Source organism: Balaenoptera acutorostrata, chromosome 14, assembly GCF_949987535.1.
Source record: "Balaenoptera acutorostrata chromosome 14, mBalAcu1.1, whole genome shotgun sequence".
NCBI lineage: Eukaryota > Metazoa > Chordata > Mammalia > Artiodactyla > Balaenopteridae > Balaenoptera > Balaenoptera acutorostrata.
In genome coordinates, this window is record NC_080077.1 from 69,683,294 (window position 1) to 69,971,651 (window position 288,358).

At 40.3% G+C, this 288,358-nt stretch overlaps 5 protein-coding genes, 1 long non-coding RNA gene and 2 pseudogenes across 14 annotated transcripts in view; 4 read left to right on the forward strand and 4 right to left on the reverse strand.

Annotated features, from left to right (window-relative positions):
* Window positions 1-2,760: 2,760 nt before the first annotated feature.
* Window positions 2,761-2,861, reverse strand: LOC114235742 (U6 spliceosomal RNA; annotated as a pseudogene).
* Window positions 2,862-22,334: 19,473 nt separating this feature from the next.
* Window positions 22,335-54,576, forward strand: LOC103014826 (gamma-aminobutyric acid type A receptor subunit rho1). Its single transcript, XM_007195949.2, has 9 exons — window positions 22,335-22,456; window positions 38,360-38,466; window positions 39,930-39,997; window positions 41,066-41,289; window positions 45,279-45,361; window positions 47,672-47,812; window positions 49,771-49,923; window positions 52,483-52,670; window positions 53,836-54,576. The coding sequence occupies exons 1-9, from the start codon at window positions 22,335-22,337 to the stop codon at window positions 54,127-54,129; spliced, it is 1,380 nt and encodes a 459-aa protein (XP_007196011.1). The 3' UTR covers window positions 54,130-54,576.
* A 3,932-nt stretch (window positions 54,577-58,508) lies between these two features.
* PM20D2 (peptidase M20 domain containing 2) lies at window positions 58,509-87,927 on the reverse strand. The gene is made up of 7 exons (XM_007195947.3): window positions 87,346-87,927; window positions 85,101-85,249; window positions 81,944-82,086; window positions 80,439-80,593; window positions 65,032-65,167; window positions 63,879-63,986; window positions 58,509-63,643 (listed from the first exon to the last, which is right to left on the reverse strand). The coding sequence occupies exons 1-7, from the start codon at window positions 87,799-87,801 to the stop codon at window positions 63,489-63,491; spliced, it is 1,302 nt and encodes a 433-aa protein (XP_007196009.1). The 5' UTR covers window positions 87,802-87,927; the 3' UTR covers window positions 58,509-63,488.
* A 68-nt stretch (window positions 87,928-87,995) lies between these two features.
* LOC103014639 (uncharacterized) lies at window positions 87,996-105,205 on the forward strand. The gene is made up of 3 exons (XR_452321.3): window positions 87,996-88,086; window positions 89,399-89,504; window positions 103,993-105,205. It is a non-coding gene; the product is annotated as an uncharacterized LOC103014639 (long non-coding RNA).
* Window positions 105,206-110,299: 5,094 nt separating this feature from the next.
* LOC103009405 (high mobility group protein B3-like) lies at window positions 110,300-110,907 on the reverse strand (annotated as a pseudogene).
* A 2,563-nt stretch (window positions 110,908-113,470) lies between these two features.
* Window positions 113,471-133,525, forward strand: SRSF12 (serine and arginine rich splicing factor 12). Of its 6 annotated transcripts, none has more exons than XM_057528246.1 (5): window positions 113,471-113,927; window positions 122,393-122,497; window positions 123,813-123,916; window positions 124,092-124,233; window positions 130,025-133,525. In XM_057528246.1, the coding sequence occupies exons 1-5, from the start codon at window positions 113,863-113,865 to the stop codon at window positions 130,392-130,394; spliced, it is 786 nt and encodes a 261-aa protein (XP_057384229.1). In that variant the 5' UTR covers window positions 113,471-113,862; the 3' UTR covers window positions 130,395-133,525. The 6 variants fall into 6 exon arrangements, with proteins under 6 accessions (XP_057384229.1, XP_057384233.1, XP_057384230.1 ...); XM_057528247.1 differs by lacking the exon at window positions 122,393-122,497 and adding an exon at window positions 122,624-122,967 and having other exon boundaries at window positions 113,479-113,927; window positions 123,793-123,916; XM_057528248.1 differs by lacking the exon at window positions 113,471-113,927 and adding an exon at window positions 114,053-114,303 and having other exon boundaries at window positions 122,393-122,967; window positions 123,793-123,916.
* Window positions 133,526-143,964: 10,439 nt separating this feature from the next.
* PNRC1 (proline rich nuclear receptor coactivator 1) lies at window positions 143,965-147,866 on the reverse strand. The gene is made up of 2 exons (XM_057528245.1): window positions 147,164-147,866; window positions 143,965-145,052 (listed from the first exon to the last, which is right to left on the reverse strand). The coding sequence occupies exons 1-2, from the start codon at window positions 147,704-147,706 to the stop codon at window positions 144,609-144,611; spliced, it is 987 nt and encodes a 328-aa protein (XP_057384228.1). The 5' UTR covers window positions 147,707-147,866; the 3' UTR covers window positions 143,965-144,608.
* Window positions 147,867-212,441: 64,575 nt separating this feature from the next.
* Window positions 212,442-288,358, forward strand: part of RNGTT (RNA guanylyltransferase and 5'-phosphatase) — a 289,984-nt gene continuing 214,067 nt past the window's right edge. For 3 of the 4 annotated variants that reach the window (XM_057528022.1, XM_057528020.1, XM_007195944.2), the window contains exons 1-9: window positions 212,442-212,713; window positions 222,284-222,393; window positions 225,589-225,692; window positions 225,783-225,871; window positions 235,914-235,989; window positions 237,177-237,417; window positions 246,310-246,419; window positions 247,986-248,087; window positions 281,486-281,621. In XM_057528022.1, coding sequence (XP_057384005.1) covers window positions 212,650-212,713; window positions 222,284-222,393; window positions 225,589-225,692; window positions 225,783-225,871; window positions 235,914-235,989; window positions 237,177-237,417; window positions 246,310-246,419; window positions 247,986-248,087; window positions 281,486-281,621 — 1,032 coding nt within the window. In that variant the 5' untranslated portion in view covers window positions 212,442-212,649. The remainder of the gene's footprint in view (window positions 212,714-222,283; window positions 222,394-225,588; window positions 225,693-225,782; window positions 225,872-235,913; window positions 235,990-237,176; window positions 237,418-246,309; window positions 246,420-247,985; window positions 248,088-281,485; window positions 281,622-288,358) is intronic. The other variant, XM_007195941.2, reaches the window with a different exon arrangement.

Genomic DNA, 288,358 nt, shown 5'->3' on the forward strand with positions numbered 1-288,358 from the left:
ACTCTGGCTGGGGAACTAGGATCTCGCGTGCCGCACAGCGTGGGCAGCTGCGTTGTGTAAAGGATGGCATATCGAGTGCCTTCTCTGTGCCTGGCGCCGCGGTGAGAGCGGGATGTAGGGTTCCTAATTCAGTTCTCACGTAAATCCTGCCAAGGTTGGAAGGATTTCCCCTAGTACACACCCACGGAAGAGTGCCGCCTTCCATAACTGTGTGAACACATCAGGTAGGTGGACTTTGCATGAAACAATTCATTTCTCACGGTATTTTCAGGGAAAAGTGATTTATTTCCTTACTTAGATGGACGGAGAAGGGGCTGAAAATAAAACCCAAATTGGCCTAGGTTGTGCTGAAACATGTCGGCCTGGAGTTATCCCTATACCCAGATGGAACCTGGAATTAAACTAGGACACGGGGTTGACTCCTTGAGGCTGGAAGCTGGCCTGTGGGACGTGCAGCCATTCAGAGGGGCCTACCCACCCCCAACTCCCCACCAATCCCTAAGAAATGTGACACAAGTTAAAATGGTACCCAAAGGAAGGCTGTGTGCCCAACATGTGTCCGAGGGCGAGTACACTGGCCTATCTGCACTGAGAGCTAAATCTGGTGCCAGAAGGGCCCTACATCCCAGCTTGTCCAACCTCCAGAGCCATCGGAGAGTGTCCACACCTGTAGTATAAATACCTTCCCCACTAGCGGATTGACTAAAACACTCAGTCCTCACCTTCAGACCTGCAGATGTCATCATGGAATGGCATTCGGGTCAACCCTTGAGGACATTAGGTTTGGGGTTTAAAAGATAAATAGAAAAACCAACCTCAGGTGTAGGAAACCATTGTTGAATCTAAACTGGCCAGGTTTATGATGGCAAATGCATTTCACCTTGTCCATTTAGCCCAAGGCATCTCACACTTTAACGTGCCTATTAGTAACCTGGAGACCTTGTTAATAAACTTTATTTTTTAAACTTTTTAAAGTAATTAATTTATTTTGGCTGTGCCGGGTCTCAGTTGTGGCCCACGGGATCTTTAGTTATGGCATGCAGACTCTTAGTTGTGGCATGCATGCAGGATCTAGTTCTCTGACCAGGGATCGAACCTGGGCCCCCTGCATTGGGAGTGCAGAATCTTACCCCCTGGACCACCAGGGAAGTCCCTGTAGACCTTGTTAAAATGCAGATTCTCATTCAGTAGGTTTGGGAGGGGACCTAGGATAATGCGTTTCTAACAAGCGTCCCGGAGACGTCAACGCTGCTGGTCTGCAGACCATATCTCAAGTAGGGAGGCCCTAGAGACCACCTTCCCTCATTACTTAAAGTTGAGCTCAGATGTCACCTCCCCTTTGTGACTTTTCCTGACATCCTCTCCCTTGCCCAGGCTTAATTTATTTTTAGCTCACCTGTGTTTCCAAAGCATCTTATGCATTTGTGCACTGACGCACTTCCTCTATGTTGTGATTATTCTCCTTAATCCATGCTTCCCAGCCTTGGTTTAGTCACCTGGGGAGCTGTTGAAAAAAATCTCAGTGCCTGAGCCCCATCCCCAGAGTTCCTGGTTTTCTTGTACTCACAACTTTTTTTGGTTGTTGCTGTTAGTAACACTAACTCTTTTTAAAAGGCTGGTACTAAAGTCTGAAATAAATTTCTCTGGGAGAGTTTTGCGTAGTTTGCTAACTGGGTTCCCTGGGATACAAGGGGCTGTCTGGGGGTGCTTCAGGGTCTGCTCTGGGGGAGGACCCTGGGATATAGGAGAGCAGGAATGAGCAGAGTGTGTGGGGACCGGGCTGTGGACCCAGCCAGAAAGCGGGGGAGGGCACTGAGGAAAAGAAGCCCACCCTTCCTCTTCCCAGCGATCTGTTCATCCCGATCTTGGGCAAACAAACCAGCCCAACAGCGATACTTAACCTACTATGAGCAGGTGCTTTTACAGGAACCCAGTCCTTTAATCCTTCCAAGAATCCAGTGAAGTAGGATTTAGAGGCGGTAAGAGGTAAAGATGGCAAGTTACAGGCCAGAAATGGAACTGGGACTTCTGGCCCCAAAACCTTTTCACTTTTTACGTTTTCCTCCTATAAAGCTCTGGGGTCCGAGACACAAAGGCCCCAAGGGAAGTTTCCATCTTCTCCTATCAACATTCCTCCCATCAGTCCAGGAGGTACCTGGCCTCCTGGCATGGGTGGAATGGAGGCCGGAGGTGGGAGGGACAGGCAAGCACCGCCACCTGCAGAGCTTTGGTTTTTCTGCTCTGACATCAGATTTGCCCAAACTGCTGGGAGGAAGATTCCAACCCCAGGTCCTGGTCCTCCGGTTGCCAGACTCTTCTAGCCTCCAGCCTTTATCCAGGTCCTCCTCCCGTCACCTTTCCTTTTCCCCCAGAGAGCACCTCTTCTCCCCCATGTCTGCGCTGCCATGGCATTGGAAGGGCTGCAGAGTGCAGCGTGGCCACGAACCTCTCTCCTTCCTCCTGTGAGCACAGAGAGTGCACGTGGGTGAAAGCTGTAGCAGAGGATGTAATCACAGAGGTAACAAGCTCTAGAACGTCAGCTCCAGTGGGCAGGGTTTTTGTCTATTTTCTTAGCTGCTGTATCTCAGGGTACATAACAGTGTTTGGCACATGTTAGATGCTCAGTAAGTACCGACAGAAGGAATTAATGAAAGCTACTGTTTTTTTTGTTGTTGTTCTTTTTTTTCTTCTATTGAAGTATAGTTGATTTACAATGTTGTGTTAGTTTCTGCTATATAGCAAAGTGATTTTGTTATACATAAAAAATATGAACGGTTCACAAATTTGCTTGTCATCCTTGAGCAGGGGCCATGCTAATCTCCTCTGTATTGTTCTGATTTTAGTATACAGTATGTGCTGCTGAAGCGACACGAAAGCTACTGTTTGTAAGTACCTACTATGCTCTAGATGCTGTGCTACACATAGATTATGGTCATTTTTCTCTCCAAAAACCTTAGGCTTTTGCATTTGTTTAATTTTAATTTCACTGTTTTCCTTGATTATTTTCTTTTTTTAATTGAGATGTTGGAGAAGCAGGAGACAGTTGTGCCTCACCTATTGCAAAAATGTAACAATAAACTTCCTCAAACTAAGATATTCTTCACAGTTACACTGTTTACACATAAGGACACATGTATACATATATATATTTTTTAAAGGCAAGGGGATTTAAGATTATCTCCAATAAGGCATCTTATTTCTGTAACTCATTTTATTTATTTATTTATTTATTTATTTTTGGCTATGTTGAGTCTTCGTTTCTGTGCGAGGGCTTTCTCTAGTTGTGGCGAGCGGGGGCCACTTTTCATCGCGGTGCGCGGGCCTCTCACTATCGCGGCCTCTCTTGTTGCGGAGCACAGGCTCCAGACGCGCAGGCTCAGTAGTTGTGGCTCACGGGCCTAGTTGCTCCGTGGCATGTGGGATCTTCCCAGACCAGGGCTCGAACCCGTGTCCCCTGCATTAGCAGGCAGATTCTCAACCACTGCGCCACCAGGGAAGCCCCCATGTATGTTTTTTACAGAAAAAATTTTAAACTCTCCTGTTTGTAGAGAAATTGTTTCAAAGATATTGCTTTATAGCTTTGCAATTCGAAAAAAAAGATGCTTTACTTACGTAATGTCGTTTACTCTTAGCTTTTGCAATATCTTATTCCTGTTCAATATGCAGGCAGGAAACTAGAGATTAAGTAAATGCATTTTGCCAGCTGTGTGACCTTGAGTAATCTACTTACTCTCTCTGAGTCTTAGTTTCTCCATCTGAAAAAAAAGAAGATGATAATTTTGGCCTCTTAGGATGGATGTGAGGACTGGGTTAAAGTGTCTGAAGTACTCAGCCCAGTGCTGGGCCCAGAAAAATAAGAAGTAGACAAAGGAGAGGAGAAGGAAGGGGCTGAGGAGGAGGAAGAAGGAAGAGAAGGAAAGGAGAGGGAAGAAGGGGAGGAAGAGCGTTGCCAACTTTTAACTTTGCTAGATGAAAACATTTAAAACCACCCTATAACCCAAATACACTTCCATCTATAATTGCAATCATTTCTAAACCAACAACAAAAATTTTCACACTGAAAATGTAGGAAGACCTGATCTCAGAATATAAAATCCTTCTAGTTTGCTCTTTACCCTGACGTTTTCATCAAAAGGACAGATGAAAACTTCATCATGGACCAGCCGGAGCTTTTGGGGACCACCTTTCTAGGGGGATGTCTCGCCCTTCATTTTGCAGATAAAAAGCCAGACCCAGAGAGGTTGAGTAACAGGCATCATGTCAGACAGCTAGTTTTTTTTTATTTTATTTTTTTTTTATTTTTTTATTTTTTTTATTTTTTTAAAAATTTATTTATTTTTGGCTGCATTGGGTCTTCGTTGCGGTGCACGGGCTTCTCATTGCGGTGGTTTCTCGTGTTGTGGAGCATGGGCTCTAGGCGCGTGGGCTTCAGTAGTTGTGGCACGCAGGCTCAGTAGTTGTAGCTCGTGGGCTCTAGAGCACGGGCTCAGTAGTTGTGGCACACAGGCCCAGTTACTCCCCGGCATGTGGGATCCTCCCGGACCAGGGCTCGAACCCGTGTCCCCTGCATTGGCAGGCAGACTCCCAACCACTGCGCCACCAGGGAAGTCCCAGACAGCTAGTTTTTAAAGGAAAAGTGCCTGCCCAGATATCCCCTTCTGCCGGTTATAGAATTCAAATTAGTTAATATGCATCAAATTACATGAAGTTGGTGACAGCACGTGACCTGGGTTGAGACTTGTCACTTCGGCTACAGATTTCATCCTCTCAGCCCTCTGACCCACTGGGACACCTGTGAACACCCAGACTTCGGTACTGCACAGGTTCTCTCTGAAGTTGGAATAAGATGGCCCACCTCTCAGGATTCTTCACTGAATCATGCTTTTCACTGAGCATCGTAGAGTATATTTCTGGCCTCAGGAGAAGTCCTTTGAAAAAATTTGCTTGATGTCACTGAATACCATCCAGGTTGATGCATTTGCTTTCAGTGACTTGCTGAATGTCACCTGCCTCAGTTTCAATTAGACTCAGCTACAAGCGACAGAACATGGGCTTAAGAAGAAAGAAGTCTGGAAGTGGCAGCCCAGCGTGGTATAGCAGCCCTCCTCCATGCAGTCCTCAGGGACTGAAAACCCAGGCTCTTCCCAGCTCACGGCGTGTGGCCCTAGAGTGTGGCCCTTGACCTCATGATCTAAGATGGTGGCAAGAGCTTTAGCCAACATTTCTGCCACTGGAGAAGCAGGATGCTTAAGGGGATAAAGGAGAAAAAGGGCATGCTGGCTATCTTTCAAGGAAAGTTCCAGGAGGCTGCCACACACTTCCCATTGGCCAGAACTTGGTCCCTTGGTCACATCCACCTGCAAAGAATGCTGGGAAACGTACTTATTCTGAATAGACATATACCTAGCCCAAAACAGGGAAGTCTAGAAGAAAGGGAAAGCATAGAGTGTAGGAAAGAGCAGTTCCTGCCATACTAGGCAAGAGCACACCCACCGGTTTCCATTCAGCACCAGCTGAGAATTGTGGGGAAGCTCATATCTGAGAAAAAAATATTTAGCCTTTGCCTTCTCCCTCCCTGCCTGTCCCTCCCTTTCTGTTCTACCTCAAGTGTGAAGCGGAGAGAAATGGGGCTTTCTAAAGCATTGTGGTCATGCCAGGAGCTTCTGTTAGAGCTGAGCTCAGAGAGACTTGGAATGTTTCTGTGCCTGGAAATAGGACCTGGGCAGTGAGTCCCCACCACTGTTTATTTTGGGAGAGGGTAGGGTTTCTCCCTTTCCCTCCTTCTCTGCTAATTTGGGGGGCAAGCAATGGGGTTGCTAAATCTGGGCAATCCTCCTTGGGGTAGACTGTGGAGTCCCAAAGCCCCCAGTTCCACCGGCTGCCCCCTGTCCTGCCCACACTCTAAGGGGAGATTGATCACCAGATTCAAGAGGGCAGGACACGGCCTCCATGGTGATTCACCGTCTTAGTTTTCTTCCCAGGAGTGGTGGAGGGTTTGCCCTGAGTTACCCCCATCCTCGTCATCAACAATAGTACATTGTTTTGAGATGTCCTGCTGGCTGAAGGGATGTAAATGTGATCACAGAGGAGAGGAGAGGTTCTTCTGAGTTTGAATATTTTTAAGAAATCGAGTCAGTAAGCAAATATGATAGACATGTATTGAAAATAAGAAGAATACCAGAGTGAGATAAGTAGCTGGAGTTTATTTCTTAAAAAAGAAAAAAGACTACATTTAAAAACAACATTGTGAATAACAATGTGTCACTAAACAAGTTAGTAGTCTGGACCATTTGATTCAAGTTACTGCTTACCTTAAGGTCGTACTGTCCAAGAACAAAGGTATGTGTTGTTTTCTACCAAATTATCCTGCTCTTGTCTATTGAATGTTAGTCAATAGTCCACATGAATATGGGCATATAAATAGTTGGCATGTCTAGTCATATCTGTATTTCTGGAAAACTACCTTTTAATAAACAATTATTACATAACCTACAGTTGACAGTTTTTATTGGACATGATTTACATGCAGTAAAATGCACAGACCTTAAGTGTACCGTGCAATGAATTTTAATGTATATACCCTTTAACCCACCTTCCTATCAAAAGATAGACCATTTCTGACATCTCATAAAGCCTCCTTGTATCCCATTTCCAGTCAGTCTTCATGTTCACCTCCCCATGACCTGACAACCAATGTTCTATCACCATTAGATTTGTTCTGTCATTTCTAAAACCGCATATAAATGGTAGTATAAGGTAGGCACCCTTTTATGTCTGAGTTTTTTCACTCTACATAACATTTTTGAGATGAATTCATGTAGTTACATGTATCTGTAGTTCATTCCTGTTTGCTGCTGAGAAGTAGCCCATTGTTTGAATAAATTGTGATTTCTTTATCCATTCTCCTGTGATAGATATTTGGATTGTTTCCAGTTTGGAGAAGTAAAGCCTCTTATAATAATTAAAATAAAGAAGTTAAATAAACAAATAATGACTTTATAACTCATAAACAAAGAAACTGGCAGGTGTGCAGGTGTGTGTGCGAGTGTGTGCCTGACTTAGCAGCACAGAGGCATGCTCATCAAGAAGTCCCTGGGGGCTTCCCTGGTAGCACAGTGGTTAAGAATCTGCCTCAATGCAGGGGACATGGGTTCGAGCCCTGGTCTGGGAAGATCCCACATGCCACGGAGCAACTAAGCCCGTGCGCCACAACTACTGAGCCTGCGCTCTAGAGCCCGCGAGCCACAACTACTGAGCCCACGTGCCACAACTACTGAAGCCCGTGCGCCTAGAGCCTGTGCTCTGCAACAAGAGAAGCCACTGCAATGAGAAGCCCACGCACCGCAACGAAGAGTAGCCCCCGCTCGCCGCAACTAGAGAAAGCCCGCCCGCAGCAACAAAGACCCAGTGCAGCCAAAAATAAATAAATAAAATAAATAAATTTATTTAAAAAAAAAAAGAAAGAAGTCCCTGGACTACATCAACAAATGAATGGATAAAGAAGATGTGGCACATATATACAATGGAATATTACTCAGCCATAAAAAGAAATGAAATTGAGTTATTTGTAGTGAGGTGGATGGACCTAGAGTCTGTCATACAGAGTGAAGTAAGTCAGAAAAAGAAAAACAAATACCGTATGCTAACACATATATACGAAATCTAAAAAAAAAAAATGGTTCTGAAGAACCTAGGGGCAGGACAGGAATAAAGACGCAGACATAGAGAACGGACTTGAGGACACAGGGAGGGGAAAGGGTAAGCTGGGACGAAGTGAGAGAGTGGCATGGACATATATACACTACCAAATGTAAAATAGATAGCTAGTGGGAAGCAGCCGCATAGCACAGGGAGATCAGTTCGGTGCTTTGTGACCACCTAGAGGGGTGGAATAGGGAGGGTGGGAGGGAGACACAAGAGGGAGGAGATATGGGGATATATGTATACATATAGCTGATTCACTTTGTTATAAAGCAGAAACTAACACACCGTTGTAAAGCAATTATACTCCAATGAAGATGTTAAAAAAAAAAGAAAAGAAGTTCCTGGACTAAAGCTCAGAGGTGGCCAACATATACTTGAACTTTGCTTTGGGTGGGCACAAGGGTGAGTGAAGAATTTGTAGAAGTTGGTAGGATGAAGCAAAATTCATGCAGTTTAAAAAAGTTGTTATCTATCAGTTGCAATCAAATGAAGAAAATAGGCTTGGTTTGAAAAGGCATGTCTACAATTTAGAGATGAGGCAATCCTGATGGGCTCTTAATTGTTCCATTTTACGGTGGAGAACATCCCTGGTCTCTTAGTTTCCTTAGGTGTAAAGCGGAGGCACTAATTCCTACCTAGCCGACCTCCTAGGGTTGGTGTGAGAAGCAAATGAGAGAATGTTAGCTTAAAGCTCTAAGGGCAAGGTGGTGGTGGTATCTGTCACAACTTCACAGTTTTCCCTTGAGAGACTACAGTGGAACATTTTACATGTCGCACACTTTTTGTTTATTAACTCATTTACCTCCCTAAGAAGTAAGTGCAGTTGATGTCTTTCCATTTTACAGATGAAGAACTTGAAGCCTGGGCAGGTTTACACCCAGAAGCCACCCAGGTACACATGGCAGCACTCGGATTTGAACCCAGGTCGAACTGGCTCAAATCTGAGCTGTTACTATTGTGCCATCTGCCTTTCTAAGCACTTGTCATCATACCTCCTCCTAGCCGCCCACTGTACAGTAAATGTCTTCATCCACAGCCTTTCTTTCCTCGTGGGAGGGTTGCTATATTCAAATTCTTTGGCATGTTATCTACTAGATGTAACAGAAGGAAGCTGAAAGTTTGCCTAAAATCTTAATGATTTCCCTTTTTGGTCTTCCTGGAGGTTTGCAGCGAGATGGTTGAGTCAGCCATATTCTTGGTGTAAACTCTGTATTTGCAAAACAATCAAAACCTCTAACCAGCTGGAACAAAATCCCATGGGCTCCTACACGTGTCTGCCTTTCTCAGGACGCACAGCGTGGTGTCCCACTGAGGTGGGAAATGCCCCATGGCGTTGACTGCTAAGAAGAGAGCCTCTCCACACCCAAGGCCATTTGGTCATTTACTCAATGTCTCCGTCCTCAGTGCCTGGACGGTTTGGCCTTGCTTCTTATAGAATCCTAAGGCACCTCAGGGTCCACCTCCTTCTGTCTGAGAGGTCGTGAATAACCAAGTTGGGGAAGCAGTTTGCATGACTGGGTGCGGACACGTGGGGACGGGCAGCCCAGCTTTCCTTTTTCTTTTCCATTTAAAAATTACTAGGTGGCAGGGGGAAGGGATAAATTAGGAATTTGGGATTAACAGATACACACTACTATATATAATATAGGTAAACAACAAGGACCTACTGTATAGCACAGGGAACTATATTCAATATCTTGTAATAACCTATAATGGAAAAGAATCTGAAAAAGTTATACATATATATACACACATATATATATATATGTATAACTGAATCACTTTGCTGTACACCTGAAACATTGCAAATCAACTATACTTCAATTTAAAAAAAATTACTAGGGACAACCAATTAACGCCTGTAAATGGACCTGAAAGTAAAACGTGGTTTTTAACCAAACGAACCATGTCTAAAAATTATATGTTCCTAACAATGAGGTTTCAGAGCGTGAACTGTGGAAATTCTAAAGTTAGATGAAACTTCATTCAGCAACTCCTGAAACGACTGACTATACACTTCAAGAAGAATCAACCGAGAAAACCACCGGCATTGCTCTCTTTTGCATTTTCTACAGAACAATTAGAAGCAGGAGTCACGGCTCCAATCCCACAATCACCAGGGATTGGCCGGCTCTATCTCCAGCACTGGCTAAAAATAGGAAATACTAGTTGTAACTAAGTGGAACCAATGAAACAAGAACCTCCTTTGACTTTATAGCCACTTGGAAAAAGCAACTAAAACCAAATAACCCATCTAGACCCGTTTTCTGGTGGTAAATGAGGTAGGTTAACCTGGGGGAGCCCCAACACCTATGCCAGCTGGAAGAGTCATGATTCTGTACACTTGGGCCACCAACGGTCAAGGGCTGCAATCCTCCACACACCTGCGATGTTCACATCTGAGCTGTCCTGGGTGTTCTCCCGGTGGGGTGGCAGGGTGATTGCAGAAGCCCCCAGAGAAATCCTAACCCTAACCCTCAGAGAGCAGAAGGGGGACACAAATCTACAAAAATCCTTTGTGTCACTGACTCTTAAAGATCTCCAGTGGTTTCTCTCTCCTTAAAGCAAATAACCAAATCATTTGGAAACATGGCAACAAATGAATACAGTCTGAAGCTTGCTATTTAAAAAATGTTTTCAACAGATTCAAAGAAAAAATGGAATTTATGTTAACTTATTTTAAGAAATTATATGCAACCAAAGTTAATCTGTGAGCCAAGATAGTGACATGCTGGGACTTCCCTGGTGGTCCAGTGGTTAAGACTCCTCGCTTCCCCTGCAGGGGGCACGGGTTTGACCCCTGGTCAGGGAACTAAGATCCCACATGCTGCATGACCGAAAAAAAAAAAATGGAAAAAAAGAAGATAGTGACATGCTGAAAAAAGTTAAATAGTGAGGGGGAGCAGAATAGGTCACCCCCAAATAGGCCAATTTGACACATGGATTATTTTGAGCTGAAGGCAATCAAGACCCAGCAGACTCAGGGAAAACTTTTACCTTTCCCTTAACTGCCTAAAAGAATTCAGATAACGGGCCTGGTCCTGAAAGAGAGATACTACCAGAGATAACGTTTTATCTGAATGACCTATCTACATGGCAGGGTGAACATCTAATCATCAAACACCTGCTCTTCTTATCTTCTTGTGAATTACCCTCCTCCCCTTTGAAGACCCCGGGCCCCTATCCCAATCCTTGACTCAGGACGGCATATAAGCCTCAGTTGCCCAACTTACATTTAGGTCTCAAATTTCTGTGGGACTCTTGTCAAAATTAAATTTGGTTTTCTCTTGTTAATCTGTCTTATGTCAATTTACTTATTAGACCAGCCAAAGAACCTAGACTGGAAGAAGGGAAATTTTTCCCACCCCTAGAATAGTCATGTATTAAATTGCCCAACTGTCCTTTTCTGCTGTACATTTACCCATGAGTTCAGTTTAAGCCTCTTGTTTATTTTGTCATACAATTAAATTACATTCTTTTCTTCAAGAGTTGAATAGTTCCAAATGTGACTTTTCATTCAAAGAATTCATTCTTACCATCGCCAAAACCCTCTGTTTCATTCAAATGAATCAGTTCCTCTAATTAGCAGGAAGTAATCTGGAACTAATTAACTAAAAGATCTGAGTTGTGGGAACCCTCTTGCACTGTTGGTGGGAAAGTAAATTGATACAGCCACTATAGAGAACACTATGGAGGGTCCTTAAAAAACTAAAAATAGAATTGCCATATGACCCAGCAATCCCACTACTGGACATACACCCAGGGAAAACTATAATTCAAAAAGACACATGCACCCCAATGTTCATTGCAGCTCTATTTACAATAGCCAGGTCATGGAAGCAACCTAAATGCCCATCAACAGACGAATGGATAAAGAAGATGTGGTACATATATACAATGGAATATTGCTCAGCCATAAAAAGGAATCAAATTGGGTCATTTGTAGAGACATGGATGGACCTAGAGACTGTCATACAGAGTGAAGTAAGTCAGAAAGGGGAAAACAAATATCGTATATTAACACACATATGTGGAATCTAGAAAAATGGTACAGATGAACCAGTTTGCAAGGCAGAAATAGAGACACAGATGTGGAGAACAAACGTATGGACACCAAAGGGGGAAAGCAGGGTGAGGGGTGTGGTGGTGATGGTGGTGGGATGAATTGGGAGATTGGGATTGACATCTATACACTAATACGTATAAAATAGGTAACTAATAAGAACCTGCTGTATAAAAAATAAATAAATAAATGAAATTTAAAAAGATCTGAGTTGCCATCAAAATGCCTTGGGAAACATGTTAAGTAAGATAATAAAATCACTTTACAGAGCAGCCAGGAAGGGAGAAGAGGGTATAGAGTCAATGGAAAAGCACAGGCCCTGGGATTGAAAGCACAAATTTTCCTATTTATTAACCACGTGTCCTGGGGAAAATAATGTCTTGGGGCCTCAGGTTCCTCACTGATGAAGTGGAGGTAGTAACCTGCTATGCCTGCTTCCAGAGCTCATTCTTGGGACCAAATGAATCATGTAAAAATGTTTCGTAAATGCCAAAGGACCATTCAGTTGCAACCTACAATTATTCAGTAGTTGGGTTGCTTTGGAGACAACAAAAAAAGTCCTTGTATTTTACATTCAGCCCTCAGACCATGCAATGCTGCTGAGGGAACCCCACATTTACATCCCCTCTTCCATCCCAGCAGACCCCCTAAGGGGTTCCTCATGGTTTCTGTGGCTTTAGACCTGGATTGATCTCACAGTATTTCCTCTTTTCTCCACAATGATTCCCCTGGAGCCATGACAAGCATATCAAAGTCCATCAACAAGAAACTAGGCAACTTTTTGCGAAGTTAGACTTGAACCTAGAAGCCTATGCATTTCGGTTAAAAACAGACTTGGAAACAAATAAAAAGTTCAACAATTTTGCTATGATTCCAGTAGAGGGCGACAGGACTGCAGTGACTCTCCCACAGGAACTGCAATATAATTCAAAGGTTAACAACACACAGAGCCTGCCTTCCTTCTTTCCTTTCTAATCAGATGATTATAGTCATAATTTTAATACCTCTTTGTAGCGAAAAGACATGGCTAAAGGCCATTATGCATTCAGCTGCACTTCCCAAACACTTCCAGGGTGGGTCTGCATTTTTTTAATCACAGGAGCCACTAGGGCATTTGGAAACAGCAACAAAGGCACATAATGTGTTCAGTCTCCGGATGCTTCACACCTGTGGGCACCATTGGTGGCAGAGCCAGCATTCACCCTGTTTTCTTTCTTCCTGAATCAGAACCTGGGGGTTGTTCAAGCATCTGTCCCATTTCCAGTCCAGAAGAGGGTCCTGATTAGTCTAAGCCAATCAGAGCATGTTTTAACCTGATAAATGTAACTGGTCCAGGAATGGACTTAGGGCTTTACTTGGCCCAGTCAGACTGAAGTGTAGGGCTTATCTTTTATGACCTGGGAAAAAGTTTTCCCTCTTTCTCTCCCACTGGATATGAATGAGGAAACTTGTTGCTATTGGCAGCCATATTGTAAGGATGGGTAAGATGGCCAGAGGAAAAAGAAGGAGGGAAGGAAATAACCCAGGTTTTTGGTGACACCAGTAAATCCAACAACCCTGTCACCTAGACTTCTTGTTTTGTGAGATAGTACATTTCTGTTTAAACCTGCTTTGGTCAAGCCTTTATTTTTTGCAGATACCATACGTATATGGATTAATGAGCTCCCTTCACTTTTCCCAAGGCCACCCACTGGGTGGGCTGAAATAGTGGTTGAGAGCAACTACTTTGGACTATTTTTTTATCTTAAACTGTCTATTGGTTTTCCGTAGGTCACTTGCTGAGGATGTTGTTGCATATTATTTCTGTGATATTATCCTTTTCATTAACCCAGTGCTTTAGAGATACTTGTTATTTATTCCTAGTCCTAGATGGATCTATAACTTAGAGGGGTTATCTCTAAGTGAGAGATTGCAGTACAGTAAGTCAAAACATGTACAAAGTCACCCAATATGTCCATGACTGTGCTGAAAATACTGTGTACTTCGTAAGTGCTCTTCTCATTTGTAGTTCTAGCCTGATGGAGGGAAAAATTCAAGTTATCTAACAGAGCAAACTATGGTAGTTTTAAAAACCAGAAATCTTTAGTGCTGTCTTACTTTGTTCTCTTTTTCTTTTTTTTATACATTTATTTTATTTATTTTTGGCTGTGTTGGGTCTTCGTTGCTGTGTGCGGGCTTTCTCTAGTTGCGGAGAGCGGGGGCTACTCTTCACTGCGGTGCGCGGGCTTCTCATTGTGGTGGCTTCTCGTTGCAGAGCACAGGCTCTAGGCGCGTGGGCTCCAGGAGTTGTGGCTCGTGGGCTCAGTAGTTGTGGAGCGCAGGCTTAGTTGCTCCATGGCATGTGGGATCCTCCCGGACCAGGGCTCGAACCTGTGTCTCCTGCATTGGCAGGCGGATTCTTAACCACTGCACCACCACCAGGGAAGTCCCTGTTCTCTTTTTCAAGGTTGGGGGATTATACATGTGTTTTTTCTTACTGATTTTTCATTGCTAGTTTATATTCATAACTTCTAATGAACTTAAACCAAAAACCACATTTTAAAAGCCTCTTGTGGCTCCTGGTGGAAAGAGCTTGCCAAAGCAGGAAGTAGTGGTTGCCTCACAGGAAGGAGACCAGGGGGCCCAACATTCCAAGGATTTTGGCCAAGTGTTTGAGGGATTGTTCAGAGAATCACCAGATAAATGGTCTAAGCATTCATGAAATAGTTATTATTTGGCCATAATTATGCGAAATAAAGAATCAAAAAGGAGGGGAGTTCCCTGGTGGTCCAGTGTTTAGGACTTGGTGCTTTCACTGCCATGGCCCGGGTTCAATCCCTGGTTGGGGGACTAAGATCCACCTGCAAGCTGTGCAGAACAGCCAAAAAAGAAAAAAGAAAAAGAATCAAAAAGGAATGTAATTTTTAGCCAACAGTATACAAAGTCTTGTGCTGAGTAATGTTGTGATTAAAAGATGTCCTTAGAGAAAGAAAACTCATACAGTATATGGGAAATAAGTAACCAAATATTTTAGGCAGCAGAAAATTAAATGCTAAAGTTAAGAGGTATAGAATAAGTGTTATCAGTACACAGTGAAAAGGGCTTAGAATGAGCTACTGTGATCAGGAGAGGTTTTTTGTGGAGGAGAAGAGCTAAACAGGATGGTTTGGATGTGGATGAACTTTCAAGGTGAGAAAATTGGGGCAATTATGGTTTGGTATTTAAAAAATTAAATCAATACTAGTCATAAATAATTTTTGTTTCAAACATTGTTCCTAAAAATTTTCCCAAGATGTATTAATACATGAGGATCTGAAATTGTTTATAATATTTTAGAATATTTTGAAATTAAACTTAGACAAAAATGTAAACAAATTTATACATTATCTTCCTTAGGAAGTAAAAGCATTGGACATTTAATAGGTTCATTTATTCATTTACTAAATATTTATTGAGCACCTACTGTTTACCAGCCAATGTTCTAAGTGATGAGCAAAACAGATATGCCTCACTGATGATTAAAATCTTAGTCAGGGATATCAACAAGGTATGTTCAGATCACAAGATTTACACTGTTAAAAAAAGTCAACTCTAGGTAACTAGAAGCTTCTTGTTAATTTAGACTTCCCATCAATCATGCAAATTTCAGTATAGATGGTGGGTAGTGTCCAGATAGCCTATTGTCACTGCTGTATTAAATAACTTGAATTAAATAATCTAAGTGCTTTTAGTGGGATTGGTAGTTCAACAGGGAAGGGGCCACAGGGAAATGACAAAGAGAGTGCACATTACAGATGGGCTTTAAAAGACCTAGGGATCAAGGACTCTGACCTGAATTAAAATAGCGATGCAGAACGGGGGTGGATGCTGGCCATAAATACCACAGCCTTCTCAACATGCCTCAGATTAATGGTCTGACTGACATTTTGTCCCCTCTCTCTTTATTCTGGATGCTCTGGCTGATCTGGAATGTTTAGCTCTACATATAAAGTGGGCCAAGGAGGAAAGGGGCCCAGTAAACCCCAGCAAAAGGGGTTTATAGGAATAGAAGTTGCGATTCAAGTCACTGCTACCTGATTCCTAAGATGGAAAGCAAAATTGGAGAGTTTGGCAGACTGCTGAGTGTTCCCCCCAGTTTATTCTCCTTTTTTCCCATAGCGATAGAGTTTTTAGCTAGACAGAAGGTGACTCAGCTAGAGACTGCACTTCTCAGACTCCTCACAGCTAGGGGTGGCTTCGTGGCCAAGTTCTTGCCAATGGAATGTGAATAAAAGTGATGAGTACAGCTCTTGTGTCACTCGCGAAATTGCTTGCCTTTCATTTCTTCTCTTTGCCTCTCCCGGTGGCCTGGGCCACAATCTTAGTGGCAACCCAATTTTAACCATGCACCTAAGGACCACACACTAAGAAGAAGCAACAAGACGGAAAGACCATCATATGGAGCAGATATCCCCATCAGCCTGGACTATTTGCCTCTGAACTTTTACTTTTCTATCTTATTTGTTGATCTCTAAATGTCTTGATTACAGCAGCAGCTTAATTTGTAGGCTAGGCAATACAGTGAGTAATACGCTGTTGTATCAGGGACTCTTCTGGTCATTGTTTCAACAGATTCCTTTCCTTTGTTCTTTCACTTATGCCTAATTCCTTACCTGGCAAGGTCCAGTCCAATCCATGCTGGGAAACCACATTTAGGCACTGAACTCAGAACCAGAGAATTATTGGTGGGCATGTAGCTAGAGAATGTTCTAGAGGGAGCAACTCGAAAACAGTTGATGTGGGCCTGGGGTCATTGTCCGGGAGCAGTCGGGAGCATGGTGTCTGAAGCTGACCCTCTCAGTCAGTGAGTGCCTATGGCGTGGAGTGTTGGCTGATTCTGAGGGCAGGAGCCAGGGGGACACTTGCAGAGCTTAGAAGAGGCAATGAGAAAGTAGGCGAGCCCCAACTGCTGCCTGGTCCTTTCCCCGCGGAAGGAGTTACTACCCTGGCTGCCTTACGTTGATGTAGGGAAGGGCATGATGATTGAGGAATAAAAAGGGAAGTGGGAAAAAGAGGAGACTGGTATACTGAGTAAAGGGAAAGGAGGGTTTGGTAAAACAAAACAAAACCAAAGAAAGAAACAAACAAACAAAAAAACACAGTGATTTTTAAAATTGGTCTGGAAATCCAATACTTGGGTAAGTCAGTCTGGATCCCCAGTAAGGCTTGATCCTACTTCCTAACTCCTCTGCCTTCCTGAATCTGGGGGTTGGCCCCAGCTGGTTCTCCCAGGCCCATGTCCTCTTGACAACTCCTCCCATGTCCATGTCCTGCAGAGAGGGCACAGATACTCTGCAGCAGAGTCATGTGGTGTTAATGGGAAAAGAATTTTTTTTATTAAGAGTACTTACAAGCAGGGAAGTAGCAAAGTGCACACGGCTTTCTGAGCTCTCATGATTCCCCTGAGTTGGGGTGGGCATGGTTGGCCAGGGCCAAATGGCTCCGAGACAGGGCCCCTGCCCTCTGGCTCTGCTATGGGAACTTCCTGGTAGAGGAAGAAGTGGCCTTATTGGGAAGGCTCAGCAGCTGGTATCAGCCTGTTCTCCCACAGAGCTAACTCAGACCTACTGAGCCAGCTCTCTGCTAAGCTACAGAGAAAAGGTTAAGAAGTGCATGTGTGAGGCCATCCGGATTTGCTCTTTGGTTATGTCCAGGCTCCTGGCCCCTGGAGCTAGTCCAGGGGCCTCCAAATAAGAAAGAAAGACATTTTCTAATCTGAGTATCAAAAAGCCATTTAGGGACTTCCCTGGTGGTCCAGTGGTTAAGACTCCAAGCTTCCACTGCAGGGGGCATGGGTTTGATCCCTAGTTGGGGAACTAAGATCCTGCAGGCCACACAGTGTGGCCAAAAAAAAAAAAGCCATCTAAAGCCATCTCCCTCAATGCCTTCGTGGCCTGAGGTTTTTAATGTACTCAACTCCAGAATGTTCCCTCTTTGCTGCTTTGGTTCTTAAGATCAGCAAGTCACTATCAGTTAAGTATCTAATCATGCTTAGCTTATATTGACCTCTGGAGACATCACATATTCTGCCTTTATTTCTGTATGTTGAACTGTTTCCAACGTGTGTTTATTTAAAGTGCTTTAGGCTGATTTATATAAGAGGATTTAATCATGACTCATATAACTATAAAATGAACATGTGTCAAAGATTTTGTTTAACTCATTAATTAGTGAGGGGACCAGTAGGATGTTATAACTGGTTCAAATGAGGATTTGATTTACAGAGATTTATATTTTCTAGTGGACAAAAGGAATAATTTGCATAGCTATGGACAGGCAAGATATGCATTACTATCAGTTTTCTACATTTTAATATCTACCTTTCACAGAGTTGTAAAATAGCCTGGTCAAAGACAATCAACCCTCCTACACTGTTGGTGGGAATGTAAATTGGTACAGCCACTATGGAGAACAGTATGGAGGTTCCTTAAAAGACTAAAAATAGGGCTACTATATGATCTAGTAATCCCACTCCTGGGGATATATCCGGAGAAAACCATACTTCGAAAATATACATGTACCCCAATGTTCATTGCAGCACTATTTACAATAGCCAAGACATGGAAGCAACCTGAATGCCCATCGACAGACGAATGGATAAAAAAGATGTGGTACATATATACAATGGAATATCACTCAGCCATAAAAAAAGAATGAAATAATGCCATTTGCAGCAACATGGATGGACCTAGAGAATTCTACGTGAAGCCAGACAGAGAAGGACAAATATCGTATGATATCACTTATATGTGGAATCTAAAAAAATGGTAAATGAACTTATTTGCAAAACAGAAATTAGACTAACAGACTTAGAAAACAAACTTATGGTTACCAAAATGGAAAGGCAAGGTGGGGAGGGATAAATTAGGAGTTTGGGATTAACATATACACACTACTACACATAAAATAGATAATCAACAAGGACCTACTGTGTAGCACAGGGAACTCTTACTCAATACTCTGTAATAACTTATATGGGAAAAGAATAAGAAAAAGAATAGATATATGTATATGTATAGGTAAGTCACTTTGCTGTACACCTGAAACTAACACAACATTGTAAATCAAATATACTCCAATATAAAAAATAAAGAAAAAATGAAAAAATACAAAAAAAGAACATATTTACCACTCTCCACATCAAAACAGAACAAAACAAAAACAAAGATAATCCAAACCACATCCCTAGAGGATCAGAAAATCCCTGGAGGGTCCACTGGAGAAGGCTTAGCCTTCTGTTGAAAGGACCCCCCAGTAATCTCTTTTGCCCATTTCAAAGTTTGACAGCTTTTCCTGACAGTCTTCCTTCCCCTGTGATCATACATAATTTCAAAGAAAGATTATTCTTGATCCACAAGATTATTCTTGATTACTGAACTAGGTGAGTCAAGAGTGTTAATTCACCAAAGAGGCCTCCTTCAGCCTGCTTTGCAAAAAGCTAGAATCATAGAGTATTGAATGATTCCAAATTAACTTCAGCCTGGAAATTATAAGGAATCTTGGATTGAACTTTTAAAAGCAACTTTTATTTGCTATAATAGGGGAGCAAAACTTGCCACCCCAAAATGTCTCTTTGGCATGTGGATTATTTCGAGCTGAAAACCATCAAGGCCTGAAGGACTCAGGAAGAACTCTTGACCTTCCCCCTAACTGCCTAAAAGAATGAAGATAGAGGACCTGTTCCAGGGAGGGAGCCATCACCATAGATCACTGTAGTATGAATTAGGTGTATGGACAGGAAGGGTCCTAGCAAAATCTGTTTGTTAAAATTCCTCTCTGTGTCCCATTGTCTCTATAGGACCCAGCAAACATTTGTTTACCAACATTTGCTTTGTCATCTCCAAGTGAATTGCCTTCCTCCTCTTTGAGGTCCCAAATGAGCTCCCTGCAACATCCTCTTTCATCTTTAGCTGAAGATGGTATTTAAGGTGAGGGTTTAAGTCATTTTGGTGAGTAACTCAGTTTTCCTGGGTCTCTCCCATGTATACATGTTATTAAACTTTTGTTTGATTTTTTTCCTGTTAATCTGTCTCATGCCAATTTAATTCTTAAACACTTCTAGGTTCTTCTGGCTGGTTTAAGGTAGGTACCTGCAGTACCTATACATTTGGGTGAATTTCTCTTTTCCTGAGGTTTCAAAAACTACCCCAAAGTCCTGCCTGGAAGTGACCTTCCTTGCTACCTGTGATGCTGGATCCTATAAACTAGTCCTAGGCCAGTTTTCCTGGGAGGACTTTGTAGCCATTGGTTTCATAAGTACAGCCAAACTTTGTTCTTTAAAATGGCTTGTCACCCTAGTTAATGGAACATCATTCTCAACTACACCATTCCAGGCAAGGCCTTGATTGTATAATTGATTCTTCCAATTATATTCTGGTAAAAAGGAAGACATAGTCTTTTTTTTAAAAAATGTTTTTTTGTTTTTAAATATTGAATTAAAAAATTTTAATACAATTTTAAAGGTTATATTCCATTTACAGTTATTACAAAATATTGGCTATATTCCTCATGTTGTACAATACATCCTTGAGCCTGTCTTATACCCAATAGTTTGTACCTCCCAGTCCCCCCCATTTTGCCCCTCTCCCCGCCGCCGGTAACCTCTTGTTTGTTCTCTATATCTGTGAAGGGAAGATACAATGTGTGTGTGTGTGTGTGTTTGCACATATATATATATATACTTTTTTTTTTTGGCCGTGCTGTGTGGCTTGCAGGATCTCAGTTTCCTGACCAGGGACTGAACCCGGGGAACAGCAGTGAAAGCCCGTAATTCTAACCACTAGGCCACCAGGGAGCTCCCCGGGAAGACATATTGTTAATGAACCTATGCCACTATATTGCCATGGGAAGTAAGGAAATTGTGTAAGACTTTCTGAATTCAGAGGAGGGGAATTGTGTCAGTGAGACTCATATATCATTTTTAAGTGTCTCATTTTGGTTTACAACAGCAGAATTTACAAAATTATTGTGAATAATAATATTATTATTGTATTGTAATAATACAATATTGTATTATTGTACAATACAATATTGTATTGTATTGTATTGTATTATTGCAATTATTGTGAATTACAGATAGCATAAGAAGAAGAAAGGGCTTCCTTACATATCCAGGAAATAGAACATTAAAACAAATCAACAATATTCCAAATAACATTTCCCCCATCAATTCGTTCCATTCTGTGTAATGAATTCTTGTTCTGTTAGATCTTGGTTTAGCAGTTTGATGAAAACTTTTTGCTTTGCAACTATAAAGAATCCTAGAAATCCTGACAACATCTACCAATATGCTCTGAAAGTTGCTGTCCTTTTCCACGAGGCTCTGTGACTGTCCTTCCTGGTTGAAGACACAAACTCTGGCCTGTAGAGTATAGCAGAGTCTTTGATCAAGCATCAAGGGAAAAGAAAAACTGTCTACAGCGTTAAAAAACAAAATTCAAATAAGTAAATTTTGAAGCTCTTATTGACTTTATTCAATTCATGAATCAGGCAGCATTCAGTCTAGCATATAGAAAGGAGCTCCGAGGAGCTGTACAAAATTAAAGACTGTTACAGGCAGAAGCAAGTGGGAACACTAGGTAAAAAAGCGGGTTGGTTATTGCAAGATTACTTTCCTTTGGGGGACAGCAGCGGTCAACCAGGCAGATTAGCTAACTAGCGCTTATCAAGTGACACCTCATTGACTGGTTTAAGATTCCATTTCTGGGAGAGCTAAAACTAATGAAGTTGTCTCCTTTTGGTGATGTGGAGCTTAGCGTAAGCAACTCCATTTTGGGCCTCTTGTCTTGTTTTTAACAATAGATAACTCAGACTTAATCGCTATTGTTAATTTATTACTGATATTTTCCAAACGTGAAAAGTCTGATGAGGCTCACAGTATGAATAGCACAACTGACAAGAGAATTTCACTCTTACTGTGCAAAAAACAAAGACCAAAAAAAAAGCCTCCTTCCCCCTAGCCCTCCCAACCTCAGCCAGATAGATAATGGCACAGGTGCAGAGCCCTGAGTTTCCACAGATTCAACCACAGGAAGGAGTGAGGGTGGGGAACCATCCAAATCCAGCCCTCAGCTAAAGCAAATAATAATAATGGCGAAAAGCTTAAAATAGATCCAGGGAGGAGCTCATTTTCGGGGCATAAGAAGTAGTGCAGCACCTCAGGCATTTCTTGTTTTGGAAATTGCTTTGGTTTGTTTTTACTTCCTTCTATTCTGTTGGAACAGAAAATACAGACCTTTTACGAACGTATTCACATCTGACGATGAACTCATTTAGACCAGCCAAAATAATTGTCCGACAGGGACACAGGACTTCAACCTCAGTTCAGAAAATCCCTGACATCTGACGTAGGAGGATTTATAGGTTTAGTGGAAATTGCTTTTTCTCCTGCCCTCCAGATTACAGACTGTGGGTTGATTTTTTTTTTTTTTTTTTGCATGAGTAAACATCTTTCTAATAATGAACAGAACAATAATGTGTTAAGAGAGAAAAAGAACATCCTTTTCCTTTTTTGCTGTTTCTTGAGAGAACTGTTTGGATTTGGAAACGCATGTTGGCTCTCCAGAACATGAAAGTTGGCCTTTTCCTTTTGTGGTGGCCATGGGCTTTGGCTACTGAAAGCAGAGTGCACTGGAGAAAAAGAGACGTACCGGAGATGTCGAAGAAAGGCAGGTGAGTGGACTTCTCCCGATCGAGGATTTAGGGGAAAAGGGTATGTAAAGCGAGCTTCTGGTTTTGTTGTGGAATCGTTTACAATATATGGTGTTTCCCGTGGATGGCTTTTGCCTTTTTATTCCTTTTCCCTTTGTTTTCCTGCTTCTGCCTACTCCCCCTATTAGGAAGTTAGAATTATGTTTTCTTTTTAAATGATGCTAGATTTGATACAGTGCTATCATTGCATATTCTTCAATCTCTTAGGAATTGTCCTGGGTAAAAGTAGATACTGGATAAAAGAATATATGCACATTAAAAAAAATAAGGGCAATTATTTGATGTTTGCATCCTAGGTTGGAGCAAATCTGGGAATTCTCAAATAACCCATGGGACCTCTAATTAGTGAGAATGATTCTGTGAGTTCTAATTATTTCTGCTAGATGTGTAAGTCCCTTTTAAAATCTTTTAAAAGAGAAGAAAGCAGCTGTCTTCAAGCTGTACGGCTAGGAGGATCATTAGGTTGTCCCCACCAGTAGTAAATCGGGAGGATGCAGGGATGGACCTGCCTGAGGACCAGCCGCTGCTGGTTACCAACACGGTACACGCCACCCTGGCCATACCAGCCTGCGGAGGGAGCTTAGAGAGAGCCAGACCGATCCTTCAGCATCGGTCTCACCTGGGCAGCTCTGTGACAGAGCTGGTAATGGAATACCTGCATACCTGCTTGTCCGATATGCATCAATAAAATAGGACATTTGGAGATCCCCCTAATCCAACTCTCTCTCTTTTACTGAGGAAGAGATGGAGGCAGGAAGGGCACTGATTCTTGGTTCTTTATCAGCCTGAGTCCAAATTGAGCTTCAGCTTTCTTCATCTCTGAATGTAATATGATTAGAGGTCATAAAAAAGCAATTAGTATGGAAGGAAGTCCAGCTTTCTGGAGTTTGGGGCTAGTGGTTGGGCTGGGCGTCTGGTTCCTTAGTGCCCAGCTCTGTGTTTGAGAGAGCCCTCCACACATGGGATCCGGAACAGCCAGCTCTGGCTCACAGTGCTTGTTTCAAGCTGTTTTAGCAACATCACAAAGCTAGGAGCTGAAATATCCAGTGGTCATGGTGAGCCCTGGACACAGACAGAGACCGCTGTGCACAAGCCATATGTCCTGTTACAGTCAAGAGTCAGAAGCTGCTGGGCAAACGGTGGAATCAGTGGAGCGGTGCTGCCATAGAGATGGTCTGAACCAAATGTGCTCTCGAGGATTAAAAACAACGACAGCATCAAATCCTACAGGTTGTCGCCAAAAACTTCTCAGCCTCCCTCCCAAGCCAGAGCTGGAGGGGCGACCTATTAGTAAATACCATTGAGGAAAAGAAGTCTAGAGACTGAAATAGATTTTCTTTTAAAAATTACTTAAGGGCTTCCCTGGTGGTGCAGTGGTTAAGAATCCGCCTGCCAATGCAGGGGACACGGGTTCGAACCCTGGTCCCGGAAGATCCCACATGCCGCGGAGCAACTAGGCCCGTGAGCCACAACTACTGAGCTTGCGCGTCTGGAGCCTGTGCTCCGCAACAAGAGAGGCCGCGATAGTGAGAGGCCCGCGCACTGCGATGAAGAGTGGCCCCCACTTGCCACAACTGGAGAAAGCCCTCGCACAGAAACGAAGACCCAACACAGCAATAAATAAATAAATAAATTTTAAAAAAAATTACTTAAAAGAACTTTCACTTTTTTTAAATTATGAAAGCCGTATATGACCATTATTTTAAAAACCATAGGAACAAAAATTTTTTCAACACACAGAAATCACCCATAATCCCCAAACCTAGAAGTAACCTTGTTAACATTTTTGTGTATTTTCTTCCAGTCTTTTTTTTCTCTAAGCATGTATTGAATATTTACTAGTCTGGGATTATTCTATGCATATAGTTTTGTAACCTCATTGTATTTAATACAATGATTTTGTCTGCTTATTTACTTTTTTGAAGTCTATAGAATTATCCTTTGAATGGCCACACTATAATGCATAATAGTGTATAATTACCACCATTTAAGCATCTTCCTCTATTTGTGGACATTTAATTGCTTCCTCTTTGTTATTATAAATATTCTGTATGAATATCTTTGTACATAAGGGTAGTTGTCTACATACACGATTATTTAATTAAGATAGACTCCTGGAAGTGTACTGGGTCAAATGGCAGAAGAACATTGAAAGCTCCAATATAACTGGCAGAATTGCTTTCCAGAATGGTGAACCCAGCCAGGTTTTTGTTTTTATGTAGCCTCAACTTTTAAAGGCTCGCTTAATCTCAGCCAGACTCTAAACTCATAAGCTGCTGGTAATTTGTATCCAGGCTTCGTTTCATGGGTCATAATAATAACATAGGAAGCAAGGTGAACTCATGCACACAATGGGGGTGGGGCAAGTAAGGTGGCTACGATGCAAAATGTAAGGAGGCCTTTGCACGACCTGAGAGGAAGTGCCTCCTTACATTTTGTGCCTTACTTGACTCTCGGTAAAGATCAGAATGCCAGGGCAATGTTTCTAGAACGAATCAATACTTATGGTCTCTCCCTCCTCCCTGGAAGAATGAAGATCTAGGGACTTCCCTGGCGGTCCAGTGGTTAAGACTCCGTGCTCCCAATGTAGGGGGGCACGGGTTTGATCCCTGGTTGGGGAACTAAGATCCTGCAGGCCACACTGTGTGGCCAGAAAAAAATAAATAAATAAACATCTAGCCTGTCTGTACCACAGGCCCCTGGACAAATGCTGGCTCAAGCTCTAGGAGGGTAAACTGATCCCATCAGAAACAAAGTTCCATTATCATATTGCTTTGTCTTGCTAAAGAATTCAAATTTACTCTGAAGGTAGAGAGGATCTAATAGTTTCAGCTGATTTCCATTTTGGAGAGATGACACTGGTGGCAGGATGGCAGGAGGATGGGAAAGGTGCTACAGGGGGGAACAGAGAAAGTCACCCAGAGTGTGTGCTTTAGACCAGATGAGAGATGGTGAGAGCCAGAAGTAGGATAATGTGAGTAGGATGAAATGAACAGGGATGGGGAAGATGGACGAGAGCTTTAAGGAGGTAGAATTGTCAGAATTAGATTGGGTGAAAGTCTAGCAGGTATTTGGATGGTATAACTGGGTAGAGGGCAGTACCAGGGAAGGGAGAGCAGGAAGAGAAGCACTTTTGGGGGAAAAGATGATGAGTTCAGTATGAGCATGTGGACCTGGACGTGCCTGCAAGATACCAGGAGATGGTTGTCCAGTTGACAGGAAGACCTACAGGTCCGCAGCTCGGGAGGGAATTTGGGCCTGGAGATGTAGTGGTAAAGAGAGTCCTCCTAGGTGGTGGTGGATGAGGTGACCCAAAGACAGTGTGTAGCATAAAATAAGAGCAGGACAAAGGACAGAGCCTTGGGGACGAACAACATTTAAGGAGAGGATGGAGGAAGAGGACTCGGTGAAGGAAGCTGAAAATGAGGGACCAGAGAAATAGATGTAGCACTGGAATAGAGAGGTATCAAGGAGGCGAAGGGAGCATCTTTGGGACAGTTATCAGTTGCTCGTTACAGGGCAGGCACTGCCCTGGGCAATGGGTGCCTCGTCAATGACTGAATCAGATGCAGGCTCTGCCCGCAAGAGGCTTACAGACCAGAGAAGTGTTCCAGTGCTGTGTCAAGGGTTTCCAGAAGGAGGGAGCGATCAACAGGGTCAGATCCCACCAGAGTCAAAAATCAGTTAGGTAGAGGGCCAAGATGTGAGCGGGCCAAGAGATACAGTGCGAAGAGCCATTAACAACCTCAGCGGGAAGAGACAGGTGGTGGTGTGTTGAGAAGAGAAAACGGAGTGAGTGTGGTTCACTCTTAACAAGAAACCTGGCTGTGAACTGGGAGACTGAGACTAGAGAAGGTGAGAGGGAGAGACAGGCAAGAGCTTCCAGGCGAGGGGAGACGAGCGGGTTCAGGTGATGAAGGGTAGAGGCCAGGAGGGAGGCAGTGATCACGCACAAGGCACTGCTGTCACATCCTGTCCTGACAAAGCACAAGCCTCTGGCTTATGGACAGCGTCTCTCTGATTGCCCTAAACACCGTGGAATGTGATTTTCTCTTAAGTTACTAGTGTTCTCTCTTCATCACATCCCTTCATTCTCCAGAGAGTTTGCTGGAACTTTGAGTCTCCACTTTGTGCTTCTCTCTCATCTGGTATGAGCTGCCCCTCATACTGATGGCTTCCTGAGCCTCTGCTGGGCTCGTGACACCCGTCTCTTCCCACTTCCTCTGGCTCAAGTCCTTTCCTCCTCTAATATTTAGCACAGATGTCACCTTCTCTGAGCAGCCTTCCTTGGCCCTCCCCTACCCCTGCCTCTCAAGTCTCAGGTAACTTTCTTCCGAAATTCCACAGCCCCTGATCGGTCCTATCTCAGAAGACTAATCATTCAGCATTATCACTTTTCTTCATCTGTCTCAGCTTCTAGACTGTGAGCCCCTTGTGGGCTGTCTGCTCAGGCAGCCATAACAAAACACCACAGCCTGGGTGGCTTAAACAACAGACATTCATTTTCTCATAGTCCTGGAGGCTAGAAGGCCATGATCAAGATGCTGGCAAATTCGATTTCTGGTAGGGACTCTCTTTCTGCCTTGTAGATGCCTCCTTCTCACATGGCCTTTCCTCTGTGCTCGCCAGTGGGGAGTGGGGTAGGCAGGAGGTTCCAGGTGTCTCTTCCTCTCCTTATGAGGACACCAGTCCTACTGGGTCTGGGGCCCACCCTCATGATCTCATTTAACCTTAAGTACCTCCCTAAAGGCCCTATCTCCAAATACAGTCACACGAAGGGTTAGGGGACTCTATGAATTGAGGAGGGGCACAATTCAGTTCAGAACAAGGGCTCAACCAGCACATTTATTCTTGTCTCCCCAGGTTCAAGTACAATATCTGGTAGATAGTAGATGCTCAAGAAATGTTGGGCATGAATAAATGAGTGACTCCTAACCCTTGCTATTCCTGTACTTCACTCACTCATTCCTTCAGTCATTCATTCATTCAACAAATATGTATTGACCACACTGCCCCAGGCGCTGGAGGCAATGGTGAGGAAAGTGGACCTCACTCCTTCCCGTGACGTGCTGACAGTTTAGTGGGGGTGACAGACCTTAATCCAATAATTTTTACGGAAAGTCAGAATATCAAAGACTTTAGAAATCCCCTCCTTTTAAAGATGAGGAGAGAAAGGCCCAGAAAGGTATGGAGCTCATGCCACCCCGCGTACCCTCAGAGTTCCGCATCCCCTGTTTCTCTACTTCCTGTGCCCTCCTCTGACCACCATAAAATGAGAACAGGAAGTTCTATTCATGGATGTGAAAGTCGGGTTGAACCATATGAGAATGTTTTGATACTTCAAAAACAGTGGAATATCAGCCATTCCACGTGGTTCTAGCTAACATTTTCTTGTTTCATCCTTACAGCGATCCCCTAAGGTTAGTATTATTCCCCCATTTTATGGGAAACTGGGAAACAGAAAGATCAAGTAGCCCACCCAAGGTTAACAGCTAATTGGTGGCCACCCTGGGATTCAAACTGAAGTCTGAATGGTGCTAAATCAGTGGCCCTTCCAATACCACGAGCGGCCTCGTTACAGAAATCTAACTTCCAACAGGTGATTGTAACTTGTGATTTCTGTGGCATTGGGATCTGTGACCCCCTGTTCTAGGCTTGGTCTCCTCCCCATTCCTCGGGTGAGAGGGCGGGAGGTCACTAGGCTGAGAAGTCACCCAGCGACTTCTCATTCCCAAATGCATCGCAGGCTCCTTGATGTACATACGCTTTGTGTTGTTTTGTTTAACGGCTGGTGTATTTAATTAGTGATGGGAATTCCACTCATAAGACATTTATTGCGAGTCTAAAATGTTCAAAGCCATATAGGTATGTTGTGAATAGGATATGATCACTAAACAAAGGTTGCTCATAAAGCAGGTGGTGTTGGTATTAGGGACAGATATTGATCTACAAGTTAGAAAGTACAATGTTCTATAACGTATGGGAAAAATACAACCTGAGAATTCTGATAAAGAGAATAGGTGGGGAAAATTCAGAGCTTTGAACTAAAAAAAAAAAGTAACGCAGTGTCTTCGAATGGGAAGGCATAGAGAATTTATGTTCAGACATACGTACAAGGAAAAAGGGATGCTCTAGGTCGAGATTTTACCTGAAAAGCAGGTGGACAAACATGCTCCTGCTGTGTCCTCTTGTGTCCCTGGGAGGCCCATAGCAGGCCAGGTCTGCGAGTTGAGGACCCATCAGGTCGGTGGGAACCTGGGCCTGTCATGGTGGCAAGAAGAAGGCTTGATCAGAGGAACCCAAGATAACACAGAGGCCACATCCTAGCTGGGCTGGTCCCACCCACACCAGACACAGCCTTCTGGGTCCTGGTGACTCAGGTCTCCCACGGGTATGCAGACTTCAGGTGTCAAGGAATATTCACACTCTGGATTAGTGAGGGTTCTCCAGAGAAGTAGAACCAATAGGATATATGTAATACCTATTTCTCTCTCTCTCTCTCTCTCTCTCTCTATCTATCTTACCCACACATATGTGTATTGTGTAACATATATATAGTGTAATATGTGTGTGTGTGTGTGTGTGTGTATATGTATATGGATGAGTTCTATACCTTTCACCTTCTCCTAAGGTCTTCGGTTGATTAGATGAGACCTACCCACATTATGAAGGGTAGTCCGCTTTATTTAAAGGCTACTGATTTAAATGTTAATCACATCTTAAGAATAGCTTCACAGCAACATCTAGGCTGGCGTTTAACTAAAAACTGGTACCATAGCCTAACCAAGTTGACACCTAAAATTACCTATCACACCTTCTTAGAGGCAGTGGTTTGAAACAGAGATTATTGGTTACCCCAAAATCCACTTAGTGAGGAATCAAAGGAAATAAACCATTTATACTTGAGGGAAAATACACAATACTGACTCATGATGTGGACGAATGCACAGCCTCTATAGCAATTCAAGAAATGCAATGTAAATAACATTATGATAACATAAATAAATACAATAAATAAAAATTAAATGCACACACACACACCCCATGCTGGCGGGTCCTGGGGAACACAAAACTGTCTTTGTAGGGCTCTGACAATGGACTGGCCCTTTCCACATCGCCGTCTGCCAATAGGACTAGAGCTGTAAAGTACCTCTAACGTCTGAGGGATGATGCTTCTGGAATAGACTTGAAAGGTCTCAAAGCTGCCCTGTGGCCCAATCCCTTATTTCATGGCAGAGGAAACAGACTTGGAGAGAGGAGGAACGTGCCGTGTTCTCTCATCAGTCAGAAAAGCTGGGGCTCCCGGCAGCGTGCCAGCCCGCTAACTGCCCAGTGCCCTCCCTGCTGCGACAGGTCACTGCCTCAAAGACCTGTGCAGAAGACCAGGGCATGCAAACGTCACAGAAGCATCACTTGGGTGGAAAACCAAGACACTAGCCCATGTTCAACCTTAGCTCAGCGGCAGAGGGAGCGCAGCTGGTCTGGCGTGGGTCTCCTCTCCCTTCTGCTGTCCAACCAGCTCGGCCACACTGAGCAAGTCCCGTCTCATGGCCTTTGTCCCTGCCGTGCTGCTGCCTGAAACACTCTTTTCCAGAATCGGCAGGTTGTTCTCTCACCTCCCTCAGGCCTCTGCTAGGTTGTCACCCTCTCAAGGATGTGTTCCCTGGCCACCGAAATAAAACAACCCCCCCCAGTGGCCCATTCCCTAACCCCTAACCCTGCTTACCATCATAGCCCCGAATTTTGTTCCCATAAGGTAAGATGGAGTCCTGGATGTGTGTCTGTGAGGATTTCCTTCGAAGTTTTGGCTTGGGCATGAACAGTTACGGGCAACCCCAAGAATCCATCACCAAAGCTCCCAAGCCAGAGGGACCATGGTGGGAAGTCAGGCTCAAACTGTAAGAGTGCCTGGCTTTGGGACCTGCCACTGCCACATTCTCACACCGTGACTTTGGACAAGTCGCTGGATATCTTCAAGTCTGCCCCTTCCGTAGAGTGGAGTCAATTATGTCTATCATGTCAGGGTTATTGTAAGGATCGTGTGGGCCAATGCATGTCAAAGAACTCTGACGGTAAAGCTCGAAAACCCATAAAGATGCTGGGCCTCATTTATGCCGTCCTGTGGTGGACGCAGATCAGAAACGCCAGTGCAGACCCTCATCCACCAGGAGCCCCGCAGAGCTCGTCTTTGCTTTGAGGACAGTTATACTCTACACATCACCCAGTGATGTTCCCTGATTTGCCAACATGGAGGCCCTGCCCAGGGAAAGGAGACCACTTTAGGGTGTCTTGCCCTGTCTGAACTCACACTGAACTCACATGCTATTGACATGATGGGACCCAATCATGTTCCTAAGTCATCTTTGTAATCAAAGTTCTAGAACATGGCCAGGAATCAATCTGGAGCTTAACCTCAGCAGTTTCCACGATACTCTTTTTTTCTTCTTTGTGAATCTCAAGAAAGCGTCCTTCAATCTCCAGTATTCTGGCTTCTCTCCTATTTTCCAGGTTTTCTCTGCTGCAGGATCCTTAAGTTTCTTGAGCTGTAATTCATCTGGGTCTGTAGGCTTGAGTTCCATTTAAAAAGCTAGAGCAGTTGTTCTCTATGTTGGCTGAGGAGGTCTCAGCTGTTGATGGCTGGGTCCCACCCTTGGTCTGGGGTGTGGCCTGGGAGTTTTTAAGTCTCTCAAGTGAACTCAATGTGTGATCAAGGCTGAGAAACACTGAGTGAGATTATCTCAGGGTATCATTTTCACCACGCTGGTCAGCAACTAATTCTTTTCACTCTTCCCTTCCCAATTTGAAGACCATTCTCTTTGATGGAGAATATCAAAGTAAAATTGGATTCTGTTAGCAGAATTACTGTCTTATCATTAATTGTTCACATTGTTCCATCTTCTCCAAGCAGTACTTCCTTCTACTGACTGTTCTGGTTCAGAATCCAACTTTAAAGAATTCTGCTTGTCTTTAGCGCCTCTTTTGAGCCTTGCCTCGTTTACACCTTGGTCTTCTTGGCACATTGCTTATGGACCCATTCACCTCTTTGGAATGCACCTGTGGGTTTGTGTTTCTCCTTCCGTATTTTGTATATATCTTAGTAAAGTCTGAGCTCTGCAAACCGTTAGGAGCTGGGGCCACAGAGATGTATGAGATAGAGTCCCTCTGACATAGAGTGCACAGGGAAGTGGGTGGGATGATCAGAAAGCCCCCGCTGTGCAGGATGGAGCACATTCTAATGAAGGTATTGACTTCAGTGGGAAGGAGGGAAGCCCAGGAATTCTTCCCGGAGGAGGTGATATTGATCTGTGTGTGCAAGGCATCATCTGGGTAAGAAAGGGTACGAAGACTAGTGGAAAGGACCTTCCAGATAGATGGGACAGCAGGAGCAAAGGCATGGGGGGTATAACTGGCAGCTGCAAGAAGAGGGGGGCAGAATGGGAGCTGGGGCTGGAGAGGTGGGCAGGAGGCTTATTATGGGCCTTGTATGCCTAAGTTCTATAGATTTCACTTTGAGGGTGAAGGGTTTTAAGAGGGGAAGTGGCATGATTGTGATCTCCATACCATGCTGTCGGTGTGATGGTTGGATTAGAGTAGGGTGAGACCAGAGGCGAGGAAGTCTGCTGCCTCCCATGGGAGAGATGATGGGCAGAGGGAGTGGGAATGGAGAGGCCAGGATGCTGAGAGAGACTGTGAGGAGGAGGTTCAGCCAGGACTGGCTGAGTGCCTGGAATGGGCAAGGCTGGCCTGTCCAGGAGGGCAGCCCTGTGGACAGATACACCTCCAAGCAGTGCAGCTAGGGCTGCACAGGCCCCACTGCTCTCCATGGCCCTGGATGGGGGTGTGAAGGAAGATGACATCCAGGTGATTTGGACCACATTCAGGATTTCTCTCCTTGGCTATTCATATGCCAAGAAAGCAAGAACATTTCATTAGCAAGTTCTTTCTTTCTTCTTTTTTTTGTGTCTGGATTTTTAAAAATTGAAGTGTAGTTGAGGTACAATATTAAATAAGTTACAGGTGTACAATATAGTGGTTCACAATTTTTAAAGGTTATACCCAATTTATAGTTACTATAAAATATTGGCTATAGTCCCTGTGTTATACAATACATCCTTGTAGCTTATTTATTTTATACGTAGTAGTTTGTACATCTTAATCCCCTACCCCTATCTTGCCCCTCCTCCCTTCCCTCTCCTCCCTGGTAACCACTAGTTTGTTCTCTATATCTGTGAGTCTGTTTCTTTTTTGTTATATTTACTAGTTTGTTTTATTTTTTAGATTCCACATATAAGTGATATACAGTATTTTTCTTTCTCTCTCTGACTTATTTTACTAGTATAATGCCCTCCAAGTCCATCCATGTCACTGCAAATGGCATTATTTCATTCTTTTTTTATGGCTGAGTAATATTCTGTTGTATATATAGACCACATCTTCTTTATCCATTCATCTGTTGATAGACACTTAGGTTGCTTCCATATCTTGGCAATTGTAAATAATGCTGCTATGAACAATGGGGTGCATGTATCTTTTTGAATTCATTTTTTTTGTTTTTTTGGGTATATGCCCAGGGGTGGAATTGCTGGGTCATATGGTTCATTAGCTAGTTCTTGCTTCCTTGTCAAAATTAAGTTCTCTACCTTCTCAGAGGTGAAATAATCAGCAAAGTGAAGTATAACTTATCAAGTGCTCTGCTATTGGCTGAATGAGACTTCCGGCAGATCCCTTGCTTCTCACAGTCTCCCATCCCTGTTTTATCTAACCTCTGGGAGGTGTTTTGAGAAAACATAATCCACATACAAACTGATGAGGAACTACAGCAAGGAAACATCAAGAAGAAGAACCATAGGTCAGAACTTTTCCTTCTCTCCAAGAGGATAGAAAAAAAGATATCAATAGATGTTCAAAAAACGTACACCCGCTGTTCATTCTAAAAAGCTGTCTCAAATGTCATCCTGTATCATCGTAACTTGGGACATGTCAATTCCTCCTTCATAACTTTCCAGGGACTCATTCAGTAAATGCACTCGTTTAATCAGTGAGTGGCCACCAGTTTTCTGCAAGGTCCATGCTGGCTTCTCTGTGAGGGGAAAGGTAGGCTTGGGTGTTCCACATCTAACCCAAATTCCAGGCAATGGGAGCCGGGTCTTCCATCGAGACACTGTGGCCAACCTGGCCTCTCACCCTCGGAACCAGAGCCTCTGGATTTGACTCCTGGCTCCTTCACTTTTACAAGTTATTCAAACCCTCTGTGTCTTAGTTTCCTCGTGTATAAAATGGGGGCAGTGGCAAAGCATACCTCACAGGGTTGTTCTGAACACTAACCCAAGTTAGTACATGTAATATAGTTAGCATGATAACCGGTAGAGTGTTCAGGCAGTGTTAGTTATTTCTATTATTTGATGTGTGTCACACTTCATTTCAAGGTTAGTAATCATACCTCGGCTGGTGAAAAGATGCTGATGACATGAAAAATATTTCAAGATGTACTGTAACTTGAGTTAGAAGCAAGTTACAATATTTCTCTCTCTCTCTCAGGAGTGTAAGGATAGACTCAGGATGGCACAGGTTATTTCTCAGTGGTTTTCAGCCTCTCCTTTACGCTTAAATCTATTTTTCAAAAAGTTTTAACGTGGGCATGTAAACAGAAAAAAAAGTTATTTTAAAATATTAAACGACAACACTAAGAAAAAGACTTTAAGGGAGTTCCCTGGAGGTCAAGTGGTTAGGACTTGGGACTTTCACTTCCGTGGCCCGGGGTTCAATCCCTGGTCCGGGAACTAAGATCCTGCAAGCCGTGTGGTGAGGCCAAAAAAAAAAAAAAGACTTTAAGCATCCTATTTATCAGTTTTTTCTGAGCTAGAATCTAAGCTTCATGACGGCAAAGGCAGTGACATCTCAGAATTTGACAAACCTCCCTTTAGTCGGTGCCCAGTTCTGTTTCAGGCTGGCCCAAAGCCACAGTAAGACCAGGGCCAAACCTGATTTTCATTCCTACCCCCTCTTTTGGTCCCTCCTGGCTCTCTTTTCTGGTGCCCGTCCAAGGGGCTAATCCCTTCCTTCATTCACGAACATGTGCTGGGAGTCCACAGGGGCCCAGCACTGTGCAAAGTGCTGAAGATGAAGAGGACGCTGCCCTTGGTGGCCTGTGGTCTCATCCTGCCCCTCCTGACCATCTGCCCGTAGCCCAACAGGCCGCCCTCCCTCTAATCTTAGCCCTTCCCCGCCCCCTGGGACCTGCTCCTGCACACCTGCCCCTGCTCCACTTTGCCACGGATGACATAATCCCCATGCATCAGCCCTGATGTGTCCCTGGGCATCAGTCCGGTCCTGACAGAAAAGAGCACCGCACTCAAAAGGGCTTAACCAATAATTGAATAAAGGGACCGCTCGCAGAGCTGTGCGAAGGGTTCAGGGAAGCAGCCGGGCAGGTGGACGCCCCCCAAGCACTGGGAACAGGAGGAAGCCATGACTGCCCATAGGCCTGAAGGGTAAATTGTGTTGTCGGGGCTTATCGACGACACTGCGATTGCCTGTAATCACAGAGCAACACAGACATTGCTAGTCCCTGGCAGCAAAGCAGAGAGGGAAGGAGGAATAAACACCCTGTGTTTCATCTCCTGCCGGCGCCCATTTGGCTGCATCCCTAAGCCCGGCGGCAAGGATGCCCAAGAGATACAGTCCACCTGGCAACGTGTTCCTCTCCGTACTGACAGCTGCATGGTAGATCCAGGGTAAGAACGCCATCAGTTTCAGCGGGGGAGATAGTTTAGGTCAGACCTTTTCAAATCAGGCCTTCTGAGTAATTAATCCTCCAGTTCCTGTTCCTGTGGGTCCTGCGAAAATGCTCATCAAAAAGCTAAATTAATGCATTGCAGCTTCATAGTTGTTGTTTTTTCTTTCTTTCACATTTTATTCTGGTTAGATTTGAAGCAAATCTGGAGGGTGAGGGATGCTTTGTTGATTTGAGTACCTAGACTCTCTAGAACACCTTTATTTTATTATTATTATTTTAATATATATATATTTTTAAATTAATTAATTAATTAATTTATTTTTGGCTGTGTTGGGTCTTCGTTTCTGTGCGAGGGCTTTCTCTAGTTGTGGCAAGTGGGGGTCACTCTTCATCGCGGTGCGCAGGCCTCTCACTATCACGGCCTCTCTTGTTGCGGAGCACAGGCTCCAGACGCGCAGGCTCAGTAGTTGTGGCTCACGGGCCCAGCTGCTCCACGGCATGTGGGATCTTCCCAGACCAGGGCTTGAACCCGTGTCCCCTGCATTGGCAGGCAGATTCTCAACCACTGCGCCACCAGGGAAGCCCCAGAACACCTTTATTTTTAATTTTCATGGTAAGCCTCAAATACAGAGACCAGGAGCACACAAAGATGCCCTCAAGTAAGGCAGACACTGGCCAGAGGTGCACACACACCATCCTGAGGGGGTCTCTTCCCCGCACCTCAGCTGCAGTGATTTTCAGCAGCACCCCAACCCCTGGCCAAGGGGCAGGAAGCAGAGGGTGGGACAAAAGGAAAGGGGAGCTGAAAAGGAGGAGAAGGGAGGGGGCTCCCGGCTCCAGTGGGAGAGAGAGAGGAGGTGGGCGGCAATGGGGACCCCAGCTTCCTCCATTCCATCCACCAGCAGTGTAGCTCCGTCCTGATTCACTAGTTCCAGTTCTTCCCCTGGGCCGCTGCCTTTGCTGCCAGCACAATGATTTCCTTCCTTTAGGAGAAATCTTCCTTGTTGGCTCAGAAACGACAATGGCTCCTCCCATTTGCGTTCCACCTTAGAGTTTGAGAAGCACATGCACACGCATGATCTCATTGGCCCCTCACATCCCTGGTCAGGTCACAGAGCTTCACCTTTAATCAGGCGAGAAAACCGAGTCTCAGGGAAATAAGATGCCCATAGGCACAGAGCAGGCAGGTCAGTGGAGGGCAGAGCTCTGTTTTTCTGTCTCCCAGACATATTTCCCCCCCACCCCAAAGGATAAGGAATTTCTTCAGGAAAGCAGGTAGCAAAGGACTTTAAAGGTGGACGGAGCCAGTTATAACGAAGGAAACTGCGTATTGAGGGTGAATGCATCAGGGCCGTGGTTCTCAAAGTACTGTCTGCTGACCACCGGTAGCAGCAGCAACTGGGAGCTCATTAGAGATGCAAATTCTTAGACCTCAGCCCAGACCTACTAAATCAGAAGCTATGGGGCAAAGAGAGGTTCAGGAACCTAGGTTTGAACCAGCCCTCTAGGAGATGCTGATGCAGGCCAAAGTGTGGGAAATGTGCATCGAAAGGAAGAAGTGTGTGTGTGTGTTACCCGGGAGAGCACACACACTGGAGTTGGGACAAGGAGGAACTAGGAGAGCAGTTCACTGTTTCTGTGGGTTTTAGAGATGGCGATGATGGGTAAAGGAAGGCCGTGCACTGATTGTAACAGCAAAAGACTGGCAGCAACTCACACGTCCACCAATAGAGGACTGAGCGCGTGAGCGATGGTGCAATGGAACACTGTGCAGTGCGAAACAGAATACGAGGCTTAGGACACTTTGCTATGGGAAAAAAATCCAAGTCCTGTATAAAGAAAGAAAGAAAGAAAAAGTATAAGAGTTTATATAATACGTAAACTTTGTGTATAAAAATAGGAGACCCTTTGTGACAACGTGGATGACAAATACTGTGTGATCTCACTTCTACGTGGGATCCGAAAAAACGAACTTGTAGACACGAGAACAGACAGGTGGTTGCCACAGGTGGGGATGGGGGATGGGTGAAATGGGTGAAGGGGATCAAAAGGTACAAGCTTCCAGTTATAAGATAAATAAGTCCTGAGGATGTAATGTACAGCATGGTGATGTAATCAGCAATACTGTATTGTATATTTGAAAGCTGCTAAGAGAGTAGCTCAAAGTTTCTCATCACAAGGAAAAAACAAATCTGTGACTATGCAAGGTGATGATGTTCACTAGATTTATTGCAGTGATAATTTTACCGCAAAATATGCATGTCTCAAATCATCATGTTGTACACCTAAAACTAAGACAATGTTATGTGTTAATTATATTTCAGTGAAACTGGAAAAAAGTAGGAGATCTAAGAATATATATTTGTATTTACTTGTACCTACAAGATACTCTGGACAGATAGACCAGAAACCAATAAGAGAGGTACCAGAGGATGGGGGAATGGGATGGGTGGAGGCACAGGTAAAAGGCCAACTTTTCACTGTATTTCCTTTTTAAAAAATTGTCAAACCCTGCAAATATAATGCCTATTTAGAAAAAGTGAAAATAAATTAAAATGGCCCTAGATGCGATTCAGAAGCAGAAGCACAAGAAACTGCCTCCCAGGGAGCCAGGATGATTGGCATTTGACCCAAGGGCAAGTCCATGCTCCCTCCACACGATGGGCCAGCAGAGGCCAAGGGAGCTGGGCTCAGCCCACACCCGCCACCTCTCCCCTCCAGCTCCAACCTGCCCAAAATGGCCGAGGAGCTTTGGGTGAGTTAGACTTATTAGTAAGCCCAGGACCAGCAGTTCTCAGCCTTGGTTACACATTAAAATCATCTGGGAAGCTTTTAAAAACACCAATGTCCCGGCCCCATTCTCAGACCACCCAAATCAGCAGCTCTAAGATGGGGCCTGGATGTTGGTATTTTTCAAGCTCCTTATTCACACTCTTAAACCCCTGTCTTGGACCTTCTGGGTCAGTTCATTTATCCAGAAAGCTGGAGAAAGGAAGAGAGGATTTCCAGCAGCTTTAAAGAAGAAATAACACATCCCATCAAACTTGTCAAGATCAAGTCTGAATGCAAATGGGTTTTATCTGGCTTAATTAGGTTATGTGATCAACCTGTTTTCTCCCCCTCTGCAGCCCAATTCTTAAACGCAGCCCTGATATTACCAAATCGCCACTGACAAAGTCAGAACAGCTCCTGAGGATAGATGACCACGATTTCAGCATGAGGCCTGGCTTTGGAGGTATGAAACATGCACTCTGGGGGCTTGTCTTCTTTCTACAGGTCCTTCTGTCTGTCTGTGGGCAGAAATCAAGCCAAGGGTCCGCTCAGCGTTGCCCCCCGCAGTCAGGTCTGCCTTGGTTGTGCTTGGTGGACAAGGCCCCTGAGCGCCCAGCATCATCTGAGTACCTGCCCTGGCCGGCCTGCCCTGGGCTCTGCTGAACGCATTCTTGGGAGGCGGCTGCTGGTTGGTGGCCAGGCCAGCACAGCCGAGCTGTCCTCGGGCCACTGCTGACAAGGATGGCTCAGCATCGGGGAGCCCAGCAGCTGGCTGTGAGGACGGCAACGGGAAGACAGGGCAGCTGCAGCCCAAAGCTGCCTCCTGAAAATGCTCCGAAAGAACCATCTTGGACTAAATTTGCTCTCGTCTGGGAGCTGGCAGACAGAACTCTGGGTCCACATCCAAGGGCAGAGTGTGGTCTGCTGGGTTTAATTAAATGAAAATAGTTAGAGAAAATAATGATTTAATGCTGAGGGATGCCAAAGCCCTCTGAAGCTCAGCCTGCAGCTACCAGATTTCAGCTTTCTTAGTGTCAAATAGGGTTTTCATCCTTACGGGGTTTTTCCCTGGAAAAAAAAAGTATTTATTTCAGAAATCGTTCTCATGCCTTTTATTTCTTCCAGTCACCTTTGCCTAAAGAATAAACAGGTTCTAGAAGGGAGTCTCTGTCCAGTCCATAATCAGTTGCTGTTGGATCCAAACCCACCTTTTTACTCTGTGATGATCTAAGTCTGTTCCATGCCTGCCCTACACGCCTGAAAGCAGGGAGGAAAAGAGGCAGCAATTTACTTCCCTTATAATATTTTCTTTCTCTTTCTGAATATTGTGTTTATGGCCTAGAAACACCCCCTCCCCAAATCTAATGTTTTCATATCCATCCCACTGTATCATGTCCCCCATGGAAGCTACTCCATCATGTAGCAAAGACGCAGATCTGTGGGCTCGGCTAATGTTTTGAATATGACTTTGGGCACTGATTTACCAAGCAATGCCTTTCTTACGGCCAGAGACGTTGGCTTCCGAGATGAAAGAGGGTACAAAACCAGGAGGTAAATATAAAAAAATAAAATGTGTGACCTCATGCTGAGGAGTAACTCCTTAGATGGGACCTGACTTTGATCTAGGTCTTCCTCGTCCCCTTAGATGAACATGTGTAACCAAAGACAGATGCTTTATGTTAACCTAATTGTTTCAGAATCACCTGGATGATTCAGACCAAAAACAGTTTTTTTACCTTAGTTGGAATATTCCAGGGAGCCAGCCCATGACTCCACCCTTTTATCTCTGGTTACCCTGGCATGTGGGACACCAAACCTTCAAATCTGACAAGACACAGAGGTTCCAGGGGAAATGCTCCTTATGCCTGTCTCATTCACAAAGTTCAAGTGAAAAGAATAAATGCTCTTGCCATGCCCTGTCCCCAGGCCCGGCCATTCCTGTTGGCGTGGACGTGCAGGTGGAGAGTTTGGACAGCATCTCAGAGGTCGACATGGTAAGTGCTTCTCTAACCAGAGCTGCAGACAGGGAGATTCCCACAGGGCCTATGCTGGACCAGGAGCTCCACACGCCAGAATCCACCAGGCTCATAACTCCCCAGGTGGTGGGAATTCCCACACTCGTTTTACAGAAGTTCAGGGAGGTTGAGACACTTGCTCAAAGCTACCCAGTTGGTATGAAACAGAGCCAGATGACAAATGTGATCTTCCCTGCCCCAGTGTCCAGGGTCTTGCCACTGGGATTGTTCTCTGGGCAAAGGCTCTCCAACATAAACAGCAGGGTCCAAGGAGCCAGATATATGCTACTGCTATGGCTTCTGTGTCTGGCTGTGAAAATGCAGAAGAAGCAAAAGTTTCCTTTGTTTTTCCTTTTTAGTGGGCTTAGATAAAAAATAGAACATTCCACAACTCCTTGACTTACAGGACTTTTTAGGGCCTTATCTTAGCTTGGGTTCCCCGAGAAGCAGACCTGAGACAAGCATTCCAGCACAAGCAGTTTATTGCAGGCGATCCCAGGAAACACAAGAAGAGGCTGGAGACAGGGGAAGGGAAGGAAGCAGAAAGGGCCATGCCATCCAACCAGGTCTATGTGAGACTCGGTCCCTCGGGGCTACTCCGAGTCAGCAAAGAACTCACCTCAAGGTTGTCCCAGCTGAGGGGCCGGGAGCTGGGTTACTTATCCATCTCCCAACCCTTCCCCCAACCCCACTCCCTGGCTGAGGGCTGCTTCCAGAGGCTTGAACTGTCTGGCACTTAGGGCTGGCCCTGTGCGTGGGCTGGGAGCCCTCAGGCTGCGGGTCTCATTGCCGGCGGTAGCAGCCTTCGCCGAGCGGAGGCGAGTGTCACAGGATGGAGTGGGGCTCAGGTCCCCCCTCTGTAGAGCCTCTTGCTGAGTCCCCCCGGACCCAAGCAGGGTTCGAGAGCCTCCTGCGGCAGCAAACCCCAGGGACTAGAAGCAAGGCCCTCCTGGGCTCAGTTCCCTCCCCAGCCTGGGGTACAGGGGGTCCTGCCATCACCCAGCTGTTCAGTGGTGGGGGCTCTCCCTCTCTGCCCTCGGCCCCCAGGACTTCACGATGACCCTCTACCTGCGGCACTACTGGAAGGACGAGCGGCTGTCCTTCCCGAGCACCAAAAACCTCAGCATGACGTTTGACGGCCGGCTGGTGAAGAAGATCTGGGTCCCTGACATGTTTTTCGTGCACTCCAAGCGCTCCTTCATCCACGACACCACCACGGACAACGTGATGCTGAGGGTCCAGCCCGACGGCAAAGTGCTCTACAGCCTCAGGTGAGCCCTTCCTGGCCTCCTTCTGGGCCTCTTTCCCTCGGAGTCCTCTTACTCCTGAAGCTGGGAGGAAGGGAAAACTTTTGTCAACCAAGAACCACTGGTCCCACCACAGCAGTTTTGCTTTTACCTTTTTTTTTTTTGGCCACGCCACGTGGCTTGTGGGATTTTAGTTCCCGACCAGGGAGGGAACGGGTGGCCCCTGCAGTCGAAGCGGAGTCCTAACCATGGACCGCCAGGGAATTCTGCTTTTTGGCTTTGAACAGCTTAGCTTCTAACTTTCCAGGAGCTGCCGACTTTTCAACATCAAGAAAACCAAACTCTACACATGAGTAAACATTTATTTATTTATCTATCTGTCTATCTATCTATCTATCTTTGGCTGCGTTGGGTCTTTGTTGCTGCGCATGGGCTCTCTCTAGCTGTGGCGAAGGGGGGCTACTCTTCATTGGGCTCAGTAGTTGTAGCACACAGGCTCAGTAATCGTGGCACACGGGCTTAGTTGCTCCGCGGCATGTGGGATCTTCCCGGCGCAGGGCGCGAACCCGTGTCCCCTGCATTAGCAGGCGGATTCTTAACCACTGCGCCAACAGGGAAGCCCTCGAGTAAATATTTTAAAGAATTGTTTCGTCTTGCAAATACACTTGGGGAAATTTCTCAGGCTGATGCTTATGATTTATGCCCTATTCAAGTTCAATTTCAAACGTTTAATGAAAGTTTTATTTCTCTAGTACGGGTCAGAGAAGTAGCTAACGTATTCTTCTCAAAGACCTGCCTCCTTCAACTTCTCCGATTCCCAATTTCCAATTTGGAATTTTGGTTTAGAAAAAAATTTGTTTACCTTGCCTGGCCAGCACAGGCTTGTTTTTTGTCCCTTCTCCCTGGTGTTCTCCTTGAGAAACTATGGGGACCCTGGGCCGCTTGATGATTTAAAATGGTATTTTGAGCATCACTTTGAAAACATAAAGAATAAAATCTTCTCACAAGCTTAGATACCTTAGAAATGTTTCTTTCACTTATTTATTTATTAAAGTATAGCTGATTTACAATATTATATTAGTTTCAGGTGTACAACATAGTGATTCAATATTTTGATAGTCTATACTCCATTTACAGTTATTAGAAAATATTGGCTCTATTCCCTGTGCTGTGCAGTAGCCTTAGAAATGTTTAATTGCTCATCAAGCACTGACCTGGGGAAGCTTTCCTTAAGCACAGACACGCAGTGGGGCTTTCCCTGTACGCCCACTTAAGAAACTTCTGGTGCCCGCCTCCCCCTGGGAGGGCGTGTGGAGGTGAGCTGCAGGCCTTCACAGAGAAGCGACTCAGCTACTGGCTGAGATTTACTCCTTCTGTGCTGTGCTGATGGTGCATTTCAGTTTCACAGACTTGGTTTTGGTAAAGCTGAGTCCACACACCAGTGTCTACGTAGGGGGTGTCTGCGTGGATACAGTGTATCTTTAGAGTCAGAGATGGCAGTGTCGAAGCTGAATTTCCACCCCCATCTCTCAAAGGAATATTTAAAATAATCCTTCATTACTCATGCTGGCTTGGAATCTAAGCAGTTAGATACCAGACTCAGAGCAGGGTTATGGGGTATCCCTCTGCAGGGCCTGAAATACCTCCTCTCACAGGAGTACCCAGGTGGCTCAAGGGTGTGCAACCCCTTCCCCAAGCCATGTTGGGTTGATTCTCCCGGGAACCCTCACATTTGAGGCAGCTGACAAGGCATCTTCAGCTCAACAACCACCAACAAAATAACACGATCTGACATCACCACCAGGGATTCGGAGGACCAGACCAAAACACTAGGTAGCTTGAAAAAAACCAATTCCATGGCTCTTGAATTCCCAGTCAACTTCAAGATATGAGAGTCAGTGATTGTGAGAGGAAGAGATGTTTTGGGGGAGAGCTGGGGGCACTCCATGAGCGGGCCTGCAATGGGACCACGGGGACCACTTGGAGAGCTTGGAGCATGTGTGCCTACAGTTGGGGGACACTGCAGTTAGTGGGCGAGAGAAGAGCTATCTAACCACCTAGGGGCAGAGCCAGGTGGGCTCGGTCTGCACTCCCAGGGTTGCTGGGAGTAGTTCAGTGTGTGTGGGATGGACAGTGGACGAGCCGAGAGCTGGTATGGGAGATGCGACTGAAGGATGCAGGTGTCCAGGGGTGGGAATGAAGGACACAGGAAAGAAAGTCTCCGCTTCAACTGCGTAGCAGGCCCAGAGAGCTTGAAGCCACCTCACCAGAGAACCGTCCTGCCCTCCCCCCGCCCTCACTTCCACCCATGTAGGTAGGAGGTGACCAGAGATGGGCAGACACTGACCACTGAAATGCCAGCTCTGCCTTAGCTGGGGACGGGGAGCAGAAGTCTCAATGTGAATGAAATTTGAGGTGTTGGTTAATATCTCGGACCAAAATTCTTTTAATTTCGGAAGTGAGATGTGTTTTGTTACTTCTGAGGGTTTGGACTGCCTGTCACATGAGAGTAAGCAGGAGAATCACAGGACCTGGCAAGTTTTCCTCCAAGACAAGGGACGATCCTCCCACTGGAACAATTGAAAGGGACTTGGGGGAAGCATAATAATAAACACGGGTGAGATCCCACCACACACTGTGCTTGTTCCGTGTGTGGGCTACAAGTGGAAAAGCATCAAGTCAGGGTGCCAAGAACCAGTCTGATGATGTCTGTGGTTCTAAAAACATCTGTTCCTGTACCTACTGATACAGAGAGAAGAGCTATTTAATCCTTTTGTTCATAGCAAAAACTGCCTGCATTTGACATTTCATGTCCCCAAAGTGTGCCACAAGTGTCTCCAAGCTTAGTTCCTAGTTTCTTTCTTGCTGGTGATGCCATCAGGTGTGGTTATGCTGGTGAAGTGCCCAGAGAAATGGGAGGCTGGCTACCCACTAGGTGTCCAAGTCAGGGGCCAGCCTGACAATCCCCCCAAAAATATCCTGTATATCAGTATTTCTAGGAGAGATAAGATGACCCAGCTGTTAACAATACAGAAACCCTCCCAGAACACAACCATTCCAGCACTCAAATGGAACGAGGAAAATAAGGTGAATATATGGATAATTAATTTCTTCAAGAAAGCTCTTTTCCTTGAAATTTCCATTTACAAGTGAATTTTTTTCCTTTTTGGCCGTGAATTATCCGGATAACTTTTACAACTTATACATAACCAATTTTCTGTGGTTGAAGGAAAAATAGTATGTTTAGTAGCCAATGACTGTTAATCATATCCTGCCATGGGATTCCACACTGGGCGGGAGATCTTTCGTCCATGACTGACAATCTGTATTTGCTTCTTTTTTGATGCAGAATCTTACTTTCCTGTGTAAACTCTGAAAAAAAACCATTAGATGCCAACAAGTGCTTGCATGTTGATACCGTAAGATCTTCCAGTGTTTTTCCATTACTGTGATCTCCATGGAATTATCCATTAAAAACACCTGCATCCACTAGTAGATGTTATTATCAATATAGAAATATCAACATTGTAAAAAAAAAAAAAAGTGCCGAATTTGGCAACTGGCATAAGTACTTCATGAATATTATTTCTAAGACATTGGACACAAATATTGAATATCAATAAAATCAATAAAAGAAGAATTTGAATGATCTGAAACAGGAGAGCAATATATGCTCCTATGGTTTAAGAAACCATATCAGATGAGTTGTGATTTCACATTGTTTTATCGAATGAGACCATTGCTTCACTACAGTGCTTGCATGTGATGGGAGTTTAGTGCAGTCGTTGTTTGCCCCACACTGACCCTGGGGTTAAACATAAACACCCAAGAGTACTCCAGTGTGGGTATCACACATAAGATGCCTGGTTCTCTAAATCCTGGCACATTGCTTATGAATTACAAGAAGGAGGCAGTTATATTGGGGGGAAGCAGAGGGCTTTCTGCTTCTTTTATCATTTTGCACTTGTACTTTGCAGCCTCTGCACACTTGGATTTTGTCTTTCTGTTTCTAGGGTCACGGTGACCGCCATGTGCAACATGGACTTCAGCCGGTTTCCCCTGGACACGCAAACGTGCTCGCTCGAAATTGAGAGCTGTGAGTAGGCTTGTCCCCAGACATCCACACACACATCCTAAGTTACTCTAAACACCTCTGGCTCTCAGGAGCAGGAGCAGGATGTGTTCCTAATCTGTGATGATGCTTCTAAAATGACTTTTTAGATAGAAGCGAAGTCTCGGGTAAGTTTGAAAATCAGGAACACATTTGGGACTAAAACCTTCTATTCCCCTAACTGACCCTTTTAATGCCCATGGCAATGGCTTTGAACTTTGGTGCTGTGGACCCTGGACGTTTCCCAGTTCGCCAGGGCAAGAGCTCGGGGAGGGACAGCAGAGGGCTCAGCAAACGTGGGTCTCCTTTCAAGCCCCCCAGCCCAGCACTCACACACGCAGTCCACCAGAAAGTTCCTTTTGGATCTGTTTTATTGCTCTTCTGAATAAGATTTCCACTGAGGAAAGAATTTCCTGGCAAAAACAAGTTTGGCAGCAATTGCCCCAGGGGACAGCCATTGTGAGTGCAGGTGGTGGTTGAGATGCTCAGGTACAACTAAGGGACCTCGGGAAACTTCACACACACACACACATACACATACACACACTCCCTGGAAAGTTAAACACCAGCCCCAGGAAGAGCAAGGCTGCGGCAGCATCCAGGACTAGTCACTGGCATCTCTAGCTCTCTGCGAACCTGCCCCCGTGCTCCAATCTCCGCCAAAACATTTCCTCTGATGGGCACAGTCTGGACCCTCCCATGACTCCCACTCCTATACTCCTCCCGAACCAACACACACCCACTGGCAAGTCTCAGCCTGTATCAAAGTCCCGTAAGGAGTCATGTTGGCCCAGGGCACCTTGGTAAGCCTCCCCGGGCGGTGGTGGTGCAGCAGGGGTCCCGTGGCCCCAGTCATCCAGGGCCGAGGCGCGCAGGGATGTGGACCCCCATGTAGCAGGGGCCGCATGGACAGCTCCGCAGGGCGCTCGGTGTGGGATCAGGGGGAATAAACCCCAGGACCATGGGGGTGACTGCCTCCTGCACCGTGGCTTTCCGCCTGCTCTGTCCTTGAATCCTCCCAAGCTCCCTGTGAGAAGGTTACTGTGATCTCCATTACACAGAGGAGGGGCATCACAGAGCGAAGGACTAATCGTGGGCTCCAGAACCTTGCTTTCCCCACAATACCCAGGCAGCGGCATCTGTCAGGGTTCCACCAGAGAAGCAGAACCATAGGAGATACACAGGGAGAGAGTTAGTACAGGGGACCAGGGCTTAGGGCTCCGTGAGCACCTGCAAGGCAGGCCGTGGGGAAGGGCAGGCTGGGGACTCTCGGGCAGGAGCCCACCCTGTTGCCCACAGGTGGAATGTCTTTTTCCTCGGGGAAACCTCAGGTCCGCTCTTAAGGCCTTTCAACTGATTGGATCAGGCCCACCCAGATTAACCTGGATCCTCGCCTTTACTTCACATGAACTGGTTGTAGATGTCACAACTACAGAGCATCTTCCCAGCAGCACCTGGATTAGCGTCGGATTGAATCACTGGGTTCTTACTATAGCCTGGCCAAGGGGGACACATGAAAGCGGCCATCACACAGGTCAAGGGTTAGAGGCAGAATAAAAGAGGAATAAAATAGAGCCTCAGGGAGCCTCAGAAAGAACTATTTACACACGAGCAGACTGGACCAGCAACCCCTGAGGGTTTTATCCCAGTTCTGCCCAGGCAGCAGGTAGGTCTGCTTGGCTGGGGTAGGTGGTGTGCTCAGCTAAGTGGGCAGGGTGGGGAAGTGTAGCGCCAGAGGGGAAGCAATCCTCAGGGGAATCGCTTTGATTCTACCCTGGGCAGGAGCAACTGGAAGCCTGCAGAGAAGGGACTTGTTCTGCTGCATCTCTTTATGTGTCCTTTCTTGCTAGAATGCAGCCCTTATTACCTGAGAGAGTGTTTACAGGAACTTGCCATCAATAATGCATCGTCACCCTTTGAAAGAAGAAAGGTCTAAATCACCCATGGTTTAGAAAGCTGAACCATATGAAATGTTGCCGCTATTTAACCTGCAAAAAAAATTTTTTTAAAAGAGCAAATTGTAGTTTCTGGTCTACAAATATAGCAATTTCATCTGGTTTAAGGCTGAATTGAGGGGTGAGCACTTTTGCAGCAATGATGATCATTTAGGCCTGAGAGCTTTGCCCTGATGACTTTTGGAAGGCTGAGGAGAATTAGATTTGTCTTTTTGGATTTACTTTTGCTTCATTTAGACTGCGGTTCGTTTATTCAGACGATCTTATCCCAATCCCCACAGAGCCTCACAGACAGGCTTGTGGTCTTTCCTGGCGTCTGACGCTGTCTCTATCTTTTCAGATGCCTACACGGAAGACGACCTCATGCTGTACTGGAAGAAAGGCAATGACTCTTTAAAGACAGATGAGCGGATCTCACTCTCCCAGTTCCTCATCCAGGAGTTCCACACCACCACCAAACTGGCCTTCTACAGCAGCACAGGTGGGGGCGGGGCTAAGAGGGGGCCGGCATCCTCCATCTCAGGAAGCCTGTGAATTTGTTGTCAAGTGAGCAGAGCCTGTGCCACTTGGATTTGAAACCAAGGATCTGGACTTCTAGATCAGGTCTAGAGGGTGGTGAGCATTGGGTGGGGGTGATTTTTTGATACCTCCAAAGCATCAGAAGTGATAACCTAGAAAATGCTGGTAAGGGCTCCAACATAAGCCCTGTGGGGAGGTCTATTTGAGACGACGGCATCGCCAGTTTAGCAGCAGGAATCTCACCCTGATATAACTCCCAGAGCGCCCTCTCCTATGCGCAAGAAATACTCCAATTTCAGGTTTATTGTTTTCCGTTCACGTTCTCTTGGCTTCAGCCCCTTTGAGTGCTTCTCTCTTAACCAATCCCCTCCTACCATACTGCTTGCACGGGCCCTCTTATGACCCTCTTGTGAGCCACGGTGCAGGAACTACTGGTCATTGGTCATTCTCTGTGGGCAGTGTTGTTGCTTTCTGAACCAAGGGCCTGGGCAAGCTTGCCAACCCTCCCATGCACTGACGTTGCCTGAGGGCAGGCGCTGTGGTCTTCCTCTTGGCAGCTGAGGTTACAGCTGAGCTTCACTCTCTCCAACCCTTGCCTCTTTCTTGACCAATTACCTTTCAGGCTGATTTTGCTCTAATCTTTATGCAGTTTCTGTTGCTAAAACATCGCATGGTTGACTACCCAGAGAAGTGCCACCGTTTGAGTCTCTCTGATCTGTAACAGAGGGCACTGCTCCCTTCCAACATGTGGCGATCCCACGTCTCTTATCTTTTGCATACATCACCCACCAGTCTTGGTCCTTTGGGGGATCCCCCATTCCTTTGACTCTTAGCATTTTGACCTTCCTCCTTGCGTGAGTCCATTTCAGGCTGCTATAACAGAGTACCATAGACTAGGTAGCTTCCAAACAACAGAAATTTATTTCGCACAGTTCTGGAGGCTGGGAAGTCCAAAATCAAGGTCCCGGCAGATTCAGTGTCTGATGAGAGCCCGCTCCCTAGTTCAGAGACTCACTGTGTCCTCACATGGGGGAAGAGGTGAGGGAGCTCTCCGAGACACATGTTATAAGGGCACCAATCCCATTCATGATGTAATCACCTCCCAAAGGCCCCACCTCCAAATACCATCACATAGAGGATTAGGTTTCAACACATGACTTTGAGAAGGACACAGGCATTCAGTCTGTAAGCACCTCCACAGTCACTTCTTGGAGCTGTTATAATTATAACCGTTGCACAAAAATTGTCCTGGATGCCAAGTTTTCTAGTTCATGTTGCCAAGTCCCCATTTTATTTTCAGCCCTCATCATGTCAAATTTATCCTGCCTTTTCCTCTCCTTCCACCATTCTCCTGTTCCTTTCAACTCCTCCCTGTAAGTTTTCCTTGTAAAGAACAACAGGGTGGAGCTAAAGCATAGCCTAAATGCATCGTTGTACTTAGCGTGGTATTTTAACTTCAAACATATTTTCCCCCATAAGAAATCCAATGGGCGTTGTTAAATCCATACATCTCAAGCTTTAACGTGTATAGGAATCACGTGGGGAGGAGTGTTAAAAGGAGGTCTGAGTCAGTAGGATCTGGGGCGGGGCCCGAGAGTCTGCATTTCCAACAAGCAACCAAGTGATGGCGGTACTGCCAGGCCCTGTGCCGTAGTTTGAGTAACAAGAGTCTTCAATGGCCTGGTTCCCTTTACGTACAGAATGAGGGCCAAAATTCCTTGAGATGGACTCACTCACCCATGCGGTATGAGTTATCGTATAATCACCCTGTTCCATGGTTTTTCTCACTTCCCCTTTATAAAGGTAGGGTAAGTTTCCAGGGAAGCGTCTAAGGCATTTATGATTCTCTGAATAAAGTTTGTCCTATGAAGGAGCTGAGTGGCTCTGCTGTGTGTTCTCTTTTCTTCCTGTGTCCCCCAGGCTGGTACAACCGTCTCTACATTAACTTCACGTTGCGTCGCCACATCTTCTTCTTCTTGCTGCAAACCTACTTTCCCGCCACCCTGATGGTCATGCTGTCCTGGGTGTCCTTCTGGATCGACCGCAGAGCTGTGCCCGCCAGAGTCCCTTTAGGTAAGAAACCTCTCAAGTGCACATTCCAGATATCTGAAAACACAAGTAATTCCTTCCAGATAAAACCATTCTTTCCAAATTGGCCCTGAACCCCTGTTGGTATTATAACTTGGAAAAACTTTGTTATTCATTCACAGGTAAAATGCCACTATTAAGAATCTACGTAGCAGGAATTCCCTGGTGGTCCAATGGCTAGCACTCTGCACTTTCATGGCTGAGGGCCTGGCTTCCATCCCTGGTCTGGGAACTAAGATCCCAAAAGCATTGAGGCCAAAAAAGAAAAGAGAAAAAATCTATGCAGCAAAGCTGTTTCTAGGTCCCCATAGGTTCCCATGTAAACAACTCATCTTTAATCTTGTTAGAGCTGAGTTCTGGGGCGGTTGGTCCTGGTCTGTGGTGCTTCCTCTGCCCACCTGCCTAAGAAAGTCACATTCTGTAATGGGGTTTCTCCAAAGGTGGCCCAAGGGATCTTTGTGACAGTCTCTGGGGGAAATTGTTTAAAATGAAGAATCCGGGGTCCCATCTACATGTATAGGATCAGAAGCTCTGAGAGAGGACCAAGAATTTGCATTTTGAACAAGCTCCCCCAGTAATTTTTTTTTTCTGTAAATATTTTGATTTGTATGGTAGTTATAGAAATATATAAATTCATTGAGCTCAATATTTAGGATTTGTGCACTTTATTGTAAGCAAATTATTCTTCAATTTATCTCCTTTTTTAAATATTTATTTATTTATTTTATTTTGGCTGCGTTGGGTCTTCATTGCTGCGCGCGGCGTTCTCTAGTTGCGGCGAGCAGGGGCTACTCTTTGTTGTGGTGCGCGGGTTTCCCATCACGGTGGCTTCTCTTGTTGCGGAGCTTGCGCTCTAGGCGCGCAGGCTTCAGTAGTTGTGGCATGTGGGCTCAGTAGTTGTGGCTCGCGGGCTCCAGAGCGCAGGCTCAGTAGTTGTGGCACACGGGCTTAGTTGCTCCACGGCATGTGGGATCTTCCCGGACCAGGGCTCGAACCCGTGTCCCCTGCATTGGCAGGTGGATTCTTAAACACTGCGCCACCAGGGATGTCCCGCATTCTTCAATTTAAAGTCAGAAAACTAACCAGATTTTAGGAAGTCTCGCTTTTTAAAATTGCTTGTCCAAATTTTTTTTTTATTATTATTTTTCCACTTTCTTGCACATCTATTACCTTTTCCTGTCTTGACTGGTTTCCTCTTCTTACTCATTGATCTGTTGATCAAGTCTTTGTGATCTTTTGCCTTGGTTCACAAAGATAAAAACACCTTATCATTGGTGTCTGTCACTGCTTTCAATCCATAAGGTAACATAGTAACAGCTAATACTAATTGTGAAGTATTGGGCTGTTTTACATACATTATCCCACTTAATTCGCATACAAAAAGCTCACGAACTAGCTATTATTATCATTGTTTTACTGCCCACGCCCCCTACCCCGCCCCCGTAATTCCTATACATACTCAAGTCTGAGAATCCCTACTCTACAAGCCTTCCATCAACAGCTATTTGCTATCAACTCTCTTCCCCTCTTTAAATATTGCACCCACTCCACACACAGCACTATTGCTAATACGTCCAGGAGCTTCAAAGGAAAGATGACCCACCAGGTTTTAGTGAAATAGGATTGGTGCTGGCCCTTAAGATGACCCCAATCCGCTGTGATTTGGTGTTTGCCAAGCAAATGTTCTGAGCTTAATTTGAAATCTTGGGGAAATTTCCACTGACAGATGCCCTGGCCTTTAACGGTTGTTCTGTAGCTTGAACAGTTACTGTGCTCAATAAATAAACATTCTAGTTTAAAAAATCTGTTTCCCATAAATGAGGTTAACATCATTCTCGGTAAAATTGACTGAGTCCTCAAGTCAACACGGCAGAATGCGCAGCCAGGTGCAGCATGGTGGGATGGGGCTCTGCCAGAGGTGCCCTGACAGCTGGTAATATAGGCCCAGGACTGCAAGATTCTACACCAGCAACAAGGGCACAAAGATTAAAACAAAACTTGTGTACCTTTTTTCCCTTTTCTGGTGAAGGAGTTACAAGAAATATACGTACTTGCTCGTATATGCAATCTGTTTTTTTATTCATTTATTTTTATTTTATTTATTTATTTTTTGGCCGTGCCCTGAGACTTGCGGGATCTCAGTTCTCCGACCAGGGATTGAATCTGGGTCAGGGCAGTGATAGCCCGGAATCCTTACCATTAGGCCACCAGGGAACGCCCCTGCAATCTTTGCTTTGTGCAATTGAATGGAAAGACCCTGCCAACCTGTCAGGGGCTCTCTGCCGAAGAACAGAGTGATGCAAAGGCTGTGATGAAGATGCAGGGATACAGAGCCGGGAAAGGGTGAGCATGGGGGTTGGAGGAACAGGAGAAGCTTCATAAAAGCTAAAACTGAGAAGGTGAGCAGGTGTTTGCTAGACAGAGGGGGCAGGGATGGAGACATTCTAGGCTAGAGGAGCAGCTGGGAGAAAGAACAGAGGCACGAAGCCATCCGGTGCGTTTGGTGAAAGACAAACCCATGCTTCTTTCTCACGGTGTCTGCAGGGATCACCACGGTGCTGACCATGTCCACCATCATCACGGGTGTGAACGCCTCCATGCCCCGCGTGTCCTACATCAAGGCCGTGGACATCTACCTCTGGGTCAGCTTCGTGTTCGTGTTCCTCTCGGTGCTGGAGTACGCGGCCGTCAACTACCTGACCACCGTGCAGGAGCGGAAGCCGCAGGAGAAGGTGACTTTACCATGAGCCAGAGTGTCTGCCCTGGAACGGGGGCCTGGACTAGCTCTGCACACCGGGCAGGTCCAACCTCCTCTGTCAAATGGGACGATGACACCCCCTCCTCCACCTACTTCATGGGTTGGTGTGAAGAGCAAACAAAAACGGTGTGAAATTTACTCCGGGCTACTTCTTTCATTCATTCAAATATTTATTTGGCACCTACCATATACCAGGAGCTGCTAAGCCAAGTTAGCTAAGACGTGGTCCCTTTAATCTTGGTGGTGTTGGTAGTTTAGTGATAAAAATAAATGGCAGTTCAACACGGTGGAACAAATGATTTATGAACATAGAGGTATCATAAACGAAGCTTCCAGGAATTCTTTTTCCAAGACATTCTTTTTAATAGTGGTATAATAATAAATGGCTTGGATGTAACATGATTTATTCCCCTATTAATGGGCAGTATATTGTTTCCATTTTTTGCCACTATAATAAATGCTTCAATAAACATTATATATATAAATATATATACATATATATTTATATATATACATATACATATATATATATAATACATATATATTTATATATATATAAAATCTTCTAGGGAAACATATCCTCCATTCTAGGAAATTTTCCTCCACATGTGACCTCATACATCTCCCATCACTTCCCAGATCATCTTCCCTCCTACCTGGTTTCCCTTTCGTCCTCCTGTCTGCAATTCAATGGTTATCTCCTCCAGAAAACTCTAGCTACATAGGAGGAACTATCCCCACAATGCCACACCTTTCAAATTCCCCCAACCCCCCACCGCCCTCTCTCTCTCTCTCTCTCTCTCTCTCTCTCTCTCTCACACACACACACACACACACACATGCACGCAATAATTGTAAACATTTTTATCAGGGCTCATATCAGTTTATGATCTCATGGAGAACATGCCGATTATCTGATCATGAACCTTCTTGTGGGTCTCTGATATGACGTGATGTTTCCTAACAGTTGATGGGTTACCTGCTGTTTTAGAATGTTTACTGTGCCACCACCATTATTCCCCCAGCCCCATAATAGAAACTAGAAAAAGGCAATGCTCTCCACTAGGCAGCTTCTTTGGAAGGGCTTCTGAGAGAGGATGCTGAGCTCGCATCCCAACGTGCGTTTGCTGTGTCCGCAGCTTCCCTGCACCTGCGGGTTGCCTCAGCCACGCGCGGTCCTGCTGGACGGCAGCTACAGTGACGGGGAGGTGAACGACCTGGGCAACTACACGACCGACAACGGAGACAAGCCAGACAGGATGATGGTGCAGCTGACGCTGGCCTCGGAGAGGAGCTCCCCGCAGAGGAAAAGCCAGAGGAGCAGCTACGTGAGCATGAAGATTGACACTCATGCCATTGATAAATACTCCAGAATCATTTTTCCAGCTGCATACATCTTATTCAATTTAATATACTGGTCGATTTTCTCATAAATGCCTGTAATTCTATAAATTTCACATTCTTCTATATATACTACAGAAATACCTGAATGATGAAAAATAATTTAAGGTTATGATGAAAAGAAAGTTCACAGTACCCACCCTTCTCCATCTTTCCAAAACTGCACTGACAAGACACTTACTGGTTTAATTTGCACTTACCACCTATTGTGTACACAGCATTATACTCAGTGCTGCAGGTATAGACACCCATAGCAACTGATGATAGTTGTTACTGAGATCCCCTAGAAAAGCATGCTGCCAGTGAGGTGGGCACACTGTGGTTCAACCTCTTTTAGACCCTACATGCTTATTCATATGAACCATGTCCCTTACGTGAGTGTCATTCTATTCTCTGGACCAAGTGGAACTGGGAAGCACCTGAAGTTCATTTACATGGAACATACATGCACCTAAACCCCACTTTGATCAAAATTCATACTTCAGTTTATAGCCTCTTATTTTATATGCATCTCCTCGTGTTGATTTCAATACAAGGCAATAATAATATTCCTTTTATTTACATCTTGTGGTTCCTGAGGTTTTACCTCTTCACCAGAAAAGCTCTTTTGATGGGGTACAATGGCTTCTGATTTGGGTAGGAAATTTCCATGGTAGGGAAACTTTGAAGAAGAGGGTATATGCATGCATTTTGTTAGTTTTGTCATAGAGGTAACTAGCCTAGAAAACTTGTGTGTTTAAGCGTTCCCTGTTTAATAGTTACTGCTTCATGCATCTCCACCTTGGAGCATGTCCAAGTTCAAAGTGAAGTCAGTAATGTGGTATCTTCACTGAGGAACTTGGGAATAGACTGATTTTTTTTCTGCATAAACTTTTCAAGGAAATGCATAATTTGGGACTACCTGTAACTCTTTAGGATGAGAAATACATGGTTTCTGAATTTTAAAAAAAGAAATGGGAGCACATCACTGGACATCTCCATTTATACTCAGTGAATACCAGCATTTTCTGTGAACCAGAAAACAATGGCCACTGATGTTAAGAGCATGGGATAAAGGAGAGTGTTCTAATCTGATGTATTATTTAAAAAACAAATAGCTATTCATACCATATATCTACAGGATCAACCCCTACCAAACTTATCCCGACAGCATTTGTTTGAAACTCAACTAAATTCTGTACACAGTAATGCCACTTTTATTCCAAAGTTAATTTGACTGATCCCTATACTAAATAATATCATGTTATTTCTTAATGAGGGCTATACTTTATTCTAATCTTTAAAAAAACCCAAATTTGCAGAAAGCCTAATTACAAGGCAATCTCCCATTTCTTCCAATAAAAGCTCATCAAAAAAAAAAAGTTTTTAGCAAACTCTAGTAGAAAAACGTAAAGGAATATAGATGAAATAGTTGAATGGCAACTTTTTTAAAAAAATTAATTAATTTAGTTTATTTTTGGCTGTGTTGGGTCTTCATTTCTGTGTGAGGGCTTTCTCTAGTTGCGGCAAGCGGGGGCCACTCTTCATCGCGGTGCACAGGCCTCTCACTATCGTGGCCTCTCTTGTTGCGGAGCACAGGCTCCAGACGCGCAGGCTCAGTAGTTGTGGCTCATGGGCCTAGTCGCTCCACGGCATGTGGGATCTTCCCAGACCAGGGCTCGAACCCGTGTCCCCTGCATTGGCAGGCAGATTCTCAACCACTGTGCCACCAGAGAAGCCCCTGAACGTCAACTTTTAATATTAAAAATATTTTTAGAACATTACCTTTTTCATGCTTATTTTATGAAACAATTTCAAACTTCACAAACATCTTTGCCACTTGCTTTGTCCTCATGAGCAAGGCCACTCTAAACCATCTGGCAGGTTTCTGGGGCACGTAATCTGAACTTCCATCTACCCCATTTGGGAAACTCCACCATTCGAATCAACATATATGATGCTGTATTAGTCTGCTCAGGCCGCCAGAGCAAAGTACCATTGACTGGGTGGCTTAAACAACAGAAATTTATTTTCTTTCAGTTCTGGAGGCTGGAAGTCCGAGATCAAGGTGTCAACAGGTTTGGTTTCTCCTGAGGCCTCTTACCTTGGCTGGCAGATGGCCGCCTTCTTGCTGTGTCTTCACATGGCTTTTTTCTCTGAATACATGCATCCCTGGTGTCTCTTCCTTTTCTTTTAGGGACAGTAGTCATGCTGGATTAGAGCCCAGCCCTTATGATCTCATTTAACCTAAATTACCTCTTTAAAGGCCCTGTCTTTAAATAAGTTGCACTGGGGGGTGAGGGCTTCAACATACGAATTTGGGGAGGACACAATTCAGCCCGTAACAGATGCCCATGGGACTTATTCAGCTGCATAATAGTATATCCAGTGCATCTTACAAGTATTTACTCTTGATCTTTGCAACATAATCACATATTGTTTTTTAAACATCTTTAAAAGGCTGGTTTACATTGATATCTATACTAGTGATTATGAAGAATAAGTTATTAAATTCATGTTGTTTCTTTGCTATCTTTTCTAGCAATTCTCTCAGGTGACCTCTACAAGCATTTAAAAGTAGCATCGACTGAGGTGATTTCCATGGTAATGTTTTCCCAAGACAGTACTTTGCTCTCAAAGCTGTGTAACTGAGAGAGAACTCTGTAATTTGACTTTGTAAAGACCCAAATACAAAGCATTACTCTCTTTTCTGATAACTTTGGAGAAAACCTTGCCTTATATGTGGGCATCTATAGTACTTAATAAACTTTTGCTGGCATGACTGGAGAGTAGGAAGATTTGGTTAATAATATTGTCTGGTTAATATGCAGGTACCATATGGCCATATTGGATAATTAATTTTTAAAGAGTTAAAATACTGTAAAATACACTTGACTAAAACTATATCAAAAATAATTTATTCTCTGTTGGGTAGTTCAAAAGGCACTCCAGGAGTCTGAGGGTTTCTTATTATTGTTGTGATACAATGTGGACATCACAAAGATGTGCAGAGTGTTAGCCAAGAGAGCATTGGGGCTAGTCAGACCAGCTTTTATTTCACAGCAATATTCTCTTCCTGTGTTTTATGTTCCTGACCAATATTCTTTAGTTTTTTCATAATTCATATTTCATAGAGAAGTGTGATGCTAGGTTTTAGAGAGAATAAAAAATGGAAACAATCTAAGTGTCCATTGACAGATGAATGGATAAAGATGTGGTATATGTATTACACAATGGAATACTACTCAGCCATAAAAAATAACAAAAGTCTTGCCATTTGCAACAACATGGGTGGGCCTAGAGGGAATTATGCTAAGCAAAATAAGTCAGACAGGAAAAGACAAATACCATATGATCTCACATATATGTGGAATCTAAAAACAAAACAAAACAAAACCACACAAAAAATGAACAAGCAAAATAAAACGGAACCAAACTGATAAGATACAGAGATCAGATTAGTGGTTACCAGAGGGGAAGGGGTTGGGAGGGTGGGAGAAATGGGTGAAGGGGCTCAACCATACGGTGATGGATGGTAACTAGACTTGTGGTGGTGATCACTTTACAGTGTATACTGATGTCAAATTATAATGCTGTACACCTGAAACTTAAAGAAAAAAAAAAAGGTTTGTTAATAACAATGAAACCTCACATTTGTAAAACCCGGTTTTATTAAAAAAGGAAAAAGTACTTTCACATTTGCTGTTTCATTTGAAGCTGAATGAGGAAATTTTAAAGGCAGAGAAAGACTGACTGGCATGTATTGATTAAATGGCTAACAGGTAAAAGACTCCTAACCCAGTTCTCGTTCACCTTATTACAGATAATGGATGAATACTGAACAAGTAAAATGTCACGCACAATACATAAACGTCAGTATGAGGAAATATTTTTTTTTACCAGTGGCACCTTTTTATTTATTCATTCATTCAGCAAGTAATTCTGAGCACCTACTATGTAGCATGTAAAGTTCAAGACCAGTGCTTCTCAAACCATCTGTGGTGAAGGACCAGTTTGTTAATTATTTTATATTTCCAATCCAGTGGAGAATTCCACTTGGGCTTCAGTTGCGGCATTTGAGTTATTACTTCAATACTTTGTATTGAAGTTGAAAAAAAATTTGAAAGAAAATTTTTTAAAGAAAATTCAATACTGTAATTATGTACCTACCTCTTACCATGTAAAACTTGCATTGGCATTTTTCAGCATCTGAGACTAGTAAAACATTTATTTTTAAACAAAAGAACTTAATTGTTCTTTTAAAATTCTCATATAAATAATACGACGTTCAAAGTTTAAAAGCAAATCAACATCTGTAATACTGATGCATAAGAGAATATAATATATCACATTGTATTTGGGTAACTGTTCTTTATCTTCATATATTTTTAAAACTCCCTAATTATGTTGAAAAAAACCCCAAGACCATTGCTATTTGATAAACATATTTATTAACATTTTAGATTTTTTTCATACATACTTTAATATGTATGTATTAACATTTTAAAAATGACTATGATCTGATGGTAATAGAGACTGATTGCCTACTTGAAAAAATTATTTCATACATGTCAAAATGCACTATCCTCAACTATTTAATTGGTTTGTAAAATGCTTGAAGTATGTAAAAAAAATAAAGATGTAGTTTTTCATACCTTACAGTCTTATAAAGAGTTGCTAGCTGGCACAAAGACAATTAATTCATTTTACAATGAAAATTTACTTTGATAGTTTGAAGGCTAGCGCTATGTAGGACATTTTCCAGAAGACCAGAGATACTTCAGATAAAAAGAAATGTATAAAACACAGCTATCAGAAATGGTTTTTTAAAAAGAATATATTATAAAATAAGACAATCACTTTTTAAGAAAAGACTTTTCATATCGATTTCTTCTATTCAAACAGACTGACATGACTCAGGTATTTTTAAGTGTTTTAGAAACACTTCCTCAAAAATTTCCAAGACAGCAGCCTTCAGATGTTCCCTCAATCCCAGTGTTGCTCAGATGAAGCAAATCTTATGAGAACTTACCACCAACCACAAGTTTTTTGGGGGCATGGACCATATCTTACTCTTTGTCTTACCCCCAGTGCTTAGAAGTAGGCTCTCCTTGACAAATGTTCACTGAACTCCATTGCTGAAATTATAACAGCAAAAATATCAACACAACTCATCAATAAACAAACAGTCCTTTGGAGGATTGTGGGAAATCAAAACACTTTCAGTTTATAAAAGTATCCATAAACACATGAAAATGTTCTAGTTTATGCTAAATGCCCCAGCCCTTATGAGTACTACAGGAAGAAGCAATTAAAAGGGAAAATCTTCCTGAGTAGTTCATAAACTGTGGGTAGTTTTTAAAACTGAATAGCAGTCTGAGAATTTTAAGAGGCAAGCTAAATATTAGATATACTCAGTCTTATTATATAGTATATAGCAACTTAGTAATTAGCAGTACCACATAATTGTTTTATACAGGTCCCATATTCAGTCAGGCCTGCTTTTAAAATTAAGTCACAAAAGAGAAAACATTTTCAATCTGTAATTAAATTTAAACCATTAATTTGAATTATACTTTTAAGGTCTATTAATTTAACAAAGATAGCCAAAAGTTGCTATTTGAGGAAAAGGCCTTCCATTCAGGCTGTGAACAGTGAAAGTTATTAAAAAAAAAAAAAAAAAAAAAAGGCATGCAATAAAAGCATTTTCCATAAAAACAAAGATACCTCAGGCAGGTCTACCTATATCTCTAGTTTAGGTCAGAAACTAATTCAATATATTAAAAATTATATTATTTTAAACTTTACATGAACTCAGCTTCTTGGCCTGTTTTTTTCCAGATGAGTCAGGTTTTAGTGTACTTGAAGGAAATTAAGCATATTGAGAAGACAATGGCTTCAAAGAACATACAATCTAGTGGAGGAATAACGCACAGTCACTGAATCCAAGTGACAGTAAAGTGTCATCATTCAAATTAATTCTGGGAGAAAAACTTAGCTGCCCCCTTCCTCAAAATCAAGACACAAAATTTTGAAAAAGTCCTCTTCATGTGTCAACCTCCTAAAAATAAATTTTTGTCTTTTAAATATAAAGAGCTATATATAACCCTTTTTATCTAAAAGTGACACTGTTCTCCTGTAATCGAGTGCTTCCCCATTTATCTTCCAAAATCTTTGGAGACTTAATCCAAAATATGAGGACTAATCAATAATGATAATTTAAGCTAAGTATAAAAGTTTATGAAAATTTAGCACATTCCAAACATGCCATTGAAGTATGAGGATAAAGAAAGAACTTAGTTCCAAAAGGAAAAACTACCATTACAAATGAAGTAGTCTCCCGAATTCAAATGGCATAGTGAAGATTAGCTACAGTTGTTCCTCTGGACAGATTTTTGACTCAGCAGTTATTTATGTTATTTATTTACACTCTTTAGTGTAATATGGCTCAGTTAATTCACTGATATATAAAAAGTAAAAAGGGATTTAAAAAGTCTGAATTATATTAAATAACTTAAAGTAAAATAATGTAAAATGTCAAGGTGAGATCTGGGGAAAAAAATATATACTTCTAGATAGACCCTGGAGCATCTCAACCTCTTTTCTGACATGATAAATCCAGGATATATTCCAATGGGTAATCCCATATGTTGACCAAGTTTTTTAAATGTTGAAAGGAAAACAAAATCTTACAGAAACTCAGAAGGGACACAAATCTTAGCGGTATGTCAACATTACCTCCTCCGACGACTGGGTTGTGGCAGATAGCACTGGTACAGACTGTACCTCTCCCCTGCACATCAGCAGCAACTCGACACCTTGCTCTCTCATGCAGGATGCTTATCAGAACACAAGTGAATTGGCAACAACAGAATTCTAACCTGACATTTTCTCCAATTCGTTTTTAAAAAGTAAATTCATCACAAATACTTCGTATGAGTAACAGTTAACTTGTGACAGTTCACAAAAGATAGGAGAATATCAGTGGGTCAGGACAGCAGTTAACAATCACTGTTCTAGAATTTTAGCGAGGCTTTAGAAAATAAAACCACATTCCTTAGAGTGCAGGATTTATATAAGGAATTTGAAGCTTGTAGTTGAGAAATGCATTAAATTGATAATTAGGAAACTAATTCTGTTTTTATAAACCAGAGGTCTTGGACATATCCAATTCTCAGCGTGAAGCCTTTGTTGATCCCTCTTCTGTTTGCAAAATACATACCAACCATGCCTGTTTGAGGTTATAAATAATCAAAGAGTGTCATGGAGGATCATGTTCTAAAAGCTGATGTGAAGGGTTAGAAGAGCGGCTTGCACAGAGGACAGCCTTAAGGCAGCAGGGTAGCTGTATCCCAGAACAAAGTAAATGCGAAAAGAAAGCGAACTTCGAAAGAGCCAGAACCCTCAATGAGGAGAAACCACTGATGCATTATGATGGTCAACACAGAGCACTGCTGTCTAAATCCCTTTCTTAATGTTTTCAATTCAGAGACTTCAAGTTTTCTTCTAGGAGAAGATCTGATTATATGATGTAGTCAAAGAGAAACAGTTTTTATTTTACTGTTACATAGGATGGGCTGGCAAACTTTATCTTACGAAGGGCCAGATTGTAAATGTTTTAGGTTTTGCAGGTCACACGATCTGGTCGCTGATGCTTTATTTTTTTCTACAACCCTTTCAAAATGTACAGACCATTTCCAGCATGCTAGCCATACAGAATCAGGCTGCTTGCCAAATCAGGCCGCAGTCTGCAGACCTCTGATATGGAAGAAAAGCAATTCTCAACTACTAACTCTCCACCCAAATTCCCTTCTCCTTGTTTCAACTTTAAATAATTTCAGATAGAATAGGAATTAGAGGTTTAAAGGACTGTAAGGATGAGGGATCTAATCTAACTTTCCAAATGAGAAGCCTAAGGCAGAGAGCACCCAAGTGACTTGCTTACAGCAGAGAGGCCAAATGCTCACTTTTCCCTCCTTCCCCTTCCATCTCTGCAATGCTTACACTCAAACTTGAGGACTCCCTTTAAAATAAAGTCTACTGGACCTTTACTATACTCACAGCTTAAAATATTTGTTTGGGCTTCCCTGGTGGCGCAGTGGTTGAGAGTCAGCCTGCCAATGCAGGGGACACAGGTTCGAGCCCTGGTCTGGGAAGATCCCACATGCCACGGAGCAACTGGGCCCATGCGCCACAATAACTGAGCCTGCGCGTCTGGAGCCTGTGCTCCGCAACAAGAGAGGCCGCGGTAGTGAGAGGCCCACGCACCGCGATGAAGAGTGGCCCCCGCTTGCCACAACTAGAGAAAGCCCTCGTACAAAAACAAAGACCCAACACAGCCATAAATTAAAAAAAAAAAAAAAAAAAATCATCGGCCTTTAAAAAAAAAAAAAATTTGTTTTACTGGATACTTGTTTCACATTCTTTTATCATGTTCGAGAAAGTCACACCAGGAAAAACTTACAATACTTTTTAGTTTATATTGAGCTAGCATGGGGCTTAAGGAGGCTTAGAATTCTGTCCCCTAAATTTAATAAACTACTGAGTTTACTCAAGCTGGACAGGCTAGCTTCTGAGAAGAAACCTGAATAGGGCTGCTAGGTAGAGGGGATCAGTTATATGGCATTAACATTCAAGATAAGCAGACATCACTCCTCTAATTAAATTCCTCTGGAACCCATGGGGCTACCAAGCAAACACGTTACAGGAAGAGTCTAATCCTATCCATTTACCATTTTTTCTATTACTGAAATATGGAATGAGGAATAGCACTTTAATGCCACCTCTCAGAGTAAATTATATATAAAAAAGAACATTTTCATTTTCCTTCAAATGGTAAAACTAAAGCTTATTCTTTGTACCTGAGTTTCTAGTTGTTTCCCCATAGCATTTCTGATAAAAAGCGTACTTTTATTGTCAATGAAGAAATTCTCTAAACCAAAACAGATATAGTCAGATATTCCAGATGAACCTTCCCTAAATTTAGAACTTGAATTTTAAAACAACTTTATAGAACAATGTTACCACCCTATATCAAAAAAAAATCTTTCATGTGGCAATTCTGGATATAAGGCTTGAAATCTCTTGGATCTTTCAAATACACTCACACAACATACGGATTTATAAAATGTTATCACTGATAAACCATGTGTCATCCAGGTTGTTTATGAAATGCCATTACATACCAGCCCTGAAATGTCACAATTCCATCATATACAGAGTTGTGAAATTTTCACTCTAGATATGAGGCAATGTGTTTTCTCCACATCATGTCCTCACTTTTCAGGTAAGAGGAATTTGACTCCCTTAAGAATGAAAAACAAGCCATGCCCTCCTCCCTCATTAAAAAAGATTAAAGAAGAAAATCATAACTTCTTCTTCATGATCCGTGAGTGGCTCCTAAATCTTCCTTTTATTCTACTGTATTTAAAAACTCTTCTTCTTGAAGTTTCAATTTAAAGTCCTCTCTGATTCTTTCTAGCAGCTCTGGTTTAAAAATAACATCCAGTGCAGTCATTGCCAGAGCTTTGGCCGTTCGCAAAGTGTAGAACTGGGCTTCTTGTGATCCTAAAAGGTAGATAAAATGAATAAAGATAACCTCATATGTATTACAAATTACTTTACTAGTTTTCTGGTTAGCTCTCAATATCTAAATTGCCTCTCCAACTGCCCACCACAATATAGTATTTCCTGAGGTGTTGTTAGGTAAAGAAGTAATAATAGGCTAAACTAAACAGTTAGAAAGGCAACTACTACTACAAAAAGAGTATATGCCAAGACATTCACTTGTAATAACACTTACCTGCAGCTTCAGTGTATTGTTCTGTATGATTCAAGGCATTAGATCCAATGTAAAAATATGGATGAATCCCAGGAACCACAAAAGTAACATTTCCAAAATCAGTAGATCCTTGGAAAGGTAAGACAAACCATGAATTTCTAATTGCTAGTCCAATGGACACTAAAGCACATTTATCTTAATCTCTATAGCACCTGACATGATTTACTACTCCTTCCTTTCCAGAAATTCTCTGCTCTTTTGGTTTCCATGACTCCACTCTCCTAACTGTCTGGCTTTCTCTGTCTCCCTCTCTAGTCACTTTCCTTCACCTGTCACCTGAGTACTGGTGATCCCTAGGGTTTCATCTCTGGGCGACTCCTCCTCCTGTGTACCTGGGCAACCTCATCAACATTGAAACCTATGGTTTCAATCACCTCTCATGTATTGACAACCCCTAAGTCTCCACCCAAACAACTTTTGGAACAGGCTACCAGACAACTTTCCTTAGAAGTCCTGTGAACACCTCAAATTTAACAAACTAATAATTAATACCAACCCACCATACTCCAGCCTGCTCTTTCTCTTGAACTCATCTCACTGAATGACATCAACACCCTGTTTTTATCTCCAAGTCCCTCTGAGTCTATTTCATCAACATTTATTATTATATTTTAAGAGAGGCTTTTCTAACATGCAAACGTATTTGTAATAACGCTCTTAAAAGGAAAAAAACCTAAAATAACCTGATATGCTTATGATTATTTAAATTCTAACAATTGTTTGTTACTCCTCAGAAACTGAAAATGCCCCCATATAACTAAGTCCTTAGTAACCTGCTTACTGATGACTGGAAATGAATTAAAATTCTATTTCCCCTTTAAGTAGCTTACTTAAAAATTAGAACTAAGCAAATTTAAACACTAGAAATATTGAGAATATAAAGCAAAGAGTATGTTGGCTATTTCTAAAAACAAATCTGTTCACTTGACATTCTACATTCACTGAAGAGTGAATCAGTGTCTTTCCCCTACCCATTAAGTTTGTGAAAAATCTCATTAAAAATCACGAGCAATACCTCCCCCAACCTCCAAAGCTGTTAAACAATACCATTTAACCATGGATGGTACTTCCCTTCCTCAAATAGCATATGATATGTTTGAAAGAACTTAATCACCTGAAGGGACATTCAACATCGCATCTTCTGAAATGAAGTCTATTCCCAGCTTTTTTCCATTTTCAATATAAGCTCTCCACAGGCTCTTATTGGGAAGAACATTGTAATAATCATGTGCTCCACCTTTAATTTCTACCTAATAAAAAAATTATAAAACAAATTTTGAATTAAGAAACTCAAATTCACTATCTAATTTTCAAACTAGCAATAGTTCTCTAACAGAAAGAGGTTTAAGAGGAGGCACCTCCCCTGCAGGATATAAACTCTCTCAAATCTTTTACCTTAAAAAAGTATGTTTTTCTATAACGGGAGTTCCTAGGGCCCTATCTCCTTTACATTATATATGCACCAAAGCACACAAGGTCACCTAGTCAGTGAGTCTCAACTTCAGTCCCTAAACAGGGTGTGGGAGAGGCCAGGAGTCTCCATTTCAGCCAGCACCCCCAAGTAACTTTGATGCATGTGGTCCCAAAACCACATACTTAAGAAACACTGCTGTAGGCTATAGCCTCTAAAAGAAAGAAATCAAGATTTACCGATTTTCAATATACAAACTGACACTGACACTGACACCACTGCCTGGTCTGAAAGGTATAACATATCCTGAGCAAGACAGAAGATTCACAATGCGGAAGGGTTGACTATGGTCCTCATTTATTAATTTCAGTGCATGAAGATACAGAAGCAGTTTATATGTGCCCAGTTAAGAGGATTTACAGATTTAGATTTGACTAAATCAAAAATGGGCAATACTCCCACAAACTAAAGATAATCCCAATAGCATTAGCAAAAACCAATTATAAAATGGCAGAAGTAATATTCTACTTTTAGCAACATCTAAGTTAGAAACAATGACAACCTAAGTAGATACTACAAGTCAGCCAAAACATAAAAAATTATTAAAAGACTATTTAAAATATAGGAGAAGAGGAGATAAGCAATCTATCTGATAAGATGTTTAAGGTAACAATCATAAAGATGCTCAAAGAACTCAGAAGAATGGATGAACAGAGTGAGGAGTCAGAAGTTTTTAACAAAGAGTTAGAAAATATAAAAAAGAACCAGAGCTAAAGAATACAATAACTGAAATAAGAAATACACTAGAAGGAATCAATAGTAGATTGGACGATACAGACGAATGGACCAGCAAACTGGAAGACAGAGTAGTGAAAATCACTCAAGCTGAACAGAAAAAAGAAAAATGAATTTTTAAAAATGAAGACAGTTTAAGAGTCCTCTGGGACAACATCAAGAGTACTAACATTCGTATTATCAGGGTCCCAGAAGGAGAAGAGAGAGAAAAAGGAGCAGAGAACATGTTTGAAGACATAATAACTGAAAACTTCCCTAACCTGGGAAAGGAAACAGACATCTAGTCCAGGAAACACAGAGAATCCCAAATAGGATCAACCCAAAGAGGATCATGCTGTCCTTAAATGGCAAAAGTTAAAGATAAAGAGAGAGGGGCTTCCCTGGTGGCACAGTGGTTAAGAATCCGCCTGCCAAGGCAGGGGACATGGGTTCGAACCCTGGTCTGGGAAGATCCCACATGCCGCAGAGCAACTAAGCCCATGCGCCACAACTACTGAGCCTGCGCTCTAGAGCCTGCGAGCCACAACTACTGAGCCTTTGCACCACAACTACTGAAGCCCACGTGCCTAGAGCCAGTGCTCCGCAACAAGAGAAGCCACCGCAATGAGAAGCCTGCACACCTCAATGAAGAGTAGCCCCCACTCGCCACAACTAGAGAAAGCCCGCGCACAGCAACAAAGACCCAACACAGCCAAAAATAAATAAATTAAATAAATAAATTTTAAAAAAATTTAAAAGATGAAGAGAGAATACAAAAAGCAGAAAGAAGAAAACAACAAGTTCCATACAAAGGAGTTCCCATAAGGTTATCAGCTGACTTTTCAGCAGAAGCTCTGCAGGCCAGAAGGGAATAGCACAATATATCAATCCTTAAAGTGATGGAAGGGAAAAACCTACAACCAAGAATACTCTACCTGACAACGCTTTCATTCAGATTTGAAGGAGAGATCAAAAGTTTTACAGACAAGCAAAAGTTAAGAGTTCAGCATCATAAAACCAGTTTTACGAGAAATGTTAAAAGGACTTCTTGCCACACAACTAGAAATATGAAAATTACAAAAGGAAAAATCACACTGCTAAAGGTAAATACACAGTAAAGGTAGTATCAATAGATCAACCACCTTTAAAGCTAATAGGAAAGATATAGATATATATCTATAATAAGGAGTTAAGGGATACACAGAAGAAAAGGGTGTAAAATATGATATCAAAAACAGTAAAGGTGAGGGGAAGGAATAAAAAAACAGGGTTGTTAAAATGCATTCGAACTTAAGAGATCAGTAACTTAAAATAACCACAAATGTATATATATTGCTATTTATAAACCTCACAGACACCACAAACCAAAAGTCTATAATAGATACATATACAAAAAAAAGAGAGAAGAATCCAAATATGGGGAATTCCCTGGTGGTCCAGTGGTTAGCACTCATCGCTTTTACTGCCGGGACCCAGGTTCAATCCCTGGTCAGGGAACTAAGATCCTGCAAGCCACATGGCATGGCTGAAAAAGAAAAAAAGGACACAGAGTGGTTGAATGGATACAAAAACAAGACCCATATATATGTTGCCTACAAGACTCATTTCAGATCTAAAGACACAGACAGGCTGAAAGTGAAGGGATGGAAAAAGGCATTTCCATGCAAATGGAAATGAAAAGAAAGCCAGGATAGCAATACTTACATCAGACAAAACAGACTTTAAAAGAAGACTGTAACAAGAGACAAGGACATTACATAATGATCAACAGGTCAATCCAACAAGAAGATATAACATTTATAAATATATATGCACCCAACATATGGAACACCAAAATACATAAAGCAAATATTAGCTAACATAGAGGGAGAAACTGACTGTAACACATTAACACCCTACTTACATCAAGGAATAGATCATCCAAACAGAAAACCAATAAGGAAACACTGGCCTTAGGTGACACATTAAGGCCAGATGGACTTGCTGATATATATAGAACACTCCATCCAAAAGCAGCAGAATACACATTCTTTTCAAGGATACATACAACATTCTCCAGGACAGGTAACATGCTAGACCACATAACAAGTCTCAGTAAATTTAAGAAGACTGAAATCATATGAAGCATCTTTTCTGACCACAACATATGAGACTAGAAATCAACTACAAGAAAAAAACTGCAAAAATCACAGATGTGAGGAAGCTAAACAATATGCTCCTAAACAACCAGGGGGTCACTAAATAAGTCAAAGAGGAAATAAAAATACCTGGAGACAAATGAAAATGGAAACACAACAATGCGAAATCCACGAGATGCAGCAAAAGCTGTTCTGAGAGAGAAGTTTATGGCAATACAAGCTTACCTCAGGAAACAAGAAAAATCTCAAATAAACAATCTAACCTTACACCTAAAGGAACTAGAAAAGAACAACAAACAAGAAGCAAGAAAAACTACAATCCTGCAGCCTGTGGAACAAAAACCACATTCACAGAAAGATAGACAAGATGAAAAGGCAGAGGGCTATATACCAGATGAAGGAACAAGATAAAACCCCAGAAAAACAACTAAATGAAGTGGAGATAGGCAACCTTCCAGAAAAAGAATTCAGAATAATGATAGTGAAGATGATCCAGGACCTCGGAATAAGAATGGAGGCAAAGATCGAGAAGATGCAAGAAATGTTTAACAAAGACCTAGAAGAATTAAAGAACAAACAAACAGAGATGAACAATACAATAACTGAAATGAAAACTACACTAGAAGGAATCAATAGCAGAATAACTGAGGCAGAAGAACGGATAAGTGACCTGGAAGACAGAATGGTGGAATTCACTGCTGCGGAACAGACTAAAGAAAAAAGAATGAAAAGAAATGAAGACAGCCTAAGAGACCTCTGGGACAACATTAAACGTAACAACATTCGCATTATAGGGGTCCCAGAAGGAGAAGAGAGAGAGAAAGGACCAGAGAAAATATTTGGAGAGATTATAGTCGAAAACTTCCCTAACATGGGAAAGGAAATAGCCACCCAAGTCCAGGAAGTGCAGAGAGTCCCATACAGGATAAACCCAAGGAGAAACATGCCAAGACACATAGTAATCAAATTGGCAAAAATTAAAGACAAAGAAAAATTATTGGAAGCAGCAAGGGAAAAATGACAAATAACACAAGGGAACTCCCATAAGGTTAACAGCTGATTTCTCAGCAGAAACTCTACAAGCCAGAAGGGAGTGGCATGATATACTTAAAGTGATGAAAGGGAAGAACCTACAACCAAGATTACTCTACCCGGCAAGGATCTCATTCAGGTTCGATGGAGAAATCAAAAGCTTTACAGACAAGCAAAAGCTAAGAGAATTCAGCACCACCAAACCAGCTCTACAACAAATGCTAAAGGAACTTCTCTAAGTGGGAAAGAGAACAAGAGAAGAAAAGGACCTACAAAAACAAACCCAAAACAATTAAGAAAATGGTCATAGGAACATACATATCGATAATTACCTTAAACGTGAATGGATTAAATGTTCCAACCAAAAGACACAGGCTTGCTGAATGGATACAAAAACAAGACCCATATATATGCTGTCTACAAGAGACCCACTTCAGACCTAGGGACACATACAGACTGAAAGTGAGGGGATGGCAAAAGATATTCCATGCAAATGGAAAGCAAAAGAAAGCTGGAGTAGCAATACTCATATCAGATAAAATAGACTTTAAAATAAAGAATGTTACAAGAGACAAGGAAGGACACTACATAATGATCAAGGGATCAATCCAAGAAGAAGATATAACAATTATAAATATATATGCACCCAACATAGGAGCACCTCAATACATAAGGCAACTGCTAACAGCTATAAAAAAGGAAATTGACAGTAACACAATAATAGTAGGGGACTTTAACACCTCACTTACACCAATGAACAGATCATCCAAAATGAAAATAAATAAGGAAATGCAAGCTTTAAATGACACAATAGACCAGATAGATTTAATTGATATTTATAGGACATTCCATCCAAAAACAACAGAATACACTTTCTTCTCAAGTGCACATGGAACATTCTCCAGGATAGATCACATCTTGGGTCACAAATCAAGCCTCAGTAAATTTAAGAAAATTGAAATCATATCAAGCATCTTTTCTGACCACAACGCTATGAGATTAGAAATGAATTACAGGGAAAAAAACGTGAAAAGCACAAACACATGGAGGTTAAACAATACGTTACTAAATAACCAAGAGATCACTGAAGAAATCAAAAAATACCTAGAGACAAGTGACAATGAAAACATGACGATCCAAAACCTATGGGATGCAGCAAAAGCAGTTCTAAGAGGGAAGTTTATAGCTATACAAGCCTACCTAAAGAAACAAGAAAAATCTCAAGTAAACAATCTAACCTTACACCTAAAGGAACTAGAGAAAGAAGAACAAACAAAACCCAAAGTTAGCAGAAGGAAAGAAGTCATAAAGATCAGAGCGGAAATAAATGAAATAGAAACAAAGAAAACAATAGCAAAGATCAATAAAACTAAAAGTTGGTTCTTTGAGAAGATAAACAAAATTGATAAGCCATTAGCCAGACTCATCAAGAAAAAGAGGGAGAGGACTCAAATCAATAAAATTAGAAATGAAAAAGGAGAAGTTACAACAGACACCGCAGAAATACAAAGCATCCTAAGAGACTACTACAAGCAACTCTATACCAATAAAATGGACAACCTGGAAGAAATGGACAAATTCTTAGAAAGCTATAACCTTCCAAGACCGAACCAGGAAGAAACAGAAAATATGAACAGACCAATCACAAGTAATGAAATTGAAACTGTGATTAAAAATCTTCCAACAAACAAAAGCCCAGGACCAGATGGCTTCACAGGCGAATTCTATCAAACATTTAGAGAAGAGCTAACACCTATCCTTCTCAAACTCTTCCAAAAAATTGCAGAGGAAGGAACACTCCCAAACTCATTCTATGAGGCCACCATCACCCTGATACCAAAACCAGACAAAGATACTACAAAAAAAGAAAATTACAGACCAATACCACTGATGAATATAGATGCAAAAATCCTCAACAAAATACTAGCAAACAGAATCCAACAACACATTAAAAGGATCATACACCACGATCAAGTGGGATTTATCCCAGGGATGCAAGGATTCTTCAATATACGCAAATCAATGTGATACACCATATTAACAAATTGAAGAAGAAAAACCATATGATCATCTCAATAGATGCAGAAAAAGCTTTTGACAAAATTCAACACCCATTTATGATAAAAGCTCTCCAGAAAATGGGCATAGAGGGAACCTACCTCAACATAATAACAGCCATATACGACAAACCCACAGCAAACATCATTCTCAATGGTGAAAAACTGAAAGCATTTCCTCTAAGATCAGGAATGAGACAAGGATGTCCACTCTCACCACTATTATTCAACATAGTTATGGAAGTCCTAGCCACGGCAATCAGAGAAGAAAAAGAAATAAAAGGAATACAAATTGGAAAAGATGAAGTAAAACTGTCACTGTTTGCAGATGACATGATACTATACATAGATAAATCCTAAAAATGCCACCAGAAAACTACTAGAGCTAATCAATGAATTTGGTAAAGTTGCAGGATACAAAATTAATGCACAGAAATCTCTTGCATTCCTATACACTAATGATGAAAAATCTGAAAGAGAAATTAAGGAAACACTCCCATTTACCATTGCAACAAAAAGAATAAAATACCTAGGAATAAATCTACCTAAGGAGACAAAAGACCTGTATGCAGAAAACTATAAGACACTGATGAAAGAAATCAAAGATGATACCAACAGATGGAGAGATATACCATGTTCTTGGATTGGAAGAATCAATATTGTGAAAATGACTATACTACTCAAAGCAATCTACAGATTCAATGCAATCCCTATCAAATTACCAATGGCCTTTTTTATGGAACTAGAACAAATCATCTTAAAATTTGTATGGAGACACAAAAGACCCCGAATAGCCAAAGCAGTCTTGAGGCAAAAAAATGGAGCTGGAGGAATCAGACTCCCTGACTTCAGACTATACTACAAAGCTACAGTAATCAAGACAGTATGGTATTGGCACAAAAACAGAAATATATATCAATGGAACAAGATAGAAAGCCCAAAGATAAACCCACGCACCTATGGTCAACTAATCTATGACAAAGGAGGCAAAGATATACAATGGAGAAAAGACAGTCTCTTCAATAAGTGGTGCTGGGAAAACTGGACAGCTACATGTAAAAGAATGAAATTAGAATACTCCCTAACACCATACACAAAAATAAACTGAAAATGGATTCGAGACCTAAATGTAACACAGGACACTATAAAACTCTTAGAGGAAAACATAGGAAGAACACTCTTTGACATAAATCACAGCAAAATCTTTTTTGATCCACCTCGTAGAGTAATGGAAATAAAAATAAAAATAAACAAATGGGACGTAATGAAACTTCAAAGCTTTTGCACAGCAAAGGAAACCATAAACAAGATGAAAAGACAACTCTCAGAATGGGAGAACATATTTGCAAATGAATCAACGGACAAAGGATTAATCTCCAAAATATATAAACAGCTCATTCAGCTCAATATTAAAGATACAAACAACCCAATCCAAAAATGGGCAGAAGACCTAAATAGACATTTCTCCAAAGAAGACATACAGATGGCCAAGAAGCACATGAAAAGATGCTCAACATCTCTAATTACTAGAGAAATGCAAATCAAAACTACAATGAGGTATCACCTCACACCAGTTAGAATGGGCATCATCAGAAAATCTATAAACAACAAATGCTGGAGAAGGTGTGGAGAAAAGGGAATCCTCTTGCACTGTTGGTGGGAATGTAAATTGATACAGCCACGATGGAGAACAATACGGAGGTTCCTTAAAAAACTAAAAATAGAATTACCATATGATCCAGCAATCCCACTACTGGGCATATACCCAGAGAAAACCGTAATTCAAAAAGACACATGCACCCCAATGTTCATTGCAGCACTATTTACAATAGCCAGGTCATGGAAGCAACCTAAATGCCCATTGACAGATGAATGGATAAAGAAGTTGTGGTACATATATACAATGGAATATTACTCAGCCATAAAAGGAAACGAAATTGAGTCATTTGTTGAGACGTGGATGGATCTAGAGACTGTCATACAGAGTGAAGTAAGTCAGAAAGAGAAAAACAAATATCGCATATTAACTCATGTATATGGAACCTAGAAAAATGGTACAGATGAACCGGTTTGCAGGGCAGAAGTTGAGACACAGATGTAGAGAACAAACGTATGGACACCAAGGGGGGAAAACTGCGGTGGGGTGGGGATGGTGGTGTGCTGAATTGGGCGTTTGGGATTGACATGTATACACTGATGTGTATAAAATTGATGACTGATTAAAAAAAGAAAAAAAAGAACCTGCTGTATAAAAAAAAAAAATTTAAAAAAAAAAAAAAAAGAACAACAAACAAAACCTGAAGTTAGTAGAAGGAAAGAAATCATAAAGATCAGAGCAGAAATAAATGAAACAGAACCTTAAAAAAACAACAGAAAATATAGAAACTAAGAGCTGGTTCTCTGAAAAGATAAACAAAATTGGCAAACCTTTAGCCAGACTCATCAAGAAAAAAAGAGAGGGCCCAAATCACTAAAATCAGAAATGAAAAAGGAAAAGTTACAAATGACACCACAGAAAAACAAAAGGATCCCAACAGATTACTATGAACAATTATACGCCAGTAAAGTGGACAACCTAGAAGAAATAAACAGATTCGTAGAAATGTACCATCTCCCAAGACTGAAACAGGAAGAAATAGAAAATATGAACAGTCCAATTACCAGTAATGAAATTCATGAAATGAATCAGTAATAAAAAGAAACTTCTAATAAACAGAAGTCCAGGATCACGTGACTTCACAAGTGAATTCTACCAAACAATTTAGAAAAGAATTAATACCTATCCTCAAACTATTCCAAAAAGTTGCAGGGAAGGAACACTTCCAAACTCGTTCTATAAAGCCAGTATCACTTTGACACCAAAACAAGACAAAGATGTCACAAAAAATGAAATTACGGGACAGTATCACTGGTAACATAGATGCAAAAGTCCTCAACAAAATATTAGCAAACTGAATTCAACAATACATTAAAAGGATTATATACTACGATCAAGTTCAATTTATCCCAGGGATGCAACAAGAATGGTTCGATATCCACAAATAAATCAATGTGATACACCACATTAATAAATTGAAGAATAAAAATCGTATGATCATTTCAGTAGATGCAGAAAAAGCTTTTGACAAAATTCAACATCCCTTTATGATAAAAACTCTCGGGGGGCTTCCCTCGTGGCACAGTGGTTGAGAATCTGCTTGCTAATGCAGGGGATACGGGTTCGATCCCTGGTCTGGGAGGATCCCACATGCCGCGGAGCAACTGGGCCCGTGAGCCACAGCTACTGAGCCTGTGCGTCTGGAGCCTGTGCTCCGCAACAGGAGAGGCCGCGATAGTGAAGGGGCCCGCGCACTGCGATGATGAGTGGCCCCTGCTTGCCGCAACTGGAGAAAGCCCTCGCACAGAAACGAAGACCCGACACAGCCAAAAATAAATATAAAAATAAATAAATAAAAATAAGACCCGGTGCAACCAAATTAATAAATAAAAATATTTAAAAAAAAAAACAAAAAACCTCTCGGGGACTTCCCTGGTGGTGCAGTGGTTAGGAATCCACCTGCCAATGCAGGGGACACGGGTTCAAGCCCTGGTCTGGGAAGATCCCACATGCCGTGGAGCAACTAAGCCCGTGCACCACAACTACTGAGCCTGTGCTCTAGAGCCCGCGAGCCACAACTACTGAGCCCACATGCCACAAATACTGAGCCCGTGCACCACAACTACTGAAGCCCGCGTGTCTAGAGCCCGTGCTCCGCAACGACAGAAGCCACCGCAATGAGAAGCCCACACACCATGGCCAAGAGTGGCTCCCGCTCACCACAACTGGAGAAGGCCCGCACGCAGCAACAAAGAATTAAATAAATAAACTAAAACAAACAAACAAACAAACAAAAACCTCTCCACAAAGGAGGTGTAGAGGGAACATATCTCAATAACAAAAGTCAAACAGAAATATAGATCAATGAACAGGATAGAGAGCCCAGAGATAAACCCACGCACCTAATTATGGTCACCTAATCTATGAGAAAGGAAGCAAAAATATACAATGGAGAAAAGACAGTCTTTCAATAAATGGTGCTGGGAAAACTGGACAGCTACATGTAAAAGACTGAAATTAGAACACTCCGTAACACCATACACAAAAATAAACTCAAAATGGATTAGAGACCTAAATGTAAGGCCAGACACTCTTAGAGGAAACATAGGCAGAACACTCTTTGACATAAATTGCAGCAAAGTCTTTTTTGACCCACCTCCTACAGTAACGAAAATAAAACCAAAAATAAACAAACGGGACCTAATTAAACTTAAAAGCTTTTGCAAAGCAAAGGAAACCACAAACAAAATGAAAACCATAAACACTCAGACTGGGAGGAAATATTTGCAAATGAAGTAACCGACAAGAGATTAATCTCCAAAATATACAAACAGTTCATGCAGCTCAATATCAAAAAAAAAAAAAAACAATCAAAAAATGGGTGGAAGACCTAAATAGACATTTCTCCAAAGAAGACATATAGATGGCCAAGAAATACATGAAAACATGCTCAACATCACTAATTATTAGAGAAATGCATATCAAAACTACAGTGAGGTATCACCTCACACCAGTCAGAATGGCCATCATCAAAAAATCTACAAACAATAAATGCTGGAGAGGGTGTGGAGAGAAGGGAACCCTCCTACACTGTTGGTGGGAATGTAAACTGGTACAGCCACTGTGGAGAACAGTATGGAGGTCCCTCAAAATACTAAAAACAGATCTACCATATGACCCAGCAACCCCACTCCTGGGCATATGCCTAGAGAAAACTGTAACTCAAAAAGACACCTGCACCCCTATGTTCACTGCAGCACAATTTACAGCAGCCAGGATGTGGAAGCCACCTAAATGTCCATCGACAGATGAATGGATAAAGAAGATGTGGCACATATATACAATGGAATATTCCTCAGCCATAAAAAGAAACGAAATTGTGCCATTTGCAGAGACATAGATGGCCCTAGAGACTGTCACACAGAGTGAAGTTAAGTCAGAAAGAGAAAAACAAATATCATGTAATATTGCTTATATGTGGAATCTAGAAAAATGATACAGATGAACTTATTTGCAAAGCAGAAATAGAGACACACAAGTAGAGAACAAACGTATGGATACCAAGGGGGGAAGGGGGAGGTGGGGTGAACTGGGAGATTGGGATTGACTTACATACACTACTATGCATAAAATAGATAACTAATGAGAACCTACTGTATAGCACAAGGAACTCTACTCAATGCTCTGTTGTGACCTAAGTGGGAAGGAACTCTAAAAAAGAGGGGATATATGTATACGTATAACTGATTCACTTTGCTGTACAGCAGAAACTAACATAACATTGTAAAGCAACTATACTCCAATAAAAATTAATAATTAAAAAGAAGTCATATACAACAAGCCCACAGCCAACATCATAATCAACAGTAAAAAGCTGAAAGCATTTCCTCTAAGATCAGGAACAAGACAGGGATGCCCACTCTGCCCACTTCTATTCAACAGTATTGGAAGTCCTAGCCACAGCAATCAGACAAAAAATAGAAATAAAAGGCATCCAAATTGGAAAGGAAGAAGTAAAACTGTCAACTGTTTGCAGATGACATGATGCTATACATAGAAAACCCTAAAGATGCCACCAAAAAACTACTAGAACTCATCAATGAATATCGTAAAGTTGCAGGATACAAAATTAATATAGAGAAATCTGTTGCATTTCTACACACTAGCAATGAACTATCAGAAGAGAAATTAAGAAAACAATCCCATTCATGATCTCATCAAAAAGAATAAGATAACCTAGGAATAAATCTAACTAATGAAGTAAAAGACCTGTACCTGGAAAACTATAAGACACCGATGAAAGCAAATGAAGATGAGACAAACAGATGAAAAGATATACCATGTTCAAGGTTTGGAAGAATTAATATTGTTAAAATGACCATACTACCCAAGGCAATCTACAGATTCACTGCAATCCCTATAAAAATACCAATGGCATTTTTCACAGAACTAGAACAAATAATTCTAAAACTTGTAAAGAAACACAAAAGACCCTGAATAGCCAAAACAATCTTAAGAAAGAAAAACAAAAGGAGGTATCATGCTCCCTGATTTCAAACTATACTACAAAGCTACGGTAATCAAAACAGTATGGTACTGGCACAAAAACAGATACATAGAGCAATGGAACAGAACAGACAGCCCAGAAATAAACCCATGCATCTTTGGTCAATTAATCTACAAAAAAAGGAAGCAAGAATATACAATGAAGAAAAGACAGTCTTTCCATAAGTGGTGTTTGGAAAACTGAACAGCCACATGCAAAAGAATTAAACTGGACTACTTTCTCACACCATATACAAAAATAAACTCAAAATGGATTAAAGATTTGAATGTAAGACCCCAAACCATAAAACTCCTAGAAGAAAACATAGGCAGTACGCTCTTTGACGTCAGACTTAGCAATTTTATTTTTTGGATATGCCTCTTCAGGCAAGGGAAAAAAAAGTAAAAATAAATGAATGGGACTACATCAAACTAAAAGGCTTTTGAACAGTGAAGGTTACCATCAACAAAATAAGAAGGCCACCACTGAAAGGGAGAAGATGTTTGCAAACAACAGATCCAACAGGGGTTAATATCCAATATATACAAAGAACTCATACAACTCAATAGTAAAAAACCAAACAGCTTCATTAAAAAAATGGGCAGAGAACCTGAATAGACATTTTTCTACAGAAGACATACAGACGGGAACAGGCACATGAAAAGATGCTCGATATCACTAATCATTAGGGAAATGCAAGTCAAAACCACAATGAAATAGCACCTCACATCTGTCAGAATGGCTATTATCGAAAAAGACAACGAATACATGTTGGTGAGGATGTGGAGAGAAGGGAACCCTTGTGCACTACTGGTGGGAATCTACATCGGTACAACCACTATGGAAAACAGTATGGGGATTCCTCAAAAAATTAAAAATAGAACTACCATACTCTCCAGCAATTCCACTTCTGGGTATGTGAAGAAAATAAAAACGCTAATTCGAAAAGATATATGCACCCCTATGTTCACTGCAGCACTATCTACAATAGCCAAGATATGGAAGCAGTCTAAGTGTCCATCAACAGATGGAATGTAAAAACAATAGCTAAAGGTATACATATATACAATGGAATATTAAGCAGCTGTATTAATCAGCTGTATAAAAAGAATGAAACATTGCCATTTGCGACAACATGGATGGACCTAGAGGGTATTATGTTAAGTGAAATAAGTCAGACAAAGAAAGACAAATACTGTATGATTTCACTTACATGTGGAATCTAAAAAACAAAACAAATGGACAACTATAACTAAACAGAAACAGGGTCATAAGGAGAACAAACAGGTTGTTGCCAGAGGGAAGGGGGTTTGGGAGAAAAGAGTAGTAGGTGAGGGAGATTACAAACATTCAGTACAAAATAAATGAGCCATACGTATGAAATGTACAGTGTGGGGAATACAGTCAATAATTCTGTAATATCTTTGTATGGTGACAGATGGCAACTAGACTTATCATGGTGGTCATTTTGAAATGAACAGAACTATCAAATCATTATGTTGTATACCAGGAGCTAACATAGTGTTGTAGGTCAATTATACTTCAAAAACAAGCAAACTCATAGAAAAAGAGATCAGATTTATGGCTTCCAGAGTCGGGTGCTGGCGGGAGGGGGAATTAGGCAAAAGTAGGCAAAAGGTACAAGCTGCCAGTTATAAGGTAAATAAGTACTAGGGATATAAGTACAACATGATAAAGATAATTAACACTGCTGTACATTATCCATGAAAGTTAGGGTAAATCCTAAGAGTTCTCAGCATAAAGGAAAAAAATTTCTTTTCCATTTCTTTAATGTTGTAGCTATGTGACATGATGGATGTTCACCAAACTTATTGTGATAACCCATTTCATGATGTATGTAAGTCAGATCATTATGTTGTATACCTTAAACCTATACAGTGCTGTATGTCAATTTTATCTCAATAAAACTGAGGGAAAAAAGACTTAAATATAGACTCAAATCTAATAACAATGAATCTTATTATAAGGGAATATTATATTGGGATATTAGCTAGTGCTAATAGTTCATGTATTTATGTTATAAATATTTTAAATATCTATATTTATAATTATAAATAAATAAGGGATGAATGCTTAATTTTTTACTCTTTGGACACTTAACATATACTGTCTTAGAATCACTCTTACTATCTGAATAAATCATACATCTCCAATCTACTGAGGGCAGAAAAAAATAAGGTATGAGGTGTTGGCCCTAACTCTTCACAAACATTATGCCATTATAATTCTCATAAGAACCCTAAGATAGATTATATCATTATCTCCATTTTTCAAGAGAAAATGGAGGCCCAGAGATATTAAATAACATTTCCAAAAGTTACAGAATCAGTGAGGCTGAGAGGCACAAATCCAGATCTTATCTCTCTCCAACCAGACTACAGGCTTGCCCCAGGGCAAGATTTATGCATTCTGGAGCTTCTCATCCCACTGTACGCCCTACATGATTGGTACATACATGCTGCCGACTTTATGAGTCAAATAAACAAAACCTCTTGACTACTGTGTCTATTTTAACTTTCATTCCAGCAAGCCATAAGTATTTATATCACTACTACACATACCTGTCACTTCACCAAAAATAGGTTTGGCTGATTTTGCCATAAAGTCCCCTTTACAGGAACTATATACAGCAATTCCAAAAGCATAACTGCCAATAAGGAAAAATGTAACTTGCAAAAAGGCAGGGAGTCTAGCTCAGCAATATCAGTTATTCTAAGTCCTGTGTAATAAGACGACTGCAGTCTTCCCTATGCAGACACTGAGTAAAATAAATAAGAATGAAAGATTTTCACATCAACTATTCAGTCAACTGGTTTCGCATATTCAAGACACTGATTGCCAAATAAAAGGGAGGCAAATTAGGTTCTAAATGTAACAATATAAACAACCCCAGCCCACATATATACTTCTGATTATAACTTAGATTAACTCTTAAAAGTTCTTACTGTGCACCCAGTAGCCAAAGCTGCAGCTCTGAAGCAATCTTCTGCCTTTTTGGTCAAAACTGGAAGTTCTTTCATTGAGGGTGCACGGAAGTAATAGATTAGTTCAGAATAAGAGGGAATGATATTGGGTATTACACCACCATTTTTTATTATACCTATAAAAAGAACCAAATTACTGGAATTGAGCTTGGAGCTTGGAGATCATTTCTTTAAGCTTAAATACACCCATAAAGTTTTTCAGCCAATATATACATAAAGAAAAATAATTTAAACTTATTAGTGTCACATATATGCCAACCAAAGATTTTGATGTTATACAATAAGTTTCTATGCACAGTGTGATACTTTCTCACTAATAGGAAAAAAAATAACTGTCTATATGTACTTTAGTCTGAGGAATTTATACGATGTTAAGAAATTATGATTCCTGACTATAGAGAAACTGTTAGAAATTTTTACAACTATCTTAAGCCTTCTGGGAGACTTTTATTTCAGTGCGTTTTATTACAGTTGTACATTTTGATAAACTTTTGACATAAGGAAAAAAACCAATGGTATGAGCTTCTATAATTACCCTCATACCTCAGGAATCCCATTTTAAATAGCATTTGGCTGTGGGAAAATAATTTTCATGCCAACAAGAAACCAATGCAAGTCAAAGATGACAAAGTATACTACCAACTGTCAAAACAAATGCATTTATTTGGAACTAGACTGAGAAGGAAGATGCATCCATTCAAAATAATAATGAAAATAAGTATGTAAAACCTATTTTATATGACCTGTTTTAAAAAGAAATATTTTTTACATATTCCTGTTTATTCTTTTTAAAGAAACTAAGGTAGAAAATTGGTAAAAGTGCAGTTACAAACTAATTTCAGACTATAGCAAAATCAGGCAAAGAACAGATCTTAAAGTATAATAATTTCTTAAATCATAAGGAATTAAAACTAAAAAATAAATCTGTACCTTCAAGACAGTACTTTATTACTATGTATATATTAAGGTGATACACATAATTTAAAAAGATGTTACTTAGGATTAACAGCACTTGAGTACATAAAACCAGTAACCACCACTTTTTTTTTTAAATGAGAAAATGATGAAATTTTGTTATTAAGAGACAGTGAAGATAACTGAAAAAATCCAATTCTAACTTTCAAATACCCACAGAATATTGAGACAGTGAGGATAACTGAAAAATCAAGTTCTAACTTTCAAATATCCACAGAAAGAACATAGATCCTTACATAAAAACATTATTTCTAATACTCAAAATGACCATTCTATTTATGTACAAATAACCTTAACTATCTTCTTACCCACATATAAATGAACATCTAGTATCCTGTCCCAGGAATTTCTGAAAATGTTAAAAATTTTTGAAATATTCATAAAGTACATAAAATGTTCCCAAATGTTTTTTTAAATCAAATATTAAGGAATTATACTACACTGAAATATATTAAGCACCACCTATTACCCAAAGTATTTGACATTCGTACCATGAACTCTCCAGGTCGGTTTCATTTGTTGTCTTAACGCGGACAGATTGTTGTAGGCGAGGACAGCAGCATCTAATGCATTTAGTCCTTCCCAGGGATAAGCAGCAGCATGAGATGCTTTTCCATAGTACTTCACAATCATACTAGGAAATAAAACATCATTCGGAATTACTTTTTTCAATATCATCAAAGTAAGAAAATCCAAGTAATTAGAACTACCCGACTATTATTCAAAATTAATTCACACTGATGAATTAATTTGTAGCAATAATGTAGCAATTTACATACCTTAGTTCTAGTTTATTATTATGTAATACAGTGACTAACACAAAGAAGGCATTCCAAAAAACCAGAGAAAAAGAACTTTGCTCAATGGAGCTCCTGTACAAATTAAATCTGTACACAATTCAATTTAAACAAACAATGCAATACTGTATTAAGTGCTGGAATTACAAGAGATGGCTCCTGTCTCCTTCTACACTGTACTGTGATAGTTCTATATCAAAGGTCTGCAAAAACTCAAATAATTCTTTCTGTCTTAAGGGTGGGGAAAGGTCAAGGAAAGACAGAAAGGAGGTGACATTTGAAATGGGTTAAGACAACCTCTAAAAATCAGATTATATTCACAGTATTATAAAATATTCTAGCGTTAAGTCAGTTGTTCCTGACCAATATTTTATTAATGTTCCAGAATACCTGTATCACTAATACCTTAAAAGATTTTTAAGAATTAATTAATTAATTAATTTTATTTTTGGCTGGGTTGGGTCTTTGTTGCTGCACGCGTGCTTCTCTAGTTGCGGCGAGCGGGGGCTACTCTTTGTTGCAGTGCGCGGGCTTCTCATTGTGGTGGCTTCTCGTTGCAGAGCGTGGGCTCTAGGCGTGCGGGCTTCAGTAGTTGTGGCACTCAGGCTCAGTAGTTGTGGCGCACGGGCTCAGTTGCTCCGTGGCATGTGGGATCTTCCCAGACCAGGGCTCGAACCCGTGTCCCCTGCATTGGCAGGAGGATTCTTAACCACTGCACCACCAGGGACATCCCCCTTAAAATTTTATAAATTGTTTTTCCACTTCCCAATAGTTCTCATACCAGTCTACTCAGATACAATAAAAAAACAATAAGGTTTAGAGAAAGGATTGTATATTAAATAGTTATTTATAAAGATGACTTGCCTCCATTTGTTTTTTTAACTCTTTGAACACACGACTCATGGCCTTGTCTGATAACCCCCCCCAAAAAAATAATAATAATGGTGACTTGTTTGGATAACACTTTTTAAGCCTAATTAATAGTATCCACATTTAAATTATTAAAAAGTCACTCTAGACTTATTTTTTTTTAATGAGCTAGATTCAGGAGGCTCATGGCATTTCTTTACTGATTCCAAACATTCTATTAAAAAAACAAAAACAAGTAAAAGCATCCAAATATATATTTTAAATTTTAGGATACTTGTTATTTCCTCAATCTATATCTTATCACCATCACCCAGAAACTGGAATTTTAACAAAACTGGTGATAAATATTAAAAAATGGAAAAAGATGTCCTTTATGAAAATGGCTCTAGCACCATTTCTTCTAGGGTTCAAATCTATGTACAATTAAAGCACAATAAACTACAGGAAAAGAAATGTTAATGCCTGTTTTATATCAGCATTAGTATTTTAGGCTTAAAAAGCACATTTAAAAAAAACTGATATGGAATGATATTCAAGACACATTGTTTAATTTTAAAAAGCAAGAGCCAGATCAACAATATATTTAGCAGACTACTTCAGAGGGGGGAAAAAATCCTCCTTTAAAATTTAATTTATACATGTACCTATTTTATGTCTATAAATATACCCCCAAAGTCCTGGAAGAATATACACCTCTAGAAAAGGGACTGTATGTGAAAAAGGTGATTAATAGGGACATAGTGCTTTATCTTATTTATTGTTACAGATTTTTAGCATGAATAGATTAGTAATTTTTTAAATTAAATTTTTGTTCTTGCTCTCTTTTCCATCTTAAAAGTTGGCCAGTGAAAAACCTAAGAAGCCAGATACTAAGAAAAGGCCTGAGGCCCAATGGACTGACTTCAGAATCAAGGCCAAGAAGCGTACCTAACCCTAAATCCTAGAAGGCTAATGGACTGGGAAGCCTGCCTGCAGCCACTGGTCCCTTCTAGCCAGAGGCATTGGCAGTGATTTCTAACCTCTAAGGTTTTCCAGAGGTGTACTACTGTACAGCATCCCTGAAACGGAAGTTGAAAGACTCTTCCTACTGTCACAATACCAATTATTCCTGGTGATAAGACCAAAAATACCAGGACAGTTAAAATACTCATCCTCTGAAAACAAGGGATGCAGAGAAATGCAGGATAACTGAACACACAATCTAGAAGCACTGCTGGGGTGGTTCTGCAATTACTCCCTGGCTACTGCAGAGGAGAACATGGGGTTTTCCTGAAGCAGCTGAGCCATGGCTCCTTGGGACCAGACCCCTAACTGGACCATTAACTATTATGGTTGAAATTTCTGATGTAAAAAATTTAAACCACTTAAATGATGCATGCTCCTAGGTACCAAAAAAAAAGTGAGCTTTTCAACATAGAGAAAGATAAAAAAGAAAAAAAAAAGTTTCAGCACCAGACAAATCAGAAAAGGATATATTGGCAAATTCCAATCAAATCCACAGCTAGTCAGTTTCTGTATTTTTTCGTCAGGAACATGATTTATCCTTTTTGCTAAGAACTCAAAATAAGTAAACTAGAGAAGTGTGTTTTCTTCCCAAGTCTAACAAAGCTGTCTCTTGCAGATCTATTCAGCTGCAAATGCAACTCCATATCTAAGGACAGACATTGTCCAGAAACCAGATTCCTCTCAATTCAAAATAGAACATAAGTGTCAACATTATTGTTTGCTATTCTTACGCTTTTTAGGCAGTATTTTACCAGTTCAATTATGAACACCATATTAAATCTCAATTAGAAGGGGCCTACCAAATGTCGTTCAATGGAAATCAAATCTCACACCATTATCTTTCAATTTACTGTTTTTTTTTTTTCAATTTACTTTTCAGATGCAGAAGTACGGAGTTTTAGCCTCCGGTTAAGTCACTGAAGTATTCCAATAGCCTGCTTTCCACTACGAAGTTTATTTCAACTTGGTTACTCACTCATGTTCTGCCACATCAGGTAGATAAGCAGCATTCTCTTGGGATGGGTGGGCCATAAAAACAACATCGAGACTTTTAAAAGCCCCTGCTTCGATTAAATCAATTTTGCCACCACCATCTTCTTCTGCAGGGGTTCCCAGAACAACTACCTAGAAAGAAATACCGGTGTCAGAGCAACAAAAAATCCTAGCAGGCGATATCAGTCAGGTTCCCTTGCATATGTACTCACAATCTAAATCAAACTATGAAGAGAGGTTTTGTTCTCTGACTCAAGTAAGGCAGTGGGCATAAATCTACCGTGCTAAGTTCACCACAAACTTGCAATTGACATTATTATACCAATTTGGCTCAAAGTATGTACTAAAGTCTCTATAGGAAACTTTCCCCAATCTTATAACACAATTTTATAGAACTAATGTCAAAGATGAAAAGAGATAAGTACTATATACTAAGTTCCTCAAAATTATTTAGGACTTACTTCTTAAAGCTTATTTTTGACTGTCTTTTAGTATATACGTACATAATTATTCATAAGCATTTTACTGGTAAGGAACTTTCTAGTTACTTATTAGTTATCCTCACAACAACCCTGTGAGGTAGGTGAGCGATCTGTATCATCATTTTAGGAAGGGTGGTTTTGAGGCATGGAGTGAAATGTCTTGCCCCAGATCACAGAGCAAGGCTTTAAGCAGAGCTGGGATTAGATACCCTGACCTTCAGGCCTGAACTCTGTTTCTTTACCAAACTACCTCTTTAAGAGGTCTTAACGCATTAATCCTTTATGAAAAGCACTGAATAAATCTTAATACCACGGTTAGAAACGGCCAACTATTACACAAACTTACTAATTCGATTCCACCAGCTCAACCAGGCAGATTTATTGGTCACCAAACACCTAATTAAACAAAAGAGAACTTTACAGAATAAACATTTTACTTTGATATTTAAACTTAACTTCTTCAAACAATTTTTAAAAGCAAAGAAAAATTATCTATAAACAACTAATATACTTTCAAGGTCACGTATAAGAACACAATGAAACAAGTTGGAAAAGTTCTTGGCTTGCAAAGAGAATCAACATAAATTCCATTTTCAGATAAGACAGATAACCTTACTAAAACTGAGTATTACCATTCAAAATCAGAAGTGTGTGTATTTCCCAAAGTCTTGCTTTATTCAGAAGTTATAAAGCACCCAAACTCTTAAATTAAGTTGCTTTTTACTCTTAACCCTTGACTCATTAAATCTGATGACTTTTCAGGTTAAATCTTGGTGACTTCTCTGAACCTTTCATAAACCTGGTTAAAGCTAAATCTCTCCAGTGCTTCATGCAATGGCAAAGGACACCTCCTCCCCCAAACAAAACAAAAACCTAGCCAGATGAAAAACAAGGCCCAGAGGCAGAAAAGAGAAGGCGGCTAAAGAGAAAAAGCCACAAAAGATGGAACTGTAAGGATAAAAGAGAAAGGTTACTGACACTGGAAAAAATGGGCTAAAGAATATTAAAATATAACATCAGGCTTCCCCTTAACCTGAGCAGTGGTGATTGAATCTTAGCCCACAGAAAGAATATACCATCTGGAAAAACAGAGTAACACAAGGTTAAACTTGCCCTGTGGCTAACATAAACATTTCCCCGTTTAAAGGATCGAGCTATTTCTTAAAATCGCGAAATAAACTTTAAGACTTAAGGATCATGTAGTTAATGTTCACTCTCTTCCCATTTTTTGTATACTTCTAGAGGTTTTGTAGTTCTAACGACTGAACATTTCCTATCCAAATTCCAATGATTCGAATCACAAGAGCTCCTAGGACTGCCACAAACATAAGATTTTTTGGAGGCTAACGAAGAGGGTCTGCAGGTTTCCCTATAATAACTACCTCCTCCCAGAGATTGCACAACCTTGTCAGCAAATTGCGATTGCCCCTGTTACCAAAAATAAGCCATCACGAAATGGTTCTACGTTCTTTCCTAAGGGAGAGAGTCCACTCAACTGTTTACAACTACGCAGGAGTGAAAAAGCAAAAATCTGCAAAGTGTCGCTAGGTCGGCAACTCATGAACTACTGACTTTGATCCAGGGGTTCTGCCTACTAGCAAAAGCCAGGACGTCGAGTGCTGTCCCCTACACCTGCCCCGGGGTGGGAAGGGACGGAAGCGCACAGGAAGCGCCGGCTCCCGCCCTTCTCAGGTCGGTCCCGGCCTGGGCTGGCGATGGGAGTCCCAAGCCCGGGCCCCACCTCACCTTCACTGGCAGAGGCAGCCTGGGGAGGCTCTCCAGGGCCCCCTTGACGCCCAGCGCGGCCGCCGCCCCGACCTCGGCGATCAGGTTGTGGCCGCAGGCGTGCCCGATGCCTGGCAGCGCGTCGTACTCGCAGAGGAAGCCCAGGTGCAGCGGGCGCGGCGCCGCCCAGCCCCCCGGCGGCCCCCACTCGGCACGGAAGGCCGTGACCAGCTGGTAGTGCGGCTGCACCACCCACGAGGCGGCCGGGCGCTCGCTCTCGAAGAAGCGCGTCAGCACGCCGTGGGCATGGTGCTCCTCGTAGGCCAGCTCGGGCTCGCTCCAGATCTCGCGGCTCAGGGCCCCCAGGCGCTCGGCCGCCTCGTCGATGCACTCCGCCGCGCGCAGCTTCAGCAGCTCCACCTCGAAGACGGCGGCGCAGGCGCCCCCCTCCACCGGCCTCTCCTCTCCGGGTCTCATCGTGCCCACAGCCCGTGACCGGTCAGCGCTCTTCTCGACCGCCCGCTAAGTCGCTCCCTCCTGGGGGCCCACTGAGCCTGCGCACACGCCCGACGTTCGCGGCGCAGGCTGTCTCCGCAGCTCCCGGGAGACCCACCCCCGAGCCCCCGCGCCCCGCCTCCAGCGCCACGCCGGAAATGTGCTCCGCCCCTTCGGAAGCCGGTCGCTGGGAGGAACCCGAGACCTGGGGCTTGTTGTCTCTCCTTCGTCCCCTTGGCTGTCCTGACGACTTATTTATGGTCTAAGGTCATTACTCCTTTTCGTTGTTGCTTATGTCCCAGAGCAGCAGAATAGAACGGTTTTATTGGTTAATAGGCCTCAGAGACAGACCAAGTGGAATATAGTCCCCTGAAAAACGGCACTCTCCTTTCTAGAATAGTAATACAAATTTATACAAGGGTTTTAGTTCCTAAAACTGGGTGTCGATATAAATGCTTTACAAAAAACACTGGTCTATAGACTACGTAGTTAAGTTTTCGGTACGCCCTCACTTTCTTCTCCTTGAGGTTACTGTATTACATAAAAGCTGAAACTGCTGTGTGTGGCTTTCTTATTAGAATCAGAACTTACTAGTAACTCGAACAGCACCTGGAATGTAAATAGTAAGCACTAGATATGTATTCGCTATTATAGTCTACTTGAGTAGAGTAGAATTAGAATTAAGTATTTAAAATGAGGTTTTTTAAAAAGCCCAAAACAAAGAGTTAATAAAAACATTTATGGTCATATATATTCATACTATTTTGTTGATTTGAATGTGTTTTGTTAAATAGTAACAGCTTTGAGAGAGAGCATATTTTCTATTTTCGTTTACAACTTTGATGCTGACCTCAAGTAACATGTGTGCAGTTGTCCACATTATAACTCGGTTTTAAATTACCCAGTGAAGTAATTCAAGATGCCGTACTCTTTTCTCCAGAGTGAAGCACAAAGTCTGAAAAAATGTTGTTGATGATATAACTATTAATAGCACTGTAGAAATTTATATTCTAAGGTGTTCCACATAGTAAAAGCTTCCATCAACATTTCATGCTCTATCACCTCTTTCCTTAATTTGTTACCATTTGGTTAAATGGGACACAATATATTCATATAATAAGACAAATGAATTTTTTCAAAATAAGTCTAAAGGAAGCTAACATACATGAAGACTATCTACTACTATTTTTAACTACTACACATATTAACAATATCAGAGTAAATGTCACATTCTAAATCAGAAAATACTGTCATTCTCAGGCAACATCCTAACTGAAACGCAGCTCTAAAGACGACAAATGTGGTACTAAATTCCTGGACCCCCTTGTCTACGCTTAATAAACCTTACTGGGATACACTTCCGCAAAAATCCCCTCTGCGTCTGAGATTCAGTATTATTGTGTTCAGATAGTTGGCTAAAAAATGGCCTTGTTTGAGCAAATACAATAGTGACATTTGTAGAGCACTTACTCTGTGGCAGGAGCTTAACATGAGCTAAGTGCTTTACGAGTATTAACTCATTTAATTCTCATAATAACCTATGAGGTTGTTAATGTGATTGTTTATCTTCACTTTACAGATGCACTGTCTGAGGTTACACAGCTAGTAAGTAGTGGATCCAGTATGGAACAGAGGCCAGTCTGGCTCCAGTGGGCTACTTTCAGCCACCGTGCTCTATTGCTTATGTAAGTAGACATCCAAATTCTTAAATGCATCTACAGCTTGTCCGTTTACATGAGAACCCATAAATATCACTCGTTTTGAATAAATTTACTGCAGCAACCCTGCCTGTTGCCATCAGTAGTACCCGTGTATGCTTGCTCTTATCAGGCAGCTATAAACAACAACAGAAAAGGGGTACATGTAAATTCTATATAGAAGCTGCTATTTATATTGCTTGTTATGAATTAATAAAGCTGTCACTTGAAGTAGAGAAAAGATAGATTCATTTCACGCTCTGTTCTGTGTGTATGCACATGCAGGCATGTATGTGTTGGTTTTCCATTGTTGGCAGCCTATATTTCTTACTTATTGTATCCTTAAATTAATTTATTTAATAAATTGTGATAATTTGTTCAATATGTATCTTCCCCTCCAGTCTTTAAACTCTTTTGCTTTCTCACTGTGTTCCCCAGCACCTAACATGGTGTGGTGGTGATACAGCCCTTCCTCGTCAATAAATGTTTGTTGGTTGATTATTCTTGAATCTAATAAGCTAATTGAGTAATGGTAGCAATTAACCACTCAACTATGCCGACTGCCTGCAGATACTGTGTGTATCAATGTGATGCTTCTCCCCAGACTTCTCAGTCCTTTACCTCTGGGAGTTGAGAGGCAGGAAGAATGGCTTCTGGAAGTTGATAGAGTAGGACATATGGCCTTCTTGAATCTGATCAACTCAGTAATTCTTACTATCACTTTCATTTATATCCGTAATGTTCATACAACTGTCTACCTCTATGTGCTGCTACTAAGGAGCCTGTAATTCTTTTTACCAGAAACATTAAAAAAATGGAGAATACTTCTCTTCCTTTAGTAGGTGCTATATCTGAAAAAAATAATACAATACCCAGAGTTTAGTATTAAGGTGTTAATTTTGACCTTTGCTTTGGAGGGAAGGTGGGTAGAAAGAGTTCTCATCAAAGAACTGGTTTTTCAAGTAGAAAGATACCTCTTCTCTCACTGCTCAGAAAACCAGCTGCCATGACACCCAACTCCATAACTTTCAGGACATCAAATTCATGACAAATGAGTGCTTTGGTGGGGATAGTAGGTCAAATATTTCCTTTACCTTGGGAAAGCAACGTTGTCCATGGCTGAAATACTAGCCAAATCGTACAAGACTAGACTGGATATTATTCTGGACTTCAGATTCAGAACTCTTTTTGGCAAGACAACAGACTTGGATATGGTTGATATTATTTTAATTAGAATAAAATAAGATAATAAAATAAAATCCTCAACATAGTCTTGCAAAGCATGACCTAAATGAGAAGAAAAAAATATGTTGAGAACCCAGAAAAAGAAATGGAACGAAAAACTAGATAGCACATTAAGAAACCACATTAAGAAACTAGATAGCACATTAAGAAACCACTTCTGGGACTTCCTTGGTGGCACAGTGCTAAGAATCTGCCTGCCAATGCAGGGGACACAGGTTCGGGCCCTGGTCCGGGAAGATCCCACATGCTGCAGAGCAGCTAAGCCCATGCGCCACAACTACAGAGCCTACGCTCTAGAGCCCGCGAGCCACAACTACTGAAGCCTGCACGCCTAGAGCCCGTGCTCCGCAACAAGAGAAGCCACCGCAGTGAGAAGCCCTCGCACCGCAACGAAGAGTAGCCCCCGCTCGCCACAACTAGAGGAAGCCCACGTGCAGCAATGCAGGTACCCAGGTTCAATCCCTGGTCAGGGAACTAGATCCTGCATGCCGCAACTAAAAGATCCCACGTGCCGCAAGGAAGATCCCACGTGCTGCAACTAAGATCCGATGCAGCCAAATAAATAAATATTTAAAAAAGAAAAAAAAAAGAAACACTTCTGGGCTAAGGTGTTGGGAAAGCTGGCTGTCATTTGGCAGAAGGCAGTGAACCAAGAGAACAGGTAGGGAGAAAGGTGAGTTTTGATTGGCGGGGGGAAGGGACATAGAGGAATTGTGTATACATTGTTAAAGAGATAAAACTCTATCCAGACAGTGGATAACTATCAGATGTTATTAAGCAGGAGAAAAGTAAAACCAGATTTTTGTTCTGGAAGAATAATTGATGACAATGTGGAAGATAAATGGAAACAGAGAGACTTTGAGCTGAGACAAGCTAAAAGCTTCCTGCAAAGTCCCTGGAATCCAGAAACATTCCACAGACAGAAGTGGCCAAACCTGATGTCTGATGAAATGTGTTTGGAGGAAGGGGACATGATGGAGAAAAGGGGGCCGGATGACTGAGTTTTCTAGTGTGAACGGCTGGATGGATGGTAAAATCATTCAACCACATAGGGGCAATGGGAGCGTAAGGGGCCAGTGGATGGCTGTGTGTTAGAGGAGGTGGATGCCACCATCCAAAAGACTAGCAGTGGCCCTAAGGAAAATGGAGGAGCTAAGGAAAGTGCATGTCTATGCATCTACTATGCATAATGGTTATACCCAGAAGAGAATTAAACCATCCAGGGAGTGAGTGAGTAGGCAGGAAAAAAACTCTGGAAAATAAAAGCAAAGGGAATGAGCAAAAATGTCTGGCGGGACCTTGCTTCTGTTGGGTAAGGTTCTATTACAGCTTGTTTTCAAATTCTATGTAGATTTCTTCAAATGGCCCATGAGGTAAAGGCAGCTATTTTAAAGCCTGGAATGTCCTGGTACTAAGTTACTTGAGGCTCCCTTTGACTTCCCTCCCCCTTGGCAATGAGATTAGCTGCTCTGCTGAACATAACCGTTCCTGAAATGAGGACAGTTAGGTTCTCTCAGAGGAAAGGCTTCTCCTCTGCCTGATTCCCTAAGGCTGGTAGACTACAACACTGTGAAGACACAGCCCGGCTTGTGCTGGATGAGAACATTTCTCTCCTAAGGTTATGGTTTGGGAAAATGGAGAGAACTTTTTCGGCTCCCCTGCCCTTCTTTTTTTTTTTTTTTTTTTTTAATTTCCCCCCTCCTTTCCTTTTTTTAATTAATTAATTAATTTATTTTTGGGTGTGTTGGGTCTTCGTTTCTGTGCGAGGGCTTTCTCCAGTTCCAGCGAGCGGGGTCCACTCTTCATCGCGGTGCGTGGGCCTCTCACTGTCGTGGCCTCTCTTGTTGCGGTGCACAGGCTCCAGACGCGCAGGCTCAGTAGTTGTGGCTCACGGGCCTAGCCGCTCTGCGGCATGTGGGATCCTCCCAGACCAGGGCTCGAACCCGTGTCCCCTGCATTGGCAGGCAGACTCTCAACCACTGCGCCACCAGGGAAGCCCTCCCCTGCCCTTCTTGATACAACATTTAGAACTTGGACCCAATGCAGTGCTTGAGGGTCCTTCAAGAGATTCCTCTCTTAAGCAATGTGTACATTTTGACCATGTGCGTATCTACTAAGGGTTCACCTCTCAAACTTCTCAGTTATTTTGGTGCTACTTATTTTAAGTTGCTAGCAGGAATGGATTACGTGGATGGTCACAGGGTGCTTAAAATACTCAAGATGTTTTATAAAAGATGTGGTAATGAAGAGCCGTAAGTAAATTTTAAAATGTGTGGTCTAAAAATTAATAAACATCTAACAATTAGAGGTATGATGGAACATGAAATAGGAAGCAGACTAGAAATATCCAATAAAACTGATTAGGAAAAATGCAATTACAATGTTCCCAAAGGTCTTCTGCATAAAGTGCTTCCTCTTCTGTTTTGCTACAAAGTGTGAGACCAAAATAAGGAAAGAGGAGACACTGGTGGAAACTTATAGCAGACCAGAAAAGATACAAAAGCCAAGTTAAGTCTTTTTACTAGATAACATTTAAAATATTTACTGTTTGTTAATATGACACAAAATAAGCTTCTGGCACTTGGTTAAATTGGAACCGGAGCAAAGCTAGAAGGTTCAGTGGCTGGAGAGAAGTGGTCAAAGGGTACAAAGTTTCAGTTATGCAAGATGAAAAAGTCCTTTTCTATTGAACAGCATAGTGCCTGTGCTGACAATATTAAGAATTGGCTAAGAGAGTAGATCTTATGTCAAGTGTCATTATCACAAAAAATAATAATAAAGAAGGCAGGAGGAAACTTTTGAAGGTGACAGATATGTTTATGGCATAGACTGTGGTGATGGTTTCACTGGTATATACTTATAGCCAAAATCATCAAGTCATATACGTTAAATATGTATAGCTCTTTATATGTCATTCATACATCAATAAAGTGGCTTATTGAAAAAGAAGTGTCTGCGAGAACCTCAAAGCCTTTCCAGGTGTTGTAGATATTTCTCCCATAGCATGGTGATTTCCAAGTTAAAAGGTTTTAGGGGACTCTGCTCAACTCTAGGGATAGTTCCTAGCTTAGCTTAAGAAATAGCTGAGAACATTTGGATGAGAACATTTCTCTCCTAAGAGAGAAATGGTTATGTGGTTATGGTAACAAATTATAGTTGAGTTCGCATTTTTAAAACATGCCTCTGAATTGTGTAGCCTCTGTTTATGTAACAACAGGAGACAGGGATCTCATCCAGGTCCTTGACACTTTACCCGTGTCTCCTTGGGTCCTTCAGGTTCTCACCTGTAAAATGAGGAGATTAGACTCAGTTATGAGTAAGACCCATTCTAGGGTAAAGATACTCCCCTAGGATCCCATTCTTTAATCATGCTGCTTATCTGCTTCAACAAAATATTTTCTTTTTTAAAGCACAATTTACTAGCAAGACATGCTTTTCACTGTGATTTAGTTGATCATGGGTGGGGAGAAAAAAGGACCTAGCACAACCTAGATTCTGATTGTTTCCTCCCATCCGCACTCTCCCTTTTGCTCTCTTATTTTATTTTTAAATATAATTTTCCTTATTTCTGATTTTTATTTATTATTATTATTATTATTTTTTGGCTGCGTTGGGTCTTCGTTGCTGCGAGCAGGCTTTCTCTCCAGTTGTGGCGAGCGGGGGCTATTCTTCATTGTAGTGTGCACGCAGGCTTCTCATTGCGGTGGCTTCTCTTGTTGCAGAGCACGGGCTCTAGGCATGCGGGGTTCAGTAGTTGCAGCACGTGGGCTCAGTAGTTGCAGCACGCAGGCCCTAGAGTATGTGGGCTTCAGTAGTTGTGGCGCACGGGCTTAGTTGCTCCACGGCATGTGGGATCTTCCCGGACCAGGGATCGAACCCGTGTCCCCTGCATTGGCAGGTGGCTTCTTTACCACTGCACCACCAGGGAAGTCCCTCTGATCTTTAAATGTAATACATCGTAAACGTTTCCTTATCTGTAAAATGGAAGTAATGGTCCCTATATAGCAATCTCACAGGTAGGTTGTTATCTGAATTAAACAAAGTCAGTTTATGTAAACACTTGGAACAGGGCCTGGCATGTAATCACGTAAGCACTCAAAAATGTTAATTATAAGAGTATCAAGCCCTTGCCTTGCATCTCTCCATTTGCAAAAGTCCAGGCATCCAAAGTGCTTTGAAAGAAAATAATAGAATTTCTACAATAATAGAAATATCAACAATAATAGAAATTGCAAGTCCCCAGTCTCTTCTGCAGTTCTTGAAATACTGTTAGCATCTGTAATTTAGTGACCAGCTGAATGAAGTCGATGCATCACCACCATCAAATTACTTATGTTGTAATGTTTTAACTGGAAATATCACCTCTGTTCAAAAGTGGTATTTTGATGCTTTCCAGGGTGAATCTGGTGCTGCCATCTCCACACTGTGCATCACATCAGACCTTGCCAATCTGCAGATTCAGAATTTTATAAAATGTACAGCCCTTTTATGTCTGTATTGTGCCTTTATCTACTATATTAGTCTGCCCAGGCTGCCGTAACAAAATACCAGAGCCTAGGTAGCTTGAACAACAGAAATTTATTTACTCACCGCTCTGGAGGTTAGAAGTCCAAGATCAAGTTGCTGTCAGGATTGGTATTTGGTGAGGCCTCTCTTCCTGGCTTGCAGACAGCCATTTTCTCACTTTGTCCTCAAATGACCTTCCATCTATGCTGGGGAGGAAGAGAGGCAGTAGGGTGGAGAAAGAGAAAAAGAGAGGTATCTGGTGTCTTTTCCTCTACTTATAAGGACACCAATCCTATTAGATAAGGAGTCCATCCTTATGACCTCATTTAACCTTTATTACTTCCCTAAAGGTCCTATCTCCAAAGACAATCACACTGGGGGTCAGGGTTTCAACCTATGAATTTGGGGGAACACAGTTCAGTCCATAACACATACCAAATATCAGCAGTCCAAGCTAACTACATATCAGTAAAGCAGATGATTTATTTAGATATTTCATTATAGGCTATAATAATAAGTATTTCTAAAAAGAGACACGTATGGTAAACACCCAACAGAATTAGATAAATTTTTCATAAGGGCTTCCCGAGTATTTTTCTTGAGAAATTAAAAATTCATAGTATACATTTATGATAACATTAGAATTGAAAATGTTCATTTCCTTTCAAGAGATCATTCCTTGAAATTTTATGTTTTTGCATAGTGATAAATATGAATCAGATTAAAGGGTTCCTCAAAAGCTGCATTTCACAGTCCTATTTGCTCTAATACATTTTATGTCAACTAACAAAATTTAATTATTGTTATTATTATAAGCTACTCAGCTTCACTAAAACTAGCTTCCATTGTTATAAATTAATATGGCTTAGGAGAAAAATTTATTCAAGCTGAATTATGGGAGAAGAGATATTTCATTCAATATTTTAATTTTTTCAGGCAAATATGATAGCTGGCCAATTTTTTAAAATCTAGAATGTCACTTCTATTATCATTTCACAAAAACAAATATTTTATCATTGTCTAATTCATACCAAATGGCAGCAATTGATGCTCTTGTTTTTTTTCTTGTCCAAAATTAGTTTATAATTTGACCCAAGAGTTGTTGTTGCCAAGAGGTCAGTTTCTTTCTCCAGGAACACTTGACCATGCAGAGATCTGCAATCGTGAGGACATGTAATATGGATCTATCATGTTGCTTTGAAAGCTCTGAAGCCCAGATTTGACCATAACATTTAATACCAGAGTTTAGCACAGAACAAAGTTAATTGTGGAACAGTGTATACCACTGAATGGAAGTGAACCAAAATTATATTTGAAGGGGGAATAGAAGGCCTGAAGTCAAAGTTACTACACTGAAATGTCCAAGGTTTATATTCATCATTAAAAGAGACAGACCTTATACCACATAATTTTAGAATACTAGAGAAACTATTAAGAGAAACCAACAATGCAATGTGTATGAAGGGGAGACAGAGAAAAAGAGGGGGAATAAGGAGACATTTTGCAGCTGTGAAATGTTACTACTGCTGTAGTCTTATCTAAATAGTTTTATTTTTAAAATTAAGTCTGCAATAAATACAGTTAAACACACAAACAAATATGCATTTTTTTTAACCCAGGAATACACAATGAAGGTGAAGTTGAAGAAAACAAACTAGGCTAAATTAAATACGTAAAAAGGCCAAAATTGCCAATCCATGACCAGCCTATTTGTCTATTTTCAATTAATGGCTAAGTGAGTTTTATGTGAGATCATATTAAACCTGAGTTTCTACATTGCACAATAGGATGATCCATCATAGCTGCTAAGCCAAGAGAATTTGATCTTCAAATACTAACACTGTGAAATAAACAAACTCCTCAAACCTTAACCTAGAATCTAGTTTCAAATTCCTAAATTCTTTCTATAAAGTGCTTCTTATGTCCCTTTTGGACAGTACTAATATTTCCATTAGCTTTATTGTATATTTTTAAATCAATATAGAATCTCAGCAAGTGTTTGTTAGTTAACTTTGGTTGACTTGTTTTCTGAAACAGCAATTATTAGCAGTTATTCTCTACAGAGAATCAGCTAAACCAACCCACGATTCTGATAGTACAGCAAGCCTGTGGAAGTTGAAAAACCTAAAAAGCTGACAGAACAATCCGGAGGAAAAATCTTATGAAAAATTTCGATCGCTCTGTAAGGTGAAAGTACTGTAGTAATGGTTCTACTTTTAGCCTCTGCTACTCATACCAGAGGAATTATCCACCATCCCATTGCTACACTGCCATTTTCTTTAACTTATAATGAAGTGTAGAATTGATCAAAAGAAGAATATATTCTGAGGAAATTTATAAAATTAATAAGTATATAAAACATGGAACTTTTCTGAGTATAAAATTATGCATGATATATCTGGATAGAAGTTATATAAAGGATTAAAGCATCATGTGGATATATGTGCTTGAAAACTACTTTGTGTATTAATAAGTTAGAAATAAATTGTACTGAATTAGTAGATTTAGGTAAACATGACTCATTTGCTAAGACTGTGTCTTGGTCAGCAAGATAATTGGAAATAGGTGCAGCAAAGAGGATGAGACCTCACAGTTTGAAGTTCCTGCAACCACAAAAAAAAAAGAAGGAGAAACAGAAGTGAAATTCGGGAGGAATTTATGCAGAAGCCAGTGATTAAGACCACAGAGAAGTGTTGGGTTTGTGAATAAAAGAATGTCCCTGAGTCCCATTCAACACAAGATATTTTGGGCATAGTGACTGTTGTTTCTCCTGGTACCGTGGTTGCAACAGCATAAATAAACTAAGTGTTCCTGTTTGATAAATGTTATTCCACCTGTCCTACCCAAGGCAAATATACTGTGAAGCTAATGGAGCTTAAGCTTCAGGGTCCCTCACTTACACAGACTCCTTCCAAGACCATTAAGGGCCTAGAAATGATCTCATGTGGTCATAGGTTTGAGTAAAATTCGCCGAAGATATTTCCATCACGATCAGTTAAGACCTCTCTTTCCTTCCATTCTGATGTTCCTTCTGATAGACTTCCCTTAGCCATGTCACGTTGGAATGGCCACAGTGTGGCCAGTTAATGGGATCCAGTTAATGGGAAGTTGAACTGAGCATACATTGGTTTGGGTTTCGTGGAATGTGATTATGTGTGGTGCAGTATTTCTGTGTAGAGGTAAGTATTGCTAGCCATCCAGGAATAGAAATGGCTCCCAGGAATATTCCTACTGCCCTCTGTGCCAACTCACCGGGGATCCTGTCATGTAAAGGTGCAGGGCCAGAGGTCACATTGCAATGTGACTTTATCCTGCAGTGGATGACACCATATATACAAAGATGAAGAGGAAAGGAGGTATGAGTCAGTCTACTGGAAACTCTTCCAATCACTAGATATGTAAAATTGTTAGGGAGAGAGAAGTCTATTTTTATCCTCCTGGTCAAAAAGGAAGTTCTGTCCTGTCGGCAACATACTCAGTAATGCAATGTACACAATTATCAATGTATCATAGTCTTTTCCCCTCTTTTGAAGGAAATTGTACATGACAGAATTTATCAGAGTTACTGTTAGTGTAAAAGAAGTCCGCCGTTAGTCTGGGGTAACTCCACAGCCACCAGGGACCAAGGCTCCTATATTTCTGCTCTGTCATCCTCAGTATGTGGCTTCCTTCCTCAAGGTTCCCTCATGAGTTCAGGATAATTGCTGGCGTTCTAGCTATCACGTCCACATTCCAGGCAATAGGAAGAAGGGAGAAGAGAAGGATAAAAGGATGTGCTCCACAGCCGAATCAAATCCCGTTAAGGGGCCATTCCTGATGTTTCTCATAGCATTTCCCCTTTGGCCAGAACTAGATGCAAAGGAGGCTGAGATAGGTAGTCTTTTCAGATAGGTGATTTGCTGCTAGAATACACCTTGGAAAATGACAAGCAGGTGGACAAGTGGAAACTTAAAAAAGCAGAGAAAGCTGAAATTTAAGCATCTGCAGTCGGAGAAGCCATAAAGCAAGACAAGAACGGCTGCAGAATCGGAGGCACCTGTCACTTTGAATGGGGTGTGGATTAAAAACAAGATTAGTTGAAAGTCTAATAAAAAGCAGCTAGCTCTCTAGATGCCAGCCCTTACATTGCATAGCCAGGCACCTAAACCTTCCCCACCCCAACAGAAGAAGACATTCCAGGTATTCTCACTGGAAAAATCGAAACAGAGCTCTAGCCTCAGGAATATTTCAGGGAAGTAAGACAAAAGGTAAAATAGGGAGGTAAAGTTAAATTTTACATACTGAGTTGTAGAACTTTAGTCCCTGCCCTTACTCAACTCCTAGAATAATAACAGCCAGGCTTACACTCTCTCCTGAAATACAGAACAATAACAACAGCACAAACAAACAGAAAACTAGCCCAAGAGAAAAAAACCCTACAGACGCTAACATCTGGGCATCTACAAAGTAAGGCCTGAGTACAGGTCTACAGTAAACTGTACAGTGAAGCCACTAGTTAACACATCCTGGCCAAGCTTCCAAGCCATTTTTGGTGTTTCTCTCTTAAATAAGAAAAGAGAGCCCAAAATCACTAGACTTTTAAGAATGTCTCTGCAAGATCGCCTTTATTGGCAATCTAAAGGCCTGTGAGCATAAGTCCCAGAGATGCTTGCAACTAACATTTATGCTACTTCCGAAGCTCTCAGTTCAAAGAAGCATATGTTGGCCTGAAAGGCTGCAGGTGATTAAAAAAAAAAAAAAAAAAAAAAAAGACAGTGTTCATGCTTGGTATTCTATGCTGTACTCTGTCTTGTTGTTTATTGCACCACAAGATTGATGGGGTGCAATAAATGCTCTAATGAGATGGTCTCTGACGTATATCAGGATTGGCCTAAGTGTAGAACTCCAGGCTCTTGGCCCCTAAAACTACCCAGTGTAGCTGCTTGCTACTTCTCTACTGAAAACGAATTACTAGCCTGCCAGACACTGGTTGAGACGGCACCACAGTTGAGGGACAGCTAAGACCAAAGGTCCCAGTAATTTCCTGGGTAATGTCAGAGAAACAGTGGAATAAGGAAGGAGCAGCTCAGTTAGTCTCATTGATTTAATGTGACCGATACATTCAGGAACGTGTGAAAGGGGGCAGGATGGGAGGGGTCTAGAGAATTCATGGACCGGAGGCCTCCACTGCCTGGAGATGACACTGTCCCCATTACATGCTGTCTTTTTAACAACGGGGACTACAGTTCAGAAAGGTGTGACTAAGCTTCATTTATTGATGACAGTGTCCACACCCCTTGTAGTAGAAGGCAAGGGAAAGTCAGCCCGAAGGGCCTAGTTATATATTGTGTGGCTGGCTGTACATTCCAATGTCCGTCTTAGCTTAGTTTCCCCTGAAAGCAGAGCCGGAGACATACTCTCAGGTGCATGTAACTTGTTTGGAAGGTAATCGCAGAAAATGGAGAGTGATACAGGCAAGGAGAGAAAGCCAATAAAATGTGTGTCACTGAATGGTTACCACCCTGTACAGCTCGGGCTCAATCCTGCTTGGGACCCTCTAAAGAACTATAGAGTCCTCTTGGAATTTTATGCTATTGATAAACTGCACGTATAATTAAATAAAACATAATATTTATATTATGTATAGAGAAAAATTAAGTAAAAATTTAATTATAACATTTATATAAAAATAATTTTACAAACCCTATTCTGAGAACTAAAGTTCTATTGATTGTTATTATGAGCACAAGTATGGCCCTTTAAGTTTTTAAAATGCTAACAAATGAGATTAAAATTCATTTTGAAGAGACCTGATTTTAAAAGTCCCTAGTTTCTTGATGTTGGTTCCAATAGTCGGTTCATTTGAAGTTTGGACTAACTTCAAAGGAACTCACTTCTGTTTTTAGGATTTGAGGGTAGAGGAGAAACTCCAGCCCAAGAAGGGGGCTCTATAAGCGCTTCCCAGAGGAGGATGAGAAGGAAAAGGAGGTCTCTACAGGAACTGCTTGCATCTGGAGTGACGATAACGTCATATTGGAGGGAGGTGGGTGAATGTGGCCTGGCAGCACAGGAGGCCTCTGCTTTCAGACCAAGGCCCACCATCTGGAGGGACAACAGCGAGTTATTGTTTGGAAAATTTATTGAGATGTGGTGACTCCTAGTTCAGTGACCAGATCATTCTTGCAACTTCAGCCATCAGCTCCTTTTTTCTTGAGTGTCTGGATCTTTCATCTACTTCTTTTTATTAGGGAAGTATTATTTTATTATTTCCTCCTTCAGGATAGAGTTGGTACTCGTCAGCATTCCATAGGTGACCGCCAGGCTCTGAGTTTTTGTTGACTCTTTCTCTAGGCTAATATCCTCCAAAGATGACTCAGTTGCTACAGTCCCCCTTTGAACAGTGCCATCCTTGCCAAGGAGTTGACACTTCTCTTGAATTTGTGCTGCCAATGTTTGTGAAATTTCAGCCAGCATTGCGAAAGCAGCATTTCCCATTTCACATGACGCCAGCTTCCAGACAACTAGACAAGTCTAAACAAATATGAGACCCACTAAAAAGCCGATGACAGGCGCACACACCATGGACTCTGGCTGGAGGCTGCAGAGGGCAGGGCCCGGATTCCCATCATCCAGCCATGGCTCCACCACCACTGCTTGTGGCTTTCCAAGGATGCCTGAAGCCAAGCTGTGTGGTGGCCTGAAGCCCTTCCGTGGCACTGAAGCCCACCACAGAGTTCTGTGGAGTAACCACACCTCTGCCAGCTCACAAAAACTTCTGAGATCCCTCTAGTTACCCCTGCAACATCCCACACTGGCAACCTAAGCAGGCCACCAGTGGAGCTGGCCCAGAGAATGGATAGATCAACTTTAAAAAGTTTCTCAAAATTACTGTCCACTACCCCTCTTCTCTTCTTAATTAAGAAAAAATTATGAAACTTTTTATTTTTCAGCTGCATTGCACAGCATGCGGGATCTTAATCCCCTGACCAGGGATGGAACCCATGCCCCCCGCAGTGGAAGCTCAGAGTCTTAACCACTGGACCACCAGGGAAGTCCTAAAACATTTTTATTAAGGTAAAATATAGGGGACTTCCCTGGTGGCACAGTGGTTGAGAATCCGCCTGCCAAGCCAGGGGACATGGGTTGGATCCCTGGTCCGGGAGGATCCCACATGCCACAGAGTGGCTAAGTCCGAGCGCCACAACTACTGAGCCTGTGCTCTAGAGCCCACGAGCCACAACTACTGAGGCCCACGTGCCTAGAGCCTGTGCTCCACAACAAGAGAAGCCACTGCAATGAGAAGCCTGCGCACCGCAGTGAAGAGTAGCCCCTGCTCACTGCAACTAGAGAAAGCCTGCGCGCAGCAACGAAGACCCAATGCAGCCAAAAAATAAATAAAAATTAAAAAATATATATATATATACATTCTGTGATGTACCCATATTGTAAATGTATATGCTTTGATGACTTTTGACAACTATATACACCTGTATAACCAATATGCCAATGTAGATATGGAACACTTTCATCACCTTCAGGAAGTTCCCTCATTCCCCCTTCCAGGAGTCCCTACTTCCTAAAGGCAATCATCTCTTTGATTTTTATCGACATATATTAATTTGGACTCTTTTTGAACTTCATATAAATGGCATCATGCAGAATGTATTCTTTTGTATCTGGCTTCTTTTGCTTAACATCATGTGTTTGGGGTTCATCCATGTTGGTCCACCCCTTCCTTCATTCTGAGTCGAATGCCACTGTACAAGCACACATGATTGGACATCAGCCCACCCCCCTTGCTCCCCATTCACTCCGCCTCCTCCCATCCCCCTCCTTTATTTTACTGACCGAAATACTTTGGGAAAGAAAACTTCCCTCATCAACCATTTGGGTTTCCCTAAGGTATAAATTTGTACAGAAAAGTTAGGCTTAAAAGGTGATCAATTAGACTGCTTTTTAGTGTAAGTATGACCTTGCACTCTTACAGATATTTGATATGTTTTAATTCATTGCAGTTACTATTATTATCAATACTCAAATTATCCCTTCTTTAGCTAGTATTGTCTTTTGAATCCTTTTGACAGGACCCCAGAAGCCTTTGATGGCTTTTTTCCTCTGATGTGACAAGTTATTCCGGGTTTATCTTGTACATTTCCTGCCCCAGACCCGACATTAGCCACTCTTTCAAAGTCATGGCTCCTTTGAGGAGAAAATGATATTTAGAGACTATAGTCTGTGCTCGGGGTGCTGAGTGCTACTGGACTGGTCATTGTTTCTAAGCCTTTTCAGTGAACAAAGCTAAGAAATATTATTTAAATTGAGATATATTTGACATATAACACTATATTAGTTTTAGGCATATAACATAATGATTTGATGTACATATATATTGTGAAATGATTACCACAAAAAGTATAGTTAACGTGCATTACCACACATAGATACAAATTTTTGTTTTCTTATGATGAGAACTTTTAAGATCTACTCTTCTAACAACTTTCAAATATATAATACAGTATTGTGAACTATAGTCACCATGCTGCACATTACATCCCCAGGATTTATTTTCTTATAACTGGAGATTTGTACCTTTTGGTCACCTTCACTCATTTTGTTGAGTGAAAATGGTAACCACCAATCTGTTCTCTGAATCTGTGAGCTCCATTTTTTAAGAACCCATATGTAAGTGAGATCATATACTATTTGTCTTTCTCTATCTGACTTAAGAAATATTTTTTTTTTAAAGAGAAAACATATCAGGGACTTCCCTGGTGGCGCAGTGGTTAAGAATCCGCCTGCCAATGCAGAGGACATGGGTTCGATCCCTGGTACAGGAAGATCCCACATGCCACGGAGCACCTAAGCCCGTGCGCCACAACTACTGAGCCTGCTCTCTAGAGCCCACGAGCCACAACTACTGAGCCCATGTGCCACAACTACTGAAGCCCGCGTGCCTAAAGCCTGAGCTCCGCAACAAGAGAAACCACTGCAATGAGAAGCCCGCGCACTGCAACAAAGAGTAGCCCCTGCTCGATGCAACTAGAGAAAGACTGCGTGCAGCAACAAAGACCCAATGCAACTAAATACATAAATAAATAAACAAACAAATAAATAAAAGAATGTACTCCCAGACATATGAAAAAAAAAAAAAGAGAGAAAACATATCACATGCAAGAACCTTTTAACTGATCTGCTTATACCAGTTTCTACTTCACTACTCCTTCCAACTCATGCTCTGCATTTCTGTCAGAATCATCCTTATAAAACACAGATCTGATTTTCATAATCCCCTGCTTAAAAACTTGTGATGGGGCTTCCCTGGTGGCGCAGTGGTTGAGAGTCTGCCTGCCGATGCAGGGGACGCGGGTTCGAGCCCTGGTCTGGGAGGATCCCACATGCCGCGGAGCGGCTGGGCCCGTGAGCCACAATTACTGAGCCTGCGCGTCTGGAGCCTGTGCTCCGCAACAAGAGAGGCCGCGATAGTGAGAGGCCCGCGCACCGCGATGAAGAGTGGTCCCCGCTTGCCACAGCTGGGGAGAGCCCTCGCACAGAAACGAAGACCCAACACAGCCATAAATAAATAAATAAATAAAATTAAAAAAAAAAAAAGTTAAAAAAAAAAATAACTATAACTTCTAAAAAAAAAAAAAAAAAAAAAAAAACTTGTGATGGAGTCCCATTGCCAAAAGGATTAAGCCAAAGCTCCTTGGCATGGTATACATACAGATCCTCTAAAAATTTGTCTCCTGGTTTCCATTCCAACCTCTTTAACATTCATTCTTCCCTCTCCTATAGTTCAGCACACCATACTGCTCCCACCACACTGTGCCTTTTCTCATCTGGTTCACTTTCTCTGAAACGCCCTGATTTTTCTATTTCTTGGTAAATTTGTGTTCATCCTTCAATAAATATCTCAAACATCAATTTTCTCTAAAATAAATTGCAGTCTCCTTTCCCTACAGAGGACTAATCTGTTTCCATCATATCCTACACAGTATTCCAAATGTCTTTACGTAGCACTAATGAAACTATATAATAATGATTTGTTTACATGCATCTCTCTCTAGCTAGAATGTCCCCCAAAATGTAGGACACTTACCATTAGTGGTACTGTAGATGGTTTTATGTGTTACACTGATATGACGTTAAATATTGAATTGCATAGTGTGAGAGTTATTCCCCTTTTAATACTTTAGGGAGAAAGTTTTAGTTTTGTGCTTATGGCTTTAACATCTCTCTATTATTGTGTGATTAATTTCCCTTTTTTAAGAGAGAGCAGGCCTCAGGCTTAAAACTTTGTAGATAACAATAATTGGCTAGAATTTATATATTTCTTCATGATATTTTCTGATGATTACTTTCTGTCCATGAAACTTTAAAAATGAATATTGATGAGTGACTTCCCTGGTGGTCCAGTGGGTAAGACTCTGTGCTCCCAATGCAGGGGGCCTGGGTTCATTCCCTGGTCGGGGAACTAGATCCCACATGCATGCTGCAACTAAGAAGCCTGCATGCCGCAACTAGAAGATCCCGCATGCCACAACGAAAACCTGGCGCAGCCAAAATAAATAAATAAAATAAATATTAAAAGATAACAAGGTCAACACATAAAATCAATTGTATTTCTAAGAAAAATTAATATTGATGATAGATCTTTCTTTTAAAATAAAAGTGAGATGAAGAAAAATAGTAAGCATATAGTGGTAACAAAGTGCATCATTATGGCAAAATTCTCGTAGGATATGTGAAAATGACTTAACTCTGGGAAACACTGGGCTAGGTCCTTCACAAGCAGGAGGCATAACTTATATTTTCATCCCCAGTTCCTAGTACTATGTTTAATATACAGTAGATCATCACTAAACATTTGTCAAATTAAGTTAGGAAGAAACACCCACCTCCAACATTTTCAAGATTCAATGTCATTTTGGGGGATACATACCTAAAGTGACAGGCCTTCTGTAATCTGACTTTTCTGAAAAAGTTAAATAATATCCATTGTTATCATATAAATGACCTTTAAAATGATTTCCTATAGCTACCATGGAGGAAATCAAATTCACAAGAGGATACGACCATAGATTCTCCAACTGGGTTGTACGGAATGAGGTCTTAAAAGCCAAAGTTCAGGGGCAATAGAAGAAGGTTAACAATACATTCTATTCAAATCACCACATCAGTTTTCACCATCAAGGTCATGGTACGTTTTAAGGGAGGGTAGACCAGAAGAGCTCTCACTAGAGGTGAGCTAGCACCATCTGTTGGGGAGTGAGTTCACAGCATAAGATGATATCAGCTGACTTCATTACTCCGGAATTTATTTCTCCAAAGTACTTTCTTTTCATCATACAGATTTCAAGACACTCCTGCATACCTAAGTACAATTTAATTTTCAGTCAGGTCTAGTTCTCTACTATGATAGTCAAAAACAAAACTCTTTAATTAATCTGATTATAGTGTACTAGTTTTTCATGATTTGACTCTTTAATTGCAGACCTGATAATTAGACTACTTTGACCTACTTAAGAAATGGAAAAAAGGTTAGTAAGAGTATACAGCCACCTGGATTATAGGTTTGCTGTAGAATAACAAATATGTGTTGGACAAAACAAAAACAAACTCATAGATACAGAGAACAAGCAGGTGGCTGCCAGAGGGTGTTGGAGGGGTGGGCAAAATAGGTGAAGGAGGTTAAGAGGTACAGACCTCCAGTTATAAAATAAATAAGCAACGGGGATGTAATATACAGCATAAGGATATGGTCAATAATACTGTAATAACTTTGTGTGGGGATAGATGATTATTAGACTTATTGTGGTGATCATTTCATAATGTATGTAAATGTGAAATCACTATGTAGTACACCTGAAACTAACATAATGTACGTCAACTAAACTTTAAATAAATAAATATATATATATATATAAAGCAAAAAACAAAAATACATTGTTTGTTCTTATAAACCAGCCTTGGTATCTCTTGATTATCTGTGGTTATTAGAAATAGAGGTAGGGGCTTCCCTGGTGGCGCAGTGGTTGAGAGCCTGCCTGTCAATGCAGGGGACGCGGGTTCGAGCCCTGGTCTGGGAGGATCCCACATGCCGCGGAGCAACTAAGCCCGTGAGCCACAACTACTGAGCCTGCGCGTCTGGAGCCTGTGCTCCGCAATGGGAGAGGCCGCGACAGTGAGAGGCCTGCGCACCGCGATGAAGAGTGGCCCCCGCTCGCCGCAACTGGAGAAAGCCCTCGCACAGAAACGAAGACCCAACACAGCCATAAATAAATAAATAAATAAAATTTATAAAAAAAAAAAAAAAAAAAAAGAAATAGAGGTAGCCTTAAATTTTAAACTTTACAAATAAGCTAGAAACAGTCATTTTCTCCTTTCACACTCCTTCCCAAAAAATCTATAGATGAAATTGAGAGGGTAGTGTTTCTCTTGTTTACCATTTGGAATAGATGCTCCAGAGTGACAAAAAGGGAAGAGATAGCCAGCTGAGTGTGTGAAGGTAGGTGGAAAATGAGGGGGAAATCATAAGCGCTTAGATTCTAAATGACAACAAGTGTGTTACCAGCAGTTTCCCCAGAGACAGGGCTTAGGAGTAAAGTTTCAAACATTAGAAATAAATTCGTATGTGCCTCTATTTTAAACATAACTTTCAGATGACCGATCTTAAAGATTTGTCCACTAAGACAAGTTTTAACAAGTTGAAAAAAGATTTTGAATTTTTTCTTGCTATATGCTTTATGGAACTGTGATTTCAATGGAGAGGTTTACAATCTGTTTACTTTTGAAAAGTGAGCTAAAGTAATGACATTATTTAAATGAGAAATAACCTTATCTGTTTTCCTAAAGTATTTTCCAATCGAAGTCTCTCTCTTATAGGGAAAAACCAAGAAGCATTAGGTTGTAACGTTTAATTATTTATTTTTATGGAGCTTTAACTGATATAACATTGTGTACATTTAAGGGGTACAACATATTGATTTGATACATTTATATATTGCAACATGATTACAATTTGCTAACACTTCTGTCACATCACATAATTATTATTTCTTTTTTGTGGTGAGGATAAAGTGTAATTTTGAAACTGTATTATTATTATTATTTTATTTATTTATTTTTGGCCTCACCCCACGGCTTGCAGGATGTTAGTTCCCTGACCGGGGATTGAACCCTGGCCCTTGGCAGTGAAAGCGCGGGGTCCTAACCACTGGACTGCCAGGGAATTCCCATTAAAACTGTATTAAATGGAAAGGACGTAGTAGTTGCTGCAAAGAACAATACATTCAACTCTGCTGTACAACAGGGGCTATAGTTATTAAATAATTATCAGGTTTTGCCAGTGGTATACTCCTTGGGAATTCTCTGGCAATTTAGAGAGAACATTAACTCTCCCAAGCCTGTAGGGTACCATTTAATGCCTTAAAGCAATGATTCTTAAAGTGATACTTTTACTAAATGCACCTAGCTAAATTCTAGGACTTAGGGTAAATATTAATATGTTTGTGAACCTGGTGACAGGCAGGGTAATTAGTCTTGACCTAAGCCTTTTTTCCCTGCATCTTTAAGAGTACCCCAAAACGCCAAGGGAAGGGTAAAGCACAGCTGCATCGGTCACTCATGTCAACTGGTTTAAGGACCTGGTCAAGACGCTGGCACAGCCTAGCCCTGTGTAACATTCTTCAGTTGTCCATGCCTGATAACGGCCATCCTCCAGCCTTCCAACTAGAAAGCAGTTTACTTATGCTTCTTTACACTCCGTTGCCTCGAATCAGACTTGGAAATAGGAAGGGCGTACATGTCATGCAATATAAAGAATTAGGGACTTCCCTGGTGGCGCAGTGGATGAGACTCTGTGCTCCCAATGCAGGGAGCCAGGGTTCGATCCCTGGTCAGGGAACTAGATCCCACATGTGTGCCGCAGCTAAGAGTTTGCATGCTGCAACTAAGGAGCCTGCCTGCCGCAACTAAGACCTGGCACAACCAAATAAAGAATTAAGGTTCCATAACTTATTTATTTGTTTATTATTTTAAATTAAAATTGTATACATCTAAGGTGTACAACATGATAATTTGATATACACACATAGTGAAATGATTCCCACAGTCAAGCTAATTAATATATCCATCTCCTCACATAGTTACCATGTCCATAACTTATTTTATTTATTTATTTTAAATGTAATACTGTTTATTTAACTTCAAAAACATTTCAGAATTCTAAACATACAAAAAAAAGTAACAGAATGTTGCAGATTGTGTTTAGTACAGAAGGTTCTTGAACTTTCATCAATGCAGTGGCTCTTGGCTTTGCTGACAATGAAGAGTTCTATGGTTTGTGTAAAAAACAAAGTTTAAAACTACCGCACTTCAACTAAAAGGGATCCAAAACACTTCTCATGCCAGCTGACCCCCCCAGCCTTTTCCACAGCTAAGAATGGCAGCGGGATACTATGTCTCTATATACAGAAACAAGACAACCTGAAGCTAGATGGATGCCCACTGCGGTGTCCACAGGTCCAGCCCCACAGTGCACACCCTGAGCTACGGCCCCTCCGGAAGGCATCGCTCCTACAGCCTCCACGCCAGCAAGGAGCGTCAAGAGTGTGTCTCGGTTGCTTTGTTCTTTTTACAAACTATAGATATGTACAGTTGAGAACTCGTGATTCCTAGCCAATGACCATAGAGTTAACACACCACCTCACAAATTAAAAAAAAAAAAGAAAATGCCAGAAACATCTTTAAATGCCTTGTCACACTAACAGCAAGGTGCACAGAGTGAGAAGAACACGAGAGTCTTTTCATTTTAAAAATGTTTGGAAATATGTACAACTTTGATACAGTTTCCGGGTGCTCCAGACACCCATGGCCACTTCATGTAAACCACTGACAATTGCTAGAGCACTTTGAGAGACTACGATATGATCATGATCCAATTGGGTAATTCAATCTAATGAGGGCAACAGACACGTCTCGGGCGAGAGGTGTGTCAATCACGGCGGTCCCTACTCTAAGGTATTCACAAGGAGACAGGTCAACAGTTTTTTTTATTCATCCTCCTCCCCCTCCCCCTCCCCCTCCCCCTCCCCCTCCCCCTCCGCCTCCTCCTCCTCTTCCACCTTTTTCCGGGCAACTTTAGCAGGATCCTTGGCACCATCAAACTTCCCTTTAGACTTACAGTCTGCGACATCCTTCTCGTATTTCTCCTTCAGCTTCGCTGCCTTGTTGATATATGGCTGCTTCTCGCTGTCACTTAAGTTATTACACATCTTGCCCAGCTTCTTTGCCACATCTCCAATAGAGATGCCAAGGTTTGTAGATTTGATCTTGGGGCGGAATTCGGAACAGAACAGGAAAAATCCAGACGGTGGCCTCTTGGGGGCATTCGGGTCCTTCTTCTTCTTGCCTCCCTTAGCTGGTCCGTAATCCTTCATTTCCCGATCATAGCGCACTTTATCTGCGTTTGCCATTTCATCAAATTTAGACTTCTCTTTCCCAGACATTGTCTTCTACCTCTCAGAGCACTTCTTGGAAAATTCTGCAAAATTGACAGGGACCTCGGGGTTTTTCTTCTTAGGTTCCTCAGTGCACATCTGCACAAAGAAGGCATAAGCAGACATCTTGCCCTTTGGTTTCTTGGGTCACCTTTAGCCATCTTGACTGTATTGTTCGCTAGTCTGGGCAGCACAGGGCATGACGCGTGGCTCAGTGCTCCACAGCTGTGTGCTCCATAACTTATTTTAAATCAATTCCAGCTACCTTTAAAGTTCAAGTTTCTAATTGAACCTCCTTCCACAGTTTAAGTCCCTTTCCTCAAATACTTCTATCAATAGGAACAGGAAAAAAACCTCCTACCTAGTCACTAAGTCTTTTCAGATATGCCAATAAAAGCTTTTTTCAAACTACAAAGAGCTTTGTAGGGTTTTTCCAATTATAAAAAGTATTTTAAAAATAATCTGACGGGCTTCCCTGGTGGCACAGTGGTTAAGAATCCGCCTGCCAATGCAGGGGTTCGATCCCTGGTCCCGGAAGATCCCACATGCCACGGAGTAAATAAGCCCATGCTCCACAACTACTGAACCTGCTCTCTAGAGCCTGCGAGCCACAACTACTGAGCCCTCGTGCCTAGAGCCCGTGCTCCACAACAAGAGAAGCCACTGCAATGAGAAGCCTGCACACCGCAACGAAGAGTAACCCCCCTCTCACCTAAACTAGAGAAAGCCCGAATGCAGCAACGAAAACCCAATGCAGCCAAAAATAAATAAATTAATTAAAATAAATTAATCTGACATACCAAAGGTAAGAAGAAGGAAGTGAAAATCAGAGGGTAATGCCTCCACCTAGAAACAATTCTATTTATAAATGCACATACCAATACGCATATTTTTAACTAAATAGGTTCATGGTTTACATAGAGTCTACTGAATTTTTACCCCACTTAATATGTCAGGAGGGAGGTTTATTAATAACTCTCACCTCCTCCCAAGTCTCTTTACTCTGGAAGGTCAGTGTAGTGGGTTGAATGGTAGCCCCAGAAAAGACATGACCAAGTCCTGATCTTATTTAGAAAAAGGGTCTTTTCAGATACAATTAAGGATCTTGAGATGAGATCATCTTGGATTACCTGGGTGGGCCTTAAATCCAATGATAAGTGTCCTGGGACTTCCCTGGCAGTCCAGTGGTTAAGACTCCACACTACCACTGCAGGGGGCTCGGGTTTGAGCCCTGGTGGGGGAACTAAGATCCCGCATGCCACGTGGCACAGCCAAAAAACAAAAAAATTACAAGTGTCCTCGTAAGACAAAGAGGAGAAAGCCGCATGAAGACGGAAGCAGAGATCGGAGGCACCAGGGACCAGAAGAAGCAAGGAAGGATCCCCCCGAGTGCCTTTGGAGGGAGTGTGGCCCTGCCAACACCTTGACTTCAGACTTCTGGCCCCCTGAACTGCGAGAGAATACATTTCTGTCAGTTTAAACTACTGAGTTTGTGGTAGTTTGTTCCAACAGCCCTAGCAAACCCATATAGTCAGCATTCCAAACTTTCCTATCATACACCCAGCCTGCTCTGCAGCCTCATTTTCCTGTTCTTCTCCAGCTTGACGCTCCTGTTTGCCTCCTTTCATTTCCTGTATTGCCTCAAAGCCTTTGCACATGCTGTTCGAGTGCATGGATTGCTCCTCTTCATTCTTCAAATATTTCTCCAAGACTCCTCAGGGAAAAGTTCAGTGACCCTCTAGGCCTGCTCGCCAAGCCCCATAAGGTACCCTTCTAGCAGCATGTAGCTCTTTTCATAGCCCTTAGCCTAGTTTGTGTGTTTATTAGTGCCATAATTCGAGTCTGCCTCCTCTGCCGAACTGTAAGCTTCCTGAGAATGGGGGCCCTCCCCCACCCCTTATATTCCCAGGCCAGGCCTGAGCTTGCTGTGCCATAGGAATCACTGTTTGAATGAATGGCCACTATTCCAGAAGCATTTGCCGACCTTGGTAAACTCTCACAGCCTTTGAGACCGCCGTGGGCTAGGTAGGGTGACCGTATTATTTACCCTCCAAAATCGACCACTTCTGAGAACGAAAAGGGGTGCTACTAACAATTACAAGTCACCTGGCTACAGTCCTGGTAACAGGCTGTACTGACCACAGGGGCAAATGTGAAGGCAGGAGGATAACCAGAAGGGGATGGATATGACATTTTGGAGAGACGGGGAGAGGATCATTTAAATTTGCCTAATTGCCTCTGCATTTTCATTGATTGCTTCTACACCATGTATGCATTTGTTCATTCTTTTATTGTCTGGTCTTCACTCAAGGATGTAAGCGCTATGAGGACTGGGACTTGGCCTCTTTTGTTCGTTGCTCTAAAACGCACCTAAACTAGTTCCTGGTGCATAGCAGGTGCTCAATAAACACTTGAGTGAATGTACTCAGAGCTGAACGGCGTACCCTAAATGAATAAAGGATGAAGAATCAAAACACATAGAAAACAATCCTCCCAGTTTGAAAGCCTAAAGAGTCTCAACACTAAAGGGGACAGGAGGTGGAACAATTGCCAAGGTCTTGGGTGGAGGATGCAAGAATGAAGGCCCCAGCGGCCAAGCGGCTGTTGCGCGGTTGAACTCAGCCTTCACCCCGCCCACCCCCCCATCGTGACACCCTCTCTCCGGAAGCTCTCTAGCCCCCGGCTCATCTGCTTCAGCCCCTATGACCGCTCTGGTCCCTGCCCTCCTGTTACACTGTGACCCCAGTCGTCTCCTCCCCGAATCCCATTTGACTCCGGGACCCCCATGCAACCCCCTCTCCTGATCCCCTCAACCCCTGGCCTCCTGCACCGCCCCCTTCTCAGACGCCCTGGAATCCCGGCACCCCGCGTCGCCCCCTCCCCGCACCCCGCTCGGCGTCGGCGCCGCCCCCGCCCCCGCAAGGTCCGCACGGACTGACTCGCGCCGCACAGCGCTTCCCCCGCGCCCGCCTCTGCGGCTGCGCGCTGGCGGGGCCGAGGCGGAGGGGAGGGGGTCGCGCCGGGGGCCGGCGGAGCTGCTTTGGCTGCGGCGGCAGCAGGAGACGGAGCGAGCCCGGAGGCCACGGGCAGACCCGGAGGGAACGGAGGAAGCGGTCATGTCTCGCTACACGAGGCCCCCCAACACCTCCCTGTTCGTCAGGAACGTCGCGGACGCCACCAGGTGAGCGGTGGTGCCGCCGCAGGTTGGGGCGCGGGGGAGGGGCGGGTAACGGCCGCGGGGCGGAGCCCGGCGGCGGCCCGCGGTTCTGCCTAGCACCTCCCCGCCGGCCGGGCCGGGGCGCTCCGCGGAGGAGCTCTTCCCGGGGCCGGCGGGAGCCCTCGGGCTACTCGGGGCCTGGGCGGGACTTAAGCCTACGCCCTCCCGGCCGGCGTTCCGCCCCGCCGCGGCCCCGCTTCCGGGCCCCGTCGCGCTTCACTGCCCCCGGCACCTGGGCGGCGGGCCGGTACCCATCCCCACCGCGAGAACCGGAGGAGCGCCGTCTAACCCTTGCCCGGGAGCCGGTCCCTCCCCGCCTCTGGCCCTGAGTGTTCCTTGGGTGGGTGCCTGCGTCTCGCCCCTTTGTCGCCGTACCGGGATAAAGCCGCGCATCTTACCTCTTAAATGGGAAGGAATTGGGGATGGTGAGAACGCGTTACGGAATAATGCGTACCTTGGGCCTTACGATTCCCTTTGCCTGTAGTCTGGTCTACTTACAGGTGGTGCTGGTTAAATTTTATTCGTTGCACAGTTTTATACTATATACAAAGGATAACTTCAGTGAATGAGATTTCTGTGTTTTTCTTTAAAGTTCTGAGTGCAATATAAACACCCATCATAACGGTTTGGATAGACTTCCCTGGTCGGTTCTGATGCACTCAAACCACCCCGCCCCTCTTTGGAGAATTCTGTCTACATAGTACCTGAACATAGATGTTAAGGAATGACTTCTTCTTATAACAGTGTCTTTCTCCCTTAATAGGGGCCAGAAGGAATGCCGGGGCGGGTGGACATTTTAATAAATGTCTAAAATAATATACATTTTCGTATCACTGGGCTTGCTTAATTTACTCTCCAGCCCCCCATCCCAAACTTTATAGGTATGCAGGATTATCTTATTGTACATAAGGGAAAGCTGCAAGTCAGCGTGTTAATGACTTACCTGGGGCTTCACAGCTGGAAACATATTGGAGCGCTTGACTCCAGAGCCATCAGGAGTAATCATCATAATTTACCTTTGAGAAGTAAATGTTAGGTCTTTTTAAAAAATTTGATCCCTGCTATTATATATATATGTCACAACTGTAAACTGTGAGTTAATACACTTTAACATCCTAAAGATGCCTGTGTTTACATTTCTTCTCTCAACCTGTTTAATCAATATATTACATAGAAAATTTATAACTTGGGTAAGGTTAAAACAATTCCCACAGTTAAACAGACCACTTGAATACTGAATAAGATCAAGCCTCTCCAGTGTGCCTACAAAAAAATGAAAGGTTTCCAATTCTAATGGCCACAGGGGCCAGCCAGGGTAATATGAATGAGTGAAGGTGTCACGTTAAGGGACAGTAGGATGGTATGGACCCTGGCAAATGAAAAAGAACATGTGCCATCTCAAGGGGGCAGTGACTGCTACCAAGCTTCAGCTGATAACTGCTGTGTAGACATTTGGACTTGTTTTAAATGTTTAAACATGGTGTAGGCAAAGTAAAACATATACACATGTGACACATGACCTCTGATCTAGATAATCAAGACTGATAATTGAGATTTATTGATTTCCTTTTCCATTTTTTTCACGACTTTCTAGCACTGCCACTGGGGGACAATCAAAATCTAGGAGGTTTGTATTAATGAAATTATAATAATCGCTAACATTTGTTGAGTACTCACTGTATACCAGACACTGTACTAAAAACTGTACTATGTTATCTTATTAAATTTTCAGTAACCTTATATAACAGATAAGAATCTGAGATTTAGAGACACTAAGGATCGTTCCTAAAACTGCACAGCTGTTGAGTAATGTTATGAAAGTAGAATCATCACATGTAACCTTAATTAATAGCATTTTTGTACAAGGTGGCATATAGTGTAAGTTAACTAGCAATATGACACCTAGACACATTTATTTAGTTATTTATAATTAATTAATTTTATTTTTGGCTGCGTTGGGTCTTTGTTGCTGCACGTGGGCTTTCTCTAGTTGTGGCGAGCAGGAGCTACTCTTTGTTGCTGTGCACGGGCCTCTCATTGCAGTGGCTTCTCTTGTTGCGGAGCACAGGCTCTAGGCACATGGGCTTCAGTAGTTGTGGCACGTGGGCTTCAGTAGTTGTGGCTCACGGGCTCTAGAGCGCAGGCTCAGTAGTTGTGGCGCATGGGCTTAGCTGCTCCGCGGCATGTGGGATCTTCCTGGACCAGGGTTCAAACCCGTGTCCCCTGTATTGGCAGGCGGATTCTTAACCACTGCGCCACCAGGGAAGTCCCCTAGACACGTTTTAAATTAGCTTTAACATTTGGTATGCTTATAAAGAAAATCATTGGGATATATGTTAAAACAAACGGTATAGGGCTTCCCTGGTGGCGCAGTGGTTGAGAGTCTGCCTGCCGGTGCAGGGCACACGGGTTCGAGCCCTGGTCTGGGAGGATCCCACATGCCGCGGAGCGGCTGGGCCCGTGGGCCACAACTACTGAGCCTGTGCGTCTGGAGCCTGTGCTCCGCAACAAGAGAGGCCGCGATAGTGAGAGGCCCGTGCACTGCGATGAAGAGTGGTCCCCGCTTGCCACAACTGGAGGAAGCCCTCGCACAGAGACGAGGACCCAGCACAGCCAGAAATAAATAAATAAATAAACAAAGTAAACAATGCGTTTAAAAAAATACATTAAAAAAAAAACAAAAAACAAACGGTATAAAATTATAAATACAGTATAATTTCAATTACATAAAAAATGAAGGGGAAATCTATATATATATATTACAGAAAATGATCCTGGAAAGAAATCCCTTTGAGTGGTTTCCTTTATCTTGTTTTCATATTTTATTTAATGTTAGTTTTATAACAAAGCCAAATTTTATTTTAAATGTTTCTTTGAAGTGGCCATTTTAATACATATGATAAAGCACAAGACATTAAAACACATTATAGGTTAGCATTAAATTTGTTAGGAATGAAATTGAGCATAAGAACTAAAGAAAGATTTTTAAATTGTATAATTTTATAATTTGTGTTATGTTTCTTTTCACTGGTGAAGTAAGATGTGGACCAGGAAGAATATTAATTTTAAATCTTGGCATTTTGTATACAGTAATCTTTTTAATGTCAGATATAGTTTTCTATTGGAACAAAGTAATGTCGAAATCTCAAAACATTCCCATTTTGATGCTTATCATCATGTTAGGTTGGGGAGCACCCATTAAGTACTTCTCTTGGATACACTTAGTAGCCTATGGTTACAGTGTGTATGAGGCTGCATTAATATTGATATCAGTGGTCATGTAGAAAAAGCATTAAACAAAATCCAGCAAGATTCATGATAAAAAGTCTCAGCAAACTAGGAAGAGAAGGGAACTTCCTCAGCTTAATAAAAGGCATCTGTGAAAAACCTATAGCTAATAACATACTTAATGATGAAACTGAATGCTTTCCTCTTAAAAGACAAGGACGTCCACTCTCACAATCTCTATTCAGCATTTTATTGCAGGTCCTAAGCAATGCAACAAGGCAAGAAAAAAAGACATAAAAATTATAAAGGTAAAAGTAAAACCTGTCCCTATTCTTAGGTGACATGTTTGTTTACATAAAGCTGTAGTAACCAGTAATGACTTTCAGTGAGTTATTAGGATATGAGGTAAACTTAGTGAAAATTCTATTTCTGTATACTAACAGCAAACAAATAATGAAAAAATTTTTTTAATTCCATTTATCTTAGTATTAAAAAACATACTTAGGTGGGACTTCCCTGGTGGCGCAGTGGTTGGGAGTCTGCCTGCCAGTGCAGGGGACACGGGTTTGATCCCAGGTCTGGGGGGATCCCACATGCCGCGGAGCAACTGGGCCCCTGCGCCGCAACTGCTGAGCCTGCACTCTAGAGCCTACGAGATATGGTTGCTGAGCCCACGTGCCACAACTACTGAAGCCCGTGCACCTAGAGCAATGACAAGCCACTGTGATGAGAGGCCCGCGCACTGCAGCGAGGAGTGGCCCCTGCTCGCCGCAACTAGAGGGCCTGCACGCAGCAACGAAGACCCAATGATGAAGACCCAACACAGCCATAAATAAATAAATAAATTTATTTAAAAAAAAAAACACATAAAAACATAGGAATAAGTTCACAAAAAAACATGTAAAAACCTTTACATTGAAGAAGACTATAACATGTTGCCAAGAGAGATCAAAGCCCAAAATAAATTGATAGATATACTTTGTTCTTAGATTGGAAGACGCAATTTTATTATATACTTTGTTCTTAGATTGGAAGATGCAATTTTATTAAGTTATCAATTCAGTCCCAATTGATTATATTATAGATTCAAGGCACTCCTGACCAAATGCTTTTTAAAAAATAGAAACTAACAAGTTAATTCTAAAATATATTAATATGCAAAGGATCTAGAATAGCCAAAATAATTTGGAAAAAGGTCACTGAAGCTGGAAGATTTATACTACCTGACTTAAAGATTTACTAAAAAGTTACGGTACTCAAAACAGTTTGATATTGGCCTAAGGATAGACAAATATATCAGTAGAATAGAAGAGAGGGTCCATAAATAATCCATACATATAGAGTCATTTGATTTTTGACAAAGGCACTAAAGCCATTAGAGAAAGGAAAGTCTTTTCAACAATGGTGCTGTAACAACTGGATGTATGTACTAATTATATGAAAAAAATGTGCTGCAGCCTCTACCTCACATAATTTGAACTGGATCATCAATTGAAATGTAAAAGATGAAACTGTAAAGCTTGTAGAAGAAAGCATAGGAGAATATCTTCATGACTTGGGGATAGGCAGAGATTTCTTATAGGACAAAGAAAGTAATTACCATAAAAAATATTGATAAATTAGATTTCTCCAAAATGAAAATTTCTGTTCATTAAAAAATAGCATTAAGAAAGTAAATAGGCAAGCCAAAGACTGGGAGAAAATATTCACAGAACATATATCTCACAAAGGACTTTTTCTCAGAATAATAATGAACTTTTACAACTCAATAATAAAAAGACAAATGTTATTATTAAAAATGGGCAAAAAACTCAGACACTTTCAAGAGAAAAATATCCGAATGTCCAATTAGCACATGAAAAAGTGCTCAGCATCATTTGTTGTTGGGGAAATGCAAATTAAAACCACAGTGAGATTCCACTTAACACCCAGTTGAATGGCTAAAATTAAAAAGACTGACAATACCAAGTGTTGACAAAGATTGGCACAACTGAAACTTACATGTTGGTGGTGGCAGTATAAAATGGTGCAACCACTTTGCAGAACTGTTTGGCTCTTTCATAGAAATTAAATACATACATCCTCTTTAAAAACCCAGAAATTCTGCCCCTAGAATAAATGACCCATAAGCATGTAAAGATGTTGCACCTCACTGGTGTTTAGGTAAATTAAAATTAAAATAATGAGATACACATTCACTTTATATCCTTCAGAATGGCAAGGAGTAAAAGATGTTAGTGAGGAGTTGGATCCTTAGAAATTCTGATGCATGTCTTGGGGAGTTTACGTTGATTTGGCTACTTTGGAGAACATGTAATGAAGCTGAAGATATTTGTACTCTCCAACCCATCAGTTGCATAGCTAGTGGTACATCCCAGAGAACTCTGAAGAGCTCTAGGAAGCACGTGCATCATAATGTGCACTCTAGCACAGTTTGCAGTTTAAAAAAGAAGCATTTTAAAATGTTCATCCACAGAAAGATGTATGAATAAATTGTGGTTTATTCATAACCATACCAATACAGAGTTAAAATGAGTGAACTAGAGCTACGTGGAGAAATCTCAAGGGAGGAGAAGGAAAGGTGCAGAATTTTACAAATAGTCTGATACCATTTATGTGCATTTGCAGTAGAAATACAAAGTTATGCAGAGGAATGAGGAACACCAACGATTGTTTCTAAGGTAGGAGGATGTAATATTTCTTAAAAAATACTAAAAATTACAGCAAATAGGGCAAGTGTTGAGATATAATAAATGTTGTTGGTAGATACATGGGTGTTTCTTTTATTATCTCTATACATTTCTGAATGTCAAAATAGATCACACCAAAAATGCAAAAATAAATGAAAACAAAACAACAGCTCACAGGTGAGGGAGTGGAGACAATGAAAGGGAACCAGCTCTTTTGAGATTTGTTCCTTCAGACTTCTGGGATTCTAAGCCCCTGTGACACACACACTGCTCCAGCCTCTTTTATATTATCTAGGGTCCTCTTCTGTCAGCCACTCACATTTGGTTAATGGAATTGGTTGCCTCCTAAGACATTTATTTGAATACTAGCTTTGCTACTGGCTGTGTATACCTCTGGGCAAGGTAACTGCTCTCACTCTGTCTCCTTGACTATTAAATGGTAACAATGTGTTCTTTGCTCATTAATACAGCAAATGTATACTGAGCGCCTACTGTGTGCCAAGCAGCTATGCTAGGTTCTGAGATACACTAGTGAAGACACCTGCTTTAGAAGCGATTCTCAATCCTGAGCCTCAGAATTGCCTATGAAACCTTAAAAAACTTTAAACATAACTGGGGCTCACCATGGGAAGCACGTATTAGGTCAAGGATTAATGCATCAGGCTGGAATGCCTGTTTCTATAATATCTCCTTCACAGATGATTGCAATATTCAGGAATGGTTGAGAATCTTTACCCTGTAGTCTATGTTTTATGGGAGCAGGAATTGTGTTTTTCTTGTACTCTTCCATATTCCTAGAGCCTGGCCCATAGTACATATTCAATAAGTATTTGTTGAATGAATAAACAAAAGAAAAAAGACATTGTCACTGTCCTCTAAATCTAAAGTTAATAGTCTCTCAGGGAAGGCAGACAATTAAACGTGTTATAGTGAGTATTAAATGAAATAAATATAATAAATAATAAAAATGTAATAAAGTTTGTCATAATATTGCCGGCACTGCCTGGTATATAGTGGCTACTTAGTCAGTGTTAGTTGAATCTTTATGTACTAACTCCTAAATCCAATCTCTAGCATTAATCACTGACTTCTAGTCTTGAAAAGAAAATAACTAATATAATTCGTATAATCACCGTTTTCAGTTGCTTACAGAATTCTTATGGATGTTCCACCATCACCTCAAATTTGGCATTTCCAAACCTGAAAGTTTCTTCTTTTGCCTCTCCTCCCTCTTCTATTGAACTGTCTTTTCCAGCTATCTAATTTTTATCATGGACACCATCTTTCTTCCATTTGCCTGAGTTAGAAGCTTTGCAGTCATCTTAGGGTCTTTTTTCCACACAATGTTTTGACATACTCTAATATCTTCTGAGCCGTGTTTTGTGCTCATAGCTTGATTTTGAATCCCTAAGATCTCCACGAGGCAGCAGGGTAGAGTGGTTACGAACCCAGATTAGTGTCAGACTGTGGGAGTTTGCTTCCAGCTCTGTCGCTTGCTGGCTCTGTGACCTTAGGTGAGTTCACTTGTCTGTGCCCTCATCTGTAAACATCTGTAAACATCTGTTGTTATGGGAATTTATAAATGCATTATAACTGTCAGCTATTAATGCTAAGTATTTTATCTTTTCAGTTAAATTGTAGCTCCATGAAGACAAATATTATGCGATGTATTTCTTTGGTGTCCCCTCTTTAGTACCTATCACAGTAGAAAGCATATAAGTGACTCAAAAATACTTGTCAAATTTGAGATTATGGTAGTTATTTTTGCTTTATGTTTACTAGTAAAACAATCATTTTTCTTTAAAGCCTGAGAAATAATTTTAGGACTTCTTCAGAATCTAATTCTTGCTATCTGAAAACAATGAACATAAATGTGAAATTATAGTGAGATGAATGTGTTCTTAATGAAAGAGTTAATAGAACTTTCTATAGATTGACAATTGAAAAGTCTTGTAATAGGAGTAACTTTCAGAAGTGGATATGCTATATATAAAATAGGTAACCAACAAGGACCTATTGTATAGCACAGGGAACTGTACTCAATATTTTGTAATAACCTATAAGGGAAAAGAATCTGAAAAGGAATGTATATATATACACACACACATATATATACACACTCTGAATCACTGTGCTATACACCTGAAACTAACACAATATTGTAAATCAACTATACTTCAATTAAAAAAAAAAAGCAAAAAAAAAAGTGGATGTCCTGGGTTAGTGTTTCCTCAACCTGACTAAGCATAAAAGCCCACCTAGACTGCTTGTAAAAATACAGATTTCCAGATGTCATGAATCAGAATCTCCAAAAATGAGACCTGAGAATTTGTTGTTTTCTTTATTTTTTCCTTCTTTGCTAAACCCTGGGTAATTCCTGTGAGAGACAATTTTAGATAATGCTAGTCCAGATAATATACTTTCTTTTGAAGGTTTCAACTGGATTTCTGTAGGCAAAATATTTTAATCCAGCTATTCATATTTCTTTACCTTATTTCTAAAACACTTCAGGCCTGAGGACTTGCGCCGTGAGTTTGGTCGATATGGCCCTATAGTAGACGTTTACATTCCGCTTGACTTCTACACCCGCCGCCCGAGAGGATTTGCTTATGTTCAATATCCTTTATTTTACTGTGTGCATGTGAATAGACTACATACATGTGCATATACATATATGTACTCAGGAGTATATTTTATGAGATTAATATTGCCTAATTAAATGTGTTTATTTCTTTATCTCAGAAAATCTAAAGCAGTCCACAGTAGCTGGCAAGCGCCCCTCAGTTTGAACCAACCTGTTAGCTAGAATCCAAGCATAAACCGAGCAGGCGAGACAAAAGGCACCTAAAGTTCAAGCATCAAGGAGTAAAGAGGGAGGGTGGACACAGATATAAAGACCTGGAAGAGGGGAAGTCTTTATCAAGCAAAAGACAAAGCCAACACCAGGTTGAGACTTCGGCTTTCCTACATTTACTCAGAGTTCCAGAATCAAAGCCAAGTCTGATGTTGGTTCTGCGTCTCTTATAAAGTCCATCTTGCAAGCCCTAAAGAATAAAGGTCAAGGTTCAAGATCAAGTGACATTGAGGTAATTGCCAAAGTCTCATTTTGTATTGCATTACTTGAGCTTTTTCTGTTTTCTATTTTTGAAAAAGTTAAACCAGCAACAACCTCCTGAAATACAGCTATTTAGTCGTTTTATATAATTTGTTTCCATTTATTTAGGTTTAATATATAATTTATATAGATAAGGGAGTTTAGTGGGGTATTAGGAATCAATATATGTAATTCCAGATGTTTGCAGATTGTTTATATATTTCTTTTATAATCATATCCCAAATAATAAAAACATAAAGATATTTTAAAGCAGTAGGTTCAAAGTTAAATATCATTTTTAAAGAACCAAATCAGTTTTGAATATATGTTTTAGCTCACTTATATGTGTGCACTTTTGTTTATAAGTAATTTCTCCTAAATTAATTTAAAAAGCCTTTTAATGAAAGAGTAATTTTAATTTCAAAATAAAGATTTCTGCATGCTGATTTTTTTTCAGTGAAAAACCTGATAAATCTTTTACCTAAGAGAAAGGAGTGAGTCCTAAACAGTTTATTTGATAATACTAACCAATGTTGGACTTATCTTTTTCTCATAGTTTCTAATTATACATGCATACTACAGCTACACTGATGTATACATTAAAAATATAGAGATTTGTTTCTGTTTTTTTATTTTTAGATTCACTCTTCTGAATCATAATGGGGCATTTGTTTTGATAATAAGTGACATTTTTTTCTGATTATTCATATTAGAGATGTGAGCTTAATGACTTGAGCTTGTTTTTCCTAATAATTTCATGTCACATGTAAATAATTCTTTAAAAATAATATTTTTATTTGATATCTGATGTTCAAAGTGTCCTTAACAGCTAGTCATATTTGAAGATGTTCGTGATGCTGAAGATGCTCTTTATAACCTCAATAGAAAGTGGGTATGTGGCCGTCAGATTGAAATACAGTTTGCACAAGGTGATCGCAAAAGTAAGTGTGACTAAATAGTGGATCTTGTTTATTTAGCAGAATGAGTTTCAGCAATGACAGATTTTTTTAATTTAAAATTCTTTCAGAATATACTATTCGAGTGGTTTATTTATTGAGTGGTTATTTATTGAGGTTTTCAGGTAATGAATTATAAATCTTGAATTTCATATTCTAGCACCAGGCCAAATGAAATCAAAAGAACGTCACCCTTGTTCTCCAAGTGATCATAGGAGATCAAGAAGCCCCAGCCAAAGGAGAACTCGAAGTAGAAGTTCTTCATGGGGAAGAAATAGGCGGCGGTCTGATAGCCTTAAAGAGTGAGTACAAAATACAAGGGGATTGAAAACTTAATTTTCTTAATTTTAAAGTGGAAAACATTTTAAAGAGTTTTCAAAAACAGGCCACCAGAATCATTTTATTTAACATACATAAAGAATCAACTTTTGTAGAAGGATATGCTCTTCTCTATTTGTCATATATTGTTATTTTAACTTGGGTTTATTAGATACCTTACAGTGTTTTCATTTCATGACAGACTTAACTTTAACCTTTTTAGTAGAAAGATAATATATACTGAGGAAAAAACAAAAAATTAAAAAGTGTATACTTGACAAATAAAATGAGGATTTTAAAAAAATAAAATTTTCCTAAATGAACCCCCAGATTAAGAATCTTGAAGTCTTATGATTAAAAACTCATAAGAAATACAGTGTAATCACTGTGAAAGGAAGTTGACTAAAGTTAATGTAAATCAATATATTTATAAAAGGCAAATTATTTTCAAGAATAAAGTCCAAGTACGGTAGTATTGTAGGAAGAAGACATAAAAGTGGTAGATTTTTCAGAAAAAGATATTTACAAGTTATCTATTTTGCCTGCTAGGAGTTTGTTTCTGTTAGAATAATAGTAAATCACAATGGAAATTAATTACTTGGTGAATCTATTTAAGTAATAACTGAAATTGTACTAGCATACCTAAATGCCTAAACACTTAGGCACTATTTATCTTGAGTTTTAATGCTGTGATTTTTTTCATAGGCATGTAGAATTTTAAGGTGAATTCTGCCCTTGAAGAATGATCAGCGTTTACACTAGCATCCTCTTTCTATGAGTAATAAGAGTTGGCTCTCCTGGGGATTTCCCTGGTGATCCAGTGGTTAAGACTCTGTGCTTCCACTGCAGGGGGCGAGGATTTGATCCCTGGTTGGGGAACTAAGATCCCACATGCTGAGCTGTGCAGCCAAAAAAAAAAAAAAAAGAAAAGAAAGAAAAAGAGTTGGCTTTCTGGGCCATATGTCGTACCCCTACGCTGTCCCATGACGACATAGCCTCAAATCAAAAATGATCTGCAGAACTGCTCGCTTTCACTCCAGTCCTTCCATTCCTCAACTCCAAGAGCCTAGATAAGGAAAAGCCCAACATAGGGTATATGTACCAGAGCTAGACAGAGAGTCTTTGCCCCAAGTCCCCAGTTCTAAAAACAAGACTGTGAAGTGGCCTGGCTCCAGTCCCTCCAGCCAAGTGGAAAGAAAAGATAGGCAGAGAGAAATACCCAAGAATCTTGATTACTAGAAAATGTGGCCTCTTCAGAGCCCTAGAATCTTACATGTCAGCTCAGTCCCTCTCCTTGGGTATGAATCAAATGCTTTGATCTTGGCTCATTCTGAGGGAGGCATGCAAGTAGGAGGAAGCCTTAAGCTCCTTTTATAAGCCAGAAGAACTGAGGTCAGGATTGAGCCATCACCAAGATTGGTAAAGAAATATTTAGGAACAGTCATACTGTGTTCTGGAATTTGATTCTTTTTATCGTACTTTGATAGTGTAAGAATATAAACCTCCCTTGTGTCTGTGGAGAATAATCCATTTTGTTCCATGGCCAAGGGAGAGCCATTTTCCTACTGATTGATTATTTGAGATTTTGACACTGATATACTCAAATACAAGTTATATTTATAGAACCTAAAATGTGGGAACAAATTAAGAAATTTTACATGCCATGTGTATAGGAAAGTCACACCAGTACCAATGGTACTGCTTCTGGCTTCACGAAAGACATGAATAGTAAGAAAGTGATGTTCAACAGTTCACGTTACTATAAATTAATGAATGGTTAATAAACCAAAAAGTCAAAGTAGATGTAATATTGTACCTAAAGCAGCACTGCCCTAATTTATTGAATAATATCTCCTGGCCTTGGTGAAAAAGACTTAGTTTGTAAAAGAAAAGGAAAAAATTGCCCATCTAATTCATTAAGAATATAAGCGGTTTCCAAATGTGATAGAGCCTTGATTAACCAGAACATTCACAGCATTTTCTGCCTTCTAGTGGCAGTAAAGTATACTACTTGGCTGGAGGAAAAACAAACAAAAAAGAAGTCTGTCAGTTATCCCAGTCATCATGGAGTATCAGGAATAGAAAGAACGGGGACTCCTGGTGGTACAGTGGTTAAGACTCCACACTTCCCCTGTAGGGGGCCTTGGGTTTGATCCCTGGTCGGGGAAATAAGATCCTGCATGCAGAGCGTCCAAAAAAAATAAATAAATAAATAGAAAAAAACCACATTTTCTTGCAAGACAATGCTGTTCTTCTCTGTTCTAGTTATAAGACCATTGCTTAACCTCTCTGACCTCAGTGTTTTTTATTTGTAAAGTTGTATTATAGAGAATGCAAATGTTACCCAGCTCTTAAGTTTCATAAGGATCAGATTGTGTGTGTGTGTATGTGTATGGGTCAGCATATAGGTAAGTCTAACATGTACTATAAATACATTCAGTGTATGTGGTGTATTACCGTAGATAAAAAGAGGTCACTGCTTTTGCCTTTAGTGGATGTGGGAAAAAACTAGTTTGCTGCTATCATTAGACTGTGAACTCTTTGTGGAGCAAGGACTTTTGTCTTAATGCTTAATATCCCTAGCATTTATCAGTAGTCCCTTACTCAGATATTCCATAAATCTTTGTTAAATTTGTGTCAGTGAATGTGTATATACTCCTAAATATTCCTGAAGAATGTTAAAATTGCCCCTAGTCCAAATATAGCATCCTTTTTTTTTTTTAAGTTTTATTGAAGTGTAGTTGATTTACAGTGTATTGTTAGTTTCAGGTGTACAGCACAGTGATTCATTTATATATATATATTCTTTTTCAGATTCTTTTCCCTTATAGGTTATTACAGAATACTGAGTGTAGTTCCCTGTGCTATACAGTAGGTCCTTGTTGGTTATCTATTTTATATGTAGTAGTGTTTATATGCATCCTGTTTTGTTTCTTATGTTAGAATTTTTTTTCCCATTTTGTTTTCTACAACTGTCTACAACAGGAATGAAACAATAATTTCTAAAAAACTGTGCTTTAAAAAAAATAAAAATAAAAGACTGTGCTTTTATTCTAAAATATATTCTACATCAATATGTTTATACTTTCCAGTGCTCTTTGTTCCTTCCTGTAGTTCCATGCTTCTACCTGGGATTATTTTCCTTCATCTTGAAGCATTTTTACCGTTTCTTAGAGTACAAGTCTAATGGCAGTGAATTCTCTCAGTTTGTCTGAAAACATCTTCATTTTATATTCATTTTTGAAAGATATTTTTGCTGAAGATAGAGTTATAAGTTGGCAGGAAGCTTTTTTCTTTCTTTAATAATGTCATTCCATTGTTCTGATATCCACAGTCAGTCTTAATGTTGCTCCTTTGAAGGTAATGTGTCTACTGTTCTCTAGCAGATTTTCAGATTTTTCTCTTACTTTGGTTTTCAGCAATTTCACTGTGACATGCCCAGCATAGGTTTCTTTGTATTTATTCTACCTGAGGTTTACTGAGTTCCTTGAAATTGTGAGTTATTATGCCTTTCATTAGTTTTGGAAAATTCTAGGCCATCATCTCTTCAAACATTGCTTGTACCTTATTCAATTTTTCCCTTAGGCCACGTGAGTATGTACCAAATAACTCTTATGCTCTGTTCTGGATTTCTTAAAATTTCTTTTCTCATTGTGTTTCACTATAATATTTTTTTAATGACCAGTTTGCTATTTCTTACTTCTGCTGTATCTAGACTGCTATTAAATCCATCTAATGACTTTTTTTTCTTTTTTTTTTTTTTAATGAAACTCTCTAGGAGTTAAGCCAGCATTTTATTTATTTATTTTTATTTTTGGCTGTGTTGAGTCTTTGTTTCTGTGCGAGGGCTTTCTCTAGTTGCGGCAAGCGGGGCCACTCTTCATCGCGGTGCGCGGGCCTTTCACCGACGCGGCCTGTCTTGTTGTGGGGCACAGGCTCCAGACGCGCAGGCTCAGTAGTTGTGGCTCACCGGCCCAGTTGCTCCGCGGCATATGGGATCCTCCCAGACCTGGGCGCGGACCCACGTCCCCTGCATTGACAGGCAGACTCTCAACCACTGCGCCACCAGGGAAGCCCCATCTAATGACTTTTTAAGTTCGAATATCATGTTGTTGGTTCTAAAATGTCCATTTGATTCTTTTTATAGATTCCAGTATTGTTTAAATTCCCCATCTTTTTTTATTTATTTGTCTTTTCGTCTTCTTTTCTTTTTTTTTGTATTTTTTTGGCTGTGCCCCGTGGCTTGTGGGATCTTAGTTCCTTGACCAGGGATCAAACCTGGGCCCCCTGAAGTGGAAGCTCAGAGTCCTAACCACTGGAATGCCAGGGAATTCCCTTATTTTCTTGAACATGTTAATCATAGTAATTTTAAAAATTATTTTCTGAATAATGCCAATATCCAAATTATTTTGGGTCTCATTCTTTTGTCTTTTATTTTCCTTAGCTTTTAGTCATTTTTGTCTGTTTTTCACATACCTCATAATTTTTTATTGGATGTTGGACATTACTGTTGAAAGATATAGAGGTTTTGGATGATACGATTCTCCAGAGAAAGCTGTTTTCTTCTAGCGGGCAGAGCATTGGCAGATCACCTTGATCCTGTCAAGGCTTGGTTTGAGGGACTGTTAAGGCTGATCCATTTCAGCTTTACACTTACTCCTAGGGCATGACCCTTAACCTGGAGGATGAGGCCCTTCTGGCTTCTTAATTGAAAGCCTGCGTTGTCACTCAAGGCTCCTTGACGTTTTGGGGGGCTTGAATTCCAGCCTCTCTCACCAGCAACTCTGTATCTGAGAAAATTTCAGCTAAGTTCTTTTTTTTTTTTTTTTTTTAACATCTTTATTGGAGTATAATTGCTTTACAATGGTGTGTTAGTTTCTGCTTTATAACAAAGTGAATCAGCTATGCATATACATATATCCCCATATCCCCTCCCTCTTGCTCAGCTAAGTTCTTAAATCTTCCAGCTGCTGTTTTCTGCTGACCTCTTAGAGTCTAATCCTGTGCATGTGCAACTTGGAAGACGGCCAGCGACTGAGGAGAACTTGTAGGCAGATCTTAGGGGGTGGGGGTTGCCTGCAGTGTCCTTACCTCTGGGATTTTCGTCTCTCCAGTCCTAGCCATTTTCATGGCCCTGAACTCTAACTTCTGTCTCTGCAGCTTAGTCCAATAGCTGTTTTCTAGTTGGGCTCAAGTCTCCCATGCTGGCATTTGGAAAATGGTCTTAGGAAAAGAGCTATGGCTTGTAACCCCTCGAGTTCTGCTTGTGTTGGTAATTCTCCAATGCCTTTTAACAGTTGTTTTATAAATGTTGTCTAGCTTTTTTATATAGCTCTTTCCTATGGGAAGATTAGTCTAGAACAAGCTGCTCTGTCATGGCAAGATTCAGAAGTCCTCCATCTAGGTTTTTGTCTTTATAAACATTTGATAAGCTTTAAATATTTTCTTTCTTTCTTTTTTTTCCCTTCAGATTTTCTAACCTCTTAGGATTATGTAACCCAGACTAAATATGCAAAATAAATATATTTTTCAGAACTGGCTCATAAGATATATTGATATCTAGCAAAGTCAAAATCTTTTGGTCAGATATTACAAACTTGTACTTATGTTTGAACCAGAAGCATGCATGATAAAATTAGAGTTGTTTCTTTTAGCTTATCCAGTAAAAACATAACTAATGTTATGTCAAGTATGTAAGTTCCTTAAAGTGTTGTTTCCTAACCTATTAACTATTTTTGTGTGAAATATATACTCTGATATTATGGATGTTTGCAGGTCCCGACACAGGCGATTTTCTTACAGCCAGTCTAAATCTCGCTCCAAATCACTACCAAGGCGATCTACCTCAGCAAGGCAGTCAAGAACCCCAAGAAGGAATTCTGGTTCTAGAGGACGGTCAAGGTCCAAGTCCTTGCAAAAAAGGTCCAAGTCGATAGGAAAATCACAATCAAGCTCACCTCAAAAGCAGACCAGCTCAGGAACAAAATCAAGATCACATGGAAGACATTCTGACTCCATAGCAAGATCCCCATGTAAATCTCCCAAAGGGTTTACCAATTCTGAAACTAAAGCACAAACAGCAAAACACTCTCATTTTCGATCACATTCCAGATCTCGGAGTTATCGTCATAAAAACAGTTGGTGAACAGCAACAGAAGAGTGCTACGTAGTATTTAATATGTTATTAAACCTCTCATTATGTTAAATAAAAATTCTTCAAGGCTTACAGAAAAAGTGAGTTGATATTAGTTACTTTGGGCATGTGCAAGAGATAAAATCTCTCTAACTTGGGTTAATGAAGATTTGGTCTTGATTTAAGGGCCCATACCACAAATTATGATGTGAGTAATGTCCCATTTTATGGACCATTTTTTGTTTACATTGTGGCAGAAGGGTACTTTTCAAAGGAAATGGATAAAATGGAACTAATTTGGAAAATTGGACTTGGATGTTAAGTATTAATAATACTAATAACTTTTACAAAAGTTTTTTTACTTTAAAGCACTTTCCTTTCATGTAAAAAGTAATTATGACTGTATAATCGCATAGGGCAAACTTAAGACTATTTGACATCTTACGTCTCCTTTTTGTTTTCTCTTTAAACTTGGGCCAATTCCTGATGGGTATTAATTCATATTACAAAATTCTGACATTTCTAAAAGTAGAGTGTATAGAGAGATCAAGCATTCAAAAGATACATTCTTTCCTGAGCTCAGAAAAGGTTTATTTTTACTGGGTGGAACAGTATAGATAAGTAGACATTAAATTGCATCCTATACCATATTTATTCACTTCAGAAATATCGAAACGTTATAAAAATTCTGAGTTTTGAATGGTTTGAGACTACTCTAAAAATGATGTGCAACACTCATAGTCCAAAAAATTCATATCAAGCCTTACACATTTGAAGAATGGTACATTTTGTATAAAAATCATACTTTATACCATTAATTCTGCATACCTACTTTTCATCTATTGCTTAATTTTTCTTTTTAGAGCTCTAGCTGACGACTTTAAATTGTATAGAATAAGTCTTATTTATTTTTGGAAATGTTTAGTACCTTGTATTAAGAAACTCAAGACTGCCTCCTCAAAAAACAACTTTGCAGTATTGGGATTTACATTACACTGCCCTTCATTTTTTTAAGCCAAATAGCTTTATTGATATTCATTGCTTTTGTAGTTGTTAAAACTAAGAATTTCTTTAAAAATGTGTTTGTAGATTATGTTTTTCAGAGGGTTTTGGTAGTATTTGTGATAAAATGGTTTTGCATATGGTTATTATAAGGGATATATTTATAGAGCTCTACTTGTGTACCTTGTTGAATTACATTGAAATTAAAAGTTCTCAGCCCATACAGTTAATATTTGTATCTAGAGTGCTTTAGAAAAAAAATGTCTTATATTTTTAGCGTATAGGAGCCAATATTGCTTCTATTCTGAATACAAATTCCATTTTTTTTTTTGGCATTTTACATCCTGTGTAAGAAATAACTTTACAAAATAATTTATATGCTGGTAATATTTGGACAGATACTGTAAATTCATGTATACTGTACTTTCTGAGTAGATTTTCTCTATCATAGCAAAATTTATTTCAAAATTATAGCTCTTTGAAGTGTTCAAATGTAATAAAAATTTAGTTATAAAATTATGTGGCAGTATTGAAAATTGAGAGGACAGTCTGAAGAAAGAGCAAGACAAATACTAATTTTTTGAATCTTCTAAATAAATGTTTGGGTTTACATACACATATATGTAGTTATTCCAGATACTAACTAGGAGTTGATTGTAGTGTCTTTACATTTAATCATTATATCTTAGTAAAAAGTTAATAAGGCAGTGTTTCTGAACATGCTTAATCCTTCGATTTACCTCTGATTTGGTTTTCCACTGTAATCCCTGGGCTGCTTAGGAGGATTCTGTTTGGTTTGATGGAAAAACTGGAATGATAATAGTTTAAACTTTCTGATCATTTACTATGTGCTTGGCACTGCTCTGTAAGTTTTACATTACTCACTCATCACAACAGCTTTATGAGGTCAGTACCACTGCAGATAACGTATGTGAGACGCAGAGAGGTTAAATGACATGCACAAGGTCACACAACCATTACACTTTGGAGCTGGGTGGTGGCTGGCCTCCACACGGCCCTCCCTGATCACCGTGCTTGTCTTTTTGGAAGAGAAAAATCTTTGACAGATATATGCTAAACTAAGATAATATTGAGAGGAAAAGGAGAGAATAGAATTTCGAAAGGAAATCATTATAGGGTTCAGTGAAAATGGGTTCTGTGACTGAGTGGAAATTGATTGGCAGTTGTGCTGATATCCTGGAAAATTGTCCTCTGGGTACATCTATTCTAGGGTTCACTTCTGCTGTAGAACTGTTTCTTGGACCTTTTAAGAGAGGATACTTAGGGTAAGATTGTTAAATAAAGCAAATGTATCACACATCTGTGATCATTTCCTTTAAAGATAATATATTTACTCAGGTACTTCCTATGTTTAGTGTAGGGGCACTACCTACCTCCATTTGTTCAAGATTCATAGAGGATAAGTTAATGTCAAAGAAGATAAAGGTGGCCACCATGACTGCTTGGTTTCTTCTCCCCATGAATAATACACAATTTCTGTATAGCAGCTGGTATTTTGTAGCTGCAAACGTAATGGGGGAATATGCCAAATTTTTTATCTGGAGTCTGGGGTTTAATCTTGTGCCACTGGGCTGTTTATTTTTAAATGTAAAATATTAACTAATTTCAGGACTTTATATGTTATCTGAGATACGACTATTCTAAGACATGCTGTTGTATTCAAATAAATACGAATTTCTGCCTTTATTCCAATTCCATTGCATGAAGCAAAATTAGTCGAAGTTTAAAGGAAGAAGCGTTTAGAAATACTTCTATAATTCTTCTATACTACATTAAAATTGTAATTTCTTATTTAGAGTTAAAAATTAAATTTGTTTTCCAAACAGTGTGGTAGACTATTTGGGGTATCTGTATAAATAATTACATGCTACTTATGCAGAAGATCTTAATCTGGTATCATGAAACCGAAGCTTCAGATCTAGGTCCTGTAGGTATTCAAACAAGTCCGTGACCCTCGGTATTTTAAGGACCAGTGGTTCAGTGAGACATATGGATGTTAGTCTCAAAACTCATATATTTGATTAGAAAAATTTAAGTATTAAATGAAGATTACAAACTTAGCATCTAAATTACTCCCTTGATGACACTAGGGTATTTAGGATCATAACATTAGCTCTGGCATTGATCTAACCATGTCAGTTTAGGCCCTCTGGAAATTTTATATCATGTACCTTTAAAAAGATGCTCTTAAAATTAAGCAAATTAACCACAGCTTTGTGCATCCCAGACAAGGCCCCATTGCCTCACATAGACAGCCTTGGGGGAGTAAGCACTTCACTCCTGACTGGGCTAGGGCCTGGCCCCACTGCTTAGAGAATGCCCCTAATGCACTGATCCCATCCCAGGAACACAATAGAGCTGGGACAGCCCACAGAGAAGGTGAATGGACTGTAATTGATGGATTCACTGTGATTATGGAATTAAATTGGGTACATCTTTTGAAAAGAAGCAAAGCGTAAAGATATTATAGTCAAAAACCTATTTAGAAATATAATATTCCCTTATAGAAGTGTTAGATATTCCAGGTTGATTCAACTTCATTCAAGTTAAAACAGTACTTTACAATAATGACAAATACCATTTTTTATTTAAAGGAATCATGTGAGGAAAGACAATTTAAAAATATACATAGGATACTATACCACATCCGTAGTATTTTCCCAAAAAAAAAGGTATAATGTTTTTATTTTTGGGAAAGGGTTATATGATCAGTCTTTCTTGAATTTTATATTCTAGGAATGTATCACAATTTTGAATTTATGAAAAGAAATAGTATCAACTTGTGGAGATAGATGGATGCTAAGTGGGTTAATGGTTACTGTTTTTTAAATGTATTATGTGATTTTAAGCATATGTTTGGTTCACACGTTTCAAAACACCATATTCAACCTACCTGTAAGCTTATGAACTAGTAAGGTTACAAATTAAAATCAGGAATATCTTAGGGTATGTCAGGTTTCAGGTTCTTTCAGAATGCAGATAGAAAATTTAAAGGGTCAGTCTCTCCAGATGAGAGAAGAGCTAGCCAGTTATCAGTGCTTTGTGCTAGAAATGGATTGATTGCATGTTCATTACTGTTTGATCTTATGTATTGCAGCTTGTGTAGGATGAGCAGTTTCTCAGAAAAAGTGTAATTGAAACAAGAAGCAAAATTACCGCTTTTCTAATTTAGGAGTATAATTCTGTGAACTAAATGCCTAAGAACTATATGCTTTTTAGAAATGGGTCCATAGACATAGATTGAGGAAAACCACATTCTAGTTTTCTTGGCTTACTCCTTATAGTATAGACTTAAAATGCTGTCAAATTGACTAATTTCAACAGAAATCTCAATATAAAATAGTCTTCCAGGCTCAAGTGATAGCCTATTTTTTTTTTTTCAGTAAGAAAAATTCAATGGATTTTTTTGTGGGGGAAGTTAAGAGCCATTCCTATGACATTTGTGAGGCGGTGTCTGCTTTGTGGGAATACTACTTTACACCTTGAGAAAAATTACTCTGTTGAAGACCTTTTTTCAAAATCGACACAAGCTGTATAACTGGCCTGACTCTTCAGGGCATTCTTACATTTTAAAAATGAGATGGAATGTTACTTAAATTTATTTTAACACGTTGTCAAATATTTATATAATTTCATAAGAACCTTAAGGAAAAGCATTAACATTCACATTGTCGGTAAACCTTAAAATTTTGGCCTTAAAATGTTAAATGTAGCTGAATTAGGAAAACTAATGCTGTAGTTTTGTTAGGATAGTCATTATAATTTTTAATGTGTATATAAAGTCTAACCATTTTTGGTGTTATTTTGTACTTTATAATTCCCTACTCTTGCCATATAATCTATGTGGGTTTTTTAAAAAAAATACCACTTAAAAACATGGATAAAAAATTTTTATTCTAAAATATCTCATATTATTTGTAGTGAGGTGGATGGACCTAGAGTCTGTCATACAGAGTGAAGTAAATCAGGAAGAGAAAAACAAATACTGTATTCTAACGCATATATATGGAATAAAAAAAAATGGTACTGATGAACCTAGTTGCAGGGCAGGAATAAAGATGTAGACATGGAGAATGGACTTGAGGACACAGGGTGGGAGTGGGAAGCTGGGGCGAAGTGAGAGTAGCATTGACATGTATGCACTACCAAATGTCCAATAGCTAGTGGGAAGCAGCAGCATATAGCACAGGGAGATCAGCTCGGTGCTTTGCGACGACCTAGAGGGGTGGGATAGGGAGGGTGGGAGGGAGACGCAAGAGGGAGGGGATATGGGGACATATGTATGCATATGGCTGATTTACTTTGGTGTACAACAGAAACTAACAGTATTGTGAAGCAATTATAGTCAAAGATCTATTAAAAAATAAAAATAAAATATACGTGAAAAGCACTTGTATGAGGTGCTCTTAGCTGCCTGTCCATAGTGAAATATAACTGATACTGTAAGAGGTTTTGGTGACTGCACTTTTGTCCACCTTTTATCTACCTTGACTAAAAGGTGGTGTTTTTACATGAATATCTATCATGGAAAGTGGAACTACACTTAAGGAATAATTTTAAATGCTTTTAACTTTCCATTAACTCCACTGATATTAATTCAACATTAAAGGCTTTGAAGAGTAGGAGCCAGCCAAGTGTTAAGAGTTGCACCCTGCTTTACCTTTCTACCTCCTGGTCACCTCAGTGCTAACCAGCCCTTCAGCCATCCCGTTTCTTCTTCGGGACTCTCATACAGACACACTTCCTTACGCTACTTGAAGTTCAAGTTATTCCACTTCAGATAATTCTTTAACTTTCCCCTCAAACCATGGGCAGTTATTATAAATGCCCCTCAGAATCTTTATAGTCTCCACCTACCTCTTTATCCTCTCCTAATTAAAGTTTCTTCAGGCTTTAACATTTATTTCAACATTAACATTAAATGTCAACTGTCACATTTCCCAAATAAGACAATGCTTAAATACAGTATCCTTTCTCTAATCTTTCAGTTCTTATTTACAATGGCTTTGGTATTTCAGTCATTGACTAGAGTTGTTCTATTATTTTAGAAGTGTTATAACCAACTAACCAGCCTAGTTGAAAGTGCAAAGAAAAAACATTTAGGAGACTCAAAGTTTACATCAAAAGATTGACTTATTTGTGCTTAATGTTACATGTAAGTGAGCTTTTGGAATTACTGGCAGATACTCAACTTCTGTGTAATGTTGGAGTGAACTAGTAAAGCAGCGTTAACTTTCCCGAATTCTGTTAACATTTTGTTGTAAAAATCTTTAATAAGAAAGTAATCTTACAATGAACACCCATATACCCACTACGTAGATTCTACAGTTTAAAATTATGCTTGTTTTAATCACATATATTTCCATCCATCTTTTCCTCAATTATTTTGAATTTAACATGTAGTAAATTTTTGAAAATTGGAATGTTCAAAAGTGGGCTATTCCAAGTAGCTAAAGAGTGATCAAAAATCTTGGTTGAATATCTTTTGTAAACATAATTCTGTTTTCTTAGTTTTGAAATTCAGGATCTGGCTTCAAACATCAGATGACTTACAGTAACCTAAGAAACAGACACAAATGGTTAAGGAGACTGGACTGAATGCAGTGACTAGGACCCTTGGAAGGCTGATGGAAAAGGGTAATCCAATCTTTGATGTTAATCCTTTTGTTTTAAAATTTAAGAGTCCTTAGTGTCTGATCACTTGAAAAGAGTAAGGGCAATTTCAGCGTTGGAAGGGATGGTTGAGAGCCCTTATTATAGCAAGAAGATCCCCCAAATTGTAGATCTCTCCAAGGTTTTGGTAGGAAGAACCAAAGCCCTCTGATTCCATGTTGCCAAATAGAGTGAAATAATAAAGATCTTCCTGTTTAAAGGTCTTAACTGTTAGGAGGCAGTTTTGAGTTCAGTTAAATCAAACATTTCCATGTTGGAAATAAAAGTCATCAAAATGTCTTCTACCTGCCATCCCCTCCTCAGGATTCTAGACTCTTAAGAACACATTTGTAACTCCGTTTTGACAACTAATCAGGTTAATCTCTAATCTTAGAACAATGGAACTATCTGTAATAATTTAGGAGTAGCTATATATATATGGCCAGTTTTGGAGGAGTCTGATTAGTATCTATTATCTTTACAATCATATATAAAATACCACATTTTCCTGCCACTTTATGTAGTAGACTGGGAAAAATTACTTAACTTTCCTGGATCCTTTCTTACACATGCATAGAAGTTATCATTGTATGAATGACTAGAGAAATGAAGTGTTTTCAAGGTTATTGTTTAAGAATGTCATTTTGTCTTTTAAGCTATTATACATTCAAGATACATGATCTCTTCTAATTAAATAGAGCTTGAATAGAACCTGTAGCCTCCTTTGACAAATGTGCGTCTGATTTTCCATGATTATCCATGTAGGTTGCTTTCTGCCAATTCTCCCGTTTTTCCCCTTCCTACCGTTACTTAATTCAGAGACTGTAATTAATGCCACATCATCTATGATAAACTATTCCTCTAACAGAGGGAACTTTAAATTTGTGTCACCAGTTCTACCCTAAGGAAACATTACTCTAAACTCTGCTTTAGAAAATGAATTCTAAGATCTTGACAGTGAACCCACAGTAAATGTAACACCTTCTATAAGTCTTAAATTGTAATTCACAAGTTTAAGTTTGGCAAATACAATTCCTGGGTGTTAGGAATATTACTCATACATTTTAGCATATTTAATTTAGAACTCCAAGAGAATTGCAAAGGATATGAAAAGTAACTTAATCCGAAAACTGTCAGATTAATTCAAGACAATCTAATCCAAGAGATATAAAGAAAAAGGGTTTAGTTCAACCATAAAATAGATCATCCCTAATCTTAGAACTTTATCCACCCCACCCCTTCAGAGAATCCTATCTAAAATTTTCAAGAAAGTTTCTTTCAAAGATTAATTTTTATGAGTTTTTATAAATAGCACTGTATAAAATGTACTCTCAAATTTCCTTTCAGATACAAAAATAAGTAGCTCCTGAACTACACGATTTGTGCCTACAACAATCCTGCTTCCTACACCATCTCATCTCAGCACAGACACACTTTTTCCCATTTGGAGACTTGTATTTGGGAGTCTTTGAAAGATTTATGGATAGCTCAGGGCTAAAAGAACAGGCTTGTGATTTTTAAGTGTTTTCATTCTGCAATGTCCTTCAGAATTTTAAGTATATAGAGGAAGATGATGAGACCCTCAGCCTTTCATACCCAAGTATAAGTACATATGTTTGATTCCCTCAACCTGAAGCAGATATCAACTGCATAGAGTGCATGGGATTTGGGGGCCTTCCATTCTCTAAATAAAGGATAATGTATTCAGCAATATGATGGGATGGTCATTAGAAGGGGGGAGATTTACAAAAAGATATAGAATGTTAAAAGATCAGTTTTACCCAGTGTCAAAACTTGGACTAAGGGAAGGAAACTTTGTTCCTCCTTTTCAGCAGCTGGGCCCCTGCTGTCTGAATCCAGAACTTAACGTTAGAACCATCCACTAACACAGACTTTTACAGGTCAGTAATAACCACCATTTAACACTTTGAGAGGAAGTACTTTCAGTTCAACAACTAATTTACTATCACAGATGAAGTTGAGGGTCCACAGGAGGCAGAAAGGATGAGGTCAAGAGTACTGGTAAAGGTGTTAAACCCAGTGAGGGAAAAAAGAATATAGGAAGACAGAAGAATATTTCAGTTCCATATTCATGTTGTAATTAGTGCTTCCGTGCACTATTACCAAAGCTGTACCTCTCGGCCTGACCTATCTTCTACTTGCTGTGTGTTTCCACGTGGATATCCTACATGCATCTTGAAGTTCAACATGCAAATCAAAATTATCTTCCTCTATAATTTCAACCCCCTCCAGAGTTCTCTAATTGCTGGTTTTATCTTCCTGATTGCTCAGTTTAAAATTTCTTTTCTTACCCTTCATTCAGTTGCTGAATTCTGAATTCTACCTCCAAAATATCTCCCAAGTAAGTCCATACCCCTGTATACCCTCTGATAATGTCCTTTAAGGCTCTTTTTTAAACCACTGAAATATCCTCAAGTGGCTTTCATGTCTCAAGCTTTCCCCTTCCAAACTGTTCTATTTCCACCAGTTTTCTTTTTGAAGCAGGAATCTCATTACCTTGCTCATAAGCCTTTGGTGACTCTGCCGTGCTTATAGAATAAAGTTGAAACTCTTCAGCATGACATTCAAAACCCTTCATGTTACTACCCTAATACACCATTCAAGACTGAATCTTCCTTCCCTGCACTTCTCTTAAGCTACTGGGTATTCCACATCTTTTCATAACACTGCTAAAACTTTTATCTCTGACAATGTATTCAATTCTTCTTTGCATGTCAGATACAACTGAATATTTTAAGGCCCCACTCAATGCTACTTCTAATAGGTGTCCCGATTCCCAACTATACAATCCCTACTCACCAGCATTAGTTGCCACCTGCTGGAAGAGACAATGACTTGACTTTTGTTTTTACCTCCTCTAAAAACGTTTCTTATAGGGTAAGCTTGTATTTCAGTTATGGCCATCATTTCTTCCTCACCCACCTATGCTGTTAACTTTTAGCTCTGCCAATTATCCTTGTACAGCTGACCCCTGAACAACTCAGGGGTTGGGTGCACCAACCCCTTGTGGTTGAAAATATGCATATAAATTATAGTCTGACCTCTGTGTCCGTGATTCCTCCCTATCCAAGTTTCCACATCCTCCAATTCAACCAACTGTGGACCATGTAGTATTGTAGTATTTACTATTTTTAAAAAATCTGTGTGTAAGTGGACCTGCTCAGTTTGAATCTGTGTTGTTCAGGGGTCAACTATCTCCTGAACATACTTCACACTTAATCCCCCGCCACACTAAATTGTAGACATGCTGCTCAAAAATGACACAAAAGAACAGATATTTCAAACAAGGAGGGGAGGGGTGGTTGAGGCAGTTTTATCCAAGACAGGGACTCTATATTAGTTTCATTGTTAGGATTTTTATAATATGCAGAAATGTGTTATCAAACGTGCATAAATGAGCCGTTTGCTGGAATCATAAGACTGATTTGGGAGATGTCAGAACTCACCTAGGCCAACCCATTAGTAGTAATATTTACAACACGTTATTTAAAAAAGCTAAAATTGGGCTTCCCTGGTGGCGCAGTGGTTAAGAATCCGCCTGCCAATGCAGGGGACACGGGTTCGAGCCCTGGTCCGGGAAGATCCCACATGCCACGGAGCAACTAAGCCCGTGCACCACAACTACAGAGCCTGCGCTCTAGAGCTTGTCACAACTACTGAGCCCACGTGCCACAACTACGGAAGCCCGCATGCCTAGAGCCCGTGCTCCACAACAAGAGAAGCCACCGCAATGAGAAGCCAGCGCACTGCAACAAAGAGTAGCCCCCGCTCACCACAACTAGAGAAAGCCCGCATGCAGCAACGAAGACCCAACACAGCCAAAAAATAAAAATATATAAAATAAATAAATTTATTTTAAAAAAAAAAGCTAAAATTGGTGACTACCAATTGGGGGAATTTTGAACTATGGCCTTAACTCCTAAAATGAGATTTCCCATCTATTTGTAAGGAAGATATTTGCATTTATGTGAGCCAGAATGAAGACTCATACAAAATGCCAGTATCAAATAGAAGTTCCTTTGCATCCTCAAACCCTTTCCCTTCTTTTCTATAACTGATTGCTTAATATCCCCACTCAAAATTTAGCTGCCTTTCATTATACCACCTCTTGAAGTCCTCCTTAATCACAAAACCAGTCTCCCACACACAAACACATGCCCTGCGTTTTTTGGTAATCTCAAACCATTTAATAATTATGGTTCTCTCCCCAAGCACCGTTTCTGGAAGAAACCAGGAATAGGGCAGAAGTCGGTGGCTTTGAGCTAGGACAGCCCTCACCTTCCCCTGACGTCTAAATGCTTTTACATGAGGACATGCTGGGAGGTGAGGGACAAGGCACTGGAGTCTAGCTTACCCACCACACCCACAGCTCTAACTTCTCTGGCTTGGGTGGGTGCCCATCATGCCCTCCTTCCCAGGTCCATCCTGGGCCCTAGTGCTGAGGGGCAGAAGTATGGGCCTGGGGCCTGGGTTTTGTTCCTTCTCAACACTGAAAGTTGAGTCAGGGCTTTTAAAGAAGGCAGATAAAGACAAAAGCAAATACTGTGGGAGTTTTGAGATAGTTTAAAATCATGTACTACGCAAAAGAAATGCAAATGGTTTTCCCCAAGTGTAGTGTGACTGGATCCCATTCAAGTCCCACATTCGTACTAGCTTTGTATTAAAATCTGTGAAGGGAAGGGGTAATTACATAGTACTGCCTAAAAACCTGAATGCTTGTCCTGGTAAAATGTAGATTACTTGCCTAACACATTCTAGTCTTTAAATTCAGAAACCACCCTAAAATTTGTATTTTAACTTATAAACCACCTTTAAGTTTGAAAAGAATTGCTCCTGTCAATCTGTTAATATTGTAATTTGGTCTTTTATTACCTTCCTTTCCCTTTATCTTCCTACAAGGACACTAATTACTTAGCACCAAGATTAACGCAAATAAAAGCAGCTTTCTAGTCTCACTACGTCAGTGGTACGAGCTGAATAAACTCAGTATCAAATTCTACAAATTCACCTAAAAGCAACTTCAGTATAAAATACTAAACCACATACTGGTATTTGTTTTATAGGGAAGTGCCACTGCATGGAACAATTTTTTTCCACTCACATACTACAGTTACAAACCTTTTACCCCTTTGCAATGGTAATTTTTTAACCAGACCGTTAGTTAAAGTTTAGTCCTGGAGCTGGTAACTGCCAACACAAAGTGTGCTCTATACACCCACAAAACAACACAAATTACAGGAACATTGGAGATGTTTCAAGACACTCCAATAGGAGAAAAATAATGGCTGAATAATTGGGCTGCACTATGATCTGAATTCCTATGTTGAAACCCAACCCCCGAGGTGACAGTACTAGGAGGTAGAGACTTGTGGAAGTGATTAGGACATGAGGGCAGGAACCCTTATAAAAGGAGCCCCAGAAAGCTCCCTCACCCCTTCTGCCATGTGCGTACACAGCAAAAGGACACCATCTATGAACCTCTAAAACTGGGATCTCACTAGACACCAAATCCACTGATGCCTTGATCTTGGACTTCCCAGCCTACAGAACTGAGAAATAAATTTGTTTATAAGCTACTTAGTGTCTAGTATTTTGTTATAGCAGCCCAAAGGGACTAAGACATGCTGCTAAATGTTTTAACACCAAAACTATTCAACTTTTAAATTTAACACCTTCTCACTAAATATCATCTGTAGTCTCTTTCAACCACTCTTCAAACTATAAAATCTATTACTTTATAATACTACCTATTTCCTCACATCATCCTTTAAAAAACTTAACCATCCTCTTTACCAGTGTGTTAACACTTCTCTTAGCTAAAAAAAAGTCTTATCTTCTACAAGGTCGAGAGTGCACTTGTATCTTAGTTTCTCTAAGTGCTTTTTAAAAATCCATCTATTTATACCTATATGTAAATGAAGTTAACTTTCTCTAAATTCATTTAAGAACAAAGCATGTTACAGTCCGTGCCAAGAAAAATGATTGGTTGGGGTGTTGACAAGCTGTATAGTGACCACATCTATTAGAAATTCTCAGATTTTGAGGTGGCTATAACAAGTCATCATGCCATCCTGGCATTGCTTATTAAGTCAATAGTGATTCTAAGTAAGGTTAGGTAAGTGTCCTCCCTTCTTGTGTGAACCAAAAGATACAAGAAGTTGAGACTTAAGGCTCATTTATTTCTTCCTCAGGATGGTAGCACCTTTCTTATCTATACTACCTTATAGGATCATATATAGCCTCTGAACACCTTTACTTTTTCACATGTCTAAATATTGACCAATTACTCATTACCAATTACTTTTTCCTTTGTATTATTTGGCATAAACTTTGGCCTTGTATAATATAATGAAAAACTATATGGGGAAAATTGTGTTCTAGAATTTCTTACTGGAATAGACTTTATAGATACACTATTGAGTAGAAGTTTGAATTTTAAAGTAAAAATACATATGCTGCCATAACTTCAAGGAAGCCTGAGATTCCGAAGTCTCCATCTAATATTTTAACATCAATTATATTTGCTTTGATTCAAGTATCCCATTCAGTATCAGTATAAATTTTGCAAATCAAACAAGTGCCATTTTCTTTCATTGTAAATATGTGGTAAGTCAAATGGTATTTTATAAAACAGCTCAAAAAATAAACGCATATTCTAAGCTATAAGCTAATCAGCTTTACTTTTGCCCACAACCATTTCCATTCATGAGATGGGGAATTCCTCCCCTTAGAGGTAGTAGTGTTAAATTACTGGACTCTCCAGCTTTCAGAGGGAGGATGTACAATTAGTATAGACATTTAGCCAGTAAAATGGAAAGTTAAAATCCATCTCCTAGTTACACATTCAAACATGAAAAAACAATCACACACAAAGAGTCAAGACTAGTTGAAAAGGGGGGGGCCAAATTATTATTATTTTAAAATTTGATTACAACCGATTTTGTTGGCATTAAAATTTTAAATATGAATGGATATAAACCAAAACCCAGAAATTAAGTTTGGTAAAAATGGGAATAGGAGTTTTCCGGTAATTACAGATTAGAAGACAGAAATCAATTTAGAGAAACATAGACAAACCCCATGTTTACAATGATTGTGCCACAGATTTAAACTTCAGTAGTGCATTAGTAAACTGTTCACATTGAGATCTTCACCTTGAGATTTGACAGCTGTTTCTTGAAAAAAATCTCAGTACCTTGTGCAAATAAATCGGTCTTTCAAGTGCCTTAGCACACTTAAAATTTCTCCATTGTATATATACAAAACACCTACCATTTGGGCAGGACAAAATACATACTTTCATAACAAAACTATAATGTACCTCTCAAGTATGAACAATATACACATAATACATGGTATACAGTATTTACAAAATATAAAATATAATACAAGCTGTTTGTAAATTTTTAAACTCATCTTTTGCCCTTGTATATTGCAACAAGGTAATTTTCCCATTTCTGTACCACTGCTTTTCAAGAGTCCAGGGATTTTGGAAAAGCTATGTTTTACATACATACTGAAATCTGAGATCTAAGTTTGAACTTTTAGGAGCGTTTTTAAGTGTACTGCTATCAACTCCCTATTTTGGTTGGAATTTTCAATGGTGCTTCCCATCCAGTGACTAGGAGGCTTTGGAAGAACACTAGGAGAAGGTGGATCACTAAACTTTGCCCCAGCATAATTCTCCTTTTGGCTCACTTCAGTTAGAAATGATGATTTCTTCAAATGCTTATTTTTAATATTCTCAGTATTTTTAAAAGGCTTTTTTTCCTGCTTCTGAATTATATCAGATGAAACAGAATTCTGCCAAAAGTTATTTTCATTTCTTTTTGCAGAGGTGATCTTGGTTAGTGGTAAGTTATATTTGCTTTTCTGTCTGTTTATCTTTGGTTGTTCACACAAGTGTATACCATGAACAAGCTGGCCGTGGGGAATGGCAATTTTCTCCGATTTTCCCATCTTTGATTTTAAAACCTACAAAGACAAGGAACATAAAAGTGAATACAGTCTCATGATAAAAATCAGTCATGAACCTCACCATATATCTAACATATTTTCTTTTAAAAAGTTCCCCTGGACTTTAGTTCACTGTCTTGATTAAATGCTTGCTGCACTTATCCTTGGAAGTCCAAATATGCACACATCTAATTTTACCACTAAAAATAGTGAGTCATCACTGTTACCAGTGCTGATTCTAACAAGTCAAAGAACCCAAGGTAACCAAGTCCACCTTTCTATAAAGAGTAATGAGCTATATTCCAAACATGTATGACAATCTCTTCCTAACAAAGGTCAGCGTTTTTACAGTAGGCTATTTCCAAGAGAAATTTTCAAGTGCTTTGGTTGATTAGAAAGAAAAACTATGTTAATAGATACACTATTTACCTTTTAGGACAGGTACTTTAAAAATTATGTCAGAATAGAAATTTGATTAGCAGGACATTGATTTTAAGTGAGGAAGTGTTTTGATAATGGTCACTAAGTACACACATTAAAAATTATCCCCCCAGCTTGTGAAAACAAAATTTCAGAAATTTAAATACTAAAATACTTACCACTTTCTATCATCTCGTCCAGTTACACATATAATACATAGTCAGAAGAAAATGCTTTCTGCCTGCCCCCTATTTTGTTTTAAAAACTGCTTCAAGAACTTTACTGCCTTAATTCCAGTCACTTTCCTAACTCAGGTGATCCTTATAGGAAGCCATGAGATGGAAAGACAGGGTTATCTATTCGATCACTGCCCTTTCAACACTTGTAATACGGTAGGGAAGCCAGGATACAAATAGAAAGCGGAGCACAAGGTAACATAATCCATGTCAAAAAGGGTAACTGACAACAGAGCTCCCCGGTTTTAATACCGTTCTAGAAAATAAAGGAATCTTACTAGGACACAAGTACAAAAACTCGCTTTTACAGTATCATTAATATTACAGAAGAGCCGTGGAATTGAAAGGAACGTATACAAAATTTAAGTAATCACGGTGGACAAATTTAAGTTTTTGCAAGAGCACAGCTAGATAAGCTGCAAATCTCTCAAACCAATATTCTTTCAACAAATGTCAGTAACTTATTTTCATGATTATTATGAAGGTTTTTGAAATTCAAATCAAAATGTTTTATTTTGATACAAAGTTTAAGTTATATAGCCACTTAATACCGTTTAAGTTTTAATCAAATTTATCCTAGTCCAATAGCAACTGGGCAGCATATCGTCAATTCAACTGGGAACTCCTCTTTCGGAAACTTCATCATTCTGGACACAAGCAATAAAACTACCTTCCGCTAAGAAAGCCTGGCACAGTACACCGTGGGGATGCGCAGTAAATTCCGTTCATCTGATACACTAGCCCAGAGAACTTATCGCTTCAAAGAGGCAACAGCTCTGCCGTCGCTCCTGCCAACTTTTTAAGTTGAAAAGCACAGCTAAGTAGGTCTGCCCCGCGAGGAGCAGCGCCCCAGGTGGCCCGGCGCCCCGCACCGGGCACCTCACAACTCAGCAAAAAGCCAACCGGAAGCGGGCGGCTGCCACCCCATGGCAAACCCCACACCGGCTGGCGAGAGACCGTACGCGCGTCCCGACGAGTCTTGGCGCTGCCAACGGCTGGGAAGCCGCCAGCGGGCCCGCACCCTCGCGCTCCCAACCCCCGCCCGGCTCGCCTCCTTCATGGGCGCCGAAGCGCTCCGCACGTAGCGCGCGCTGACGTCAGCCTCCAGCGGGTCGCTTCCTTCTCCCGCTCCCCCCACCCCCACCCCGCGCCCAGAACGCCGAAACCCCCTGGAACGCCGCCAGCCTTCTAAATCCGGGCTGTTGCTGGGGCGCAGCCGCTCCTCTCATTGGCCGGCTCCCCGGAGCCAATCAGCAGCGCCAGCGCTGGCCTCCCCTCCCCTCCCCCCCCACCAGCAAGAACAGAGCGGGCGTCACGGAAACTTCCCTCCCGAGTAAACAACCGCCCCTCAACCCTCAACCCGGCCCCTCCCTTCCCGACCCCAGAGCGCAGGGCCCCAAACCTCGCGGCCGGGCTGTGGCCGTCTAGGGGCCGGCACGCCAGCGGTCCCCCCGTCCCACTTGCGGCCCTTACCTCTCTACTGAACGAGGGTTGGCCGGGCGCCGCGGGCGGCAGCGAGCCAGGGAAAGGGCTCGCTTCCTCAGTTCGAGCTGCGGTCGCAGGAGCCGGGGCCCAGGCGGCGGCCTGGGCCTGGTCCGGGACTTGCTGCGCTCCGCCGTGGCCCGTCGCGGGGCTCCGCCCGCCCTCCAGGCTCGGCCGGTGCTGCTGGTACTGGTGGAAGCGGCTGGGAAGCTGCCCCGACGGGCTGGCCCGCACCTTCTTCTTTCGCCGCTTCTTTGGTGCTGCCCGAGGGGTGCCCCCCGCCGTGGCGAGGCTGCAGTTGGGCAGAGGTGCCGGGGCGCGAGGATGAGGGGTCAGACAGGGACCGTCTCCCCCTAAGAAGTGAGGGAGGAAGAGAGTGGGGGGCAGCCCCCGTGGGTCCGGGATCCGGGGCAAAAGCGGTGGAGCAGTAACCATCGGGAGGGCCCCGAAGTAACCGCGGGCGGAAAAACCCATGGGCGCAAGGCGGCCGCCCAGAACAAGCGGCTCCCGCTGTGGGACAGAAACGACGGTCATAGCACTACGAGGAAAAGTGGCTCAGCAAGAGTAGAAGGAGGAGGTAAGGCCAGAAATCACAGGGCGGCGGCGGCGGCTGCTGCTAACAGAGCCCGAGAAAAGAACATACCATGGGTCGGGCGGTGGCGGCGCAGCAACAAATAGCCTGAGCCTCCGCTCCGAGTGTTGTTATCGGAAGCTCCGCCCTACCCCGCCCGCCTCTCTGAGAAAGCCCAATCAGAATGCGACAGGGAGGCCACGCCCCCCCGGCTCCGCCTCCGCCGCCTGGAAGAGGCACACACAAACAACCCGCTTGCTGCAGCCCGGCACAAAGAGCGCGCACTGCGCAGGCGCTGCCATCGGGCTATTTCGGGAAGAGTCAGTCCCGCGAACAATGAAGTTCCGTTTCAGTTCCACCTGCCCCACCCCCCTACCCACTCTTCTTCCTCACCCCCGCACCTCACCCTGAAGGCGGTGGTATGATGGCTAGATCTGGGCTGAATCTTGGGGATGGGGATGGGGATGGGGGCGGGAACCAGGGAGAAAGAATCGGGAAGCATCAAGGCCACTGACACCTACTCCCTCGGCCACTGACCTTGGGGAAGTACTTATTTCAAGCCCAACATAATAGCATTATTATTGTTTTTTTTTTAATTTTAAGATTTCAGAGTGCACGGTAGGGGTTACATTCGTCGCAGTCGGAAAGAAAACCAGTCCACACTTAAATTACATTTGATGAAGTGTTGCTCACGTTTTTTTTCATTAACTCGGGTGAGAAACGCTGCTCATTAGCCATGGTAATCGGAGTAAAAGTTAAGGGAGTGACTTACTGAAATTGGCCTCTTAACGTATAAAAAGTTTTCCATAAATCCGTAATTGCACATTGGAAATGTTACTGATTTCATACTGTGGGACTTTGGGATCACGAAACAGTGCCTGATACCGAGAAGAAAGCAAAAGAGGAGGCTTGCGTCCCAAAGGGAGAAAGTGAAACAGCTCTGCAACATACAGTGTATTTTGCTAGGTCTGTGTTGATAGAAATTCCTCATCTCCCCGCACTGCGCTCACACACAGAAAGAATTGTGGCTGTTTATCAAGTACATATGTGCCACGAACTGTTCTTCACGTGAATTATCTCATTTGAACCTCGAAACAACTCTAAGGAATAGGTACTATATTTTATCCCCAGTTTACAGGAGAGAAAACGGACTTAGGCAAAAAGTACTTATCAAATGTCATACAGTAAGCTAGTAGCAGAATTTGAACTCCAGGTCTGGCAAGACTAAAATTTTAACACCATCCGTACTACCTGCCACACTAGATTATAGGTTTTCAGAACACCACAATAATCTTAAACTTCTTTGTATCCTACTAGCCTTTAACCAATATTCTTCAGCTTTGTGGTGCTTGATAAGTGTTTTGTGATAACAGAGTTGGACAGAGGCAATATCCAGAATAATGCTTCCCAATAACTTTATATAAACTGTTAATACTACATTCCATCATTATTGATTGCTGGACTTTATCATTTTTGCTGGATTTTACTCATTTTTGTGTTTACAACACTTAATACATAGTAAGTGCTCATGATCATTGGATGAATGGGAATCATATACTTCCGACCCTGTAAAAGCTCCTCAGGCTGTAATTGAAATTGTCAGGTCTGTAAGTTGGGTTTAAGATCCATCTGAAGAGAATAGCCTGGCAAGAGTTGGTGGATGGACTTCCCTGGTGGCGCAGTAGTTAAGAATCTGCCTGCCAATGCAGGGGACACAAGTTCAAGCCCCGGTCTGGGAAGATCCCACATGCTGCGGAGCAACTAAGCCCGTGCGCCACAACTACTGAGCCTGCACTCTAGAGCCTGAGAGCCACAACTACTGAGCCCGCGTGCCACAACTGAAGCCTACACGCCTAGAGCCCGTGCTCCACAACAAGCGAAGCCACCGCAGTGAGAAGCCCGCTCTCCACAACTAGAGAAAAGCCCGCGCGCAGCAACGAAGACCCAACGCGGCCAAAAAAAAAAAAAAAGTGGGTGGAGAAGAGCAGGCAAAGATTATGGAACCTCTGGAATGAGGTAATTTGTTCTTTTGCTTTTGTAAGAGTTTCTACTTTTTCAAAGGACTTTTTCATCTGTTACCTCATTTTATTCTTACTCCAATCCTTTAAAGTAAATAGCAACATGTAAATAATATAAATAAAGCCTCTAAAGGTAAAGTAACTTGCCTAAGGGCCACAGTCCCTTAGGTCCGAGTTAGGGACTAAATCACTTGAACTCCTAATGCAGTGCTCTTTTCACCAGATCCCAAGGCCTAAGATCTGACTTTACTAGGGGGTACTATCAAACTGTCCTGAAGAATAATTTACCCTTCAGGGGGCTGCTAATTTGTAGTCAGTTCAGTGGGGCCCTTGATCAAGGACACCTATTGTTGTCTATGTGTGTGTCTTGGGTGGGTGTTGGGATTATTATGTGGTATGTAGTTTATCCTTTTGAGACCTGAAGTGTAGGCCTTGCGTAAAACCCTGGATTCTGTACTTTAAGAAAGGTAGCCTTGCAGCTGTGGCCACCTGGGTGGTAGGTGCTAAGATGGTGCCCACCACCAAGAGACTGGGAGCTGGAATGGACCACGGGAAGAGAGTAATTTGGGTTTTATAAACCATATTAATGGATTTCATTTTTACCCTTTGTGTATAGTTCCCATAGACTCCTAGTCTTTAGTAGAGTCTGATTTTAATATTCAAACCTGGTTTCATCTGTGCTATACGATATAAAGGAAAAGATCAGATACGCTTGTCTGGGCCAATCATGGAGGTAGCAAGACATTCCAAGGGTAAAATAAATCTTCAGAGGACTTTAGGGTTCTTGAAGATTTTTGTTCCATTGCATGTCTTGGTTTTATTTTTGTTAAGTCAACAGTTTATTTAGAGGAGGTGTTTTCTTTGTTTGTTTTTTTAAATAAACAATTGAAATGTAAGTCAGGTATTAAAGCCCACTTGTGTTTCTTTTTCTTTTTTTTTTCTTTTTGGCTGCTCCCGAGGCATGCAGGATCTTAGTTCCCTAACCGGGGATGGAACCTGTCCCACCTGCAGTGGAAGTGCAGTCTTAACCACTGGGCCACCAGGGAAGTCCCCCCATTTGTGAAATAAGCAGTTTACCTGCATTGACATTCCAGAGCCCTCTGAATTCCTCTGCTCTCTCTTCTGTCTACGTTTGTCTCTCTCATATTTTACTTCTGCCCTCATCCTCTCCCTCTCTCTACCTTGAATATCATCTTTCTCTCCTGCTCTGAATGTCCTTCTTCCCCCTTCACTGTTACTTTGTTTCCATTTCCTCTGCCTATTGTTGCTTAGATCTTGAACATCTAAGCTCTAAAGGACACCTATATGAAAAGAGGAACACTTACTCCAATTTACACTTTGCTTAATTCTCAAATTATTACTCTTTCAAATCTATGAAATAATATTCCTCTAAACATTGAACATAACCATGAAATCACAATGTTTACACTTAATGAACAAAAATTTCCCTGACATTTAAGCCTTGATCACAAACCTTATTTTATCAACATACCCTGAAAAGTTTATTTGAAATTTAAGGTTTACATTTACTTTTCAAAATATTTATTTATTTATTTATTTGGCTGCACCGGGTCTTTGTTGCTGCGTGCAGGCTCTTAGTTGTGGCATGTGAGATCTAGTTCCCTGACCAGGAACTAGAACCTGGGCCCCCTGCATTGGGAGCGAGGAGTCTTAACCACTGGACCACCAGGGAAGTCCCAAGGCTTATATTTAAAAGCAAACAAAATATGCCCAAATTTTCACAATAATGACAAAATTTATACTGACACTTAAATTGCTTGTGAAGTATTATTACTGTAGGTCGAAATTATTGTCTTCATTATCCTTATCCTCCTTCATTATACCTTTCTGGGGTTGCAGTAATTTTACCACGTGTTTATTTCTTAAACCTTCCTAAGAAGGACAGCAAGCCTTTGCAGGCTGTGCTTTGCACAAGAGTGCCTGGCTGAAGGGTTAAGGGGGAGCTGAAATACAACTCTAAGTCTGCTCTTGAAAGCTGTTGCCCCGGGGGCTGGGGCCACCTGGGGGAAGGGATCTCTTTTTCTTATTGCTACAAAAGTTTCTGAAGAACTAGTGGCAGCCCTGGGGTACAATAATATTATGGATACTTGACACTATTTCATCCTAGATATGAAACCAAAGGAAAGAGCATGTTATTTAGACCAGCTGAGGTTTCAACCAATTGAATCTTAGTTGGGTCACAGGCCTGGTTGTGCCTTCTGGCTGGCTCTCCTTTTATACACTGATAAAACTTTAAAAATCCTTACCAATCACAGAATGCAACCTATTGCCTCTCCTGAAATGTTTTTTGTTTCACTTGGCCACCTTAGAGAACCCAGTTTCTTAACATTATATATTGATTGATCTAGACTGTTCATTTTTGGAAACTGATTTTGTCTCATTAATTAATTATGATAAATATGACCATTAAAAGGTTTCATCTTTCATGAGACAGGGATGGAATCTACATTATTAACTGTCTTCTGTTTTCGTCAGGGCATTTGGCAAATCATCATCTTTTTTTTTTTTTTGACAACTTTGGAAGACATTTCTTCTTAAAATCACAAGTCGGGAATTCCCTGATGGTCCAGTGGTTAGGACTCCGCGTTTTCACTGCCGTGAAACACACAACTGAATTCTCCATTTGGTCATTTTCCAACCAAAATGTTGGATCTCCTTCCTACCTGGTTGTTTTGTGTGGCAAATGATGTGAAGCAGTTCTTTCTGTTGTTGGTATAGTTAATAATTTTCTCCAGGGCTGCTTGGCTGATTCCCAATTCCTCCATTCATCCCTCTCTACTTTCACAATTAGAGAAAAGGCGTGTTTGTACTTTATAAGCTAATATATGGTTTCGATTTTTATAAAACCCCATACATACAATTCTCTGTACTTTAAAGAAATTAACATATCTATATTATCACATTCACTATCTTTTATAGCCAAACTACCTATTACTAAATTGCAAACTTTTTCCTTTGGAGAATCATTATGAACTTTCATACATTAACATAGTTTTGATGATCTATAATTATTTTCCCTTTTTTGCTCAAATCTTTAGAGCTTGGCCAGTAAAACGCCTTTTAAGATGGTTCTATTGTCTCTTCAGCACTTCTCCCAAACATTTTTGAAAACATTCTTGCTTTGTATACACAAGATGTTCCAGATTATCCTCATCTTTCTCTGACCCAAAACGTGGAATGAGCCATTTTATAAGGAATCTTAGTTCCTTTAAATGAAGAAAAATATTAGAGGCAAAATCTGGGCATCAGGAATGAATATCAGATTGTTCTGCATGAGTACAGATTGGGATTATGATAGTATCACTGTTAGACCTTTTTTTTTTTTTTTTGACAACTTTGGAAGACATTTCAAAGTCACAAGTTGGGAATTCCCTGGCGGTCCAGTGGTTAGGACTCTGCGTTTTCACTGCCGTGGCCTGGGTTCAATCCTGGTCAAGGAACTAAGATCCTGCAAACCACGCGACTCAGCCAAAAAAAAAATAAAGTCACGAGTCTATGTTTTTTTTTTTTTTAATTCTAATTTAATTCAAACACTACAGAATCATTTAACATGTTTATTCCATTGTAAAAAAATTTAGTTTTCTACCTAACATAATCTTAAATTTTTAAGCCCTCACCCAAACTGCAATTGTGCCCTCATGTATAATCCTTAGGTGTCTCATCAGTCATCATTTCTGTAAACACTTCATTAACTTTGATGTCTTAGTCTGTCTGCTTTGTCTCTTATGACTCACTCCCCTTTTAATCTTTCTGTTTTTTTCTACTGTTCTCATCATCATCCTTATTTCATCTCCTTTCCCTTAAATACTCAAAGCATGGAAATAAAGCATAATTCCTGCTCTAGAATGTTTTGTAACTCTGGAGAGTTATTGCTGTCTCATGATTTAAGCTATTTGTAAAACTTGGGACATCCAGGCCCAGCCCTACTTGCAACTACTCCAGATCAAGTCATCAAAAATTTCATGCCATTTGTGTGTGTGTGACAGAATGCATTCTAGAATATTGGCACATTTTTATTGACTTATTGAGATACTTCTACTTTATAACCAGTGTTCTTAATAAGCATTACAGAACAGTTTTAAACATCAAAACAAATAGAGGAGAAGGGCAGAGGATCACAGAAAAGAAGCAGTTAGGACTGCAATTTATCAAGGTTTGCGAAAATTACCTCTTTTAAAAAAAAGACTTTGAATACACTGTTATGTTTTTTCATTGCAAGAATTCACTTAGATTACCTAAAGTAACGAGGTATCTGTTTTAATAATATGCACACACAGACGTAAGGGAGATAAGATGCACACACCAGGCCTCATAGGGTCCTAGGAAACCTTTATACCCAGAACTCATGGGAAGAACAAGAATTACCGTATAGTGCCTAACAGACCTGGAATAAAGAAACTCAAAATTTCTTCAGGATCCAGTGCAGCCCTAGTTAACTAGGTTTATTTTGTTACTCCTAAACAGAAGATGTTTGCTTGGTCTAATGTTCTGTCATTCCCGTGATTCAACCACTCTCTGTTTGTGCTTTTTTTGTGTATTTCTACCTCTACCATCACTACCAATTAAGTCACTGTTTATCTAAAGTTCAAATTCCAGAGAGGGGAACTGATTGGTCCAGTTTGGATTGGACCTCGTTGGACAATTGGGTGATTCATCACATCATCCTGGTTCAGCAGAACTTTCTTACTAGATCAGACCTCCTCTGGGCAGCTCCCGGCAAGGATGATGAACCCGGATGGCAAGGCACTTGGCTATAACAAACCACTTAGGACCAGTTCAGGAACTGTGGACATGACAAGTATTGAGAGGCTTGGCCAGCCCAGTACATCGCATAACCTATCTTCCAGGCACAAAACATCCCTCTTCTTGGACGTACAATTCCCAGAAATCCAAGGGAAGTGAGAGAACTTATGGAAACTCTGGAAATCTCTGCTTCTTCGTGGAAAGTTGGATTTCTAGCAACATTGTCCCATCATCCTTGCCGAAGCAACAATTGGCTGTCACTGAATAGAGGCTGCCCCTTAAAAGGGCTGCTTGTGCTCATCCAGATCATTTCACTCCTTTACTTCCCTGACTCTTTGGGCCCAAAATCTTGAAACTTCTCTAAAAATAGTTCGGAAAACAATGAGGCAAACGGCAAAACTTAACTGTGAGGCACCTGAGGGCTCGGACTAAGATAGTTCAGAGGAAATGGAAAGATGGACAGGGGAATAAAAGCCTGAGACCTGGTGACTGATGGGGGAGACCAGACTGGGTGGGGCGTATGAGGGTGAGGACAGGTAAGGAGAAGGGAGAATGAAAGAGGTGATTCCCAGACTTTCTAATCTGGTTGATTTGGAGAGAAATAGTACTTGACAGGAATGTGAAAACGTAGACGGGGCAATTTGGGGAGAAAATACAAACATTGGGGTTTAGTAAGGTTTTATTGTTGATGTTCTTCATTTTAAACCCAAATGAATTGAAATTTTTGTTTTGCTTCTCAAAAACAATTGTTGTTTTGTACTTACCTGTGATCCCCTGATAGAAAAAGTGTTCTTACTCTTTTTCAGTAAAAATATGAAAATTCATTTGTTTAATCCATCTAGTTATCTTTGGCTATTTCATTTGACATTTCCAGAAAATAGGAGTTAAACTACTTCCAGGAAATTTAAAATAAATTAAGGAAAATGAATTGAAATATACCCTGTCAAATCTCCTTTATTTTTCAGGTCCCAGAACAGTCAATTCAATCCTTTCCTTCTAGTCAGCTAAAATTCCACGAAGAAAAGAGCATATCTCATTTCTACAAAATAGTGCAATGCCCTGATTTTTATGGTATTTGAATTTAGGGTGATATGATAAAGTAGAATTTCAGACTCTAGGGCTCTTTCAACTATGTGATGGTAAAAGGTTCCAAAATGAATCTTTGTTTTAGAGAAATGCTTATGATTTTCCAGTCTAAGTGGAACTATGTAGACTTTTTTTCTGTAGTTTGTAACCCCAGAACACAAAAAGAAAAATGAGGTTTGGCCAATGATTTTTCTATTAATTTTTCCTAAGAAAGAAGATTTTCCATGTCCTTATAATATCCATAAAGATTTAGGATTTGTCCAAAACAACCAAATCAACATTGCCTGAGTTATCTTTACTGTGTCCTATTTTATCCTTGGAAATTTAAGATTAGTATAAGAAGATGAAATTGACATTCCCTGAGTTATATCATTTTTTTTTAACATTCCTGAACACACAGAGAAAGACCAAAAGAATGTTTGGATTGCAGAGCCAAAGAAAAGCACAAAGAAGCTCAGAATGAAGCTGTCATGTTGATATTTTTCCAGGTTTTCTCTGAGATATTGATTATGACTCGCAGCCAAATATGACTCATTGCTATAATCTAACATGATGTCATTAGCTTTTTGAGTTGCAGGAGAGATGCGAGTGATATTTTGGCCTAATTAGTAAGGTAGCATATTACAGTCATTCTGCATGTACCACAAGTACATATAATGTGATTAGCTTAAATATTGACATCAGGGATTCTTTAAGATATAGCCCAGCCAGATCATCCCATAGTGATGCCCAGTAGCCAATAATACATGCCATGCACACAGAGTTTACCATCAGCTTCTTATTTCTGTACCCTGAAGTGTAAGCAGTCAGGCAAGGATCACCAGACAAACAAACAGGAATAAAAGGAACTTGCAGGACACAGAGAGAGTAGGAGAAAGTTTTAAAAAGCCCCTCTAATTATTAATAGCCTCAGAGTGTTAGGAGTATAGTACATCCATGAAACAAAAACAAGATGCTATAAAAAGGAAATAGAATTTTTTAAAAATAAATTTATTTATTTATTTTTGGCTGCGTTGGGTCTTCGTTGCTCCGCGTGGGCTTTCTCTATTTGCGTCAGCAGGGGCTAGGTGCACACGCTTCTCATTGCCGTTGCTTCTCTTTGTTGTGGAGCACGGGATCTAGGCGCACGGGCTTCAGTAGTTGTGGCACGTGGGCTCAGTAGTTATGGCGCACGGGCTCTAGAGCACAGGCTCAGTAGTTGTGGTGCACAGGCTCTAGAGTGCAGGCTCAGTAGTTGTGGTGCAGGAGCTTAGTTGCTCCACTGCATGTGGGATCTTCCCAGACGAGGGCTCGAACCCATGTCCCCTGCATTGGCAGGCGGATTCTTAACCACTGCAACACCAGGGAAGTCCCAAGGAAATAGAATTTTAAAAGAGCTATTGAAAGTGTAAAATACCATGGCAAAAATAAAAATTCCATTTGAAAAAAATAAAAGGTAAATTTAAGGCAATCTCCCAGAAAGTAAAATCTAAATTTGAAGAGTCTGATAAATAGAAAATAAAAGATAGTTAGAGGCCAGTATTCCAGGAGGCCCAGTATTCCAAATAAGAATTCCAGAAAGATAAAACAAGGCAAATGGAGAGAAGGAAATTAACAAAAAACCCACACAAATTTCTGAGAACTAGAGAACATGAGTGTGCAAGTTGAAGTGGCCCACTGAGTGCTCAGTATAATGGATGAAAATAGGCCTACATGAAGAAAAAAAAAGGCATGATTATTAAATTCTTTCTAAGGGAAAAACAGGTCACATACAAAGCAACAAGATTAGAATAGTATCTGAAATATCAGCTTGAAGCTAGAAGACAATGGAACAATGACTTCAATTCCAAGGGTAAATGAATTCCAACTCAGAAGTCTGTTTCCTCCTGTTTGTGTCCCTCCAAAATTCATATGTTAACACCCTACTTCCCTGATGATATTAAGAACTGGGGCCTTTGGGGGGTGATTCGGTCATGAGCGTGGAGCTCTCATGAATGGGATTAGTGCCCTTGTAACAGTTCTGAGAGAGCTTGCTTCCTTCTCTTTGCTCTCTACCAGGTGAGGATACAATGAAAAGTCTGCAGTCTGTAACTCAGAAGAGGGCTTTCCCTAGAACCCAACCAGGCTGGCACCCTGATATTGGACTTCCAGCCTCCAGAACTGTTAGAAATAAACTTCTGTTATTTATAAGGCACCCAGTCTATGGTACTTGGTTATAGCAACCTGAACTAAGATACCTCTCAAACTATCAATCAAGCCTAAGGTCACAATAAAAATCTTTCAAATACAAAACAACTCATGAAATTTCTCCCATGCCTTTTTTCCCCCCTCAGGAAGCTACTAGAAGAGGCACTTCATTAAAGAGAGTAAACCAAGAAAGAGGAAGACATGGGAACTAGGAAACATGAGAGCGCACAGGAGAAGAGTAGAAGGAATTTTCAGGATATGGGTGAAAGGTGAGCTCAGAACAATAGCTGTACTGTGGCCTAGAGGGCAATCAGCTCGGCCTGCAGCAGGAAGATGGATGACTCTGGGGGGAGGGGAGGAGTTCCAAGAAAAAGATGAAATTGATAGAATCCTCAATATGTCTGAAGGAACTGAGAAGAGATGTACACTTTTGGCAGAGAGCTTGGGGACGAATGAATGCTGGGTAAATGGAAAATGAAACAAGGAAAATAAAGTCAAGGAAAGAGCAAGGCAATTATTAATTCCAAAGAAGAGGAAAAAGCCCAAGAAAGAGAATATATTATAGTAAAACTGGCTACATGTCAACGCCTGTTAAAAAGAAACAACAGGCCGCAAACAGCAGTCACTGTGCTAAGTCACACCAAGACTTAATACCTAACCTATTCAATAATTGCAGTTTTAGCCTCTCCTGGAAGGTTTTAAAACCCTTAAGTCTGAAATTTCCTGGTTGGCACTAGTGAGGTAATCTGCCTAAGACCCCCCTGCCTTCCCCTTAGGGAAGGTGACCTTCCCTGAAATAATCTGCTCTTGTAATTTCCTTGTCCCACCCTCTTTCTGCTATAGAAACCTTCCCTTTTGCACAACTCCTCCCTGCTTGCCAGATGAGACACTGCCCGACTCATGAGTCATTTAATAAAGTCAATTAGACCTTCAGGCTTATTCAGTTGACTTTTGTTTTTTAACACACCAAATAGCAATAGAATCCATAGTTATAACTATATTAGGAGGATGAGGAAGGAGAGTATATGTATATGTGTAAGTGTATATGTATAGTTGGGATCTGGGTGATAACAGAGCGAAAACCTCTTCTTTGTAGTAGAAAGTCATCAGTTTATATTCAGCCAAAAAAACAAATATATCATTATTGGCATTTTATTTTAAAATATGAAGGTTAATACTAAAAGAACGAATAAGAGTGTTAGAAGGTTGGGGGGAGGTGCCGGGAGGAAGCAAAGGGTGGGTAGAGTGAGGCTGATTTCATTTTAGGCCTTATCTTATCTTAAAGAAATAGCATTTTTTTTTAAAAAAGTAAACCTACAGGATTTCGATATTAAAGCAAAGGCACAGAGGCATGAGTATGCAGGGCAAGCATGGGTAGGAAACAAAATAATCCAGAGAAATTGGAAATTTAGATGGAGGTCAACTGAAAGGGGCACTCAGGGCTCTGCTGAGGAATTTTGAATTCATTATCTGTGCTGTGGGTACCCCTAGAAGGTGGGGGAGTAGAGATGCTACGTGTGGGAGAGTATATTTTGGAGGGGTTTGAGAGGGCCGAAAAAAAAAAGAGTGCCAAGACACCCAAAACTGAAAAGCAAGAAGACTACTTAGAAAATATTTTAATTGATAAATATTTTAATTGTATTATATTGCTATTTGGTGTTTTCTTCTTTTTTTAATTTTTAAATTTTATTTATTTTTTTATACAGCAGGTTCTTATTAGTTATCCATTTTATACATATTAGTGTATATATGTCAAGCCCAATCTCCCGCTCTTTGGTGTGTTAAAAAACAAAAATCAACTGAATAAATTTGAAGGTCTAATTGGCTTTATTAAATGACTCATGAGTCGGGCAGCATCTCATCTGGCTATTAAAATATCAGTTAAAGTATTTCCTTCAGTCTGAGGGAATTAAGGCACCTTGGGTGGGAGTAGAAGGGATTAGATATATGAGAAATACTCCAGGTGGAGTTGACAGGATTTGCGTTAATGATATGATATGGAGCAGGGAGAAAAGAAAGTTTAGAAGGACTTGGGTTTTTCCAAAATTTAGTTTGTACAATGTCAATTGTCCTTCTCATTCCCGCGTTTGCTTCAAAGTTTGATCTTTAAGAAAATAAGGCACTGAGTTTGGCCAGAAGCAAACAAAATGCTTCCACTGGTTGGATCTACCTACATTATTTCAGGGTCATTATAAGGTCCCAAGGATGTGACAGTGCTTGTTACACTGTACAAATATTGGTGATTCTATCATAGCCATTATTATTTTCTAAAGAATCTGACTCAATTTCTAAGGGCAATGCCGAATGAAAAGTTCCAAAAAGCATTTTGAGCAATGTCAGGAATATTAAACACTGATACATATTGCCAACATGTATCAGCAGGCTTCAAAATGGGCATATCTTCCACTGTGATGTTATTTTATTATATATTACATTATATACGGGTGTAGTGGGTTGGATGATGCCCTCCCCAAAAATATGTCCATATCCTATTCCCTAGAACCTGTAAATGTTACCTTATATGGAATAAGGGTCTTTACAGATGTTATTAAGTTACAGATCTAGAGATGCAGACATCATCCTGGATTATCTGGGTGGGTCCTAAATCCAATGACAAATGTCCAAAGGGAGCATGACCCTGTCTTTTGGACTTCTGGCCTCCAGAACTCTGAGAGAATAAATTTCTGTTGATTTAAGCCACTAAATTTGTGATAATTTATTAGGGCAGAAATAGGAACCTAGTATAATTGATAGTATTACATTACCTAAATGTCCTAAAATAGCTAATTACTAAATGTCTTATATATAGGATTAGATGTTTGGTTTCTTTCTTTCTTTTTTTTGTAAATAAATAAATAAATTTATTTATTTATTTATTTTTGGCTATGTTGGGTCTTCGTTGCTGCGTGGGCTTTCTCTAGTTGCGGTGAGCGGGGGCTATTCTTCTTTGTGGTTCTTGGACTTATCATTGCGGTGGCTTCTCATGGCAGAGCACAGGCTCTAGGCGAGCAGGCTTCAGTAGTTGTGGCACACAGGCTCAGTAGTTGTGGCTTTCAGGCTCTAGAGCGCAGGCTTAGTAGTTGTGGCGCACGGGCTTAGTTGCTCTGTGGCATGTGGGATCTTCCTGGACCAGGGATCAAACACGTGTCCTCTTCATTGGCAGGGGGATTCCCAACGCTGCGCAACCAGGGAAGTCCCAGATGTTTGTTTTCAAGGAAAAGAAACCATACAAGCTAACTCAAGCAAAACAGGATTACTCTAAGAATGCCAAGCTCAAGGAATCCATGGAAAACTAACCAAGCATCAACACAACCTAGTAACTCAGAGTGCTGCTTTCTTGTCCAGTGGCCAAGTCAGCCATGGGAATTCCTCTTCCAAATTCCCAAGAAAGGGCTCGGAGTGACCCAGCCTGCTGTATTTGCTATTCACTCTTGGCCCAATCAATTTTCTGGGGGTCTTCAAGCAATTTGTAATTTGTTTGTCCTTTCTACTAAATAGATTTCTGCTATGGCTTTTAAGTTTCAAAAAAATTAATATGCTTTTCCTTGAAAGTTTGCATTATTTTTTTAATTGTGGTAAAATATACATAACATAAAATTTACCACTTTAACCATTTTAAAGTATACAATTCAGTGACATTTATTGCAGTCACAGTGTTGTGCAACCATCACCATTACCTAGGTCCAGAACATTTTTATCACCTTGGAAGAAAGCTCCTTACCCATTAAGCAACCACTCTTCATTTCCCCCTCCCGTAGCCTCTGGTAATCACTGATCTGCTTTCTGCTTCTATGGACTTGCTTTTTCTGAACGTTTCATATAAATGCAATCATATAAATGTGGCCTTTTGTTTCTGCCTTTTTTTTCACTGAACATAATATTTTCAAGGTTTATCCATGTTGTAGCATCTATAAGTATTTTATCCCTTTTTAAGGCCAAATACTATTCCATTGTATGGATATACCACATCTTGTTTATTGAGCCATCAGTTGATGGACATCTGTGTTGTTTCCATCTTTTGGCTATTGTGAATAATGCTGCTATGAACATTTGTGTACAAGTTTTTGTTTGAGCACCTGTTTTCAGTTCTTTGGGGTGTATACCCAGGAGTGGGTTTGCTGAGTTACATGGTAATCATACGTTTATTGGAGAACCACCAAACTGTTTGCCACAGGGGATGCACCATTTTACATTCCCACCATCAATGAAAGAGTCCTCCAATTTCTGTTTTCCATTTCCCAATTTCCATTTTCACCAGTACTTGTTTTCTGGGGTTTTGTTTGTTTATTTGTTTGTTTTTGTGATTATATCCTTCCTAGTGGGTGTGGTTTTGATTTGCATTTCCTAATGACTGATGATGTTGAGCATCTTTTCATGTGCTTATTAGTCATTTACATGTCTTTGGATGTCTATTTAAGTCCTTTGCCCAATTTTAAATAAGACTTTTTGTTGTTGAGTTGTAAGTATTCTTTTTTTTTTTTTTTTAATTTTATTTATTTTATTTATTTATTTTTGGCTGCGTTGGGTCTTTGTTGCTGCACGCAGGCTTTCTCTAGTTGCGGTGAGCGGTCTTCTCATTGCAGTGGCTTCTCTTGTTGAAGAGCACGGGCTCTAGGCACCCGGGCTTCAGTAGTTGTGGCACATGGGCTCTAGAGCTCAGGCTCAGTAGTTGTGGTGCACGGGCTTCGTTGCTCCGCGGCATGTGGGATCTTCCCGGACCACGGCTCGAACCCGTGTCCCCTGCATTGGCAGGCGGATTCTTAACCACTGTGCCACCAGGGAAGCCCGTAAGTATTCTTTATATATTCAGATACTAGGCCCTTATCAGATATACATTATTGGTTTTTAAATATGACTGCAGAAGCAAACTCTCTTGCCATTTTTTGGTCAGGGTACTCTCAAACAGAAAAAAATCAAGGTCCTTGTTTGTGCACACTCACTGCAGGTTAAACCCATATTTTAATAAGCATCTAAGAATACCCTATGTTCCTTCCTAATGATTCAGTAGTTACAGCTGTACAAGTGCTGTTTGTCATCTACTTTCCTATCAAATTCATCTCGGGGTGCCCCGGGGACAAGAAATGACATGTCTATTTCAACCTTTTGTGATTTTAGGTTATTCTGATTGCCCCTGCCAACCCCCCTTTTTTTTGGCCTTTTCTTCTTTTACCTGTTTTGAGATTATACTTCAAACTTTCTGTTTTTAACCACCTATCCATGTTTGGTTTAGAAAATTTAGTTTTTCAAAATTATTACACTATAAATAGGTAAGTCAAAAAATGACACCAGCAATCAAGAAAACCAGGATCTTTGATATTTTTGTGTTTTCAGGGAACTGTCCACAGTGAGAAGTGGAACTACAATCTAGTAAATAAAATAAAATAAAAGTAAATTAAAAAAATGAAATAATGATAGCAGGACAATGACCTGTGATCAAAAGTTAAAAGTCATAAAATAAAGTTGTTTTTCAAAAAAAGCTTTTGGAGGCTTGCTGAGAATTCACATGGTCAGGTCCCAGGTTCCAATGGTCAGGCATAATTTATCTCTCCCAAGGCCACTCACCCTGATTATTTTGACACAACTGCAACACCATTGCCACCAGGTTCTCAAAAGTGTCAAAATTTTCATTTACTCAGCACATACAATTTTTCTCCTTTCCAGATTTTTATACTTGGAAAAACAAGATTCTGCTTATCCTAAATCTTTGGATAATTTTGGCATTTTAGAAGATGAACCTCATGAATCCCTTGGTGTCTTATACTCCCTGGTCACTGGCATCTGGTGTATACGTACCCTCATTTGTAAATCCTGGAGTCTTTTTTTTTTTTTTTTTCACCCTCACTTTTTTTTTTTTTTTTTTTTTTATTCATTTATTTATTCATTCATTTATGGCTGTGTTGGGTCTTCGTTTCTGTGCGAGGGCTTTCTCTAGTTGTGGCAAGTGGGGGCCACTCTTCATCACGGTGCGCGGGCCTCTCACTGTAGCGGCCTCTCTTGTTGCGGAGCACAGGCTCCAGACGCGCAGGCTCAGTAATTGTGGCTCACGGGCGTAGTTGCTCCGCGGCATGTGGGATCTTCCCAGACCAGGGCTCGAACCCGTGCCCCCTACATTAGCAGGCAGATTCTCAACCACTGCGCCACCAGGGAAGCCCCCCTGGAGTCTTTTGAACCCACTTACTTTCCATTTGAGGAAAGTGAAATAATTTGCCCAAAGTTTAGAATTAAGGATAGAACCCAATACACAAAATGGAACAAATTATTTGCTAATCATATATCTGATAATGGACTTGAATCCAGAATATAGGAAGAACTCTTACAACTCAATAATAAAAAGACAAAAAACCCAGTTTTAAAATGGGCAAAGGATTTGAATAGGCATTTCTCCAAGGAAGATATACAAATGGGCAATAAGCTTGTGAAAAGATTCTCAACATCATTAATTATTAGTGAAATGAAAATAAAAAGGCACAAAGAGATACCACTTCACAACCCCCTAGACTTGCTAGAATACAACAGAATGAAACATGCTGGTGAGGATGTGGAGAAATTAGAACTCTCATACATTGCTGGTAGGACTGTACAATGGTGCAGCTGCTCTGGAAAACAGTTTGTCAATTCCCAAAATGTTAAACGTAGTTATTTATGACCGAGCAATTCCACTCTTAAGTATATACCCAAGAGAATTGAAAAAAAAAAAAACATATATGTATACAAAACCTTGTACATAAATATGCATAGCAGCATTATGTATAATAGCCACAAAGTGGGAACAACCCAAATGTTTGCCAATTAATGGATATTTGTCGATTAAAAATGGACTACTAAGATGTGGTATATTCATACAATGGAATAGTATTTGGCCATAAAAAGGAAAGAAATACTGGTATATGCTACAACATGGATGAACCTTGAAAACATGTTCAGTAAAGGAAACCAGACACAAAAGGCCACATACTGTATGATTCGATTCCATTTATATGAAATGCCCAGAAAAGACAAATCTATAGAAATGGAAGTTGGTTAGGAGTTAACAAGGTCTGGGGGAATGACAGAATGGGGAGGGACTGCTAATAACTATGGATTTTTTGGGGGGAAAAAAACCCAAAGTTTTTATTTTGATAAAAATGTTTTAAAATTAGATGGTGGTGATGGTTGCATAATTCTGTAAATACACTAAAATTCATTGAATTGTAAACTTTAAAAGTATGAATTTTATGACATGCAAATTTATCTCAATAAAGCTGTTATATTAAAAAGCAGAAAACCCAATCCTAGTTTACACTTATTCATTGAGCTAATAGGTTAAGGAGTTCTTGGAGAGATACAGAAATCTTCTGTTTCCACAGAAGTGGGAAACTTCACTGTCTGGCCTCTCTTAATTTATCCATCTATAGAAATTTTGAATCACCATGTTGTACATCTGAAACTAATATTGTAAACCAACTACACTTCAATTTAAATTTTTTAATTTAAAAAATTTCATCATGTTATTTTAATGTCTGTCAAGTTTTTCATCAAAATAACACATCTTCCTTCCCAGGCACCGCTGTCCTGATTTAGGTTAAAATCTGTTTAATCCTTTCAATTTTAAACAGGTAAAAGTAGAGCTTCTCTGGTTGGAAATGCTGTGACATCCTGCTCTGTTAAACACGTGCTTTCATATGTCGTCTGATTTTGTTACATAATAGACAGTAAGACAAACCTTTTAGCTGGGACTTTTTCTGAATAATAGGGAATATCATTAGACCATACACTAATAACTGTCTCTACCTAAAACCACTAATGAGACTTAAAACAATAAGCGGGTCCTGCCCTGTAGCAAAATGATAAATTAATATAGCTTTTAACACTACAAAAGTCGATGTGTCTTTTAGAAGGATTCATGGAGCACTCCCATAAGATAGGTGGATATAGGGTGCTGTGTAGAAGGTCTACAAACCCCACAAATAGACATTTCCCACTTTCAAAGAGCTTATACCTTTTTGGGAAGGTGAGGTTTACACGAACAGTTTAATTAAATGGCATAATGCCTGAAAAGCACACACTTTTGGTACACATTAAATAAGACCACCAGCATTCATTCACTTAACTTTCACTAAAAACGTTTTAAGTGCTTTCTAGGTATCAAACACTAAATGAGACTTGGGCATTACTGTGCTAAACAGGATAGCCATGGTCCCAGACCACCTGGACGCAACGTAGCGCAATAAGGAAAAGGATGACGCAAGTCAGTATAGGACTAAGTGTAGTAGAGATGGTGAATTTATTTCCGGGTACAAAGTTTGGGCTTGCTATCTGGTTGTTAAAAAACTCCAGAGTGTGGCTCTTGCTTCTAGCTGCAGCAGAACACAGCCACTCATATGCACGTGTACACACACACACACACACACACACACACACATGGACATCCTTCTGAGTAGAGCTGGACCACTTGTGATAGGTGGTACCTGGGGCCTGGCTAGGACCATTGACAGCTGCTGCCTGTGCCTTCCCTCCATAAAGCAGATAAGCAAGATACACAGTGAAGGTGTAGGTGGTAGTGCTGGCCCATGGGGAAGGGTTTATAAGCAGGTGTTTCCTGAAGCCTTCCCACCCATGGTAGGAAGGCCACTCCACTTGGTAGTCAGCTATATTTCCATCAGTTCCCCCAGCAGAGGGGAACCAGGCTGTGGCCCTGCCAGCCAGGCCCAAGAAGATACTAGAGAGGTAGAAAGACAATTATAACACCAGCTCCTTCCCTTCTGAGAACCAGCTCCTTCCACATACGCCCAGCAGGTTGGGCTTCGTTATTTGTTTCCTTCTTTCAGCCCAGGCACTGAGTCATCTTTGTTCATAAATGTGCCTGAACTTTGTAACATCTTATACTTTCTCGCTGAAGATGGAGGGTATGTTTTCTTTCCCTCACCCCGTTTCTAGGATGTCTAGTCCACTCCCTTCTTCCAAGACCAGCACCCTCCCTCAGGAACTTACGTCTTAGCTAACTTTCCTGCTCCAGGCTGCCAGCTGTCTTATACATGACTGAAGAATTGTGCAATCCTGAGCCAAGAAACGGGAGGCAGGGAAGGTGAGAAATGGGGATTCTGTTCTTACAGCAGGATCTAGAGTTTCTGGAGGGCTGGGGCTCTGTGACAGAGAGGGTCATTATTGCTGCAGCAACTGTCCCGTTAGGACAGCAGTTTTCAGAATGAGGTCAGAAACCCCTGAAGTCCCCAAGATCCTCCCTTTCCTACCTACATGTCTGTGTGAGGCCAGATTTCAACCAAAACATATCACAACAGATTGAACAGAGGAGCAGATAGGAGAATCCAGCTGCCTTCTATTAAGCCAGACACAAGAGACTGGCAAAAAAAGTAAATACCACTCTTCTCGGTAACTTTTCTTTTGGAAATATAGCTGTGCTTTATACACACTACTGCATATAAAATAGATAATCAATAAGGACCTACCGTATAACACAGGGAACTATACTCAATATTTTATAATATCCTATAAGGGAAAAGAATCCATATATATATATGAATCACTGTGCTGTACACCTGAAAGTAACACAATATTGTAAATCAACTATACTTCAACAAAAAAAGGAAAAAAAGAAAAAATAGCTGTTTTAAATAAAAATATTTATGCTAACATGGAATGTTTTCATTTTAAATAAATTAATAAATATTTCCAATTTTTTGTCTTAATTTTAATACAAGTAATATTGACATAACCCATGTAAGGAGAGCTCCTTGGAGTCCTCAACAATTTTTAAAAGTGTAAAGGGGTTCCGAGATTTAAAAGTTTGAGAACTGCTGCTCTAGGGCCCCTCTTGGCCCCCATGTGCACTCTTTTTTGCCCTTCCCGAGGAACCTCACCAAGACCCACTGCTTCAACTACCACCTCCAAGCTGGTGACCGCCGTGGGCAGCACGCAAGCTCCTGTGTGCCACTCTGCAAAGACCCGGAGAGAAGGGAAGTAAGATTGTCCTGAGAGTTGGACTGAATAAATCCATACACAGAAGATGTGATGGACCATTCAGTCATTCAACAAATATTTATTGAGCACCTACCCTGTGCCATGTGCTATTTTAGATGCTGCAGGTACAGTAGCAAGCAAAACGGAAAGTCCCTGAATGTTCAACTGGGGGTATATAGGGAGAACATAAAAAAGAGTGTAACGGGAAATCGAGCCATATGTAGAAATAATACTAGAAATTTTTTTTTATAGATATATATATACTTTTTTAAAAAATTAATTAATTAATTAATTAATTTTTGGCTGTGTTGGGTCTTCGTTTCTGTGCGAGGGCTTTCTCTAGTTGCGGCAAGTGGGGGCCACTCTTCATCGCGGTGCGTGAGCCTCTCACTACAGCGGCCTCTCTTGTTGCGGAGCACAGGCTCCAGACGCGCAGGCTCAGTAATTGTGGCTCAAGGGGCTAGTTGCTCCGCAGCGTGTGGGATCTTCCCAGACCAGGGCTCGAACCCATGTCCCCTGCATTGGCAGGCAGATTCTCAACCACTGCGCCACCAGGGAAGCCCCTAGAAATTATTTGTAAGAGCTTGACTTCATGAAGTTTGGGGAATAATCCCAAATTCCAGGTTTCTTTCCCTACAAGATTCCCAAAGGTGATATTCAGACAACAGACAATGATAAAGGAAAGCAATGTGACAAAGATTATGTATGTGGGGTGTATGTGTTTTCTTCTATCCCATAAATTATGTTTCCCCGGGAGCCATTCTGCTAGTACAGTTCTGCGAAGTAGGTGTTTATAGATTTCATCTTGGTGAGGAGGCAGATACGATGCAAGAAAAGTTCCTGCCAGCCATGGGAGTGGGGGAAGGAGGAGAGCCAGGAGAGCAGACCTTAGGATTGGCAGCTCAAGGGCAAGACCAGACTAGCGTCCTTGCAACACAGGTTGGTGACAATCCAGAGGAGAAGAGCCATCATGGGGTGCCTGAATTTCGTAACATCTTCCCTCTGGACACCGTCTCCAGGAGGAACAGAAAAAAGGGAGAGAAACAGCTCTGATAGAGAGTTGTTACCTGGGATAATACTATCTTTAATTAGAAGAGTGAGATACTTTCATTGGTGATTTTAAGCTCCATCTCCAACATTTTCTTTGCATGTCTGAGATATGTGTGATCAAATTTCGATCTGGCTGTGTTAACCTTTTATTGTTGCTGGGCTCGTAAGTGAAATCCTGGGGCAGGGAACTCCAGCAATAGTGACCCCATTAGACCCTTCCTTCTCCTTAAGCCTGAACCCAGATGTAACGACCAGTTGGTCACATGGGAGACAGGAAGTTGAAGCGAAGAGATGCCAGAAGGAAAAGAGAACAGGATGGACAGGTCTTTTCTCCAGAAGGAAATGGTTCCCATTTTCTCTGCCACTTAGGCCACCTGGAAGGAAAAAGCAGAGAGAGATCTGACCACTTACCACTTACAGCATGCACACAAGAAAGAGAAGAGAGGAGACTTCCCTGGTGGTCCAGTGGTTAAGAATCCGCCTTCCAATGCAGGGGACATGGGTTCGCTCCCTGGTCGGGCAACTAAGCTCGTGTGCTGTAACTACTGAGCCCACACATGCCACAACTAGAGAGAAGCCAGCGCACCACAATGGAAGATCCTCAACTAAGATGTGACAGCCAAATAAATAAATAAATATTTTTTACAAAAATTTTTTAAAAAAAGAAAGAGAAGAGAGGGCTAAGAGAAAAACAATGTGTGTGGTGTGTGTGTGTGTGTGTGTGTGTGTGTGTGTCAGGGGTGGGGTGGGGGGTCTCCTTCCATGCTGACCTTCAGACAAGATAAAGAAGAAAGGGAGAGAGCCCCTCTCTCCTGTGGTGCAATCCCTAACCCATCAGATTACGGTCTCCTCTTTGGAGGGGGAGCAAAAGCAAGGACCAAGGAAGAGCCTGAGTAGACTCCCTTCTCATGCCCAAACTATAGCATCCCTGAAAGTCAGGCATTTTAAATAGGCCTATTGACCGAGACTCAAGAAAAGAAATTGAAGTCCTACGCTAAGCAAGGAGCAAAGTCAGGGTCTGACTCCAGGTTTGCCTATTTGCAGTTTCCAGTGAAACATGCTGCTGGCCCCCTAAGCTCCTCACCACCCCACCACAATCCGAACATGATTGGTTAGTGTAGGCAGTCTTTCTTGTATCTTGCTGTCCTGTGTCCTTCCCCGCCCTGGGATATTAGGTGAAATTACTGATTCAGAAGGACCACACCTATAGGCATTATTTATTCATCCAGCTAATGTTTATTGAGCTTGAGGCCCTTCCTCAGTTCTGAGGCCTGAAACCGCTTCTGTGATCCAGTTCCCTGAAATGTGATATGCAGTGGAATGGATCCAGCCACAGGAGGACAGCAGGCTGAAACGTCAGGAGGTGGAGGTTGAGAGGAGAAAGAAGCCCAACGTTCGACAGCCCTGAAGGAGCTGCCATTCCTGGCTGTGAGCAGGACAAGGGACCGTGCTGTTTACAGGAAATGAGATTGTGGTGATGAGGCCTCCCTTTGCGGTGTGGTTTCTCCTTGACAGCTTTGCCGACTGTTTCTCCTTGACTGTTTGCTGTGCTGATGGAATCTTGTCCCATGGATAGATTGTGCCCTTTTTAAAATTTATTTTTTGGGAGTTCCCTAGTGGCCTAGTGGTTAGGATACCGGGCTTTCACAGCTGAGGCCTGGGTGCAATCCATGGTTGGGGAACTCTGCCTGGCACAGCCAAAAAAAAAGAAAAAAAAATTTTTTTAAAAGCTGACTGGCAGCTCCTGTGTTCCCAAACTTTCCCCAAGCCATTTGAATCACCTTCTTTCAACTCTCTTTGAGGTGCCTACACAAAGTGACCCGGATGTCAGCTGTTAAAAGACAAACTGAGGCATATTAAACATTTTAAGAGTTTATTTGAGCAGAAACCAGTTGGAATCAGGCAGTGCCAAACTGGAAGTAGTTAGGAGCACTCCACCAATAGGAGCTAGGGAAAAGACTTACAGAGAGAAGGTGGATGCAAAGCAAGGAAATTATTTGATTGGCTATAGCTTAAGGGCTTGCCTTATATGGGAAAACCTGCTTGGCTGTTTGTGATTGGCAGTCCTGAGTTTCGGCTTTCTTAACCGTGAAGTATTTATAGGCTCGGGTTTGGGTCTGTTTACGCCTCTGAGGCATTAGGACCCCCTCAGTGTAACAGCCTCCTTGTTTAGTTGAACACTGCATAGACCAGTGCTTGTCTGTACAACTAATCCTAGCACAGAACTGGTTATCCACAGCGAAATTTATTTATTTATGTATTTATTATTTAAAGTTTATTTTAGAATATTTAGGAGGCAGTACAGCAGGGTGATAAAATGGCAGAGGCCCTGATGTTGGACCATCTAGGTGAAGTAAGTCCCAGTGACTGCATTTACCAGCTCTGTGACTTTAGAAGAGTTATTTGACCCCCTCTGCTTTGTTTTTCTTGTATGTAAAATGGGGATAATAATAGCTTTTTCAGAGTTGAGAGGAAGTAAATGAGCCAGTTACTACCCAGTAGATGATAAATGACACTCAGTAAATGTCAGTTTCATCATTATTAGTTTTTAAGTTTCTTCCCTCTTCTTTCGTCCATGAGCACAGTTAAGCCATTTACTTCTTTTAAAAAAAAAATACCTATTCTGATTACAGAATTAATACATATTAGTAAAAGATTCAGAGAACACATAAAAAGATAAAAGAGGAAATAGAAATTACCCACTAATCCCAGGCCTAAGAGATATAACCACTTTGAAAATGACTCTCAAGAAATCTAGTTACTAGCATTTCTGAGAAATGCCTGAAATTTCCACTATTTGGTTTTATGGAAAGAAAAATCTCATTCATACCAAGGTGCTATTTCTCTTCCCTAGACTGCCTTAGTGTGAATCTGTACATGAGTAGGTGGACTTTTATTCACCATGTACAATTTTCTTCGCCAAAAGAAATCAATGAATTATCCTCAATATCCACTCTGTTCTCCTCTGACAGCCTCAGAGGAATCCATCGCTATACTTTTCCCATCTCCATGTGTTAGTGTTGTCATCTGAGGAATAGGGACAGAGAGAACTTGACAGGGCTCCTGGCCCATGTGTTTCACTCGGGGACACTGGAGCCCTGGATGAACATGTGACACGCCGGAGGTCCCCTCTGGGGATGGAATTAGAAGCTGGATCACCTGGTGTCCAGGCCGATGCCCTTCCCACTACACTGTGGAGCTGTGCAAGGCTGGACTCAGAAAGTCTGCCCATGCGTGGGTGATTTCCCGCCTCTGGAGTCACCGGGTATGTGTGGGAGAGGCTGTTTTTAAAAAATAAAGCACAGGGCTTCCCTGGTGGCGCAGTGGTTGAGAATCTGCCTGCCAACGCAGGGGACACGGGTTCGAGCCCTGGTCTGGGAAGATCCCACATGCCGCGGAGCAACTGGGCCCGTGAGCCACAACTACTGAGCATGCGCGTCTGGAGCCTGTGCTCCGCAACAAGAGAGGCCGCGATAGTGAGAGGCCCGCGCACCGCGATGAAGAGTGGCCCCCGCTCGCCACAACTAGAGAAAGCCCTCGCACAGAGATGAAGACCCAACACCGCCAAAAATAAATAAATAAATTAAAAAATAATAATAATAAAGCACAGCCTCTGAACCCTGAAGAGGGTGGTTGGCAAGGTAGATCTCCTAGGGGCTGGGGGCCCTCCCTCTCAGAAAAGGCAGGGAAGAGGGCCTGAGGCTGAGGAAAGACTTTAACTAGAAAACACAGTATTACAAAGTAACAGGGCAAAACCCACAGAACCACAGAAACAAGTATACAAATTGATACTGGGTGGTGTGTGTACATAGCTAGATTGGGTAATATATCTTTTTGTGTGTGTGTGTGACTAAATATTCTTTTTTTTTTAACATCTTTATTGGAGTATAATTGCTTTACAATGGTCTGTTAGTTTCTGCTTTATAACAAAGTGAATCAGTTATACATATACATATGTTCCCATTTCTCTTCCCTCTTGCATCTCCCTCCCTCCCACCCTCCCTATTCCACCTCTCTAGGTGGTCACAAAGCACAGAGCTGATCTGCCTGTGCTATGCGGTTGCTTCCCACTAGCTATCTATTTTACGTTTGGTTGTGTATATATGTCCATGCCACTCTCTCTCTTTGTCACATCTTACCCTTCTCCCTCCCCATATCCTCAAGTCCATTCTCTAGTAGGTCTGTGTCTTTATTCCCGTCTTGCCCCTAGGTTCTCCATGACGGTAACATATCTTTGAAAGAAACTCTAGTTTTGTTTTTTTTTGTGGGAAAAAACCCCACAAAGTCATCTTATTTGAAAATGTTATTAAGTGGGTGTTTTTTTCCTCTAAAATGAATATCAGAGGTCTAGATTTCGGTCAGACATAAATCCTTTTAGAAAGATTTTCAACACCGATTACTTCAATAATAATAAAAGAGAAATGTTTAGGATCCCATACAGAAAATTAAATGAGTCATTTCCTCTGTGACTTCTATTTGGTCTTTTTAAGGAAAAGGCCATAACACTTTAGTGTGTTTATATTTGGACTAGTCAAAATTAACTAAAAGATCAAACATGCAAAGTGCTTGTCTTATAGTAAGCCTTCAATACATATTTATTTCTTTTCCATTTTTAAAAACATATGTATCATTAAACATGATAACACTAAAATATTACGGTTGATTTTGCATAGAGTTTAAGAATTTCTGAATTCTTATTTAATCTGTACAATAGTGCTCCCTTTATCTTTGGGTCATTCCAAGACCCCCAGTGAATGCCTGAAACCGTGGATAGAACCCAACCCTATATATACCAACATATACTATGTGTTTTCTTATATATTCACACCTATGATAATGTTAACTTATGAATTAGGCACAGTAAGAGATTAACAACTAATGATAAACCAGAACAGTTATAACACTATACATACAGCTTGAACAACTCAGGGGTTAGGAGCACTGACCCCTGTACAGTGGAAAACCCACTGTAACTTTACCATGGGCCCTCTGTGTCCACATCTGTGGATTCTGTACTGTAGTATGTATTTATTGAAAAAAAAATCCACATTTAAGTGCATTTCAAACCCATGTTGTTCAAGGGTCAACTGTGATAAAAGTTATGTGAATGTGGTCTCTTTCCTTAATCAGTTTCTTCAACTCTGCCAGAAATGTGGCAGTGGCTTCTTCATCAGCAGACTTGATCTCTCCAGTAATTTTTTATTTTTGTGGATTCTGCAATGACAGTGCCCTTTTTTTTCCAGTTTATTTAAATTTTTATACAATTTAAAAGGTTATATTCCATTTTACAGTTATTACAAAATATTGGCTATATTCCCCGTGTTGTACAATACATCCTTGTAGCCTATCTTACACCCAGTAGTTTGTAGCTCCCTCTCGCCCTGTCCAAACCTGTTCCCAAGTGTGTAACCACCCCTGACTTACAGGAAATAGCTGCTGTCACTCGTTTCAGGGGGTTCCTCGCTCAAGTCTTCCTATAGGCTCGTTGCTTTCTGGCACAACATGTTGCCACCAATCAGAACACCTTTTCTGTTTATGTCTCCCACCCACAAATTTAATGCCCTTTCCATCTTAACTAAGCACTTATGCACTGTGGTCATAACCTCTGAAGTTTGAGGTGCGACTGTAAAACTAGCACAACTTTACTTTTCTTTCACAATTTCATAGACAGAAGATTCATTCCCACTGTAGATCTTAGCAACCTCAGCAAACCTTTTTTCTTTCCTTATTAAAGTTGAGAACTTTCACCTTTTCACTTAAAGAAAGCACTTTATGGCTTCTCTTTGGCATATTGGAATTGCCAGCATCACTACTCTTGGGCGTTGGGGCCATTATTAAATAAAATAAGGGTCACATGATTACAAGCACTGCAATACTGCGACAATCAATCTGACAACCCAGACGGATACTAAGTGACTAATGGGCAGGAAACACTGAACAAAAGGATGATTCATGTCCCGGGCAGGAAGGATCGAGATTTCATAACAATACTCACAATGGTGTGCGATTTGGAAACTTATAGTTTACTTCTGGAATTTTCCATTTAATATTTTTAAATATTGAAAATATTCAGTCACTGCAGGTGACTGAAACCACAGAAAACGAAAGCACGAATAAGGGGAGACTACTATACAACATCTATGAGAAAGATAAACTGGAAGGTGTGAAAACTGACAGGCAGAGAGGTTGAACTATTTGCCCAATTCCTGTAATCAGTACTAGTAGATTCTGAGTCTGTCAGATCCATTTCAACCCCAAATAATCAGACTTTCTGCCCCCCTACCACTCTACTGAAACTATGTTTTCAATGGCTTCCCCATCGCCCAACCCAATGATCAGTGTTCAGTCCTTATCACTATCTGACATAATGGACCACTTCCTCTTTCTTGAACACCCACCCCGCCTTGGTTTCCAGCGTCCTGCCCTGTCCCACCTCTCTTGCATTTTTCTTAGCGATTAAGCTCAGTCTATTTGCCTACCTCTTCTCATTATCCCTAGCATCCCAGTGTTCAAGGCTTGCATTCTCTATATCTCACTCCTTAGGTGATCTTGATTTAAACACCATCTTCCCCAAACCTGTTCCTCCCTGAAAACTCCATATTTCAGTAAATGACATCCTTCCAGTGGCTCAGGCCAGAACCCTGGAGTCATCTTTTTAATCTTTTTGTCTCCCATTTCATACCTAATGCATCAGCAAATCCTATCAGGCCATTTTCCCCACCTTCATTGCTACCACCCAAGCTCAACTCCCACCTACTACTTCAGTAACCTCCTAACTGGTCTCCCTTTGCCCTGTCTCACCCCTCGACCATCTATCCTCCACATAGCACCAGAGTGATTCTTTAAAATGAGATCAGATCCTATGACTGCCCTGCTCAATGGCTTCCTTTATTTTGCCAGAGAAAAATTCCAAGTGCCCACCTGGCCTCTGACGGCCTCTCTGGCCATGGCACCCTCTCCTGCTCTCTCTTCACCCCACATGTTGGCTTTGCTTTTCCTTGGTCGTGCCGAGCTGGCCTGGCCTCAGGAACTCTGAACCTGCTGGACTCTCTGCCTGAAATGCTCTCCCCAGGCCTCTGCAGGGCTCACTCTTGTACTTTATTCAAGGCTTTTGTCAAGTGCTACCTCCTCAGAAAGGATTTCCCTCACATGCTATCAAAAATGACACTCCCACTACTCTATTTCTTTAAATGATTTATTTTCTTCATAGCCCGTATCCCTACTGGCCATCTTATATCGTGTTCATTTGTCTATTGCTTGTCTCTATCACTAAAATATAAGCTGTCTGAGGACAGGCACCATGTCATTTTTTTGTTCACTGTTATATCATCAGTGCCTAAAATAGGGCACATGGTAGCTAGTCAGTAAGTATTTATTCAATTCATTAATCGTTCAATACATATTTGTTGAATACTTTCTGTAGGCCAGACACTGTTCTAGGCTCTGGTAATGCAGCAGTGAATAAAATAGACAAAGTCCCTGCTTTGTGGAGCTTATGTTTCAGTGAGGAGAGAGGTACCATGAAAAATAAACAAGTACATATGTAGTACACCAGAGGGTGATGAGTTCTATAGAGAAAAATAATGCAGGGAAGGGGGGTAGAAAGTGTAAAGGGGCAGAGGTTTTGGTTTTGGTTTTGGCTAGTTTAGTCAAGAGTGGTCAAGGAAAGCCTCACTGATAAAGCAATGTTTGAGTTGAGAATTCAAGGAAGTAAGGGAGCACGTCATGAGGATATATGGGGGAAGAATGGTCCAAACAAAAGAAACAGCAAGTGCAAAGACCCTGAGACAGGAGTAAGTATGGTTTCTCTGAGGGACAGCAAGAAAGCCAGTGTGTCTGGAACAGAGTGAATAAGGTGATGAATCGTAGAAGATGAAGTCAGAGACATAAGGGGGACAAGATTGTGAAGGGCCTGTAATTCATGTAAAGACTGGTGGGAAATGTTTTTCTGAGATAGGAACCAGTGCAGTGCTGGAGTATTTTAAGCAGAGGAGGGGCACGTGATAATGGTGGTGAGAAGTGGTGGAATTCTGGATATGTTTTGAGGGCAGAGCTAGCAGAATTTCTCAATAGACTGACAAGATAATATTGAGACAGGAGGAAAGGGCACAGGACACTTCCTTTAAAAGTATGACATAGCTGGTGAGGATATGACATAAACTGGTTAGAACCGATCAGGCCCAAGAAGGCAGAAGATTTGATTTCCTCATTATATGCTTGTTGTAATACATTAGCTAAACAACACACCCACAGGCACCATGACAGTTTCGAGGCCAACCATAAAAGGCCAAAAAGTGGGCAGTGGCCCAATTCCTGGAAATCCCTGCCCCTTCCCCCAAATAGTTGGAATAATCCCCCCACTCATTAGCCTATGAATTTACCAGCCCATAAAAACTAACCACCCCATATTTCAGGACCTCTTGCCTTCTGAGATGGCCCACACTCTGTCTATGGAGTGTGTATGTCTCTCAGTAAATCTACTTCTTACCTGTCACTTTGCCTCTTGCTGAATTCCTTCTGCGCTGAGACATAAAGAACCTGAGCTTCATTAAGTCCTGACACCAGGTGTGTGATTTCAGCTGGGAGATTTGTGGGTTCGGGTCCCCTCCTAAGTCAGAGACTGCGGGTTCGAGTCCCATCTGAGGTGTGCGGTTTCAGCATGAGAGAAAGAGAGGAATCAAGGTGAAACCAAAGGTTTTGGCTGAGCAACTGATAAGCCATTCACTGAGATGGAGAAAACTGAAGGAGGCGCAGATTTAGGGGATGGGGAATTGGGTATTCTCTTTTGGATATATACATTTAATATTCCTGAGAAACATATACTGGCGATATAAGCAGGCAATTGAGTATATGAATCTGGAGTTCAGGGAGAGATCTGGCTGGAGATGTATACACATTTAGGAATCAGCAGCATATTGATAGTATTTAAAGCTACAGGCTGCCTAAGGTTATCTTGGGGGGTACATCTAGAGAAGGGAAAATGTTCCAGGAATTCATCCCTGAGGCACTGCATCCATAGAGGTTGGGGAGATGATGAGGAATTAGCAGAGGAGACAGAAAGAGCAGCCAGTGAGACAGAGCAGAAGTAAGAGAGAGGGTAATCTTGGAAGCCCAGGAAGAAAGTGTTTCAGGGAGCAGAGAAAGTTCAGCCACGCAAATGCTGCTAAGAGGTCGGGTAAGACTTGGACTCAGGTTTGACTGTCGGATTTAACAACATGGACCTCACAGGTGATCATGACGAAAGCAGTGAAAAGATGATTGGAGGAGATTCCGAAGAGACGAATTGGAGACAGCATGTACTTACTGACAATGTATATTTCCAAGTTCTGTTTGAAGGGAAGCAGAGAGATAAGGGCAGAAGCCAGAAGGGAGATTACTGTGAAATTGAGAGGTAAATGTTGTCATGTGCTAAGATGAGGATATTTTAGAACATGTTGATAGGCTGTTGGGAATGATCTAGTAGAGAGGAAAATTTGACTAAGCAGGGGAGATAGGAATAATTTCTGAAACAATGTCGTTGAGTAGGTGAGAGAACATAGGGTCTAGTACTCAAGTGGAGACAGTGACCTTGAACAGGGAGCTTGGATAGTTTATCTATGACAACATGCGATAAAGCAGAGGGTATGGTAGATGTGGTAATGGGAGCACATAGAAAGCTTTTTCTGGTTGTTTCTCTTTTCTTAGGGAAATGGGAGGTAAAGTCGTCTGTGTGAGGTTTGAGGAGAGAAGAGAAGGTGTGAAACAGTTGTCTTGAAGAGTGAATGATGTAGGGAAATGTAACAGGATTGCCAGACAGCAGTAAGGGAACACGTGAGGTTAGCGGTCATAATTTGTAATGAGCCACCCCACGTGGTTGGTTGTTTTCCTCTAGCCACGTTCAACTGCACTGCTGCAAAGGTGAAGCTGATGGACAGTTGGTTTTGCCATGGGTTAGGGTTTTACCAGGCAAGTCTGATGAAGGGAGAGGTGTAAGGAGTAATGAATCATTGATGGAAGCTGGTTCAGGACAGACATGATGATGTTATGGACAGTGAAATGGTTTGAGGATTAATGGATTGTAGATCCCAGACAAAGGAAGAATTATTGAAGTCAGAGCTGCAAAGGCAGGAGACAGTAGTCAGAGAGTGGGGTGCGAAGTCTGAGAGTTTGAAGGCAACTCCTGGAAGAGCTGACTATAGAACCTTAGAGCTCGGAGCTCCACAGACCAAGTTTTCAATTTCGGTGTATGAGGCGTTCATAAGTAAAATGTTTGGTATGTTCTGTAGGGGTAGTTTGTGAAGAGAGGGGAGAAGGAGACAGTAATGAAGATGCCTTTGATGGGAGGATTAATAACCATTTCAAGCGTAAAGGAAGTAAAGAAAGCCAAAATCAAGGTCACAGAGATCCATGTGGGAAAGGAAAAAACTGGAAAGAGATTTGTCTCACATTTCAAGGTAATAGTGACTGATGTAGGTGGGTGAAGGGAATTGGAATCAGTGTTGAAGCAACGAGAGCAATACCTGACCTTGTTGATCCATGAGGGGACTTCCCACAGGTGCTGTCAAGAATCATTAAGGTGCCTGATTTTATGGCTCTCCAAAAGCACTTGCTGGTGACATCAGGAGTTGTTTGGTCACTGGTTGCCAAACCAGTGTGATGATGAGGCCCAGTGGAAGGAGAGGGCACAGTTTCCTCCCTACTCAATGGTCATTCACTTCAGGGGACATCAAGTAACAGTCAAACCAGAGGATGAGTTGGAACAATAAACCACGTTATCTGGGCACACTGTGTCTCCAAGCACAGGTGTCTGAAAAGGCGGTGAGGGAGACCTCTGGCCACTCAAGGAAAACGCAATAAAAGTTTATTTAATAACTTAGGTGACAGACCTTTCTGTCGCTTATCATTTACTTTTGAAAATTATCACCTATTGAAAAATTCAAATAAAAAATAAGCTCAAAAATGAATTCTTGGGATTTCCCTGGCAGTCCAGAGGTTAGGACTCAGCACTTCCACTGCTGAGGCCCTGGGTTCAATCCCTGGTCAGGGATCTTACAGGCAAGCCACACTGTGTGGCCAAAAGAAGAAAGAAAATTCTTTTTCTTTTTAAATTTATTTATTTTATTTTTGGCTGTGTTGGGTCTTCATTGCTGTGTGTGGGCTTTCTCTAGTTGTGGTGAGCGAGGGCTACTCTTTGTTGCGGTGCGCGGGCTCTAGGAGCGCAGGCTTCAGTAGTTGCAGCACGCGGGCTTGGTAGTTGTGGCTCACGGGGTCTAGAGCACAGGCTCAGTAGTTGTGGCACACGGGCTTAGTTGCTCTGCGGCATGTGGGATCTTCCTGGACCAGGGCTCGAACCCGTGTCCCCTGCATTGGCAGGCGGATTCTTAACCACTGCACCACCAGGGAAACCCCTCAAATAAGAATTCTTATTGTGGTGATGGTTGTACAACTCTGTAAATATACTAAAAGTTATTGAATTGTACACTTAAAATGGGTGAATTTCATGGAATGTAAAAGTATACCTCAAAAAACTTAAAAAAAACCCCAAATTCATATTTATTAAATATTGTAATGATATATTTGAAAATTTAATTCAGGGTTGAGCTTAAAGTTGTACTGAGAGTTGATTTATTAAATTATTATTTTAAGCAGCCTACCAGGGTATAGCTCTAATAAAAGGAAAATCCAGGGATTTCCCTGGCGGTCCAGTGGTTAAGACTCTGCCCTTCCATGGCAGGGGGCACACGTTCAATCCCTGGTCGGGGAGCTAAGATCCCACATGCCACACGGTCAAAAAAAAAAAAAAAAAAGGAAAATCCACTGGAAAAGAATTAGGCCACTCATTATGTGTCTCTAGTACTGGTTAATATAAATCAGAAGTGAAAGTGTAACATTGCCCAGGCTAATAACTGCAGTTGGCGTAAGGCTCTAGAAAATTCCTTCTTTGCAACACTTCTTGGCCAGTGTGTGCTCTTGCTCTTCCTGGTAAAGTCCAGCCCACCTTGTATCTGGGCTGGACCTCTCCCTAACCTTTCTTTGCTTGTCACTTGGCTGGATGTGCTTTGCTGTCAGGAGTGTAATAATTTTTTTATACTGAAGTAGGAAAATAGCTAGAAGACATTAGTAGATTTTGCTGACAGGAGAAAAGAACAAGTAGGAACTTGCATGTAAATCAGCCTGCTGGTTAGTCATCGTTCTCACCAATAAAACGACATATCTGGAGGGTGACCAATGAAACTCCATATCTGGAACGTTCAGTGGCTGGACTGGTTCCTGGGGACTTTGGAAAGTAGCCTGTAGTTGGTAGTTCAGACCCAAGTGTAGAAAGGAGGGGCTGCTGTCTCGTGATCTCTTCGCAGCTGTTATTTTGTAATAATTATTCATGGCAGTGAGCAGTCACTGAATATTCCAGGCATACGCCTGTGTACGCCTGTGTTACTAAACAACGTTTGATGTTTACTGCCAAAGTGAAATGCTTAGAACACCCAGCTGGAGTAGGCGAGCTGAAAGTCTCCAGTCAGAAGGGCTCCTTTCCGGAATAATGAACTACTTGTGCCAAGTCCTGCCTCCCTACTTTTCCTCATGTGATTCTCCCGGCCCTGCTGCGCCTTTGGCCTGCCCACGCCAGGCCCCCCTAGCTTTCCTGGCACGCCAGCTCTGAGACGGTCTCTCCTGAGTTCCCGCCCCGGCTCTGCCCCTTAAGCATCTGTGTGATTTAGGGAAGTTCTTTTACCTTCTCTGGAAATTGGGACAATGCTTCTTAAGGTGATGGCTTGGCACGAGATGCTCAATAAAAATTAGCATCTTTCCTAGCTCTTTCATAGGACAGTAAAAATTACATCACTTTCCTCTGAAGGGAATGTACTTCATAAGTCAGCACTTTATTATAAGCTCGCTTGTACTTCTGCTCACTGTTTCATGGAGCATTTGTCTTATACCCTCAGTGAGCCTCAACCTACCCTGGGGAGAGAAAAAAGCTTTTACTCTTTTCTGAAGTCCTCTTAGAATGTCTACTTAGTTCACGCAAGGTTTGGACTATGTTGTGCTTGGTGGGCAGCTTAGTTTGTTGACACCACTGTTTTCAGCTCCATTACGCTGTGCTAACAAGATCAGACCAGGTGGCTAGAATGTAGGGACCCAGTGACAGGGCTGTTGGACCCGAGTCACTGGCTGACTACTGTGTAGGGTTGTCTCCTGGCATCGTAAGAATTCAGTTTCTCAGAGGGTGGAAAGCCCTCAATTACTTTATCAAGCCAAACAGAAGGCTTTTCATACCATCTAATATCTGAAACTTTTACCACTCATCTCAATTTAGTGACACCCAGCTGCCACGCCCGAAACTTGAGACATGCTTAACTCTGCCCTCTTTACCTCCCTCACACCCGTACAGACATTGTCAGCAAAACCCAGTTGACTCTACCTCTTCCATGACTCTTCAGACCGGCCTTCCTCTTCACCCAGGCTTCAGGGCAGGTTCCCATCCTCTCTTACCTCGACCTTTGTAATAACCTTGTCGCTAAATTAACGCCTCTGTAATTTTCTTCCAAAACACTGCCACCAGTTATCTTTCTCAAACAACCATCAAATCAGATTATCCTCCTTTGTAAAATCTTTTAATGATTCACCATTATTGACAGAAGAAAAACTCCACCCTCCCCACCCCCTGTGGCGTCTGTCATCTCGAATCTCTGTCCCCCTTCCCATCTTTATTTTCCACCATTCTCCTCTTCACATCCTCACCCCAGTTATAACTTGCAGGCTCTGTGCTCTTTCAGGCCTCTGGACCTTTTAATATACTGTTTTCTCATCCTGGAATGCCCTTCTCTTTCATTTCTTTTACAGCATAGTGCTTCGGAGCAAAGGCTCTGGGCAGACACCTTCATTTGAATCCTGACTCCTCTGCTTGCCAGCTAGGATGTTGGGAAAGTTATTTAATAATACTAGGTTTTATTTTACATAGTAAAGGGACTTTGCAGATGTGATTAAGTTAAGGATCTTGAGCTGGGAGAGTATCCTGGATTATCCAGGTGGGTCTGAGTAATCACAAGGGGCCTTATAAGAGGAAGACAGGAAGGCCAGTGAGAGAAGAAGGCAGTGTGATGGTGGAAGCAGAGATTGGAGTGATGTAGCCATGAGCCAAAGGATGCTGGCAGCCTCGAAAAGCTGGAAGTGACGAGGAACATATTCTCCTCTGGAGCCTCCAGAAAGAACCAGCCCTGTCAAACACATTCATTTTAACCTTTAAGACTCATTTCTGACTTTTGACCCCCAGAACTGTAAGAGAATACATTTGTGTTGAATTAAACCACTAAGCGTGTGTTAATGTGCTACAGCATTAATAGGAAACGAACTAACTTCCTAGAGATGGGGTGAATCCCATAACACTTACATATCTATATCTATACCTATAGCTATATCTAGTCTATATATAGTTTTTAATTCATATGTCTTCCCCATTAGACTGTGTGTTTCTTAGGGTCTGATGCTTTTTTTGTGTGTGTGTGACGAGTGTGAACAAATCCATCTTCACATTGTATTTATCTCAGGAGGGCCAAGGCTTGGGTACCAAACTGTACAGTGAGTAGACAGAGACAAAACCCGGTTCAATAAGGTCCTCTCTGCCAAGGAAAAGTCAAGGAGTCTGCTGCTTCTTATCAATATTTTAAAACACCCCCTATCCCCACGACTACGTACCTAGCACCACGCGTGGCATACCCTGAAACTCCTATAAATATCTGATGAAGGAAAGATTACGGTCTCAAGTGTGATTTTTGTTTTGGTTGGATTCAGTTCGTGTCAGAATGGAGGGACCAGTTGTGGACTCTCAAATAAGGTTCTGGCCCTGGCAAGCACAGGTCTGGGAGATGTGTCCAGGGAATGATGGAAAACAGGTCTGGGGACGGTTGTAGAAAAAGAGAGCTGACTGTAATTGAAGGGGGGCCTGGCTCTGGAATATTTTATATGATGAATATTTCATAGGGTTCTGGTCTCTCAAAGATATAATAGAGCTAGAAAAGACCCAGAGAGGACATTAAAAATGATCAAGGGCAGAAAGAATTAGGTATGGTGGTTAAAAATAAAAAGATTCTATTTGCAAAAAAAGTTAGGTCTTAAATTCATGAAGAACAATCCTGGATTATTTTCTCAAATCTGAAAAAATAAAAATAGGTAACATTCCTTGAAGGCTGACTGTCTTTCCAATAAAAATAAAAGGAAATACCTCTTTATTTATTTATTTTTTTTTAATGCTATTCTTGTCTGCTTACATTCTTTTTTATGTATGTATGTATGTATGTATGTATGTATGTATGGCTGTGTTGGGTCTTCGTTTCTGTGCGAGGGCTTTCTCTAGTTGTGGCAAGCGGGGGCCACTCTTCATCGCGGTGCGGGGGCCACTTTTCATCGCGGTGCGCGGGCCTCTCACCATCGCGGCCTCTCGTTGCCGAGCACAGGCTCCAGACGCGCAGGCTCAGCAACTGTGGCTCACGGGCCGAGCTGCTCCGCGGCATGTGGGATCTTCCCAGACCAGGGCTCGAACCCGCGTCCCCTGCATTGGCAGGCAGACTCTCAACCACTGCGCCACCAGGGAAGCCCGGAAATACCTCTTTATATAGCATACATTAAAATATAGAATTCATTACTCCAAGAGCCTGTGCCTACCAAAAATATAAATACTGCAGGCAGAGCTGGATTAGGGGTCAAGCAAGCCAGCAGCGGCCTGAAGTACATCTAAGAGGCACAAATCATTGCTGAACACATTAGACTATGGTGTCTACTAACTCAGGTTTTCCAAATACAGCTTCTTAAAATTTTACATCTGTAAAATTTGCACGTCCCTGTTAAAATAAACAGTGCCCTTGAGTGGAATTTAAAGAGAAGAAAAATAAAAATCTCATCATTTGGATCCGTCTCCTTCGGAATGCTTTTGAATTCCACATATAAGTAACCTCATCAACTAAACTTTTGGATTGAATAAAACGGATGGCCTTAGTGCTGTTTACCACAAGGGAATGATTTATTTTCTTATGTACATTTTAATCTTTTTAATATATTTTACACAAAGTTATCTGCTTCCAAAAAAATCGCAAAAGGAAACTATAGAGAGAATAATGACCACAGAAAAGTGGGAATTATTGTACAGATTGTTTTCAGGACATTTAACATATGATCTTGGTATAAGTTGGGACCTGATTTTTTTTTTTCCCAAATGACTAGACAATTGTCTCAATGCTATTTATTGAATACTTTATCTTTTCTCTAATGTTTTAAAACATCATATTGTTATATACTAAATTCCCATAACAATGGCAGTTCTTATGCGTATATATAGAAGTGAATCTGAAACCAGTGGAAGGAGGAACTTCATGACGAGAACGGACTGGCTCCTGAACTGTCAGTCCATGGGAGTTTCCAGCAAGGAAAGGATGGGGACTTTCTAAAGCCAACACCGTACTTTTTGGTGTTAGGCAAATAAATTGGCAGCTAAATACTCTAAATTCCAATAATATGAATTGATTTAACAACTGATTATGTCATTTTAGCTTGTTCTTTCCAGAATCTATAAAACGGCATTACCCTCGTTGGTGCAGAAAATAAGATCAGGATATTTATCCTACAGCTCCTTTCCTGTGATATCCCTCGGACTACTGGTGTCACCACTCCTCTCTCCTGGATTCTGGTAACCTCCCTCTCCCCCTCTTCCTTTGGACCTCTACTGCTATTAGTCCTCTCCCACACCTTTGTAAATAGTCTAGTGATGCGCTGGTAAGCAGCTGCAGTGGGGTGGGGCAGAGCCTTAATTTGTAGCACTTGCCCATTGCCATGGTGTAAATATTCCCATCATGGCCCATTTCAAGCTACCGGTGTAAAGTCACTGAACACGGAGTTGGGAGGAAATGTTGAGTCAGCTTTTATAAGTTGCTATGGGCCAGCTCCAGCACAGCCCTGAATAGTCCTCTTGTAAATGAATTCTTTTTAAATTATGCTAATTGTAGTGTGCCATCGGATTCCTATTGGACCCCAGACTGATTCTGATACCATCCTGGAACATTGGCTGACTGTTCAGTCAGAGAGAGAAAGGAGCTCTCTTTTCTATAGGACTTAAATCTGGGAGGACATAAGCCTAGAGCTTCAGAAGCTGTCTGAGAGCAAAGGCAACCAAGAGGAAGGCAGAGCTAAGAGACGGAGGTGCACAAATTCTGGTGATAACGTCTGAGCCCTGGATACAACCATACTTGGAATGAAATGTGCCCTGGCCTTTTCAGGAACATGAACTAATAAAGTCTCTCCCTCTCTTTCTCTTTTTGGTTCTGTTGATTTCGCTGTTTTTGCTTATACTTTTGCTTAAGCCAGTTTCCTTCGGGACTTTACCACTTGCACACAGAGGATAGCTAAGGGGTATAATGGCATGGCATAGTCTTTCTTGCCTGTAAGCACTCTCCCCTGGGTTTCTGCACTCCAGCTACACTGGTTTTCTTTCAGTCACTTAGAAGCTCTCGTACCCCTCTGCTGTAATTGCTTTGCAGGTACCATTTCCCCTGCCTGGAACAGTCTTCCATCCTCTTTGCCCAGTTAACTCCTACTCACCTTCCAGATCTCTAGCTAGTGTCACTCTGGTAGTTTGTTACAACGTGGCCCCTGGTGAATTACACCTTCCAGTGTTCGTGCCCTTGCGTAGTCCCCTCCCCTCGACTCTGGGTTGGCACTGTGACTGCTGTAACCAAAAGAATTCAGCACCTAATGGGGCTGCACCAGTTCCGAGCCCAACCCTTAAGAACATCATCTTCCGCTTTTGTGCTCTTGGAAGACTTGCGCTGACATATCAAAGGTCTGATTCTCCTACTGGAGACACCAAATGGAGAGACCACACGAGAGAATCCTAGCTGTGTCCCAACCTATGTGCCAGCTGCGTGCAGCCTGTGAGTGACCCCCGACAAGACCAGTAGGGGAACGGACCAGCTGAGCCCAAATTACAAAATTGTGAGCAAGTAAAAGGCTCCTCTTCTTCAAGATTGTTGTTTTTAGTTATGACATTTAGGAGTAGTTTGTTGTGTAGCAATGGATAACTGAGAGAATTCCTCCAAAAAAAAAAAAAAAAAGAAAGAGAGAAAAGATTCCTCCAACTTTCCTAGATCAAGTCATTCCCCCATCAGACATTATCAGCACCATGCACATGGCCTTCACGACACTCAGCACATTCTGTAACAATACATTTAATTCAAGAATGACTTTCCTTTTTAGCGTCCCTTTCCTGTGATAAATTCAGGAACTCTAAGAATATTACCCAACCTCAAGACATCAGTCCTTGTAATAGTGGTCAAAAAGCTAGGTCCACCCACCCCAGGGCCCGGTCCTCTCCTTTCATTTGTGCTGAATCTGCAGCTGATCCTCTGAATGTAGGTTCAGTAGAAGTTTTTGCACAGACGTTTAGCACAGTCAAGATCCCATATTCTCCCCGCCACCACATTAGTGATTCTACTCTCAAGCATTAGGCACTATTAATAGGGAAACTAGATTTGAAAAGATTCATGATTTACAGGTTTACAGTATTCAGATTTACACAGCAGTTTCTTCCAAATTATACTCAGGGGAATAAATCAGTGACTAACTTTGGCACTCATACCAAGTACAGAGCCTTCCAATTCTAAAGGATTTTGCTGGTGAGTCATTAAGTTAAAAAAGGAAATCCATATCGGTAATAAATCTTTGTAGAATTACTCTATGTTCTTTCGAAAACTGACTTGTTTCTAGATGGCTACTTCAACTAACATTATCAAAAACAATAGATTTCTGTTAGAATATAAAATGATGCTTTCTGAGAAATTGTTCCTTTTTTTTTTTTTTAAAGTTGATACAGGAGATTTATTATGGAGGGTACTTCCAGAGGGCCAGAACTTTCAGTAAATTTATTCTGTTATTTTCATTAAAAAAAAAAACTATTATAGGGGCTTCCCTGGTGGCGCAGTGGTTGAGAATCTGCCTGCTAATGCAGGGGACACGGGTTCGAGCCCTGGTCTGGGAAGACCCCACTTGCCGCGGAGCAACTAGGCCCGTGAGCCACAATTACTGAGCCTGCGCATCTGGAGCCTGTGCTCCGCAACAAGAGAGGCCGCGACAGTGAGAGGCCCGCGCACCGTGATGAAGAGTGGCCCCCGCTTGCCGCAACTAGAGAAAGCCCTCGCACAGAAACGAAGACCCAACACAGCCAAAAAAACAAACAAACAAAAAAAAAATATTATAGATCATAAATCTCTGCCAGATTGGAAATTTTGGTTGCTGTATTTGTGGGGAGACGGCATGTGGAGACCTAAATGTTATGCAGCTTAGAACTGACTCTACTGGCGTCCCAAAGCTTCAATCATGGTGACTGAAGGTAAGCGAGGATTCCCCAAACCCATCCTCTCGTTCAAGTGCTCCTCACCCACCCTCCACATATCTCACGACAAAGACCGTATATGCTTCCTCTCCAAGCTGCCACCTTCTCTCCTTTGCTATTGACACTACTCTAGTTCAGGCCTGTGGACTTTCGGCCGCACTGTTCAGTATGCGGAACTTCCCCAACCAGGGATTGAACCGGCACCTCCTGCATTGGAAGCTCGGAGTCTTAACCACTGGACCGCCAGGGAAGTCCAGGTCTGTGGCCTCATGAGTGGTGTTCCTGCCTTCAGTCTCATCTTCACTCCATCTACCTCCTTGTCCGTTTCCGTAGCACTACTGGAGTAATTGGCCACTCTCTCTCTTAAAAAACCCTTCCAAGACTCACCATCCTCTTCAGCAGAGGTCCTTAACCCATGGTCCACAGACATTAGGCAGATGTATGGACAAGGGGCCAGGAACCCTTTGAAGATGTGCAGACAAATGACGTGAATATGTCCATTTCTTGGGAGAGGGTGTGTAGCCTTCATTACATTCTCAAAAATGTCTGTGGTTCCACAAGAGGGAAGAACCACTAGCCTACAGGAGAAAAGCAAACTCCTTGGCAAGTAACGTGATTGTTGAAAGGGTGACGGAGGTGGTGAAAAGATGCTCTAAAACCACAGGCAAAAAGGTATAATTTCCAATCTGGTAAATGTTGTGCGTCACAAAACTAGACTTGGGTGGGGGGAGAGATAAATTAGGAGTTTGGATTAACATATACACACTACTATATATAAAATAGATAACCAACAAGGACCTGCTGTATAGCACAGGGAACTAGGCTCAATATTTTGTAATAACCTATAAAGGAAAAGAATCTAAAAAATAATATATATAAAAATATATATAATTGAATATATATAATTATATATATCGATATTTTATGTATATATAATTGAATCACTGTGCTGTACAACTGAAACTAACACGACATTGTAAATCAACTATATTTCAATAAAAAAAATTTAAAAACACAAAAAACAAAACAGGACTTGGCAGCATCCTCCCCAAGGGAAAGCCAAGCTTTCCTTGTCCTCAAGTTCTCATAAAGGCACCCTAGGCTGATGCTACCAATGGACCAATGTCCTTTGAGAAGAGACCATCCCAGCCCCTCTCAGAATGGCCAATTGTTCTCAGAGGCCAATAGCTCTTTTGTGTTTCTGACAGCTTGTTGCTGCAAACTATGAATTAACTTTCTCACCGTAGGAAGGTACCCTGCCCTGGGGATGTTTACCTCTGCCTTTTCTCAGGTTGGTATTAGGGATGGGGTGAAGCAGGCTCAGTACATTTTTAAGCAACCACAGAGGGCCCAGGTGGAATCCAAGAACAATCTCCAGTGACATCTGAATCTCACTTTCCCAAACAGGATAAAGCTTCAAGCTTATTGGAAGCTCCATCCCCCATAGGACATACAAGGCCCTTCACGATCTGGCTACAGCTCCAGTTCTGCCATGTGTCCTGTGGTCCAAACATACTAAAATATTTTAATCTCCCTGAACCAGCCATGCACTTTCATGACTCTGACATAACATCAATCATCATCATCATCATCATCTCCAACCAAAACTGTGAGGTAGGTCATATTATCACTAGTTTAAAATGAGGACCCTAAGGCTGGTAGGAGTTAATTTATCTGCCCAAATCTAACAAAGGAAGTGAGTATGACCTAGAATTGCTTCTCTCTTTCCTCTGGTGAGTGACATTCCTGACAACATCGGCTCACATCAATTCCTCGTAAAGCCTGCTCCAACTTCTCTAGATAGATTTAGGTGTTCATTCCTCTATGTTTCCACTAAATCTTCAAATATTTTTTCACTATATCAGTAACATATATGTATTATAGAAAATTGTGAGATCTAAAAATTATTCCTCAATAGTACATCTATCCAAATACAATCATTGTTAGCATTTTTATAACTATTCTCATAGATTTTAAAATACCTCTGTAATCACTATGTGTGTATTATTTGGTAGTCTACTTTTTGGGGGCTAGTAGTATTGGCATAAACATTTCCTATGTTACACAGTTTCACGATACCTTTACTTTTTCAGTTAGGATACTTTTGGATCCAAGTTAACAACCAACTCGGATTGTCTTAAACAATAAGGAATGTATGATAATCACTGCTATAGTGGGAACCACAGAAGTAGGGCAGGCTCCAGGCATGCTATAATTTGAGTTTCTACCCTATTTTTCTGTAGTTATCTCATATCTGCAGTTGCTCCCCATTCCCCCCATGGGCTAACATTGTCCTCAGGGCCCCCTCACATCACAGACTGGGGCAGCCTGCTTCCTTGCTCATGAGGGGGAGAAATGCTACCCTAATGATGGAATAAAGTTCCACTTTTCAGTCTGATTGGGCCATTTTTAGGTCATGTGCTTTTTCCTGGACGTAGAATAGTTCCTGAGGGAATCTAACTCTAACCTTAAGCTTGAGGTCTTTTCTTTTTTTCAAAATATTTATTTATTTATTTATTTATTTTTAGCTGCGTTGGGTCTTTGTTTCTGCGTGCGGGCTTTCTCTAGTTGCGGCGAGCGGGGGCTACTCTTCGTTGCGGTGTGTGGGCTTCTCATTGCGGTGGCTTCTCTTGTTGTGGAGCACGGGCTCTAGGCTCGTGGGCTTCAGTAGTTGCGGCACATGGACTCAGTAGTTGTGGCTCGCGGGCTCAGTAGCTGTGGCGCATGGGCTTAGTTGCTCTATGGCATGTGGGATCTTCCCAGACCAGGGCTCGAACCCGTGTCCCCTACATTGGCAGGCGGATTCTTAACCATTGCGCCACCAGGGAAGTCCAAGCTTGGCTTCTTGAACCAATCACTGGCCACCCACCGAATAGGATTATGATCTTTGGTTTATTTGGAATCAGCCTTTGGATCCCAGGATAAAGTCAGCTTCTCTTGAGTCATCTGACTGCATAGATGAGGCATGAAGACCCAAAGAAAAATTGGGATTCTGTTACTAAGGAGCAAGGAGAGATTGACTATTACTCTTTTATTTTTATGTTTGCTAATTTGATAGGAGAGAGAGTTCCTCATTGCTGTTTTACTTTTCATGTCTGTCGTTCCCCTCCTACCCTCTGTTGTGGCACTTCTGCGTCAGATGGTGGTGGATTCTTTACGCTCTGTGGGCTTCTTATGGATTATGAGCTTCTTAAAGATAAGGAATCTGTAATACTAACACTTGCTTCCTCAGAGCTTAGCAGGTGTTGTATAAATGTCAGTTAAATAAATGATTAAATGAAAGAAAAAAATGAATGAATGCAGTGCAGAATGCATACAATAAGATGGCATTTAGGATTAAGATACAGAATGGTATTATAATGAAGAAGAGACAGAGATTCCTTTTTCAATGAATATTTATAGAGGTCTTATTCTGAACTAGCTGCTGAGATACCACAGGGAGCAAGACAGATGTGTTTCTGCCTTCATGGAACTTAGATTCTGATGGGAAGAGGAACACTGAAGAAAGGACGGAGTCTGTTTTACAAAGAGAAGTGCAGGGGGGATGGCAGCTATGGAGTTGAAGGCTGTTCTGGGCTTTGTCAAATTTGGAGCTGCTTCCCTTCTCTTATCAGAATCAGGTCTGGCTCTATGTCTTTGCGCCAGAAGGGCACCAAAAGGTAGTAACAAAGCCAAGGTTTTCACTGGCTCTCTGCTCCCTGTGACTCCAGTTTATCACTGTTGTTATAAAGGCACTGCTTCTAGACCTCTGACTGAAGGTGGAGCTTTGCACGCGCACAGATGGCTCTACAGGGGGAGAGCTGGCGACTGGACAGAGTGGCGGCGAAGGGAGCCAGCAAGGAGGTTTAGCTCACAGACTGCTGATAAACCACTGCACAAACTAACTGACTACTGTCCTACTGTCGTGTGTGTGTGTGTGTGTGTGTGTGTGTGTGTGTGTGGTGCTGGTGTTCTGACCCATTTCATTGCTTTCTGAGGGTAGAAGTTGTGGGTCCAGGGTAATATCCAATCACAACTCTCTCCCCTTATTTAGGGCACTGAGGGGGCATATTTCTCTCCTTATGATATAACATGAAAAGCAAGCAAGCATGATTTCTAAACCAAAACAGCTTTTCATTGGGGATTTTTAGGTGTTATACACACTCCTTCATTCTGAGAAGGGGAATGCCTTGCTTAAGAGCAACTTACAAAGTTCCCAGCCCTCTTTCTTTGAGCAGGAAATTCCATGGTTCTGTGCTGGCTTCAGAGCAGTTCAGGCCCTGGGAGGTGCTTTCGCACAGTTCCTCCAGGACAGGAACCTGACCTACTTTGGGAGAGGAGGGATTGCTTTACTGGGGAAACGATATTTCTGTTGAAACCTAACTGGTGAGCATGATTTTTCCAAAAGAAGGAGAGGGTTAGGGAGGGCAGCATTCCAGGCAAGGAAACAGTTTACGTGGAGGCTTTGAGGCCTCAGGCAAGATCAATCCCAGGGCCTTCAGGGAACTGAAAGTTTCATGTGCTTGGCGTGCAGGGTAAGAAGAGGGGTGCTAGGTGAGACTGGAAGGAGAGGCAAGGGTGAGATCTTGTACAGCCTTGCAACGGTGGTGAATTTAGGGTTCAGGCCAGGTCTGGAATTAACAAGGTCAAGGAGGGACTTCCCTGGCAGTCCAGTGGTTAGGACTCGGTGCTTTCACTGCCGTGGGCCCAGGTTCAAGTCCTGGCTGGGGAACTGAGATCCTGCAAGCTGCATGGCGTGGCCAAAAAAAAAAAAAAATATATATATATATATATATATATATATATGTATATATAAACATTTTTTAAAAATTAAAAAACATTTTAAAAAATTAAGAAAAATAAACCAAAAACCAAGGTTAAGGATTCATTGGGCTAGGCTAGGGTGGAAGGCCATGACCAGAGCAGTTTATGTGTGAAATTTTTTCTGCCCTTAAGGTTTCAGTATGTAATTAGTTGACATTACAAAACAGATTAAAGTTTAATTTTCATGCCAAATTAGAAGATTGGCTTTTTAAAAAAATAAATTTATTTATTTATTTATTTATTTTTGGCTGTGTTGGGTCTTCATTGCTGCACACGGGTTTTCTCTAGTTGTGGCGAGCGGGGGCTACTCTTGGTTGCAGTGCATGGGCTCCTCATTGCGGTGGCTTCTCTTGTTGCGGAGCACGGGCTCTAGGCACGTGGGCTTCAGTAGTTATGGTGCATGGGCTCAGTAGTTGTGGCTCGCGGGTCTAGAGCACAGGCTCAGTAGTTGTGGCACACGAGCTTAGTTGCTCCGTGGCATGTGGGATCTTCCCAGACCAGGGTTCGCACCCGTGTCCCCTGTATTGGCAGGCAGATTCTTAACCACTGTGCCACCAGGGAAGCCCGAAGATTGGCTTTTTAAAAAAAATTATTTATTTATTTATTTATGGCTGCGTTGGGTCTTCGTTTCCGTGCGAGGGCTTTCTCTAGTTGTGGCGAGCGGGGGCCACTCTTCATCGCGGTGCGCGGGCCTCTCACTATCACGGCCTCTCTTGTTGCAGAGCACAGGCTCCAGACGCGCAGGCTCAGTCGTTGTGGCTCACGGGCCCAGTTGCTCCGCGGCATGTGGGATCTTCCCAGACCAGGGCTCGAACCTGTGTCCCCTGCATTGGCAGGCAGACTCTCAACCACTGCGCCACCAGGGAAGCCCCGAAGATTGGCTTTTTTATCCAACATTTTATTATAAAAATTTTCAAACAAAGAGAAAAATGGGAAGAATCGCCTGTATTCTACCATTAATGTTTTGCTCTCTTTGCTTTATCACATATCTGTCCATCTAGGCATTCCCCTCACTGTCCATCAATCCATCTTATTTATTCATTTATTTTTTTGGCTGCGTCAGGTCTTCCTTGTGGCACGTGGGGTCTTTGTTGAGGCATGTGGGATCTTTCGTTGCAGTGCGTGGGCTTCTCTCTATTTGTGGCGTGCGGGTTTTCTCTCTCTAGTTGTGACGTGCTGGCTCCAGGGCATGTGGGCTCTGTAGCTTGTGGCACGCTGGCTTTCTAATTGAGGCGTGCGGGCTTAAGCTGTCCCACAGCATGTGGGATCTTAGTTCCCCGACCAGGGATTGAACCCTTGTCCCCTGCATTGGAAGGTGGATTCTTTACCACTGGACCACCAGGGAAGCCCCCCAGTCCATCTTATTTTTTGATGCATGTTAAAGTAGTTGGAGACATCAGTCAACTTCATCCCTGGACACTTCAGTATGCATACCATTATCTAGAGTTTAATATTTGTTCATGGTTTTTTGTGTGTGTGTGGTAAAAGTCATATAAAGTGATATGCAAACATCTTAAGTATTCCATTTGATGGGTTTTGATAAATATGTATGTAAAAATTTGAAGTTTCAAAAAAGATACAACTTTTACTAAAAATTATTATCATGTACTGTTATAAGGCCTTTACATTATACATGAAGTGGTATAATATCAATTCAAGGTAGATTGTGATGAATTAAGAATGTATATTGTAATCTTTAGTAATCACTTTAAAAATATTAGCTAAAAAGCCAAAAGAGGAGATAAGCTAGAATACAAAAAAAAAAAAAAAAGAAAGAAGAAAACCAAAACAAAAAACTTCAACCCAAAGGAAGACCAAGTAAAAAACAATAGCAAGATGGTAAACTTAAATCTACCTATAACATAAACACACCAAATATAAAAGGAATGAACTCTTCAATTAAAAGATGGAGATTGTCAGCCTGGATAAAAAGCAAGACCCAACTATATGCTGTTTACAAGAGATGCACTTAAATACAGAGACATAGATAGATTTTTTTACCCTCTTTAATTTTTAAACTATTTCTCTATACCATGCAAACACTAAGCATCAGAAAGCTAGTATTTCTATATATCAGGTGAAGTAAATTTAAAGACAAAGAATATTTCCAGGAATAAAGAATGATATTGTAATAACAAAAGGTCAATCAATCAAGAAATCATAACAATCCCAAGTGTGTGATCACCTAATAACAGAGTATCAAAGTATACAAAAACAAAAATTGACAAGAGAGAAGTAGATCTGCAGTCATACTTGGAGATTTTAATACTTCTCTTTTGAGAAGAGATGTGATAGAATAAATAGACAAAAATACCAATAAGGATATAGGAGATTTGAATAACATTCTTACCAACTTGACCTAATTGACATATGTAGATGACTCAACAGTTGCAGAGTATACATTCTTTACAAGTGCACATCGGACATTCACCAAGATATATTTTATGCTACTGGGCTGTATGTGAAATTTAAAAAAATACCATTTATGAGAGCATCAAAACAAAATACTCAGGAATGAACAAATTTTACAAAAAATGTGCAAAACATCTATACTGAAAAATACAAAATATTATACAGGGAAATTAAAGATCTAAATAAACGGAGTGGAAATTGCTCATGATTAGAAGCCTTCATATTATTATGATGTCAACCCTCCATAAATTGATGTACACAGTCAAAACCATCCCAGTCAGAATCATGGCAGGATTATTTAAAAAGAAATTTATAAGCTGACTGTAAAGGTTATGTGAAATTGTAAAGGACAGAGAATAGCTAAAATAGCTTGAAAAAGGGCAAAGTTTGAGATGTCAAGAATTACTAAAAAGCTACAGTCATCAAGAAAGAGCGATATTGATGTAAGTAGATTAATGGAATAGAATAGAATCCAGAAGCAGAATCACACTTTTACAGTTAATTAGTTTTCAGCAAAGGTGTCAGGGGAATCCAATGGGAAAAATGACAATCATGTCAACAAATGTGACTGGAATGAATAGACAATGTATGAAAAAATTGTCATTGTATAATCCCATTTGTAGTATATATGCACGACAAATTAGAAATTTTCACCCTATGTTATCCATGTCCTAGGAAATAAATTATGCATCTGGACTGCTATACTAGCTTTCTCAAGCCACAGGAATATTATTCATTAAGAAAAACTCGTTAAGGGGCTGCAATAACATTGAGGACACAAGGGTATCATTTAGAAAATACTTTGAATTCATTAAATAATGCTTTACTTCCTGGATGATATAATAAAAATGGCCTTCTGTTTTTACAATGAGTTTAGTCCCTCCTTGTATATTGGTAGTAGGAGAAATTTCCAATTTCACTCATGACCAATGATACGTATTTGTGAAACTCCTAGCTGGGTGGAAGGGCAGGTTGCAAAAATGAAATCTCATAAGCTAATAGCAGAAGGCTTCTTTTAGATGCTGGAGGAATCAAATCCTTGATGTACATGGGAGCTGGCATTATTATTGTGACTAACAGAGGTTAATCAAAAGGGGAAGTTCCTGCCCCAACAAACTGAAATGTAAATGTGGTTAAGTTCTGAAAACTCTTCTCTCCTACACTTTGAGTTTTGAGAGGGATTTCTTGAGGACGAAAGATCCGGCTGCTCTGTGGTTGCAACTCCCCCATCCAGGAGGCTCTGTGATTAGATAAGGCTTGGTATTCCCCAGGGAGTTTCTGCTTCCAAAAGGGCCTATTGATTCTAGAGAATCAAGTTATAGCTGGAGTAGCTGTACAATTTCTTATTCCAATAATCCAGGAAAGTCTCCCAAAACTGGGTCAAAAATGCTCCCACCACGGAAGATAGGTTCTTTCTCCCATATGGTGTTAGAGAGAGGCACCATAAACTCTCTCTACCTCTTTTTTCATTTCTTTTTTTCTATCTCTATGGTGTTTCTTATAGTCTGTGCAGGCAATGACACTTCCATTACTATAACGTCACTTGAAGTGTTCAAATTCCAGGAGGGTTGATCAGAATCCATTTCTGTTTAGTTAACTAGCAGGCCTGAGGATACATTTTGAACACTGTGACTGTGGTTACTTTCTCAACTCCTCCACGTACAAATCAGCTCTTAGGAAGGATTACTTTTGTAAGTGGGTCATCTCAATAATTTTGCATTTATTCTTAGTTTGCTATTCCTGGAGCATGTACCAAGGGTCAAGCTAAGTGCTTTCCTTACATTATTCAGTATAATCCTTATGACACCCTTTCAAATGGATACTTTTATTTCCGCATTTTACGATTAACTTACTTTAGGGCAGAGAGTTGGGTGGTGATAGAGTTGGACCTCAGACACAGATCTGAGCCCAGAAATACAAGCTCTTACAAACTCCTTCCTGAGCTCAGAAGATGATGTAATTCTGATCTTACCCCCAATCCCAGGTACCTGTCTGTAACTCCCTGTGTTTTTACTATCAACCGGTTGCCTAGTTTTGGCAGAAAAACTGTACTAGGCTGCATGGGGTGAGATCAAGCAAAATACAAGAAATGGCGAGCTTTTAATCTAGTTAAGATCGAGTTAAGCAGTTGTTTTCAACTTAAGACGAACACTAGAATCATCTGTGGAACTTTAGCAAATACTGATGACAGAAATTCTGATTTAATTGGTCGGGGGGAGGCCTGGGCATCAGAATTTAAAAAACTCCTCAGGTGATTCTAAGGTGCAGCCACGGTGGACAACCACCTAGTGTGACTTGAAAACACTCATAAAATAACATCAAAACCACTACAATGTACAAAATGATATATTCTGAAATGTATTTACCTTACCTCATTCCACAAGGATGTGGCTAAAAAAATTATTCGGTACAGAATGAATTCCACTGAGGGGCACAGAGTTCCAGGTACTTGTCAAATAGGCCGTCAGATGGGCTGGGACACGTGAGGTCAGCATAGAAATAATTCAGGTACATTTTATTTCTCTGCAAGGCAGCATTGGCAGATTTTAGGAGAAATAGTTCTTAGAAAACGGTGATTGGTCCAGGTACTGTTTCTAGGTGGTTGATTGGTCCAAAAACTGTTTCCAGGGAGTTGGTTGGTCTGGAAGCTGTTTCCAGGCTGTCTGGCCCCTAGATTGCCTTGTCTCCAAGGGTTACTCAAGCTACAAAATGATAACGGGTCTCAGAAGCTTGTATGGAATGATAATTTTTTTCCCATTACAGAGGCTTATTGAAGAAAATACAAGTATTTGAAGGATGACTCATAGGCACATTGTACATTTCTTTGTTCCAACTTGCCTAAGGGTTATGAATTGCTCATAAAGCAGAAGCTTCCTAAATGACATTTTCACAAGTAGTGGAGGGGCTAAAGCCATGCAATGAAAAATTTCCAGCCATTAAAAGGGCAACATTAAACTATTCAGTACAGTTCAACTGCTGGAATATTTCCTGACTTTTCTTTCTCCTTCTCAAGAGCAGAAGAAGCTGCTGTCAGTTTAGTAACAGTAGGAAAAAACAGGTAGTGTATAAAATGATGATGTAATAACAAAGAAAACCGAGAAAAAGGGTAAAATCACTGCAATTCTATCATCTTAATATTCAACTATTTTCATTTTTGCATATTTTTATTCTAACCCACGACCAATATTATTTGGATGATAACATATGTAAAATTTAAGGTTTGACTATCTAATCATATTTTTTAAATGGTGCTATCCGTTTCTTTCTTTTATTTTAGGCTGTGCCTTGCGGTACACAGGACCTTAGTTCCCTGACCAGGGATTGAATCCGTGCCCCTGCAGTGGAAATGCAGCACCTTAACCACTGGATGGCCAGGGAAGTCCCCAGTTTCTTTATTTTAGAGTGGCTTACCAAGTTCCTCTAAAAGTATGACGTCAACATGATTTATGAGTAAATTTAAAATTTTTAGCTTTAGATTCAATGAATATTTTTGAGTGGCATACACACATTCTGGACGTTTATTTTACATAATTATCTTATTTTAAAAATAACAATAATAAGCATTTACGGAAGGCCACATTATGGCAGGCTCTGTTCTAAGGACAGGAGATATAGCGGGAAGGAAACAAAACAAAATTTTCTTACTCTAGTAGGGCAAGATAGGCAATTACAACCCTGACCGACACAGAATGCTTCTGTGCTCCGTGTGGTTACACATATTAACTCACTTCATTCTCCAAACAACCCTATGAAGTAGGTACTATCAGCAACGCCATTTTACAGGAGAGGAAACTAGTGCACAAAGAGGTTAAATAACTTGCCAAAGGTCACACAGTTAGTGAGCATTTGGGCTGGGATTTGTGGTACCACACGCTGCATGCTCAACTGCTATGTTCTCCTGTCTCTGTAATTAGCTTATTTATACTTATTCGATTGATGCAAGGTATCACAAGTTTTCCTTTTCCTTTCTCAAATATTTTCAATTTTTACTTCAAATATCTAATATTTCTCTATAAAGGTATTGGATTAGTATTACAGCCGACACTTTCCAATTACAGGACACTTACTGTGTGCCTGGTACTTTACTTACTTACCTGACGAAAATAAGGTGAAGGTTTTGTCTGGTGTACTTGCAAAAATTTTCCTTCAAAATAAAATGGCAGGTAGATAATATCTATAACCTCAAATTAGGGAATGAGCTAATGAAGTAGGGTCCGACCTTCTCTGCACATTAGAATCAACTGAAGAAAATTTTAAACTATATGGACGCTTGGGTCCCACCTCCAGGAATTCTGATTCAATTGGTCTGGAGTGAGTTCAGGCCACTTTGCTAATATGGTAAAGTGGCAAAGTGATAGAATGTTTAAAAGCCAGACGTTTAAAATCATCATCATTATTAAAAGCACGGCTTTGAATCAGACTGACTTGGATTAAATCCCACATCCACTTATTAGCTGTGTGATTATGGGCAAGTTTGCGCAGGGGAGGAAAAAAATTCTCTACTCTCTTACGGGCTCCAGCTGGACCTGAGAATTAAACCGACACAAGAATAACAGGAAAAATGGGTACACGTTTTTATCAGATTTTACATGTACATTCACAAAAGAATGACAGCCCAAAGACGTGACCAGAGCAGGAAGCTTTTATACCTTTCAGACAAAGAAATGATAACTTCTGAAGAAATGACCAGACAAAGGGGTTTGGGCTGGCGCAGTAAGTCGTGGGGAAGTGACTAGGAGATACATGAGGGGGAGTTGTGGAAGATAAGGGTTATTTCAATAAGCTTGTTTGTACAGACCAATTGTACATTTCAATGTCGATTCCCCGGCTCTGGGGACAAGGATATTCTCTTCCTGGTACAGCAAGGGCAACTTCCTCCTAGGAGATGTTATGTTCTGTTTTTAGGTAGAAAAGGGTAGATCAGAGAGCCCTTCTCACACCTGCTGCTTCTCAAATGCCTTCGGCTCAAAATGACCAACACACCAAAGCAATATATTTCGGGGTGGTACGTCCTGAACTCTTTAATTTCTAAATCTCTCTGCACTTCTCTTTCCTCATCTGTAAAGTGGAAGTAAACATTCACCTCGTAGAGCAGTTGTAAGAACTGAAGAGCACATGCGGGAATTCCCTGGCAGCCCAGTGGTTATGACTCTGCGCTTTCGCTGTTGAGGGCACCGGCTCGATCCACTGGTTGGGGAACTAAAGAGAGAGAGAGAGAGAGAGCGCGAGTGAGTATGTGGATGGCCGTCATTTTCACAGTCCTGGCACAAAGTGTGTGCCTAATCGGTGGTTCCTCTTATCTGTTCATGCATTAATTCCCTCGGCAAATACTTGCCGAGCACGCACCATGTTCCAGGCGTTGTTCCAGGTGCTGGGGAGGCAGCATTGAATAGAACAGATGAGGGGCTTGCCCTCCGAGCACTACTTTGAATTTTTTTTAGCATTAATAAAATGTGCTTAATCTCATGGTCCTTATATTACTCCATCCTGTACTAGGTCATCTGAACTTGGGGTCTCATCCTTACCTGCTCTCAGAGACCTTCCTTCATCAGTGGTCCCTGCTCCTCTCTACTGGCTCTTTGTCATATTCATTTAAACATAACCACTCTTTTTTCATATTAAAAAAAAAAATCCCCAAATCAGGGATTTTTAGGCTTCAAGTTACCCAACAGTTTCTACTTTCGTCCTTGCATTTTTTTTGCTTCCCAGGTAAGTATAGATGTTGTCTGCATGCACAGCCTCCACTCCCCAGGTTGGCTCCATCTGTTCTCGTTCACACTCCAGAGCACTGTGGTCAGGCTTCTGTCTCCATCACTCTACAGACATTACTCTCAGCAAGGTCACTCCCTTCCTAAGACCATTTGATGACTCCAGATTTTCCTCGGGACGAAGTCCAAACTCTTTAAAATGGCATGTGGTCATTTGCAGCCTTCCCTCCCGTCTCTCCCTTTTCTGCCTGCACTCCTCTCCCCTGCCTGCTGCCCACTCCCCACACCCACACACACTGTGAGCTCCCACCCCACAGGACTGCTCGGAGCTCCCCAGAAGCATCGTACTTCCACCTCCAGGCAGTGATGCTCTGTAGTGGTTTGAACCCGCTTGTGAGAGTCTGGTGTACGTTTCTTCCCTATTATGTGTTTGGTGATGTCCTGTTGGTAGCCTAAAGTCGGCCATGGTGGGAGTATGTATATCAAGGAAATGGACAAATTCTACAAACTAGGGCCTTCTTGCCTACCTCTAGAGAGATGGCTGTTAAATATCTACCACACACCATTGCTTCTAGGCCTGTGCACATATGTTCTCCCCTCCACCCCAGCTTGGCTCAGCTTAAATGTCCCTTCCTTTTGGAAGCTTCTCCTGACTCTTCAAGATGGGGATAGAGGGACTTCCCTGGTGGTCCAGTGGTTAAGACTCTGCGCTCCCAATGCAGGGGGCCCGGGTTCGATCCCTGGTCAGGGAACTAGATCCCTCATGCCACAACTAAGACCTTGTGCAGCCAAATAAATAAATAAATATTAAAAAAAAAAAAAAAGATTGGGATAGATACCCTTCTCTGTGATTCTATGGAAACTTGGGCAGCACCCTTCCCCCATCCCCCATCCCCCTCCCCATGGCAAGTATCGTATTGAATTTTTCTGTATCCTATACTGAGCAAGTGAAGTCTTTGAGGTCAGGGAAGGCTTCAAGGTGTGGTCCTCCAGTCAGCAGCGTGATCACCACTGGGGAAGCTGGTTAGAAATGCAGACTCTCAGGCACACCCCAGACCGATTGAATCAGAAACTGCATTTTAACAAGATCTGCGGGGATTGAGTGCATTTAAATTTAAGGTGCACTGCCTTAGGGGCCATCTCATCATTTTTCAAATGGAAAAACAAAACATCAGGGGCCTTGTCTTATTCATTGCCATTGTTCTCCACCTGGGATAGTGTTTGGCACATAGCAAGGTGCCACATTGTATTTTGAAATGAAGCAGTACTTGAATAATTGAAATAATTAGCCCTCTCTATTTTTTTTTTTTTAAATATTTATTTATTTATTTATGGCTGTGTTGGGTCTTCGTTTCTGTGCGAGGGCTTTCTCTAATTGTGGCAAGTGGGGGCCACTCTTCATCATGGTGCGCGGGCCTCTCTCTATCGCGGCCTCTCTCGTTGCGGAGCACAGGCTCCAGACGCGCATGCTCAGTAATTGTGCCTCACGGGCCCAGTTGCTCCGCGACATGTGGGATCTTCCCAGACCAGGGCTCGAACCCGTGTCCCCTGCATTGGCAGGCAGATTCTCAACCACTGCGCCACCAGGGAAGCCCCAGCCCTCTCTATTAAACAAGAAGATTTTTAGGGTTCAAGAATGTGTCTTCATCTTTGCATCCCCTATATTTCCTCATACACGTCAGCATTCAGTAGAAAATCAAATAGGATGAATGAACTAGGCTTGAGTGCACTTTTGCTGATCCTAAAACTAGGGCCCAATTTAAGATATACATCCTAGAAGTGAGGCAATGACCTTTGAAGCTATGGGTCTGTAGAATCCAAACCTGGAGTTTTGAAATATGTCACCAGAAATTTAAGATTTTTCCTAGCCATCAACCTGCTGCAATGTTCTACTCTTATTTCCTCGTTTCTCCTAATACAGTGATGCCAGGCTTACCCCACCTCCTTCTTTCCTCTTCCTTTAGTTACAGCGTCAACACACTACTTGCTCACAGACTCACACGCACGTTGAACACGAGGTAGAGTAGGAGGGCTATGCAGTGCAGTGGAAGGCACTTGGCATTTAGTCAGGAGACACTGGCTGTGTTCCTGCCTGTCACAACCTTTCTGGAGACTTTGTCTTTTCCTCTGCAATGGGGAAAATGATATCTTCCCTATCTAATTCACCACGTTTTTGTAGGATCAAATGAGTTAACATAGGTGAAAGCGCTTTTATACATTGTAAAGCACTGCATAGAGTAGATGCAAAATCTCTCAGACAAGTGGATCTCAAGCACACGCTATGGTTTAGTAACTCCCTAGCATGTGGAATATGCAAGGAGATGAAAGAATGTTCCAGTATGGAAGGGTATAGAAATCTAGAGGTTATTTATTTGGGGAACAGGATGCCTTACCTGTGTCCAAGCATGTAATTAGATAAAGATTACGGTTTTGCATTGCAAAGACAGAAAACTAAAACATTGGCTTCGTATCAGATGTCACCTAGGAAATCTGGGGTGATTCCATCTGAGACGCCAGGTGTGCTATCAATCAGAAATAAAAAACAATTAATCTAAGAAGCAAATGATAAGGACACGTTGGTGGCTGATAACTGGAAAAACAGTTTCATTCCCTAATAGGATCTGATAGGCTCCAACTAATCTAGATGCACAAAATATAGATCAATACCAAGCAAGAGTTCCTTTCAAATAGACAGCTACCAGTGAATATTGCAAACTGCAAGCATTGCTCGCCCGTTTCTTAGTGTTGGGACATCCCTTGCAGATGTTAATAATTATCTGCCCACAATTGGAAGGCTTCATGGTGTGGTCTTCCAATCAGCAGCCCGGGCATCCCCTGGGGAGTTGGTCAGAAATGCAGACTCTCAGGGCCACCCCAGACCTGTTGAATCAGAACCTGCATTTTAACAAGATCTCCAGGGATTGAGTGTATTTAAATTTAAGGCAGACTGCCTTAGGGACCATCTAATAATTTTTCAAATGGAAAAACAAAACATCAGGACTTTAAGGGTGATTTTTTTTTTCCCCCTCAAGGTCTAATAGGCATGGGAGGCAGAGCCTGGGTTAGAAAAAAAAGATTTCCGACTCTGTTGGCGGTTCCAGCATTTCTCACCACCTCACAGCCTGGTTCTTCAGCTTCTGGCTGTGAGGCTTAGGGCAAGTTTCTGAACCTCTCTGAGTCTGTTTGCTCATCTATGAAATGGAGATGGTAGCAATGTCTACCTCACAGAACTGTGAGGTTTAACACAAATTAGAAAATCTCTGAACATTTTGCCCAAGGCATAATTCACATGAAAAGGTTTATTATTCTCTAATGAAAAGGCAATGTTCCACATAACTTAAACAGTAGAAGTAGATTTTTTATGGCACTCAGAAACAGATTGTTATTTATATCTCTGAAAATCTTCATGCCTTGACGGTAATGTTTGGAAAACAGTTATTTTTCCTTTTAATCTTTCCTATTTTCCAGTGAAGAAGCTTATATAAGCTACCCTGCAGAGGTGCTCTGCTAGTCACTGTAATTTAATCATCTTGAAGGTTAGGCTGACTTCTGTTATTATGAAAATGGTGAACCCGGGCCAAATTCAACCTTTGGAATAGGCACCTACATATGTAATTAAAGAACCTGACTCACTGACCTACTTTCTTGGCCACCAAAACAAGAGGAGACTGCATTTCCTAGTGTTCTGCTCCATCTAGTGGCCAAACATGGTACATGGCTCAATTTTCGGTTACAGAGAAATTATCGGGAATTCTACAATAGGTTTTCATGTCTTAAACACATCCAACTTCTCACTATTGAGGAGAAATGATCCAACATACACATTTTAAATTCTGTTTGTTATACATGAAATAATAGGCTTAGGATTCTTACAAATGTACCATACTAATGCAAGATGAGAGTGGGGAAACTGCGGGGGGGGAGGAAGGGTCTGTGAGAACTCTGTATTTTCAGCTCAATTTTCTGTAAACATAAAAGAGTTCTAAAAAATAAATCCAATTGATTTTAAAAAAATAGGCTTAGGATGCTTGTTGCTGGTTGGAAAGTTGGAGACTTTCCGATTTGGAAAAGGAAGACCAGAGTCATCTTTGATGCTTCTATTGATGAAAAAATTAGTCAATAAGAAAGAAATAGAAAACCTTATTCCAGCCAACCTGAGGATTACAAGCCAGGAGACAGTCTTTCAGGAAGCTCTGAGGACTGTTCTCCCGTTAGAGGTTAAAGCACAGTTATAGAAGTTTTTGAGACAAAGGGTTATACGTCAAAGTGACATCACGAATGTTTAAATAGTCCAACAAGGTAGGCAGCAGCTTATTGTGACCTCTTACAGGATTCAGAAAGGAATGTCATCTCCTAAGGAGTTACCTTGCTAGTGCCAGGAGGAAACTGCTTTTTTTTTTTTTTTTTTTTTTTTTGGTAAGGAGGCATTCCTGTGTCTTCAAGTTAATGTATAATGCAGATGCACAATGCCCACTAAAGGGGAGGGTGAGTGGTTCAAATGGCAGAGAAAATTTTATGTTAAATTTTCCTTTTCTTGCCTTAAAATAATTTTATTTCATCACTTCCCTCATGTGATATATCCATTATGTCATCAAACACTAAAAAATTAATTTCTCAAGACATTAGCCAGTGTTGGGGAGGAAGACATTTTCCTCTACCCTTCTAGGTTTTTCTGGCTGGTCTAAGAATTAAATTGGCACGAGACAGATTAACAGGAGGCAATCAAACAAAGTTTAATAACATGTCTACATGGGAGAGACCCAGGAAAACTGAGTAATTCACCAAAATGGCCCAAGCCATTAATAAACCTTAATACCACCTTCAGCTAAAGACAAGAGATGTTGGGGGTAGTGGTTTGAGACTTGAGAGGGGAGAAAGGCAATTGACTTGGAGATAAAAAAAGCAAATATTTGGTAAATAAATGCTTGCCCAGGCCATGGAGAGACAATGGGACACAGAGGGGACCTGATCTCTACAGAGTTTTCCCCACCACATATAGCCCATATCCTTTGTGGATATCTCTGGAGATGGCTCTGTTTGGGAACAGGCTTTCTACCTAAATTCTTTTTTAGACAGTTAGGGGGAAGTTCAAAGTTTCTTCCTGAGTTTTTCAGGCCCTCATTGTTTTCAGCTTGAAGTAACCCATATGCCAAAGAGACATTTTGGGGTGGCAAATTTTGTTCCTCTACACCAGACACATGCACTTATTTAATCCTTCCTTTGGGACCGTCTGATTAGTGAAGAAAGGTGTTGGACATTACTCCAGACCCTGTAGTTTGGGCATCTTGGAGAGGAATGCCTATGGGTGCACTCAGAAGGCCTGAGCTGTAGGGTTCCCAGTCTCACAAAAGATCCCCATTCCCCACAATGTGGCCGAGGAGCAATAGAGACCCACTGGGGCCATGGGAGTCATGCCAAGGATCAGTGTCAGCCAAGGGAACAGAGGGTCAGTGACAAGAGACCAGCCTTTTGGGGCTTCCTTGGTGGCGCAGTGGTTAAGAATCCGCCTGCCAATGCAGGGGACACGGGTTCGAGTCCTGGTCCGGGAAGATCCCACATGCCGCAGAGCAACTAAGCCCGTGCGCCACAACTACTGAGCCTGCGCTCTAGAGCCCGTGAGCCACAACTACTGAAGCCCACGTGCCACAACTACTGAAGCCCATGCACCTAGAGCCCGTGCTCCGCAACAAGAGAAGCCACCGCAATGAGAAGCCCGGGCACCGCAATGAAGAGTAGCCCCTGCTCACCACAACTAGAGAAAGCCCGCGTGTAGCAACGAAGACCCAACACAACCAAAAATAAAAAAATAAAATAAAATAAAAATTTAAAAAAAGAGACCAGCCTTTCCCTTCACCTCTTTCTTGGAGAGGTGTTGTCAGAGCCCCTGAAACCAAGATATAATTCCAGGCATAGAAGTGGGGTCAGGAAGCCCCAAGAATGCCAGAGCTAGCATTTCCCACTAAAGGGAATATGTCTCTGGTATAGATTACTTTGAGTGGATTATTTTTTTGAGAAAAGGCAGACACAGGAGAAGCTCTGAAAACAGAGTAGAAGTTACCCTTTTGTCAGGGAAATTTATATTTATAAAGGAAATCTCCATTTGTGAGGGTGTCTCCTTCTCAGTACCAGAAAGAGAGGGATGACTCTAAAATCATGTGAAACTTATCAGTGAAGAAAGCAGAGACTTAAATCTTCGTAACAAACCTTACCTTTTACTGTGCTTTTCCTGGTAACTTCCCATAACTGGTCTCTCTGTTCCCACAACATCTTTCTTTTGTCTTTGGCTAAAGATATTAGTATTTAAGGTGCTAGCCATCTCAGCTTCCCTGGGTATCTCGCATCTGCACGTGAGGTATACACGTTAATAAACTTCCGTTCGTTTTTTTTCCTGTCTCTTTGTCTTTTATTACGGGAGGTCTCAGCCAAGAAGGGTAGAGGGAACATTATTTTTCCTCCTCTAAACGACTGATTTAGCAGGAAGGAATTCAGAATCAGGATTGAGTTGATTTATAGAAAATACATGTGATATCCTTGCACGCAGGTTTGTGGCCTGTTCACAGTTGGGCATATATTTGCACCCCTGGAACTGGAGTCATTTCGTGTTGAGACTTTGTTGGGGAATTGATGTTGTTAAATTAATTAAACAAGGGGGCCATCCAGCTGATGTGGCTCTCATGCCGAGGAGGCCTACAGAGACAAACCGAAATCAAACCCTGTAAATGCCTCCAGGTTAGGAAACCAAAACGCTAAGGTCAACTAACCACAGCCAGCCAACGAGGCTTTAAGCTCTAGCCAATCAAATACTTTCTTTTTTTTGCTTCTGCACCTTCTCTACCTAAGTCCTTTCTCTGGCTCCTGTCCTGGGGAGCTCCTAACCACTTCTGGTTTGGCACACTTCAACTGAAATTGATTTTTGCTCAAATAAACTCTTGACATTTAAAAATGTGCCTCAGTTTATCTTTTAAAGATATGCAGATATGGGCTTCCCTGGTGGCGCAGTGGTTGAGAATCTGCCTGCCAATGCAGGGGACACGGGTTCGAGCCCTGGTCTGGGAGGATCCCACATGCCGCGGAGCAACTGGGCCCGTGAGCCACAACTACTGAGCCTGCGCGTCTGGAGCCTGTGCTCCGCAACAAGAGAGGCCACGATAGTGAGAGGCCCGCGCACCGCGATGAAGAGTGGCCCCCGCTTGCCACAACTAGAGAAAGCCCTCGCACAGAAACGGAGACCCAACACAGCCATAAAAATAAATAAATAAACAAACAAATAAATAAACAAACCCAAAGTTTAAAAAAAAAAAAGATATGCAGATATGAATTTGGTTCTTTAGAAGTCTGATCACTGAGGGAATACTTGGAGCATCTCTGGAGAGCAGGTTTGAAAGTGTGTCACTGAAGAATTTAAACCCTTCAAGTGGGATCAGTGTTGTTGGTAGAAAGGAAGAAAAGAGGGTGATTTTGAGTTTGCTCAAGATATCTCATTTCCTGTAGCTTCTAGTGTTACCGAACCAAACTTGGGTCCTGTTTGCCCATGTGCAGGAAAGCCAATCTACTGACACTGGGTTGTGATGAAGGAAAGTGTGGCATTTATTGTAAAGCACCACACAAGGAGTCCGGGGCAGCTAGTTCTCAAAAAGCCCAAACTCCGGACTTCCCTGGCGGTCCAGTGGTTAAGACCCTATGCTTCCACCACAGGGTGCATGGGTTCGATCCCTGGTCGGGGAACTAAGATCCCACATGCTGTGCAATGTGGCCAAAAAATAAATTAATTAATTAAAAAAATTTTTTTAAAAAGGGCTGATTAGTAAAAAAAAAAAAAAAAAATTGTTATTTAAAAAAAAAAGCCCAAACTCCCTGATGGGTTTCAAGGAGGGACTTTTAAAGGCCAGGTGAGGGAGAGGAGTTGCGGGATGTGTGATCAGCTTGCGTGCACAATTCTCTGATTGGCTGATGGTGAGGTAACAGGGTGGTGTCACAGGGGTTAACATTATCAGTCCTCAGACTCCAGCAGGTCTTGGGGGGCTACATGCTCATGGTCATCAGGTAGTTAACTTCTTTCATTTAGTGGGGGTTTTATTTTATTTTATTTTTTTGTCCATGCTGCTCGAGGGATCTTAGTTCCCTGACCAGGGATCGAACCCATGCCCCCTGCAGTGGAAGCACAGAGCCCTAAGCACTGGACTACCAGGGAGTTCCCTTGGTGAGGTTTTAGCATCTGTAGAACAACTCAGGAAATGTGCATCAGATAGTGTTATTAGGTACTTCAGAGGAGCTACAGCAGAGGACATGGGGGAAGGGGTCTGTCCAAGGAAGGCCCCATAGAGTCCTGCTTTGTTCCACTAGCAGTATACAAAAAAAGGGAGGGACGTAGAAGGTGATTTTTAAGGCCTCTATCTCAGTGTCTGACTTTCCAGGAAAACTTCCTTCAGAAAAAGGAAGACATAGAGCAGCCAGATTCCTGGGATTCAAAACAGCTTGTGTGTCTGCAAGCCTGGATTGTGCCTCTAAAAGTAAGGGTGGATGTTATGGGTTGAATTGTCCCAAAAGATATGTTTAACTTCTAACCTTGTACTTGTGAATGTGACTTTATTTGGAAATAGGGTCTTGCAGATGGAATCTTCATGAGTTTATACTGGATTAGGATGGGCCCTAATCCAACATGACCGGTTTCATAGGAAGAGGGGAAATTTGGACAGAGCCACACATAGAGAGAACGTTCTCTCCACAAATGTAGCAAAGAAAGAAACCAGTTTTATTATTGAATATGCACTGAACCAGACTCTAATGCAAATCACAGGCAATCCTCTAATGAGATTGCAAAGTGAGAACACTCACCCTTGCAAACAGCCAAGTATATATGAACCATTCCACACATGTTCTCGAGATAAATAATAACTAGTCCCCATGTAAGAGGACTTGGGCAGCACCATTTATTATACATTCTTTCATAGTTCATCCTAAATTTACTTGGTAACTGGCTTGGCCACCTGTGTTAGGTAACTGCCATTATCTGAAAGGAAAACAAAACTTTTCAATGTCTGTGACTTACAGCTTGGAATGAGGTGCTTTAGGTTACATTCCCATGGTGACAGGGAGACAGGGGGCGCTATCTTCCTTCATGTTTACAAAGAGGTGGCACCCTAGGCCCTAAGAAAAGTTCCTGGGTTGTAAAACAGGCCAGAGGCTCGTTTAGCTGTTCAAAAGATTTATATACGCATCAGGGTGATGAGGAAGGATTTACAAATACAAGTTTTCTCAAGGAAATACCCTGGGAAAAGGGAAGTCTCTTTCCTTTTTGTGAAGAGGGAAAATTCAGTCTTCTTTACCCTTACACACACCTTTCCTTATGGGCAAAATAAATGTTCTATGGAAGAATTCACCCGCAAAGAGCCAATAAAGAGGAGGCCAAGACGCATTTATGAGAATGTGTTGGTGGTTCCAGGAAGCCAGGGAGGAGACATGTTGGTTCCTCTGGGGGCATCTATTTTTCTTCTTGAAGGATAGCAGAGATGTTGGAGTAGGAGTGATGCTGGCAGAAGTACCCATCAGGCGAAGGATTCCTGGTAGGGAGAAATGGGAGAAATTGCCCTCTCACTTGGATGCCACTGTCCTACTCTGCCCTTTATTGTGGGCAGAAGGGAACCACAGGGTCCTCTGGGTCTGTTGGCACTAAGGATAAAGAGGGCATAACTGGGGACTTCCCTGGCGGTCCAGTGGTCAAGACTTCGCCTTCCAATGCAGGGGGTGCGGGTTCGATCCCTGGTTGGGGAGCTAAGATCCCACATGCCTTGCGGCCAAAAAACCAAAAACATAAAACAGAAGCAATATGGTAACAAATTCAATAAAGACTTTAAAAATGGTCCACATCAAAAAAAAATCTTTAAAAGAAAAGAGAAGGCATAACTGGATAGTGGTGTAAAAATTAAGCACGCACTGCTGCCTTAACAACCAATAACAGCTGCCCATCGGCAGTGTGAAGCCTCTGCGAAGCATTCCCTGTGCCTAGTACTGAGCTCCCTAGGTGGACACAGTGTGTGAGAAGGACAGTCTCCAAGGGGAGTCATCCCCAGAAGGGGAAAGTGAAATACTTTCCCAGGACCAGGCTCACCTTTTCCATCCTTGGAGATTTGGGGGATCAAACATTTTACCACTCTGGGTCTGGTACCAACTTTCCCCTGCCAGCAGAGAAGAGAATTGGGCATCATTTGGGCAGATTGCTGATTTGTAAGGCAACAGTCTTACCTTGTCTTGTCAGCAGAGGAGTGATACTTTCACTAAAAGGTCTCAGCAGATGTAACGGCAGGACAGACCAGGAGTGTGACCTAACTCAGTCTCTCTCAGAGAGAGAGCCATTGGGCCCTCTCTATTTCAAGGGAGAATTCTGATCTTACTGAGAGGGTCCAGGCATTCAGGGGCTGAGCTGTCCCGTAAGTTTAAAATGCATTCTCCCAAACCTCACACTCTTGCAGTTCAAACACATCACTGGTAGTTAAAGCCGAACTGCTACATTATAACTAATTTGCCAGCACCCAGCTTTGTATTGAATACTTTAACTAAATTAGTCTATTAACTACAGAAAGTCTAACTACAGGACATAGTTTAGAAAACACTACCAATCGCCCCTGCTTAACTGGAAGAGAAAGACCGTTTGTTTGGTAAGGCAAATGAGAACACCAACAGGTAGTGGTACTCCACTGGGCAATTCCTGCCTTTGCCAATTACACACTTTAGTTGGTAATTCTGAGACTCCCAAATACGCTATAAAACTTTGCTCCAGAAGTGTACAAACAAAACTCATAAAAAATGTTTTGAGATTAATTTCAGATGTTTCATGGATCCCCAGAAGTACTCCCCCAAAGAGAAATTCCTCATTTCTGGTGCTCCAATCTCTCGCTCTTAGAATTTCTCTAAAGCTTGTTCCCCTAATCCACGTCAGGAGGAACTTTCCAAATTCCCATTCAAACCCAGATCCTGCCGGGGCATCAAATTTGGCCGAAAAAGGGCTATCAGCTTCTTGAGCTATGACGGCGGTGGGATGGCCCCTTTCGTCAGTAAAACAGATTCTTTTATGGAATCTGCGGACCAGTGTACGTGTGGAAAGACGATTGGTTTCCTTTCACTCTCTGGGGTTTCCATCGGCAGTCTATGGGAAAAGTATATGAGCGCCGCTCCTGGTTCCCAATACTACGGCAGCTGCGCATGTGCAAAGCTGCCCTGCGAGCTCTTTGGGTCTGGGCGGGGCGGGGCGGGGCGGGGCGGGGCGAGGGAAGACCCGCCCCTCCCATTCGCCTTGGCCTTAACTCCTTCCCATCCGTTCGCCAGCGTCTCTGTCTTCACCTCTGACCTCGGAAAGAAGGGGGTGGGGCTTTTGGGGCGGAAGTAGCGGTGCATTGTGGGCTCGTTTAGAGTTGAGCCTGAATGGAAGTGGCGCGCCGCTGCTGACATTACCCAGGTCCGGGCGGCTGGGGTTCGGACGCCGGCCGGGATTCGGGTACCTCGGACCTCGGGTGCAGAGCGGAACGCGAGGAGGCGGCGGCGGCGGCGGCGCGGCGAGCGTTGGTGGAGGGGGCGGCTGTTCACGGCCCCAAGACATGGCTCACAACAAGATTCCCCCGCGGTGGCTAAACTGTCCGCGGCGCGGCCAGCCGGTGGCAGGTAACCGGGACGGGGGGTGTTCGAGTCCCCGCGCACCTGCGGGTCCGGGGGTGGGCTGAGGGGGGCGCAGTTTTCGGTAGTGGTGTTTGAGGACCCAGACGTGCTCGGCCCGTTGAAGCTTCGTGGATGAGTGTTTGGGAACCTGGACTGGAGGCAGTGGGGGCACTTGTCACTCTTCAGGAAGGCTAAATATTGCGAACGGGAAGGTAGATAGGAGCTTTGTGTGGCAGGAGCTGAGGACCCAAGAACCCAGTGGGTAATAATACTTTGAAGCTTAGTCAGGAGTTTTATAAACCTTTGAGGGTTCTCGGAAGGGGAAGGGACAAGTGTCGGTCTTGAGAGGAAGGCTAAAAGGAGGGGCAGCTCCCAGCGGTGAAATTCATCCACACTGAGACTGGAGGTTTTTGTTTTGTTTTGTAAATGATTCTTAATTGAGGACTTTTTCATCTTTGAGTTTGACACAACAGACTTTAAATTTAAGATGTACAGTTTGAAAGTGTACAGTTTGATAAATTTGGACCACAGGCGCACCCCCCCCCCCGTGAAACACAATCAAGATAGTAAACACAATCATCACCACTCCAGGTTTCCTCCTGCCCTTTGTAATCCCTCCCTCCATCAGGCAACCAGTGATTTGCTTTCTGTCACTATAGATTTAGTTTGCATTTTGTATAATTTTTAAAATAAATGGAAACATACTCTTTTTTGGGGGGGAGGTCTCTGGCTTCTTTAACTCAGCCTTATTATTTTGAGATTTTCACGCTGTGCTTGTATGTATCAATAGCCCATCCCTTTTTACTGCCGAGTAGTATTCCATTGTTATGGATACACCAGTTTAAATTAGTTTGTCCATTCACTTTTTTTTTTTTTTTTAATCTTGAGCTACTGTCATTTTTCAGTAGTAGACACAAGGGTGATGTTTTAATGTATTTATTTATTTTTGGCTGTGTTGGGTCTTCGTTTCTGTGCGAGGGCTTTCTCTAGTTGTGGCAAGTGGGGGCCACTCTTCATCGCGGTGTGCGGGCCTCTCACTGTCGCGGCCTCTCTTGCTGCGGAGCACGGGCTCCAGATGCGCAGGCTGAGTAGTTGTGGCTCACGGGCCTAGTTGCTCCGCGGCATGTGGGATCCTCCCAGACCAGGGCTCGAACCCGTGTCCCCTGCATTGGCAGGCAGACTCTCAACCACTGCGCCACCAGGGAAGCCCAAGTCCATTCACTTCTTGACAGTCTTTTGGGTTGTTTCCAGTTTTTGGCTGTTGCATACTAACTTGCTATGAATATTCATGTGCAGTTCTTTGTATGGACATATGCTTTCATTTCCCCTGTGTAAATCTCTAGGAGAGGAATGCATCGCATGGTAGGTGTTAAGTTTAACCTTTTGAAAAACTGCCAAACTTTTTTCCAAGTCATAACATTTTGTATTCCTGCCATCAATATATGAGAATTCTGTTTGCTCCGCATCCTCTCTAACACTTGATTTGATCAGTCTTTTAAATTTTACCCATTCTAATAGGTGCTTAGTATTGTCTTACTGTGGTTTGATGTTGAGCATCTTTTCACGTGCTTCCTGGCAATTCACATATCTTCTTTTGCAAAGTGTCCAAATCTTTGGCTGATTTTTAAAATTTGGTTGTTTATTTTATTTTTGAGTTGTTAGTGTTCTTTATGTATTGTAAATACAAATCCTTTGTTGACTATATGCTTTTAAAAGTCTTTTCTACCGTCTGTGGCTTGCCTTTTCATTCTCTTAAAAGTTTCTTTTGAAGAGTTAAAGTTTTAAATTTTAACTAACTCCAACTTAATGCTTTTTCTAGAAGGTGTTTTGAAACAAAATTAAAGGATTTTGTAATGAGCTATGCATACTTACTAATTATGTACACAGCTATAGTATGTCTGCCTAGTTATTTTAATTAATTAATTTTTAAAAATTTATTTTATTTATTTATTTATTTAGGGCTGTGTTGGGTCTTCGTTGCTGCGCGCGGGCTTTCTCTAGTTGTGGCTAGTGGGGACTACTCTTCCTTGCAGTATGCAGGCTTCTCATTGTGGTGGCCTCTCGTGTTGCAGAGTATGGGCTCCAGGTGCGCGGGCTTCAGCAGTTGTGGCACACAGGCCCAGCAGTTGCGGCTCCAGGGCTCCAGAGCACAGGCTCAGTAGTTTTGGTGAACGGGCCTAGTTGCTTCACGACATGTGGGATCCTTCTGGACGAGGGCTCGAACCCGTGTGCCCTGCGTTGGCAGGCGAATTCTTAACTACTGTGCCACAAGGGAAGTCCCAGGCTAGTTATTTTAAGTTGTTGTAAGAGAAGATTCTCTAGTCATTTTTTTTTTTTTAATTTATTTATTTTTGGCTGTGTTGGGTCTTCGTTTCTGTGCGAGGGCTTTCTCCAGTCGCGGCAAATGGGGGCCACTCTTCATCGCGGTGCGCGGGCCTCTTATTATCGTGGCCTCTCTTGTTGCGGAGCACAGGCTCCAGACGCGCAGGCTCAGTAGTTGTGGCTCACGGGCCCAGTTGCTCCGCGGCATGTGGGATCTTCCCAGACCAGGGCTCGAACCCATGTTTCCTGCATTGGCAGGCAGATTCTCAACCACTGCACCACCAGGGAAGCCCTCCCTCTAGTCATTTTTTAATTCAGGTTTTCTGGTTCTTCTAGTTTGTCAGCTTTTCTTCACATTTTATATAAAATCCTCAGTCAATAAAGCTATATAAATGATGGATAAAACATAATCTAAGCAAGCCTTGGGGTGAGGAAATGTTTTTCCTTAACAAAAATGAATAATTTTCTTTACGTTCTAACCATTTTTTAAAAAAAATTATTTATTTATTTATTTATGGCTGTGTTGGGTCTTCGTTTCTGTACGAGGGCCCTCTGTAGTTGCGGCAAGTGGGGGCCACTCTGCATCGCGGTGCGCGGGCCTCTCACCCTCGCGGCCTCTCTTGTTGCGGAGCACAGGCTCCAGACGCGCAGGCTCAGCAATTGTGGCTCACGGGCCCAGTCACTCCGCGGCATGTGGGATCCTCCCAGACCAGGGCCCGAACCCGTGTCCCCTGCATTGGCAGGCAGACTCTCAACCACTGCGCCACCAGGGAAGCCCCTAACCATTTTTATAGGCATTTTCACTTGTGCTTGATAGTCATTGTACTTTCTTCAGATGAATTGATTACAATTCATCTCACTCTTCAGACATTTTGATTTTTTTTCCCTTGCCATCTCTAACTTAGTGTTGAATCCTTTCTTTTTACATGTGGCTTTCTCTATGGAGTTATGAAGAAACCTCTAAACTTAGATGTCTAGCTTCTTTTTTAACCTGGAGCATGTTTCCTGGGTCCTTTCATTAGAGTTACCTGCTACACTGATTTGTGAGAAAAACAAAATCATAAAGAAGGTCTTGTCCCAGTGAATATTTTTTATTTGGAATTAGAAAAACAGTTTTAAAATCAGAATTTTAATATAATCTGAAGATGACAATGACAAATATCAGAATACTGACTTTTTCCTAGATGAATGAGACAAATGTGGTGCTGACTGGGGGCGGACAGCAGCAGATAAGGTGCGAAGCTCCAGGCAGCTTAATACTTCTCTAAGAAATAGAGTGGTGTGCTTTTTTTTTTTTTCTCCCTCTCCTGGAGATGAAGGGTCAGGAATAAAAAGTTATTCCTTTTTTATTGTATTACAGTATTTCGACCCCCAAAACATAGACTCTTATTTACTGTGATCAGTGAGTCACTAAGCTCACCTAATCTGAGCAGTTGCGGGCCCTGAAAAGAACTTCAGCCCTCCTGACAACCAAACTGGATCTTTACTGGTAATCAATTCTGCTTTTGCTTGTGATCCTTATTAGAAAGTAAGGTGAATACAACATAAAATTCTTGATAAGTCTTTCTAAATTTCTCTTAAAATTTGATCTCTCTAACATTTCTGTCCTAGAAGTGTTCATGACACATTGTGTATTTTAGATAATGTAGGGTTGGCAGTGTTTTATAGTGGTAGAATAAGAAATGCTAGCCATATTCTTGCAAGCGTTAGAGAAAAATAAGGAATCATTCACATTCCCAGTTTCTACCTCCTATTTTCTTCCTCTTTTTTTTTTTTCTGATTAGAAAAGTAATTTATGCTTATTGTATAATTTCTTTGATATTTTGCATATTTAGGAAAATGTGTTATGACTGCTTAAATTTTCTCATTGTAAACATTAGGATGAATCTTATTAGTACTAGAAGTTCATAATTTTTCTGAATCAGAAAGAAGATGGTACTAATTATAAATAGTAATTTGTCCCACTCTGAAGTCACCTTCTCTAATTAAACCAGACTTCTAGTGAGAGAGTACCTGGAGATAGGGCCAAGCTTTATTTCTGAAGAATTCTTTTTTCCTGCTTCTGAGTGATAGATTTCAGGTGAACACTTGGAAGAAAACAAACTTCTGATTATTCAACATAAAATTATTTTGTATGTACTATGTATAAAGAACCTCCTGGGAACTAACTGTGAGACTATAAATATGATTCAGTTTTATGATAATAGTGATGACTTTGAAGACATTTTACTTAGCGAATATTTGTATATACTTTGTGCTGGTTTTTGGGACTTGGGAGATGATTAAGATATAGTCCCCCACCTTAAAGAGCACATAATTTTGTGAGTAGCAAACCATCATTTTTAAACACAGTTCTGTTTTAACAAGGTCAATAATGACTCTATTATAGAATATTATGGGATACTAGCGATAATAAATCTTGATGTTAGGGAAGAAGAAGGGGATCAGGGAAGGCTTCCCGGAGAGAGGTATATATGCATTAACATGAATAAATAGAAGTTTGCTAGATAGAGTGTCGCTTTTGTTTTTTGTTGTTTTGTTTTTTTGAAGGTTTTCTGTTGGGGTAGGATGATGGTGGAGAGATCTCAGACTGAAAGTGAGGATATGGATGTGAGGGTGGAGAGTATGAGCCAGATCGTATAGGCTTAGAGTGTGATAAGGGGTTTTAATATTTATATACTTTCACAGTGCACTGGCAAACCATTGCCATTTCTTAAGCATTGGGGTCAGATGATTTGACTTCAGTTTAAAGAAGCTTACTTTGATTGCTCTGTGTTTAATGAAAGAGACAAGGATGGAAGTGGGGGGGTTAGTTAGGAGCTTGTCATGGTAGTTCAAGTGAAAGATAATGGTGATGGTTTAAAAGTAGAGTCGAAGAGTAGTAGGCTGATTTGAGAGATATTAAAGAGGGAAAATAGACGGGACTTGGTGTTGGATTTAGAATGAGATAAAGAGAGTCAAAACTTAGTCCCAAGTTTCTGCTTATGCAGTGGGATGATTGGTACCATTAGGGCTTATTGTGGGGGAAAGCAGGTAGGAAGAAGTATTAAAATCCTGATTGCTTAAATGCTGGAGAGGGTGTGGAGAAAAGGGAACCCCTTGCACTGTTAGTGGGAATGTAAATTGATACAGCCACTATGGACAACGGTATGGAGGTTCCTTAAAAAACTAAAAATAGAACTACCATACGACCCAGCAATCCCACTACTGGGCATATACCCTGAGAAAACCATAATTCAAAAAGAGTCATGTACCAAAATGTTCATTGCAGCTCTATTTACCATAGCCAGGACATGGATGCAACCTAACTGTCCATCAACAGATGAATGGATAAAGAAGATGTGGCACATATATACAATGGAATATTACTCAGCCATAAAAAGAAACGAAATTGAGTTATTTGTAGTAAGGTGGATAGACCTAGAGTCTGTCATACAGAGGGAAGTAAGTCAGAAAAAGAAAAATAAATACCGTACGCTAACACATACATATGGAATCTAAAAAAAACCCAAAATGGTTCTGAAGAACCTAGGGGCAGGACAGGAATAAAGGCGCAGATGTAGAGAATGGACTTGAGGATGCGGGGAGGGGGAAGGGCAAGCTGGGACGAAGTGAGAGAGTAGCACTGACATATATACACTACCAAATGTAAAATAGATAGTTAGTGGGAAGCAGCCGCATAGCACAGGGAGATCAGCTCCGTGCTTTGTGACAACCTAGAGGGGTGAGATAGGGAGGGTGGGAGGGAGACGCAAGAGGGAGGGGATATGGGGATATATGTATACTAGCTGAATCACTTTGTTATACAGCAGAAACTAACACACCATTGTAAAGCAGTTATACTCCAATAAAGATGTTAAAAAAAAAAAAGATCCTGATTGCTCAGGTAGAGATGTTGAGTACACAGTTGGATATATGGTTTGGAATTCAAACAAGTTTGAATTGGAGATGTACATTTAAGGATAGTCAGCATGAAGACAATATTTAAAGACATGGTATTTGATTAGTCAGGATAAGTAATGCTAGTTTCTCTGACAAACAACTCCCCAAACTCAAGTGTTCCAGTCAACATACTATGTTTATTTCTTGCTCATATCACAATGCATTGTGTGTCAGGCAGCTTTCCTGGGCAACTCTTCTCCAAGTGGTGACTCTCTGGGCTCTTCCCATCTTGTGGTGCGGTCCTCTTAAACATATGACCTGCAAGGTTGCCATGGAAGGGGAAGAGCAGGAGTGGGTGCTCTTGGGGTGGTGTTATATCTCACTCCTGCCCATATCCCATTGGTCAGAGTCCAGTCATATGGCCCTCACTAAATTACAAGAGAAGCTGAGAAATGTAGTCTTCCTGCCTGCCGCGAAAGAGGAAAATAAATGGAGTTTGGTGAACAGATAGCATTGTTTCTGCCATGGCAGTGGAAAAGACCTTTCAGGCAGAGAATGTAGAAAGAGTAGAAGACAAGGCCCAGGGTGGAACCGCCCCTTACCAAAACCTGCCATTTAGAAGTTGGATAGGGACTTCCCTGGTGGTCCAGTGGCTAAGACTCCATGCTCCCAGTGCAGGGGCCCCGTGTTTGATCCCTGGTCAGGGAACTAGATCCCACATGCTGCAACTAAGAGTTCGCATGCCACAGCTAAAGATCCCGTGTGCCGCAACTAAAAAAAAGAAAAAGAAAAAGAAAGAAATTGGGTAGAGGGAATAAAGGAGTTGAGAAAGAATAGCTAGAAATTGGGAGTGGTGTTAGGTGGGTGGTAGAAACTAAAGGAGTATGGTGATATGGAAGCCAAGAGAATTTTTCAAGAAGGAAGGAGTTGCCAGATGTATGAGATGCTGCTGAGACGTTAAGATACTAGAAAAGTTGGTAGCAACATGGAAGGGAGGAAGAGTTGATTGATGGTCCTTGTGAGTGCAAAATGGAAAGAATCCAGAGCAGAAGGGAGGGGATTTGCCTTTAATGGGAGTAAGGACAGGGGATGAAAGAGGAAATGGACTCAGATACAGAAAGGTTTATAACTGCAAAGGTGAGGCAAGTTTCTACCTGCTGGTGGAGAGGCATTGTTGAATAGCAATTATTTCCATGGACTCTATGTCCAGGTCACCTGGGTTTGGATCACTGTTCTCTCATTTACTAGAAGCGTGACAATGGGCAAGTTACTTAATCTCTCTTGCCTTGGTTTCCTCATCTGTAAAATGGGGATAATAACATTACATATGTTTATGTTAGGAGTAAATGAATAAATCTATGTAAAATGTTTTAAACATTGTTTGATATGTGTTAAACACATAAAGTTGCTTCTTTCTACTTTTTCTTTTCAGTACGCTATAACACAAAGCCATCAGGTGAGGAGTGGGTAGGGGAGCTTGGTATATTTTATGAATGAGGAAAAGATGTGAAACGTAGGACTGCCTTTGAGATTGATGATTATGATTTGTATTGTCACCCTTCTGCTGTGCTCTGAGACTTTCTCTAGGAGCTTTGAGCTGTGTAGGTGTAGGCCCAAAGAAATCAGGTGGTTGGGTTTATCGAGGTCTGGGTTTTTCTCAGGGGAGTGTGACTGAGCAGCTGGGGAGGAGCACGGAGGTTAAGGGTATGTAGAGGAAAGAGAATCAGGCCTCTGAGACGTCAGTGAGAAGGAGAGAGGTCTAGTGGGATGAAACTTCTGATGTACCATATTATTATTTATTATGTTCATTGTTTGTGGTTTATCTTTACCTAATAGAATATAGGCTTCATGAGGGCAGGGATTTTTATCTGTTTCTTTTTTTCTTTTCACTAATATAGTCTGTGCACCTAGAATAATGCCTGGTACATAATAGGCACTTATTAAATATCTGTTAAATAAACTAAATGAAGCATAATAATCTAGGTGAGATGATGGTAGAAGTGGTGAGAAGTGGTCAGATCCTGGATATATTCTGAAGAGAGATCTGATAGGATTTGCTAATGGATTGGGTGTGCGGTGTGTAAGAAAGAGAGGGGTCAAGGATAACGCCAAAGGTTTTGGCCTGAGCTACTAAAAAAATGGTGTTACCATTTGCTGAGATGGGGAAGACCATGAGAGGAGTTTGAAGATTGAGAGCTCAGATTTGGATATCAAGTCTCAGATGTCTTTTAGACATCAAGTAGAGACTAAGTCAGGTAGGCAATTTGATATTTGATTCTAGAGTTAGGGGAGAGGTTTGGCCTGGAGATACACATTTGTCCGTCATTAGCACACTGATGGCTTTTAAAGCTGTGAGACTAGATGAGACATTAAGGTAGTGAATGTAGTTAGAAAGGAGGTGCAAGGACAGAGCCCTGGGACAAAACATAGATGGGCCAGGGAGATAAAGAGGAGCCAGTAAAGCAGGCTGAGAAGGAGAGGCCAGAGAGGGGGAGGAAAACAGGAGGATGTAGTGTCCTGGAAGCCACGTGAAAAAAGTGATTCAAGAGCTCCCTCTTGAATTAAAAAATGATCAATTATTTGAGAACTGAGAGTTGACCATTGGACTTAGCAACATGGAGGTTACTGGTGATCTTGATTGGTTTTGTAGAAAATAAAAATAGAAAAAAATGATCTTTTTATGAATTTTGTTTAAAACCTCTGGACAGATGTTAAGACTTCACTTAGATATTGTTTTAGGTAGATATTTATTCTTACTGATTTTATAATATAAATCAGCTAAAATAGGTAATTTTAAAAGATGACTTCCCCTGTGTTTATATGGTGATTCAGGAAAAAAAAAAAAGGCCAAAAGTCAGTCAGTCTTGCTGAAATTAGAATCACTGATACATTTGGAGTGTGATTTTGGTTAGTATGCTTCTCAGCATGATCCTTCTCCTGAGATGTAGGATAAAGTTATAAGATGGAGAAAGTTCCAATTTCATATTAAAAAAGTATGATAGGGATTTCAAAGAATTGATTTAACTCACTTCATTATCAGTTTTCTAGTGCTATATCTTTAAAGCTTTTAAGGCAATAACTTTTTAATGTAGTGGTTTAGAACTTAAGAGTCTTTGTGGAAGTTCCATTCACTGGTAATTTTTTCTTTTGCTATTATATTTGATTATCAATTTCTAGAATTTATGTTGTCTTTGAAAGTTCCAAGGCAGTGCCTTTTGAAAATATGGTGTAGGTTGAGAGTATTTCATGAATGCTCTTTTAAATTCCATTTAAAACATTGTAAGAAAGTAATTTTGAGAATTGCTAATTATAGAGTGTTAACCTGGAACATTTTCATTATTGAAAATTATTACCTATCTTCATGTTATTTAGGAAGATTTTTACCTCTGAAGACAATGTTAGGACCAAGATATGACAGTCAAGTTGCTGAAGAAAATCGGTTCCATCCCAGTATGCTTTCAAATTATCTGAAGAGTCTGAAGGTAAGAAACAAAACATTTTTGATGTTGATTTAACATACTTTATCCCTTTCTTGTTCTATAGGTGGCTTTTTATTTTTTAAATATTTATTTATTTATTTATTTATTTATTTTGGGATGAATTGGGTCTTTGTTGCTGCGCGCAGGCTTTTTCTAGTTGCAGCGAGCGGGGGCTACTCTTCGTTGTGGTGCGTGGGCTTCTCATTGCGGTGGCTTCTCGTTGCGGAGCACGGGCTCTAGGCACGCAGGCTTCAGTAGTTGTGGCTCTCAGGCTCTAGAGCGCAGGCTCAGTAGTTGTGGTGCATGGGCTTAGTTGCTCCGCGGCATGTGGGATCTTCCCGGACCAGGGCTCGAACCCGTGTCCCCTGCCTTGGCAGGCGGATTCTTAACCACTGCGCCACCAGGGAAGCCCCTACAGGTGGCTTTTTAAAATTTTTTTTTTTTTTTTTAATTTATTTATTTATTTATTTATTTATTTATTAATTATTTTTGGCTGTGTTGGGTCTTCGGTTCGTGCGAGGGCTTTCTCCAGTTGCGGCAAGCGGGGGCCACTCTTCATCGCGGTGCGGGGACCGCTCTTCATCGCGGTGCGCGGGCCTTTCTCTATCGCGGCCCCTCCCGTCGCGGGGCACAGGCTCCAGACGCGCAGGCTCAGCAATTGTGGCTCACGGGCCCAGCTGCTCCGTGGCATGTGGGATCTTCCCAGACCAGGGCTCGAACCCGTGTCCCCTGCATTAGCAGGCAGATTCTCAACCACTGCGCCACCAGGGAAGCCCTGTGGCTTTTTAAAGTAAAACTTTTATTTTGAAATAATTAACTGACTCAGAGGAAGTTGCAAAAATAGTACATAGAGTTCTATATACAGAACTCTCTATCTCTTCTCTACCGAGATAGAGAACAAGTTAGCAGGTGCCAGCCTACAGGGATGGGGGTGGGAAGAGGGTCTGACGGTAAAGGGGTAGCATGAGGGAGTTCCTTTGTGGAGAAGGAATAGTTCTGTAACTACCACCATGAATCTGTACATTAGGTACCGGGAGTTAGGACTTGAATATATGTTTTTAGGGGGCATAATTCAACCCATAACACCAACCATTGTTCTCTTCTATTTTAGACTCTTGGTGGTCTGTTATTGTATGCTCTCTCAGTACATTCAACAAATATTGGTACCCATTATGTGCAAGTCTCTTATTATGGGATGGTAAAGATGCCGCTTAGTTTTTGATAACCTGTTACTCATCCCTATTCTCGGTGTAGTTTTGGGTCGTTATTTGTTTATATCTTTTATTTTAGCTTACTTGTAAACTTTTAATTTTTATTTTCATTATTAATATATATTTTGAAAGTCATAGTTAACATTTATAGAGCATTAGCTATTTCCTAGGCAGAGTGCTAAGAGCTTGGGCTTAGCACTAATTAGCCTGGGTTTGATTTCTGGTTTGCCACTTAAGCTTTTGTGGTCAAGTTACATAATCTCTTCATGTTTTAGTTTTCTCACTTGCAAATAAAGTTAGTGCATTTAAAGCACACAGAATAGTGCTTGGCACAGAGTAAGGACTTCGTTTAAATCTCACAACAACTGTATGAGGTGGATACTATAATTATCCTTATTTCATGGATTGGGAATCTATAAGGAAAAATAATTATGTATATGTAATAATATGTATGAGTATATGTGTATACAGACAGACACATTCACACCCAAACACATTATTCACACAGACACATCACACACACAGACACACATTTACACACATACATATATATGGGCTCAGGGCAGCTAAGTCATACGGTGCAGTTTCTTGGTTTCTAAAGTATTCGTATGTATTTAGAAAATTCATATTTTCTTGCTCATCCCCACTTTCCATTCACTTCTTATTTTGGACCTGAAGACAAACAAAATGGGTTCTAATTCTAACTAGTGAAAAGCTGTAGTATGGCATCTAAATCTTTGCATTTGGCAATACATATCCTCTGAAGAAATTAAGATCACTGAAGAAGCCTATGTGGGAAGAGAAGAGAAGTAGACCCAGGGGTGCAGATAGTACAAGAAATGCCATCAAAAATACATTTCCTGGGGAAGTGAGAGGGTGCTTGATTGGAAGAGCTGTCTATTACCCATACATGAGCTAAGAAACCTGGAGAAATCCATAGAGCACATTAAGGCAGCTAGTTATATTTTAGAAGTGCACAATTTTGTCTGTTTTGTGATGTATGAAATTTAAATGTTTTTGCCATTCCCCCCCACCCCCAATAACAATGGAGTTGAATTATTATGTAGACCAGTCTCCTTTAGGCAAACGCAACAATAGGTACTCAATAAAAACAGTAACAACAAAAGAGAGAAAAATAACAGTTTAAAAAGTACAGGTTGTTTCTCTTACCATTCTTCTCAGAGAGTATATACTTCAGAATGAGGTGAAAGATGTTTGGATTGACTATTCTTTTACTTGGCTCAGTTCCAGCGTGCATATCTTTCAAGGCTGAATGTGATTCTGGTTGTTCAAGATCTTTCAAACCTGTGGCCCCCTAACACAAGCCAACTACTTCAGTTACTGCTCAACAGAAGAAATAATGATTTTTGTTCCAATACAGGAAGAAAAACTGGCTGAGGAATGGGAGTAAGTCTTCAATGAGATGCACAAATACGGCCATGTGTACTGTTCTTTATTGATTATTTAAGGGATTTACAAGGGAATTTTGACTGTACACACTTTTTGCCCTATGTACTCACTTGAGAGTTTAACTGCCTAACATGTGCTGTAGTGATGACTGCTTGGAGTGCTGGGTTATTGTGTGCCTGGAGCTTTGGTTGGGGTGTGTTTCAGATAGGTGATATCCCTGTTCTAGCTTCTTGTCTAGTAAATCGTAGGTGGAGTGACAGATGCAGAAAACTACATCAGTGTTTGCTTTTTTAGGTACACTTCTGTAATGTTGAAGTGGAGTCTGTTTTGCTTATGTTCTTGTTTCATCATTAGTTTGGGGGTTAATTTATTTTATTTAGTGCCTAAGTTCTATGTCTTGAGTAAGACTTGGATAAGTGATACTTTCACTGTTAATAGTTCATTGGCAGAGTGAACCTAAAATCTCCCTTAGTGTAGTTGAATGAACTGGCCTGGAATACTCCCATTTAGTCAGTTTGATTTGGTACAAATTCAGTTACCAGTAAATCTGTCCTTTTTTCTTTCTTTCTTTTTTAAGGTTAAAATGGGCTTGTTGGTGGACCTGACAAATACTTCAAGATTCTATGACAGAAATGACATAGAAAAAGAAGGAATCAAATATATAAAACTTCAGTGTAAAGGGTAAGTCATGTATTAAGATTCCTTAATATTTAAACCTTCTGTTGAAATTTGTAATCTCTTCTTAAAAATAAAATGTTTCTGTATTACTAGACATGGTGAGTGCCCTACAACAGAGAATACCGAGACATTTATTCGTCTATGTGAGCGGTTTAATGAAAGAAACCCGCCTGAGCTTATAGGTATGTTTGGCTTCACTTTACCAATGTTGAATATTTTCTTTTGTGATTGGGTTTCCATTTTCTTTTTTACAAGTGAGTTGATATGGAAGTTTTCTTTTTTAAGTCATCACCAAGAAGCGTTTACTAAAGTAGTAGACTAACTTCTGTGAACTATAAAATAAATGTATTTTTTTAAAAGAATTTTTTAAATGTTCTTTTTTAAAAATTAAGTTATTTTCTTTGTTCATTATTTTTGGCTGCATTGGGTCTTTGTTGCTGCACGTGGGCTTTCTCTGGTTGTGGCAAGCAGGGGCTACACCTCACTGCGGTGCGTGGGCTTCTCATTGTGGTGGCTTCTCTTGTTGCAGAGCACGGGCTCTAGGCACGCGGGCTTCGGTAGTTGTGACACACGGGCTCAGTAGTTGTGGCTCGCGGGCTCTAGAGTGCAGGCTCAGTAGTTGCGGCACACGGGCTTAGTTGCTCCGCGGCATGTGGGATCCTCCTGGACCAGGGATCGAACCTGTATCCCCTGCATTGGGCACTGTGCCACTAGGGAAGTCCCAAAATAAATGTATTTTTGTAATTTAAAATTTTTTCATGATAAAGCCCTAATTGCCCCTCTTCAGTTGTACTGTTGGGAAACTGTATCTTAAACACTATATGTATATTTATTTTTTATAACTTTGAATTTTATATTGTATGTTTCATTCTGAACCTTTCTTTTTTCACTCAGTATTGTGTTTCTGGGAGTGACCCATGGTGATGTATGTAACTGTTGTTTATTTGCTGCTGTGTAGTATTCCATTATATGAATGTATTATAGTTTATCCACTTTCCTGTTGATGGACAGTTCTTTCAGCAGATATTTATTGATTGCTACTCTTTGCTAGGTACAGGCTCTTGGAACAGCTCAGGGAGAAAACAGAAAAAAGGGGGTTGGGGAAGCGGGGGAAGGAAGCCAATAAACATAAATGTAACAAATGAGTAAATTTTCTTGAAATGATTATTACTTAAAGTGACATTTGGGTTATTTTCAGTTCTTTTTGCTATTACGAAAAATGTTGCCAGGAGTGGTCTTCTAGAATTTTTAAGGTTTGTGATTTTTAGTTTTGGTTCTTTGTTCCTTCTGATATTTATATTGGCATATGGTTTGAATTGAGGATCCAATTTAAATGTTTTCTATATAGTCAGTCATTTGTTTCAGCACAGTATGTTGAATAATTTTTTCACCTGATAGTTAGATGCCATAAATTAACTTCTTATATGTACTATTGGAAATTTTTTCCAATTCATTTTCCTTTTAGTTTCTTTGGTAATATTTAAAAGCTTTTGTTGTTAATATATTTTCTTTTGTGATTTCTTCTTTTTTAAAATTTTAAGCAGCTACTATTTTCCCCATTCAGAGAATTAACTGAAAAATTTTTAGGAATAGTAGGAAAGTTCAGGGGATATATTTGGACACAGATAAATAGGAAAACATCAGCAACTTTCCTGTGAACAAGCAATAACTAGTTAGAAAATATAGTTAGAGAATAGTCTCATTAATCTTACTATTAATAATATTGGCTAACATTTATTGAACATTTCTCTCTGCTAGTCACTCTGTAAATCATTTTACAAACATTGTCTCATTTTCTTCTCAATACTATTAGGTAGATGTTATTGTCACCCCCCATTTTATGATAAGAAACTGAGGCTTGGGAAGGTTAAGTGACTTAAGGTCATTCACATAACTAGTAAGGGTTACAGCTTAGATCAGATCTTAAGATAAGATCTAAGGGTTACAGCTTAGATAAGATCCTAAGTAAAGTTTAGAGTTCATACTCTAAACTACTTGTCTTCTGTAAAGTACAAAACACGAAGGAATAAAGTTATTAAGAAGAGTTCTTAATTAAGAAAATTTCACTTGTATGTTAAAAGACTTGAAGAAATGGAGATTCATTGTTTCCAAATTAATTTCCAGTTTTTAATGTAATTCCAAGCAAAATCCCAATGAGACTTTGGAAAAATTACTCTGAAGTTAATTTCTATTTGTAAAGTCCACTGCCTCCATTAAGTCAGTATTTATTGAGCACAGAAAACAATTGTTTGGCAAATCAGACAGGTGAAATTATGAGCAAGAAAATTTTGAAAGACAGAAGTAACAAGGGGATTTTCCTTACCAGTTATCCAAGCATATGGTAAAGCAGTGGAAACTACAGTGGTTTCCTAGTGGTAGAGATGTTTTTCACATCAGAGAGGGAAGGTGTGATTATTCAACATAATGGTTATGAGACAATTAGCCAACTGTATAATAAAATATATTTTAGATGGATCAGATATTTTTGAAAGGACCCATAATAATATAGGAGAAATATAGGTCAGTACTTATTTAACTCTGAGGTAAGAAAGGGTATTCCAAGTTTCTCATCAAAGGCAGAATCCATAAACAGGTATTTTTAAAGTCGTGTTCCTGGACCGCCTGCATCGGAATCACCTGAGGATGCTTATTAGAAGTGCGTGCTTTAGGGCCCCGTTCTGGACTTGTATGATCAAAACCTCTGGGAATGAAGCCTAGGGATCTAATTGTTTTTAAAACAAGGGTCTTAGGTGATTTTTATGTACACTTAAATTTGAAAACTGCTGTCAAAAATTAAAATGTCTATTTATGGTAATAGTAACAGCTGGAATTAATGAATGCATATTATTTGCCCGGCAGAGTTGGTGGGAAACTCTGAGTGAATGAGTGAAGGAATGAATGAATGTAATCCTCATAACAACTCTGTGTAGTATGTGGCAGTATCCATATAGTATGTGGCAGTATCTGTATTTTACAGATAAGAAAACTGAATCTCAGAGAAATTAAGTATAGTTTTTCCATGGTAACACATCTGATAAATGGTTAAGCCAGGTTTGTAATCCGGTTTCTTACTTCAGAGTCCAAATCTCTAATTACTTGCTACACTGGTTTCTAGAGTGACCACATAAAAATGAAAAATAAATTCTGTGTTATAAAACACAACAGAAACAGAGCAAAAAGATATTTGACAAATTGGGAGCAATATTTGAAGCATATATGACAGATAAAAGTTAATATTCTTATATACAAAAAGATTTTATAATCCAACAGGCAAAAGAGGCATTCCTCCATAGAAAAATATGGAAAACAATGAAAATGAAATTTATAAGAAATGAATTACAAATAGCCAAGAAACGTGAAAAAAATTTTCATTCTCACTTGTTCACAAGAGATACAAATTAAAATATATGTCATTACCTTCCCCCATCAAATTGGCAAAGATTAAAAATGAATCATAATGTCAAGCTTTGGATAAAGTGGATGTACTTATACATTATTAATTTGAGTGTTAATTGGTACACCCTCTCTGGAGGGCCAATTTGGTGATATTTCTCAAGATCCTTAAAAGTGTTCACACACTTTGACTTGTCAAGGCCACATTTTTTTTTTTTTTTTTTATAGATTTTTTTTTTAATATTTATTTATTTATTTATTTATGGCTGTGTTGGGTCTTCGTTTCTGTGCGAGGGCTTTCTCTAGTTGTGGCAAGCGGGGGCCACTCTTCATCGCGGTGCGCGGGCCTCTCACTATCGCGGGCTCTCTCGTTGCGGAGCACAGGCTCCAGATGCGCAGGCTCAGTAATTGTGGCTCACGGGCCTAGTTGCTCCGCGGCATGTGGGATCCTCCCAGACCAGGGCTCGAACCCGTGTCCCCTGCATTGGCAGGCGGATTCTCAACCACTGCGCCACCAGGGAAGCCCGTCAAGGCCACATTTAAGAATTTATTTAAAGGAAGTAGTCAGAGATGGGCATAAAGATTTATGAGAAAGAAATTTAATCACATCTTCATTTGTAATTAAAAAACTGGAAACAACTTACACCTCTGATAGAAGCAGATCATTTATGTTGTACAGTATGCAATTTATTTAACAGAAGAACAATAATATGGGACTATATGACCTGGTATTGTGATATGTATATGTGTATATATTTACACATTCACATGAATATATGTAACAAATACACACATATTTAGGATACAACTAGAACATATACAGCCAAAATAGCATTGAGGCCTTTATTTGAACAATTAAAAACAACTTTTTTCATTCGAGAGAAGCCATTGTAGGGGTAAAGAAGAAGAATTCAAGAAGAACTTCAAGAACACTTAACATCTGGAATCAGATATCCTGATTTCAGGAAGATTAATACTCCCAAGTCAACCCTTGTTATAAATTGTCCGGTTGTATTCTTAGAAGAACTGATGGGGAAATTTTCTAAATTGAGTGTTTTATGGGTTATTAAAAAAAATTATAGAACTGTGCTACAATATATTATATGTTACTATATATTATTTGTTTTATATCACTGGTAGGGGTTCTCTTCATGAGGATTGAAGTGGAAACATTTGCTTTGGGCCTGTCCAGTTTTGGAGCATTGTAGTGGCAATTATTTATTGTAATACTCTGAAGACAACAACAGAAACTGGTCTTAGAGCTGGTTGCTGGTAACACCTTTTCAAACAAAAAGAATAAAGAAGCAAGTTTGTGCTCTTAGGATCAGAAAATACTGGTCTGCTTTTACAATATTTTAATTGTGTTTTAGTATCAGAGATGGAATTTTCTTCAGCCTTGCACACATTCTTGCTGAAGCATACTTGTGATCAACAGTAGACATTTGTGACGTGACAAAAGTTAGACTCAGATTTATTTTCAAAGCTACTCTTTTTTAAATCATCATTTTACTGTCAGTTCATGCAGTTAGCCTGGTTGTGGGATAATACTGTAGACTTAGTGGAAATGAAAAGTTCTTGAAACACAGAAGCCTCAGGTGTTTTCTGATGTTTAGGAAGAACTACAGCTTCATAATCCCTTATCTGAAACCCTTGGGGGTCATATGTTTCCAATTCTTACCATATGTTACCTCCCCTGGAGATAGTACCCCCTAATTTTTCTTTATTGTAGAAATTTTCAGTCATACCAAAAATAGGGAGAATAGTGAAATGACACCTCATGTATCCATCATTCAGCTTCAATAATTATCATTTTGCTGGGTTTTTTTTTTCATTTTTCCTCTCCTCCCCCTGACAGATTTTTTTCTGAGTATTTTAAAGCAGATCACAGATACCATGTCATTTCACTTAAAGTGTTTCAGTATGCATCTCTAACTGATAAGGATTTTTGGTTTTTATATAATCACCATGCAATTGTACCAAACAGAATAATGAGAAATTCCTTAAGGTCATCTAAAGCCTAGTCCATTTTCAGGTTTCCTCAATTATAGAAAAAATGCCTTTTTAAGTTAGATTTTCAAACCAGTTTCCAATAGTGTCCACATGTTGCGTTTTGTTGTTATGTCTCAAATCTCTCTGATTCACTCTCTTTTTTAATGCTATCAGTTTGCTGGAGAAACCACGTCATTTGTCCTATAAAATATTCCATTATCTGGGTCTACCTGAGTGCTTCCTCATAGTACTAGTTAACTTTTTCCTTGGTCTTCTGTATGTCCTGTAAACTGGTAGTTAAATCGAGAGGCATACTTATGTATTTCGGCAAGCATACTTCATAGTTGGCGTTGTATGGCTCCTTTCACACCACGTCAGGAAGCACGCACTGTCTGGTGGTCCCGCTTTTAAGGGTACGAAGATGATTACGTGGGTTCTGGTGGCACTATCCTGTGTCCTCTGTTACAGACTTTTTCATCTGTCTTTTACCTAATGATTTTATTATCCATTGATGGTTGTTGCCTTCATCCAGGATTTCATTAGGGGTTGGAAAACAGTGATTTTTTTCTGATTCTCTCTCATTTCTTCATGGATTAGCTGGAATTCTTCTTTAGTAAAGAACTATTCTCAACAATTTGATTATCCTGAAATGCAGTTTGTAATGGAAAGGCAAGTTAAGTGTCTGATTCTCTTATTTCTTAATTTCCAGAATAATGAATTGGTATCTTACCAATCTCCAGTGGTGACTGATTACTTTTTTTTCTTGGAGTATCTGTATGAACTCATGAATTTTTATATAGTTGATGTATTTAAATCAGTCGCAGTCAATATTTATTCTTATGCCCAAATTGCTCCATCCTAGGCCAATGGGAGCCCCTTCATGTTGATTTCTGTATCCTTTTGATAGCACCCTGTCAGTCTTTGGTGGTTTCCTTGTTTTCTGGTACAGCGTGTTTTCCAGACCTGGAACCAGTTTTTTCTCTAAGGAGCCTGGTTCCTTTAAGTGGAAAATAGTATGAGAGATAATCTGGGTGTAGAGAGCATTTCTGCAGTTAAATATATGAATATTCATTCACACTAAGTGAGAAAAATAGACTGTAAATAACGTCATATCAGTTCAGGTCAGGTTTTGTCCCCAGATAATCTACCAAAAATCTTAACTTTTTAGAGCTTCTTTGAAATTATAATTACAAATAAGAGATTATGGAGCTATAGTGCATTTGTTTGCATGTACAGAAATAACTTGAGGATAAGAATTTTGTGGACTGGAGAAACAAAAATGTCTGTTTTGTGTTAAAAGAGAAATGGCTGATTTCTTGGTAAATGGTGGACTACGTATAATAGATATGTAGCTTAACTAATGCCTCTAATTACTTTAGGTGTTCCTAGTTATAAATACATGGGCCAGATTTGTGAATATATATTTTCATGAGTAGCACACGTGTATTTTGGTAAAAAACATTTCTTTTGATTAAATAAAAATATTTAAAATAACTTGGCACATAATAAGTTCTTTTTTTAAATTAGTTGATTGTTTTATTTTTGGCCTCGTTGGGTCTTTGTTGCTGCGCGTGGGCTTTCTCTAATTGTGGAGAGCAGGGGCAACTCTTCATTGCGGTGTGCGGGCTTCTCATTGCAGTGGCTTCTCTTGTGGAACATGGGCTCTAGGTGCGTGGGCTTCAGTAGTTGTGGCTCGGGGGCTCAGTAGTTGTGGCCCATTGTATATTCTTGCCTCCTTTATCAAAGATCAGGTGACCATATGGGCATGGGTTTATCCCTGGGATTTCTATCCTGATCCGTTGATCTATATTTCTGTTTTTGTGCCAGTACCATACTGCCTTGATTACCATAGCTTTGTAGTATAGTCTGAAGTCAGGGAGCCTGATTCCTCCAGCTCTGTTTTACTTTCTCAAGATTGCTTTGGCTATTCAGGGTCTTTTGTGTTTCCATACAAATTGTGAAATTTTTTGTTCTAGTTCTGTGAAAAATGCCATTGGTAGTTTGAGAGGGATTGCACTGAATCTGTAGATTGCTTTGGGTAGTATAGTCATTTTCACAGTGTTGATTCTTCCAATCCAAAAACATGGTGTATCTCTCCATTTCTTTGTATCCTCTTTAATTTCTTTCTTCAGTGTCTTATAATTTTCTGCATACAGGTCTTTTGTCTCCTTAGGTAGGTTTATTCCTAGGTATTTTATTCTTTTTGTTGCAATGGTAAATGGGAGTGTTTCCCTAATTTCTCTTTCAGATTTTTCATTGTTAGTGTATAGGAATGCAAGAGATTTCTGTGCATTAATTTTGTATCCTGCTACTTTACCAAATTCATTGATTAACTCTAGTAGTTTTCTGGTAGCATCTTTAGGATTCTCTGTGTATTATAGCATCATGTCATCTGCAAACAGTGACAGCTTTACTTCTTCTTTTCCAATTTGGATTCCTTTTATTTCTTTTTCTTCTCTGATTGCTGTGGCTGAAACTTCCAAAACTATGTTGAATAATGAGCACTGGTACTTTCTTAAATTGCATATCATCGCATGACTTAATCACTTAATTGGCAATTATTCTTATATTTCCTATTCATAAAAATATTTAGTTAATCTTGCTAGAGTAAAAATTAGATACAAAAATAGTGGTGTAGATGAGAAACATTTTTAGAGTATTTGTTGCTTAAACCAGTCTCAAATATAAAGTAGAAAGGAAATTTACATGTTGGGTTAAGATTTATGTTGAATAAAAAAGTCTATTTGCAGCTGACATGTTTGTGTAACTTTTGAGGCACGTTTTCTTAACAAAGCACTGGAGATGATGAATTTATAGAGTTTCATGATTATAGCAATTATTTCTAAGGGGTTACTTTTTCTGTTCAAGGCTGATCTCTTTATTTTTTTATCTCTTTTCAGAAACTTCATTTCAGTTATATCATTGTTCTCTATTTCAGTCTCTGTGATTTAACCAGGTCCTTCTCAGCCTGTAAATATACCCAAGCCTCTTATATTAAAATATTACCCCTCCCTCCAAAAAAACCTCACACCTTTCTGTTTTATATTCCCCTTCTCCTTCCCAGTCAACTTTCCAAAAGATTGATACTTGAATCCATTTATTTTCATTCACATCTCTGCGATCTGGAGTCCTCACTCTGCAGTCTTAAACAAATAGTGACTTTCAGTTCTAATCATTTTGTGACATTTAAACAGTTGAACACTCCTGTCTTGGAACTTCCTCTTTTCCTGGTGAACATGACCCAGTGTTCATGCTCTCTTTGTTTTCTTGACCCCATGATTGTTCATTCTTAGTCTTTTTTTATGCCCTTCCATCCACCAACTTATTCTTGAAAGTTTAGTTTTCCTCAGATTCCATCCTTAATTATCTTCTCTTGTTCTGTTGATACTTACCCATTCTCAGTGATTTTGCCTACACCACAGACTGCTTCTGTAGTGACTACATGCTGATTATTCTTGAATCCACAACTCCAGCTAGATCTCTCTGTGAAGCTCTTTACCCTTATTTCCAAATATTTGTAAGTCTCATAAGAACGTTAAACTCAGCGTGTCCAGCTGTACTCATTGCCTTGCCCGAAAGACTGATGTAAACTCCTGTACTTCCTTACCTGGTAAACGGGGCCATTGCCCAAATAGTCACCCAAGTCAGAAACCAAACTCTCAGTGTTGACAGTTATTCACCCCTCAGATTGCACATTCTACCTTAAATGTTTCTTCCACCTACCTCTCCCTGTTATTCCCATCACCATGACCCTTGTCATTCAGATCCTTATCTCACATATAAATTACTGGGATGGCTTCCTTACTAGTTTTCTTGCTTCATTGATGCTCCGTCTCTACTTTACGTTGAGCTGCCATTGAAGTGGGTTTTCTACAGTGTGATCATTTAATAATGTACACCAAGCTGTTTTTATTACTTTTTCAAAGTAGTTAAAATGACTTGAAAATGCAGTCAGTTTTAGAATTTATGAAACTCATTTGCAGCTTTTCAGAATATAGAGGCAGGACCACACTGATCTTGAATATATCCTAAAAAAAAGCTTAACAAAAATAAATGTCTTTTTCTCAGCAGGTTTTTCTTCTAAAAGTTCATTTAATGTAAAGATACAGTCAGTTGGTTTCTAGAGAACTTTGTTTTTATTTTACTGTGTATCCATCAGTTTGTTATTTTCCGTATCTAGTGAAGTGTCCCGCATGTATGTGTGCATGCGTGCGTGTGTGTGCGTGTGCCTATGTTCTTTAGAGTTGTGTGTTTGATGAAATACCTCCTTTTTTAAAATGCTTGGAATCTTAGTTAGTTAGTTTGTTTATTTATTTATTTATTTATTTATTTATGGTTGTGTTGGGTCTTCGTTTCTGTGCGAGGGCTTTCTCTAGTTGCGGCGAGCGGGGGCCACTCACCATCGTGGCCTCTCCTGTTGCGGAGCACAGGCTCCAGACGCGCAGGCTCAGTAGTTGTGGCTCATGGGCCCAGTTGCTCCACGGCATGTGGGATCTTCCCAGACCAGGGCTTGGACCCGTGTCCCCTGCATTGGCAGGCGGATTCTCAACCACTGCACCACCAGGGAAGCCCTGGAATGTTAGTTTTAAGATAAAACTTTAGACCTTAGAAACAGTTGTAACTAATAAATCAGTATATGTTATATTTAAACTTATAGCTGTGCTATAAGTTATTTTCTAAGCAATTTAAGCTGACAGGTTTAATAGTTATAAAAGAAGGCCAAGCTTTAAAAATGTGGTTATTTTATAAAATGATTGAAATGTTTTGATTGCAGGTTGGGGTTTTAAAGTAAAACGTAGCCTCTAAAGTGATTTATTAAATCAAAATTGTTTTATTTTCTAGGTGTTCATTGTACCCATGGTTTCAATCGCACTGGTTTCCTCATATGTGCCTTCTTGGTGGAGAAAATGGATTGGAGGTATTTGTTTCTTGTTATAATGGAAGAAGACTTATTTAGTAATTGATAAAAATTTATTATTGATTTTTCAATTTTAGCATTTTATATTGCCAGGTTTTTGGTGAAGTCATGAGTAATATGATTGATTCAAGTGGTTTTCATTTTAGATTTGGTTAATCTTTCGAACACCATTCATTACCTGGTGTTTTCTACTAAGTAGCACTTTGAGTGCTTATGGATCCCGCATACTATGCATTTTCTTTTCCAGATTTTTTTTCACGTTTTACAGAATTATCAGAGACAAGTTCTCCCAATATTTTGTGTATGTTTTCACCTTGGAGGTTACTATTGTTTTTCTTTTCATTTTTAATAGTACCTTTTAAAAACACCTATTGAGTACTAGGAAAAATTTAAATGCTATACAGAAAATGTATTTTTGGGGACAGAGTTACTCTGTTTAAACCAATAAGCATGTCTTTATGAGCAGCTGTTATTTGTAAAGTATCTTTTTAGATTCTGAGAGATTAGAGAATGGGATATTACTAACTGAATTTCCTCATTTACTTTGAAGGTCTTTACTTTTGTTTACAAAGCCTTTCACGCAGTAGATCCTTCTCTGAATATAATCAGCTGAAGTACACATGTGATTGTATATTTTCCTGCTCATTCATCCTTGGGGGTTCTCTACTGCATGCACTTCTAGCTCTTCCTTTCTGGCCTTTCAGACGCTCTACACAGTAATGCTACACGATACAGACTCCTATGTCAGACTCAGCCTATGCTTAGCCTCTCTCTGATGACCAGTACTCTTAATGCCTGGGTGTGTTGAAAGTTCCTGAAAAACCAGCATGCTTGTACTTTCTTTTCATATTGCTATTCACATTTCTTTGATGTTTTCGCTGAGAGTCAGACCTCAAACTTCAAGGGTTTACTTAAATTCCTTACAGACTCTACCCGGTCTCGTCTATACACTCATTGCAGTTTACCTCTAGAGTTTAGGAAATTCCCATGTACTTATGTTAAAAATGTTTCAGAATGAATTTGTCTCTTAATAGATTGAATGCCTTGAGCGTGGGGACTGTGATTTGTCCATTTTAGAAAACCTCTATTATGCTTTGTATAATAGCCTTAAATGTAACAAGTGAATTTTGATAAATCTGCATAAATGGAGAGTAGTGAGGAAATTGCATGGTGTTTATTTTCCATAGTATTGAAGCAGCAGTTGCTACTTTTGCTCAAGCCAGACCACCGGGAATTTATAAGGGTGATTATTTGAAAGAACTTTTTCGTCGCTATGGTGATATAGAGGAAGCACCACCCCCACCTCTATTGCCAGATTGGTGTTTTGAGGATGATGAAGACGAAGATGAGGACGAGGATGGAAAAAAGGAATCAGAACCTGGGTCGAGTGCCTCCTTTGGCAAAAGGAGAAAAGAACGTTTAAAACTGGTAATGTTTAAAAATACTATTATAGTCTTTACCTTTTCTTCTACAGCTTCATTGAGATTTATGCAAATGGAATGTTAACTATGTTTGTTTAGCTAGATTTGTTAGATTATTTCATTCTGTTTATTTCCAAAGACTCTTGATAGCCATGAATCTTTGCCTTTTCTACAAGAAAAGTTTCAGTTATATAAATTCATCCTGTTTTTGTTTCTTAGGTAAACCAAAGAACTCTTAGATGTTAGGTTGAGAATTTATTGTCTCTTTGCAAAGTATTGTGAGATTCCAACTAAATATGGAGTGAAAATTTTTACTGATGCTTTACAAAATTGTCCCATAGTTAAAATAACGTTGCATATAAATTCTGCTCCTTTCCATGGGTGGTGTTTTCATATTTTTCTGTAAAGTTGAACTCAGAAGGTTCTTATTTCTTCTATAGTCAACTCCTGTTAATCTTCTAGAAATAAAAGGCCTAAGAAGAAATATCAGGCATTACCTTCTTTTCTCAGGAGGACAGGAGAGATGTTGAGAAGAAGATTGCTGGTTGTACTTGTACATACACAAGTAGATGGTGTAGGCCAAAGGGTAAAGTCAGGGACAGTGTGGCGGTAATTCGTTGTTAATAAAGTTAATAATTAAGGTGTGTGGGATATCATGGTTGAGCAGTAAATCCCACAACTCATTTATTAGTAGGCATTGACTGACAGGCAAGGAAGAAAATGCCTTGTTTTATGTAAATAATAAAATACAGTTATTTAGGGCTTAAAAAAAAGTCTCTTGTTTGAAAAACATTGTTTTAATATGTATTTACACATTTCAAACTTCAAGACTCAGCGGCTACTGAAAGTGTAAATTGTTTTGAAACGTGGAAATAATTTCAAAAATAACTTAGTTTTTCACTCTAACTCATTTTCTGGACTTAGATATCTGAAATTACTGAATCACATACCTAGAAAAATAAGAATCACATTCTAAAGAAAGCCTAATAGCATAATATGACATATAAATGATTACCCTCTTATCACTTCTGTGAGGGAATTCAACTGTATTTTTTAAGAATAACATTAATCATGAGCATATGCTTAATGTGTTTTTGAATTATGATCTAGTATTTGAATGTGTAAAAGAGTTTAAAACAGTTACTATTTTTCCAAAATAGGGTCAAGTTTGCAGCATTTATTTTTCTTTGCCATCAGAAAGTGTCTTAAAAATGACATTTATTTTATAATCTTAAGCACGATTAAATCCCTATAATTGCAAATGAGCTCCAGCATCATTAAGAGGAAACTAGCTAAGATGAACATGTATCTTTAGGGGAATAAATGACATATAAAATAAAATCCTAAACCTAGTTTCCCCTGGTTTGTTTTGTCAGTTACTAAGAGGAGTGTTTAAAAATTCCCCACTGTGATTGTGGATTTACCTATTTCTCCTTGTAGTTCTGTCAGATTTTGCTTTATATATTTTGAGGTGATATTTGGTTTATACAAATATGTATAAAAGATTATTTTATCTTTACAATGTCTTAACTTTTAGCATTGTAAAATGTCTGTTATTTATATGGTAGTACAAGTGTTCTTTTGGATAGTGTTTGTATGAAAGACCTTGTATCTATCTTTTTACTTTCAGCCTTTATTAATCCTTTATTTAAGGTATGACTCTTTTTTTTTTTTTTTAAATTTATTTATTTTATTTATTTTTGGCTGTCTTGGGTCTTCGTTGCTGCACGCAGGCTTTCTCTAGTTGTGGTGAGCGGGGGCTACTCTTCTTTGCGGTTCATGGGCTTCTCATTGCGGTGGCTTCTCTTGTTGCGGAGCACGGGCTCTAGGCGCGCGGGCTTCAGGAGTTGTGGCTCGCGGTCTCTAGAGCGCAGGCTCAGTAGTTGTGGCGCACGGGCTTAGTTGCTCCGCGGCATGTGGGATCTTCCCAGGCCAGGAATCGAACCCGTGTCCCCTGCATTGGCAGGCGGATTCTTAACAACTGCTCCACCAGGGAAGCCCAGGTATGACTCTTATAAGCATCATGTTGCTGGGTTTTGTTTACCTAGTCAACAGTTTTTGCCTTATTGGAATATTTAGTCTATGTACATTTATTTTACTGATATAATTTAAACTTACTGTCTCACTATTTTCTTTTGTTTGTTTGTTTTTGTTTATCCCTCTTGTGGTATGGTCCTTTTTAATCTTCCTTTCTTGCCTTAAAAAAAAATTTAATTAATTTTTGGCTGTGTTGGATCTTCATCGTTGGGTCTTCATTGCTGTGCGTGGGCCTCTCATTGTGGTGGCTTCTCTTGTTGCGGAACACGGGCTCTAGGCGCGCGAGCTTCAGTAGTTATGGCTCGCAGGCTCTAGAGTGCAGGCTCAGTAGTTGCGGCTCACGGGCTTAGTTGCTCAGCGGCATGTGGGATCTTCCTGGACCAGGGATTGAACCCGTGTCCCCTGCATTGGCAGGCAGATTCTTAACCACAGCACCACCAGGGAAGTCCTCTTGCCTTCTTTATGCTTAATTATTTTTATCGTTCTGTCACCCCATCCCATGCTTGTTATACATTCCTTTACTATTTTTTTAGTGGTTACCCAAGATTTCAGTATGCATCTTTGACTGTTGAAGTCTGGTAAATGTTAGTACTTTTGCCACTTTTTAGATAATGCAAGAATCCAAGAACTTTTGAGTCCATTGATCTCTTACTGCCCTTTTGGTATTGTGTATTTTAATTCTCTCTATACTTTAAATCCCATAATACATCATCATCATCATTATATGGTTAATATTCATTAGCTATACCCACATATTTATCCTTTCTGGTGCTCTTCATTTCTTTGTGTATTTTTGTGGCTTCATTTGCATAGTTTTTCTTCTAACTGAAGCACTCTGTTCAGTATTTTCTTTAATGTGGATCTGCTGTGACACATTCTTACAGCATTTGTGTGAAAATGTCTTTATATACCCCATCATTTTAAAGAACAGTTGTTCTTCAAAATCCAGATTCTAGAATTCTGGGTTGCTATGTTGAAGATATTATTCCATAATTCATTTCTGTTGAGAAGTTACTTCTTTGAAGATAATTTCTTTTTGGTTTTGATTTTCAACAGTTTTACTATGATGTTTCTACCTGTGGTTTTCTTTGTATTTTTCCTGCTTCCTACTTACAGTGATTCTTGAATCTATGATTGGATTTTTTAATCCGTTTTAGACAATTCTTGACCATTATCTCTTCAAATATTGTTTTAGATTCATTCTTTCTCCTTTCTCCTTCTACTCAATAGAACTTTTAAATTTTATTATTTTTTAAAATGTTTCCTATGTTCTTTTATATATTCTCCACTTTTTTGTTTCATATTTTTCAGTCTGGTTATTTTTTTTCTGACCTATCTTCCAGTATATTAATTCTCTCTTTAGCTTTGTCTAAGCTGCTGTTAAATTCATCTCTTGAGTACTTAATTTCAGTTATTTTACTTTCACTTCTGGAATTTCAGTTTGAGTATTAAAGTAACTTTCAGTTCTCTGCTGGAATTCTGTATCTTGTCATTTAGGTTTTTGAATTTATTAAGGCTATTTTATTTTATTTTGTTTTATTTTTAAATTTTTTGGCCATGCGGCTTGTGGGATCTTAGTTCCCTGACCAGAGATTGAACCTGGGCCATGGCAGTGAAAATGCCAAGTCCTAACCACTGGACTGCCAGGGAACTCCCTATTAAGCCTATTTTAAAGCCTATGTCAGATAACTCTAATATGTGGATACTCTCTGGATCCTTTTTTTAGTTTTTCTTCTTGTATTCATTTGATTTCTAGTCAATTGTAGGTTTTTTTTTTCTTTTTTTAAATACCTGGGTATTTCTGCTTACTAGACATTATGTATGAAAAATTGTGGAAATAATTTGAGGTTCTGCATCCTGTTTTCTTCATTCAGAGAAGATTTACCTTTGCTTCTACACGGGGTTAGGAGTAGAACATCTTAACTCAGTCAAGAATTGAACTGTTTAGAAGCTAGGCTTTAGTTTTGGGGGGCTGGTCTGTTTTTGGTTCACCCCAATTCTGGAGTGTGGCCCCTTGGGAATTCTAACTGAAAGCCTGGAGCATTAAGCAGGACCCCCCTCCTTGGTGACCTGGTACTCCAATTTTTGTTTTCCCATTCTTGTGATAAATGCTGAAAGTTCTGTTCAGTTTCGTAGTCTCTCAGCTACCAATTTGGAAACAGTGCCTTTAGAGGAAAATCCTAGAGGAGAAAAGCTATGCCAGATGTCTGTCTCATCTCTCAGGGCTTCCCTTCCTTCTGAGTTCTTGGCCCTTCAGATCCTTACTGCCTTTCTAATTCTCTGATATCTTAAAACAGGTGCTTTTAACATTTTTGTCTAGCATTTCTCATGGCTGCAAAATTTGTCTAAATAAACTAGTCCGCCATTGCCAAAAGCAGAATGCTTCCCTTCTTTGTTTTTGGAGAAAGCAGTTAGATTTGATTTCTGACTGACAATGCGATGGTAATTTTCAAGAATATTTGAGCTTATACTTCCAAAGGTAGAGTTATGAAAAAAGAAAATTCTGAAGCATTATGCATTTTGGTAGGTTTCTCCTCTTTTCAAATCATAACTAGTAGATACTAAAATTATTAAATATGTTTTTATTTATAAAAATAATATACTGACATTAAAGAAAATTTGAAAACAAATAATCCTTCAACTTTTACCCTACCACTGGCATTTTTGTTACCTTAAAAGAATTTCTCCGCAATTACTTACCTATCTATCTGTCTCTAATTTAAAAGTGTACACAAGTGACATACAGATCAATTTTCTTTGTAAAATAAAAATGTGAACATCTAGAAGTGTATAGGGTAAGAAGTGAAGTTTTCTCTTTTCCTAGTACATATAGAACTACCTCATTCTTTTTAGCTAGCACTGAAGAGAACAGTTTATAAAAAGCAAACAGAACATTTCTTTAGAAGACAAGAGAGGATATCAATCCATAAAATAATGGCAAGCTATTATGGAGAAGAACCAGTTAGAGACCTTAGAAATGATAATAATAAAGAAAAAATGTCAGTAGGTGGGTTGGATAGCAGACTGAAGTTAGCTGTGGAAGAAATTATCAAGCTGGAAGATCTAGCTAAGAAATTCTTCCTGGATGTAGCACAAAAAGACAAAGAAATATGAAAAATAGTTTAGAGTTATGTAGTGATCTATATGGATGATTTAATAGTATGAAAAGTCATAGAGGGGACAAATACAGTAAGGATATGAAGTGTCTATCTGAGGATAATTTTCTGTTGTACAGCAGGGCCAGGGCAGACTAGTGATTTTAAGCAGTTGATGGGAGGTGAGAAAAAGGAGGCAGTTGTGTTAGGGGTCCTCAGTACCACCTCTGCTTTTGGAGATTCTCTAGGACTCAGCATATAGCTGTACTCACAGCTAAGATTTAACGCAGCAGTGTACTAAGGATATCCTGCTGGATCATAAGGGAAAAAGACAAGTGGAGTTTCGAGGAGTCCATGTGCAGGCTTCCTTATGCTCTCTCCTTCCCACGAGGGGTCGTACAGAGCTCACTCTTCCCACAGCAGTGGAAATGCATCAGCGCATGTGTGATGTTTCTGTCTAGGGAAGCTCGTTAGAGTCTCAGTGCCCAAGGTTTTTATGCATGGTTGGTCATGTAGGCAGCTTGTGCCTAGCGTGTATCAATATTCCAGAATCCCAGAAGGAAAACATTTGTTCAGCATAAACTATTATCTGTACAAATAGTTTAGGCATGATGAACCAGCCTTATCAGTTGACTGAGAACACTGGGAGTCATGTTCCCAGATGCCATCCAGGGGCCAACCTTGCAAGCAGTCCTATTACGTTAACTCTTATCTGCACACTGGTACAGACTATTTGAGTAGTTTGGTTATGAGCAAAAAGGGTAACTAAGGGTGATTGCTTGATGCAGACATATTCAGAAAAGGCTTTTTAGTATGGAATAAACTCAAGCATATCTATTACTTGAGGATAAGGAGCTAGTGGAATCAATGAAGTTGAAAATAAATGAAATGATAGAGGAATTAATGATAGAGCAATTTCTGAGGAGATTAAAGGGAATGAAGTTCAAGAGCAGATAGAGAAATAGGTCTTCAGCAAGGGAGGCAAATCTCATCCTTAGCCCTGAGATTGTGATTTTTCCTCAGTAAATTTCAGCTGCCTGTGTGTGGAAGTGGAGATTAATGGTGGGTTGATCCAAGGTCGGCTATGTTCAGTATGGGTGTGGTGGAAGGATCAGAGGGTAAAGAGTACGGAGGATACCAGGTGAAGGGTAATTGAAGTAATCAGTGATAGGATCTAGGTTGAATAGGAGGTAAGGTCAGGATGGGGGAGCTGTTAGACTGGAAAGGGAGGAGTGAAGGATTGTTAGCCTTGGTGAAATTGAAAAGTGAGCTTAGTGAGAGTAAAAGAGTTAAGCTGTTTAATGAAAGAGGTCAGAGGAGCATATTGGTTTAAAATGTTGTGGGTACCCAATCAACGTAAGTTGAGTTGATGAATCAAAAGGTGGAGCAGTCTGGAATGAGGAGGATATGGCCATGGAGCAGGTTGTTCAAGCTAAGCACAGATGAGAGGATCATTAAAAAAGAAATTACAGAACTGTGAAGCTTAGGTTGTTTGATGGGTCAGATTGTTTCACTGGATGTTAATGTTACCAATATAATGACAGAAGTTAGCATGGTGAGAAATACTGATTGTTTTGATGAATGTGCAGAAGTGACCAGAGGTCAATATATGAAGGATAGAGCATTTTACTAATTTAGATTATCTGGTTGCAAGTAACAGAAACTAACTCAAACTAGCTTAAGTAATAAGAGGAATTTATTATGAGTAAATGGGTACAGCTCAAGCACAGGAATATAGCAGATTCCTTGTTTACCTGGGAGATTTCTGATTCCTTGTTTATGAGGGATATTTAATATCCTATGTCTAAGCTTACGTGTTATAATTTTCACCACGTGCAGAGACTTTCTGAGTCCAAATTCCAAGTTACCAGAAGAGAGAACCTGATAGGTTCAGAGAGAGTTAGGGGTTCACTCATGCTCCCATCAACTTTGGCTGGAGTGGCATGTTATCTTTAATGTCATGTAACATGGCTTGTGGGTGGGGAAGACATCCCATCCACAAAGAGAGCTGTTGTGCAACCAACCACAGGGGATGTTTGTTCTACCTGACATCTAGCTGAGTGATGTAGCTGAATGAGTCTGAATGGAAGAGGAACTTTTGAAAGAGGCCGGGAAAGCAGTGAGGATATAAGAGAATTGTTTACACTACCAGCATGGGACTTGGGCAGTGGGAGAATGAGTAGCTTTCACTTAAGAGAAAAGTGAGTGGTCTTCTTGGTGGAGAGCTAGCTTCTAGTTAAGACATGGGGTACAGGGTGTTCATGAAAAAGGTTGAGTTTACAGGGAAGGTTATTGGTAAAACTTAAAAAAAATTCTGTGCTATTAGTACCTTCAGAATAAAGGTAATGCTTTCTTTTTTTAATTAGTATATACAAGATGTAATTTTATCAGGATATTGAAGTTATCTGAGTATCTCAATTACTAAATATGTTAAAAAAACTTATCCACCTGGTTAAGCTTTCCTTTGAAAGTTTTCTTTCTTTAGTTATTATATTTAATGGTAGAAATGGTTCTAAAACAGGAATTTCATTGGCTGATAAAGAGAGGTTATGGTGTAATAGGAGAGGAATGGTATTGTTTGATCCTTTGGCTCATGGAACCTCTCTTTAAGGAAAACAAGGTAGATGACATTTTAGATAACTATAAAATATGATTCAGAATTAGGGGCAAAAAGTAGTCTGCTGGATTGACTTTAGGACTCTTCTAGATTTGACAGGGATGTATGTGGACTAAATAATGTGTTCTTTTTTTTTTTTGTTTTTCCTTCCCAAGTAGTTCAGGTTGCCAAATCTTTGCCAGAATGTTGATCATTGTAGCTTGCAGACCATATTTTTTATTCCCTAATTATGTTAACAGCTAGAGTTGTTTTATAGATTTTTCTTGAGACTGATGCCAACCCTCTTATGGGTCTCAAAGTAATTGTAAATGAATCTAGACTATTTTTTTGGTCTTTAAAATTTCCAGGGGTGTTCTTTATTATTTGATATATAAATTCTCCATCTACTTTACTTCTCTGTGATATTCTAAAAATATACTTGCTGTGAAATGGGTGAAATACAATAAGACATTTTATGAAGTTCCGAGTTAAAGAATTTAGATTAAAAATTCAGTGATGAGTAATATTTAGTTTTTATGTTGATACATCCAATGACTGTAGCTTAGCCGCTTTGTCTACTGTTATACTCTTATTCTAGTTTACAGAGGTATGTATTGTAGGTTTTTATCTCAAAATCCAAACTCCATCAGTGACACAACTTCTCACCCCCTTCCCCAAATGAGAATCATTGGTGAATGGAGAATCATTGGTGAATGGTATAGTATAGACCTGGGTTCAAATTCTGTTTTTACCACTTGAATAAATTACATAAAATCTTTATGCCTCATTTAGTCATTTGTGAAATAAATATAATGCATCTACTTTTCAGAATTGTTATAAGGATTAGAGAAACTGTTTGTAAAATGCCAGATACTTTGCCTGGCTCTGAGTAAATGGTAGGTGAGATATGATTGCTGTTATGATTACTGAGTAGTACCCATGGATGCTTTGACAACATGATATAGACACTGGCCTGTATGTGTACATTGAAAATCATATGCTGGATTAAGGAAAACTAGTGTACAATCCCAGGGGAGTTTGTAGAACCTCCTGTAGCAGACCATTTGTTGCATATATTTGCTCAGATTTCTGAAAATAAATGTGTCTTTCAGTCTGGTCTTTGTAAATGGATTTGAACTCTAATGTATTTTTCTTTTCCTTTTATTTTCAGGGTGCTATTTTTTTGGAAGGCGTAACTGTTAAAGGTGTAACTCAAGTAACAACTCAACCAAAGTTAGGAGAGGTACAACAGAAGTGTCATCAATTCTGTGGCTGGGAAGGGTAATAAACATTTTAAATATTAATTAAAGTTTTAAATAAAATTCTTATTCTGCAATACTTAACATTAATGCAAAGAGTGTCATAGCTTCTTTGCTTCTTGAAGTTTCTCTGTTTACATAGAGTTCTTAAAAAGATGTCAAGCAAGAGTTTATCATATTTTTCTCAAGATAAACAGTGTAATAACCAGACTTTTGAGTCAAAATTAGATGACTCACATGTCTTCCTAGTGGAATAGAAAATTACTGTTGTCACTTTCTGGTATTTGTTTTGTGGGATTGATTCTACTGTTGCTGATTTTTTTATTATTATTTTTAAAAATTTATTATTATTATTTTTTGGCTGCGTTGGGTCTTTGTTGCTGTGCGCAGGCTCTCTCTACTTGCAGCGAGCGGGGGCTCTTCGTTGTGGTGTGTGGGCTTCTCATTGCCATGGCTTCTCTTGTTGCGGAGCACGGGCTTCAGTAGTTGTGGCATGCGGGCTCAGTAGTTGTGGCTTGTGGGCTCTAGAGCGCAGGCTCAGTAGCTGTGGTGCACGGGCTTAGTTGCTACACAGTATGTGGAATCTTCCCGGATCAGGGCTTGAACCCATGTCCCCTGCGTTGGCAGGCGGATTCTTAACCACCGCGCCACCAGGGAAGTCCCACTGTTGCTGATAAATGTTTTAGTTGCCCTTATCATTTTATTAAGAGAGAAGAGGTGAAACTTGAATGTGCCTCATTTTCCAGTTCTTCTGTCATCAGAAACCTGGGAGAATCAGCTTTAAATATGTTTTGCCCCTTACCATGACTTGAAGATATTTATCAGACATTTCATGGGAGGGGATTCAAGGGAGAGTTCACTGCTCGTTGCTCTCAGGTCTTGGTCTATGGTCATTTCTGTTCATCATTGCTATCTGTGGCAGAAAATTGTAATACAGCTGGAACATGATGAAACAGGATTATTGTTAAAAATTCCTGATACAAAGAACTTTTGGACTGGTATACATACAGATCAATAAACTAGAAATAATTTTAACTAAAAAATGTAAATGATGATGAAGTGATATCAGTTTTAGTGTTCTGTTAAGCCCTTGCCAGTGTACTTTAATCTAGACCTGAATTTCTCCTGTTTTGTCACTTCTGGGCATCTTTTGAGGAGAAACTTGCCAACCCTGCAAAGTTATGCCAAGTTGGCAGTGTCATGATGGAGGAATATGGGGTCTAGAGCAATGTAAGGTAGTCGAGGCAAGATTTAAACTTCTTCCTGAAGTAAAAGACTTGTAGATACACAAAGACTTGTAAACAGTATGTGCTTTACTGTTTAGGTCATGTGTATTAATATTTAAAAATTAGCCCAATAGTCATAGTTTGCAGTGGCAATTACGATCCTGTTAACTTGAGTTCTAAAATGTCAAGAAAATGATAACCTTTTGGTAGCATTTTTGTGAAAGCTGATATTATTCCAATTGACATTAATCTCATGATAGGGAAAACATTGCTAAATGTGTGACTCAGGTGAGCTTGGTTTAAGACATGTATTGCTTTGTATGGACACCAGCCACAATAGTAATACAGTGTTCTTCTTTAAGGTCTGGATTCCCTGGAGCACAGCCTATCTCCATGGACAAGCAAAATATTAAACTTTTGGAGCAGAAGCCATATAAAGTAAGCTGGAAAGCAGATGGTACGCGGTAAGTTAGATTTCTTAAAAAAGTTACACTAATAACCCAAATGCTTGAAGAATATTGCTTTGTTGTTAGAGAAGGTTTGTACTCCTGGGAGTGACTTGAGCAGCAAAATAAGCATGTTTCATATATCGTATAGTTTTTGTTTTGCTAGTATTCTTAGCTGTGTACTACAATTATAACTCTCATTCTGCTAAATTTTTGGTTTCAGAGTTATGTTAGTTTGACATGAATCTATACCAAATTTAAATCTGGAAGTATTTTTTTCTTAATAATATTGTGCTTTTTGGTATGTTTGCTGCCTGCCACCTTGTCTTTAATGGTGTTGGACACTTCTAAAATTAACAGATGTATTATCAGTTTATAATCTAAAAATTACTAAGTCTCCCTGATTCACTCTGTATTTTGTTCCTTTGATAGTTTTCTTTTTCTCTTAATCCTTGCTAATACTTTTTGTAATTTTATACACTCTTAAGGTTGTTGTATTCTTACAACAAAGCTTAGCTTCAAATTTCATATTCCTACATTGAAAAATATTTATTAGTATTAAAGCATAAAGTTGCTTCCTCAGTAACATTAAACTTTTTCTTTCTCTTTTGTAATCCATTTTTTATAGCTTTGCTATATTATTTATTCATTCAGCAAATGTTATAATAATTGAAATAACTATTTTAACAGATTAATATAGAACTCTTATTAACTTTTTCGTAATGAAGAAAATGTTTTAGAATAATTAGGAGTGCCTGTATATATATGCAGGTATGTATGTATAGTACATGCATATATGTATATATATATACATGCAATGTATACATACATTCCTAATTATTATTAGGAATGTATACATTGCATGTATATATATACATATATGCACATATATGTACATATATAGATATTAATATAGAAGTCCTATTAACTTTTTCATAGTGAAGAAAATGTTTTAGAATAATTAGGAGTGTATGTATTATATATACAAACACACACATATAATTAGAATAATGAGGCGTGCATGTATATTTATACGCACATGCACACACATATGTATACTTTAGTTTTTTTTCCAGATCTATTGAGATATAATTTGACATGACATTATGTAAGTTTAAGGTGTACAACTTGTTGATTTGATGCACTTATATATTGCAAAGTGGTTACTGCTGTAATGTTAGCTGCACCTCTTTCACTTCTCATAATTACCATTTCTTTTTTGTGGTGAGAACATTTAAGATCTGTTTTAGCAATTTTCAAGTATGTAATACAGTATTTTTAACTATAATTACCATGTTGTGCATTAGATCCTCAGAACTTATTTGTCTTATAACTGGCAGTTTGTACCCTTTGACCAGTACCTCCCCATTTTCCCCACCCCTTAAGCCCCTGGTAACCACCATTCTAGTCTCGGTTTCTATGAGCTTTTTAGATTCCGCATATAAGTGATATCATACAGTATCTGTCTTTCTGTCTGACTTATTCCACCTGGCATAATGCCCTCAAGTTCTATGTTGTCACAAATGACAGGATTTCCTTCTTTCTCATGGCTGAATAATATTCCATTGTGTATATATATCTATATATACATAAATATACATACCACATCTTCTTTATCTATTCATCTATTTATTCATTTCTTGGTGGATACTTAGGTTGTTTTCATATCTTGGCTATTGTGAATAATGTTGCAATGAAAATGGGAAAGAAGATGTATCTCTTCAAGATCCGCTTTTCACATTTTAATTTTTAAAGGTGTTTTGAAGATGATATAGGTTACATTTAATTTTTATGAGAGGTTTTTGAATGTCAAAGTGATAATCATACCTTTTGTATCATGCTGTCTTCATCTACATTTAACTTGTGGTGACCTTAAAAGATACATAAAGAGACATGGAGTGGGGCAGATACAACTTGATTTTAATATTAATATTAATATTTCTGTAGCTACTATTGTAATGCAATAATAAAGTAAAAGAAAATAACTCAGAGTAGGTTTGCCATAAGAAAAAAGTAATGCTATGGGAATAATTTGTAATAGACAAGCAAAAGCCTTGTAGTGAATTGATGATCATAATGAAAGCAAACCTCATGAGGGCTGGGACTTTTGTCTTTTTAATCACTGTGTCCCCAGTGCCTAGAATAGTGCCTGGCACATGGTAGGCATTCAGTAAATGTTTATTGGATGAATTAGTCCAATTGAAAAGCTGCCAATGTCTTCACATGAAAGATAGGGAAACACTAATGGTGGTTGTGAAATTTTTGAGATTTTAAAAGATCACAACTCTTTGTCCCATTTAATTTCCAAACAAAAATGTAAACCATTTAGCCAAAAAAAAAAAAAAAGGAAAATGATACACTAGGGCAGAATAAAGCTAGATGGCCCTAAGAAAGAACTTTTGTTTGGATTTATGTAAGGTAAGGGTGATCCATTACCCCCATAGAGTTGTTTGTGAAAGGATTAAGTAAAGTAATTTAAAACAATTAGCATACAGTAGACACTCAGTAAAAGATAGCTACTGATTTACACATGCATATACTTATCTTCTGACTTGTATTTTATATATATATATATATTTTTTTTTAAATCACAGATGAAATGTTTTTTTTTTTGTTTGTTTATTTTTTTAATTTTTTTTTTATAGCTACTTTATTTATTTATTTTTGGCTGTGTTGGGTCTTCAGTTCGTGCGAGGGCCTTCTCTAGTTGCGGCAAGCGGGGGCCACTCTTCATCGCGGTGCAGGGACCGCTCTTCATCGCAGTGCGCTGGCCTTTCACTATCGCGGCCCCTCCCGCTGCGGGGCACAGGCTCCAGACGCGCAAGCTCAGCAGTTGTGGCTCACGGGCCCAGCTGCTCCGTGGCATGTGGGATCTTCCCAGACCAGGGCTCGAACCCGTGTTCCCTGCATTAGCAGGCAGATTCTCAACCACTGCGCCACCAGGGAAGCCCTTATATATATTTTTTATGTATATCTATGTATGTATGTATATATGTATATGTGTGTATGTGTATATATATTCCCCACACATATACAAGCATCCCTGCTTTCAGGAAAACTGAATATACAAGGTAAATGTGGTACTTGGCTTACAAGGAAAATTATTGCAGGAATTTTAAAAAAAAGCCACTTAGGCATTTATGGAAATGTAATTTATAGTCAGCTTTTTATAACGCATCTATTTAAGTAAGCGAGATACACTTGTATAATGCTCCTTGGAGGAAATTATAGACAGATTCATTCTTCCTGAACCCTGGTCTGGGAATTCCCTTCTTTCATTCATTCAGAAATTATACTGAAAGCTCGTTACCTCCAGGGCTCTGTGTCAACTGCTGAATGGATCAGGAGTGCTTAAGATAGAACCCCTATCTTTAAGTTTTCCATCTAATTCATGGTTCAGCAAATGTTCTCCGTTAGGGCCAGATAGTAAATATTTTTACTGACTCAGTTACTCAACTCTGCCATTGTAGTGCAAAAGCAGCTATCTCATGCTGCTCTCACATAAACAAATGAGCAGAACAAGTGAGCAGAACTGTGTTCCAATAAAACTTTGTTTACAAAAACAGGTGGTCGGCAGATTTGGCCCTTTTGCCAACCTGTTATTGAATACATTCTCCTTAAAAAAGACTATCTTAACATTTCAAATGATCTTTCCTTTCTTTATAAGAAAGTGTAAAAGTGAACTTAAGGTAGGGATACGTAAGTTTAATATAAAGATATTTTTGTTTTAAAATTTACTTCAGTAAATTATAAAAGTTGAAATAAATTTTTCTTCTCATTCATTGTAAGTTATTGCTTAGTGCCTGGTACTTTGATAGGATTTTTTATGTAAGCAGTTCACTAAATGTATACATTTGAAAGGTAAATTAAGTCTTTTTTTTTTCCTTATAAAAAATCATGTCCTATGCCTTTGTTATAACTGAGTGCTCGACGTATGGTCATGCTCCATATGCCCTGACAAATGTACTTGGTGACTTGTAGAAATAGCTGTTGTATGGATAAGCTATTTATAATATGTTTAGGGAGCTTCTGTATTTACTGCTCTAATGGATTTTATATGGAACAGTGTAATTACCCCAGGTAGTTAGTAACTTGCTTGGATCCTTTGCTATGTATCTCATTAATAATGTTTGTAGCAGATGTTTATTCTAACGAGTGGAGCTGAATGTTCAGACAGGAATAAATAGCGTGGACAAGGTAATGAGACGCCATGCCAGAAAAGTTTTATATACTGAGAGGAATATTAAAGAGGTTTTAGATGTCTCTGGAATAATTTTCAGTGTACTACAAACAATGTTTTATGCTATTTAGAAACAGAATGAGTAAATCAAATTATGAGCAATTAAGTGATGTTATACTGCTATAATTTAGATTTGTTCGCTTAGCTATTTTTCATTTCCACTTGAGTGAAGAGATCAGAGCAAGTATAAATTTCTGTTTAGCCCTAATTTTCTTTTGACTGCAAAGTAAGTAGTTTTTTATGATACATAATATAAGAATTTTGACTGAATATTGCTATTAAATAAGAAATTATCTCCTATTTTATTTCCTCATAAGTATTAATTAGAGCCATAACATTATATCTAATATTTAGAAACTCAATAGTAAATAAAGTTATACCGGAAAAGGATTTTTAATTTTTGAACTATTCTAGGGAGACTTAGCGATTTTGTAGATGTGTTCGAGGGGGCAGAATCCATAAAATAAAATATTTGCTTTAATCATGTAACTAGATAGTGGCAAAATCATCAGTATAACCCTGGTCTTTTGTTCTCTAGCTTTTTTTTTTTTTCTCTTCACTGTTCTGTATTCTAGAATTTGGGCTTCTAAAATATGGTTTAAGGTAGTTTTTCTTCATTATGTAGTCAGCTAATTTAGGGATTTACTGAAAGTTTAGCATCATACCTCTGATGATAATCAAAAACCAGATTACATCATTTGGAGACTCCAGCCCTTGTTTTTTTTTTTTTTTTAAATTTATTTTATTTACTTATTTTTGGCTGTGTTGGGTCTTCGTTGTGGTACACGGGCTTCTCATTGCAGTGGCCTCTCTTGTTGCGGAGCACAGGCTCCAGGCGCGTAGCCTTCAGTAGTTGTGGCACGCAGGCTCAGCAGTTGTGGCTCATGGGCTCTAGAGCACAGGCTCAGTAGTTGTGGCACACGGGCCTAGTTGCTCCGCGGCATGTGGGATCCTCCCCGACCAGGGCTCAAACCCGTGTCCCCTGCATTGGCAGGCGGATTCCCAACCCCTGGGCCACCAGGGAAGTCCCTCCAGCCCTGTTTTTTGATGGTAGTTTCATTAGAACTACTATGAGGGCTCCAGGCCAGTTTTTCTTGCATCTGAGAGGAACACAGTAAAGCCATAACTCCTGTGTTCCTTTTTTTATCATGGAGAAGGGAGACAAACAAGGAGTGATTAAAAGTCAATCAGAAGCACTGTTTACTGATCTAAAGCTATAGCGGATGATATCTGGTAGTAAACTGGTTAAAAAGAGAAAGTAGCAGAACTCATTTTACTCTTACTCCTTCTCCAAGCCCAAATCTTACTTGGACCCCCATTATATAAAACAGACAAAAATGGGGATGCTTTGGTTGGTGAACATTTTGGGGCAGCATGTGGGGTTGCACTCTGGGTGGTCTCTAAGGTCACCATGGAACTTTTTTAAGGCAGGAAGTCCCAAACACCTTTGGATGTTTGGGTTACGTTATCATCATGACTGTATTACCATCATATTAAGCTTGCATTTAAAAAAAAAATTCAGAGATCCAAATTCAGTAGACCTTAGTAGGCTGTGAGAATTTGTGTTTTTGAAAGCAGCCCTAGCTGATTCTGATTTCCAGCCAGGTTCAGGAGCCATGATGGCCCTTAGTGCCCGCTTGAACACAGTTTAAAAATCAGTGACCTAAACCAGAGCAGTGTCTAGCCAGCCACTGAGTTAAGGATACAGCTGAGAATTTGTCCATTAATTGATTAAAGAAGATTCATGTAAAATGTTTATTATTATGGCATTCAATAAATGTTAGTTATTGGTGTCATAGTTTAAGACTCCTTGGAAAATCATTTTTACATGGTAACCAACATTTGGTTTCTCAGAATACATTCAGAATTCTCTTAGGGTGTGAGTTAGTTATTGTACAAGAAGAAAAGTAGGTATAGGACAAAAACAATCTAATATTTTAAAATCAAACTTTTGAGATAGATGTCAGCTAGTCACATCTTTAGGATTTACTAAAGGATAAAAAGTTCCTTTAAATATTAGTTTCTTTAATTAAGCTACTTATCAATGTGAGAGTTACTACTTTTTAATAGAGGTACTGTCTCTGAAATGGTACTTAAGGACAAAAATCAACTGAATTCATTACCAAATATGGCTAGAGAACTCTTAGAGCTAAACGGATATAGGTAAAACCTCTGTTGGAAACATTGGTGCAATCCCTGATTAGAATTTGGGGTTGCCCATATTCTAGGGGTAGCAAGCATCTGGAACTTAGAAACATTAACAAAAAATCCTTTTTTGTTAATATTTCTAAATACATATTTTTTAAATAGAGCTAGGCTACAGGACCCAGATATATGAGAAGAATAATATTTATTAATACAGTCAGCAAATATTTATTGAACATCTACCATATGCCAGAGGTTTTGCTGGACTTAGCAGGTAATTAGAACTAACCTGTTTAATATGATTATTTTTATTTTTTTATCTTAACATGAGCATTTTCCGTTTTTAGAACATACTTTAAAAGATAAGCTGGGATGAAGTGAGAGAGTGGCATGGACTTATATATACTACCAAATGTAAAATAGATAGTGGGAAGCAGCCGCATAGCACAAGGAAATCAGCTCGGTGCTTTGTGACCACCTAGATAGAGGGGTGGCGTAGGGAGGGTGGGAGGGAGATTCAAGAGGGAGGAGATATGGGGATATATGTATATGTATAGCTGATTCACTTTGTTATAAAACAGAAACTAATGTACCACTGTAAAGGAATTATACTCCAATAAAGATGTTTAAAAAAATGTTAAAAAGAAAAAGAAATTATGTACTACAAAGCCTAAAAGGGAAAAAACATAGGTTGAGCATATATATTGGGTGCTTTCAGTTTTTCACCATTGAGAATGATGTTTGCTGTGGGTTTGTCGTATATGGCCTTTATTATGTTGAGGTAGGTTCCCTTTATGACCACTTTCTGGAGAGTTTTTATCATAAATAGGTGTTGAATTTTGTCAGAAGCCGTTTCTGCATCTGTTGAGATGATCATATGGTTTTTCTTCTTCAATTTGTTAATATGGTGTATCACATTGATTTATTTGCATATATTGAAGAATCCTTGCATTCCTGGGATAAATCCCACTTGATCATGGTGTATGATCCTTTTAGTGTGTTCCTGGATTCTGTTTGGTAGTAATTTGTTGAGGATTTTTGCATCTATATTCATCAGTGATAATTGGTCTGTAATTTTCTTTGTTTGTAGTATCTTCCCCTGGTTTTGGTATCAGGGTGATGGTGGCCTCATAGAATGAGTTTGGGAGTGTTCCTTCCTCTGCAATGTTTTGGAAGAGTTTTAGAAGGATGGGTGTTAGCTGTTCTCTAAATGTGTGATAGAATTCACCTGTGAAGCCATTTGGTCCTGGACTTTGTTGGAAGATTTTTAATCACAGTTTCAATTTCATTACTTGTGATTGGTCTGTTCATATTATTTATTTCTTCCTGGTTCAGTCTTGGAAGGTTATACCTTTCTAAGAATTTGTCCATTTCTTCCAGGTTGTCGATTTTATTGGCATAGAGTTGCTTGTAGTAGTCTCTTAGGATGTTTTGTATTTCTGCGGTGTCTGTTGTAACTTCTCCTTTTTCATTTCTAATTTTATTGATTTGAGATGAGTCTGGCTAATGGTTTATCAATTTTGTTTATCTTCTGAAAGAACGAGCTTTTAGTTTTATTGATCTTTGCTATTGTTTTCTTTGTTTCTATTCCATTTATTTCTGCTCTGATCTTTATAATTTCTTTCCTTCTACTAACTTTGGGTTTTGTTTGTTCTTTCTCTAGTTCCTTTAGGTGTAAGGTTAGGTTGTTTATTTGAGATGTTTCTTGTTTCTTGAGTTAGGATTGTATTGCTATAAACTTCCCTCTTAGAACTGCTTTTGCTGCATCCCATAGGTTTTGGATCGTTGTGTTTTCGTTGTCATTTGTCTCTAGGTATTTTTTGATTTCCTCTTTGATTTCTTCAGTGATCTCTTGGTTATTTAGTAACGTATTGTTTAGCCTCCATCTGTTTGTGTTTTTTATGTTTTTTTTCCCCTGTAATTGATTTCTAATCTCATAGTGTTGTGGTCAGAAAAGATGCTTGATATGATTTCAATTTTCTTAAATTTACCGAGGCTTGATTTGTGACCCAAGATGTGATCTATCCTGGAGAATGTTCCATGAGCACTTGAGAAGAAAGTGTAATCTGCTTTGGGAAGGAATGTCCTATAAATATCAATTAAATCTATCTGGTCTGTTGTGTCATTTAAAGCTTCTGTTTCCTTCTTTATTTTCAGTTTGGATGATCTGTCCATTGGTGTAAGTGAGGTGTTAAAGGCCCCCAATATTACTGTGTGACTGTTGATTTCCTCTTTTATAGCTGTTAGCAGTTGCCTTATGTATGGAGGTGCTCCTGTGCTGGGTGCATATATATTTATAATTGTTTTATCTTCTTCTTGGATTGATCCCTTGATCATTATATAGTGTCCTTCCTTGTCCTTTGTAACATTCTTTATTTTAAAGTCTATTTTATCTGATATGAGTATTGCTACTCCAGCTTTCTTTTGATTTCCATTTGCATGGAATATCTTTTTCCATCTCCTCACTTTCAGTCTGTATGTGTCCCTAGGTCTGAAGTGGGTCTCTTGTAGACAGCATATATATGGGTCTTGTTTTTGTATCCATGTGGCGAGCCTGTGTCTTTTTAAGGTAATTATCGACATGTATGTTCCTATTACCATTTTCTTAATTGTTATGGGTTTGTTTTTGTAGGTCCTTTTCTTCTCTTGTGTTTCCCACTTAGAGAAGTTCCTTTAGCATTTGTTGTAGAGCTGGTTTGGTGGTGCTGAATTCTCGTAGCTTTTGCTTGTCTGTAAAGCTTTCGATTTCTCTGTCGAATCTGACTGAGATCCTTCCCGGGTAGAGTAATCTTGGTTGTAGGTTCTTGCCTTTCATCACTTTAAATTTATCATGTCACTGTCTTCTGGCTTGTAGAGTTTCTGCTGAGAAATCAGCTGTTAACCTTATGAGAGTTCCCTTGTATGTTATTTGTCGTTTTTCCCTTGCTGCATTCAGTAAGTTTTCTTTGCCTTTAATTTTTGCCAGTTTCATTGCTATGTGTCTCGGCGTGTTTCTCCTTGGGTTTATCCTGCCTGGGACTGTCTGTGCTTCCTGGACTTGGGTGGCTATTTCCTTTCCCATGTTTGGGAAGTTTTTGACTATAATCTCTTCAGATATTTTCTCGGGTCCTTTCTCTCTCTCTTCTCCTTCTGGGACCCCTATAATGCGAATGTTGTTACATTTAATGTTGTCCCAGAGGTCTCTTAGGCTGTCTTCATTTCTTTTCATTCTTGTTTCTTTATTTTGTTCCACAGCAGTGAATTCCACCATTCTGTCTTCCAGGTCGCTTATCCATTCTTCTGCCTCCGTTATTCTGCTATTGATTCCTTCTAGTGTAGTTTTCATTTCAGTTATTGTATTGGTCATCTCTGTTTGTTTGTTCTTCAATTCTTCTAGGTCTTTGTTAAACATTTCTTGCATCTTCTCAATCTTTGCCTCCATTCTTATTCCGAGGTCCTGGATCATCTTCACTATCATTATTCTGAATTCTTTTTCTGGAAGGTTTCCTGTCTTCACTTCATTTAGTTGTTTTTCTGGGGTTTTATCTTGTTCCTTCTTCTGGTGCAAAGTCCTCTGCCTTTTCATTTTGTCTGTCTTTCTGTGAATGTGTTTTTTTTCCCACAGGCTGCAGAATTGTATTTCTTGCTTCTGCTGTTTGTTCTCTGGTGGATGAGGCTATCTAAGAGGCTTGTGCAAGTTTCCTGATGGGAGGGACTGGTGGTGGGTAGAGCTGGGTGTTACTCTGCTGGGCAGAGCTCAGTAAAACTTTAATCTACTTGTCTGCTGATGAGTGGGGCTGGTTTCCCTCTCTGTTGGTGTTTGTCCTGAGGCGACCCAGCACTGGAGCCTACCCAGGCTCTTCAGTGGGGCAAATGGTGGAGTCTGGGAGGGCTCACACCAAGGAGTACTTCCCAGAACTTCTGCTGCCAGTGTCCTTGTCCTCACGGTGAGCCACACCCACATCCCTGCTCTGCAGGAGACCCTCAACACTAGCAGGTAGGTCTGGTTCAGTGTTGGGGTCACTGCTCCTTCCCCTGGGTCCCAGTGCACACACTGCTTTGTGTGTGCCCTCCAAGAGTGGAGTCTCTGTTTCCCCCAGTCCTGTCGAAGTCCTGCAATCAGATCCTGCTAGCATTCAAAGTCTGATTCTCTAGGAATTCCCCCTCCCATTGCCGGACCCCCTGGTTGGGAAGCCTGATGTGGAGCTCAGAACCTTCACTCCAGTGGGTGGACTTCTGTGGTATAAGTGTTCTCCAGTTTGTGAGTCACCCACCCAGCAGTTACGGAATTTGATTTTATTGTGATTGCGCCTCTCCTACCATCTCATTGTGGCTTCTCCTTTGTCTTTGGATGTGAGGTATCTTTTTTGGTGAGTTCCAGTGTCTTCCTGTCGATGATTGTTCAGCACTTAGTTCTAACCTTTTTTTAAACTTATTTTATGGTTATCCTCAAATCTCTAAATAATATGTTTATGTTGCTGTTTATTAACTTTAGGTGAGTTCCTAATGTGGTCATGAGGATGTGGCTCACCAGTACCTCTGTTCCCACCTGTCTTTTCTTCTAGTTTGTCATCATAGGTAAACTATTATTGTTAGTTCTTCATCGATCTTGCCTGTATATTTAATCTTCCCTTTATCCTAATAACCCTAATGTAGTGTTTCTTAACTCTTGTACGATGTGGACTTTAGAGTTCTCTGTCTTCCATCTACTTCTGTTATGTCAGCTCTAACTTTAATATTGTCAACTCTGTTTACATTTACATGCTGTTTGTTAAACATAGGGTTTTTGTTTTCTGTAAGTGTATGGTTGATTTAAATGGTGACAAATACTTAAAATTTTTTTTTCTCACTGGAGCTGTCGTTTAGATTAGTGGAAAGGAATAGATTTCTTTTTTCATGGCATGAAGAGAAATCACTCTGATATTCAAACACACAGGAATTTAATACATAGAATTGGTTACAAAGGCACTGAGAGGATGGCGAAGCCAAAGGGTCACCTGGAGTTCAGCAGGGTGCTACTGCCCCTGGTTGGAGCCTGGTTAGCACTTGGTGCCCAGGTGCTGGAGGAGGCACTGTACTGCCTGTCTGGCTGCTGCCCTGGGACCACTCAGCACTGCTGCACAGCAGCCACTCCCAGGGGCCTCTCCCCTACGGAGTCGTGCCGTCATCTGTGGCTGCTGCCTTCAGTGCTGCCACAGATGCTGCCAGAAGCAGATCTATAGGTTTTTCCCTTCCTCTTTTTTTCTAATCTCCTTCCAGAGAGCTGGCAAGGGAGTCTGGGAAGGGTTATTTGCTTACTTCCCAAACCAAGATCCACTGAGCACACAGCTGCAGGGATGGAGCTGACCACCAAAGACAGCCAACTTGCCCAGAGTTCAAAGTCATGCCTTCTCTGCCACATCAAGTAGAATGTTTCTTTTGTTGAGTTTAAATAGGTTCTTTTTTACTTGAATAATTGCCTTTACCCTATAATCAAGTTTTTTCAAGGTTTTAGTCATTCTGTTTCTTCTTTCAATTATTTTTTGTTATCCCAAAGACGTCTCTTTTAGAGCCTTCTATGATTTCTAGCCTGTGTATAAAGCTCTGGTCCCAACTTTTATCCTGGTTGGATGTAGCTTTCTGGATTCCATGTTTTTCTTTCCTCCCCTCTCCTTCCTTCCTCCCTTCCTTCCTCCCTCCCTTCCTTCTTTCCTTCCTTCCTTCCTTTCTTTTCTCTCACTTTTCAGGGATACCTCCTTAAATCACTTCCTAAGAAAGTATGTGTAGGAAGTAACCCATAAGCATGCTTAGGTGTATGAAAATGCTGTTGCTCTTGTCCTGAATTTAGTAGTTTGCTTGTGTATAAAATTTTAGATTAGAAATGGTTTTCCCTAAGAATATTAAAAACCTTACTTCAATTTCTTCTATTAACCTCTGCCACTGATAAAAGGTGTGATATTATTCTGATTCTAGTACATTGTAAGTGGTTCGCACCTGGAAACTTTCAGAATTTTCTCTTTATTCTTGTCCTAAAATTTCCCAGTGATGTCTAATTATGTGGGTGGCCGCCACCCCCCAACCTTCCCATTCATTGGTACTTGGTGATCTCTTTGAATCTGAAAACCTGGGTTCTTCCATTCAGGGTAATTTTATCTTATCTCTGATATTTTATTTCCTCTCTCTTTTTTTTTTTTTTCTATTTTCTCCTTCTAGACCTACTGTTGGTTGTTACACCACCTAGATTCTTAGATTCTTTTTCTTCTCTTATCTTTTCTGTCATACTTTTCATCTCCTGGTCTCCTTTTCAGCTTTCTGGGAGATTTTCTCATTTTCTTTCTGTATTTCTAATAAATTACTAATTTCAGTAATTATGCTTTTAAATTTCAAGAGTACCTATGCATTTTTACTCTCTGCTTATACCTTTTTATGCCAACCTGTTCGTAATTTATGGACATGATAGAGTTTTGAATCTCTTATAAGAATACTAACTGAAGGGTATAGAGTTACTTTCTCTTTCTTGAATCATCTTTCTTCTTCATGTTTCTGGTTTTCCTTAAATGTACAATGCTCCTTGGTTGGCTGTTTGCATTTAAAAATGAGGCAGAAAAACTGCTTGGAAGAAATTCTGTGAATGTGGACCGGGTTTGTCAGCTTGAGACCTTTGCTTTATGATAAGCAGTTTGGCTGGAGGACCTTCAGTCCTACTACCTGGAGAGGTCTTTACTTCCGGGCACCATTATCCATGTAGCTGCTTTTACCTCACGGTTTGGTTCAGTTTCTTTAGAGAAGGGCCCTCCAGTTTTATTGATTGATTGCTTAGAAGTTGGTTAACCTGTATGTCTTGTCTGTGAGTTGTGGGGATTTAATTGTTGTACATTAGTTAAAAATAACCAATTTCTCTTTTTCAGTCCCTGTTGTCACTCTCGTTAGTTGGTGTTTCTGGGTCTGGATCTTCTTTGGGATTTTGCAAAATAGGCAGCTCCACTTGTGGATGTTGCTACCTCTGTGCAATGCTTCTCAGCACTTCTCCATCTATTTCTTGTCTAGCAGAAATTTATTGCAGTAGTTCATCTGGTGATGGTCTTCCCCCCTTTCCTTCATTATCTTCATTGTTGTGTGTTGTGTTAGTTATCTATTCCTACCTAACAAATTACCTCAAGATTACCCCCTCAAATTTAACAGCATAAAACAACAAACATTTATGATCTCTTGGTTCTGGGGAACAGTTTAGTTGGGTCGTTCTGGCTCAGTGACTCTCATGAGGTCGCTGTCAAGCTGTCGGCCAGGGCTGCTGTCACCTCGAGGCTCCACTTCCAGGCTTACTCTTGTGGTTGATGGCAGGCCTCAGTTCTTTGCTGATTGTTGGCCTGAGGCCTCCATTCCTTGCCTTGCGGGCCTGTCCATAGGCTGGGTGGGGAGAAAAAACTTGTACCCACTATGTTTAGTGTTTGGGAGTTTGCAGATTAAACTGAGGAAAGAAGAGAAAAAAAGTTTATTCATATGCCTGTGGGAGTGCACAAAAGAAGTGATGTGCTAAATGACTAAAGGTAGGGGCATGCATATATATATATATATATATATATATATATATACCTAACTTAATAGGGGAAAGGGAATGGAGACAACAGGCTTCTGTGGGAAGAACAAATGGGTTTCTTTAGGAGAACCTGTTTCTAGGATAACAACAGGAGAGAAGAAAGTTTATGATAATCTTTGTTATGCTGGTGTGATTGATCTTTTCCATCTTCTTCATGGCTGTAAAATTCCCCCAGAGAGGGGTTTTAAGATAGTTTCACTCTCAGTCTCCTTCCTGGGAGTGAAGCTGCTCCAAAGAGGTGATTTATGGTGGCTTCATTCCCAGAAGTTTCTGCTTTTAGTCAAACAAGGGAAGCTCTGGGAACGCTTCTTTCTGCATCTCTTGAATCTCAAACGTCTTCAGCTTAAAGCAATCTTCATACTAACTCTGGGCTTCCATGTGGTTCTCCACAGCTGCCTGAATGTCCTTACTACATGGCAGCCAGCTTCCCCCAGAGCAAGTGATCCAAGATATTTCAAGATATCCAGGATGGAAGTAGTAGTCTTTTTATAATCTAAGCTAATCTCAAAAGTTATTTACAATCACTTCTGCCATATTCTGTTTGTTGGGAGTGAGATACAAATCCAGCCCACACTCAAGGGGAGGGAAATTTAGCTCCACCTCTTAAAAGGAAGAGTATCAAAGAGTTTGAGGACTTGTGACCATATTTTGAAAACCACCAGATGGCTTTATACTTTAAAAAAAAAATCTAACTTTGTTATCATTTTGATAGTGTCTTGGGAGGAAAAGGAGCCATATTGGATCATTATATTCCATTGTATGAATGCACCATAATTTATTTGAGAAATCCTGTGTGGTTGAAAATTTAAATTGTTTTGAAATTTTTGCTTTTATAACAAACAGTACTGTGATAATATTATTCTAGGTAACTTTTTTCATATGAGTAATTATTACCTGATAGTTCATTATAACCACTTATTGCTCTATTCTATATGCTCTAGAATGCATTTGTGGGAATACACTCACATATTTTAAAGTAAATTATTAAATATTTTTGTAGCGTTTTCTGCAGTGATATTTAAGGACCATGTTTTGAACTAGTATTTTTAATGATTATTAAACAGATTCATCACCGAAAAGTTTTTTTCCAGTCACTTTTGGTTTAGTTTTGGCGTTTTATGACTGCACTAGATGGCAGCAGAGGACCAGCTTTAATTCAGGCTGCTTTTGTGATGTAGTAGAATTCTGTTACCCAATGCATTGTACATCTAATACATCCCAAAATACTAGTTTGGGATTATTAAGAATTTAGTGAGGATTAGTGGGATCATGTATACAACAGTACTGAAAGCATAGCAGTTTTGATAATGTTGCCATGTTCTTTTGTGCATTGCATATGAATTATATTTGTAGATGACTGTGTAGTGTGTCATTTTGGACCTAGTTTTGTAAAAACGATTTTGCCACATTAATGTCTCTGAAAGTGTTTTGTTTGCTTCAGGAAACTGATGTTCTTATGTTGGAATCTCAGAAAATGAAAGAATGATTTGAAGATTCTCTTTTATCTCATATGGGTTTTGCTCTCAGTTGTTCATGTTGGGAGCAAAGGAGTCTATAGAAAAACTTTGTGTTGGAATGTAACTCTTCTGTTTTAGATAGTGAAATTTTGTTCGTAAGGGTAGAACAGTCGTTGGACTTGTACATGGTATATGAAGAATAGCGATTTTGATATATATGCTCCAATTATATTTTGGGAAAGAAATTTCTATAACCATATGCTTTTGTTTTTTAAAATTATACATCATATAGTATCTTTACTTTCTTTAGGAACTATATTCAGTGTTTGCATGTTTATGGTAATCTGATTCCCAAAAGGCATTAGTATCTGTGAACTAGGTAAAGAAATTGAAAATGAGTAATTCTGACAGCTCTTTTTTAAATTGTGAGATCTGGTTTGAAGATTTTATATGCAGCCCATCTTAGAACAGTATGTTCCTGGCTTTCAGCCCAGCTCTGCTGTTGCTGCTGTTTTTGCGGGCAGGTGAGCCTTTCTGGACAAATTTTATTTTCGTAACATCTTAGACTTTAGAAAATTTAATTTTTAAAATATTTTTGCCTGGGCAGAGAACTAAATTGTCTCCCAATGAATTATTTAAATGGCTTTTAAGCTTTTTAAGTGTTATATTATCCTGATAAAATGTAAATGTAGCTAGAGGTACAGAATACAGTATATAATGAGAACAAATAAAATTGCTCCTTAAATTGTAAACTTTAAGCAACTGCACATTGAATCGACTCTGTGACCTGGCCTTGGTAGTTGCCTTAATACGATGAGTCCATATTATATTTAATTTTGTAATCTCAGTGGTTAGCTACTGTATTTAGTATTTAGCTGTTGACATTGTTGCATCTAGACTTTTTCCCAGTAATTTTATGTGAACATGAACAAAGACCAGTGGAAACCAGTTAATTTCTAATAGTGTGATTCATTAAACATTTCGTACTAATAAATTGGGAAATTAAGTCATTTAAAACATTTGGTGCACTTAGATATAATTTTATGTACTTGTATTTCCCTATGTGCATAAAGCAATATTAAATAAAATCAAGCATCTTTGTGTTATGCATCTTCTACATGCGTTTTTTTTTAAAAGGATTTTCTTATTTATTTATTTATTTATTTATTTATTTTTGGCTGTGTTGGGTCTTCGGTTCGTGCGAGGGCTTTCTCCAGTTGCGGCAAGCGGGGGCCACTCTTCATCGCGGTGCGGGGACCGCTCTTCATCGCGGTGCGCGGGCCTTTCTCTATCGCGGCCCCTCCCGTCGCGGGGCACAGGCTCCAGACGCGCAGGCTCAGCAATTGTGGCTCACGGGCCCAGCTGCTCCGTGGCATGTGGGATCTTCCCAGACCAGGGCTCGAACCCGTGTCCCCTGCATTAGCAGGCAGATTCTCAACCACTGCGCCACCAGGGAAGCCCCTACATGCGTTTTTAATTATCTTTCTTAAATATAACCTAGCAGTGCTATTAGTCTGTTTATACATTTAAAATAAATAATGGGATTTTTATAGTAAAATATGTGTGGTAAAGTATAATATCTGTGTTAAACGTAAAATTATTTCAAATTTCTTGTAGATTAGGTCTTTCCCTTTCAGTAAAATAATTGAGAAAAAGATTCATTGTTATATAGTAGAATTAAGATACACATAAAAGATGTTGCTTGTTTTATAAAATTTCTAATTTTTGACAAGTTTTAAATGGTAGCTGTTCTGACGATGTACTTGGAGCCACCAAATTAAATATCTTAGTGTATGGTCAATTTCTTTCTTTCTTTTTCTTTTTTTTTTTTTTACGGTCAATTTCAATAGCAAAGTTTTGGAAGGAAAATTAGTTTGTACCTATTTTATTTTATTTTTAGTATATTTTAAGACTGTCTAATTTTTTTTTTTTTTGAAATTTGGAAGTATATCTAACTCCAGAGTTTTCAGATAAGAGGGATTGTGAGCCTGTGTTAGGTATTCTGCATAGTCAGTAGAATCATGGACATATAAAGGTAATCATGTAATAAAATTCTAAAAAACAAAAATACTTAAGTATATTAGCTTGTAAAACAGGTCTGTTTTTGAGAAGCAGTATAGTGTAGTGGTTAAGAGCTTGGGTATTGAAACTAGATTACCTGGGTTCAAATCCTGAAGTTCCCATACTTACTAGTCATGTGACCTTAGGAAAGTTATATAACCCCTGTAACTCCCAACCTGCTCATCTGAAAAATAGGGATTACAATGATAACTACCTCCTAGATGTTATGGGATTAAGTAATTTCATCTAAATCACTTAGAATAATGCTTAACATGTGCTTGGTAAGTGTTGTTAATAGTTACACCTTCTACCAAATTAATAGATTCATTAAAATAAAATAAACCGAACTCTAACTTTCTAAAGAGAAATTCCATAGTCATGGTAAAGTTCTATTTTTAAAATTTGAGCCTGTTTTAAAAAAGAAAATTTAAGACATGGTTCATGCCCTTAAATGGGTGTAAATCTAATTGCGATATTAAAATGGGAATACATGAGAGAACAATATGAACTATAATTTCCTATAAATGATGACGTAGACTCTGGAACGTAGGCATTCTTAGGAGGACGATGACTAGTGGAGAGTGAGTAACATGGGCAAGAGGAGCAACACGAAGTCATGAAGCGGAAACAGCCCGTCTGAGCTAGACTGACCTAATAATTGCTGTAAATCCAGAATCTCTGTTAAGTTCTAGCCACTGGGCAGTAAGGTGCTTAGATTAAAGGAAGACAATTATTATACTGGTGGCTGGTGAAACTGTTAGTGTATATTTTTACACATGTCAAGAGTGTTAAGGATTTCTGAGCCATGAGTTTTTGATTTAAATTTTGATGGTTACACCAACTCCTACTTCTTCTTGGGTTGTTGTTAGGAAGTTGTAAGGTGGGAGATCCTTTACCTCAATCATCTTGAAGTTGAAGGCCGCTTGGGACTGCTGCATCAGTAGGTTAGCCCAGTGGCCTTTGAGGTACTTAGAAGAGCTGTTTTTTGGAATACAGAGTATGGCAAGAGAGTGTCTTTCATAGCAATACAGAAGGCAGGGAAGTGAACACTTGAGGAGTAGTTGCTGCGGAAGGGGAAGCCGCCAACCTACTTCTGTAGGGACTGGAGGAAGAAAGAGGTAATGTCACAGAGAGCCAGCCAACCGAGACTCCTCAAGGGGGTTTCCTGACAGGAGGCACAGGAAGCCCCTATAGCAACACTTTTTTTTTTTTAAAGGGGTGTTTTTGTTTTTTTTTAATTAATTAATTTATTTTTGGCTGCGTTGGGTCTTCGTTGCTGAGCGTGGGCTTTCTTTTTAGTTGTGGCGAGCAGGGGCTACTCTTCGTTGCAGCGTGTGGGCTTCTCATTGCAGTGGCTTCTCTTGTTGCTGAGCGTGGGCTCTAGGCGCAAGGGCTTCAGTAGTTGTGGCACATGGGCTCAGTAGTTGTGGCACACAGGCTCTAGAGCACAGGCTCAGTAGTTGTGGTGCACGGGCTTAGTTGCTCCGCGGCATGTGGGATCTTCCCAGACCAGGGCTTGAACCCGTGTCCCCTGCATTGGCAGGCGGATTCTTAACCACTGCACTACCAGGGAAGCCCCTATAGCAACACTTTTATTCTCATTTTCAGTTATACTCAAGGACAATTAAGTGAACCTTTTTGGGGACCTTTGTGAAAGCTTTTATTGAAAGTAGGTTATATTGGCATTCAGCTAGTGTAGGCAACAGTGAGTTTCAAAAGTTGCAAAATGTAAAATGTGAAAACTAGAAGACTGGGATTAGAACTAACTTGTGATCTTGCTTAGTCTTCTTTCTCTTCTCTTTTTAATCCTCTGCTCCTTTTACCCTAGTCAGTATCAAAACAATATTTCTATAACTAAGAAGAGAGGGAAAATCTACGGACTATAACTTTTGAACAGGCATTTTAGTGGAAGCTCTTTTTTTTCATATGTTTCTAAAAATTTTAATTTATTTTTGCTTATTTTGGCTTTTGTTGTTTGGCTTTTCTCTTTTCCTTTGCAATTTGAGTATTAAGGATGGTTAGAGGTTATTTAATCCAGTGCTTTTCAATTTAATGTGCATATGAATCGCCTGGGGATCTTGTTAAAATGTAAATCTGATTCAGTGAGTCTGGGATGGGCCCCAAGATTCTGCATTTTTAACAAGTTCCCAGGTGATGCCAATGCTACTGGTCCAAGGGCCACACTTTAAGTAGCAAGAATCTATTCCAGTTTCTCAGGATGAGGATACCAGAGAGACCATGTTTGCTCAGTGGCCTATACCTAATTAACAGTTGTGGGCTTGAGTTTTTGTTTTTGGTTTTTTTTTTGGGCCATGGCACTCGGCATGTGGGATCTTAGTTCCTGACCAGGGATCGAGTCCGCACCCCGCGCAGTGGAAGCGCGGAGTATTAACCACTGGACCGCCAGGGTAGTCCCTTGTACTTTTTAATGTGACGAAAAGCCATATTTCTGAGCATAAGGAAATAATTACAAACCAAGAGAAATCCTCCTGTCCCCCTAATTAGATGGAACTCATTTAGCCAATGTTATTCAGTTTGAATCTTTAAGATGTATCTTAAGATTTTTCTCTTGCTAACCTTATCACTTTTGAGGATTTGAAGAGATTGATTTATCCGACTGTGTCCGTATTCAGTTATGGTTTTAGAGTTCTTGGATTTTGGACTTTAGGTGACCATTAAGAAAAACATTTAAATGAACTTAGAAGATATTAAAAAATATCTATGTTGTATTCAAACCTAGTCTTTGAGGTAGAAGCTTCTTGCTATAGGAAGGTAAATCGTTATGTTTTTATTTATGTAAGTTGACTATTAACCTATACTTTATTTTCAGACAGTTACAAACTGGTGAAGGTAATATAACCAGATAGTTTTGTGTCTTTGGTAGTGCCTGTATGAATACTTTTTGTTCTCACTTGCATTTGAATCTAGCCTGGTTTTTCTTGTGCCTTAAGTGCTGTTTGGGATTGTCGCAGGGCTGGAGGTGGGATATATGTGTGTGTGTGCGCCTGTGTGTGTACATACTACTTGGGTGAAGTGGCACTGCATCGTAAGAACCCTTCCAACCCTTTAAGAGTCCATAATTCTCTAATTCTTTGTAGATTGGTGGAAAGGAGGAGGGAACATACTCTAGCCCACAGAAGTGGCACTTAGCAAGATGCATATTGCTGGTAGCAAATAATTCAGTCCTGATTTGACAGTTCTTTTCACTAGTTGAAAGGTATGCTTTTATATTCTACTTCTTGCATTTCCCTAAACTCTGTTAATTGGTTGATCTTATAAACTTGTACATAGAAAGGGACTTGATCAGCTACTCTTACTGTTACGATAATTCTTATGTTTCTTTTAAGCTGCTAAGGGAAATATGAACCCATGTAGATTTAATATATTTTATATATATATATATATATACACACACACACACACACATATACACACACACACACGCACACACTTTAAGTTTGGCCGTACTGTGCGGCTTGTGGAACCTTAGTTCCCCGCCAGGGAATGAACCCGCGCCCTCAGCAGTGAAAGTGAGGAGTCCTAACCACTGAACCACCAGGGAATTCCCTTAATTATAATTTTATTTAAATTATCCTTTTACTAATTTTTATATAATGAGCTAGATTGTGGGACAAAAACATGGTAATTTTCCATTATGTACAATACCTTTTGGAGTAATTGTGTATTTATTTATATATACTATTATTGTTAGTAAATCTTAAGAAGCTGTTTTAGTGCATTGGAATATTTTAGGCTCAGGTTTGTTTTTATCATTTTAGTGTTTAGGAAACAGTTTCCTAGACAGATTGAGAGATCCACCTGATTCAGGTTCTTTGATTTGAGCTCTTTGAGTTATTGCTCACTCAGGTAGTGCAGCTTCTGATTTTACAAAATTTTCTTGGGTTACAGCTCTTCATAGAAAAAAGAAATAAGGAACTACTTACTGTAGTTCTTGCCTGCCTTTATGTAAAGATGCATATAAGCTTGAGTTTGTGGGCTGTGGGTAACCTTCACAGAGAATTACCTGTGGTTTACTTTTCTGCACTTCAAAATTTTTGGTTCACTCATCTCTTTTTCCTCTGTTCAGAAGAGATGTCCTCTTCTTCCCTGCCTACAGGAAATGAATCCTTTCTGTCTTATCCAGACTTTGTTTATTAATGACCTTGACTCTTTTTTGGATTGTGTAAAGTAGTAGTCATAGTATTAATAATAATGATATCCAACCTTAATTAAGTACTTACTATGTGCCCTGGACATAGTATAATAACAATAGTTTACATTTTATTACCATGTGCCAGGTACTGTTCTTTATTCTTCATATATTAATTCATTTAATTCTTTTTCTTTTTCATTTTTTTTTATGGTGGTAAAATACCCATAACATAAAATTTACCATCTTAACTATTTTTAAGTATCTAGTTCAGTGGTATTAAATACATTCATAATGTGTGCAAACATCACTGCCATTCATGTCCAGAACTCTTTTCATCTTGCAAAACTAAAACTCTATACCCTTTATTTATTTATTTATTTTTAATAAATTTATTTTTTTATTTATATTTATTTTTGGCTGTGTTGGGTCTTCGTTTCTTTGCGAGGGCTTTCTCCAGTTGCGGCGAGCGGGGGCCACTCTTCATCGCGGTGCGCGGGCCTCTCACCGTCGTGGCCTCTCTCTTTGCGGAGCACAGGCTCCAGACGCACAGGCTCCAGACGCGCAGGCCCAGTAGTTGTGGCGCATGGGCTTAGTCGCTCCGCGGCATGTGGGATCTTCCCAGACCAGGGCTCGAACCCGTGTCCCCTGCATTGGCAGGCAGATTCTTAACCACTGTGCCACCAGGGAAGCTCTCTATACCCTTTAAATGATAATTCCCCATTCCCCAGTTCTCCCAGCCCCTGGTAACCATCCATTCTACTTTTGGTCTCTCTGATTTCTCACTACTCTAGGTACCTCATATAGGTGGAATCATACAGTAGTTGTCTTTTTGTAACTGGCTTATTTCACTTAGCATAATGTCCTCAAGGTTCATTTGTATTGTAGCATACTTCAGAATTTCCCTCCTTTTTTAGGGCTGAGTAATATTCCATTTAATATATATACCACATTTTACTTATCCATTTGTCTGTCAGTGGGCACTTGGGTTGCTTCTACACTGTTGCTGTCATGGATAATGCTGCTTTGAACCTGAGGGTACTAACTTGTTTAATTCTTGCAACCAGCTTGGGAGGTGGAGACTTTGGATGAGGAAACTGCATCTTAGAGTAGTCAAGCGATTTGTGCAAAATCACACAGCTAGGAAGAGCCTGTCTGGGATGAATGTCTTAACCTCCACAGTGGACTCCCACATATCTTTCTATGTTGGTGCCTTCCGTTTTGCCTATAGATATCTTCCCCCCTATTTACTGTATATTAATATATAATTAATGGTATGTAATAAAATACCTCTATAACTAATGTTCACTAATGAACAACATATAGTATATTATTTTATCTTTTAACATGTGTTGCATTTTAGTTGTAATTCAGCTCAATTAAAAGTAAAGTTAAAATTCCTTGAAGTGGACTTTAAGGCTCCCGCTTGCTCCCCGTATGCTTCTCTTCTATCAGAGGCAATTCTTTTTTGTACATATTAGATTTATAATTTTTAGAAAACTTAGAGTGATAGAGTGATCTGAATAGGACCTGTTATTTAGAGTATAAGAGATTTCATGAAAGGGAGTTTTGAGTAAGAGTTTGAAGGTAATGTATTTTAGGACAAGGTATAGTTTTACACATACATAGGCTTAGCAGTAGGCATGTACATATTTCTGAGCAGTGGAGGATGGCAAAATGAGAAAGGGATAAGACAGTTGCACTTCTGAAGTTAAAGCATATACCTAGGGACTTCCCTGGTGGTGCAGTGGTTAAGAATCTGCCTGCCAATGCAGGGGACACGGGTTCGAGCCCTGGTCTGGGAAGATCCCACATGCTGTGGAGCAACTAACCCTGCGTGCCACAGCTACTGAAGCTCTTGCGCCTAGAGCCCGTGCTCTGCAACAAAGAGAAGTTACCTCAATGAGCAGCCCACGCACTGTGATGAAGAGTAGTCCCTGCTCAATGCAACTAGAGAAAGCCTGCCTGCAGCAACGAAGACCCAACCCAGCCAATAAATAAATAAATAAATTTATTTTTTTAAAAAAAAGCATATACTTAGGAGTTGGGCAGTTAGAATCATTTTATAATATTTGATGAGATTTTTGGTTACAGATGCCTGCCTATTTTTTAGTGGTCTAGATGGCAAGCAGATTGAATCTGGTGTTACAGACTCTGGAACTGGAATTTTCTTCCCAAAGCCCATAATGATAGCACTGGTACCATTCATACTTCATGAAAACAAAGTAAGAAAATTAAATTTTTAAATTGTTGAGTGGTTTGGAAGAAATTTACTCTAAATCTTATTATATACTTGATTATTGGTATTATGTATCATTAATTCTGTGGAATGGGAGGGAGGACTCTAGAAGCTGATACTGGGCCCTACACCTGCCAGATTCTTTTAGAGCGTTGATTTTTAAGCTTGCACAGACTAAATCTTGCTGGTTGAAGGGGGTTTCTTGAAACAGAAACATCTGTGCTTTAAAAATTTTTACTCTCTATTAATAGAAATAGGCATACATGATATTTTAATGAGAAGGCCTGGAGGATTTGGGATTTTTTTTTTTTTTTAATGGTAGATACCCCTAGGTCTTCAAGATTTATTTGCGATGAATTACCCAAGTTGAAATAAAAGTCTTTTGACTGATGATTTTTCCATAGACAAAGTTTACCAAGTACCAAACTTAAAACTCAGATGAACATAACATAGTGGAAAATTTGCTGTATAAACAACATATAAAATAAAGATGACTATGCTTAAGTAGGATACATTTAAATGTTGGCAAACTGTTCAAATGTTCAGTGGCATGCTTTTGACCTGCCATTTAACATAACAATTAACATTCTAAGATCAGAGGCTGGTTAGACAAGTTTGACAATTAAATTTGTGGGGAAGTGAATGGGCTTTGCAGTTTAAAATTAAATAATACACGTTGTCTGTTTAATTACTGTTGTATGTATACAAGTGATCACATAATAGAATGAAGCTGTGGTCTTAAAGTGAATTTAAGACTATAAAACTTTAATCACATCTGTTTTATAACTTTAAATTGATGTGATATGAAGATTAAAAAGGAGCTAATCCTTTTGAAGAAGTCTACGCTGCGTATAGAATCAGTAAATCAAGATAAAAATACCTGTTAGGTTGGAATCTTTTATAATGTTGAATGAAAATTTTGATAGTTTTTGATGAAGAGAACTGTCTTCACAGTTATGTGAAGAATATGTTAGGACTGTGTCTTCATTTCAGTGATTCTTAATAGCAGAAATAAAAAATTTAAAAAAGGTTAGGTGGCGGTAGTGTTACTGTTTGTGTCTATGTTCTCTTTAATTTGTTAATGTGAAAATAAGAATGACCTTAATATGAGTTCTTTGAGTTTCTGGGAAGATAAAATAAGGTAAAGCTGTACTTCAAATAGTTTTTGTTTTCAAAGGTTGAAATGTTATTTGTGTCAGATAAACAGATTATAGATAGCATTATGTTTGAAAGTAAAGCTGTGTGTAGGGATTACATTGTTTTATCATCAAATATTGGTCTTTTTGTGGAAGCAGTGTAAACGGTGATGGTTTCAAGTTATCTGAAGTCTTTTTCTGAGATTCCTTAATTTATGTTGGTAGACTTTAGGTTGTGTTTCCATAGAATTGTAGTCTAAATGGTGGTTAGGTTCCCAACCTAGCCTATAAAGCTTGCTTAATTCCTAAGGTAGCTAAATCATTTGCTGTGTTTGTCTGCTGTGAAAAGTGACAATATGTACTCTTTCAATACAGGTAACCAAACAAACTATATTGCAACAAATAAAGAAGTTTATAAAAACTCTGTTGGGGAAAACGAATTTGAGTTTTATAAGATGAGGAGGAGCTAGATTGAGAGCATGATGGAGACTGTGAGGGGACTTTGTGACACTGATTATTTTGTCTAGGTGGATCAAAAACTCATGACTTTTAATTTTGCTTGATACAGGTGTGTCACTAGCCTCTATTAGAGCTCTCTTAGGCTCATTAATGGAACTAAGTGAACAAGGTGAGAAGGAGGAAAATGGTTTTTCATTTTTAAAAATTGTGGTAAAATATACATAACATAAATTTCTCTTTGGTTTAAGAGTTGAAAGAAATGGGGGGAAAATGGGTTAAAGAGGATGTGGATATACTTTGCAAAAGAGATTACCAGAGATCAATTTTACTGAGCAGTGAGCTAGTGAGAGAAAAAGGCAAAGTGTGCCTAAACCCCCATGGGGAAGGAAGAAAGCTGGGGTTCAGCAAGTCAGCAGTTCTTGCATCATTTCTGGAATAATGTCTGACAGGTGTTGGTGGGTCAGGGCCAGAGTCTGACCAACTGCTCTTATGTCAGGAAGGTTTATGATTGTATCTGGGGAAGTGGCTCTAAATTGTGAATTTCTTTACAAGAGATTTTAATATAACTATTTCTCTACAATCTTGAGAATTAGGTTTCAGAGGCTGTATGCCAGTTCTACTGGGAATAGAAATGAGAGGAAATGTAGCTGGTATAGAAACAGTAGAGGTTTGGCAGTGAATTCTTATGAGGGAAAAGATACAAAGGGAAGGTAGACTCTGGGCTTAACATTGTACACTTATCTCTGTTGAAGGACAGGAAATAGATGGCATATCTCTTGGCATGAAGTTATTGTGTAAAAAGCTGGTATCACATAACCATTGGTGTTGAGGATAGGTTGGGGGACATTACAGTGTGGTTCTGTCATGGGCATATATAACTTACTTGAATTCAGCAGTATATAGTGGGCAAAATGGGAAAAAAACAGCAACAACCAAACAGCATTATCCATTAGCATTGCATCGACTGTAAGCAGTAGAAATCAACTTTGGCTAATGTAAACAAAGGAATATATTGGAAGGCTGGCTCTCAGGAGAACCAGTCTCAGAAAATGGATAGGAATCAAGGGAAGCCAGGCAGCAAGGACCAGAGCCAAGGTCAGGCACAGGAACACTTGGAATAGGAAGCCACCCATAGGCACTTGGTGACGGTGCCTCTGCTGTCGCTCTGAATAATTTTTCATCTATTCCTGTGCCTCACTGTCACTCAAGTTAAAAGTTCTGGGAAGGGAGCATTTGGTTGTCTGACTTAGACCCTACTTCCAACCTGCTAGAGACAGGGATAGAGAAAATCTGGGCCTTTTGGTTTCCGATGTAAAAATGAAAAGATCCATGTCCGTATCCTGTCTGTCACTTCTCCCCAACGAAACTGAACAGTGACTGCTTCCTCCTCTAGTGCTCCACGGCTCAGCACATAAAGTGCACTCATTCCTCCTGCCAGAAGCTTGGGAGTCCTCCTCGACTTCTTCTGCCCCTCAGCCCCACAGCCACTCAAGGGCACACTATCCCGTCAGTCTGCCTCTTACACGTTTTGAATTTATCCGCTTACCTCTAAGTTATCATTGCCACTGTAGTCCCACTTGGAGTACCATAAAAGCCTCATAATTTCTCTGGTCTACAGATCGGTTCCTATCCTATAGGAGTATACATTACGTGGAGGTGAACTTTGAAAAGTGCAGGTCAGATTGTGCTGTTAGTTTGCTAAAAGCCTTTCAGTGGTCTGTGTTTCTCTACCTGCTATTTCTCAGCTCCCGTTCCACCCTTTTAAACTGTGATGAGGGACTCCGCAAACTGCATTTCTCTGACTCCCTTGCCAGCTCGCCTTCTGTTGGGTTTTACCATGGGGAGCACGGAGGAATTAGGAAGGTGAGAGAAGGGACTTCTCTTGTTTCTACTTTCTTTACCCCTCCAGCCGCCAGCGACAACTCTTACTTCGTTCCCAGCTTCTTTTGGCACTCCCAGCACCAAGCGCACTGCTCCCCCTCAGAGGGGCCAGCTTCTGGAGGGTGCATCTTAGGCAAATGAGTGCCACTTGCATTTCCTCACCCACTAGGCTGTTTGAGTATCCTCCCTTCTGTGCTTCCTCTGTAAAGACTGAAACTTGAGGTGCTGTGCTCCTCTCCTTAGAGGTCCAGGTCTTAGCCATTTGGTGCCACCTCCTTAGAGGTTTGAGCCCTGAGCTCCGTGGACCTCCCCACCCTCTTCCAGGCTCAGCAACGCCCATCCTCCAAGCTCCTGGCCTCTGATAACACGCCTCTTCCGTTTTGTTCCCACAGCCCTTTGGGTGGTAGTGCTTCTTGCAGTTACTCATCTCTTGTTATCTTCATCTTCCCTTGTTAACCTTTTCAGCTTTCCAATATCTTTGTAACCAGTTTCCTGTATTACATCTCTTGGGTTTGAATTACCCATTATGGTTTCTGTTTGTCTCATGCAAGTGGTTTTTCCACTTTCTAGAATAAAGTGAAAAAGAGTTTTCATGAATCACTAAGTCCTTGACTACTTCTCTAGACTCAAGCCATGCCATTTCCGTCTTTCTCTCCATTCTTCTGTATTCTGAATTTTTTGTTGCCAAAACACGCACCTTCTGTTTTTGTCTCAAGGATATTGCAACTGGTAGACTGTACCAAGCACTGGTTCTCACCACATACCCCATCTCCCCTTCCCTTTTCCCTCCACCCCCCACAGAACTTGCTCGGTTAACTTCTGCACAATGCAGGTAGAGGCAGGATACTGTAGAGGCTGTCGAGATAGATTATTGTCTAGGTTTTAATAACACCTTTGCTATTTTGCCAGCTTTATGGCCTTGGGCAGGTTACTTACTGTGGTTTCAGTTTCCTCATCTGGAATATGGGGACAATAATTTTCTCTACATGGTAAGATTGTTGTAAGGCTTAATTGAGTTAATATAAAGGGCTTTGAACACTGCTCCCTGCATAGCCATTGCTCACTAAGTGATCATAACCTGCTGTTATTATCAGCTACATGAGAATCCCTCTGGGATGCCTTTCCTGATATCTAAACTCTGACAGGTTCTGCCTTTTGTATGCTCCTGTAGTGCCTAGTACTTCACCTTGTCAATACTTATTATGTTTGGGATTATTTGTTTAATGTCTTGTTTTCTTGCTAAGGGTACAAATTATATGAAGTTAGGTGAAGAACCTGTGCTGTTCATTGTTATATTTTTCTAGCATCTGTGCCTGATAACTTGTTGGCCCTTTAGTAAATATTTTAAAAAATTAACTGGTTAATCATTTAAAACAAAAAACCATAGTGAGTTTGATAGGAATTGGTACAAGAGATGGTGGTGAAATGAATCAATTTAAATGATCAACTTTTCTGTTTTTATTACCCACTATGAATGCTTTATAATAGGAGAGGAGAAATACCTTCTAATGTTGAAGCTGCTGTGGTATATGACCATCGAGGTTTAACATCCCATCTTACTTTATTGCCAAAGGAAAAAACATTTCTCAGACTCTGATTAGACTGTATTTCTATTTTTTGTTTTTTCTGTAGCTTTAATATTTTTCCCCCTGGCTTGTAAAAGCAATTTGTGCTTATTTCTATAATTTCTTAAAAGTACAAAAAAGTATACTGAGGAAAGCAAATATTATTGATAATTCCGCATAGAGATGATAATTCTCTGGTGTAGGCTTTCCTGTCTATTTTACTATTCATACAGAGTTTTATCTCCCTACCCCTCATAGTCATACATTCTGATTTTTAACTTGCTTTTTCTTCATTTAATATATTGTGGATCTCTTTCCATATTAATGAATATTGGTGATAAATTTAAATTATAAGATGTTTAAAGATTATTTTACCCTCAGACTACTATTAGGAATGTGAGTTAAAACTCTAAGGTGGTATTAGTTACCAATATTTTGTTTTTAATCAGTTTTCCTCTTTAATTATGTACTTCCTGAATTGTATTAATGTATAATTGGTGGTTTTACTTGATTAGCTATCTCACATCTCAGTGACTGCTGCGAAGGATAAGTTTCTAGTCAAGCTGGAAAGCCAGTATTTAAAGTAAAGCAGTTTATACGGGAATTCCCTGGCGGTCCAGTGGTTAGGACTCTGCGCTTTACCTGCCGAGGGCCCAGGGTTCGGGGAGCTGAGATCCGCAAGCCGCGCAGCGCAGCGATAAATAAATAAATAAATAAACAAACAAATAAATAAAAGCAGTTTATAAATTTGGCTTTTCTGTTATTTATATGGTTTGGTGTATATACTTCAATATAAAGAGTGAATCAATGCTTTCTAATTCAGTGAAACTTCTGTATTTTTGTCTTTAATGAGAATGGATATAATACAAATAACTTAGTAATTCTGTATATTAAATTTGCAATTGAGGTTATTTCCACATTCCTTACCTTTCTTCCCTAACAGAAAATACCTTCTTATTTTTCATGGGTATCACGTAACAAAAGTACATGTGATTCGGAATGACTGGAGTTCAAACCAAAAATCACATTCCAGAAACTTCTGTTCCAAAGCCTGAAAATTTATATGTGCAGAAGAATCCCTGAATACCAACTGCTAAATAATTTCTCTGATATCTCTGCAGATGCAAGCTGAGTTTCCCATGAGCAATCCTTTATAGTGAATTCCATCTTCTAATGCCTTTCCTTCCTTGGTCTTTTAAATCTGTTTATGCATAAGTATACATAGATAGTATTTTCTTTTAATTGATATTCCACTTGAAGTAAAAAGAAAAGTCTGATAGTAAGATATGTATGCATTCATATATATATATATATATATCTCAAATAAGTGTGTTAAAAAATGAATAGAGAATAATTATGACAGAAAAAGCAAAATGTACCAGCACCCTGGGGTTTAATACTTATTCTATTTGAACATAATATTTAATTCTGAGCTTCTGGGCAGCCAGTGAAAAGGGAAATATAATTTCTGTTGTCATCTTATGATCAGAAGAGGGAAACCGTTTCTTTCTTTCTTTCTTATTTTATTTTTTATTTTTTATTTTTTATTTTTGGCTGTGTTGGGTCTTCATTGCTGCACGCGGGTTTTCTCTAGTTGTGGTGAGCGGGGGCTACTCTTCATTGCGGTGCACGGGCTTGTCATTGTGGTGGCTTCTCTTGTTGTGGAGCATGGGCTCCAGGTGCGTGGGCTTCAGTAGTTGTGGTGCGCAGGCTCAGTAGTTGTGGCTCGTGGGCTCCAGAGTGCAGGCTCAGTAGTTGTGGTGTACAAGCTTAGTTGCTCCGCGGCATGTGGGATCTTCCCGGACCAGGGATAGAACCCGGGTCCCCTGCATTGGCAGGCGGATTCTTAACCACTGTGCCACCAGGGAAGTCCTGTTTCTTTTTTCTGAATTCTGAAATTTGTTAGCATAAGCCAGCTTTTCTCAAACTGTGAATAAAGAATACTAATTCTGGACTTCCCTGGTAGCGCAGTGGTTAAGAATCTGCCTGCCAATGCAGGGGACACGGGTTCGAGCCCTGGTCTGGGAAGATCCCACATGCCGCGGAGCAACTAAGCCCATGTGCCACAACTACTGAGCCTGCACTCTAGAGCCCGCGAGCCACGACTACTGAGCCTGTGTGCCACAACTATGGAAGCCCGCACGCCTAGAGCCCATGCTCCGCGACAAGAGAAGCCACCGCAATGAGAAGCCTGTGCACTGCAACGAAGAGTAGCCCCCGATCACCACAACTAGAGAAAGCCTGCGCGCAGCAACGAAGACCCAACGCAGCGAAAAATTAAAAAAAAAAAAGAGAGAAAAGAATACTAATTCTGCCGGATATTAACAGATATCAGGATTAAGTTTAGGAAATAATGGGCTAAATAAGATAAACAGACTTTTGTATGTTTTCTTTTTTTTTAAACTGGAGAAAAAGTTTAATAACGTGTATACCTCCTATATACATGGGAGAGACCCAGGAAAACTGAGTTACTCCTTACATGTTTTCTTACAACCTTAAATGTTCCTGATATGTATCTTGACTTTCCCAGAGAAAGATATAGTGTTTCCCTAATTTATTTTGCCATGAAATCCTAAAAGTAAATAATAAGGTTTGCAAAATGCTGACCTAGGTCCTTAAACAACATGATGGATTGTGTCTTCAGTACCATTTTTGCAGAAGGTATCACAAGGCTTTTTATTTGCCCTATTCTTTTTTTATTTTTGGCCACTCAGCGCGGCATGCGGGATCTTAGTTCCCCAACCAGGGATCGAACCCATGTCCCCTGCAGTAGAAGTTCAGAGTCTCAACCACTGGACTGCCAAGGAAGTCCTTATTTGCCCTATTCTTATGTTGATTTAAATTCTCTTTGAAACACCACACAGGGCAAGGTTGACTTCTTCAAGAAGACTAGATTCTCCCTATCTACCAGGATTTGCTGCTTTTGGAAAGCATGTGCAGGAGAGCTTTGGGAACTAAGTATTCCTGTTGTCTGCCAGCCTGCTGGCCCGGCAGTTGGTCTGACTTTCTCAGATGCACAGTCAGTCCAGACTGAGGCTGATTTTCTTTTTCCAAGTGCAATCTGAGTCTTCACAATCCCCATCTCCTAAGGATACAGCCCTTTCAATACATAGCAAGGGCCCAAGTCCTTCACCTCCTCTCCAGGGGCCTGCTATGACTAATTATTTTGAAAACACTAGTAACAGCATGCTTCCAATCCAGTCCCCAAAAGTCAGCCCCTTTGGTCTACCTTGCTGCTCTTCGGCCTGTTGTCACACACTTCTGTTACCTTAATCAGCCCTCCCATTTCTCCTCGTCTGTCCTGAACACGTCTCTCTGTTTTTTAGAACACTTGTTTGTGGGAAACAAGTTGTCCTCTATATTAGCCGCCATGTACTATGTTTGCTTCCGTCTCTTTGTTGAACGTTTCTTCTGTTCCCCAGCCTTAACTTGATTTAGCTCCATCTTTGAGTTGCTGCTTTTTTTTTCTGACCTACCTCATGGGTAGGAAATTAGGCAGATGGTCCGCATTCTCCTCCTTTCTCAGTGGACTAACATCCAGACTGTTAGTCTTCCAGTGTTTCATTTAACAACAAACAAAACTGCACAGTGATTCTTCTGTTCCTTTGAGGCTCATGACTTTTAACTTTCTAATTTATTGCTGTCAGATTTCTCTCATTCTTTGAAGAGTTTGGTACCTGGGTATGGTCTCCATTTTCATCCCAAATCTTGCTATTATCTGTTTGGTAGTATAGCCTGTTGGTCTGTAATTTCCTTGACTTGAATTCATCTGGACTTTATTTTTATATATGGTGTGCAGTAGAGCTCTGTTCTTGACGATCGACTAATTGGGAATCAGTGATAGTAACTCGGCCATTTGAAGGATGACACATTTTAAAGTATATAAATTCCCCCATATATTGATTGGCTAATAAAAATTCTCATGAGCTTGTGTTAAAAAATATTTTAATTTTATAGTAATGAATGAGCATTGTACCTGAAATGGTGGTATCTGGTTATATCATCACATTAATTCAAAGAGAGGGGTTAGCTGTTCTGCTCACTGTTGTGTGGTAGAAGGAACATTAGGTACTTTGATGTCTGGCCATTTGCAAATCACTTTCTTTTTTTACTGCAAAGTGGAGAGAGTAACCCCTAATTTGTATAGTTGTTGGGCCAATAAAATTCCATAATTACATATATGTGTGTTTGTGTGTTTTGTAAACTTTGATGTTTAAGATCTAATAAAAGTTAGACAACCGTTCTCTCCTAAGATGGGTTATAAGGTTGCTCTTGAACATCACATTGTTTCCATAAAGAGCTTTGATTTCTCTATACCCTATGTTTTTTATAGGAAATAAAAACTTCTTTAAAAAAGAATTTGTTATTTGTGGTACTTTAATCTGAATGATGGTGGAGGGGGGGACTCTGGTGAACATTATTCCAGGCAGCTATTGTAAGTCTAAGGAAAAACAATTCAACTGTTATTTCTTACAACTCTATTCTTGAATTTTACTGTTAATATTATCTTTTTAATGTTTCATTTAAGGTATATGATGTTGATTGATGGCACAAATGAAGTTTTTATGATTGATAGAGATAATTCAGTGTTTCATGTTTCAAATCTGGAATTTCCATTTCGTAAAGATCTCCGCATGCATTTATCAAATACTCTCCTAGATGGGGTAAGTCATATTTTATCTTTTTTTTAAAAAAATCAAACATTGCTGTTTTTCTTTCTTGTGCAAGTAAATGTGTATTTTTAATAATTAAACAGGAAATTTAGAATCAGATCCAGTTTTTTTAAAAAGTTTTTTTTATTGGTGTATAATTGACAGTTAAAAAATTGAATCTAGTTTTTGTTAAGATGTTAAATTCCATTTATCTCTTACCTGCACTTACTGTCACTTGATCATTGTCTTAGATACAGAATAAGTGAACAAAATTAAATCTTAATTTTTTTGTTCTTTGTGATGGAAAAAAATTCTTATTGAAAAACTCATTTTATTGTTTTACTTGTCAGTCGAATTTTAATTGAGTGATATGACATATCACATTTTTCCTTGGTTCTTTAGCTATATGGACTAATAGTTCTTGTTGAAAGAGGATCATGCCTTTGAAAGCAGCCACTTGTACTTTTACATTTGAATTTTGAAAGCTGATAAGAATTTTCCCATTCAGAAAATCTATATTTAATAATCACAAAATTACTTGATTAAAAATATTTTAACTTTCTCCTGTGCAGACAGCTTTCTTCTCCCCAATTCTAAATGTATTGGTTCATTGTAAATAAAAATTAAAATAATACAGAACGTTACAAAAAAGCTGGTAAAAAATCACATGAACTCCTACCATTGGAGTAACTTCTGTTATCATTTTGATGAACATTATTCCAGACTTTTCTCTGTGCCAGAACATTCAATCTTAACATCTGCTCCTGAAGGATTCACATTCATATTAGTAACAGTAACTCAGAGAATAGATTCTTAAACAGAATGTCTATCAGAATCTTTTGGGGAGTTGGGACCCCTTCCAGTCCTAGTAAGATTCTGAGTACAGGTACCTCTGCCCTGGCTGAAAATGAGTACTTTGGTCAAATATGTACCCACGTGGATAGTTACATAATTTTGCATGAAAAGGTTTAAATGTTAATCTGTTCTGTAATTTGTGTTGTTTTCACTCAGCAATGTGTTTTGGACCTTTTTCACATAAAAGTCTGAATGATAGACCACTGTATATGTAAACACTGTAATTTGGGGTTTCCAGACTATCTTGCTTATGAAAATTATAGGGGGTGCTTGTTAAAAATATGGCCTATCCCAGTAGCCTATCCTAGACCTAGTGAATTAGACTCTCCCAGGGGTCAAGTTATCTTTATTTTTAATAAATGCCCAAGTGATTTTAATTAGGCAAGTTTGACAAACAATTCTGTAATTAATTTAGCCAGCCCTCTGTTGGTGGACATTTGGATTTTTTGTAGTTTTTTGTACTATAAGACGTACTTGTATGCATATCCTTATACCTTTTTCTTTCACAGTTGTGCAGTTTTATAATTAAGATTCTTAGAAGTGAGATTCTACTTAAAGTAACTGAGGAAAAAAGAAGTAAATTGGCACGAATAATTAGGTTTCAGCTTGGCTTGCTTCAGGCTGGATCTGGGGACTCAAGTGATATTGGGCATGCTGTCTTTCTCTCTCTTTCTTTGCTTACTTGTCTGTCTGTTCTCACTCTGCATGAAGGCTCTTTCCATGTGGGAGGCAAGTTGCCTTGCAACCCAAGCAGAAAGGGAACTTTTTTCTCCCAATATCTATATATCAATCCCAGGGAAGATTCCAGAGGGCCTTGCCTGAGTTATATATATATCCAAGGAAGAGTGACAGTGGAGGCCAGGAACTCATTGGTGGCAGTACCACTTGGAGTACAAGAGGAGTGGTCCTCCTAAGGCAGGGACAGTAACCTGATACACTGTACTGTGTTTACTATGCTGGATTTGAGGGCATTACCCATTTTAAACATTGACATGTATAATTGCCACCCTTCTTTCCAGGAAGTTTGAACACATGTACAGTTCAGCCATCCATTTGTAAAGGATCTATGCACTGACTTAAACACTGGGTTTTGAAAATTTAAAACCTTCTAATTTTAAATGACTTTTTCATTTTAGGAGACAGTATAGCATAGTGGTTAAGAGCCTGACTCTAACTGATGGTGTCTTATTGGCTCCATGAGTTATTGTATGAGGGCCCTAATATCATTTACTCAGTTTCCTCATCTGTAGTGAAGTTAGGCTAATAACAGTACTTATTAGGTCTTGGTGCTGTTGTGAAGATTAAGTTGGATAGTTTATATAAAGTGCTGATAATAGTGTCTGGCACATAGTGAAATAAATGTTTACCTCTTAATTTATGTGAATTGTTAAGGAGGTTTAATATTTTTTCACTTCTTTTTTACTGTATTTAGTACAGTACAGAGTTACTATATTTCTTCTGTGAGTTGCCCATTCGGATCTTTCATACATTTTTCTGTTGGGTGTTCATGTTTTTCTTACTGATTTATGAGAAGTTTTTGTCTATTGGGGTATTCCCTTATGACCCATATTTTGAAAAAATATTATTTTTTCTGGTGTTTTCCGTGGCACAAGTTTAAATTTATGTAGGTAAATTATAAACACCTTGGTTTTTAAAAAGTATATATTTATTGGAGTATAGTTGATTTACAATGTTGTGTTAGTTTTAGATGTACAGCAAAGTGAATCAGTTATATATATACATATATTCACTCTTCTTTAGATTCTTTTCCATATAGGTTATTACAGAGTACTGAGTAGAGTTCCCTGTGCTATACAGTATGTACTTATTAGTTATCTATTTTATATATAGTAGCTAAACACCTTGGTTTTTAATATTTGGCTTTTATGTCATTTTAAGAAAGAGATGTTTTTACTTCAGAATTATTATAATAGTCCCCTGTTTTTCCTTCTAATACTTTTATGGTTTCATTTACATATTTAAATATTTGATCTATCCACGATACATTTTGGTAAAAGGAGTAAGGTAGGGACACAGTTTTATTTATTTCCAAATGTCTAAACTGTTGCCTCAGCACCAGTCTGCTAATGTAATGTATTTTTCCTTGTTAATTAGATATATCATTTTTATCGTACATGGGATTCCCTTATATTGTTGTTTGTTTCTTGATTCGCTTTCCCATTCCATTAATATTTTGGTCTTCCTGTGGTAGTTTTAGGTTGACTTACATGCTGTAACTTTAGCATACAATTTAATGTCTGATAGTGCAAGGATATCCAATCTCTTGGCTATTCTGAAATTTGTCACTTAGATTTTGCTCTCTTTATTTAGCTTTCGGGTGAACAAGGCTGTTTGGGAAGTTAGCCTGAATTAGTATGTTACACTTCATGTGCAAATCTGTACAACAAGAAGCTTGTATTTTTCTCTGCAGAATGATCTCTGGTAGGCTTATCTCCAGACCATTTACCTTTCTGTTTGCTATGTTTGGTTGTGTGGTTTTATCTCTTTGCCACACCTTCACTATTTTTCTTTTGAGGGAAAAGGGACTCTACATCTTTCTTATGACTTCCCACAACTGTAAGTTTCTTTTCTACAGGGATGCTACTCATGTTCTTTAATATTTCTTCACTTTTTCAGTATTGAACCTTTTTCACAAGGCAGATTGAACTATATCTGGCTAATAGTCTCTGGAATTTGTATGAGAATGCTTCCTGTCTTAAGATGAAATTTGCTTCTCTTTCAGATTTATACCAATGATATTGGGAAAATAGTGAGTAGCTTGTGAATGTTCATTTAAACTCTCAATGATAGAATTACCCTAATGAAAGCCACATGCATAAAATATGTATTTATTTGTTTAACAGAGGGAGTACCATTTTCCAAGTGACCTGAATGCTTGTTGCCCCCATCCCATTGCTTTTTTAAAAATTTACCAGGTAAATATTGGAGTGTGCAAGCCAGAAGATGGAGGACTGTGATTGGAGAATGAGATGTTTGAATCAGCCACTTCTGAGGTATAGTTTTGGGTGATGAGAAGGTTCAGGATGTGACCTAGAGAGAGTGAGAGTTTGAGGTTGTGTGGAGAAGAGCAGTGGACATGAGATCAAGGAAAATTTTAGATGGGTCCTAAAGAGTGATGACAGGAGTCCAGGGAGAGGTTGACTGAGCTGGATATAAAGATTAGAAAGAAGGAAAGAAGGTAGTATAGTTGATTGAGACTGAGTGGCAAACGGAGACTGAACAAAGAGTAACTATAGAGTAACAGAATTGTCTGTACTGTGCACTCTGTGAGGCTACTAGTATTATAAATTTTCATATCAGTGACGGTGTGTGTGGTAAAATATTTTGACATATATACGTAAATTTTTTAACACATTTGTGCGTGTGTGCGCACGTATGCTGCACGTGCACACACACACCCCCTTGTGGTTGACAGAGCCACTGCATAAGGTTGGAAGTATTGCTACTGTGCATCTCTAAGGTGTTCCGTTCTTATCGTAGTTGATGTGACGGCTACCCCTGGAGTTGTGCTGTCCATAATCTGCATTGCCAATACAGCAGCTCTGGTAATTGGTTCATGGGAACAGCAAGAATATTTATTTTGATTTTTGTTCCTTTCATTTTATTTAAGATAGTTTTTTAACATTGTAATTCATAAAATAAAAGGAAGAAAAAGACTCTCAAGTTATAGCATTTGCAAAAGTTTAGTGTAGTTTTTCATTCCTATCACGTACCATACCAGGAGTGCAGGCATTGCTTAGAAGGTTGAGGAGAAGGCCTCACCCTGGAGACATCTTACTTCATTGGGTCGGGACGGAGAATGATAGGTAATGAATAAAACGATAACCCGAAGATTGGCATTTAAAACAAGTCCTTTGGTGGTTTAGAGGAGAAATGAATTACATCTAGTTAGGAACTAAAGATGGTTTATAGAGGAGTTGGCATTAGATATGGGAAGATTTCTATAGAAAGAGATTTTTCTTGGACATGGGCCAAGGGCATTCCAGGTAGGAAATACTGATTAAAAATTAGATGCTTAACCACCTGCAGATTTAACTTAGTACTATTTATTTTCATCCCAAACTTGGATAACTGAGAGCAACATAATAGACTCTTGTGAGGTTTTAAAATAGCAATATGATTCATGATGTCGGTTTACTTGGACCAGAATTATAGTTGCCATATCTGTTTTTCCACTTAGTTAATTAAAACAGTCCTCTGTAGTTTCCTGTTTCTTCTACATTTTCATTTGCAAATTGTTTTTGTAAAGTTCCAAATCCGAGAATAACTCAAACTGCCTAATTGTCTGGCTGTCAGATGTGAGCATTGAAGCTTTTGTTTTGCTCTCTAGATTATGTTCTTTGACCCACAGAATGTGGAAAATAGGAGTTTAGAAATACGGCAGTAATTCACTTGAAACAAATCAGTGAAGTTCAATCAATTTTATACTGAAGATAAGAGGAGGATATAGCAGTTAATCATTAAAGTTAATACAAAAGTCTTGGGAAAATGGCATGTCTTTTCATCTGTTAATTTTTTATAAAGGAATATGCATGCTCATTGTTAAAATTTTAGGAAGTCTGTATGTTATAAAATAGAACTCAACTATCAAGAAGAGATTAAATTTTAACATTTTGATGTATTTCCTTTTAGTCATTTTGTTGTGCCTGTATTTATAGAACGTGTGTAATCAACACGTACATAGCTGACGTTTAATATATGCTGTGTATCTGGGGTTCCATCATTTTCCTTCACTCTGAAGAACTGATTTTAGGATTTCGTTTTCTTTTTAAAATTTAACTTTATTGAAAAAGTTGAAATATAATTTACCATTCTAAGGTATATAAGTCAGTGGTTTTTAATATTCGCAAGATTATGCAACCACTGCTATCTAATTCAGGAACATTTCATCACTTAACTATGATAATTAGAACCAAGTGGGCCTTATCTGGAAGGATTTCAAGGAATGGGTTACCTTTGAGATGAGCTTTGAAAGCCCACAGTTTTTCCACAGTTAATTACTTCCTTTCATTAAAACCCTTCAGTGGGGGCTTCCTGGCGGCGCAGTGGTTAAGAATCTGCCTGCCAGTGCAGGGGACACGGGTTGGAGCCCTGGTCTGGGAAGATCCCATATGCCGCGGAGCAACTAAGCCCGTGCGCCACAACTACTGAGCCTGTGCTCTAGAGCCCGCGAGCCACAACTACTAAGCCCGTGCGCCACAACTACTGAAGCCTGCATACCTAGAGCCCATGCTCTGCAACAAGAGAAGCCCCCGCTCACCGCAGCTAGAGAAAGCCCGTGCGCAGCAACGAAGACCCAACGCAGCCAAAACTAAATAAATAAAACAAATAAATTTATTAAAAAACCCCCAAACACCCCTTCAGTGGTTCTCCATTGCCGAAAGCATGAAAGCCAAAGTACGCAATGTAATATTCCTTTTATCTGGGCCACGCCTAAGCCTTTAGCATCATCTTTGACTGTGAGCCCTTGAAAGCATAAGTCCCACCTATTACTGAGCTTTGGATAGTTTACCACCTTTTCCATGCCTTTTAAATACCATTTGGCCTGTCCACCATCCTGCTAGAAGATATCCACCACCTCTTTCAGGATTCAGCTAATGGGTTTCTCACCTTATTATCAAACCTTTGTCTTACTCTTCAAGTAGAAATAACTACTCCTTCTCCTTATGTTTATACAGTATGCCCTTATTTGACTGGAATAGTAAAGATGTATACTTGTTGTCTTAGTATAGTTATTAATAGCCATCTCTTTCACTCTCAAAAGTATCCTGGTTTAGACGGATAGCTACATGGTCACTCTATGTGTATGACCATCTATCATTAAAACTGTAGCTCTTCCTTGGACCTAGGTACTTTTATATTTTCCTCTCTTT

Coding starts and splice junctions, on each gene's coding strand:
- PM20D2 (XM_007195947.3), bottom strand. CDS start 87,801: ATGAGACCCGGAGAGGAGAGGCCGGTGGAGGGGGGCGCCTGCGCCGCC. Junction 85,250..87,345: donor GGCTGCCTCTGCCAGTGAAG/GTGAGGTGGGGC, acceptor ATTTCTTTCTAG/GTAGTTGTTCTGGGAACCCC. Junction 82,087..85,100: donor CCTGATGTGGCAGAACATGA/GTGAGTAACCAA, acceptor TTTATTTCCTAG/TATGATTGTGAAGTACTATG.
- PNRC1 (XM_057528245.1), bottom strand. CDS start 147,706: ATGACCGTCGTTTCTGTCCCACAGCGGGAGCCGCTTGTTCTGGGCGGC. Junction 145,053..147,163: donor AACCCTCGTTCAGTAGAGAG/GTAAGGGCCGCA, acceptor TTGTCTTTGTAG/GTTTTAAAATCAAAGATGGG.
- SRSF12 (XM_057528246.1), top strand. CDS start 113,863: ATGTCTCGCTACACGAGGCCCCCCAACACCTCCCTGTTCGTCAGGAAC. Junction 122,498..123,812: donor AGAGGATTTGCTTATGTTCA/ATATCCTTTATT, acceptor ACAGCTAGTCAT/ATTTGAAGATGTTCGTGATG. Junction 123,917..124,091: donor TGCACAAGGTGATCGCAAAA/GTAAGTGTGACT, acceptor TTCATATTCTAG/CACCAGGCCAAATGAAATCA.
- LOC103014826 (XM_007195949.2), top strand. CDS start 22,335: ATGTTGGCTCTCCAGAACATGAAAGTTGGCCTTTTCCTTTTGTGGTGG. Junction 22,457..38,359: donor GAGATGTCGAAGAAAGGCAG/GTGAGTGGACTT, acceptor CCCCCTCTGCAG/CCCAATTCTTAAACGCAGCC. Junction 39,998..41,065: donor GCATCTCAGAGGTCGACATG/GTAAGTGCTTCT, acceptor CTCGGCCCCCAG/GACTTCACGATGACCCTCTA.